Consider the following 288,358-nt stretch of genomic DNA (forward strand, 5'->3'; position numbering starts at 1 on the left):
ACATTGCCGTTATTAGTTTTGAGGTTCCTTTGGAACCTGTTTGAGGGTTGGGTGATTACCCTCGTGCAGGCATCCTCTTTTCTTTAGATCTTCGGTCTATTTGAATCTTGAGCGCCTTGTGGTTCCTAGCTTTTCACCCCATTAGTAAGTCTATTTGAGTATAGGGGGCTGCTCGGTTCTGGACCTTAATACATAGTTACTTGACACAAAGGTGAGCTCACATATTACTCGGAGGAGTATAGCGGGTGATGTTTATCACGGTGGTATATCAATGCATGACGTTAGCACAAATCCCCCTTTCGAGGTGTATTATGGTTGTTTTAGGGTTGGGAATGCCCCGTTGGTGTTTGATTTGTTACCTTGTGCCATCTTTTACATATCTCATCTATCTTTTTTAGTTTAAGGTGGCTCTTTCTGATTTCACTAGATCCTGTTAATACCTTTTTCTTTGGGACCTTTGAAGACTTTTCTACAATTTGAAGTTGGAGAATTTTGGTTTCATTAATCAATTTATATTCAATCTGCCTATATAAATCTTTTCAGCCCTGAAGAAGTCGTTTTGATATAAGAAAACATTGTCCCGAGACGAAACACGTGTTGGCTGACTTGAATCATGGCTTGATTATAATAACATGACGGACGAACTACAATGAATTGATTGTCATAAATTGGCTTGACCTGTGAAAAGTTATAATAATTTATGATGTTTGCACAATAATAAATGATGGGATTTGACAGATGAATCACAATGAATTGATTGTTTGACCTATGAAAAGTTATATTAGTATATGTTATTTACACAGCAATAAATGCTTTGATTTATTTGATTTCTGGTAAACCAAAATTATAGTTGAATGGATTGTGCAGTCAAAAACTGAGACTGGATTCTTACAAATTTCATAAGAGGTACCGCACATTGCCGTTATTAGTTTTGAGGTTCCTTTGGAACCTGTTTGAGGGTTGGGTGATTACCCTCGTGCAGGCATCCTCTTTTCTTGAGATCTTAGGTCTATTTGAATCTTGAGCGCCTTGTGGTTCCTAGCTTTTCACCCCATTAGTAAGTCTATTTGAGTATAGGGGGCTGCTCGGTTCTGGACTTTAATACATAGTTACTTGACACAAAGGTGAGCTCACATATTACTCGGAGGAGTATATTGGGTGATGTTTATCACGGTGGTATATCAATGCATGACGTTAGCACAAATCCCCCTTTCGAGGTGTATTATGGTTGTTTTAGGGTTGGGAATGCCCCGTTGGTGTTTGATTTGTTACCTTCTGCCATCTTTCACATATCTCATCTATCTTTTTTAGTTTAAGGTGGCTCTTTCTGATTTCACTAGATCCTGTTAATACCTTTTTCTTTGGGACCTTTGAAGACTTTTCTACAATTTGAAGTTGGAGCATTTTGGTTTCATTAATCAATTTATATACAATCTGCCTATATAAATCTATTCAGCCCTGAAGAAGTCGTTTGGGATATAAGAAAACATTGTCCCGAGACGAAACACGTGTTGGCTGACTTGAATCATGGCTTGATTATAATAACATGACGGACGAACTACAATGAATTGATTGTCATAAATTGGCTTGACCTGTGAAAAGTTATAATAATTTATGATGTTTGCACAATAATAAATGATGGGATTTGACAGATGAATCACAATGAATTGATTGTTTGACCTATGAAAAGTTATATTAGTATATTTTATTTACACAGCAATAAATGCTTTGATTTATTTGATTTCTGGTAAACCAAAATTATAGTTGAATGGATTGTGCTGTCAAAAACTGAGACTGGATTCTTACAAATTTCATAAGAGGTACCGCACATTGCCGTTATTAGTTTTGAGGTTCCTTTGGAACCTGTTTGAGGGTTGGGTGATTACCCTCGTGCAGGCATCCTCTTTTCTTGAGATCTTCGGTCTATTTGAATCTTGAGCGCCTTGTGGTTCCTAGCTTTTCACCCCATTAGTAAGTCTATTTGAGTATAGGGGGCTGCTCGGTTCTGGACCTTAATACATAGTTACTTGACACAAAGGTGAGCTCACATATTACTCGGAGGAGTATATTGGGTGATGTTTATCACGGTGGTATATCAATGCATGACATTAGCACAAATCCCCCTTTCGAGGTGTATTATGGTTGTTTTAGGGTTGGGAATGCCCCGTTGGTGTTTGATTTGTTACCTTCGGCCATCTTTCACATATCTCATCTATCTTTTTTAGTTTAAGGTGGCTCTTTCTGATTTCACTAGATCCTGTTAATACCTTTTTCTTTGGGACCTTTGAAGACTTTTCTACAATTTGAAGTTGGAGCATTTTGGTTTCATTAATCAATTTATATTCAATCTGCCTATATAAATCTTTTCAGCCCTGAAGAAGTCGTTTGGGATATAAGAAAACATTGTCCCGAGACGAAACACATGTTGGCTGACTTGAATCATGGCTTGATTATAATAACATGACGGACGAACTACAATGAACTGATTGTCATAAATTGGCTGGACCTGTGAAAAGTTATAATAATTTATGATGTTTGCACAATATAAATGTTGGGATTTGACAGATGAATCACAATGAATTGATTGTTTGACCTATGAAAAGTTATATTAGTATATGTTATTTACACAGCAATAAATGCTTTGATTTATTTGATTTCTGGTAAACCAAAATTATAGTTGAATGGATTGTGCAGTCAAAAACTGAGACTGGATTCTTACAAATTTCATAAGAGGTACCGCACATTGCCGTTATTAGTTTTGAGGTTCCTTTGGAACCTGTTTGAGGGTTGGGTGATTACCCTCATGCAGGCATCCTCTTTTCTTGAGATCTTCGGTCTATTTGAATCTTGAGCGCCTTGTGGTTCCTAGCTTTTCACCCCATTAGTAAGTCTATTTGAGTATGGGGGGCTGCTCGGTTCTGGACCTTAATACATAGTTACTTGACACAAAGGTGAGCTCACATATTACTCGGAGGAGTATACCGGGTGATGTTTATCACGGTGGTATATCAATGCATGACGTTAGCACAAATCCCCCTTTCGAGGTGTATTATGGTTGTTTTAGGGTTGGGAATGCCCCGTTGGTGTTTGATTTGTTACCTTGTGCCATCTTTTACATATCTCATCTATCTTTTTTAGTTTAAGGTGGCTCTTTCTGATTTTACTAGATCCTGTTAATACCTTTTTCTTTGGGACCTTTGAAGACTTTTCTACAATTTGAAGTTGGAGAATTTTGGTTTCATTAATCAATTTATATTCAATCTGACTATATAAATTTTTTCAGCCCTGAAGAAGTCGTTTGGGATATAAGAAAACATTGTCCCGAGACGAAACACGTGTTGGCTGACTTGAATCATGGCTTGATTATAATAACATGACGGACGAACTACAATGAATTGATTGTCATAAATTGGCTTGACCTGTGAAAAGTTAAAATAATTTATGATGTTAGCACAATAATAAATGATGGGATTTGACAAATGAATCACAATGAATTGATTGTTTGACCTATGAAAAGTTATATTAGTATATGTTATTTACACAGCAATAAATGCTTTGATTTATTTGATTTCTGGTAAACCAAAATTATAGTTGAAAGGATTGTGCAGTCAAAAACGGAGACTGGATTCTTACAAATTTCATAAGAGGTACCGCACATTGCCGTTATTAGTTTTGAGGTTCCTTTGGAACCTGTTTGAGGGTTGGGTGATTACCCTCGTGCAGGCATCCTCTTTTCTTGAGATCTTCGGTCTATTTGAATCTTGAGCGCCTTGTGGTTCCTAGCTTTTCACCCCATTAGTAAGTCTATTTGAGTATAGGGGGCTGCTCGGTTCTGGACCTTAATACATAGTTACTTGACACAAAGGTGAGCTCACATATTACTCGGAGGAGTATATTGGGTGATGTTTATCACGGTGGTATATCAATGCATGACGTTAGCACAAATCCCCCTTTCGAGGTGTATTATGGTTGTTTTAGGGTTGGGAATGCCCCGTTGGTGTTTGATTTGTTACCTTCTGCCATCTTTCATATATCTCATCTATCTTTTTTAGTTTAAGGTGGCTCTTTCTGATTTCACTAGATCCTGTTAATACCTTTTTCTTTGGGACCTTTGAAGACTTTTCTACAATTTGAAGTTGGAGCATTTTGGTTTCATTAATCAATTTATATTCAATCTGCCTACATAAATCTTTTCAGCCCTGAAGAAGTCGTTTGGGATATAAGAAAACATTGTCCGGAGACGAAACACGTGTTGGCTGACTTGAATCATGGCTTGATTATAATAACATGACGGACGAACTACAATGAATTGATTGTCATAAATTGGCTTGACCTGTGAAAAGTTATAATAATTTATGATGTTTGCACAATAATAAATGATGGGATTTGACAGATGAATCACAATGAATTGATTGTTTGACCTATGAAAAGTTATATTAGTATATGTTATTTACACAGCAATAAATGCTTTGATTTATTTGATTTCTGGTAAACCAAAATTATAGTTGAATGGATTGTGCAGTCAAAAACTGAGACTGGATTCTTACAAATTTCATAAGAGGTACCGCACATTGCCGTTATTAGTTTTGAGGTTCCTTTGGAACCTGTTTGAGGGTTGGGTGATTACCCTCGTGGAGGCATCCTCTTTTCTTGAGATCTTAGGTCTATTTGAATCTTGAGCGCCTTGTGGTTCCTAGCTTTTCACCCCATTAGTAAGTCTATTTGAGTATAGGGGGCTGCTCGGTTCTGGACCTTAATACATAGTTACTTGACACAAAGGTGAGCTCACATATTACTCGGAGGAGTATATTGGGTGATGTTTATCACGGTGGTATATCAATGCATGACGTTAACACAAATCCCCCTTCGAGGTGTATTATGGTTGTTTTAGGGTTGGGAATGCCCCGTTGGTGTTTGATTTGTTACCTTCTGCCATCTTTCACATATCTCATCTATCTTTTTTAGTTTAAGGTGGCTCTTTCTGATTTCACTAGATCCTGTTAATACCTTTTTCTTTGGGACCTTTGAAGACTTTTCTACAATTTGAAGTTGGAGCATTTTGGTTTCATTAATCAATTTATATTCAATCTGCCTATATAAATCTTTTCAGCCCTGAAGAAGTCGTTGGGGATATAAGAAAACATTGTCCCGAGACGAAACACGTGTTGGCTGACTTGAATCATGGCTTGATTATAATAACATGACGGACGAACTACAATGAATTGATTGTCATAAATTGGCTTGACCTGTGAAAAGTTATAATAATTTATGATGTTTGCACAATAATAAATGATGGGATTTGACAGATGAATCACAATGAATTGATTGTTTGACCTATGAAAAGTTATATTAGTATATGTTATTTACACAGCAATAAATTCTTTGATTTATTTGATTTCTGGTAAACCAAAATTATAGTTGAATGGATTGTGCAGTCAAAAACTGAGACTGGATTCTTACAAATTTCATAAGAGGTACCGCACATTGCCGTTATTAGTTTTGAGGTTCCTTTGGAACCTGTTTGAGGGTTGGGTGATTACCCTCGTGCAGGCATCCTCTTTTCTTGAGATCTTAGGTCTATTTGAATCTTGAGCGCCTTGTGGTTCCTAGCTTTTCACCCCATTAGTAAGTCTATTTGAGTATAGGGGGCTGCTCGGTTCTGGACTTTAATACATAGTTACTTGACACAAAGGTGAGCTCACATATTACTCGGAGGAGTATATTGGGTGATGTTTATCACGGTGGTATATCAATGCATGACGTTAGCACAAATCCCCCTTTCGAGGTGTATTATGGTTGTTTTAGGGTTGGGAATGCCCCGTTGGTGTTTGATTTGTTACCTTCTGCCATCTTTCACATATCTCATCTATCTTTTTTAGTTTAAGGTGGCTCTTTCTGATTTCACTAGATCCTGTTAATACCTTTTTCTTTGGGACCTTTGAAGACTTTTCTACAATTTGAAGTTGGAGCATTTTGGTTTCATTAATCAATTTATATACAATCTGCCTATATAAATCTATTCAGCCCTGAAGAAGTCGTTTGGGATATAAGAAAACATTGTCCCGAGACGAAACACGTGTTGGCTGACTTGAATCATGGCTTGATTATAATAACATGACGGACGAACTACAATGAATTGATTGTCATAAATTGGCTTGACCTGTGAAAAGTTATAATAATTTATGATGTTTGCACAATAATAAATGATGGGATTTGACAGATGAATCACAATGAATTGATTGTTTGACCTATGAAAAGTTATATTAGTATATTTTATTTACACAGCAATAAATGCTTTGATTTATTTGATTTCTGGTAAACCAAAATTATAGTTGAATGGATTGTGCTGTCAAAAACTGAGACTGGATTCTTACAAATTTCATAAGAGGTACCGCACATTGCCGTTATTAGTTTTGAGGTTCCTTTGGAACCTGTTTGAGGGTTGGGTGATTACCCTCGTGCAGGCATCCTCTTTTCTTGAGATCTTCGGTCTATTTGAATCTTGAGCGCCTTGTGGTTCCTAGCTTTTCACCCCATTAGTAAGTCTATTTGAGTATAGGGGGCTGCTCGGTTCTGGACCTTAATACATAGTTACTTGACACAAAGGTGAGCTCACATATTACTCGGAGGAGTATATTGGGTGATGTTTATCACGGTGGTATATCAATGCATGACATTAGCACAAATCCCCCTTTCGAGGTGTATTATGGTTGTTTTAGGGTTGGGAATGCCCCGTTGGTGTTTGATTTGTTACCTTCTGCCATCTTTCACATATCTCATCTATCTTTTTTAGTTTAAGGTGGCTCTTTCTGATTTCACTAGATCCTGTTAATACCTTTTTCTTTGGGACCTTTGAAGACTTTTCTACAATTTGAAGTTGGAGCATTTTGGTTTCATTAATCAATTTATATTCAATCTGCCTATATAAATCTTTTCAGCCCTGAAGAAGTCGTTTGGGATATAAGAAAACATTGTCCCGAGACGAAACACGTGTTGGCTGACTTGAATCATGGCTTGATTATAATAACATGACGGACGAACTACAATGAACTGATTGTCATAAATTGGCTGGACCTGTGAAAAGTTATAATAATTTATGATGTTTGCACAATATAAATGTTGGGATTTGACAGATGAATCACAATGAATTGATTGTTTGACCTATGAAAAGTTATATTAGTATATGTTATTTACACAGCAATAAATGCTTTGATTTATTTGATTTCTGGTAAACCAAAATTATAGTTGAATGGATTGTGCAGTCAAAAACTGAGACTGGATTCTTACAAATTTCATAAGAGGTACCGCACATTGCCGTTATTAGTTTTGAGGTTCCTTTGGAACCTGTTTGAGGGTTGGGTGATTACCCTCATGCAGGCATCCTCTTTTCTTGAGATCTTCGGTCTATTTGAATCTTGAGCGCCTTGTGGTTCCTAGCTTTTCACCCCATTAGTAAGTCTATTTGAGTATGGGGGGCTGCTCGGTTCTGGACCTTAATACATAGTTACTTGACACAAAGGTGAGCTCACATATTACTCGGAGGAGTATACCGGGTGATGTTTATCACGGTGGTATATCAATGCATGACGTTAGCACAAATCCCCCTTTCGAGGTGTATTATGGTTGTTTTAGGGTTGGGAATGCCCCGTTGGTGTTTGATTTGTTACCTTGTGCCATCTTTTACATATCTCATCTATCTTTTTTAGTTTAAGGTGGCTCTTTCTGATTTTACTAGATCCTGTTAATACCTTTTTCTTTGGGACCTTTGAAGACTTTTCTACAATTTGAAGTTGGAGAATTTTGGTTTCATTAATCAATTTATATTCAATCTGACTATATACATTTTTTCAGCCCTGAAGAAGTCGTTTGGGATATAAGAAAACATTGTCCCGAGACGAAACACGTGTTGGCTGACTTGAATCATGGCTTGATTATAATAACATGACGGACGAACTACAATGAATTGATTGTCATAAATTGGCTTGACCTGTGAAAAGTTAAAATAATTTATGATGTTTGCACAATAATAAATGATGGGATTTGACAGATGAATCACAATGAATTGATTGTTTGACCTATGAAAAGTTATATTAGTATATGTTATTTACACAGCAATAAATGCTTTGATTTATTTGATTTCTGGTAAACCAAAATTATAGTTGAAAGGATTGTGCAGTCAAAAACGGAGACTGGATTCTTACAAATTTCATAAGAGGTACCGCACATTGCCGTTATTAGTTTTGAGGTTCCTTTGGAACCTGTTTGAGGGTTGGGTGATTACCCTCGTGCAGGCATCCTCTTTTCTTGAGATCTTCGGTCTATTTGAATCTTGAGCGCCTTGTGGTTCCTAGCTTTTCACCCCATTAGTAAGTCTATTTGAGTATAGGGGGCTGCTCGGTTCTGGACCTTAATACATAGGGCCTGATTCCAACTTTGGAGGACGGTGTTAAACCGTCCCAAAAGCGACGGATATACCACCTACCGTATTACGAGTTCCATAGGATATAATGGACTTGTAATACGGTAGGTGGTATATCCGCCACTTTTGGGCCGGTTTAACACCGTCCTCCAAAGTTGGAATCAGGCCCATAGTTACTTGACACAAAGGTGAGCTCACATATTACTCGGAGGAGTATATTGGGTGATGTTTATCACGGTGGTATATCAATGCATGACGTTAACACAAATCCCCCTTCGAGGTGTATTATGGTTGTTTTAGGGTTGGGAATGCCCCGTTGGTGTTTGATTTGTTACCTTCTGCCATCTTTCACATATCTCATCTATCTTTTTTAGTTTAAGGTGACTCTTTCTGATTTCACTAGATCCTGTTAATACCTTTTTCTTTGGGACCTTTGAAGACTTTTCTACAATTTGAAGTTGGAGCATTTTGGTTTCATTAATCAATTTATATTCAATCTGCCTATATAAATCTTTTCAGCCCTGAAGAAGTCGTTGGGGATATAAGAAAACATTGTCCCGAGACGAAACACGTTTTGGCTGACTTGAAACATGGCTTGATTATAATAACATGACGGACAAACTACAATGAATTGATTGTCATAAATTGGCTTGACATGTGAAAAGTTATAATAATTTATGATGTTTGCACAATAATAAATGATGGGATTTGACAGATGAATCACAATGAATTGATTGTTTGCCCTATGAAAAGTTATATTAGTATATGTTATTTACACAGCAATAAATGCTTTGATTTATTTGATTTCTGGTAAACCTAAATTATAGTTGAATGGATTGTGCAGTCAAAAACTGAGACTGGATTCTTACAGATTTCATAAGAGGTACCGCACATTGCCATTATTAGTTTTGAGGTTCCTTTGGAACCGTTTGAGGGTTGGGTGATTACCCTTGTGCAGGCATTCTCTTTTCTTGAGATCTTCGGTCTATTTGAATCTTGAGCGCCTTGTGGTTCCTAGCTTTTCACCCCATTAGTAAGTCTATTTGAGTATAGGGGGCTGCTCGGTTCTGGACCTTAATACATAGTTACTTGACACAAAGGTGAGCTCACATATTACTCGTAGGAGTATATTGGGTGATGTTTATCATGGTGGTATATCAATGCATGACGTTAGCACAAATCCCCCTTTCGAGGTGTATTATGGTTGTTTTAGGGTTGGGAATGCCCCGTTGGTGTTTGATTTGTTACCTTCTGCCATCTTTCACATATCTCATCTATCTTTTTTAGTTTAAGGTGGCTCTTTCTGATTTCACTAGATCCTGTTAATACCTTTTTCTTTGGGACCTTTGAAGACTTTTCTACAATTTGAAGTTGTAGCATTTTGGTTTCATTAATCAATTTATATTCAATCTGCCTATATAAATCTTTTCAGCCCTGAAGAAGTCGTTTGGGATATAAGAAAACATTGTCCCGAGACGAAACACGTGTTGGCTGACTTGAATCATGGCTTGATTATAATAACATGACGGACGAACTACAATGAATTGATTGTCATAAATTGGCTTGACCTGTGAAAAGTTATAATAATTTATGATGTTTGCACAATAATAAATGATGGGATTTGACAGATGAATCACAATGAATTGATTGTTTGACCTATGAAAAGTTATATTAGTATATGTTGTTTACACAGCAATAAATGCTTTGATTTATTTGATTTCTGGTAAACCAAAATTATAGTTGAATGGATTGTGCAGTCAAAAACTGAGACTGGATTCTTACAAATTTCATAAGAGGTACCGCACATTGCCGTTATTAGTTTTGAGGTTCCTTTGGAACCTGTTTGAGGGTTGGGTGATTACTCTTGTGCAGGCATCCTCTTTTCTTGAGATCTTCAGTCTAATTGAATCTTGAGCGCCTTGTGGTTCCTAGCTTTTCACCCCATTAGTAAGTCTATTTGAGTATAGGGGGCTGCTCGGTTCTGGACCTTAATACATAGTTACTTGACACAAAGGTGAGCTCACATATTACTCGGAGGAGTATATTGGGTGATGTTTATCACGGTGGTATATCAATGCATGACGTTAGCACAAATCCCCCTTTCGAGGTGTATTATGGTTGTTTTAGGGTTGGGAATGCCCCGTTGGTGTTTGATTTGTTACCTTCTGCCATCTTTCACATATCTCATCTATCTTTTTTAGTTTAAGGTGGCTCTTTCTGATTTCGCTAGATCCTGTTAATACCTTTTTCTTTGGGACCTTTGAAGACTTTTCTACAATTTGAAGTTGTAGCATTTTGGTTTCATTAATCAATTTATATTCAATCTGCCTATATAAATCTTTTCAGCCCTGAAGAAGTCGTTTGGGATATAAGAAAACATTGTCCCGAGACGAAACACGTGTTGGCTGACTTTAATCATGGCTTGATTATAATAACATGACGGACGAACTACAATTAATTGATTGTCATAAATTGGCTTGACCTGTGAAAAGTTATAATAATTTATGATGTTTGCACAATAATAAATGATGGGATTTGACAGATGAATCACAATGAATTGATTGTTTGACCTATGAAAAGTTATATTAGTATATGTTATTTACACAGCAATAAATGACTTGATTTATTTGATTTCTGGTAAACCAAAATTATAGTTGAATGGATTGTGCAGTCAAAAACTGAGACTGGATTCTCACAAATTTCATAAGAGGTACCGCACATTGCCGTTACATATCACAATCTCCTTAGCCTATTATGGTGAACAGGATTTCTGTCATGTTTGTGAAGGGGTAACTATATCTGCCAAACTCTAAATCAGGCCCTAAGTTGCAAAAATCGTCTTTAGGAAAGGACAGAGACTTTGTATGAAGTATTCAAAACAAAGAATAACTTGAAGATTGCCTAGACCCGTTATTAAGAAGAATAAATTAGGGATTGCATTCTAAAAGAACATGACATAGTATTAAGGATTGTCCATACAGAGATGTATTGCTACTAACAACGGAGAAAAAAAGAAAAAACTAATCAGTTTGAGGAAGAAGTATATTGAAATTGTTCAAGTGAATAAGCTTCATTTGCTGTCAAATGCACCAGAGATAAGATATTCTTGGGAACATTACTCACATTAATAGGGTTGGCAGGAATAGCAATAGTTTTAGTAAAACACTTTACACCTCATACAGGAAAAACTATATTCAATTTGTTAACACCATAGAGAAGCCATTACAGATAAGGATGGATTAAAAATGTCACTTGCAGATTTCATTGATGAAGATTATCAAATGAATGTTTATTCTAGATTAGTACAAAAATGCACTACAGCCTTAGATATAAAGACTGCTACGTTTGTGCTCACTGGCCATCTTCAGCTGATGAACAGGTTTCCTAGGATCACATTCCCCTTTCATATGCTAGCACTTGTAGTATTCTTCGTAGTTTAGTTTACAGACAACAAAACTTTGAATATTGTTATTCACATTTTGAAATGGTCCTCGCAAAAGCGCCATTAAAGAAAACCATAAATATACATCCACAAGCAAAATAGATGGAGGCAGCTCGGCATTACTTTACAACACTTCTTTCTATACATATTGGTAATGCTCATGCGAAAAACTTTACTTGCTTTAGGAGCCTGCAAGAAAACATTTTTATACAAATGTTACAGTAGAAAAATGAGAGACTTTCCAGCAGTGCATATAAGAAAGGGTGTGTGAAGAAGAATGTATGAAAAAGAAAAGAAGAGAGTTTGGAAAAAAAATTACCTGCGCCTAAATAAAAGATAGAGGAGGCATTTAAAGGACATGTGTAAGGCGTTTAAGAGAAGAGTAAATGAGAAGAAAGTGCTAGTGGGAAATAGCAACTATGAGTATGTGTTTGAATTATTGGGTAGAGAAAAGCTCAAACTATAAGAGGATGATGCAATGATCCCAGGGGTGTATTTATATGTGGAGAAAATTCATACTTGCGAGGGAATATATTATTTGTGAGTGTTAATTCCAAAGCTGCATCATGTACAGACCTTAGAGCCATTAACAATGACAGCAGCACACCGGAGACACATATGAAGTTTGAGTAGATAGTGGGAGACGTATTTGGTGGAATAATACCTGCAGTGGGTGTGGTTTTGAATGATGAGAAAATTAAAAGATTGTCAACCATAGTTGATAGATTGGCAACAAGCACATCTGGAGCCATATTATTAGAAAACACAGTGCTGGTAGCTATTAGATCTATGCATCAGAGTTGGCTCCTCCTCTTGGTGCCAGCAGCAGCAGGAGCTGCAAACCTTTAAAAATAAAAGGATAATAAACAATGTTTATTATCCTGTTGTTTCTAAAGGGGCGGGCCATGGGGTGACGAGCAGTGAGGGTAGTGCTGTTGTATAGCTATTTTAGCCATATTTTGGACACATTATTTTAGCTATCTAGGTCTGCCACTGTGCACTTTAACCCAGTTACATTTTATCCAGCATTGCTTTATTTTTCTAGCAAAAGTTGTCCTTTCACCTAAAAAAGCATTACGTTCTTAGTAGGTCATTTATTTCACTCTGTGCTTTCTTCAAGGTTACAATCAGATATGGTTGCTGACAAACGTGGTATGCTGTGTCTCCAACATTCACAGAAAAACACACACTCACACGTGGGACTATTTCTTAGAATGTCAGCTGCTTTATTACAAAAACACCCCTTTGTCACAAACATGTTAGAGGGAGATTCCAGCCAGATGACTAGGACTGTGAGGGTCATTGACCATGTCCATGACCACCAGGGCCGGGGACCGCGGAAGCACCGCCAACAGGCTGGCAGTGCTTCCTGGGCCATTCTGACCACGGCGATAAAGCCGCGGTCAGAAAAGGGCAACCGGCGGTTTACCCCTGGCCCAAGGAATCCGCCATGGGGATTCCGACCCCATTCCCGCCATCCTGGTCCTGGCGGTAAACACCGCCAGGAACAGGATGGCGGGAACGGGTGTCGTGGGCCCCCTGGGGGCCCCTGCACTGCCCATGCCACTGGCATCCACATGGGGACGGTGTCTCTCTAGACAACAGGCTTCTTCCTCCAGGTATGTTGGATTATGTACTCCCAGGGGGAGGGTTATTTTGCTGTGCTCAAACATAGCTTAGGCAGGAAAAATATAGATCACTCCTAGTGACAGGAAGGTAGGACTGCTTTTGTGTTTCACTCTTTCAGTCACCTGCTTGCTTTTATTGTGTTTTATCATGTTAGTTATTGCAATACATGCTTTTTTATCTATGATGCAGTGACTTCAATAAATCCTTATTGAACTAAAGTCTGCCTCTGTTGTCTTTGCCTGTATGAGATTCTGGTAACTGAGAGAAAGGGGTGAGATCTGATTGACCACGATTCCCCTGAGGAGCCTTTTTTTGTCATGTGTTCAATTGCCACAATCATCTCGGCCAGAGATGAGGCAGTGCTATTTGGCCGGTGAACCCAGATTAGGCCGACAGGAGTCATATGGTGTTGAATCATACTCAGTACCCACAAGCCATGTGATTCTGCCGCCCAAACCCAATAACCTTATTAGCATAATGAGAACCTACACAATAGTGCACTGTTCACTCCCCTCAGTGTGCATGTGTGATTGGCTGGCCACCTCGAGCTGGCCAAACAAACATGCGCACAAGGGCTCTCTCCAGCCAGCACTTTGTTGACGAGCTGGAGAGAGCCTGCACAGGCTTCCAGTCTGCTTTGGAGTGCCCAGCCAGGGTGCTCCATCCAATCATAACACTGCTCTGAGCAGCGTCATGATTAGCGCAGGGCAGGCTGGGAACCTGTGCCTGCAGTAGGGGGGAGAGCAGCGGAGAGCGGCAGCGACGTTCAGGTAAATTTCTTTATTTTTTGTATTGTTCATTTCTGTTTTATTCCGCCACTTTTTCAAGTCCCCAGCCACGACTGCTATGCTTTAGACATTCTATTAGCTGAGATGTGTGGAGTCTGTAAGATGCTGAAAATGTAAAATTGCTGCAGTTATATATCAGTTGAGAGCAAGAAAATACTTGACTATGTAACAAACATAACTGACTTCAAGCTTGAGTTTAAACGTTTGGCAACTCCTAATGCAGCTCAAAGTTTTTCCAATGGAACAACAGCAGCAACCTTGTTAAAATTATTGGAAGGAGGAATCCTTGAAACTATATTGATACCTCTATTTGTAGTAATAACCTGTCTTCTTACTACATTAGATATATAAAGCTATTAAAGCAATTTTAACATAGAAAAGAGCAAGAGAAATGAACAAAAGAATGAAGAAAGATTTGGAATTGAGTGACAGAGTTAATGAAAGATATAAGAAAATAAAAGAAAGAGAAACACTGAAAGGAAAAAAAAAAGAAAAATTGACAATGATGAAAATGAGGGTGCACTGTAACAAATAAATGTGATGGAGTAAGGTTGTGATGGTTCCAAAACATCAAAGTGGTCAAACTGTGAAAGCTTTCAATGAAATAAAAATTAATATGGCATTACTAAATGGGAGAATGAAGTTAAGCCTAACTGCAGTTGCTTTTCGTGGTCACAAACGTGCTTTAAACTCTGCCCAACCTATACTGCCTGGCTTGCTGTAAACCATTAACATTGACGCATTCTTGCAAAACAAATGTTTTGCTTCTAACCAGCAAATGTTTTGCTTCTAACCTTGGCTTATGCATGTTACAAAACTTCTTCAGTCTTAAAGAATGGAAGCATTATTATGTATACTTTCTGCTTAACTAGCACAACTTATATGCTAAATTGCATTTTTTATAAATGAACTTAGTGTGAAAGCTGTAAGAAAGGAAATGAAGGTCAATCATGCCTGTATTTTATTTTTTCAGAAGTGAGTTATGCATGGGAATACAGGGCAGTGTAGCCGATTCCTTTCAGAATTAGAGTTGATTCTGCTTGAGAAGTTTGGAACACAAGAAGAATTAATAACATTTATGATAAATTGACAAAGATTGTATAAATTAATTGTTTTCAAATGTGTCAGGGGAAAAGACTAGGGGGCATATTTAAGACAAATAATGCACAACTGCGCTAGTGTAGCTCTCTGTTGAAATTTTTCATGTAAGCTAACGGCATTCCCTAGCACCCTACATTTGCCACATTTGTAAAATGACACATAGTGGCTCTAAGGAATGGTTAGCGGAAAAAAATATGATGCAAACCCTTGTGACATACTGTAAGTAAGAATGACTCTAATGCTGCAAAAGTTGCACTAGAGAGTTGATGCAAAATGGGTTTGCGCCATATTCAACAGCATTGTTATAAAAAAAAACACGTATGAGCAAGGAAAAAAAATCATCAGGGGAGTCAAGATGGAGAATGCAGGCCAGGAGAGACCCCAGGGAGATCCAAATCAGCCAAGTACTAGACATGCAGGTCCAGAAAAGTCCCAAGAGAAGGAGAAGAGGAAGCTGAAGTGTTGCTTTAATTAGGAGGAGAATGACATCTTGGTCAGAGAAGTGACTGAGCACCAACACCAGCTCTTCATCACCTCCAAAATGCCAATTGGCAGGAGAGTTGCCTTATAGCAGGCTATAGTAGACAAATTCAAGAACGTGGCAGAGGTGAAGAAGCCTGTCACTGATTGCAAGAAGCGCTGGCACGATTGGAAGTGGAGAACAAAGGAAAAACTGTCCAGGAACTGAAAAGCATCACTGCAGACTGGAGGTGAAAGTCCTGCACCCCAGGAGGAACTTGATGACCTAGAGGAGATGGTGGCAGTGCTTATTCCGGAGGAGATGGTCACTGGAATCACAGGACAGTGCAGATTACCAAGAACTAGCACAAATGCTGGGTAAGTTGTAGGGGGGCACTATCTGGAATCCCACAAATGGTAGAAAGGGGAGGCACATAGAACACACTGGATGCCTGGAAAAGGGTTGTATCGGGTCACATATGGCCAGAATCAGAAGGCCCAATCACCATCCAAGCTTAAATTTTAGTGATGCTCTGGTGGCGCAATGCACTCAGACAAATACACAACATGATCTTAAGCCACTTACTGTGGCTTAACAACACCTTGTAAATATGGCCCCTTCACATGCAACACATTGCCTGGAATGGGCATACAATCAGTGTGGCTGTGCCACAACAACTCCCATTGCATTATAGTGTTGTCCCAGATCCATTACAACATGGTTACCAGAGACTGTGACTAAAGCCAACACATCCCCAGGGGTGGTGTCAGGCTGGTGCAACAAGGCAAAGGGCTTCCCATCCTCCTCGTGTATATGCCCTGCTCATTTGTGCTGCATCCTACAGCACACACAGAAATTCCACCTTTCCATATTAGCTTATGTGCAGGAAGGGACACCTTCCTGGTTATTAACAATCCTTCCCCTCAATGCAGGCACCGTTGTACAATGGTGCAACGATGTCTGTGTTGGTGCAGGGAGAACAGGTCTGCACAGGCGTTGGGGGGAACACCAGCGGTGTGCTGTCTTTGAGAAGACACGGCGTATCCCTGCATTTCAGTAATGGTGCAGTGTGGTGCAACTATCAATGCTGCTGCACCGAGCTGCACCACGTATGAACAAATCAGGGCCACACTGTGCAACATGTGGAATGCAAGCCACGCAGCATAGCCCAACTACAGCTTACACAAACTTCCATGTGCAATTTCAGAATGGGCACAAAAAAGAACTCATACAACATATGGGGCATGTCTGTGGTCATCATTTGTGATGCAGTACAAGTTGCTCCAACTTCACCATGTAACAAGGTTGTCTGTGTTGTGTGAATGGTTAGTGTTTTTCATAAAGGGACACCTCAATGCATAAGAACTGGCACAAGTGGCATCATTGTAGTACTACGGACCCAATTCCCCGCATTATGACATTGGCTGTAAATGCCGCTTACCTCTGTGATGATGGCCTGCAACATACCATTGTGGTGGCGAACATCTGTTTGCCATATTATGAGACACACACACCAAACTAACAGAATAGTACCAGAAACACATATCCACCAGCCTGAAGGTCAGTGTTAAAGTGTTGGTACGAACACCCATACCGTGACCCCAACAAAACAATGCCCACCACATTATGACCCACGAATCATCACGGCGGACATTCAATGGCGGTAAACAATTGGCGGTACACACTGGCACACTCAGAAAGGTCACTCAAATACAAAACAACACAACATTGGCCCAAACGAAAATCACACACCTGACATTCATACACACACCACACACACCCACCAACAGCACTTTAAAACACGCACTCTCATTACCCACAACCCTTAACGAACACCAAAAATCACCACGAGATAGACACAAAAATCACAGAGACAACTACACACATGCACAGACCACAAACACCCATTCATTTGTCATGCCCCCACATCCCACACCCCACCACATTACTCAGCACTCTCAGCTAAACACACACCACACAACACCCATGTCCCTACTAAGGCACCCCCGTTTCACTGATGAGGAGTTGCAGGTCATGGTGGAGGAAATATTCAGGGTAGAGCCACAGCTGTTTGGCGCACAGGTACAGCAAATATCCATTGCCAGGAAGATGGAGCTATGGAGGAGGATCGTGGACAGGGTGAAAGCTGTGGGACAAGGGACAACATCAGGAAGAGGTGGAACGACCTACAGGGGAAGGTACGCTCTGTGGCAGCTAGACACCAGCTCATCATTCAGAGGACTGGCAGTTGACCCCCACCCCCTCTCCGACAGCTCACAGCATGGGAGGAGCAAGTCTTGACAATCCTGCATCCTGAGGGACTCACTGGAGTAGCCAGAGGACTGAACACTGGTGAGTTAATATTTACTACTTATCACCCCCATACCTGCATGTCATCTCACCCCTCACCCTGACTCCCATCACTCCACTACATTCCACACAGCGCACCTACACATATGACTAACCTCAATGCCAAGCTCTGCATGCTATACCAGTGCATGTACAGCCCTACCAGCCCTGCATATACACCCATTACAAAAGCATGCACAGCATGGAGAACTAACAATCACACAATACATCATCATACACAAATAAAGGTAGCAGGGCAACAACAACAATATAGGGGAAGCTAGGGATGTAGAATATGTCACAGACATGAAGCATAATACATCACTTATATCCCCACAGGTGCCCCAGCCAATCCCAGATTTGAGGAGGTGCCACAACTATCCTGTCCCCAACAGAAGATGCCCTCATTGATGAGAGTAACTCTGGACTTCTGGGTCTGGATGAACTACCTGGCCCATCAGGGACCACTTGACCGTCGGCCACCCCAGCCCACTCACAGTCTACCACAGAGCCTCCCCAATCAGTATCCAACACCACAGCACCCACCCAACATCCTCACATCTATGTCCCCAAGACACATCAATCAGCAGTGTGCCCACCTGTCCAGGGACCCCAGTCTACTCCTCACCCCCAAGACAATCAGGGACCTAGTGGCAGTGGCAGTGGGCACATCATTCAGGGAACACAGACACAGGACAGGCCCAGGGATCTGACTCTCCAGGAGGCACTCACTAATGTCCTAACTAAAGTTGAGATGCAAAGGAAGTGAATGCCATCCAGCTACAGCCACACAGAAAACATTAATAGTGAGAGGAATGGTCATTACACTGTCTCACTAGTGTGTCATTGGAAGTATTGATCTATAACTGATGTTCTGTTGTCCACATCCTCATCCTCTGCCTCCTTCTCCTCCTCATCCTCACTGTCCTCAGGGTGCACTGCTGCCACCGGGGCATTTACCTCCTCCTGCATAGAAAGGCACATTTCGTCTGAAGGCCAGGTTGTGCAACATGCTGCATGCATCTACTGTCTGGAAAACCTTCTCGATGAGTAGCACAGGGGTCCACCTGTCAGATGGAGGTATCTGAACCTGGCCTTCAGGAGACATCATTGTACCGATTCTCAGCCCCTGTCCTGGCATTCCTCACAGAGGTAAGGAGCCACAATAGGATTGTGTAGCCAGAGTAACCTGCAAGTACTGAGGGACAAGCATAAGCGTTGCACAATAGTATGGGGTTAACTCCTGAAGGCATACACTGACATACATTGGGTGGGGACTCAGGCTCACCTGTGCCTCTGTAGCGGAGCCATCACATTTAGGATGCTGCTATTCCTCAGGACGAAGGTGCCATGCACCAACCCAGGATATTTGCCAGTGACGTGGGAGATGTACTGGGCGGCCAGGCACACCATTTGCACATTGAGTGAGTGAAAATTCTTCTGATTCCGGAACACCTGTTCATTGTGGTGGGAGGGGGACAAATGCTATATGTGTTCCGTCAATCACCCCAATAATATTAGGAATATGTCCCATTGCATAGAATCTTGCATTCGCAGTTGCCAAATCTTCCACCTGGTGGAAAGCAATGTGTCTGAACAAGGCAGACAAAACGCTTACCAACATGATTGAGAACATTGGCTGTGTCATTCCGGCTGCCAAGCCCACTGTCACTTGGAAAGAACCAGTTGCCAGGAAATGGAGCACAGATAGAACTTGCACAAGAGGGGGATCCCAGTGGAATGACAGATAGCTGATATCAGATCAGGCTCAAGTTGAACACAGAGCTCTGTGATTGTGGCCCTGTCAAGTATACTGTATAGGTCAGTATAATGTGCCTGTCCTCCAGTGTAGCCAAGTCCACAAGGGGTCTGTACACAGGGCCTTGTCTCCTCCTGCTTTGCAGTGGTAGGTATCTAAAGGACACAAGAGTGAGTAGGTTGTCACAATTTGAACAATGGAACCGCCACCTCAGTGTACATTGAGCATTGATGTGTTGACACTATGGGAGTAGCAATGTATGTGCAAATCATAGCCATGACGCAGTTCTCGATTATCTGAATTTTGTCCACCACCATAAAATGGCGAATGCCTGTCCTGTATAGAGGGACAGAAGGCGGTCTTGCACTGCTGTGCTATTCCTCATTGGCTAATATGGGGCTCTATCAAGCACAGTGGCCCGATGGGGATCACTGGCGGCTGTGATGGTGTACACTGCCGCGGATGTGAACACCATTTTTTATCTATGACCTCACTTGATTCTTGACTTTCCACAGGACAACAGCTACACTGTGTGTGCTGCTGTGACCTGTGTCTGGATTCTGCCATGACCCGTGTGACCGGGGAAAGGGCCCCCGCCTTCACTGCGGGGGAGTTGGAGCGCTTGGTGGATGGGGTCCTACCCCAGTATGAACAGCTGTCTGCCCATCCAGAGCAACAGGTGAGTACACCATGGGCATGATGCATGTGACAAGGTTGCATGGAGATGTGTGTGCAAGTATTGTGTCATTTGGGGTGGTATATCTGGTGGTAGTGTACATGGTGGGCGATGGGTGATGTGTGTGCAAATGGAGATGGAAATGGGATTTGTGGGCCATATGTGTGACAGGCTGGATTGGATGTGTAATGGTCCTCCTGTCTGTATTACCTCTGCAGGTCAGTGCCCATCAGAAGAAGGTATTGTGGCATGCCATCGCCAAGGATGTGCAGACCCTGGGTACAGCAGGTGGAGCACCCACTTTAGGAAAAGGTGGGAGGACCTGAGACGTTGGGCCCAGAAGACTATGGAGGCCCAGCTAGGGGTGGCCTACCAATGAGGGCGGGGTGCCCGTCAGAACCTGGTGGCCCGCATACTGGCGGTGGCCTACCCAGAGCTGGATGGGGGCTTGAGGGCATCAAACAGCCACAAGGGGGTGAGTACAGTGGATGTCACATTTATAATTGGTAGGTGGCATGGAATCCTGGTGGTGGGTGGCAGTTAGTGAGTGCCCCTTAATGCCAGGCCAGACATTGCAGCGTGATCCAGCTCAAGGGTAGTGGTTGTATTTAAAAATATTGGTAACCTAGCTAGGTAGCATTCCATGTCAGATAGGGCTTAAGGGGTCTCAGGAGAGGTGCAGTTAGTGGTGTTTGTCTCTCATCTTGCTGTGGTACCTAGCCAATGGAATGCCAGTGTGATGCATGGTGCTGAATCCTGATTCCTGTGTGTGACGGTAATGTGTATGCCATCTGTGCTGTTGGTGCTGTAATTCACCCAGTGCTCCCTTTCTCTCTCTCCCCCCTTTTTTCTTCTGTCATCCTCTCCATGTGTGCATTATCATCATCTGGTGGAGGAGCAGGGACACCAGCGAAAGAGGGAGCTGCCTCTCACAGGACCCAGGAAGCAGAGTCCACTGATGTCGAGGGAACCAGTGGGACGGAGGTCGAGGGGAGCACCACGACCGAGACAGGAGGTGACAACACTGGCTCTGATTCCTCCTCCGATGGAAGCTCCCTGGTGGTGGCGGACACCTCTGGGACCACCCCAGCTACAGCCACCACCCCCCGTACCAGCACCACCCTCCCAGTAGCCCCTCACCGAGTTAGCCGTGCCCGCTCACCCAGGAGGGTGGGAATCTCCTTCGCCCCAGGCACCTCAGGCCCTGCCCCAGTCAGCTCTGCTGTCCTCAGTGAGTAGGCTATTTACCTCCTGAGGTCCATCTCTGTAGGGCAGTCAACCATTGTGAATGCCATCCAGGGGCTGGCATCTCAGATACAGCAATGCAATGCATTCCTGCAGGGCATCCATGGTGCATTAGTGGCCCAACAGAGATCATTTCAGGCTCTGGCCTCCTCTCTGATGGCAGCCATCGTCCCTGTTCCTACCATCCCCCCTCCAACTACCACTTCCCAGTCCCAGTCTCCTCAACCCCAACCCATCCCATTCACCTATACAGACAAGCATGCACACAAAACATCACACAAGAGTGGCACAGACAAACACAGGCAGCACACTTCAGGCCACAAGCACTCACACAGACAACAGACAGTTGCAAACACAACAACATCCACTGCCTTCACAGTCTCCCCTCCTCCTCCTTCTCCTTCTCCTTTTCCCTCACAGTCACATCCGCACTAAATGCATGCACTGCATCAACAGCCACCACCACCAACACAACACCAAGCAGCACACACACCTTACTTGCAGACACCTTCACAACATCCATCCATGCGTCCTCTGTGTCCTCTCCCACCCTGTCTGCCCCCCTCCTAAGAGACACAAACGCATGCACTCAGACTCCCAACAGCCATCCACCTCACATGAGCACACTGCCCATGCATCTGCCCCCAAATCCAGCAGACGTACACCTCCAACAATCACTCCCTCAACCGCCACTCCATCCCTCATCCCTCATCCCACCCCACCGTCCCTAAGAAGCCTTTCCTTGCCCAACTTTAGCTCTTCCATCCATCCCCCATCCTGCCCGTAAGAGCAGGGTCCCAACGACCCAGTCCAGCACCTCAGCCAAACAGCCAACGGGGACAGTGGAAGCACCTCCTAGTCGTGAAGGCAAAAAAGGGAAGGATCCCACTCCACCACCCAAGAAAGGGACGGATCCAGCTCCACTACCCAAGAAAGGGAAGGATCCCACTCCACCACCCAAGAAAGGGAAGGATCTCACTCCACCACACAAGAAAAGGAAGGATCTCACTCCAACACCCAGGAAAGGGAACGATCCCACCCTACCACCCAGGAAAGGGAAGGTTCCCACTCCACCAACTAAGATAGGCAAGAGACCACCTCCAACAACAAAGGCCAAGGGGCCACCACCTCCAGCAGAGCCTGGCAGGTTAACACCTCCAACAGCTGTGGGCACGGAGCCCTCACCTCCAGCTGGGACACAGCAGCCCTCACCTCCAGCTTGGACACAGCAGCCCTCACCTCCAGCTGGGACACAGTAGTGCTCACCTCTAGCAGAGGGCATGTAGACCACCGTCCAGGGACTGTTGTACAAGGAGCCCCCTCCAGAACCAGTGGGCAAGTTCCCCCCCTGAGGGACAGTGACCTTGCACTCCCCAGCAAAGGAAAATGGGCATGGAGCCCCCTCCGGAACCAGTGGGCAAGTTCCCCACTTCAGCTCAGATAACCCACCCCGCCTTCCCCCTGAGAATCCTGCCCTTTTCCAACATGATGCCTCTGCACATTTTAGTGCAGCTATTGTCAGGGAACAAGTTGGGGCTTGGACTGTGCCCTGTGGCCATGTGGGCCTTTTGTACTTTGGACTAGGCATTGGCCCTTTCTGAACATTTACATCAATTTCTTTTACCACATGAACAAAATGGTGGCTGTTGGCATCAAATTACAATGTCAGTTATACCTATATGTTGTCCTTGCATTATTATGACGTGGGTCATGCGGCAATGGTTTTCCTCTGCAGCTGGGTGTCTGTATGGTGTGTGTGAATGGTGTGTGTTTGGCATGTGTGTGTCACTCTCCTTATACTCCCTCCCTCCCTTGTGTGCTAGGCGGCTGTACTCACCGTTGTCATTTCGTCGGCATTGGTGTTCCTGGTGGAGCATGTCATAGAAGAGCATGGGGAAAACTTGAAGTTCCGGTTCCATGGCAGGGTTGATCTTCTCTGTGTCTCTGATGGTGAGTCTTTTGTCTTCTGTGCAGTGTTTCCGCCTGGCTTTTGATGGTGTTGGTACCTCCCCGGAAATTGTGGAGGTTTTCTATGTCATAATATGGTGGGCGGTACCTTGTCTTCCGCCTGGCTGTTGATACCTTCCGCCGTTGTCAGTGGTGTTAACACCCTGGCGGTTGGTGTGGTACATTGGCTGTCTATGGGAGTTATTCCTGCCATGGTCATAATTTGACAGTAATTACCGCCGGCCTGTTGGCGGTATTACCGCCAATTTAACAGTCACCTCCATTGTCGTAATGACCACCAATGTCACTAGCCCATAAAGCAACTCGATCCTACGAAATGTTGCCCATGTGGATCTAAGTTCCCCATTTCTCTGTGCTACATTAACAATGTCTCCAAATGTATGCATTGATCCACATTATACATACTTACACCAACATGTGCCTGTGGCAGATATGATGCATGCAAGGATATGCTCCTAATGTTAGGAGGGACGCACTAATGGGTCTGACAATCTATAATATTTGGACTGTGCCATTGAAATAGCACATGTGTGGGGCCAGCTAAAGGTAGATGACAAAGTAACACAAGCAGTGTTAGCACTGGACCCTACTGTGCTTTGCTGCACTAGTGTAATTTTTCATGGTGGCAATGCAGTGAAGCACCAAACAGTGACAACACTCATTAAAGCACTATGGGGATGTCCACCAAGGTGAATCTGAAAGGAAATGACCTGCTACCATGGTGTCAGTGGCTGGGGCAAGGGGCCGGCCTGCAAGGTCTATAGTGGTGTGGGATCAATGCACACAATACCTTGAGAGGTTGCCCAGGTGTGATGCACAAACCAGCACAAAAGTAACAACTAAAACCTGGGGCCTGCAACATGTCACTGATCCTCCTGGAGCAAGTAAATGATGAGCCATGTCAACAACCACTAAAGTCAAAGAAAGACATTTCACTATCTCATGTCAACAACCACTAAAGTCAAAGAAAGACATTTCACTATCTCAATGCAGAGGATGATAGCTTACTTGCTGCCTGTCCTGGATTTTACTGATGACATGGATGACCAGCTCCCGACAATCAATGAAGAGACTCTCCAGGAAGTCCTCGGGTCCCTCCCGACACCACCTCCAGTTGCAGGGAGGACACACCACTTTGTGGGGTCTCCACATGAACCACCCAAAAACCAGCACACAGCACCAACGAGTCCTGCCACAGCCCTGGACTCTGAGGACCCAGATATCACTTTCAGAGGACAGTGGTAGGAGTCCAGCGGGAGGTGGTACAGCAGATATGGGTGGGGATGGAGACCATGGAGGCAGCTGAGAGAGAGTGCAGAGGGGCCTGAGTCCAAATAAGGACAACTCAGCTGCATCAGAGGCACCCACTCCCCTCTACATAGACTCCAGCAGTCCCTAGCTTACTTTGCTGCTGTCATGAGGCAGAGGCTTCAACAATTGCCTTCCCAAAGTGGCAGCAGCAGGCTGGGGGCAATAGAAAATGCCCTGGAGTCCAAACAGCGGGAAGTGGCCTCCCTCATGGAAAACATGGCTGCCTACCACCGTGATGTAGCTGTGGTGTTGAAAAATCAGCAGGTCCTCCTTGCTGCACTGTTACCTTATGTGTTCCCACAAATGGAAGATGCTGGGAACTTTGATTCCACATTTCCAACCCCTGATGTGTGTGTGGCCCCATCAACTTCAACAACAGCACGACCTATGGCACAGCAGGCACCACATACATCAGAGGATGAAGATGTGGAAGGAACAATGTTCACATGAAAAACCACCCGGTAGCTCCAGTCTGTGACACATGGACAGTACCTCCTTTGTTCTGGGCTTTACATCATGCCAGAGTTGTAACAGCTTCATCACACCAACCACTGTTGACATCTGCTATAGATTCTCATAATCTTAATTCCTATCAATTGTCAATTTGGACACCTACTCACTAATGCACACTTCTCCTACCCATGTCTCATGACATGTACCTCACCCCTGAACTCTGACTTTAATAGAAAAGGCTCTGGATCTCTCATGGGGTTTGTGAACTGGACATTGCATTGTATTGGTAAATACACATGTAAATAAATCACCTTGTTCACGTAATATTTCAACATTTACTGTGATCCATCAACTCAGCTAAATGTATGCATTTTGTGAAGCTATGTCAATGAGAATATAACCTAATTACATGTGTGCCTTACTGTCAGATACAACGCCACACACTAGGATTCTAACATAAAAAAAGGTCACTCATGGTGTTGTGGGCTACAGCCAACTTACAGAGTCTTAAATACATGTATTGAACAGATATCCACGTAAGTTAACATACTGCATGTATGGGTCAGAACCAAGGCCCTCATTATGAACATGGCAGTAAACACTGCACCGCCGGCAGTGGCGGTAACTACCGCCAAAAGGTTGGCAGTCTGGATGCCAAATAATGAAGCACATGAGAAACAGCCAGTGTGAAAATCAGACACCGCCAGCGTAGGAGTGCCGACATCGATGGAAGAGGCCGACCCACAGGCCGATGGAAAGGCCCCACCCGCCCAACAAATAATGAAGCACAAGACCGCCGTCAGTTCTGGTATAAACAAACCAAATATTAAGGAAACACTCACCATAAGCACCCACAACACGCCGAAGCAGACATGGAGAGAGAATTGGAAATAATGCCAGTGCTGCTCCTTGCCATATACATCCACGACCATGACTGCCGACGAAGAGGACGACGGTAAGTACTGCAACCTACTAAACAAGGGAAGAAAGGGCACAGTTACACACCCACCCACCCAGCAACGCACCCCTAGCCCCTCACACCATCAAAAGCCATACACACCAGAACAAGAGTTACTTACCCAACACAAGGCCAATACAACCTGTCCAAAGCACACACATGACCACACACAACCCCCAAAAATGAAACAATGAACCACTTTTCCGGAGTGTGCCAACAGCAAACTGGTCACACAAAGTTTAATAAACAAATGAAAAATGCGATGTCGAAATAAGGCCATTGGCCAGTCCAAATGTAACAGGCTGAAGGGCCCAAATGGCCTGAACTTGACGCCCACTTGTGCACCTGATACTCCACCATAAAGGGACATCAATGGGGCAGCCAGGCACCTCCGGGAACAGGGGCAGGTGGTGGCAGGGGTGGCAAGGCTGAAGACTTACATCTGGGATTGGGGGCTTGGGCTTACGTTTGGGAGGTGCAGGGGGCTTGGGTTTACTCTTGGAAGGTGGGGGAGTGGGCTTGGACTGGGAGGGCAGATGGACCTGGGGCAGCACGGGGCTTCTTCCTCTCTAGGGAAGGGGCACGAGAATGGGAAGGGCAGACAGGGGCGAACTTAGACATCGAAGGAGTGGACAGGGCAAGGAGGTGGCCACGTTTAGGGATGAGATGGGGTGGGCCAGTGGGTTCAGAAAGGTCATCAGGAGACAGGAAAAGTTTTTAGGGGCAGTTGGGGTGGACATGGAGGAAGGTGTGGGAGTGGAGGTAGAGGGAGTGCTAGTAACTGGTGTAGGTGTGCTGGACGTTGATGCAGGTGCCTGTGCAGTATGCTGAGGTGTGATGGATGTGTGTTGGGTGGGTGTCAGGGAACGTTTGAGTGTTTTGGGCGGAGTGGGGGCGGACACAGTGGGACAAGACAGGCTGCCAGTGTAAATGGATGTTGTCTGAGTGTCTGCAGGTCTGGTGAGTGTGCTGCATGTGTCAGTCAAGGTTGTTGTGGTGAGTGCAGGTGTGGTGTCTGGGGTAGATGACTGGATGTCTGATGATGCAGTGGTGACTGCAAGAATGGGGCCAGCAACAGAGCCTGAGGGTGCAGTGCTTGTGGGTATGCATGTTGAGGTGACAGACAGGGAGGCGGGAGAGGTGAACACATTGGGAAAGTGGATACAGTGTGGTGCTTGTGTTTCTCTGTGTGCCTCTTGTGTGTTGATCTGTGTGCATGGCTGTCTGAACATGTGCTTGGGATGGGTGAAGGGAGTAGGGTGCTGGAAGGGGCAGAGGTGGTTGGAGTGGTGACGGAAGGAGGACGAAAAGACCAGGGACAATGGCTGCCTTCAAAGAGGAGTCCATAGCCTGAAAAGATCTCTTTAGGCCAGACATGGCACCGTGAATGCCTTCCATGTATGCATTGCACTTCTGCATCTGGGATGCTAGCTCCTGGATGGCATTCACGATTGTTGTCTGCCCTACAGAGATGGTCCTCAGGAGGTCAATAGTCTCCTCCGTGAGGGCTGACTGGGGCAGGGGATGAGGTGTCTGGGGAGAAAGAGATGCCCACCCTTATGGGTGAGTGGGCACGGGAAACTGGGTGGGGAGCAACTGGGAGGGCAGTGATGGTATGTGGGTGGGGGAAGCTGACACAGAATGGGTGGGTCCACTAGGATCCACCGCCATCAGGGAGCTCCCATCGGAGGAGGTATCAGAGTCACTACCTCCAGTGATAGTAGCCTCCCCCGTGGAATTCCCTTCGCCCTCCAACCCACTGGTCCCCTTGGCATCGGTAGACTCTGCCTCCTTGGAACCGTGGGCTGCTGCATCCCCACTCGCCGGTGCCACTGCTCCCTCGCCAGATGATGCTGATGTGCACAGACAACACAAGAGTACAGGGGTGGGGAGACAAAACATGAGAGATATCTGTAGATACCTGAATGGATGTACAAACTTGGTGCACTCACACTCCCACCTAGGTTATGCACCTACACGCAGCACTTACAACTATAGTCATGCATAGGCATGCAGGCCCCTGACTAGTGGCCACAACCCTAGCTTACAACTCTTCTCCCACATGACACAAGGACCGGATGAACTGTCAGACCTGCCCCTCATCATCTCAGTGCCCATGGGGGCCGGGCTGCTGGTAGACACCTATCAGAGTCCCTGGAACTAGGCAGCATACTACAGCACCCTCAGACATCCATCAAAGAGGCATGAAATGGTGTTGGTACTCACCCCCTTGTGGTTGCTGTGCAGCCTTCAAGCACCCATCCAATTCTGGATATGCCACTGCCAAAATGCGGCACATTAGGAGGGGTCAGGGTCTGAAGGGCACCCCGTCCTCGTTGGAAGGACTTCCCTAGCTGGGCCTCACAGGTCTTCCTGATTCAGCGCCACAGGTCCTCCCACCCCTTCCTGCAGAGTGTGCTCTGCTGGTTGTAGACCCCCAGGGTCCGTACCTCCCTGGCGATGGCCTGCCAGAGTGCCCTCTTCTGATGGGCGCTGACCTTTATGGGACACACAGAAAAGAAAAACAGAGTTCAGAATATGGCCATGTGATACCGCTGACTATACATCCTCTATGTGACGGACACTTCACAAGATCATTTCACCAACTCACACACAGTATGTGCCATGCAACCTACACCAGTGCAGGTACATACCAACCACACATGCATACAGAATTCCGCCACCATCACACACATCCATGCACGTCATCCGCCTACTCACCTGCACCTCTGGTCACCCATATGACTTGGCATACAGGGGTAGTACCCCCGTTCACCAGCTACTCCAGCTTCTCCGTGGTGAAGGCGGGGGGCCCTTCCCCCTGTGACTCAAGCCATTTGAGTAACCAGAGTCAGGACACAGCAGCACACTCAGTGGAGTACTTCCATGCACAGGATCCGGGAGTCAAATGAAATTGGGGTGTCGACATGGCATATGCTCCACGGCGGTGTGCACCATCACCACTGGCGGCGATCATGATAGGCCCAGGTTCCACATTGACAACCATGTTAACCAATGAATGGGTGCATGGCGCTGGACACCGCCTTATGCCATGACAACAACTGCCAGCAGAATTAGGTCACTTCCACTCCAACATATCTGGATGGCAGGAGACTGCCATTTTCCTAGCACGATGTAGATATTTCCTGGTCATGGGCCCCATTCAGGCCCTATGAACCCCAGCCGTTAGATGCATGCCCACATGAGTGTTTGTTCCCCACATCAGTCCAGACGTATCAGTGCATACATGTCCCTACAGTTTTACATTATACATCACTTGTGTGTGTAACCTACATATTGTACTGCAGTTATACATATACAACATGTTTTACATGTGTATGTGTGTCCCTCATATGTGTTCTCTCCTCCCCTTAGGTCCAGACCCATGTGGCGCGGGAGGTCCTCATCTGTGTACCAACCTCTTGTTGATTTGGATACCATGGTGGAGCATCACATCATTGTAACCTACAGACTCAATCGTACAACAATCCATGAGCTATGTGCATTACTGGATCCAGTACTGAGACCGGCTATTCGGAATCAGCATGCCATCCCTACTGAAGTGCAAGTGCTCTCTGTACTCCATTTCTTGGCTACAGGCTAATTTCAGGTGACAGTGGACATGGGTGCAGGGTTCTCTCAGCCAATGTTTAGCCTCATCCTGTCCAAATTCCTGGATGCATTTGTACCACACCTGCAGACATATGTAAAGTTTCCCCAAAGGGCTGAACTCCCTGCCATCAATTCAGACATTTAAGCCTTTGCTAACATTGCCCATGTGATAAGTGCCATCGATGGCACCCAAATAGTTCTCATCCCCCAAGCATAAATGAACAGGTGTACAGAAACAGGAAGAGCTTCCACTCAATGAACATACAATTGGTGTGTACTGCAGACCAGTATATTTCACATGTGAATGCCATGTGAAACAGCAGTGTACCACACATGATGGATCAACTACAAGGGGACAGAGGATGGCCCATCAGTGAGTGTGTAGGACACTGGATCAGTGCATAGCTGACAGCCAGGCTGTCTGCAAGTATTAGCAGTTGGATACAGTCCTGTTTCAAACATTTTTACGGGTTATTATGGCTACCCCAATATGTAATGGCTCCTGAAACCTGTGAGGAATCTAAGGACAGATGCAGAGAGGAATTACAGGGAGGCCCATGGACATACTAGGAGGGTGATTGAGTGAACTATAGGTCTCCTGAAGGCTAGATTCTGTTGCCTCCACCTCTGTGGGGGATCCCTGTTTTATGTCCCTGACAAGGTGTATAGAATAGTGGTTGTGAAGAGAGCTATCCCCCTACTGGAGGAGGAGGGTGCTGTATATCCAGACCAGCTTCATCTGAGAGAGGATAAGAGTGATGGTGAGGATGATGAGGGGAAAGATGTCCACTCCAGGAACCCGCTGATCCAACTATACTTCCAGTGACTATGAGGTACTGTTCACTGATAATGTTGTCTGCCCTGCATAATGTCTGTCTGACATTCATTATTAGGATGTGGGGTCTGTAGTCATTGACACTGTTAACTGAAGAATAAGGTGGCATGTGCCATGGAAACAAACATGGTGTACATTTATGTTTACTCCAGACAATGTTGTGTGTGTGGTACCATTCCTGCAATAAAGGTCTGATTATCGAATTGACTGGCAAATACATTCACATTTACATTTGATTCAACATTATGACAGGGGACATACAAATTGGTGAACAAGTGTTTTATTTGGTGTCAAAAATGCATTGATGTGCTTGACAGAGAAAGGGAGTGGGCTAATGGTGGATGTCCATATTAGGTACATGGCCTCGGCGATTGTTGGCAGTGGGCATAGGTCTATCTGTCCCTTTCAAGTTGTTAATTTGCCATTGGCGGGTGAGGATGGTAGTGCAGTTGCACATTTGGGAGACAGTCCATGTCAGAGTCACTTGTTAGTGGGGGCCTTGGTCTTGGCAGGTGTTCCTGTGCCATATCTGGGTCTGAGGTTCTGTTTCAGTGTATGGTGCTGGGCTGCACGGTAGGGGTGCTGGTCTCCTGCGTGTTCTCTGCCAGTACCACCAGTCCATTTGCTGCTGCTAATGTTGAGGGCTGGTATGTGTCCTGGACAGTGGTTGTGGCTTCCAGGCTTGCGGGGGTCTCAGGCTGGGTTAGATAGTGGTGCTGCAGCACCCCTGCAATAGTGGCCATGGTGGCATTCAGCTGTTTCCACTGCTCCATGGTCTCTTGATGTTGGGCTAACTGCAGCCTTTGATTCTGTTCCAACGTGGCCAGGATTTGGCCCATCCTGTCTTGTGTATGGTGGTATGTTCCCAGGACCTCAGAGATCACCTCCTGGGCTGCAGCATCCATACTGTTGCCTCCCCCTGGGCCGCTGATGACCTCCCACTGGGCCTAGCCCCCTATGCTTGTATCCCCTGCACAGGTCTGACAGTACCTCTTGCACTGGGACCATTGTCATCTTGCCTGTTAGTAGGTGGGTACTCTGGCCTCTGTACTTGTGTTCCACCAGTCTGTGGCTTGGAGACATTGGTGTGAGATCATTTGGCCTGAGCTGTTGTTGGTGGCTGGGTGGTAGGGGCGTCAGTGGTGTCCAGGTTGGGGCTGCTGTAGGGTGACAGTCCAGGACTGTGTGACGGGCCAGGTTATTCTTCACTGTTCACACTTCCCTCTCCAGTGTCCTGAGTGGGGCCTCTGTCTCAATGTAGGGTGATGGCACCCCTTGGCCTTTCCATAAGGGTAGCTTGGATGGTGGTACCTATGGGGTGGAATGGACATGTATGTTACATGTACTAATTCAAATAAGGATGCACAGCTCTGCCCTATGTTGTGATCTGTCTTCCCCTGTTAGGCTACTCAGGGACCTATTGTGGGGTTGCCATTGCATTTTGCATGGGATGTGGAGGTGCATTGTGGGTGCAGTGGTGCCATTGTGATTCCTTGCAGGGGTAGGTGGCTGTGCACAAGGAGAGGGGTGTTGGCCTGTTGGTGGGTTTGTGGGCATGCAGGGTGACTGGGTGTGGTGATTGTGGCCTTGGTGGTAGTTGGAGGGGTGGGGTGGTGCATGCATTACAGGTGTGGTGGATATGGAGTAATTGTAGATGACTTACCTGAGTCCATTCCTCCAGTGAGTCCAGTGAGGCCCTCAGGGTGCAGGATGGCCAGTACCTTTTCCTCCCAGTCGGTGTAGTCGTGGGTGTAGGTGGGGGTCCTCCACCAGTCTTATGTACGGCAATGTTGTGCATGGATGCCATCGACCTCACCTTCCCGTGCAGGTCGTTCCATCTCTTGGGGATGTCGTCCCTTGTGCATGGATGGTTTCCCACTGCGTTGACCTTGTTCACAATCGTCTGTCATAACTCCATTTTCCTGGTAATATGTGTGTGCTGGACCTGTGCCCCGAAGATATTTGACTCGCACTTCAGTCTTTTGTCCACCATTGTTCTTAGCTCCCTATCTGTGAAGTGTGGGTACTTACGGGGCGCCATGGTGTGTGCTGTGGGTGGTGTGTTGTATGGATATTTTTGAGGGTGCTGTTGTGTGGTTGGGTGTGTGACTTGTGTGATGTTGCGTTCAGTGTATGCATGTTGTGTTGTCTGTCTCAGTTGTCCTTTTGGCAATGCAAAGGAGTGTAGGGTGTGTATGTGTGTGTTTTAGTGTTGTGAATGTGTGTCAGGTGTGTGGGTTTCAAACTTGCCAATGTGTGCTTTTCTTGCTGTTGGGTCCCATTGCTGGCTGTGGCGGTCCGTACCGTACCGTTCACTATCTGCTGCAGTGATTTGTGGATTATTATTTGGAGGGCGGGGGATTTGTCTGCTTGGTGGTGGTGGGGTGGGGTGTGAATCCTTTCCGCTATCAAGGGCCCTGGCGGTAGCTGGAGGTAGCAGAATTTTTGGAGGTTTCTGTTTTTGGCATCATTATATGGCGGGTTTCTGTTCACCACCAATGGTGGTCATCTGTTCACTGTCGCCACGGCGGACAACGGTATTTCCCACCATGTTCCTAATGACCACCCAAGTGTCTGGAATTTTCCCAGATGAGGGCACCAGTACAACTGATATGTGTGGTTTAGAAGAGGCAAATGTTTTCAGTGATGGGCAGCTGCCAGTGCCCCAGGATACATCCCCTAAAATGGCTGATGTTATATGTGCCACACTTTTCAGCAATAATTCTGACAGACCTCAGCGATGACAGCTGAAGTTCCATAATAACCTGTAAAAGATTCCATATACTTACACAATGTGAATGACTGGAACTGTGGATAACAAATGGTTTGAGTACTGATGTCATTTTGCAGGAAATCTGACAGCTCCTTGGTCATAGGGGATGTGCATGGTCATCCATGGAAATAAAAACACAAAGCATACCCTGAGGCATTCCTCCTACTTGGCCAGTGCATACATGGGAACACCCAGACACTCAATCAACATGGAGAGATAATTATCTAATACTAACAGGATTTATTAAAACACATTAAGAGCATCATATTAAAACCTAACCTAAACACTACCCTACACTAAACTAACCTAAACTAATTAATCTTAACTTACCCCTACAGCTATCTATCATAATATACACTTATCTTAAACATGTAATGTCACACTCTAAACATTTCCCCCTCTTAAAAGACAATATTTGAGTAGGGCAACATAAACTAAGGTTACACTTGGACTAACTTAGGGCCAGATGTAGGTAGCTAAAAAATTGCGAGTCGTTGCGACTCGCAATTTCCGACTCGCAAAACGGTATCCAACAAGAAAAAGCGACGTCATTTTGCGACTCGCAAATGAAGTCGAAACGCAGATCGCGAGCCCGCTGTTTGCGAGGTCGCTTTTTGCGACCTCGCTAAAAACAGACTCGCAAATTGCGAGTGAGTGTCACAAATTGCGACTGTGCCGCAAATTGCATGCAGGTGCAGCATAACAGTTTGAAAAACACTTCCTGGCTCTTGCTGATGACATCACAGCCAGGAAGTTAACAAATACACCTCGGAGGAGGGAGGACCACACCCTTTTCTAACTGCTGAGCAACCACCTGGAGGAACAGCAGCAAGAATGGAAGACTCTGGCAGTGCAGGCAGGAAGAGAAAACTGAAGTTTTCTGAAAAGGAACTTGAGGTGCTGACAGAGGAATGCTGCCAGCACCATGACCAGCTTTTTGGAAGGGCTGCCCTGAGTGTTCCAGACACGGAAAAAAGGAGGATCTGGAATGACATCCAGGAGAGGGTCAACGCCATAGGGGTGAGCCACAAGAGTACAGAGGAGATAAAAAAAGAGATGGTATGACCTGCGCTCCAGGACCAAGGAGAGGGTGGCAGAGCGCCTCCGGGAGATGAGGGGCACAGGAGGAGGCCCATCCACCGTCCCACCACCCACACCCATGGAGCAACTTGTGGAACAGACCCTTGAGCCTGAGGCAGTGGCTGGAATGGGAGTGCTGGACACGTCAGCGCCAGGGACATCAACAAGTGAGTACCATGAAACATGCATGTACACCCATAACTGCCATTCCCCCACCCACCCAGTACACAGCAGCATGCACAACCAAACTAGCTCCATTCCATACTTGCAACCACCAGAATGGTGCATTATGGGCAATGTAGTTCAGTAGTCAGCTGATAGGCTACAGTTTATTAGGAGGCATACAACAGATGTTAGATACTGACAGTGTGTGCCCTATGTCCCACAGGTCTCCCACAAGACACCCCCACCAGCCAGTCCGTCCAGGGTGCAGAGAGCAGCCAACTGGCAGCACAGGAGTCCGAAGCAGCCACTACAGGGCCCAGCACCACACCACCACAGTCCCCTCCAGCTGCACCAATGGACATTGTGGAAATCGACACAGCACCTGGTCCCAGCCAGTGTAATACAGCAGGACCCTGAAGCTCCACCGCGTCGCAGACACAGACTCCAGGTCCCAGCAGTGTCCCAGGAGGATGTAGGTGACTCATCTATGTCCGCCACAGAGGCAGCCCTCATATCTGGTCAGCGCCTGCAAACAAGGCAGATGAGAATAATATCAGGGGCAATGCAACGGATGGAGCGTAATTTCACCACATGGCTGGCACAGGTGAACACACAGTTCACATGTCTGAACGAGAATGTCGGTGACCTTGCACTCTCCATACGTCAACTCATAACAGAACTAGTGTCAGAGAGACAGAGTGCAAGGCGCCGTGAGCGGCAACTCTTCCACAGTTTGGACCACATGGCTGCCTCCATCGTCCGCCTGGCAGTCAACACCACAGGGTTGTCACGCCGTACAGTTAGTTTGCAGGTGGACTTTGGCCACTTTGCAGGGGATGTGGCTCGGGGACTGGGTCGCATCAGCCATGCTGTGGACATGCTGAAGGCTAGACAGGTGGCTAGGGGCACGGTAGAGACACCTCAGGATAGTGAGGAGGGGTCCACCGTCAGCAGTGCATCTGCCACGGACACACGAGTCTTGAGGAGTGGCAGTGCACGTCAGGGGCCTGCTGACACACCGAGCACTAGCCATGCTGGGTGTCCCAGGCGGAGGTGTTGAGCCCATGCACTGCAGGACACATGAGGCACATGAAGTGAATGTGTCCTCATTGCAGGTGGACATTTACAGCCCCTTCACAAAAGTTCAGTTCATCACTAATTAGGTTTACTTGATAAAAGTTCTTGCTTGTTCCACTTCACAACTGGGCTCTTTGTTTGTGACATTAGTGTGTGTGGTGACGGTTACCACGTACCTTTCAAAGTATTGGTTTGCAATGTGGTCCCGTCTCTGTCTGCCTTGATTTGCAATGCTTCTATCCCCATGATGCGATGTGGTAGCTCTTGCTCATCATCCTCCGAATCTGGGTCTTCAGGGGTGAGATGTAGCCCACGTCTGGTGGCAATGTTGTGTAGTATAGCGCATGCGCCAACTATCTTGAATGCTGTTATTGGGGCATACTGGAGCGCACCTCCACTTCTGGGGAGGCATCGGAATCTTGCCTTTAACAGTCAAAGGTCCTCTCTATGACATTTATGGCCTTCCTATGTGCACTGTTATATCGCCTCTCATTCTCATTGCTGGGTGTCAGCTACGGGGTAAGTATCCATGGTCGTAGCACATATGCACTGTCACCTGTTTGGCAAAAATGGACAATGTTAGCAGGGCATGGATGGTTTCTACTGTGACCTGTGTGTATGTCTTCAGGGTGTCTGCATCAATACCTAATAGACATCCGTCTCCAAACTCCCCACGTTCTAGGCGTTGGTGTATCCCACTGTGCCTGAATATGTAAGAGTCATGTGTACTCCCTGGAAATTTGGCTACCATGTCAGTGATGACATAATCGGCGTTACAAACCACCTGGATGTTCAGTGAGTAGGTACACTTCCGGTTGCGGAACAGATATTCCAGATTTGCAGGAGGGCATATTTGTATATGTGTCCCGTCTACACACCCTATTACATGAGGGAAGTTGGAAATCCTGTAGAATTCCAACTTGGTGCTGTTGATTTCTGCCTCATTCCTGGGTAGGTATATGTATCTGGACATGTGTGTGAGTATGGCATCTAAGAAACATCTGAAGAACCGTGAGAGTGCACTTTGGGATTCCCCACCTGCCACAGCAATGACCCCCTGATACCTACCCGAGGCCAAGAGGTGCAGTGAGCATAGTACTTGCACATGTGTGGGGATGGCGCTGCCGCGCACAGTCTGGCGTTGCAGCTGCGGATTGAGTAGATCTATTAATTCTAATATTGCTGCACTGCTGAGTCTGTATTTATCATATATCTCCTCCTCTGTTTGTTGAAAAAGTGACTACCTGGTTCTGTATATCCTCTCCTGTCTCTGGCTCCTCCTCCTCCTCTGCTGTGTGGCGTGGACTCTCCTCCTCCTTGCTATCACATATATCTCCGCCATCTTGAGTAACCAAGATGCCTTCTGGGTCTCCTTTTATACTTTGGTTCTGGTTACCACCTGCTCTGAGTTAGTGGTAAATTGGGTGTGCAAAATGGGCTTTTTGCGACTAGTCGCAATTTGCGAGTGGCTTTTTCATATGGTTTGCGACTCGCAAATTGCGTCTCCATATTTGCGAGTCGCATTGCGAGGCGGTAATGGCTCGCTTCGCAATTTGCGATTCGGAAATGTTTTTTTTGCATCCCATTTCCGATTTTGCGGGGTCGCAAATTGCGATTCAGGCCATTTGCGACTCGCAAATTTTTGCTACATCTGGCCCTTAATCTATATCTGAAACGTATATTTTTGTGAGTTTTTGGGGAATTTTATATGTTTTTTTTAATAAACAATAGAAACTCCTACATAACCCCCACCTAACCCTCTTCTCAAATGTATGTTTCTGTGCTCGGGTCATATTGACAGCTAAAACATGAGGAGGACATGGCATCAAATACAGCATTGGGTGACGGTAGAACAGACATGCAATGTATATAGCATCCTCAGATGACACATGCTGCCCACCACATATTCCACAATACTGTCAAACTCTAAATCAATACTAATGCCCTCCTTACTACCCTGGCAGTTGGTGATAAAGTGGCGGCCGCCAGCAGGCCAGCGGTAATAAATATGAAATTATGACCACGGCAGAAACCGCTCAGGCAGACAGCCATTTTAACACACCGACTGCCAGGGGGCGAAATATACAGGCACCACAGCGGTAACCTCCTACAGCCACGCGAAAGACAATGTTCCGCCCACTGAATTATGAGACACCAATCTGCCACCTTTACTGGGGTGGTGCCAACGACATCAAAAGCCTGGCGTAAGTAGATCTCAGAAGTCAAAGGACTCACCTGTGGAGACTCAGGGAAGAACCACGCCGCCATGGAACCCGAGTTGCATGTGTTCCCCATGATCTTCTACCTTCTTCTCCATTACGAACACCAACGCCGGCGAAGATGACCACAGTGAGTACTGCCACCTAGCACACGGGTGGGGGAGGAAAGAAACAGTGACACACACACGCCACATGCAACACCCCCACCCAAAAGGAATTGATTAAAGTAGGTGTAATGAGATAAAATAGTATAAATACGTGCATCAAAATCAACTGCAGGGGCATCAGGTAAAAAATAGATATTCACCTCAGGGGGAAGGGTAATGGGGGGCACCTCAGCCAGAAGATGGTACAATTCCACTGGTCCTGGAGGGGGCAACATGCCCATCATTCTGTCCTGGGGAGTGCAAGGCCGCAGTCTTTCAAGTGGGTGATTTGCCCACTGCCTGGTCCTGGGGATTGCAAGGCCACAGTCTCTCAAATGGGTGATTTGCCCACTGCCTAGTCCTGGAGAGTGCAAGGCCACAGTTTCTCAAGTGGGTGATTTGCCCACTGCCTGGTGCTGGGGAGTGCAAGGACATAGGTGGTCATTCCAACCCTGGCGTTCGGCGTGAAAGCAGCGGCTAAACCGCCAACAGGCTGGCGGCAAAAATAATGGCATTCCGACCGTGGCGCTAACCGCCAACAGAGGCCGCCACTTAAACACACCGACCGCCACAGCGGAACCAACAAACAGCGCGCCGGTCACCGCCAACAGACAGGAGGGAGTCAATGTACCGCCCACAGTATCACAACTCACCAATCCGCCACCTTTTCCGGGGCGGTAGCACGCAGATAAAAACACGGCGGAAACCGCTATACCGAAGGTAAAACGCTCACCTCAATACACCCCACGAGGAGCCAGGACAGCATGAAACCGGAACTTCACATACTCCCAGCGATAGTATTCCTGCTCCTGTACCAGGAGTACGAACGCCGGCGCAGAAGACAACGGTGAGTACTGCACCTACGACACAGGGGAGGGGGAGGCAAAAAATTACGGGGACACACATACGCGACACACCCATCCCCACCCCCACCCTCACCCACTACAACACACACATCAATGCATAGCAAAACATCACAGTTACACCCCCCAAACCCCCCGGAAGAATGCAAAGACAAAAGGAATTAGTTTGAAACATTTGCATATATCAAAAAACTACCTATTTAAATATTTACACCAAAACACAATAATAAATACAGTAATGTACAAGTCCCAGCATTGTAGCAGGCATTGTCCGTGGACCACTCGGGCCAAATCACATGGGCAAAGCCCACACAGGATACCTGAATCCAACGGAGAGAACACTGCAGGGGCATCAGATGGCAAAACTACAGGCACCTCAGGGGGAAGGGAACGGGGAGCACATCAGCCGGATGAGTGCACGACGCCAGATCCACGAGGGGCCTCCATGGCCACTGTTCAATCCTGGGGAGTGCAAAGCCACAGTCTCACAAGTCTATACAGTGGGTGGGCTGCCCACTGCCCAATCCTGGGGAGTGCAAAGCCACAGTCTCACAAGTCTATACAGTGGGTGGGCTGCCCACTGCTCAATCCTGGGGAGTGCAAAGCCACAGTCTCACAAGTCTATACAGTGGGTGGTCTGCCCACTGTTCAATCCTGGGGAGTGCAAAGCCACAGTCTCTCAAGTCGATGACAGTCTCCACTGGTTCTGGAGGGGGCCTGGTGCCCAGAGTGCTTCATCCTGTGCAGGACAGAGGTAGTGGATGCCTTCTTCCACTGGTTCTGGAGGGGGCCTGCTGCCCAGAGTGCTTCATCCTGTGCAAGACATAGGTAGTGGATGCATGTCTCCACTGCTTCTGGAGGGGGCCTGGTGCCCAGAGTGCTTCGTGCAGGCCTGCCCGACACAGATGCGGCCCAGCCCCTGCCGCTCATGGGCCAGCGGTGCTTGAGACGGCGGTGCCCGGGTCAGCGGTGCATGAGACGGCGTTGCCCGGTTCAGCGGTGCTTGAGATGAAGGGCCCAGTTCAGCGGTGCATGAGACGGCGGTGCCCGGTTCAGCGGTGCTTGAGATGAAGGGCCCAGTTCAGCGGTGCATGAGACGGCAGTGCCCGGTTCAGGGGTGCTTGAGATGAAGGGCTTGGTTCAGCGGTGCTTGAGATGAAGGGCCCAGTTCAGCGGTGCTTGAGATGGAAGTGGGCAGGTCAGCGGCCCCGGCCATGGCAGGGTGCTCATTTCCCACCTGACTTGTGGCTGGCGGTGTCCTCCTGGGCAGCTGGGCTGGGCATGTTGGTGGGGTCCTGCCCACATGGGATGGGGCTGGTGGGCCACTCCTGGGCAGCTGGGCTGATGGCGGTGGTGTCGGCCGTGCTGCCCTTCCCAGCCTTCCCAGTTTGCCTGTGGCCCTTTCCCACCTTGCCCGGTGTGGCAACTGTCTCCACACTCCCTGGCGGAGGCCTGGTCGGGGTTTTGGTGCCTGATGTCATCTGCCTCTCCCGCCGGCCACTGCCTATCTTCGGGTGTTTCTCCGGGGGTGGGCTGGCCGTGCCTTGGCTCCGGACCAAACTGGCTGCCCTGGTGGGTGGGTCACTCCACTGTCCCTGGCAGACCTTGATGGCAGGGCCCGGTTTTGTGGGGGCTGAGGTGCTCAATCGAGTCATATGACATGGACGGGGTGGGGGAGTTGGTGGGAAGAGGTTGAGTTTCGACAGGAAGAACTTTTTGGGGGCAGTGGGATGGGTAGGTGTAGTGGTTATGGGAGTGGAGGAAGAGGTAGTGGTTGTAGGAGGTGTAAGTTTTGTGGTTTTGGGTGCTGGTGCTTGGGCTGGAGGCTGTCGTGAGGTGGATGGCTGTTGGGTGGGTGTCTGCCTGCGTTTGTGTATGTTGGGAGGGGGCGTCACAGACACACTGGGAGAGAACACAGGGGACGTGTAAACGGCAGTGGGGGTGGTGACTGCACGTGTGCGGGGTGTTCTGGTGTCTGTGCTGCTGAGGGACGTAGTGGCTGAAGATGGTGTGCATGCAGCTGTGAATGTAGAGGTGACAGGGAGAGAGGAGGGAAACGTGGAGGAGGGGGACACAGTGGAGGCAGTGGCTGTTGATATGTCTGCATGGGTATGATGCTTGTGTGACTGCCTGTGGGATGTGTGGTGCTTATGTCTGGCTGAGCCCCCCCTTGGGTGTTGGGTGTGTGCAGGCTGGTCTGATGGTGTCCCGGGGATAGGCAGAGGTACAGGTGATAGGGAATGGGTGGAGGAAGTTGGAGGGGGGAGGCTAGACACAGGGACAATGGCTGCCATCAGTGCTGAGGCCATAGTCTGGAACTATCGCTGAAGGTCTGCCTGACCAGAATGAATGCCCTCCAGGTATGCATTGCTCTTCCCTTTCTACACCCTGGATGGCATTCAAAATGGTAGACTGCCCAATAGTGAGCGTCTCAGGAGGTCAATGACCTCCTCACTGAGGGCAGCAGGGGTGACTGGGGCAGGGCCTGAGGTGCCTGGGGCGAAGGAGATTCCCACCTTCCTGGGTGTGCGGGCACGGAACAAACGCTGAGGGGCTGCTGGTAGGGCGGTGCTGGTGCGGGGGTGGCGGCTGTACTTGTTGTTGGGGTGGCCACAGATGTTGCCACCACCACAAGGGAGCTCCCTTCAGAGGACGAGTCGGTGTCAGTGTTGTCGGCCCGAGTCCCCGCTGTGGAGCTCCCCTCGCCCTCCGTCCTACTGGTGAACTCAGACTCTGTGGTGTGGCCCTCCATGGCCATGTGGGATGCAGCTCCCTCGTGCTCCGGTGCCACTTCTCCTCCGCCTGATGATGCTAATGCACACATGAACAGGAAGACCACAAAAAAGGGGGGGGGGGAAACAAAATAAAGACATGTTGAGTGCATGCATTGGCGACACCGTTGGCGGACAGGACAGACACAGAAGCCCCCTGCACTACGCCGCGCACTTGGGGTCGACTACTCAATCCCTGGGACATGGCCTACAAACCTATGGACGACATCCGCACACATAGATGACACAGGGCCATGATCTCTGTACTTGGCACCCTACAGAGGTGGGGGGTGGAGGCACAGGGCCATGCCTTACGGAGGGGCCTAGCCTACAGAATTCGCCCTGGCCTAGGGAGACCCACAGCCTTCCTCCCCCACCCAGCCACCTCCACTGCGCGCAAAGTCAGCAGAATGAGAGTGTACTCACCCCCTTGTGTCTGCTGTGATGCCCTCACGTGCCCATCCAATTCGGGGTAGGCCACCGCCAGGATCCGGGACATCAGGGGGGTCAAAGTCCGACTGGCACCCCTCCCACGTTGGGAGGCCATCCCCAGCTGAGCCTCCGCCGTCTTCCTGCTCCAGCGGCGGATGTCCTCCCATCTCTTCCAGTAGTGGGTGCCCCGTCTGCGGTGGACCCCCAGGTTCCAGACGTCCTTGGCGATGGCACGCCAAATATCTACCTTCTGGTGGGCGCTGACCTATATGAAAAGTACGGAGGGAGAAGAGAAGTCATTACCTTCTGCACCGTCAATGTGAGTGGCCCCCATCCCTACCCTTGCCATGTGGCACATGCAATCACTGTCGTTTCATGCACGCCTCAATCTCCCCCCTCCCCCACCAACTTTCATCCACCCCACTCCACACAGGCATAGCCCATACAGCATGCTCCCAGTGTATTTACCTGTTTGTCTGGAGGTCCGTAGAGATGCGCGTACTGGGGGAGGACCCCATCCACTCGTTTCTCCAATTCCTCAGTGGTGAAGGCGGGGGCCCATTCCCCAGTCGCTTGAGCCATTGTCTCTTCCAGACCGAGGTCACAGCAGCACTTGCAGTGTAGGTCCTCTCCTGTTGAAGATCAGGTATCAAGTGATTAAGCAGATAGAAAATGGCGGTCACGTCCGCGGCGGTGCGTACCGCGACCGCCGGCGCATATCGTCATTGGCTCCTGGGACCCATAGGGTTCAATGTTAACCAATGGAGCATTGCGCCACGGTCTTCGACCGCCTACCACCACGGTGTACAATGCCAGCGCAGTTACCTCACATCCCATTGTCACACTTCACAGGTCAGGCAGCCGCCATTTCAGGGGCCCACATGCCCGAATATTTTAACTGCGTCACACATACCTAGGCCTTGCCTCAACACTCATACAAGCCATTCTATGGATTAAGAATCGTGTTCTGTGCAAGCTGTGGTTACGTACCTCTGGGATGTTTGACTCTGTGCTCGCTGTTGTCCTTCATAGGCCCCGTCCGCTGGCACATGTGAGGAGATGGCGGCATCCTCTGGTGTACAGACCTCTGGTGGACCTGTCGACAATGGAAGAGAGACATGTCATACTGACCTACAGGCTTGACCGTGCCACAATCCTGGAACTGTGTGCCCAGCTGGAGCCAGACCTGATGTCACCTATCCGCCAACCCACAGGAATCCCCTCTCAAGTGCAGGTGCTGTCAGTGCTCCATTTCCTAGCAAGTGGGTCCTTTCAAACAACAGTGGCCATATCATCAGGGATGTCCCAGGCTATGTTTTCCAAGGTGTTGTCCAGAGTGTTGTCTGCCCTGCTGAAACACATGCTGAGCTACATCGTTTTCCCTGAGGTGGGGGATTTGCCTACAGTGAAAGGTGATTTCTATGCCCTTGGACATATCCCCAACATCATAGGTGCCATTGATGGGACGCATGTGGCTTTGGTCCCCCCCCACAGGAGTGAACAGGTGTATAGAAACCGGAGGAGTTATCATTCGATGAATGTCCAGATGGTGTGTTTGGCAGACCAGTACATCGCCCATGTTAATGCCAAGTTCCCTGGCTCAGTGCATGACGCGTACATCATGCGGAATAGCAGCCTCCCCTATGTGATGGAGCAACTCCAGAGGCACCGTGTGTGGCTAATTGGTGACTCTGGATACCCCAACCTGTCCTGGCTACTGACTCCAGTGAAGAATCCCAGGACAAGGGCAGAGGAACGCTACAATGAGGCCCATGGGCGAACTAGGAGGGTGATCGAGCGGACCTTCGGCCTCCTGAAGGCCAGGTTCCGCTGCCTCCATATGACAGGTGGATCCCTATTCTACTCACTAAAGAAGGTGTGCCAGATCATCGTGGCCTGCTGCATGCTTCACAACCTGGCTTTGCGTCGCCAGGTGCCTTTTCTGCAGGAGGATGGTCCAGATGGTGGTGTTGTAGCAGCTGTGGAGCCTGTGGAGAGTGAAGAGGAGGAAGCAGAAGAGGACGACATAGACAACAGGAACACAGTTATACAGCAGTATTTCCAATGACAGACAGGTAAGAATACATAGCTGCCTATTACATGTACTTAACCACTACTACCTCTCTCCTGTCTGTCGTTTTCACCCAGTGTATGGTAACTGAGTTGTCACTTTCCTTTGCGATTTCAGAAATGTGGCCCCCAGTGTGTGACATCTGCTTTGTTTACCCATGGACTGCAGCTGTGTGACATTGGTATGTTGGCATCACAATGTAAATAAGCATTTTGGCACGGTAATGTCTGATACATCTGTTCAAAATCACAGCCAGACTCCTGAGTTTTTTGTGCAATAACTGTGTTTATTTGAGTGCTCTATATTGTGGGGTGGTTGCAAATTGGTGAGGGGGGATGGTGGAGGAATGTCCATGGCAGAGTCCAGACTATTGGGATCACAGGTGCATTGTCCAGATGCCTGTGGAAAGTCGAGCTGGGGCAGTTTAAGGATGGACAGGGTGACAATGTGGGACAGTGGGATGACAATCAGGGTGGTATCCTTTGCTGGCGGGGGTCTTGGCATCTTACTCTGTCTTCTTCCTGGATCTCAGGGACCGCTTGCGGGGTGGTTCTCCTTCTGCAGGGGTGGGGTGCTGGTGGCCTGTTGGTCCTGTGGCGGGCCTCCTGTCCACTAGCGCCGGCGGAGGTGGTAGGCAGTTCTTGGTCCATGCTAGTGTCAGGGGCCCTTTGTGGTGCCACAGTGGGCTGCAATGAGGTGGCTATCACATTCAGCACCCCTACGATGGTGCCCAGGGAGGAACTGATGGTTCTTAGTTCCTCCCTGAACCCCAAATACTGTTCCTCCTGCAGGCACTGGGTCTCCTGACACCTGGCCAGTACCGTCGCCATCGTCTCCTGGGAGCGGTAGTATGCTCCCATGATGGTGGTGAGGGCCTCGTGGAGAGTGGGTTCCCTGGGCCTGTCCCCCCCTGTCGCACAGCAGCCCTCCCAGTTGCCCTGTTTCCCTGGGCCTCTGTCCCCTGGACCGTGTGCCCACTGCCACTGCCCCCAGGTCCCTGTTGTTGTTGGGGTGGTGGGTTAACCTGGGTGCCCTGTAGTGGTGGACACACCGCTGCTTGACGTGTCCTGGGGACAGAGGTATGGGCCCGCTGGGTGGGTGTTGTGCTGGTGTTCCCAGAGGGGGGAAGGTCTGCTGTGGCCTGTGGCTGTCTGAAGGGAACCGACTGTCCCGAGGTCCCCGATGGGCCGGGCTGGTCATCTTGATCCAGGTCGACAGAGCTGCTGTCATCGCTGTGGGCCTCTTCTGGGGGTGGGGTGGACATTTGTGGACCCTCCTGCGCGGTGACGTTGCGTTGTGGTCCTGCAGGGGTATAAAGGCATGATTATTGCATCTGTGTGTGCCATGGTGTGCAATGGGTGGCTGCCCGTGTCCCCCAGTGCTTGCATTCCTGTGTGGGGGCTTTTGTGACGGGGCTTTGGGGGGGGATGGGTATGTGCAGTGGGCATGCTTTGATGATGGGTGTCCATGCTTTGTGGTCGCATGCAGGGCTTGGTGTTGGGATGGGTGGGTTGTGATGGTGAGACATTTGCAAGGAGTAGGAGTGATGGGGGTGAGGGTGGGGGTATGTATTGTCATGCAGGTGGGGTGGGGGGATGAAGTAGTGAAGATGTGACTTACCAGAGTCCATTCCTCCAGATACTCCGCTGAGGCCCTCAGGATGCAGGATCGCCAAAACCTGCTCCTCCCATGTTGTAAATTCTGGGGGAGGAGGTGGGGGTCCGCTGCCAGTCCTCTGCACTGCAATGCGGTGTCTGGATACCACGGAACTCACCTTCCCCCGTAGGTCGTTCCACCTCTTCCTGATGTCATCCCGATTTCTTGGGTGCTGTCCCACAGCGTTGACCCTGTCCACTATTCTGCTCCATAGCTCCATCTTCCTGGCAATGGATGTCTGCTGGACCTGTGATCCGAATAGCTGTGGCTCTACCCGGATGATTTCCTCCACCATGACCCTGAGTTCCTCCTCCGATAACCTGGGGTGTCTTTGCGGAGCCATGGGGTGGTGTGGGTGATGTGTGGTGTGGTGTGTGTTGTGATGTGTGGGGTGATATTTAGTGGTGTGTTGTGTGCGGTGCGTGGAAGTAATGTGGGTGATGGTAATGTGTGCCTGTGGTTGCTAGTTTGTAGATGGTGGTGTCTCTCTCTGTGCCTCGTTCCTAATTTTTGGTTGTAGGGGTTTGTGTGTGATGTGGGTGTGTGTTTTATATTTAATTGGGTGTGTGGGAGTGGTGTGTGAATGTGTATCAGGTGTGTGTATTTCGATTTGTCCAATGTGGCTGTGTTTTGTAGGTTTGTGTGTATTCTGAGCGCGGCGGTGTGTACCGCCAATGGAATACCGTGTTTGAAAGACCGCCGCGTGGTTTCGTGGGTCGTGATAGTGTGGGCGTATTTCTGTTGACGTGACGATGTTGGTTTTGTTTTCGCCAGTTTATCGCTGACCTTTGGTGTGGCGGACTTCTGTGGGTGTCGGTATTTTGGCGGTTTCCGTGTTGTGGGTCAGAATGACCGTGGCGGTTTACCGCGGCCGCGGCGGTATGGTGGCAGTCTTCTGACAGCAGTAAGAGGCTTTTACCGCCGATGTTGGAATGACCACCATAGTCTTTCAAGTGGGTGATTTGCCCACTGCCTGGTCCTAGGGAGTGCAAGGCCACAGTCTCTCAAGTGGGTGAATTGCCCTGGTTCTGGAGGGGACATTGTGCCCAGTGAGCTTCTTTCTGTGGAGGATGGGGTGAGTGGATGGCCTTTTCTACTGGTTCTGGGGGGGGCATTGTGCCCAGTGAGCTTCATCCTGTGGAGGATGGGGTGAGTGGATGGCCTCTTCCACTGGTTCTGGAGGGGGCATTGTACCCAGAGAGCTTCATTGTGTGGAGGATGGGGTGAGTGGATGGCCTCTTTCACTGGTTCTGGAGGGGGCATTGTGCCCAGTGAGCTTCTTCCTGTGGAGGATGGGGTGAGTAGATGGCTTCTTCCGCTGGTTCTGGAGGCGGCATAGTGCCCAGTGATGCAGATCTCAGGGAGTGCAAGGTCACAGTCTCTCAGCTGGGTGTCAGCCCCGCTGGACAACACACTGTCCGTTGGCAGTGACGGCTGCTCAGTGGTGGAGCTGGTAGTGGTGGGGGGAGGCTCCAGCCCTTCCCCTGTAACCTCGGACGGCTGCCCACTGGGGCCGCTGCTGCTGGTGGCAGTATGGTGGTGGTGTTGGTGGCGGTGCAGGTGGAGCTGCTGGTTGCGGTGCTGGCAGTGGTGGAGGGAGGCTCCAGCCCTTCCCCTGCAGCCTCAAATGGCTGTCCACTGGTGCTGGTGCTGTTGGCAGTGGTGCTGGTGATGGTTAGGCAGTGGTGGGGGGAGGCTCCAGCCCTTCCCCTGCAGCCTCGGACAGCTGCCCACTGGGGTTCCTGCTGCTGGCAGTGTTGCTGAAGGCAGTGCTGATGGCAGAGCTGGCAGTGGTGGGGGATGCTCCAGCCCTTCCCCTGCAGCCTGGGACAGCTGACCCACCATGGTTGGTGGTGGGGGCTCCAACGGAGTCCCAGCACCAGACCTTCTGTCCTTTCTGCCTGCTGGTGCAGGCCCCTTGCCCTTACCTTCAGCAGCCGGGATTGCTCCTTGCCCTTCCGTTTAGCAGCTGGGGGTGCCTCTTTGCCCTTCCATTTAACTGCTGGGGGTGCCTCCTTGCCATTCGGTTTACAGCTGGGGTGCCTCCTTGCCCTTCCTTTTAGCAGCTGGGGGTGCCTCCTTGCCCTTTCTTTCAGCAGCTGGGGGTGCCTCCTTGCCCTTCCTTGCAGCAGCTGGCGGTGCCTCCTTGCCCTTCCTTGCAGCACTTGGTGCAGGCACCCTTATAGTGTGGCTGGCTGGGGCTCGGGATCCTCTCCCACCTGGAGTAGCTGTGGACACAACTGTGCCCGTGGACTGGGTGGCTGAGGTGCTTGCCTGGGTTTTGACTGCCCTGGCCTGACGTGAGGGATGAGGGGGAGGGCTAGGAAAGAGGTCAATGGTGGAGGGGAAAAGCTTCTTAGGGACATTGGGGTGGGAAGATGGAGATGGTTTGGGAGTGGAGGAAGAGGGAGTGGTGGTAGGATGTGTCTGCTGTGTTTGGGTGCAGGTGCATGGGATGGATGCTGTTGTGAGGTGGAGAGATGTTGGGTGTCTGAGTGCTTGCGTGTGTGTACTTTGGGAGGAGGGAGCACAGACACGGTGGGAGAGTACACTGGGGATGTGTGAATTGAAGTGGGGGTGGTGACTGCCAGTGAGGGGCGTGTGCTGTTAGGTGTGCTGGTGATGGGGGTAGTGGATGAGGATGTGGTGCATGCAGGTGTGAGTGGAGACGCTACTAGGAGGGAGGTGGACGAGGTGGAGGAGGGGGCCGCATTGGAGGCAGTGGATGTTGGTATGTCTGATTCTCAATGGTGTCTGTGTGAGTGATAATGGGATGAAGTATGGGGCTTCTGTTTGCCATGTCCACTCTTGTGTGTTGTCCTGGGTGTATGCTCTTCTGACTGTGTGCATTGGATAGGTTGGGGTTGAGGGGAATGGGATTGGGTAGAGGAAGTTAGAGGGGGGAGGCTAGAAACAGGGACAATGGCTGCCATCAGAGAGGAGGCCAGAGCCTGGATTGATCTATGTTGGGCCACCATGCCAGTGTCAATGCATTTGTCTCTTGCATTTGGGCTGCCAGCCCATGGATGGCCTTTACAATGGTTGCCTGCCCAACAGAGATAGATTACAGGAGGTCAATAGCCTCCTCACTCTGGGCAGTAGGGCTAACTGGGGCAGAGCCTGAGGTGCCTGGGGCGAAGGAGATGCCCACCCTCGTGGGTGAGCGGGCACAGGCAACTCGCTGAGGGGCTGCTGGAAGGGCGGTGCTGGTACGGGGGTGGCGGCTGTACCTGTAGTTGTGTCCGCCACCATTAGGGAGCTTCCATCGGAGGAGGAATCCGTGTCCGAACTGTCCGCTCCTGTCTCCGCTGTGGTGCTCCCTTCACCCTCCGTCCTACTGGTGCCCTCACCCTGGATTCGGCATCCTGGTCCTGTGGGATGCAGCTCCCTCCGTCGCCAGTGCCTCTGCTCCTCCACCAGATGATGCTAATGCACATAAGGACAGGATGACAAAACAAAAAGTGAGGGAGACACAAAGGGTACACTTGGTCAGTGGTGCCAACAACACCACCGTTGGTGTACACGACACACTCACACACAGGGAACAGCCCTACACACTAGTCCATGTACTACCAGTCACAATACTAGTCACCAGACCATGGATACGGACACCTAATGCCAATTGCAGCATAGTTGCAATCGGGGATGGCCTCCCACATACCCCTGCCCAGTACTAGCTTGGTTGGAGTACTTTCACATCAGAACCCTGCCCAACATGGGACCAACCCTGCAATGTCAGGCCTGACCTAGGGATACCCACAGGGCCCACACACCCCAACCGGATCCCACAGCACCATGCAAAAGTTGTATATTGGTGCATTGTACTCACCTCCTTGTGGCTGCTGTGATGCCCCCAACCGCCCATCCAGCTCCGGATAGGCCACCACCAGTATGCAGGCCATCAGGGGTGTCAGGGTTCGACGGGCACCCCTTCCTCGTTGGGAGGCGATCCCCAGCTGGGCCTCCGAAGTCTTCCATGCCCAGCATCTCAGGTCCTCCCACCGTTTGCGACAGTGGGTGCTCTGCCTGCCGTAGACCCCCCAGGTTCCGCACGTCCTGGCTATGGCATGCCATATACCCTTCTTTTGATGGGTGCTTACCTGCAGGGAAATCTACACAGGGAAAGGTATAAGTCAGATCGTCCTGCCTGTTACACTCATGGCCCATCATGCCCCTTCCCATCCCAAGTAGCACAGACATGGCCCACCATACATGCTGCACGCTGCCCAGGGCCCATCCACCACCCACCCCCTACATAAGGCCTTCACACGCAGCGCTCCTTGCATTCATGCCACATGAATCGTGTCCACAGTGTACTCACCTGTTGGTCTGGAGACCCATACAGCATTCGGTACTGGGGTAGGACCCCATCCACCAGCTGCTCCAACTCCGTCGAGGTGAAGGCAGGGGCCCTTTCCCCAGTGACACGAGCCATGGTAGGTTCCAGACACAGGTCACAGCAGCACATGCAATGTAGGTCCTCTCCTGTTAAAGGTCAGGTAGCAAGTGAGTGAACAGAGAAAATGGCGGTGACGTCTCTGGCAGTGCATACCGTAACCACCAGCCTACATCACCATTTGCCACTGTACCCCATAGGGCCCAATGTTAACCAATGAGGAGTTGCACCGCGGTTTTTAACCGCCTCCCGCAACGGCGCACAAAGCCAGCGGAATTACCTCATATCCACCTGTCCCTCCATACAGGACAGGCGGATGCCATTTCAGGCGGGGGCAGGCCTTGGATCCTAACTGCGTCACAGTTCACAAATGCACCATTTGGACATCTCCAACAAAATAACGTTACAATCACAACATGCATTAAACTGTAGTGTTTGGAATTAGGAGATAATGACCAGCTGCTCACCCTTTTGCCCCCTAGGTTGCAATTGCTGCAGATGAATAGGAGATAGAGACATCCCCCCGTGTACAGCCCCCTGGTGGACTTGGCAACAATGGAGGACAGGCACATTATCCTCACCTATAGACTGGACAGGGCCACAATCACAGAGCTGTGTGCTTAATTGGAGTCTGACCGAATCTCTGCTATCTGTCACCCCACTGGGATCCCCCCTCTTGTGGAAGTGCTGTCAGTGCTCCATTTCTTGGCAACTGGCTCCTTCCAAGTGACAATGGGCTTGGCAGCAGGAATGTCTCAGCCAATGTTCTCAGTAGTGCTGACCAGAGTGTTGTCTGCCCTGATTAAACACATGAGCAGCTACATCGTTTTCCCACAGGTGGAGGATTTGGCCACAGTGAAAGCTGATTTCTATGCAATGGGACATATCCCCAACATTATTGGGCAATTGATGGAACACATATTGCATTTGTTGCCTCCCCCGGGCGAAATAAACAGGTGTTCAGAAATTGAAAGAGCTTTCACTCCATGAATGTGCAGATGGTGTGCCTGGCAGACCAGCACATCTCCCACGTCAATGCAAAATATCCTGGGTCTGTGCATGATGCCTCTATCCTGAGGAATAGCAGCATCCCAAATGTGATGGCTCAACTCCAGAGGCAAAGGGTCTGGCTAATAGGTGAGCCCTGGTTCCCACCCAGAATATGTTGGTGTATGGGTATGGTGTGGGCCCTAAGGGTGAGTGTGGGGCTAACAGTTGTCCCTCGATATTTGCAGGTGACTCTGGTTACCCCAACCTCTCATGGCTACTGACCCGTGTGAGGAATGCCAGGACAAGGGCAGAGGAACGTTACAATAAGGCACATGGGCGAACAAGAAGAATTATAGAGAGGACCTTTGGCCTCCTGAAGGCCGGGTTCCGTTGCCTCCATCTAACAGGTGGATCCTTGTGCTACTCACCCATGAAGGTCTGCTAGATCAATGGGGCAGGCTGCATGTTGCACAACCTTGCCTTGCGTCACCATGTGCCTTTTCTGCAGGAGGAAGAGGCTGGAGAAGGCTGTGTGGCAGCAGTGGACCATGTGGACAGTGAAGATGAGGAGGCAGAGGATGAGGATGAGGACAACAAAAGTGCAATCATTTGTCAATACTTCCAATGACACATAGGTAAGACAGTGTACATTCACATTTAAATGACAGTTTTGTTTTTGACATTGTCACTGGCAGGCTGTTTTTCCCACTTCTATGGCCACTCACTGTACCCTTTGGCATCTCCATTTGCAGATATTTGTGCCCCACTATTGCTCCTGGTGTGTTGACTGCAGCCAACTACAGGTCTTTCCTGTGTATACATTACTGTATATTTGAACGGCAATGTTTAAACCTTGTTAAACAAATACATACTGAAATCATTTGACATACATCATACTTGTATTTTGTTCAAAGGGTGTTTATTTAAGTGCTAAGAAGTAGAGTGGGTAGTTGAATGGGCTGTGTTGATGATGGAGGAAAGTCCAGGTTAGAGTCCAGTCTATTTGTATCACAGGCACATTGTCAAAGGGGGCATAGGAAGGGGAGCAATGGCAGTTCAAGGTAGACAGGGTAACAGAGTGGGACACAAGGGTGACAATCAGGAGAGACTTATTTCTTGGCGAGGTCTTGGCAATAGTCTACGGTTTCTGCTTGGATCACAGGGAATGTTTGCAGGGTGGTTCTCCTTCTGCAGGGGGAGGGGTGCTGGTGGCCTGTTGGTCCTGTGGCGAGACGTCCTGTCCACTAGCGGCAGCGGATGTGGAGGGCTGTTTGGTGGTTTGGCTAGTGTCAGGGGCCCAGTGGTGTGCCACTGCCTCCCTCATAGTGTTGGCCATGTCCGTCAGCACCCCTGCAATCGAGACCAGGGTGGTGTTGATATCCTTCAAGTCCTCCCTGATCCCCAGGTACTGCCCCTCCTGCAGCTGCATGTTCTCCTGCAGCTTGTCCAGTATCTGGCCCAGAGTATCCTGGGAATGTTGGTATGCTCCCAGGATCGTGGTGAGTGCCTCCTGCAGTCTCGGTTTTCTGGGTCTGTCCTCCCCCTGTCGCACAGCAGTCCTCCCAGCTTCCCTGTTGTCCTGTGCCTCTGTCCCCTGAACCGTGTGCCCACTGCCACTGACCCCAGGTCCCTGATGGTCCTGTGTTTGTCGGGTGGCCTGGGGTCCCTGTAGAGGTGGACACACTGCTGATTGATGTGTCCTGGGGACAGAGGTATGGGCCCATTGGGCGGGTGCTGTGGTAGTGTTTCCTGAGGGAGGAGGCTCTGTGGTGGTGTGTGACTGTGCCTGGGTAACTGACTGTCCGGAGATCCCCGTTGGTCATCCAGATCTAGGCGAGCAGACCTGCTGTCATCACTGTGGGCCTCTTCTGTGGGGGGACTGGATGCTGCTGGCACCTCTTCTCCAGTGAGATTGGCTGGGGTACCTGTGGGGATGTGAATGCAGTGTTATTGTTTCTGCGGGTGACATATTAAGCATGGGTGTGTCGCCCTCTATTGTTGTTGTTGCCCTGGCAGATTTGACTTGGTGTGAGTTGCTATTTGGTAGGCTAGGTGATTCTCACCAGTGTGCATGCAGTGGTGATAGGTGTCCATGCAGGTCTGTGAGGGGTGTCCATGCATTGGTGTTGCATGCAGGGCTTGGTATTGGGATGAGTGGGTTGTGATGGTGGGGTATGTGGGAGGTGGTGAAGTAATGGGACTGAGGGTGAGGGTGGGGGTTTGTGATGGCATGCAGGTAGTGGGTGTGGTAGTAATAGAGATGTGACTTACCAGAGACCAGTCCTCCTCTTACTCCTGCTAGGACCTCAGGATGCATGATTGCCAAGACTTGCTCCTCCCATGTTGTTAGTTGTGGAGGAGGAGGTTGGGGTCCACCGCCAGTCCTCTGTACAGCTAGTTGGTGTCTTGCTGCCATGGAACGCACCTTCCCCCTTAGGTTGTTCCACCTCTTTCTGATGTCATCCCTTGTTCTAGGGTGCTGTCCCACGTCGTTGACCCTGTCCACAATTCTCCACCATAGCTCCATCTTCCTAGCAATGGATGTCTGCTGCACCTGTGATCTGAATAGCTGTGGCTTGACCTGGATGATCTCCTCCACCATGCCCCTTTGCTCCTCCTCTGAGAACCTGGCTGTCATTGTGGTGCCATGGGTGTAGTGTGAGTGGTGTGGGTGAGGGTGTGTGGGGTGATGTGTTGGGGTGTGTGATGTAATGTGCGTGGATGGTGTATAGGTGATGATGTTATGTGGCTCTGGTTGTGTGGGTGCTCTTGCTGTATGTCTATCTGGTGGCTATTCTTTCTAGCCGTAAAGGGTTGTGGGTAATGTGGGTGGGTGTTTTATAGTGGTGTGGGTGTGTGGGTGTGTGGGTGTGTGGGTGTGGTGTGTGTATGGGTGTCAGGTGTGTGTTGTTTGAATTGTCCAATATGGTGTCGTTTTGTTTGAGGGTGTGTGTTTTGAGTGCGGCAGTATATACCGCCAATGGTTTACCGCCATTGAATGTCCACAGCGGTGATTCATGGGTCATAATGCTGTGGGCGTAGTTCGGTTGGCGTAACGGTGTGGGTTTGGATACCACCAGTTTATCACTGACCTTTGGGCTGTTGGCTGTATAGTGACGGATTGGTATGTATGTGTCATAATATGCTTTGCGGTTAACTGCCGCAGCGCCGTTATTTTGGCAGCAGTTGGCATAGCGGTAAGTGAGATTTACCGCCAATGTCATAATGAGGGCCTAAATTCCTTCCAGCCATCTACGGTATCGTGTACATGTCAATGGGGTAAAGGCAATCCAGTGTTGACCATCAGGGCCCAGAGGTAAATGGACTACTGCGTCCTTGCGCAACATTTGTGCCATCATACTAGTGAGGATCAAGTGGCCCAACAAGTCCCAAATCCCCGTGCTATAGTCAATAAGCAGCACAAAGTATGCAATCCACCACTTTGACACCCCTAGTTCTACATCAAAACTTGACCAGGCATGCAAAGTGGGGGGCATCTAATAGGGGGACAGGAAACTTTCCACCAGCAAGTCTAAGGTTTGCCAAATCATCATTTATGTGTCCTTGGAATAACACCTGCTCAGAGCACATGTTACAAGGGGACACACCATTGCTCACAATGGGCCCCAATGTACAGGTCAGGCTTAGTACCCATATAGGTTGCCCAAAGCCTGAACAGTACATCTATGTTATTTACAGATGTTGTACCCATTGCCCCCTACCCTGTGGTATGGTGTGCAAATTGTGTAATGTGGCACACACATGGTGGACGTATGAGTGCCCTAAGGGGCACAGGAAGATTGTCACTGCACTGGGTGCAGCTACAGTATTCCTATTTATTGAACTAAATGTGCACATGCATGTCAGACATCTCCTAAGTACCAGATGTACACTTAGCAGTCACATTCTATGCACATGTGATGAGACCAAGACCACTCACAAATATCATGATGGGTAGGCCATGTTGATAATTCTGCACACATCTAGCTTGCTACAATCTGTAGACATGTTCCATATCCATATGGAGCAGAGTTGTATTCTCATTGTGTACTCAAATGACTGTTGGAAAGTACAATAAGGCTCCTTGCACGACCGCTGCCTCACTTAAAATATGAAGAGTAGTGAGGCACCAGTGGTGCAAGTGTCTCCTACATAAGCCCCCTAGAAACCTCAACACATGTACATCATCTGTACGGTTTCCTGAGTAACTGGAAGCTATGTGTGGCACACAGTGCTGTAAAAAGTGCTGTGACAACTTGGCAACAGACACGCTACTCTGATAAACAGCACCTCAGAAAGACATCACTGTGTATGTGGGCATGCTTTCATTTTCCTAACACCCACAATTCCATAGAAGCACACGTTGGCAAGTGCAACAATCAAATCATTCTCCATCTTCACCATACCATCAGACATGATTGCCATATCCTAACTCAGATGACGTCATCTCGTTGGCCACATGAGACATTTCATCATAGCATTGCACACATCAAATCCTCTCACACTAAACCCTGGAATGACACATGTGACGTACAAGGTGACACTTACTGGCTGCATCAGGGTCTTCAAATCGGGATACTTCTTCACTGATGTAGGGTGGAGGCCTGCCTGCAATACATGACAGGAGAACATAGCTTAGTGCATTTTGGACTTTTCTGTGCATGGACAAAGGTTACACATTCAACTTGTTCAGCTGAGTAAGCAAGTCAACTTAGTGGTAGGTCAGACCAACTGTCAAACATAAAAAAAAATGGTCAGGGAGACAAAGGGCCAGATAATGGAGGCCCTTGCGCCACCAAAGCGTCACTTTACCTGACGCTCCTGTGGTGCATTTCACTGCACCATATGTATATGGATTTGTAATGCAGCAGTTCTGTTGTATTACACCTCCATGTACATATGGGGCAGCATGACTCAGTATTCTACGTCAAAGGGGCATGCAATGGTTGTTGCAATGGCTGTCCCATTGTAACACCCATTGTTTTTGACCCTGTCCCAGATGTCGAAGTCATCTTACTCATTATCAGCACCAAAAGACTAACAACTGCTACTAACAAGGGGTGGTGTGAGCATAGCAAAATGTTGAGGAATGCATTGGCACATCCTTGTTTCGTGTTTCTTATATGAGTGCGCCATTTGAAGGCACACACACTAGAGCTAAAATGCTATTGCAGTTTCCTTATGTCCACGTAGTTTTCCCTTCCTGCACATTAACTGGATAACATTACAGATTTCTTGCCACTACTATGTGTGCAGCATTTGTCACCTTTGCAGACCATTTATGTCCAGGAAGGGATACCAACCTGCGCATATATACTCCCTTCAACACAGACACACTTGCATTGTGGTCCAAGTATGTCTGCGTTGGTGCAGACTGCTGAGTAAAGTGCTAGTGCTGGCGCAGATGCAGGCCTGACCCAAACTGTTGGTAATACGAGGCAGGCCTGTGGTACAAATTCAGCACATGTGTGTCTGATATTTGAAACTTTACGGTGTGTATTTGATTCACAATGTACACACAAATGAATGTGCAAGTAGTCTGGTCCCAGTGCAAAGTGAAGCTCCATTAAAAGCCGTTGGCCAAATCAAGAAGGGGCAGATTAAAGGAAAGTTACGCTATACCTAGTGCAATGCAACTTTCCTTGCGCCTCTTAGTACCCCCTTCCCCCACCATATGTGCGCTGTATTTAATATACAGAATACCATGACGCAGGGTAGGGGGCAGTCACATCCTTTTATTCAGATGCAATTGATGTACTATTCAGGAGCAGCACCAAAATATTGGCGCAACTCTTGCAGAGTACATAGGGGACCATCATTTAGAATGGTATGCCCCCTTTTAATGCCTGCTCTGAGCAGGCATTAAAAGTGTGGGACAAAATGGCACAAGGAAATCCTGAAGAATTCCCTGAGCCATTTATTTAGACCCCAAACAGAGGTAGGCCCCCCTCGCATACATTATGACTGGCTCAGGCATAATGTTGAGCAAGGCTTAACAAAGTGGAGCTATGCATGCTTCACACCACTTTCTTACTATGGTGCAGAGAAAATGACACTTTAGAGCTGCCTTAGCGTCAATAATACATTTTGCAATGGCAGCGCTAAGGTGGCACTAGGGGTTCTCAAATCAGGCCCAAAAGAACCTTTTCTGACCCTTGGAAAAACATGCTGCAGTGAACCTTATGTCTGTCTGTCATGCACATTCTAATAAGGACGCTGCTATGCAAATGGGGTACTTACTAACTGTTCCACTAATCTGAATCTCCAGGTGATTAAGTAGATCGTCCTCCCATGCTATTAGCACTGCCCAACAGTGTTTTAACTGGTGGTCAGTGTGCGCAACTCCACAAATTCTGCATAGGTGGTGAAACACCTTGGCCCACGACCTCTGTGCCTCTGTGGGGTAGCCCTGTATTACCTAGCCACCCAAAACTAGCATCATGCAGAGGTAATGCTGCACCAACCAGATGAACCCTCACAGTTTATCTAAACTCATCTTCATGGCTCTCCCTTTCCCAGGCATTTTGCAGTATAAGGTAACTGTGAATGAAAGAGCCCCCAAAAATAAGAGTTAACTATCCCATCTAACCCCAAATACCCCTACAAACAATGCTACCCCAAGACAAACACCCCACAATACAATGACAAATACAGAACAAAAACACTACAAAAGTCTGAGAGAAAAGACTAAAAGCACACAACAGCAACAGAACACAGCACAAGACTCTCCAAAAATACCTCTCCTCCACCAACACCAGCTCCACACACCCTCCCACAGTCACAGACCAAAATACTGTTGCGGAAAAGGGAAAGTGAAATCACTGTAACATGTATGCAGCCAGGAAGTCCTGTTTCATCACTTCCTGGGCATATGCATCCCGTTTTCTGATATGCGTCATTTTTTTTTATGCATGACAGACAGTCATTCGATTATTTTTTCCCATTGAGGCTCACAAGACCTCAAGACTTGCAATTGACCCGCTGTGGTCAGGCGTCACTTTTTGAATCACAATGTACGGAGCATTGGCGTTTGTGTCTATAAATTTGATGCATGATGATCATGTGTGATATTCCTTCCCATGAAGGCTGACAAGGATTGTGACTTGTGATCGATCCACAGGGACCAGGCATCATTTTTTTGCCATAGTGGAGTATGGTATATTGCTGTTTGTGTCAAGAATTTTGATGCATAACAGGAATGCGTGGATTTTGTTGGAAAGGCTGACAGTGCGCCAGATTCACATACCATGTCACAGGGTTTATGCATGTAGGTAGTCAGTATGGTATGGTTACCTGTGTGTGCCTGTGTGTTCACATTTTTACAGTAACATAGGTATGTGTTGCCATTATGTCTGTATGTGACTATGATGCATGCAATGAATGATACCATTTGCTTATGTGCACGTGTTAGTAGACTTCATCTACATACATGTTAACACATGTGTACCAGAAGTGTATATATGTGATCTAACACATATTTGTGGGTCTACCATATTGTCATATCTGATTTCCAAATGTGCGTTTAACAACAAAACAATAGATATGGTGAGCTATGTCCAATACATGGTCATGCATGTGATACCCTTGGCAAATCGTACTAAGAGGTTGCAGTGGACTACGGCTGGGTTAATTTCGCGTAACCCCTGGCAACATGAGTTTATGTGTGTCCACATTGTGATGTGTTGTTAGGTTCAGGGTTCATGATGCTCTGCTACACATGTAGCCTATGGTTCCCCTTGCATCTATGATGCAGGAGATGGTGTACTCACATGTGTCAATGAAGGATGGTATGTGCCGTGTGTGTGGAAAGACATGTGTAGTGTCATATGTGTACAAAATTCCACAGTGGTGTGTTCATGGGATATTAAACCTCACATATCTATCTTCCTGCATGGACACATGTTGGAAATTGTTAAATGGCTGTGTAGTAATATCAGTGCCACCTATGTTTCCGTATGTGGGAACACAACTGATGGTCATTTAAGGCTATCAATGATCATGTGATTCAAATGCATTTTAATTAAAGAAAAGTTGACTTTAGTGCAGACTTGAATACACAATACCAGGCCTGTGCCATTTAAGTGGTACATGTGTGTAGAGATATCAGACATATGTGTGCAAGCCAAAACTAGGTACTTACTATCAACCACAACATTGTTGTTCTGAGTGCCAAATACAATGGCATACAACTGTGTAGCAGTGTTGCAGTCTGGCAAAGATGACAGTCTAGTCATCATTGCTACTGTGGGACTTTTTGTGCCCACACAGACCCATGGTTAAATGTTTTGATGCAGGTTGACGGTGCTCCACTCAGCTCAGTCCACTGTGCATATGCATCAGGCCCCGACTGTGTCAAAACTCAATGTAGCCTCAGCATGGGAGTTAAAGGGGAGTTGTGCGGTTATCTAGCCTAATCATGATACCTCTTCAGCAGAGCAATGCACAGTCCCCAGCAGACAGACACCTGCACAAATGTAGTCACATAGCCTGGTATGTTCATTTTCCTTTGGGGTACTTGATATCAGGCTAGCCCTATCATGTACAGAGGACTGGCTGTTTGTACATGTAGGACATGTCTCATCATTTAGCATGGTCTGACAGACATGGTAATACATTCTTAGTAATTCCCTTTTGCAGCTTTGTTAGGGTTTGTATCTCTAATGTTACTTGCTATTTTTGTACGACCTAGGGGACAAATGATGTCATCTATTACTGCCTTCTGTCAGAATAGTATGGGATGGGTAACTTCAAAGTTGTTGAAGCAAACATGAGTGGGTTATCTACTGACCTAGATATCCTCTGTGAACATATGTTGAGTGATCACACGGTGACATTGTTGTGTTGTACAGTAAGTGCTGGTCTATGTGTGTACCTTCTCCAACATTTCTGGCATAAATTGTTTGGAATATATTTGATCCTACATTGCTGGCAGTCTTTAGGCTGCTTACACTTTGTACACATCTTCTATTGCAACATTGTCCAGTCATACATGGACAGGATGCTACGTGTGACCCTGACGCTTGCATATGGAGGACAGTGAGGAGTTTGGTCATGGGTGGAATATTTGTTGGAGTTTCCACCATTGCAGTGATGCCTGCCGCTATGTGGTGTGGCAGGCACACAATTGACTCTCGCTTCAGACGGTACGTTCTGATCACATCTTGTTCCCTGAGCTCAAGGATGGTTGTGCGCTGTCGAAATATCCTCTCCCATCTTCTGCACTGCCTTTGTGTCTACTGTGGTATTGTTTAGGGTTTTTGTGGTGGTGCTGGGGGGACCTGTGTTCATCGCTGTCATCCGCGGCGTGTGTGAAGTTGGAGCATTAACAGCTCCATGTTGTCTAGGAGGTTGCCAATGCTCCTTTTACGTGTCTTCCTTAAGTAGTAGTGTTTGAACCTCATTTTAATGCCTGCTCTTACCAGACCTTAAAATTTGATGCAAATTGAGCTTTGCGTCATTTTTGGACCGGTTCCATAATGTGCGTCGTTTTAGTGTTGGGATGTAAATATGGCGCTGGAGGGCTAGTGTCATTTTTTGGTATGAAAACCTACTTTGCATATCATTGTCGCAAAATGACGCAAGGTAGGTTGGTGTTCCCTAAAAAATTATGCTAACTCAGATGTTTTGTTACTGGGCGGGCCTAACGATAAACTACAAATATGGCTGCTGGTAAGCGCGTCTTTTGCATTAAAAAAATCACACAAAGATGACACAAACTTTTCTTAAATAGGGGCTTAGGGTTTTTTTCCAAGGCAGAGCAAATCTGAGATGAGATAGAGCTGCTTGGGTTCCTCGCTTTTGGGCATATTTGAGCATTTTTGATTTAAAACCTGTGCACTTTCCAACTATTCCTAGAGAAGGCTGGATAGACTGTTGCAGAATAGTGTGATAACTGAGGGTTGCTGAGCTGATTGTTGTGAGAGCTGATTTAGAGATAGAATAAATAATTTATTTCTGAAAATCTTGGCAGACTTTCTCAATACTTCTTCAGTCAGACTAGACTGAACTGATACTGTATTCTTTATAAGATCAAAGAATTATTGCCAAATAGACTGAGAGGAATAGAGCAGGGACATATTCCGGACATGTTTATTCAATGTTCTGTAATGTCTTTGACTTATAAATCATTTTACCTTTGGCTAGAATAAACATTTCAAATTTCCTTAAAGCCTTATTATTGCCTCGCATAGTATTGAACTGTGACTAAGAAGTTTATATTGCAGCTGTTTTACCTAAGTTACCACCCCAAAGATCCATGTGACTAAAGTGGAATCAATACAAAGGACAACCTACATTTATGTTTGGTAAGGCTGTGCTGCCCCAAAGGTAAAATCAGGAAAATCCACAGCAAACTCCGGACCACCAAAACAGGTCTTTATAAAGGTCAAAAAACGATCTATACTCTGAGAGTTAAGAACAGTCCTTTTGGCACTGGCAGACTGTGATACAGGGAGCTACGATTCTGAGTACAGTTCTCAGTCAGACTCATCCTGCGCATAGTTCAAATAGTTCCACGATCCTTAGAGTATCAAAACATAGTAAGAACAGTTTTTGTCTTCAAAATGTTTAATTTTTGCTAGGACTTCAAATTCTCGAATCTGGACTAACCACAGAGAAGCTTGGAAACCACCTGAACGAAGATAAATAAATAATTTGTTTGCCTCAATAGAAAGTTCCAGACTGTCCGTGCATATATGACGAGAAAGATTTTCTACTTGCTATTAAAAAACAATATTGAAGCATTCTTGTCCATTAACTACCATTTACAACAAACTTCCATCACCGATTCTGGTGCATAATGTATTGATTGATTTGGATGCCATTTGCTCGCATTTGCCCAAATATGTCGAACTAATGTAAAGACTGCATTTCCATCGCGTTTTCTGCCCACTTAAATTGTATGATGTTGTACTTAATTGGAGATCTAAGGCTGGCAGTATCAGGAAATGAATTTCCTTAATAAATCCTGAAGTAACGCGTGAAATGGCCCTTGTTTTAAAGTTGATGTAACTGAAATAAACAGTATATCCACACACATTGCAAGCAGAACGTTTCTTGTCACTAATCAAGATCATCAAATCAATACAAATAGGTTTGTCTTAAAACAGGAAAACGGTGGTTTAAATTTCCGAGTGTATATGCATTGCTCGATAAAGTGGTAAAACTGCTAACAAACATTAATCAAATGAAATCTAAAACTCCCAAGCATTCCTTTAACTTAATGAACACCTATAGTCATTGCCGGTGTGCTCAAAATGTCTTTTTAAACTAGTGTTCCCCTTTATAGGTTGTGTTCACTGGAGCACAAATGGAGCTGCCCAAAACGTACTGATTTCGCAGAAACCAAGCTCTGAATATCTAAGCTTCAGTTATGATGGTATTAGTGTAAATGATGCAGGTGTGGCTGAAGAAAATTATATAAACCACAGATCTCCAGAGAGCACAATGAGGAAAAGTTGCACACTAAAAAAATAGATCAGTGAGGATGCCAGCATGAAATAATTGCTACAATGATTATAACATAAATTATGACTGTGAAAATTAATTAATTGATGTTACGAGTAAGACATGCTAATTAGCAACGCATACAAGTAAATGCTTTAGATTATCAAAAGTTGAAGCAGAACAATTTTTTTTGTTGCTAACTCTACAGTCCAGATTAGTTAACCATAGCTTTCAGCTGCATACTTCAGACTGAAGTATTTTATGAAATGGGTAATCGAACTTACTTGTAAAATCTGAAATTTCATGTTATCCGAAAAGGTTGTATAGTGTTGCTGATAATGTTTGCCAATAATTCAGAGAATGTACAATATGTGCATCTAGGATTAAATGACAGAGCCAGTAGATCATACTGCGGCAGCCCATGTTATAGTAACTGAAGGGAAGTAATTTCATCTAGTGAAAACTAGTGAAATGCAGCAACTGAAGGACTTTGATGCTGAAAGTATACTTCTTTAATTCACAATAAATAGTATTTAGGATGTGTGTAAATAATATTTCTTCCACCTGAGGGGTTCATCATTTGGGTAGACCTAAGACTCCACCTTAAAAGAAAGATGTTTAAAGAATCACCTAGGAAATTCAGGGCAGCAAGTTGCGCATCCCAATTTATTTTCCTATTGACTCAGAGTCGCATTAGTTAAGTTCTGAATGCAAATAGAACATTCCTACTACTTAACCCTTTCATTGCTAGGCCTTTTCCCCCAGTACTAATCCTTTTTTGGCTAATTGGTACTGTTTGCGCTTAGGCCCCTATTAACTTTTTGTTGACATAATGTTTCTATGCCAAGTAAAGATCCTTCTTTTCCAACATCCTGGGGATTCGAGAGTTACCAATGGTTTATTGATTCCCCTGAAGGGGCCTGAGTAATGAGTCTAAATGCTGCTAAATTTTAGGGCCATATTTATACTTTTTGACGCACAACTGCCCCAACGCAGTTGTGCGTCAAAAATGTTAACGCCGGCTAACGCCATTCTAAAACGCCATGCGGGCGCCTTATTTATGGAATGACGTTAGCCGGCGCAGCTGACTGGTGTGCGTAAAAAAAAATGACCCACACCAGGCAGCGCCGGCGTAGGGGAAAATGGAGCTTGGGCGTCAAAAAATGGGGCAAGTCAGGTCTGAGGCAAAATATTGGCCTCAACCCGATTTGCGCCATTTTTTTTTACTCCCAACCCCCATTGAAATGACTCCTGTCTTAGCACAGACAGGAGTCATGCCCCCTTGCCCAATGGCCATGCCCAGGGGACTTATGTCCCCTGGGCATGGTCATTGGGCATAGTGGCATGTAGGGGGGCACAAATCAGGCCCCCCTATGCCACAATTTTTTTTAAAAAAAAATACTTACCTGAACTTACCTTAAGTTCCCTGGGATGGGTCCCTCCATCCTTGGGCGTCCTCCTGGGGTGGGCAAGGGTGGCAGGGGGTGTCCCTGGGGGCATGGGAGGGCACCTCTGGGCTCCTTCTGAGCCCACAGGTCCCTTAACGCCTGCCCTGACCAGGCGTTAAAAAATGATGCAAAAGCGGCTGGACGTCATTTTTTTATACCCGCCCACTCCCGTGCGTCATTTTTGCATGGGAGTTTAAATAAGGCGCACATTCCTTGGAGTCATTTTTTAGACTGGAACGCCTACCTTGCATATCATTAACGCAAGGTAGGTGTCCACGCTAAAAAATGACGCAAACTCCAAGATCTGTGGCGCTAGACGGGTCTAAAGCCAAAGTATAAATATGGAGTTAGCTTTGCGTCGGATTTGCGTAAAAAAAAACGACGCAATTCCGGCACAAACAGAGTATAAATATGCCCCTTAGTATTTTGGGAACAATGGAAAAAAGGGGTGCAGAAGAAATCGTCTATTTTTTTCTTTGAAAAGGACAGGTTTGCAGTGCTAAACTCACCATCTTCCCATCTTTCAGGGACAAGCAGACTTGAATTGGAAATATTTTTCAACACAGTTTTGGCATTTTCCTGGGACTTAGCCCATGCTTCCTATTTTCTGTGCTTTCATCTGACTTCTAGTTAGTGCTAGAGATGGTGTAAAACCAATGGTGGATCCCAGAAAACTGTATGTTTCTGAAAAATTAGACAAAATTCCACATTCAGTAAGTAGTCATTTGTGTAGCTCCTTCAAGGTTTTTCCTACAGAAAGTAAAAGGTTAATTAAAAAAAAATATTGAAATTGAGTTAAAAAAAACTGTCATTTATGTCTATGTTTTCAGCTGTAACTCCTAACTATGGCAAATTTTCAAAAAAAAATATACGGTTACATCCGGTGGACCCTTCTGGTTGTGGGGATGTATAGGGCTTGTAGGTTCACCAGAAACCCTACATACCCAATGCCACTAACTGAGCTGACCCTTGCAATGGTTTTTCATAGTGTACGGGGTATTCAGTAATTAATTTATAAATATAAACAGTGACAAATAGGTAGCAAGGAAACCTATGTCTTTACAAAATGGGCCCTAGACATGGAGGTTAGAAGCAATAGTTATTTATACATTTCTGAATTTGTGGATACCCATATTAACTTGTGAATTAGAAGGCAATTTTCAAAATGACTTCTTTCTTACACACTGTCTTACATTTGGATTGTACAAATGCAGAGAAGGACAATTGGTAATAACACTTCTTCTACTGTTCTGTGTTCCCCTTAGTCTCACGATAAAAATGGTGCCTCACTTATGTGCATAGGCCTATTGCCCTGAGCAGGAAACAGTCCAAAATGCAACATGGACACAACACATTTTTCCAATAACAACTGACCCTTTTTTTGCAATGTGCCTAGTTGTGGATATTGGGCTCCAGCTCAGCCAGCACCTGAGGTAACCTAACAAACCTATAGGTCTTTACAAACTTTACACCTAGGGGAATCCAGGATGGGGTGACTTATGTGGCTTTCACCAGGTTATGCTACCCAGAATCCCATGCAAACCTCAAAATGTGTCTAAAAACACATTTTGTTCAAATTTCTGTGACAAAAAGTTATGGAATCTAAGGGGAGCTACAAACTTCCTTCCACCCAGCATTCCCCCAAGTCTTCCGATAAAAATTGTACCTCACTTATATGAGTAGGGCTAGAGCCTGCAGCAGGAAATGGACAAAAACACACCATGGACACATCACATTTTCAACCCAAAACTGACCCTTTTTTTGCAATGCACCTAGCTGTTGATTTGGGTACTAGCACAGCCGGAAGCTAAGGAAACCTACCAAACCAGTACATTTTTTTAAACTCGACACCGAGGGGAATTCAGGATGGAGTGATTTGTGTGGTTCTCACTGGGTTCTGTTACTCAAAAACCTTTGCAAACCTCAAAATCTGTCTAAAAAAGTACATTTAGCTCACATTTCTGTGATGGAAAGTTCTGAAATCTGAGGGAAGCCAGGACTTTCTTTCCACCAAGCATTCCCCTTGATCTCCTAATAAAAATTAGACCTCACTCGTGAGGGTGGGCCAAGTGCCTGCGACAGGGAAGGGCCAAAAACTTGTAGAAAATAAAGGGAACCAAAGCAGGTCCAAAAGGGCAGTTGTTTCATACGATTTTGGGCTGATTCTGATTTGGTCACCCACACAAGTAGGCCAGAATTTTTGTTAGTGCAGATGGGGCAATGTGGTGTGGTAGGAATTTTGTGGATCCTGCAGATTCTGGAATTTTCCATCACAGAAATATGGGGAAAATGTGTCATTTCAGGCGATGTTTGAGGTTTGTAGAGCAATGCAGCTAAGAAAATGGTGTTGGGTGCATGTGAATCACACCACGCTGGACTCCTGCTGATGTTTAGTTTTCAAAAGTGTCTGAGTCTGGTAGGTTTTTCCGGGTGGTAGCGTCCCCAAGTCCAAAAAGTGCAGCCCCTTACCATTGTAATATTGAGAGCTAACCAAGCTCTTCTGGCCCATATGTTAAATCAACACCCGAAAGAGTCAGATGTCCTCTTTTTTACCATTGGGATGAGATGCTTTAGTCCACAGGGGGAGGGCAGAAAGACTGTTGCCCCCTTCCGTTGGGGGGCCATAACCATGCCCATGGTGGTGGGCAGCCATCATCCCTACATTTTTTTATTCCAGGCAAGTAGTGGGCTGATTGGGGGTTAATGTCCTCCATCTGCCCCCCGGGGGACAGGAAGACTGTCTCCTCATTTATTTGGGGTGGGGAAAAGGGCACGCCTGTGGTGGGCAACCCCCACCCCTCTTTAAAAAAAAAATCCCTGGCATCTAGTGGGATTTTTTCCCCTTCTGGGGTGGCAGATTGGGAGTGAAAACCACAGACCACCGAGGGGCAGAAAACCATGTGCCTACTTTTTGGGTGGGGCACTGCTGTGCCCGCACTGGGCAGTCCCCATTTCAAGAATTTTCTGAAAAAAATAAACCCTGGTGTCTAGTGGGTTGTCTGTTGCCCCTGGGGGGGCAGATTGCAGGCTTGGGTGGAGGGCATTGCTCTGCCCATTCTTGGCAACTCCCACAATTCTTTTACAAAAAAGAATCCCTGGAGTCCAGTGGACTTTCTGCCTCCCCAGAGGAGCAGAGGGGAGTAATAGCCCCATGCAGAAAGACAGGGCCTGTTTCTGGGTGTGAGTGGGGCAATGCCTTTCCCATTCTGGGCTGCTCCAACCCTTTCCTAAATAAAAAAAAAATCCCTTGTTGCTAGTAAGCTTTCTGCCCCCTGATGGACATATTGGGGCCTATTGCCCCTATGTGCCATCCAAGGGGTATAGAAAAACTGCATCACTAAAAAAAATTGAGAGGAAGTAAAGGCCCCCCCTCCCAAGTTCCTGCTGCCCCCTCCCTATTGGCCTAGTGGAGTGGCTCACTGCTCGGATATCATACTTCTGAGGTGATCCCCAAGCAGGGATCTACTAGGGAAAGATACCTTTAGAAAGGGTAGATTCTCCCCTTTACAACGATACCTCCCTTGTTGAAATCGGTGTTCAAGAGGCTGAGATGTCCCCCCCGGGCATCGAAGAAAACTAAAGCAAATGAGCAGATTGGCTCATTTTACTTTTATTTTCCCTGTGATGATGTCAGAGCACACGGCGCACTGTGCACCATTTCAGGGTGTGAATATTTGTAGTATTGGTTGGTCGGGAAGCTCTTCCCCAGCAACCAAGGCTAAAAGTATGCAAAGGATTTCCAGTGTCTTGTGGATGGATGATGGGAGCCGTGCGGCACACATGAGCACTGCAGCATCGGATGGCTCTCAGACATTGGACACATAGAAGTGGTATGGTCATCACAGTGAGATGTGTGGTGGCTTGTGCTACTCAGTGGCTGAATTTCACACTAGTGAAAATTTATTTAAACACCCATCATCTATGACTCTGCTAACATTCTTGTGGCTCTGTGCTGAGATATTTTACCTATGTGTTGTTTTCATAGACCAGCCATGAACAGATCCTGAATACCATTGCTGATGTGACACTAGTGCATCCCACCTCACTTCACCCTCAGAAGAGAAGGCACGAAGAAGCAGTAAATGGCCTGACATTCACTACCTAGTAACAGAACAACTGCCCTGATAACTGCCCTGATAACAGAACAGCTGCACTGGAAAAATTGAATATAGTAATTTTACACACAAAGAATTAGAGGTACTGAGTCAATAGTCACACAAAGAAGCAACAAATTGAGTGCCAACATTTTACTACCACTATTTTATTTTGCAAAATTACCTTTGTACTAATAAGTCAGTTCACAAAATCAAGAATCACAAGTCATATTTATTAGAATGTTCATATTTCTGAGTATTAACCCCCATTGTTGTGGACTGATGCTGCTATGTTTAAAACTTTTCACATTGTGGCATAACCATACCTTGGAAACTTTTTAGTTTCAGAAACAAATGGTGGGGACAGTCTGCTTCCCACGGGCAAATGCCATCTTAGAAGACTCAAATGGAGTATCCCCTTTTTGGAAATTAGAAGAGCTGGACATTACTTTTGAAAACTGTAGCTTAGAAGAAAAGAAACAAAGCAAAAAAAAGATTCCAAGACAGAGGATATCTTGAGTGGTAATAATATGGGTTTTGGGGAAGATCAATAAATTAATGAGACTGAAAGCCCTTTCTGGATGCAATGAAAGAGCAAGGGAGCAAAGAGAAGGAAACTAAGTTGCAAATTCTGCTGCGCTGCTTAAAAGTGAAAGGTGCAGGAATGCCCCATACCTATAACATATGGTGCTGTTCTTTCCTTATGCCCTGGCGCACAATGGGCCTCCTAGTGCCAACGCAGGCACCCTTGCACCATGGTGAAAGGGGGCCTGCATTGCATGCAGGATTGTTTTTGTGCAAGAAGGGACACCTTCCTGCACAAAAACAATCCTGGGTGGCATTTTCCTCTTTGTATGTGTGTTGCAGAATGCAGCATGCATGGAAAGAGGAAAAAAGAAGGAGAAATATAGATACCTCTCTCCTCGTTGTAACTACCCAGGGGAGGCGTTAGGTTTACAAGTGCTTATAAATCTGGGTGTTCATCAAAATCCATGCGTGTTGCGGTGTTGCATGGTAACACCCACTGCATCACCCATGGAACCCCTCCCTAATGCCAAGTAAGGCAACACAGTGACTTGCACTGCCTTGCTGTACTCCAGCAATTCAGTTACGCAAAGAGGCTTTGTGTGACCTCATACATATGATTTGGACATTTGCCCCACCTTTACATCACAGAATTTGATGCAGCGGTGGCACAAGGGGCTCATAAATATGCCCCAAATGTATTTTTTTTGTTAGAAATTCAGTGCATACAGCAAAACAAAAGTTGAGGTAAAAAAAACATAATGGCCCAGACTTAACTTTTTGCCATAAAACTGCACAAACGCATCATACCAAAGCGCCACCAAGGCGCCAAATTTATGGAATGCAACAAGCTTGTGCTAAGCTTGGGCTACCGTCAGTAAAAACTACATTAGCCGGGTGGGGGTGCCAGTAGGGGTGAAGGAGGGTTTGCCTCAAAAAATTATGCTAGGCTAGTTAAGGCAAAAAAAATTACGTTAACCTGCCTAGCCTAATTTCATGATGCACAACAATCTTAAAACATGACTCCTGTATTATAAAAGACAAGGGACATGCCCACCACCCCAGGGGGGCAGCATAGGGGACCAGGATCCCCTGGGCATGCCATTGCCCCCCGAGCCATGCAGGGGACCCCAAGTTAGGACCCCAGGTGGCACTTAAAAAAATGCTTACCAATACTTACCCTACTTACCTGGGATGGAGCCCCCTCATCGTATGGTGTACCCCTGGTGGGGGTGTTCCTGGGGCTTGGGGAGGGCACCTGTGGACCCATTCCATGCTGTTTAACCATGGAAATAGGTCCACAATTGTGCGAAGCAAGCCTTGTACCATTATTTAGCCCCTCCTCCCACCCGCGCATCATTTTGGCACCACTTTTTAGATAGGAACACCTACCTTGCATCTCATTGACGCAAGATAAGTGCAAGCATCCAAAAAATGGTGTTAAGTCCAATCTTTTGAAGCTAGACGTGTCTAGCATCAAAATATAAATATGGAGTTACATTTGCACCGAATTTGTGTAATAAAAATACAAAAATTTGGTGCAAGCATAGTATAAATATGCCCCATAACACCATACTCAAAAAAAGGAAAAATAGATCTAAAAATTCTTGACATACAATTTGAATTTTACAATATATACATTAGAGTTCACGTGGAAAGAGATATGTGGGTACTACCAAACACCCTGTAAAAAATGAAAACTACAACACTTGAGACCAATAAGAAACCATGACAGACATCAGATATTACCGGATAGGTATGAGTTTTTTCAAGTCGCACAAGAGCAATGAGAAGTTGCTTAGTTATTTTGCTACTGATAGGATTTTGGGAAATTACAAGCTGTAACAGAGAGCTGTCCATGCAACTCTCAGAGTCCAGATAAATCCTGGACTTATATCAAACAGTTCATATGGAATGATGGCAAATAAGAAATAGGAGTACTCTTATAAATCTCCAACATAGCAGTGACCAGTGTGTGTTTTGTTAAGAGAATTGATTTTATCATTGTTTCAAAAACTAATGCTTGTGTGTTTGTTTGCTTTCTTCCTTTTTCAACATTGATAAAAACCAAGTTTGATCACATGCTAAGGAAATTAATTCATTGAAGACTAAGGGCCAGATGTATAAAGCATTTTTGCATTCGTAAACGGAGCAAATGGCATTTGCGAATGCAAAAATGCCTTTCATTATGTATGAAAGGCAGTCGCTATGCAATTTTAAGGAATTGCTAAAATTGCTATTCCTTAAAATTGCAACCCCGTTTAGAGAATCGCAAATTGTGATTCTCTAAATAAGAAATCACAAATAAGGAATCCTTATTTGGAATTTCTTATGCACATGTATCAAACTGTTCCTTAGTGCGAATTGGTCATTAAGGAATCGCAATTACCACCAAGCTAAACTTGGTGGTAGCCATGTGCAAATTTTAAAAATGCATTAAAAATGCACTTTTAAAATTGACATGTAACACACACATGCCCCTTTGTCATGTGTGCGCCTTACATGTCCTGAAATATTTTTTTGGGGTGCAGCAGTGGGGGCCTTAGGCCCCCAGCACCCTGGGGTTTTGCATTTCTTAAATTGCGAATTCCAGTTAGGAATTTGCAATTTGGGAAATGCAAAACATTTGCAAATATGGGCCTACAGGCCGATAGGTGTGAATGGGCTCAGAATCGCTATTTGCGATTTGGTAATAGCATTTGCGATTTTTAAGAAATCGATATTACTGAATCGCAAATGTGATACATACCATTTTGCGAATCAGAAATAGCGATTTCGTAAAAATTGCTATTAGAGAATCACAAAGTGGATTTATCATACATCTGGCCCTAAGGGCAGATTTATGATTTTTTGGTGAAGGGCAGGGCAGCATGTTACCTTGCTACGCTGTCCTGCATCAAAGCGAAAAGGCAGGAATGCGCTTATGTATGCACTATGACATATTCCTGTCCTTTCCTACTGCACTGATGCTGTTTTAGCTGCCCAGCACCAATGCAGGCACCCTTGCACATGGTGCAAGGGTGGCTGCTTTGTAGGCAGGATTGTTTTTGTGCAGGAAGGGGCACCTTCTTGCCCATCACAATCATGGGAGTCGTTTTCGTCTTTCCATGTGTGCTGCAGAATGAAGCACACATAGAAAGAGGAAACAACAAGGAGAAATAAAGATATTTCTTCTCATTGCACATAAGGTTTTGGTGCATCCCAGGGTTTACATGGCCTTGTACATCTAGGGATTTGTCAAAATCCAAGGGTATTGCTTGGGAACACCCACTACAATCCACATGAAACACCTCCTTAATGCAGAGAAAGGCAACTCAGCAATGTGGCTGCTTTTCCTTTCTCCATATACAAGAGACCATTCAAAACCATGCAAAGTGGCTTTGCACGGCCATGTTGATATGGTTGAAAGGTTTGTGCTGCTGTTGTATCGTTAACGGGCATAAGCCTCTCTAAAATATTCCCCTAAATGTAGCAAACAATAAGATCAAAACAATATGAACTGATTGGCCGCCAAACTGGGCAAATAAACATAAACTTTGAATAGGGCCCATTGAGTTCTCACATGTCAGAAACAACCATGCCTCATGATATGATTGTCAAAGTACAAATTAAAAGCATTTCTGATACAAACTATAAGCAGTGGAAAGGAGTAAGTAAATATATTATGTCCGATGTGAATGAATCACAAGGTACCACCCACAGCAAATTTCAGTTTGATGTGCTATCATAAATGCTATAATGAAAGAGTATTGTGACCCATGTGAACATGGCTATTGCAATGTTACATTATTCATAATGATGGGTTTCATCACTAAAGGCCTGATTTAGCACCCGGCAGATGGGTTACTCTGTGACGGATATCCCATCTACCAAACTCTAAATCCTATCTCAAGTTCTAAATCTGGCCCTGAGACCTTTTATATATTGACAATAATGCTATTACGATAGAGGCAAAAACAAGGAGGTTATCATTATCAAGGACACCCATGTCGCAATTTTTGGATATGCGCAGACAACTGTTGTTATGACATTAAATGAATGATGATACCAGTAACTCGGCAAGTGTTGATATTCTGTACTTATATTATTGGTCTTATTACCATGATGGTTTGGTTAGAGATCCTCATGCCCATAAACTCACACTCATCCATGCTTGTGTTTTTATATATGTATATATATATATATATATATATATATATATATATATATATATATATATATATATATATGTGTGTGTGTGTGCGTCTGTATGTGTGTGCACGATTAAGCCTGGAGAATTGTCAAAATGTGTTGTGTTTCCCGAACCACTGTCAGTAAAGACTGATGAAGTCACTCAGCTGGTGTGGCTCATTTTAAAATATGAATTCACTGTAAAAAAAGACAAAGGTTAAATTAACGTTATATTTAGGTGAATTTGTCAAAGACACTATTAACATTTCCTACTAAAAAAATAGAAAGCAGCACTAACTATAACTTGCTCCACCGCTCTGCATTGTTTATGCCCTCACAGATTACATCATTCGGGCAGAAGCAATATTTTCATCTGCTTCCCTGCCACTTCAGTACAGGGCAGGGCAGGGAAACAGATGAAACGTCTTCTGCCAGCAGAGGAGAGCATTTTTGGAGCTCTCATCTGCTAGGAGTGGTCTGGTAGTCTAGGTGTTTGCTCCTACTTGGTGGGAGATTTAAAAATGCTCCCGCCAGGCAAGGGAAGACACAGGTTTTCCAGCTTGCACCACTGCTATGTTTTGTATACTGCAACATACATAGAGGAACTGTCACTTAGAAATTGCCTGATTTTATTGTGTGTTTTTTTGGTGTTACCCACAACTTCTGATTGTCAATAAATATGTTTTTGAATTTTACATTGACATTGATTAACAATTCATTGGTATAATTTGAGATTAACTAAGCTTCTGTAGGGACCTTTGTTCCTTAAAATATTATGTACCTGTGGTTCCTATGTACCCTTGGGTTTCCCTTGTTTTTTTTGTTAAATAGTAGGCAAAATGAGCGGATTGCAGGTGTTCATGTACTAACGTACTACCATAAGTTGGTAATTATTGTTCTATTCCCCATCCTGTTACTCTATATTTTCCTTTCTTTATTATCTTTCTGACTAATATGAGACCCTGAGTATGTCAAATTATACTCCAAGGTATTCTGATAACTATATATCAAAAAGACTTTGGGGAGACTCATTTTTCTCAGAATATAGAAATCCCTCCCCCTCAGTGACGATTAACTTTTCTGACCAATTGAAAAAATGCAAAAGGAAAGCAATAAGGTTGCAACTAATAGAGAAAATGTTATCAGAGTATCTTAAGTCTCATAATATCCTACTTAGTCTACAAGTTAGAAACATTCAAGGTGTGTTCATTGAAGATAAAAATACAATGTTTGTTTGTTACAACTTGCTCTCGCCATTAGTTGGTGCTAGGCATTGATACCACGAATGAACAATATAAACAATTCTTAGAAGAGATTTTAGACCTAGAGAAGCAAATTGAACAATCTGAACTTATTACTAACCCCAAAAGCGTACTTGATAAAATTGAAAAAACAATATGTGAATGAGAGTATATGGATCTATAGACTAGAGAGGCTGTATCCTTATTTGATTGACAATTTCAGTATGAACAGGGGCTACTCTGACACTAACTTTGGATGTCCTTTGGGGCATTTTGATAAACAAAACAAAGTGGTCACTTTTTCAGATACTTGTAAGGAATATGCAGAAAGCACTAATTGAGGTACAAGTGGTGCTACTGCCAGTACCAACCAATATTTTTTAGGTAGAGGTCAGTCACATTCAGCCAAAAGATGGAGGGGGAGAGGTCACCAATGGTACACTGCTCCAGGAAGCAGATAAACCAGACAGAAGTATTATCAATGGGGCCAACAATTATATTGGATATTCACAATAACCCTATATTATCAGAATGCCAGGATGTAATTATAAACTTTCATACTACACAAACTATTCATATCTTGTCATCACATACCTTCTCCTCTACCAAAATTTCAATATTGAGTAAAGGATTATCATGTGTCCCAAACGTGTGGACCAACTTTCTTGAACTACAGATGGAACTACTTAGAATAGTTAGAAAAATCAAGCTATAGGAATTTGTCTATAACCACACTGTATTCCACCAAGCATCCACACCCTCCCCCATTGTACTATCCCCCTGGAAATTAGCACATTTGTGAAAATAGTACTGAAAGAAATATCTGCTATGGAACAATGAAAGACTTACTACTAGAGAAGACAACACTACAGACATTCAATAACAGCAGTACTTTGATTATTAAGCCTGCTGACAAAGGAGGCAGAATAATACTGTAGTGGAGATTATTGAAAATATAAGATGGAAATTATGAGACAACTGGCCGTTCCAAAAGTTTATGTTAAACTGACTTCAGACCCTACAAAAGAGCTTCAACAAATAATCTTAGATATTACCACAAAAGGGAAGGTTGATGGCTATTTGAGCCGGAACAAATTTAATTTTCTAAATACAAAAATCCCTTGGTTACCAGTAATGTACACACTACCTAAGGTATACAAGAACCCTGAATCACATCTGGGCAGACCAATAATTTCTGGATGAGGGTCTATTTTTGAGTCAATTGGGAGGCATTTTGACATTTTGTATTAAGGATTTTGTTCTTAACACTGTTTGCTACATAATGGATTGTATGGCTCTCGTAAACCAGATAAAACAGTTCCCTTTTAATCAGGTAGGCTCTTTCTTAGGGACAATGAACAATGAATCATTGTATACTAATATTCTACAACTATATGGTATTTATGTATTTAGAAAGACACTTAACGAAAGAACCAGACAATACCAAGTCCCCATATCATTTATAATTGAACTACCTAAACTGACTTTGACTAAAACCTTTATGTTGCTTGACAAAGACTTTTACCAGCAGATCAAAGGCACATCAATAGGAGCAGCTTTTGCTTCAAATTTTGCCTTTTTGTTCATGAGAGATTTGGAATCCAAGGTCATTGCTTCTAACCTTTTTCCCTTCCTGCTAGAAATGGGGTTTCTGGTTGGCAGTCAGTTTGCACTCTGTCTATGCAGGACCCTCACTCTAGTCAGGGTAATGGAGATGAACACCTAGTATAAACCCTGCTTGGCACAAGCAGGCAGGCTTATCTCCGAGCAAGGTGTAAAGTATTTGTACCAACACACATAGTAATACAGTGAAAACACTACATAATGGACACCACACCAGTATAGAAGAAGAGCTAATAGTTAGTTAAATCAAACAAGACCAAAGTGAAAAAAAATCCAACATACACAAGTTGAGTTATGAATTTTCAAAGTAAATAGAGTCTTACTCCATAGAAAACAATGGAAACATTGATTTTACAAAAAATACCTTGTTTGTGCCAAAAATAAACCTGCACGAGGGAGAGTGCTTTGGAAAAATCAGCGGTGTGTCCATTTCTTACTTGCAAGTGAGCCCGTGCGCCGTTTCTCATCCAGTTGGGTAAGTGATGTGTCATTTTTCTCCCTTGCGAAAGAGCGATGTGTCGATTTCTGGACAGAGCACCTCGGATCCACACAGGTTCACAATGACTTTGACGCCCAGCGACGATGAGTCAGAAATCTGGTCGCTCGGTGTTAGAAAACTGCTCTGCATGGGGTTTGTGTCGCTACCAGTAGCCGCAAGCGGGTGTTGCATAGTTTCTCCAGCCGCAATGCATCGATCTCTCATCCACGATGCAGGTGGAGTGTTGATTCTAGCCACAAAGCAGGTGACGTGTTGTTTTTCAGCCACGTTGCAGGTGGTGCATCAAACATTTCCCCACACAGTTTCTTTGTATGTATTTTAGCCCTTGTTCTCTGAACTTCACCTTTCAAGGGCGCAGGGACTGGATGGGGCACCACTTGGCAGGGCAGGAGTCTCAGCAGAGAGTCCAGGTGCTAGCAGAGGAAGTCTTCGATGGCCCTGAGACTCCAATACAGGAGGCAAGCTCAGTCCAAGCCCTTGGAGATTCTTGTCAAGCAGGAATGAACAACAAAGTCCAGTCTTTGTCTCCTTTCACAGGCAGAATCAGCAACTGCAGGAAAGCCCAACAAAGCACAGTAACAGGCAGGAACAACACTCCTCAGCTCTTCAGCTCTTCTCCTTTTGAGAGGTTCCTCTTGAATCCAGAAGGGATTTTGAAGAAATCTGAAGTCTGAGGTTTTGGGACCACTTTCTTATACCCCTTTCTGCCTTTGAAGTAGTCAAACTTCAAATGAAAGTCTCTGTTGTTTACAGAATCCTGCCTTGCCCAGGCCAGGCACCAGACACATACCAGGGGTTTGGAGACTGCATTGTGTGAGGGCAGGCACAGCCCATTCAGGTGTAGGCGACCACTCCTCCCTCCATTCCAGCCCAGATGGCTCATCAGGATATTGAGGCCACACCCCAGCTCCCTTTGTGTCACTGTCTAGAGGAGATTCACAAACAGCCCAACTGTCAGTTTGACCCAGACAGGGAATCTACAAACATGCAGAGTCACAGAATGGCGTAATCAAGAAAGTGCCCACTTTGTAAAAGTGGCATTTTCAAACAAACAATTTAAAAAACAACTTTACCAAAAGATGTATTTTTAAATTGTGAGTTCAGAGATTCCGAACTCCATATTTCTATCTGCTCTCACAGAGAAACTGCACTTTATGAATATTTAAAGGCAGCTCCCATGGTAACGTATGAGAGAGCTAGGCCTTGTAACAGTGAAACCCAAATTTGGCAGTTTTTCACTGTTAGGACATGTACACACAATCACTACATGTCCCTCCTCCAACATACACTGCACCCTGCCCATAGGGCTACCTAGGGCTACCTAGGGCCTACCTTAGGGGTGCCTTACATGTATAAAAAGGGAAGGTTTGGGCCTATCAAGTGGGTACACTTGCCAGGTCAAGTTGGCAGGTTAAAACGGCACACACAGACACTGCAGTGGCAGGTCTGAGCCATGTTTACAGGGCTACTCATGTGAGTGGCACAATCATTGCTACAGGCCCACTAGTAGCATTTGATTTACAGGTCCTGGGTACCTCTAATGCACTTTACTAGGGACTTGCTGGTAAATCAAATATGCCAATCCTGGAAAAGCCAATTACACATGTAATTTGCACTGGAGCACTTTCACGTTAGCAATGGTCAGCAGTAGTAAAGGGCCCAGAGTATAAAAAACAGCAAAAACAGAGTCCAGTACACAATCAAAACATGGGAAGCAGAGGCAAAAAAGACAGGGGAGACCACACCCAGGATGCCAAATCTAACACTTCCTCAGTCACATTGTTATGTGGAAGCATTATATTGATGTTATTTTCTTCATCTGGTGAGGGAAAGACAGCAGACTTGATGATTTCTTAAGTGGTTGAATACTGAATGAGAGGCCTTAAGTTCACATTCCATTACAATAAATTTGAAGTAGCAATCTTTGATCCAGTGATTTAAAAAGTTAACAGGAAGTTATACACTGCCCTTCATCACAAGTCTACTGAGGGGCACACCCTCTTAGTTTACTCTAGTCATTATCCCAGAGCCTTATGGGACTCCCTTCCTTATTCCTAATTTTTGAGAATCAGAAGAAATTATAAGTTCAAACAAGAGTTCTTTACAGAGGCAGACAAATAATCACAGAAACTTCTCTTTAGGTGGTATCTTAGAAGCCTAGTCAGAGGATCAATGAGGGCCTGGTATTGCTCCAGAGAATCATTGCTTACTCCAAAAGAGAAAAAGGATTATGATAGACTGGTATGTGTGGCCACACTCTCAGCTTTATCAAACTAATTGAAGAAATGTATTTTAAAACACTGGAATGTTTTAAATGCAGGTGACCTTATACTTGAGAAAACTATGTTTGCATTTTGTAAAACTTTTAAAGACCATTTGGTGAGAGCATCCATCACTCCTTTAAGACCAACATTGCACTTAATGATCTTTGCGGACTACCCCCATTGGTAAGCCACTTTAAAGTTGAACATTGCAGTGTTTGAGGCATATTTGAGGGCCCCTGGTGCCATTGGAGTATCACATTTAGTGATGCTCTGGTGGCATATGCACTGCACCGTATTTACAAAATGGCATTTAGCTACTTTTTGTGGCTTAACGACACATTGCAAATATGAACCCTTAACACGCTGCACTTTGTGTGCAAGGGGCGTGTAGTGGGTGTTTCCGTGGGTGTGCCATAGCAACACCTATTGTATTTTGAGTTTTCGTTAACCTGAGGCTGCGCCAAAATCTACCACCACCCCAGGGGTGGTGTTAGCATGGCGCAACGAGGAGAAATGTTTTCATTTCTCAAATGGTTTAATTCCTCCCTGTTTTTTGCTCTTCTTTTTTCGCATTCTGCAGCAGACATAGAAAGAGCAAATCACCATTTAAGATTGTTTTTGTGCAGGAAGACGTTCCTTCCTGTACAAAAACAATCTTCCCGTCAATGCAGCCATCCTTACACTATGGTACAAGGGTTGGTGCATTGGCCCATGGCAGCATATTTAGCGCCAGTACAGGAGGAAACACAGGGGTGCGCTGTATTCTTGTAATTACGGCACATCCCTCCGTTTTTAAAGTGACGGTGTGCAATGCTGCCAAATTTGGCACAGAGATGTGGGCCGTGATTTTCTCTTAAATCTGGCTCATTGTGCCTTTACGATTGAATCTAAAGAATTCATCTAGAAGAATGATAAGATCACTCTAAAAAAAGTCCAATTGTAATATCAACAATACAATGTATGCTATCACATGCCCATGCAATGTATTATACATTGGACAGACTTCACAAAATATACTTTTCAGAATATGCCAGCACAGGGGCCATCTAATGTATAAGATATGACCGCCCCATTAGTGGAACATTTTGTGCAGCACAATCATAGTGAAGTTGAACTATGCTGGCAGGTATTCACTGTTGTGAACCAGCCAAATATCTCCTCAATTCTAAACGAAGAGGCACTGAAATAGATTCTTCGTACAGATAGTCTGCACACAGGACTGAATTAAATGGAAGGCTGGACATGCCTACTGTGACATATACTACCCTGTGCATCAACATTTTTTTTTTTTAAAGGCAGACTCCTACCCTTTTCTTTTATTTGGCCCTGGGGTGGGATAGAATCCAGGGAAATGGGGAAATTGAAAAAGGAAAGTGGCACATTGGGCCCCTCTCATAGGGCTTTTATTAGCATCAACATTCCAAAGCATGCAGAACTGCTTACAGTCTATACACAGGAATGAACTGTCACATAGGTTTTAATTATCCTAATGAGACTACTGGATTCGGTAGCACAATTACCTGTACTGCAGGGGGCTAAGTCTGATCCCTCACCTTGTGACACCTGCCAGCCTAATCTGGGTTTGTTCCAGCCAACTAGTACTGCCTCATCTCCACCCAATAGTAGGGGTGATGGGGCATCCGGGTGCATGACATACATGACTCCTCAGGGGAACTGTGGTCACTCAGATCTCATCCATTTCTCTCAGTTACATTAATCTCACACATGCAAGGACAATCAGAGGCATATTAGAGTTCAATAAGGTTTTATTGAAGTAACTGCATCTTAAATATTAAAGCATGTATTGAAATAACTAGGATGATGAAACACAATAAGATTAAAATTGTGACAAGGAGTGTAAAACACAAGAATAACGCTACCATACTGTCCCTACAAAGTAAGGTTTGTAGGGATAGTTCCTACCTAAGTATGTAGAACACAGCATGTTAAGTTCTAATTCTGCCCTTCAGGTTCCCCCTGGGAAGACATGATCCCTCATACCTGAGCACGGTAGGCTTGAAGTCTACATAAGCAGCTACAGCAAAGCAATCAGCGTTCAGTCGTGGTCATCTGGCTTGAATCTCCCTCTAACGTACATGGGTCAAAGTAGTTTTTTTATAATAAAACATCTGATGTTCCAGGAAAGGATCCCTATGTAAGAGTGTGTATGTGTCTGTGAACATTTGAGACAAAGCATACCACTTTTCCCGGCTATCTATCTTACTGCAGCCTTGAGAAAAGCACAGTGAAAGAAATGTCTTGTTTAAGAATGCAGTGCTGACCTAGGCGAAGAATAGCTAGATAGATCTCTAGGTTACAGTGCACAGCAGCAGGCCTAGTTTGCTAAAATAACTTGTATAAAACTATAGCTAAAAATGGTTACACAACAGAACTAATTAAAAGAAGTAACTTTCCTATTGGGACATCTTCTTCAAATGAATTGGTTATAGTCATACCAAAAATCCTATTATGTATATTGATTACAGAAATTGATTCCTGTATAGCCTTGAATGTGCAATGTAAATATTTACAGGCCATTAGTTAAATGTGTAACTGATTGATTTGTGGTCACCTTCTCATTTTCTTATAGGGCTCGCTACATTTTCCCATTTTCTATTTTTACCCATCAATTTTATTAATTTTTTTGTCAAATTATTTGTGTAACTCAGACTCCATAAAGGTGTATTTGATGGTACCAGTTAAATTCTCCATACATATTGCTGATTAAATGCACAGATTTTTATTCTGCCTCTTGAATGTGATTGTAAATATTAGTAGGCTGTTGGCTGCATGTGTAATTTTGATTGATTTTGATTAATCCTTCTAACTTTTGTTGGGCAGACATAGTTAACCTTTTCTTTTTCTTTATTTTCCTTTTGTACTGGTCAATTTTTTTTTTGATTGATTGATTGATTTCTAATTTCCATTTTTTATTAGTGCTCACATATATTTTTTTGATCAGCACACCAGGGTGTTATAATTGTAAATATATATGCCACTTCAATTGCATCAATATGAGATAATGTCTGGTTCAGGATCCTCACTGCATTGTCAAGAGTTTATTCATCAGGTCAACATTAGACTCCAATAAATTTGATGATATTCCTTTGGCGCCAGAAGGTTCCAAAAACCTGTGTTACCCCTTATTTTTTGTGGATTTTGGTTAATTTAAGATTTCTCACAAATGTATGTAAATTATTCCTGGTCTGTGGGTGATCAAAGGTGCATCGTTGGCAATATTTCTTCTGGTGTAAATGTCACTTCTTGTTGCTCCTGATCACTCTCCTAGATTTGTCCTCTCAATTATTGCTTCTCCTTCCCCTGCCCTCTTTTTCCACTTTCTTTTTGTTTGCCTTGGCTACGCTTGGGCCTGTTTTCTGTTCTTTGGCCTAGCCGTAAAAAACAGAGTTTGTCCACAACTGAAGTATGCTTGAGTGGTTCTGTTGTTCTGCTCCCTTCCTGTTCAACTTCAGACCCGGGATCTGAACTGAAATCACTGTGGGATTGATCTTGCTGTGTTTTGTTGAGATCCTGCATCTTTTGTCTCCTTAGTATGTCAAAACCCCTGGCAAATATATATATATGCCCCCTCTCATAGTAGGGTCTATCACACAAACATTTATTGCCCTTCCTTTGTTTGATACTTAGTTCATATTTGGTCAGTCTCTCTGCAAATTCACTCCTGAATATGGAAACTATATCCTTTTCTATCAGCTCATCCAGTTCTTTGATTTTAGACAGTAACCCCTGTCTTTCAATATCGGTGTATTTAATCAATATCTTCAGCTTGCCAAGTGTACTTTGAGCATTGTGTTCTGCTCATTCTCTTAATAAGTCTGGGTGGGGGCTTTCAGAAGTGTGCGTGACCTTTATACGCAAACCACTCAGTACTCTCCCCACTCCTATAAATTTCTTTAGGGAAACACTTTCCTACCACCTTGAAATGTCATGTTTTTAAAGTGTTTTGTCGAATGGTAATTCTGCCAAAGGCTTGATCCAGTATTAGAGGCCCCACTAGCTCTGGTGCCCTGAATGACAGCACTGTCACTTTCTGTATTCAGTTCAGCCACTGCCTGCTCCTTGGACAGAAAGTCTTCCTCACTCATTGCCAGCTCTTGGCACAATAGGCCCCCGATATGCTGCTCTTCACGTGGGTGGCACTCAAATAGGCCTCTCTGTGCTCAGTCTGACTCCCTCTAATCCCAATGAACTGCACTTACCTAAGGGGAGCTGGTCATGCTGACAGGAGTCCTCTGACTTCCACTCCAAATTTTTCAACCTTCAGGATGGTTGTTCATGTGATGCGGAGCCTACGGAGGGCACAGAAGCCTATGTCCAATGAAAAAAAAGCAGGTTCTGGCTTGCTTCCAGATCATCAGCGGTACTGTGGAGCTGCATCACAAATCTTTGAAACAACTTCTAGCCAACATGTGTTGGACATATGCATAAACGAATGGCATATAAATACAGATTAAATATTTTTATGATTCAAGCCATACTAACATGATTGCTAACATTTGTGTAGAAATATGCTAAATAAATTTAGTGAAAAGAATTAAGTCTAAAGAAATGTATACAATCACAAAGACATATGTTCCACTTTGATGGTATTAAGTTGGAGCATTAGACAAATGATTGGGAACACAATTACTAGGGTAATTAGTTCTAAGGGGAAAAGAAGGATAAATGAATCATGTTCATTTGAAACCCAGAACCAATAGGCCTTTATGTTTCGTTTATGATTTTTACACTACTTAAGCAAATACTTTACTCTGTAGAAAGATGGCGGCCATGAAGCAAAAAATGATGTACTCATGTCACAGTATTTTAATGTACTTTTGAACTTTATTGAGTTTTGCTGTGAATAAGGTTGCAGGGCAACTGAAATGCGTCGACTTGTCTTCATGTCAAAAAATAAATGGATTGTATTTTCTGATATCAGGAGCACTATGCCCATTGTTATTGCACAAAAGGAGTCGTTTTGAATATACTACCTACTGGTGGTCATCAGTAGTTAGTTATAGTTAGGACCTAACTTCCATAAAAATAAAAAAAATTGTTTTGCCAGTAACTTTGGCGCTGCTTGACAAGTCTTCATAACATTTTCAAAACTTAAACTTCAATGGGCTGATCTTCCTTCTTGAAAGTTTCGGGGTGATCTATCAAGTTTGTGCTGAGAAAAAGGGGGTTCCCAAAATACTTTTTCCCCATGCATTTTACCACAATGATTTTGAACATGACTACAGCATGAACCGCTGGATGAAATTGCACCAAATTTGGCAGAAAGCTAGCTCTTGGTCCAGAAAGCATGCTTTTGTGATTTGGTGTACATCTGTTCAGTAGTTTTTGAAGTATTTGAGATAAAAAAATATAGACATCTAGGGATGCAGATCTTCTGCGGATCCAACTTTTCCCATGATCATATCCAACTGGCTGTCAACACTTCAACAAGAAAGTGTTGGCAGCTATGTCGGGACTAGGCTTCAGTCCAGTCCCACAAAAAAAGTTTAAAAAAAATATAAGGGACCAGGGTTGAGTCACCTTGAGCCTGTAGCCTTGGTCTAGGGTTCCCTCGCAGACTTCACCAGGTCTAAAAATAATTTTTATTTAAATCTTAAAAATTCACAGATCTGCAGATTTTTCCAAGATTTTTTTTTTTTTTTTTTTAAAGGCAGACTCCTACCCTTTTCTTTTATTTGGCCCTGGGGTGGGATAGAATTCAGGGAAATGGGGAAATTGAAAAAGGAAAGTGGCACATTGGGCCCCTCTCATAGGGCTTTTATTAGCCCCAGAAACCTCTGCCTCCTTGGGGTGGTTATGCTGAAATGTGTGAGGGACTGCACTGTCCTCTCACGCCCTGAGGACTATCAACTTCTGGGGCAAAATCTTTATTCATAATGGTGGAGGCTAGTATGGCCTCCCCCACAGCTCTGAGGACCGCCACCTCCCTGGGGCTAACTATAGAATTTCTATGGGGGGCCCTTGCTAATGCTCTAATGTAGGGGGTTTGCCCTGCCCCCCTCCCAGTCCCACAGACCACCAACTCCCACGGTCTAAATTAAAGATTTGAGGGGGGTATATGGCCCCCTTCATAGAGCCATTGATGGACCTGGGGACCACCCCCCCCCAGGGATGGCTCCTGGTATGTGCCAGGGTGCCCACACCTGGGACTTGGCTGTTTTCTCTGACTTAGCAGAAGCTTTTCCCTGCCCACAGGCATCCTGGTAGATAAAGAGATAAAACAATTTCTTTTGCACACTCAGAGCTGTATGTTTAGCAGCTCTCTTTGTGAAAAAGCAATGCCGGCTCCCACAGGAGGGGGGGAGACGACTGGGACCACAGGTTCCTTGAGGCTCCCCCCACAACAACATGAAACGTGTCCAATTTTTCCGCATATGCGTTAAAAAATGACGCTCACAGCCATTATACATCCATTGGGCCCTAGTAATTCCTACACTGTACCCCATGAAATTGGTTATCATTGAAAAATACATGGAACTATGAATGTGGGGGAATTTTGATGCATTTGAGTGAAAAAAAACTTGACGCACAGCCTGTAAGCGTCATAAATTCTTCACGCATCATAATAAAAAGCACCACATTTGAGACAGGAAGTGATGTAATAAGATATCCTGTTTACAGAAATGGTACAGTGGGTGTACTTTCACTTTCACTTTGCAATCTGTGATTCTTCTAGACTGTGTGGCTGTGCTGAGAGTTTTGCCTGTCCAAATTGTGCTTTTGTCTCCTGTGTGCCATCCTATTTGTCATCTGTTGTTTTTGTAATTGTCTCAGTTATTCAGTGTAAGTGTGTTATTGTCATTTTTTGTCTCAAATTTTGTCTTTTTACTGTTGGGAGTGTGCAGTGGGTATTGTTATTTTGGGGATTGTTGAGCTGTTTGTGGGTTACTTAACTTTCATTTTCCTCCCTCCTTTCCCTGTATTTTCCTCTGTACCCTTTCCTATGCCTATTATTTCTGTCATGTTGTGTAGGCCACGTCTGGGGAGAGTGGGTGAGGAGAAGCTGGGGGCATTAATTTGGCTGGTGTGCCATTTCCTCCCCCTGATGTTAGAGGCTGGTGGCAGGGTGATACAGGGGTATCACACGGAGGCGAGGAGGATCAGGTGGTCCATGCTGCTGTACCATCTGAGGAGAATTTTCAACACACTGTGCAACTACCACCAACTCAAGCATCACTGGGCTAACCTTGTTGCCAGAGAGCAAGAACTGCCGGACCACCTAGGTGTGGTGATTGGTGGCCCTTTTGGTGAGTACAATTCAGACTAATGTGCACATTTAAATGCTCTGTGGTGACAGTAGCAGATTTGTTGACATGTTGCATGCAATGTTTGTGGACATGTGGAATACAAGTTAAATATACAGTGGCACTGATTTATACAATATTTGCTACACATTACCGTCATTTGTTGACGTAACAGCTGCACAAACTTACAAAACACAACTTGATCTTGTCAATTATGGCTGCTTCGACCTCAATAGGTGATGGTAATGCTGCTCTAACTTATGTTTCATTCATGGTCTGTGAGTGTACCAGGAAAGAGATGTATTTCACACGCTAAAGCAAGGAATTAATGTAGTCCCCATTTATTTGGAATATATGTTTGAACTGTATTCCTGGCCATACGTACAAAGTTCTTCCTAACCTCTGGTAATATCTTAGGCTGATACTTTGACTTGGTTTGTGCAGCATTTAAATTAGAAATGGATGCCAAAGTAATGCACACCGGTTCATATCTAAATGTTTGGTGCTACTTTCCATAGCTGTAGCATTAAACATGAAACAAATGCTACAAATTAAGGATAAAAAAAATATATCTGGCCCTCTGTTCATTGTTCCTGTGTGTTTTAATTTGCCTTGGGCGCAATTGCTGGAACAGAGCTGATGCATTTGCCATCTGTGTCACTTTATAGCCATGCAATTCGCATAAGTTATTGGGTCGTCATCGGATACCTGAAGTTGGTGAATGCATGGTCACAATTGATTACTTGCATGCTGTTGTGCAAGGGACCCCTGACCGATTCCATCATACATATAAGGTGCCAAAATAGCTTGCTAGTTTACGTTTGGTACACCCCTGCGGATGTAGTGCAGCATATGTACAATAGCTAACTTCCCAGTATGAAGGCTATCAAAGACACGGGTGTATGCTAAGATCAGCAGACCAGCATTCCTGTGACTTCTGCCATTCCCAAGGTGCATACAAATTGAGACCTACCTCATCAAGATTGGCACAGTAAGACATTTGCTTAACTATGTTTCCATTATGGGACAGAGTCAGTTTGTTGTATACCCGCAGATCACCCAACTTGGCTAATGTAAGATGATGAATGTGGCTAACTGTGAATTCCAATACCCGATATAGGTACACGGGGCAATGAGTGACACATTTCAGGTGCAATGACTACACCTGTGCCCATGCATTCTGTCACGGATGTCCAAAATAGACACTGTCAGCATATATTTTTGCTGTATTAATTTAGATGAATGGCCAATCCATATTTAGCGTAAGATTGTCATCAAGTAACACACAGGATCCCTGCCATTATGGTGTCATAGGGGGCATATCTGGCTCTGGGTACACTGGCAATGTGGCCTATGTAACCTACAGACAACACAGGCCCACTTTTAATGGACCATAGAAAGCATAATAATTCATGAGTTAAACTCAACCCACATGAGCATCACACAGTAAATAATTGTCCCTTGATGCACAAGCCACAATACCTGAGTGACTGGTATTGCAGTGCACCAGGAACGTGGCTTTGCATGTCTCTCATAACAACAAATGATTAAATGGAGTACACTCTAAGAATGAATCTGCAACCAATTGAGTAATCATGTTTGTTACCACATGAATGTTAGGGCCACTGCATGTGTGCATATGTGTGTTTATCACTCACTGGAGTGACAGGGTCAATACATGTTTGCAGTGGTATGTCTGTTGGAGTATCATCATGCCTGAGGGGCTGGACTATCAGATATAGGGGGTCATTTTGACCTCAGCGGTCTTTTGTCAAGACTGCAGAGGGACCGCCGTGCTGAAGACCACCAGTGGTGGCGGTTTTCCGCTGGGCGTATTTTGACTGTTGGCAGCTCTCCGTCCTTTTGCGGACGGAGAGCCGCCAACAGCCATACTAGCGGTTGGCGGGGAAGTAGAAGTTGCTCCACCTCCACCGCCACGTCAACAGAACACCGCCCAGCGAATCACGTCCTGTGATTCGGCGTGGCGGTGTTCTGTTGACGGTGTGGTGTCGGCGGAGCAGCCCCCATGGATCCCGTCCCCTCCCGGAGGATCGACGGACCAGGTAAGTTGATCGTCTGTTAGGGGAGGGGGTGGGGGGATGTTGTGTGTTGTGTGCGTACATGGGGGTGTGCGTGTGTGTATGTAGAGGGGGTGTGTGAGTGCGTGTATGCTTGCAGGGGTGTTGTGTGTTTGGGAATGAGTGCGTGTATGTCTGTAGGTATGTCTGTATGGATGTGGGCATGTATGTTTGAATGTGGGTGTGCGTGTCTGACTGTGTGTGTGGATGTTGGCATGTATGTCGGTGTGTGTGTGCGTGTATGTGTGTTGGTGGTGCCTGCCTGCGTGTAGTGTGTGAATGAGTGATGTGATGTTGGGGGTCGGGATGGGGAGGGGGGTCCTGCCACCTTTGGGGGGTGGTGGGGGGTGTAGGGGAGGGAGTCAGGGTGGGGGTGGGGGAGACCCCTATCAATGCCAGGGAAGGAATTCCCTGCCACTGATAGTGCTTACCGCCATGGATTTCATGGCGGTTCCAGACCGCATGAAATCCATGGCGGTCAGCCGGGTCCAAATACCGCCGGCGGTATAGTGACGACCGCCGGGTTGGAGACCCAGGTCTCCAGCCCAGTGGTCGTCTCCGCCCTGGCGGGCGGAACGGAGAAGCGGCGGATGACCATAGCGGTAACTGCCATGGTCATAATTAAAAAAATTATACCGCCAGCCTGTTGGCGGTCTTACCGCCGCTTCTTCGCCGTCCGCCAGGGTCGTAATGACCCCCATAATGTCACACACAGTAATTTTTTCTTCCAAGTGTTTTACAGTGCGCAGACATTGAACACATTTCACCCTTCCATGTCTTACAGGTGGACCTGCCCCCTACATAATTGGAGAAGTGACTTGATTTGCGGACCCAGACATATCCAGTAAGTGTTAATATGTTAGTTCTATGTTGTGTTTGCAGCTGTTGTGTGGTTGACTTCTGTGTGTTGGACAAATAGCAAGGTATGATGTGCTGGCACATGATCTGATATGTGACTTGACTGGAGTTTGACTTGTTTTTCCATATTTGAGTTGGACAATCAGTGGCGTAGTGTCATAATTTGGGATTGTAATGCAGCGCTGTAGGCATGGGCAGGTGAACAGGGTGACATTTGTTGTTACATTTATTGTAATAAAAATTTTGGAGGTAGCTATTTTCATGATTTAGTTAGTAAGTCATACCCTGAATCACACAGAGCAGGGATGCCGAAGTATTACCCAGAGACTTGAGCCTTTCTGATAACTAATGAACATGTAGGACTGTATGTTTGACTTCCTAGCAGCATCTAGCTCCACATGTTCTGCTACGTTTATGTGGCACTTGAGTACAATGTCATAGGTGTGCATGCAGCTCAAGCCCAGATGAGTGCTTGCAGCTATGTGCTTGTTTTAGGAATGGTATTAGTGATGTCAAATGATGTGGACAATTGTCCGCAATTAGGAGCATAAATGTGGATGTGATTGTACACTGTTTGTGCCTATACTAGTTGGCAGCCCTCCTTACCTGTGGTGGACTGAGTAAGCCCATGGGCAGCTGTCCAAAGCTTCCTAGCTGTCCTTGATGTTTGAAAGTATGTGTTGCATGTCCATCCCCCCTGAGGCACAGGCTTAGGGTTATTAAATATGTGTACCTAGGTGTGAGGATCCCAGTGTAGAACACAGACTTGTAATTAAAAAATAAATGTGTTCCAACCTAGGATACTCCCTCATGATTAGCAACTATATACCATCCTGCCAATTCCATTTACAAATCACAAATCCTGTGGCCCTTGATTGTCATCCAGAAGATAGTTATTAGTTGGCCTGTCACATGTGTAGTACTTGCAGCATTTGTTATGTGACTAATGGTAGAACAAAGATGCATAGATCATTTAAGTAAGTACACATCTTTTTGAGCATTGTTGTGCTGTTAGATAGGACATGTGTAGGCTGCGTTGGCATGTACTTCCTCAGGGACAATCTGTGATATGTACCATGATTTGACCTGTTTAAGCTAATTTTGAGGAATTTTGGGAATATCATCAGTAGCTGTATCACACAATGATATAACTAATGTTTGGCGTCATCTTTTTTTACAGCAGCCAATATGGATGCCAATCAGATCTGAGAATTTGAGAGGAGGGCCATGCGTTACCGCCACATTCTGTGATGATGAGTCTGGGTTCCGCCACATGGCACAGCGTTATCGACATTAGAGAGCCAAAGGGGTCCGGAGGGCATTTGCCCAATGGGGCCCATCCCTGTCCACAACTGCTGCCATCTCCAGCACCACCACTACGACCCAAGTGGCACCACTGATGACAGCCACCACTGCAGGTCCCTCAAAATCATCCGCTCCTGGACCACTGGCAGCAGCCCCTGCACCTCCCCCTCCAAGCATGGCACAGGCACCAGCACAACCCTCCACAAATGGCACACAGCCCACCCCTGCTGCAGTCATTGACAATGGTGAATTTAGGAACATGTGACGTGACATGCAACGGATGTTGCCCAGAATGGACAGGCTGCAGCAGGAGGTGTCCCACCTTAGCAGAAGAGTGTGTGGGATAAAAAAGATCCTGCGGGGGGCAATCTTGTAAATGTTGGACCCTCAGCCATTATTCCCTTCCCTCCCTCCTCTTTCCTGGTTCTTATATTTAGTGGGTTTAGGGGGCTTAGTGTTAGGTTAGAATAGGCTGTTAGTTTAGTTAGTATAAGTGGGTTGGGGGTGGAGGGTATGATATTGTTACATGTGTTTATTTGTGGGTGGGTTATTTGTGAATGATGTTGAGTTTTTTGTGTATAAAAAAATACAAAAAATACAAAATAAATGTTAAAAAAATACAAAAAAATATATAATTGTTTCGGATAAGATAGTATGTGTTTAGGTAAGTATATGTTGTCCTCTATGTGTCCCGTCATATAAGGGGGGGGTTGATGTTTAGAGCGTTTAGTTAAATGTGATATGTAAGTTTAGCTTAGGGTAGTTAGGGCCAGTTTTGGGTAATGTGTAGTTAGGATAGGTTAGGTTAATTAAGGTGTTTCCCCTAGTTTTAGTATCCTTTTTTACAGTTAAATAAATATTTAGGTACTCCTTTACAGTATGTGTCATATGCTTGGGGATCAGGGCCTTAGCATGGTTGAAAAGTGTCAATTTAGTATTTGCATTTGTGTTCCACCCTGCATCCAAACCCAAATTGAGCTGTCACATTTGCAGCTACACCAAAGCTACTTCCCTATGTATCTGCCATCCACTGCACTTACCAGTCAAGGTTACTATGGTTCCCAATATATTGTTAAGTTTGGATGTATGTTTTCAATCTGTGATATTGTGAGACCAGATTTGGAATCTTCGGCACTGTGGTACGTCTGCCTGCAGCCTGATGTTCATGTGAACCCTGATAAGGTGAGTGATGGTATAATCCTATGTAGTAGAATATACATAACTCACACCTATCATTTCTTACATTGTACTGCCAGGTTACATATTTGTCCATACACTCGTACACATCCATTCCTGCTGCGTGGTGTGTGTGAGTGATGAAATTTTAGAGTCAGATGTCACAAACCTAAAGATTGTCTAGAAGAAAAATATGAACACATTAATTTTCTGCTTAGACATCCCTTGAAGCAGACTTAGGCCCTCGTTACAACCCTGGCGGTAAATCTCGCTTACCGCCGTGCTGACGGCCACCAGGATACTGTGGCTGCGGTGGAAATTCCCTACAGGTATTACGACCCACATCTCGTAATCCACCACAATACAGACATGCACACAAGTCCGCCACACCAAAGGTCAGTGATAAACTGGCAATAGCAAAACCCACACCGTCACACCAACAAGAATACGCCCACACTATCACGACCCACGAATCAATGCAGCGGTCTTTTAACCACAGTAATCCATTGGCGGTACACACCGCTGCGCTCAAAATACACACACATTTACAAAACACAACCACATTGGACAATTCAAAGTACACACACCTGATACACATAGACACACCACACCCACACACCCACAACTCTATAAAACACACACCCACATTCCCTACAACCCCTCACAATTACTATTTGGGAAGAAGCACAGAGAGAGAGAATAGCAAACACAACACCAGCATCCACAGGCACACAAAACCATCACTCATACAAAATCCACGCACCGCACAACACACACGCCAACACAACACATCACACAGCACAACAAACATTACCAAACACATCACTCACACCACATTATGGCACCTCAAAGACACCCCAGGTTTTCTGAGGAGGTGCTCAGGGTCCTGGTGGAGGAAATCATCCGGGTAGAGCCACAGCGATTCGGATCACAGGTGCAGCAGACCTCCATTGCAAGGAAGATTGAGCTATGGTGGAGAATTGTTGACAGGGTCAACGGAGTGGGACAGCACCCCAGAACACGGGATGACATCAAGAAGAGGTGGGATGACCTACGGGGGATGGTGCATTCCGTGGTATCCAGACACCAGGTAGCTGTACAGAGGACTGGCGGTGGACCCCCACCTCATCCCCCACAACTAACAACATGGGAAGAGCAAGTCTTGGCGATCAAGCATCCTGAGGGCCTCGCAGGAGTAGCAGAAGGACTGGACTCTGGTAAGGCAAATCTTTGCTATTATATCCCCACACCCTACCTGCATGCCATTACAAATTCCTACCCCTACCCTCACACCCATCACCCCAACACCCCACAGATACCCCACTATCACAACCCACTCATCCCAATAACAAGCCCTGCATGTAACACCAATGCATGGACACCCATCACCAAAGCATGTCCAGTTGAGAGACTCACCCATGATACAAAATCACCAATCACACAAGGGCCAAGCCAATAATACAAGCACAGGAGTAAAGGGTAACTCATCCATTGCACAAGATGGCACACACAGATACAATAACTATGCATTTTGCACCCCAACAGGACCCCTACCCAATGTCACTGGACAGGAGGTGCCAGCTATATCCAGTCCCCCATAGAAGAGGCCCAAAGTGACGACAGTAGCTCTGCACGTCTGGTCACAAACCACCACTGAACCTCCCCCCTCAGGAAACACCACCACAGCACCCACCCAGAGGGCCCAATCCTCTGTCCCCAGGACACATCAATCAGCAGTGTGTCCACCACTACAAGGACCCCAGGCAAACCCACTAACCCAAGACATTCAGGGACCTGGGGTCAGTGGCAGTGGGCACACGGTTAAGGGGACAGAGGCACAGGATAACAGCGCAGCTGGGAGGAGTGCTGTGCGACAGGAGGAGGGCAGGCTCAGGGAACCCACTCTCCACAAGGCACTCTCCAACATCATGGGAGCATACCATCATTCCCAAGAGGCCATGGGCACGGTACAGGCCAAGTTGCAGGAGACCCAGCGACTGCATGAAGGACAGTACCTGGGGATCATGGAGGAATTGAAGACCATTAACACCACCCTGGTCACCATTGCAGGGGTGCTGGCAGACATGGCCAACACCATGAGGGATGCAGTGGCACACCCCCGGGCCCCTGACACTAGCGTAAACGATGAACAGCCCTCCACGTCCGCTGGCGCTAGTGAACAGGAGGTCCAGCCACAGGACCAACAGGCCACCAGCACCCCACCCCCTGCAGAAGGAGAACCACCCCGCAAACGGTCCCCGAGATCCAGGCACAAGATAGAGAACATTGCCAAGACCCCCGCAAGGAAATAGGACTCTCCTGATTGTCACCCTTCTGTCCCACTATGTCACCCTGTCCACCCTGAACTGACATTACTCCACCTCCTATGCCCCCTTGGACTATGCAACTCTGATACCAATAGACTGGACTTCACCATGGACATTCCTCCACCATCACCCCAGCCCATTGCACATACCCCTCCACTGAATAGCATTTAAATAAACACCCTTGAATCACAAAACGATCTGGAGTCAGTCTATACTTTCACAAGTGTGTTATTGCAACCTTTCTGACAAATTGCAATGTCAATGTTCATTTTCACATACCAATGTACGACAGTTGTTGGGCAGCAGTAAACATAGGAGAAGACAGAAAGTGGTACCCAGATCTGTGAAATGGAAAGCCAAAGTGAACTGTCAGGGTTCATACACAGAGATAAAAAGGCAGAATCATGCAATGTCCTACAGTAGTATGATATGAGAGGAGCAGTGCCAGTCTCTTACCTGTGTCTCACTGGAAGTATTGCATGTTGATGTTGGTTCAGTTGTCTATATCTTCTTCTTCTGCCTCTCCTTCCTCACTGTCCACAGGCTCCACAGCCGCCACAAGACCAACATCAGGCCCATCCTCCTGCAGAAAAGGCACCTGGCATCGCAAAGCCAGGTTGTGCAACATAGAGCATGCCACGATGATCTGGCACACCTTCTTCGGTGAGTAGTATAGGGAGCCACCTGTCAGATGGAGGCACCGGAACCTGGCCTTCAGGAGGCCGAAAGTCCGCTCTATTATCCTCCTATTTCGCCCATGTGCCTCATTGAAGCGTTCCTCTGCCCTTGTTCTGGGATTCCTCACTGGGGTCAGTAGCCATGACAGGTTGGGGTAACCAGAGTCACCTGCAAATATAGAGGGACAACTGTTAGACACACACCAACCCTTAGGGACTCGCCCATACCCAGACACCCATTCAAACTGTGTTGGGACCTTGGGCTCACCTATTAGCCACACACAGTGCCTCTGGAGTTGAGACATCACGTAAGGGATGCTGCTATTCCTCAAAATGTAAGCGTCATGCACTGAGCCAGGATACTTGGCATTCACATGGGAGATGTACTCATCTGCTAAACACACAATCTGCACATTCATGGAATGGTAGCTTTTGCGGTTTCTGTACACCTGTTCATTCCTGCAGGGTAGGACACATGCCACATGTGTACCATCAATGGCACAAATGATGTTGGGGATATGTCCCAGGGCATAGAAGTCACCTTCCACTGTGGGCAAATCCTCCACCTAAGTGAAAACGATGTAGCTGCGCATGTGTTTCAGCAGAGCAGACAAAACTCTGGACAACAAGTTAGATAACATTGGCGGTGACATCCCTGATGCCATGGCCACTGTTGTTTGAAAGGACCCACTGGCCAGGGAATGGAGTACTGACAGGACCTGCACAAGAGGGGAGATTCCTGCGGGATGGGGGATAGCTGACATCAGGTCTGGCTCCAACTGGGCACACAGTTCCTGGATTGTGGCACGATCACGTCTGTAGGTGATAATGATGTGTCTGTTTTCCATTGTCGACAGGTCCACCAGGGTCTGTATACCGGAGGATGACGCCATCTCATCAGCTGCCCCAGTGGATGTGCCCTATGGAGGAGAAGGGTGAGCAGAGGGTCAGACACCACATAGATTGCACAAGGGTGTTTAGAACAGTTGTAATGTAATCGGTGTGTGGCGCTGTCTGTCCGTATTCCTGCCAAACAGTGCTGTGACGCAGTTAGTTGCCCAGCCATATGGCCCCCTGAAATAGCGGCTGCCTGACCTATAAGGGGGGACAAGGGGAAATGAAGTAACTGCACTGGCATTGTGCAGCATTGCAGTAGGCGGACGAAGACCGCAGCGCAATTCCGCATTGGTTATCATTGGGCCCTATGGGTTCCAGGAGCCAATGACGATGTACGCCGGCGGTGAAGGTACGCACCGCCGCCGACGTAACCGCCATTTTCTATCTCTTCACTCACTTGATGCCTGACCTTCAACAGGAGAGGACCTACACTGCAAGTGCTGCTGTGACCTGAGTCTGGAAGCGACAATGGCTACAGTGTCTGGGGAAAGGGCCTCTGCCTTCACCGTGGAGGAGTTGGACAAACTGGTGGCTGGGGTCCTCCCCCAGTACAGGCTACTCTCGGTCCTCCAGACAAACAGGTAAGTACACTGTGAGCATGATGGATGGGACATGAATGTATGGAGTGGGGTGGATGGAAGATACGGGGGTGGGCTGAAGCCAGCAAGTGAGGATGGTCAGTGTATGTGTTTCTGGGCCAGGGTGGGAAGTTGTAGGCAATGAGTACGAAGAACCAGACAGGGAAATAAGATCCATTCTTACTTCACTTTTCCTCTAGGTCAGCGCCCACCAGAAGAAGGGTATTTGGAGTGCCATCACCAAGGAAGTGCGGACCCTGGGGGTCTACCATAGATGGAGCACCCACTGCTGCAAAAGATGGGAGGACCTGCGCCGCTGGACCAAGAAGACAGCAGAGGCCCAGCTGGGGATGGCCTCCCAATGTGGAAGGGGTGCCCATCGCACCATTACCCCCCTGATGTACCAGATCCTGGGGGTGTAAAATCATGAGTTGGATGGGCACTTGAGGGCATCACAGCAGCCACAAGGGGGTGAGTACAGTCACATTCAGCTGACGCTGTGCGCTGTTTGAGGAGTCTGGGTGGGGGAAGTGGGCAGTGGGCTCCCCTAGGCCAGGGCAAACTTGTTAGAGTAGGTCCATTGTTAGGCAGGCTCTGTGGCACTCCAACCCCAAAAGCGGTAGTGGCCATCTACACCTAGTCAGGCTCTTGTGGGTTCCAGGTGTTCATCAAATGGGCTTGGGCACAGTCCCCATTGGCATGTGATTTTCCCAAGTACAGTCAGTGCATGGCCTAGTGCATAGGGCTGCTCCCTGTGTTTTGTGTCCGCCAACTGTGGTGTTGTTGCTGGCATGTGTCTCCTCTGTCTTCCCCCCTTTTTTGTTGTGTGCATTACCATCATCTGGCAGAGAAGCATTGGCACCAGAGCAGGAAGGAGCTGCAACCCACGTGGCACAGGACGGTGAATGTACGGAGTCTGAAGGCACAAGTGGGACGGCAGACGAGGGGAGCTCCACGACGGGGACAGGAGGAGACCCCAGAGGCAGTGACTCCTCCTCTGATGGGAGCTCCCTTGTGGTGGTGGGCAACTCTGTGCCCACCGCAACAACAGGTACAGCCCCCACCCCCCCAACCAGCACGCCCTCCCAGCAGCCACTCAGCATGTTTCCCGTGTCCGCTCACCCAGGAGGGTGGGCATCTCCTTTGCCCCAGGCAACTCAGCCCCTGCCCCAGTCAGCCCTGCTGCCCTCAGTGAGGAGGCTATTGACCTCCTGAGATCCCTCACTGTTGGGCAGTCAACAATTTTGAATGCCATCCAGGGTGTCGAGAGGCATTTGCAGCAAACAAATGCATACCTGGAGGGCATTCATTCTGGCGTGGCAGCCCAACAGTTTTCAGGCTCTGGACTCAGCACTGATGGCAGCCATTGTCCCTGTGTCCAGCCTCCCCCCTCCAACTTCCACTACCCAGAGCCAATCCCCTCTACCTCAGCCTATCCCAAGCACACCATCAGACCAGCATGCACACTCATCAACACACAAAAGTGGCTCAGGCAAACATAAGCACCACACATCCCACAGGTACTCACACAAGTGCCATACCCATGCAGACACACCAACATCCACTTCCTCCACTATGTCCCCCTCCTTCTCTTCATCCACCTCCCTCCCAGTAGCGTCTCCACTCTCACCTACATGCACTACATCCTCAGCCACTACCTCAATCACCAGCATGCCCATCATCACACACCACTCACGTGCAATCACCACCCCACTACCATGCACACATCCCCTGTGTCCTCTCCCAGTGTGTCAGTGAGCCCTCCTCCCAAAGTAAACAAACGCAGGCACACACCCAATCAACAGCCATCCACCTCACAACAGCCTCCAGTGCATGCACCCTCACCCAAACTCCACAGACGTACACCTCCTACAACCACTACCTCTTCCTCCACTCCCAAACCCCCTCCATCTTCCCATCCCAGTGTGTCAAAGAAACTTTTCCTGACTAACATTGACCTTGTCCTTACACCTCCCCCCCTGTCCTTTCCCTAGGGTCAGGATGTCCAGATCCCATCCCAGGACCTCAGCTACAAAATCCTCGAGCACTGTGGTCCCTGCAAGTCCAGCAAAATCACGGGCGGCACCCATCAGGGCTGCCAGTCTGCCACCTGGTGAGGCCAAGGATCACCCTGTTCTGCCACCTGCCAAGGTGAAGAAGGGGCCCACAAGCCGCTGGGAAAAGCTGCACCAACCACCCAGCAAGGCCTTCTCCAAGACAAAAGAGAACAGTGGCAAGGTCCCAGCAGCGACTTCCAAGATGGGGAAGGGACACAAGGCCAAAGGGAAGTCAGCTCAGGGCACGGAGCCTCTGTGTGAGGGACTGGTGTCACCCGTTGTGCAAGACAGAACAGCAACCTGTACGGCAGTGACCACCGCCACCTGCACCGCCACCTGCACCACCACCTTCACGTCTGCTGCCTCTGCTACAGTCCACAGCATCATCCCCAGTGGGCAGCCGTACAAGGCTGCAGGAGATGTCCTGATGTTTCCCTCCACAGGTACTGACACCAGCACCGCCGGCAGCATCTCCGCCACAGACACCACCGCAGACACCGCTGCAGACAACACCACCTGCCCGCGGCGTGCCCAGCCAGTGCCACCACAGCCGACATCAGCATCATCCCCAGTGGGCAGTCATCTGAGGCTGCAAAAGACGTCCCAGACCCTGCACACACTACATGAGGCACCACAACCAGCACTGGCAGTACCAGCAGTTGGCAGGCTAAGTCGCCGCAGGGTGGAGTGTGTCTCTGCGCCATAGAGTATTATGCTACCTGTTCACAGAGAATCACGTGGCTAAGACACCCAGGTGAGGGAATGGGAACTGCCACACCCCACTGGCACTACTCTAGGCTCAAAGCCCCCTCCAGAACCAGTGGAGAACAGCATCCACTCCCCCAGTCCTTGGCAGGATGAAGCAATCTGGGCACAAAGCCCCCTCCAGAACCAGTGGAGAACAGCATCCACTTGAGAGACTGTGGCTTTGCACTCCCCAGGATAAAGCAGTGGGCAAACCATCCACTTGAGAGACTTGAGAGACTGTGGCTTTGCACTCACCAGGATAAAGCAGTGGGCAAACCACCCACTTGATAGACTTTAGAGATTGTGGCTTTGCACTCCCCAGGATAAAGCAGTAGGCATGGAGCCCCCTCGTGGAGCAATGGCGTCGTCCCATCATCTGGCTGAGGTGCCCCTCCTCTTCCCCCTGAGGTGCCTGTGTTTTTTTCGACCTGATGCCCCAGCAGTGTTAGCTCCATTTTGAGGCAGGTGTCATGTGTGGGCTTCACCCATGCTTTTTGGGACCACTGGTCCACGGACATGTAATGGAACTGTATCCGGACTTGTGTACTTACTGTGAATACTTGTATATACTGATCTGTTACATTTATGTTGGCCTATCTGGATTTTCGATGATTACACTTGTTGCAATCATTTAATTTGGTCCTTGCGTTCTTCCAAGGGGTTGCAGGGTGTCAATGTAATGTTGATGCATGTGTTTATGTGTGTGTTGTTGGGGGTGGGCGTGTTGCATGTTGTGTGTGTGTGTCACTCTCTTTTTCCCCCCTCTCCCCTGTGTGCAAGGTGCAGTACTCACTGTGGTTGTCGCCGCCGTCTTTGATGTTCCTGGTAGAAGTGGAGGTAAACCAACATTGGTAACACCTGTAACTCGGGCTCCATGGTGTCCTGGTTCCTTGTTGGGTATCGTGAGGTGAGTGGTTTCTCTTCTGTGTACTGTTTCTGCCATGCTTTTGATGGCGTTGGTACCGCCCCAGAAAAGCTTCCAGATTGGTGTGTCATAACAGAGTGGGCGGTACATTGTCATCCGCCTGTCTGTTGGCAGTTACCATTGCGGTGTTTGTTGCTACCGCCGTGGCAGTCAGAGTGTTATAGTGGCTGTCTGTGTTGGTGGTTTCCGCCATGGTCGTAATTCCTTTTTTTGTTTACCGTCAGCCTGTTGGCAGTGTTGCTGCTGCTTTATCACCGACCGCCAGGGTTGTAATGAGGGCCTTATTCTGTCCAACACAGTATTATACTGTAATGTTTCTATTTATGTCAGAAATAACCCTCAGGAAGGGCAGATGATGGTACAATCCAAACCCCAGGGCATAGTTATCAGCCCACAATCTTTCAAGGCAGTTGTATTGACATTCTATGGACATTGACATGAGATATACATCACTAATCTCCTGCACGGTTGATGTGTCACATTACACAGAGACAAAGTGGTTGTGTAAGTGCTATTTATTTAAATTGCTGAAGTGCTATACTTACATAGTCGGGGATTGTGATTCCATTAGTGTGATGCATTCTATTGTGATACTACACAAATGCAAAGGGACATGTCATTGGACATGCTGGGGTGAAGTGTCATACAGTGCAGAGGAACATGAATTTGCAATGAGGTAGTGAGAGACAATCACAGAGCATAGTGTCAAGGTAAACAGTGGGCTGGAGAACAGTGCATGTGAGCAGCTGTTGCAAGACTGGCATGTTAAGAAGCACAGGACCTTGGCTATAAGTGCCCATGTGGCATGCACTTGTGCTACCAGGTACTCTTACGGGTGAAGGTGATCTGTTCCACGTCTTCATCTTCTGATGTGTGTGTTGTCTCCTCTGCCCTTGGTGGTGGTGGGTTTGAAGGGGCAACACACACTTCAGTGTTTGAAGACGTGGAGTCAGAAATCCCAGTAGCTGCCAACTGTGGGGCTATTAAGGGCAGTACTGCAGCAAGGAGTAGCTGCTGGTTCTTAAGTATAGCAGCTACATCACTGTGGTAGGCAGCCAGGTCGGCCCTGAAGGGGTCAATATTGCATTCGTGCATGCAGTGAACGGTTTGGTGTGCAAGGTGTTGTGGCAACTCCCTTACTGCTGTGCTGATTTCCTTCACACTTTGTTGAAGTTCTTGTAAGATAGATGTTCGCCCTTGCATGGCTGCTGCTTGTTCTGCAGATTACATCATGCATGAACGCACCCCCTCTAGGCTGGCTGCCATATTTTGCATCCCCACCCGCACCTCCTTGGCCAGCTCCCACTGTACTCCAACTACAGTCGTCTCAAAGCTGTTGCCAGTGTCATCAGAGTCCTCAGCTGGGTTGGAGCTGGCAGGTTGTACAATTGGGGTGGTTCCTCTGTGATGTCTGCTACTTCTGTGCTCCTCCTTGTGACTGAAGGTGGGGTCTGGAGTTTTCCAAGGACATCTTGGAGGGTCTGCTGGCTGATGTTTGTCAGCTCGTCATCCATGTCATCAGGAAAGTCCAGGACAGGCATATCCACAGGACAGCCATCATCCTCTGCAATGAGATATTGTACAATTAGTGTGTCCTTGTTGTGGCATTTGTAATGTGACGTGCCTGAGTTCCTATTAGATGCACATTGTGTTCTTATTTCCTGTTCATTGTTACTGTCATTAATATTGGCATTCTCCCAGGCCTATGCCCCACCTGCATGTCACATGTAGTATGGGCAGTTTGGGGAAATGTCAGCGTCACATCCTCTAAGTGTAGTGTAGTGAATCCTAGTTTGTTTTAATGGGATAACAGGAGTTAGCTTTGCCTTTGGCTTGCAGGCTCGTGCCCCCGTCACCTAGTGACTTTTAACCTACTTAGTTTGCTCTGTCTTAGCCCATTTAATTATTTAATTCTTCTAAGATGGCTGCCTTGTTTATAGTTAGGCCACTTGTTATGATTTGCATTATCAGTGCCACCACGTTAAGGTGTCAAGATCAAGTGACAAAGACAAACAAACAGTAGGTGTTCACACTTAGGGACTTTCCCTCTCCATGCTTTCGAGGGAATTGTTTATATTAATTGCCGCCCCAATCATGCCTGTTATCTATTGTTTGGGAAGACACCTACTTCAGGGGTCCAAGTAGATCTGTATAAATACATCACACTTTAGACAGATAATCAGAGGGATTCCGACCAGAGGGCATCGCCACCATCGCTGATATCGATGCTGCACGTCGTTTTGACACTGTCTCAGTCTTCGTGTCCCTCTGGAATCTGAGAAAGAGACCTCATTCCAAGGTAACAAGGGTTGGGGGCTCCTCTCATGGACATGGCATTGGCAGATTATGTTTAACATACCCAGCTCTCCTTTAGGTAGGAGGTTAGGCCTATCATGATAGGGTATTAGGACATATTATACACTTTCATGTCTTTTCATGTTATTGCAAGATGGTGGGGGCTTTGTAATAATGACTCTTGTCTTTACAGTGTTTCTTGCACTGTTCATTATCCTAATCATTGCAGCCCATGCAACTTATTGCAGATTGCAGTTGTGTAAAATAAAAACTATTGAAACTTTACTGCATCTACGTTATTGCCTGTGTTTGGATGAGACATGATATACCTGTGAGAAAGGGGTAGTCTCCGTTAAACCACGATACTCCCTGAGATGTCATACTCTCGAGTCCATGCGTAAAGGCTGCCACAAATCACCTTTTACTGTTTGGGTTTTTGGTGAGGTGGAACTAGTGTGCCAGAAGAGTTTGGACGACAGCTGCGACTTGTTATAGGATAGGCATAGTCATCTAAAAACATAAGTACTGTCAATTCAATTCAAAACAATCTTTATTCGGATTTTACTCCATAACAGAGAAAAAGAAACGAAGGAAAAAAAAAAAAAAAAAAAAAAACAATCTCTTTAAGGTAAACAGATATACAATAAAATTACTCATTCTCATATCGAAGTTTTTCTAAAAAAGACAACTTTTTCCTCTGCTCAATTGCATGTAAAATAAATTTTAACACCGCTTCGCATTTCTCATTCGAATCCAGTTTAAATAAATAGTTAAAAGCTTCTCTGCAGTAAAATAGCTTATTAACAATAAATAGTGGTTTTAAAAATTGTTTCCTAATATCATGATAAAATTTACAAGATAAAATAAAGTGCGTTGTAGATTGTGCAAATCGTCCCACACAGGGGCACTTTGGTAGGCTTTTACTCCAAATTCTCATTTTTGGGAAGGCTACTAAAAAATTTAACATTCTAAAACGTAATCGGGTGAAATAAAATCTGTGCTGAATGTTCACAACTGTCAATAAATAATTTGGTATAACCTCATTGTTTCCGATCATATAAAGAGCTACAGTTGATTTCATGCATTCTCTGTTTCCTCTTTCGCTAGCCCTCCAACCCATTAAATGATTTTTCAGTTCTTTCTTGCTAAATTGCAAAACTATGCCTGGGTTGTCTAAATTAGGTATTAGATTTATACCTCTCAGTAGATCTTTTATGTGCATGAACCATGGGATTCTATCCCTGTGTTCTAGTATAAGGCAATCTTTAATAATCTTTTGAGTGAGATGCGTCCCTTCCTTTGACCCAATACCATGCCAAGCCGACAATGCATTTATATATATTGAATCCTCCACATAAAGACTACCCAGTTCCTTATGTACCATGTATGTGGAGGTGGTATTTGGGACTGCAAGTAATCTGTTAAAGAATTTATTCTCTAACACTTGTAGTGAATGGATCTCGGGTATCGAGCCCCAAAGGGCAGAACCATATGTAATGCTGCTGATTGTTTTGCTTTTGTAAATTTGCAGCATTTCCCTTAGGGGTTTATTACCAATTTTATTGGAGAATCTAAAGATTGCCTCCGTTGACCTAATGTACTTCATTTTAGTAGTTTCTAAGTGTTGTTTCCAATGTCTTGTGTTAGAAAATTGTATACCCAAATATGTAAATCCATTCACCTCTTTGCATTGCGGCCCTTAATAAAATACGTTTTCTTCCTGGCCTTTCCCTGTCCACATGTCATAACCACTGTTTTACTCATATTCAACATCATATCTCTTTCCTCCATAAATTCCGTGAAGCCCTCCATTAGTTGCTGTATCCCGTTTGCGGTTCGTGACAGCAAAACTGCGTCGTCTGCATATAAAAGAATTGGGATAGAGCAATTTCCTATTTTAGGGCAATCAATATTTAAGTTTTTTAGGTGGGCATCTACACCATTTATGTAAAGAGAAAATAGGAGCGGTGCTAGGACACAACCTTGACGAATTCCTCTCCCTATCCTAAAGCCTGGCGTGCATTCTCCATTTTTCCCATATCTCACCCGTGCTGTTAGATTATTATATAGTTGTGCCAAGTACTGTCATCCTTAAACCAGCAGTCTTACTTAGAGCAAGAGTCCAAACTACGACAGTAGGTTCTGCCCAAAATTGTATGTTGCCACCTTATTGTCCTACTCAACCCTCCATCTACTTCCATTATCATGGAGTGGCCTTGCACTGGATGTGGGTGTTCTGATGGCACTTGCACCACACTTAACAATCTGTAACTGACCCAGTCTCAGATATTTCACATCCACCTATATTTTGCTGAGACCTAGCATATACTATGTATTGCATTGGCATGGCACAGTACAGGTGTCAGCATTGGTAGTGTGTACTGCTGATGTTGGGGAATGTGTGCTACATTGGATTGCACTGATGGTCCTAGTAGTGTTCCATTTCCTCTTATGACTGTGCGGGTGTGTTCGCCTTCCTACACACATATGTCCTCCCCTTCAATGCTGTTGTCTTAGCACTATGACACTTGAGATGTTGCATGATGGCATTGCAGATATTGTGACCCAGGAACAGGGCAGACCCTGACATGTGCAGCATGGGTATTACATTACTGCTGTGTACCTCATTATGTTAATCACAATACCTGATGTTTCTTGCGCCTATAGACATAAGTATTTGACAGGATTTGCACATTTTTATTAATTACAGGTGATTGATTTCGTTGTCATCCTGAACCCTCTATTTTGGGTGTGTTTGATCCATGGGCACCTAACTGCCATTTGCTACTTGACCTGTATACACAGCACAGGTGGTAGTGGCAACTGTTGTCAATGGTACATGCCACTTGCGGATATGGCCTGAGACAGGAAATTGAGCCCTAGTTCATGTTGAGACAATACCAGCTGTCGTTTGACAGCAGGCCAGCTTTACGTTGTACCCTACCCTCCTGTACTGGCTTTACTTTTCAAACAGCCTTGGCATGGCAGGGTAACCCCATGCAAAGGTTGTTTGGTGTATTGTTGTGCTGTGCCCTAGGTTTCCCCTGCACAGCACATGCCCCGTGCCTTGCCCCTTTGCCCTTTCCACTACCTGATTATCATGGCTGACATGCATTGTGTAGTAGGTATGTTCCCCACCCTGCTTGCAGTTAACAATTAGGCACTTTTGTCCCCCATGCCACTTACCCTGCATCTGTGTGGTTTCCTGGTAGTCTGCGCTGTCATGTCCTTGAATCCCTGTGACGATCTCCTCAGGGATGATGGCTGCCACCATCTCCTCCATGTGGTCCAGGGCCTCCTGCGGTGCTGGACTCCCACCTCTTGTCTGCAGTGCTGCCTTCCTGTTCCTGCCCATCTTTTCCTTGGTCGTGGGCATGCAGTCATGCCAGCATTTCTTGCACTCAGTGACTGTTCTCCAAACTTCTGCCACACTGTTGATCTTATCAACAATGTGTTGCTAAATTGCCACTCTCCTCCCAATTGGCAATTTAGAGGTGACAAAAAGTTGGTGCTGGTGTTCCGTCACCTCTTTCACCAGTATTTCATACTACTCTGCACTGAACCAACACTTGCTTTTCTTCTTTTCCCTCTTCTTGTGTGGGTCCTCCTGGCTGGTTCCTGGTCGGATGTCATCTTCCTGGGGTCTCTCATAGCTTCTGGAATCCATTTTGGGGCTCCTTTGCACATTTTGCAGTGTTTGCGCTGCTTTTTGACACTATTGCATCAAAAAATGGCACGGATCCAGTTTGCAACATCGTAAACCGGATTAAAGCCATTTTCGCTGCGTTAACGTTGTTTTTCGTTATGACGTGGTGCATTGGTTTGAGTAAAATAAAAAAGACTCTCACCAGTGGTTTGCGCCGCCATGCGTCAAAGTATAAATTTGACGCCCGGGTGGCGCAATGAAATGGCGTTAGCCGGCGTTAAAAAATTTCACGCAAAACTGCGTTGGCAGAGTTTTGTGTTAAAAAGTATGAATGTGGGCCTAATTGTTATTGAGAACACTCTTGGAGGCTGCAGTAGAACACAAAGGAATCAACTGACAGGCTGTTGCTTTTGGAAGTACTTGTTTTACTGGGAATGCCAAGCTTCATTGCTATGGCTGAGAAAGATAGTGTGATTTTACAGAAAATATACTCCCATTTTAGTTTCCGAAGCACTTTCCATAACTTCTAAGAGAAAATCATGACAAAACTGTTTTATCTCAAACATGATTCATAAAATCCCAGCAGAAGGCTTTTTCACAGGGTAAAATCACCTCAGCAACAAATGATTCATAGCGTAACAAAAATCTGTTATCGCCTTTTGTATGTTCTCCTTTTTGTGACCCTCAAAACCTGCCATTCACTAGAAAGTATTTCAGTGAATGCTATCATGTATATTGGGCTCAGGATTGCTGCCCTCACTTTCTGGTTAAAGTGCTGAAAGCCAATCAGCTCTCACCATGACATCTGTGCTTTGGCTCTGCCCAGAAATTGAAACTTGGATTTTCTTTGATATCTGAAAGAATACTAACCAGATTTACATCAAATAGCAAAATGCATGCTTTCTGGACCAAGAGCTACCTTCCTGCCAAATTTGGTGTAATTCTGTCCAGCAGTTCGGGCTGTAGTCGGCTGGGTTCAAATTCCGTATGGGCATTAACATGGGACACACACTCCCCCCCCCCGCTTGACGGATCACCCCGAAACCTTCCATGTATAAAAAAACCTTCGGCCACAATTTCATATATATATATATATATATATATATATATATATATATATATATATACCTAGTAGCGGTCGCCATTAGGAAGTTAGAGATAGTACCATGTTTCCATAGAAAAAGTGTTTTTTGACTTGCCTGTATCTTTAGCGCCATTTGATGAATCTTAACAAACTTTTCCCCCAAAAAGTGTTGCAGTGATTCATGTTGCACACTTAAAGTTTTGTGGTGATCAGCCAAGCGGGGCCGGGAAAAAGGGAGTGTCAACAAAGTTTTGTTTCCAATTTTAATTCCCATAGGACCTTTAGCCACATCTACAGCCTGAACCAGTGGACGGAATTACACCAAATTTGGCAGAAAGCTAGCTTTCGCTATGCAGATAGTGCTTTCACTTATTTGATGTAAATAAGTTCAGTAGTTTTTGAGAAATTTAGGAAAATCCAAATTTGTGTATCTCTGGCTGCGGCGATGTCATGATTATTTTGTGAATATTTCACGGAAATTCAAAAATGTTCGCAGCCACCATTTTATTTCATGGACACAGTCCCCAGGAGGGAAAGTCCTAATTGAAAGTAGCCTAAGGGGTCAGGGTGAAGGTACCCTAACCCCAGGGGTGTGATATAGATGTGTTTTAGGTGGAAATTATGGGTTTAAAATAAGTTTGTGTCACCATATGCAATATTCATGAAAATTCACAGATTTTCTCAAATTATTCACTAAATATTAGCAAATGTGAAAAGATTTGAAAGAAAAATCACAGACTCGTTTATACACTAATTTATTCACTCATACGTGCACTAAAAAACTCATGTGCCCACTCATACACCCACTCAGACACACTCATAGACTCACACATCCACTTTCAGACCCACTCAAAGATCCATTGAGAGAGACAGGTCCTGTGGCCACCCTGCACCAAAGGCCGTACGTGGCGCAGAGTTTAGTGGTTATAAGGGCTTGTCTGCAAGGACGGGCTGTGGGACAGGCCTTGCAACCACCCTCTACTGTGTACAGCCAAAGGCCATGTGCAGCTGGGGTTGGAATAACGTATATTAATTGAAATTACTTTACTTAAGTAAAATAATAGAAATTCACTGAAAAAGCTAAAGGTTACAGGGATGTGAATTTGCTTGTACAAAACCATAGAAATTCAGGAGTTATAGTTAAAGTTCTTTCAAGTAACTAGAACTTGCGCCCTAAGGTAACTAGCGCCTTCACCATCCACAGTTAATTACCCCACATATTATATCAATAATAATACATTGAATGGCATCTTTGATATTATCACTGCAACATTTGCAATAAAATTATTGACAAGAAAACTGTGGATGGGAAGGGTGCAAGTTACAGTTACCTTGGGGCGTGAGTTATAGTTACTTGAAAGAACTCTAACTATAACTGTTGAATTTCTAAGTTTTTGTATGCCTAAATTCATAACATAACCATAACATCCCTGTAACCTTTGTTTTTTTTTCAGTGAATATCTACCAGTGGTCCCCAGTAGGTAGTTATAGTTAAGACCTAGTTTCCATAGTTAGGCTCACATTTTAAACATACAAATCCATAAAAAATTATTCACCTATTAGGATTAGAGTTATCTCACATAACTATAACCCATGATTTAAGATAACAATAAGACATGCCTACACCACACACTGTTTTTTCAGCAAAAATGTTACTGCAAATATTACATTGATATCATCTACAATGTTACCAAAGATGCCATGAGTGCTTTATTTGTGGGGTAATTAGCAGTGCATGGCGAAGGCGGGAGTCCTAGTTACCTTGGGGTGCAAGTTATAGTAACTTGAGATATCTCTTACTATAACAGGTGAATTTCTGTGGTTTTTAAGGTTTAAAATGTGAGCCTAACTATAATATATAGTCACTGAAAAAAAACAAAGTTTACAGGGATATTATAGTTAGGAAATAGATTTTTTTTAAACATAGAAATTCACTAGAAAAGCCAAAGGTTAGAGGGGCGTTATAGTTAGGCTCACAGTTCAAGCAAACAAAACCATAGAAATTCAGCAGTTATAGTTAGACTTACCTCAAGTAACTATAATTCGTGCCCTATGGTAACTATAACTTGCACCCCGCCATGAACAGTTCTTCCCTAAAACATTTTACTGGAAATATTACATTGAAATTATCAAGGAAGTTATCAAAGATGTCATGGGTGCTTTAATTTGTGGGTTAAATAGCAGTGTCTGAGTCACAGAAAGCTGAAGAAGGCCTTGCCTTTGCCATGCTTTTAGCATGCCTCTGACACTCTCACTGCATGGACACACAACTACTCCTATAATATGCTGTCACTGAAGAAACCCACTGGTTCTTTGCATATCTGGTGCTCTACCAAGTTTATTATTGCCCCCTTCTGAACATGTTTAATGCTGACCCAAGTAATGTAAGTGTTGCTATTATTTTGGGTGGCTTTAATTTCTCTTATATGAGGACCAGGCCCAGTAAGATATACTTGTAGCGTTCAATATTCCTCCAGTGGTACTCATCACATGTGCTGTATCTTATTTAAATGGAAATTAAGCATGCCAATCAGGTATATGCCAATCAAACCATGTTTTAGGGAGGGAGCCCAAGCACTTTAGCACTGGTTAGCAGTAATAAAGTGCACAGGGTCCTAAGACCAACAAGCAAAATTGCAGCAAAACTTAGGAGGAGGAAGACAAAAGGTTTGGAAGTGAACCTATTGATAGGGCCATTTCCAACAGCCATAGTTGTATGCAAATCACATGCAATTACCTGGATTAATTCTGAAAGGAGTAGGTGAAGCAAGCATATGTCTTGCACTGTGAGGATGGTGCAAAGTATTACAATGTATCATCAATGCAAGGTTGTGTGTTACTGAAGTCTAAGAATTGTACTGTTCTTTGAACTAATGCCAGGACAAATAATACCCCACTGGACATTACTTTCATAATTTTTTTGTAGTAAATAAAGAGGTGTAGAACTCAGGCTTACTTCTGAATTCCAGGACCGGATTCGCCAACATTTTGCTCTGACTTATTCTTATAGTACTCCTGGCTTACACATGAATTCTAGGAGTAAGCCTGGCTTACAAATAAATTCTAGGTTAAGCAAGCAATGAATTCTAGGAGTAGGTTAGAAGCATTGCTTGCTTCCTCCTGTGTTATCCAGAACTAGTACAAGAGTAAGTCACATCAACCCATACCAAAATTGTTGTGAATGGCTTAGTGCTAACTTAGCCCTGGAACTAAGCCTCACTAAAATCAGTGTGAATCATATCCAGTGATATCATTGTAAAGTACATGGAAGGCAAGTCTGTCTATGCATGTTTGCGCCCCGCAGTATGAATCCTGGTTCTACTCCTACCCACTGCTAACACGCAGATACCCTCTGTGCTCTAAACCCTGACTGCTCCTTGTCATGCTGCAACCACTGTACACCTCACAACATCCAGGGAGCATTCTCATGAGCATTCTCCAAGTTCTTATGTAAAAATCCACACTCACTGGTCTCACATTAACAGCCCCTAAAACTCCACTCTCCCGCACACACCTCTGCCAACCCCACACACAAATTCACACTCTCATGCATGCTCCTTAACACCCATGTACCCACCAAATGCACCACAGAGTTATGGGTCCTGCTGCTTGACTGTACCCTGGACCTGCTGTTCCTCACAGAATCCTGGCTAGATCCTGCAGTGGCACCTGACATCGGCACAGCCATCTCCCATGGCTACAAGATCACCAGGCAAAGTAAAAGCAGCCTATGCAGCCAGACACCATCTGTACCTCAATTTCATCTTGTTCGACAATGCCTAAGTCGAGAGACTCAAACCATTCACCTGGAATGACCAAACCCTTGTCATGTTCAGCATTACCATCCTGTCCTTACAGACAAGATCCACTGCCAGAATAGCCTGGCCCAACTGAAACAACATTCTGAGCAAGTATTGGAAAACCACCTTCAATACCCATTGATTAATATCCAGTAACTGTGTCCCCAAAGCCATCAAGAATTTCAACAATTGTCACCTCCTGCTCTATCACTTGGCCCCATCAAACACAACACATGACAAGATCTATACCCCTAGTAAGTTGATACACAGAGGAACTCAGACTGACAAAGCACTAATGTAAACAACTAGATCACAGACCGAGAAGGAGCAAAGACAATGAAGACAGAAGCACATTCAAGTATGCCCGAAGACACTGTAACCAACTGATCTGGACAACTAAAGGCCGCACCTTGGCAGACCACATTGACACCAGTACCAACAAAAGCAATGAATTGTTCAGCATTGTGAAAGAATTCAGCTTACCAGTGGTCACCTCCAATTCAACCAGCCCCTTACAAGACCACTGCAACAACCCCTCCCTGTTCTTCACAAACATCATCATCATCATATACAGCATTTGCAACATGCAACCAGGCCAAACAGACCTCAACAATCAATCCCTAACCTCATCCTAAAAGGCTACATTTACCCCATGGACTGACATCACCCATGAAGAAACCACCACCACCATAAAGCAAATCTACTCCAGGGCCTTGTTGGACCCTTGTCCCTATTACTCATAGTCTCAGGACGTCATCAATCAGCACCAAGATCACACTCACTGTGAATACCTCCATCTCCTTAGCAACCTTCCTAGATGCTTGGGAACATGCAAAAGTCCTCCACTTACTGAAGAAACCCTCCATGGATTCCTCTATGATCATCAACTATAAATCTACCCCCCGCTTCCATACTACGAAAAGGTACTATAGAAAATCATCAACCAAGCATATACTGCAACAATCACAAACACCTTGACACCACTGATTCTGAATTCAGATCCAACCATAGAAACAAAACTGCACTCATTACTACCACAGATGACATCCACATGATCCTAGACAAGAGTGATTCAGTGGCCTCATCATCCTTGTAGGAGGCTGGACTGGCTTGTAGTGAGTACCAAGGGGTACTTACACCTTGCACCAGGCCAAGGTATCCCTTATTAGTGTAGAGGGGTGTCTAGCAACTTAGGCTGATAGAAAAGGTAGCTTAGCAAAGCAGCTTAGGCTGAACTAGGAGACGATTGAAGCTCCTACAGTACCACTAGTGTCATATGCACAATATCACAAGAAAACACAATACACAGATGTACTAAAAATAAAGGTACTTTATTTTTATGACAATATGCCAAAAGTATCTCAGTGAGTACCCTCAGTATGAGGATAGCAAATATACACAAGATATATGTACACAATACCAAAATATGCAGTAATAGCAATAGAAAACAGTGCAAACAATGTATAGTCACAATAGAATGCAAAGGGGGCACATAGGGATAGGGGCAACACAAACCATATACTCTAGAAGTGGAATGCAAACCACAAATGGACCCCAAACCTATGTGACTTTGTAGAGGGTCGCTGAGACAGTAAGAAAACAGTGAGGGTTAGAAAAATAGCCCACCCCAAGACCCTGAAAAGTGGGTACAAAGTGCAACTAAGTTCCCCAAAGAGCACAGAAGTCGTGATAGGGGAATGCTGCAAGAAACAACAACACCAGCAATGCAACAACAATGGATTTCCTGACGAGAGTACCTGTGGAACAAGGGGACCAAGTCCAAGAGTCACGATCAAGTTGGGAGTGGGCAGATGCCCAGGAAATGCCAGCTGTGGGTGCAAAGAAGCTGCCAACGGATGGTAGAAGCTGAGGATTCTGCAGGAACGACAAGGGCTAGAAACTTCCCCTTAGGAGGATGGATGTCCCACATTGTGAAGAGTCGTGCAGAAGTGTTTTCGTGCAGAAAGACAGCAAACAAGCCTTGCTAGCTGCAAGGGTTGCGGTTAGGGTCTTTGGATGCTGCTGTGGCCCAGGAGGGACCAGGATGTCGCCAATTGTGTGAGGAGACAGAGGGGGCGCCCAGCAAGAGAAGGAGCCCACTCAAAAGCAAGCAGCCCCTGCAGAAGTGCCAGAATAGGCACTACGAAGTGGAGTGAACCGGAGCTCACCCGAAGTTGCACAAGAGGGTCCCACGAAGCCAGAGGACAACTCAGGAGGTCGTGCAATGCAGGTTAGAGTGCCAGGGACCTAGGCTTGGCTGTGCACAAAGGAAATCCTCGAAGAGTGCACAGGAGCTGGAGTAGCTGCAAAACACGCGGTTCCCAGCAATGCAGTCTAGCATGGGGAGGCAAGGACTTACCTCCACCAAACTTGGACTGAAGAGTCACTGGACTGTGGGAGTTACTTGGACAGAGTTGCTGAGTTCAAGGGACCTCGCTCGTCGTGCTGAGAGGAGACCCAGAGGACCGGTGATACAGTTCGTTGGTGCCTGCGGTTGCAGGGGGAAGATTCCATCGACCCACAGGAGATTTCTTCGGAGCTTCTAGTGCAGAGAGGAGGCAGACTACCCCCACAGCATGCACCACCAGGAAAACAGTTGAGAAGGCGGCAGGATCAGCGTTACAAGGTCGCAGTAGTCGTCTTTGCTACTTTGTTGCAGTTTTGCAGGCTTCCAGCGCGGTCAGCAGTCGATTCCTTGGCAGAAGGTGAAGAGAGAGATGCAGAGGAACTCTGATGAGCTCTTGCATTCGTTATCTAAGGAATTCCCCAAAGCAGAGACCCTAAATAGCCAGAAAAGGAGGTTTGGCTACCTAGGAGAGAGGATAGGCTAGCAACACCGGAAGGAGCCTATCAGAAGGAGTCTCTGACGTCACCTGCTGGCCCTGGCCACTCAGAGCAGTCCAGTGTGCCAGCAGCACCTCTGTTTCCAAGATGGCAGAGGTCTGGAGCACACTGGAGGAGCTCTGGGCACCTCCCAGGGGAGGTGCAGGTCAGAGGAGTGGTCACTCCCCTTTCCTTTGTCCAGTTTCACGCCAGAGCAGGGCTGAGGGATCCCTGAACCGGTGTAGACTGGCTTATGCAGAGATGGGCACCATCTGTGCCCATCAAAGCATTTCCAGAGGCTGAGGGAGGCTACTCCTCCCCAGCCCTGACACCTTATTCTAAAGGGAGAGGGTGTAACACCCTCTCTCTGAGGAAGTCTTTTGTTCTGCCTTCCTGGGCCAAGCCTGGCTGGACCCCAGGAGGGCAGAAACCTGTCTGAGGGGTTGGCAGCAGCAGCAGCTGCAGTGAAACCCCGGGAAAGGCAGTTTGGCAGTACCCGGGTCTGTGCTAGAGACCTGGGGAATCATGGGATTGTCTCCCCAATACCAGGATGGCATTGGGGGGGGGCAATTCCATGATCTTAGACATGTTACATGGCCATATTTGGAGTTACCATTATGAAGCTATACATAGGTAGTGACCTATGTATAGTGCACGCGTGTAATGGTGTCCCCGCACTCACAAAGTCCGGGGAATTGGCCCTGAACAATGTGGGGGCACCTTGGCTAGTGCCAGGGTGCCCACACACTAAGTAACTTAGCACCCAACCTTTACCAGGTAAAGGTTAGACATATAGGTGACTTATAAGTTACTTAAGTGCAGTGTAAAATGGCTGTGAAATAATGTGGAATTATTTCACTCAGGCTGCAGTGGCAGGCCTGTGTAAGAATTGTCCGAGCTCCCTATGGGTGGCAAAAGAAATGCTGCAGCCCATAGGGATCTCCTGGAACCCCAATACCCTGGGTACCTCAGTACCATATACTAGGGAATTATAAGGGTGTTCCAGTATGCCAATATGAATTGGTGAAATTGGTCACTAGCCTGTTAGTGACAATTTGTACAGAGAGAGCATAACCACTGAGGTTCTGGTTAGCAGAGCCTCAGTGAGACAGTTAGGCACCACACAGGGAACACATATATATAGGTCACAAACTTATGAGCACTGGGGTCCTGGCTAGCAGGGTCCCAGTGACACATAACAAACATACTGAAAACATAGGGTTTTCACTATGAGCACTGGGCCCTGGCTAGCAGGATCCCAGTGAGACAGTGAAAACACCCTGACATACACTCACAATCAGGCCAAAAGTGGGGGTAACAAGGCTAGAAAGAGGCTACTTTCTCACACAACCCCCCCCCCAAACGAAGGACAATAAGTCTAACCTTGGCCAGTTGAGACTTTATTGTCTAAGTGGTGATAAGTAGAGAGTAGCTCTGCAATAGACTGGTCACTCCCTTTATCATCCACTATATGGTTACTTCCCTGTGGGGATGTAAACCACCCTGTTTGAAGTTTTTTAGCTAAGCAACAATGTGAAGATATATTTTCAGAGTTTCTATCAGTAAGTTTTAGTTTAGAGCAGTGGGAATTGTCCACTGAACCCATTTGTAGTGATGAAAATGCCAGACGGGGATGCTGTCTCAGTAAAGCCATAGCTGGGCAAAAACTTTGTCCATATGGCTGGAAGAGAGAACAGGGATGCTATTTCTCTTGATTTGGAGCAGGGCAGGGATGCTGTCCTATGAGCTCCACACTAGGGCAGGGATGCTGTCCTAAGTGTTGTGAGGCAGTGCAGGGTTTCTGGCCTAAAGTTTCTCTGGGAGGGTTGGAGGGATGCTCCATATTAACTAAAATGGTGCTCTTTTTCTCACCAATGTTAGTTATCCCACAGAGAGGTACTTCTACCTCAGGGAGTACAGCTTTGCCAGCTGATGATTCCCTTGGAACAGGTGCCACCCCAGGAGATGTATCTCCCACCACATGAATGATATCCTGATTGGCAGGGTGGTTAGGGGATACTGTGATACCCTTTTTACCTGTTGTTGGAGAGGGATCCTGAGTTTTCAGGCCTTCTCTCCTTTGCTTTTTCATTTCAGTAGAAATGAGAGGGAACATTTCCTCGGGAATGCCCAGCATGGCTGCATGGGTATAAAACTCTATATCAGCCCAACCTGAGGCCTCTAGGTCATTACCTAAGAGACAGTCTACAGGTAAGCTAGGTGGCACTACCACCTGCTTAGGGCCAGTAACTCCACCCCAACTAAACTGTATTATAGCTAAGGGAAGAAACTTAGTGGAGTTAAGGACATCAATAATCTTATACTGTTGTCCAATGATGTTTTGTTCAGGATGCACTAGGTTTTCAGTCACCAAAGTGATACTGGCACCTGTGTCCCTGTAGGCCAAGGCCTCAACACCATTTATTGAAATTGTCTGCCTGTACTTATCCATTGTAAGGGGACAAGCAGCCAGTGTGGCAAGGCCAATGCCACTAGGTGTGACAGAAACTGTCTTGGGACTGACTACCCCAGTTTCTATTATGGACCCATAAGTGAACCCAACTACAACCTTAACTTGACTGTTGCCAGCAGTCCCACCACTAGTACCACTACTGCTAGGGGCACTAGAGCTTGATGTATTAGTTGTGGTAGGCTCAGGGGGTTTACCTGGACAGGACATATCCCCTGGCTCAAGGCCTCTGTTTTTACACACAAAGCACCAAGGCTTTTTAATGTGTGTGGGTTGAGAAGAAGAGGAAGAATTTGTTTTATCCCCACCCCCTGAAGAGTGTTTAAGATTTGAAGTGGGATCTTTGGTTTTACCCTTATCCCCATGCTTATTTTGAGATTTCTTACCATCTTTCTTCTTGCCATCCTTGTCACCCCCTGTATGAACTTTTCTGTTCACCCTTGTTCTGACCCATTTGTCTGCCTTCTTTCCAAATTCTTGGGGAGAGGTCAGATCAGAGTCTACCACGTACTGGTGTAACAAATCAGACACACAATTATTAAGTATATGCTCTCTCAGGATTAAGGTATACAGGCTTTCATAGTCAGAAACTTTACTGCCATGTAACCACCCCTCCAAGGCCTTCACTGAATGGTCAACAAAGTCTACCCAGTCTTGTGAAGACTCCTTTTTGGTTTCTCTGAACTTCATTCTGTACTGTTCAGTGGTTAAGCCATAACCATCTAGGAGTGCATTCTTAAGAACTGTAAAATTATTGGCATTACTTTCCTTTACAGTAAGGAGCCTATCCCTACCCTTTCCACTGAAAGATAGCCATAGGATAGCAGCCCACTGCCTTTGAGGGACCTCCTGTACAACACAGGCCCTCTCAAGTGCAGCAAACCACTTGTTAATGTCATCCCCCTCCTTGTAAGGGGGAACTATCTTGTGCAGATTCCTAGAATCATGCTCTTTTGCAGGATGACTATTTGGAATACTGCTGCTGCCACCATGGGTTCCTAACCCCAACCTCTGCCTTTCTTTTTCTAAATCAAAGGACTGCCTATCTAAATCCAGCTGTTGCTTCTTGAGCTTCAGCCTGGATTGTTCCACTCTCAATCTATTGAGCTCCCTTTCTAACACTCTGTCATCAGGGTGGGTGGGTTGGGCATGCCTTGAAACAGAAGAATGGTGTGAATGAACAGAGGGAGACCTGGCCCTAACAGATGGCACACTAACATTCTGGCCTACAGAAGTGACATTTCTACTGTGATGAGAAGCAACACTATTACTGTGATGTGAAGCAACACTCTTACTGTGATGTGAATTCACATCAGTACCAGCTATGCTAAGTGGCCTGCTAAGGGGCAGGTTGGAAAGATTCCCTCCCAAATCTTTTGCTAGGGGTGCCCCAGGATCAGATTGGGAACCATCAGCCAATTTCTCACCAGAAGTGCTAACTAAGGTCTTATCTTGTTCAATGAGCATATTAACCAACAGCTGTCTTGAGGGATTCTTCCCTACCCCTAAACCTCTATCTATGCAGAGACTCCTTGCTTCCTTCCAGCTAAGGTTGTCATAAGCTATGCTGGATAGATCAAGAGTTTAGCCTGTACCAGACATGATAGACAAGAGTTTAAGGGACAGAAAAAGAAAGAAAAAGTTTCAGAACTTTTTAAAGAACAGAAAAAAAACTTTTTTAACTTTTTAAGAACTTTTTGAAAGTTTAGATGTACTTTTCAGCACTTAGTAAAAGAAGTGAGAGAAGAAAAGCAAACATTTTTGGTTAGGTGTACATACCCTGAACTTGTTTTGTATATTTTTCTCTAATGAAAAGTACAATGACAAAAGTGGTAAGTAGTTGCAAAGTACTTATCCCACCGCTGCACAACCAATGTAGGAGGCTGGACTGGCTTGTAGTGAGTACCAAGGGGTACTTACACCTTGCACCAGGCCCAGGTATCCCTTATTAGTGTAGAGGGGTGTCTAGCAGCTTAGGCTGAGAGAAAAGGTAGCTTAGCAGAGCAGCTTAGGATGAACTAGGAGACGAGTGAAGCTCCTACAGTACCACTAGTGTCATATGCACAATATCACAAGAAAACACAATAAACAGATATACTAAAAATAAAGGTACTTTATTTTTATGACAATATGCCAAAAGTATCTCAGTGAGTACCCTCAGTATGAGGATAGCAAATATACACAAGATATATGTACACAATACCAAAATATGCAGTAATAGCAATAGAAAACAGTGCAAACAATGTATAGTCACAATAGAATGCAATGGGGGCACATAGGGATAGGGGCAACACAAACCATATACTCTAGAAGTGGAATGCGAACCACGAATGGACCCCAAACCTATGTGACCTTGTAGAGGGTCGCTGGGACTGTAAGAAAACAGTGAGGGTTAGAAAAATAGCCCACCCCAAGACCCTGAAAAGTGGGTGCAAAGTGCAACTAAGTTCCCCAAAGAGCACAGAAGTCGTGATAGGGGAATCCTGCAAGAAACAATAACATCAGCAATGCAACAACGATGGATTTCCTGTCAAGAGTACCTGTGGACAAGGGGACCAAGTCCAAGAGTCACGATCAAGTCGGGAGTGGGCAGATGCCCAGGAAATGCCAGCTGTGTGTGCAAAGAAGCTGCCACTGGATGGTAGAAGCTGAGGATTCTGCAGGAACGACAAGGGCTAGAAACTTTCCCTTTGGAGGATGGATGTTCCACGTCGTGAAGAGTCGTGCAGAAGTGTTTTCGTGCAGAAAGACCGCAAACAAGCCTTGCTAGTTGCAAGGGTCGCAGTTAGGGTTTTTGGATGCTGCTGTGGCCCAGGAGGGACCAGGATATCGCCAATTGCGTAAGGAGACAGAGGGGGCGCCCAGCAAGAGAAGGAGCCCACTCAGAAGCAAGCAGCATCCGCAGAAGTGCTGGAACAGGCACTACGAAGTGGAGTGAACCAGAGCTCACCCGAAGTTGCACAAGAGGGTCCCACGAAGCCGGAGGACAACTCAGGAGGTCGTGCAATGCAGGTTAGAGTGCCAGGCTTGGCTGTGCACAAAGGAAATCCTCGAAGAGTGCACAGGAGCCGGAGTAGCTGCAAAACACGCGGTTCCCAGCAATGCAGTCTAGCGTGGGGAGGCAAGGACTTACCTCCACCAAACTTGGACTGAAGAGTCACTGGACTGTGGGAGTCACTTGGACAGAGTTGCTGAGTTCAAGGGACCTCGCTCGTTGTGCTGAGAGGAGACCCAGAGGACCGGTGATGCAGTTCTTTGGTGCATGCGGTTGCAGGGGGAAGATTCCGTCGACCCACGGGAGATTTCTTTGGAGCTTCTAGTGCAGAGGGGAGGCAGACTACCCCCACAGCATGCACCACCAGGAAAACAGTCGAGAAGGCAGCAGGATCAGCGTTACAAGGTCGCAGTAGTCGTCTTTGCTACTTTGTTGCAGTTTTGCAGGCTTCCAGCGCGGTCAGCAGTCGATTCCTTGGCAGAAGGTGAAGAGAGAGATGCAGAGGAACTCTGATGAGCTCTTGCATTCGTTATCCCAGGGGAGGTGCAGGTCAGGGGGGGGTCACTCCCCTTTCCTTTGTCCAGTTTCGCGCCAGAGCAAGGCTGAGGGATCCCTGAACTGGTGTAGACTGGCTTATGCAGAGATGGGCACCATCTGTGCCCATCAAAGCATTTCCAGAGGCTGGGGGAGGCTACTCCTCCCCAGCCCTGACACCTTATTCCAAAGGGAGAGGGTGTAACACCCTCTCTCTGAGGAAGTATTTTGTTCTGCCTTCCTGGGCCAAGTCTGGCTGGACCCCAGGAGGGCAGAAACCTGTCTGAGGGGTTGGCAGCAGCAGCAGCTGCAGTGAAACCGCGGGAAAGGCAGTTTGGCATTACCCGGGTCTGTGATAGAGACCCGGGGAATCATGGAATTGTCTCCCCAATACCAGGATGACATTGGGGGGGGCAGTTCCATGATCTTAGACATGTTACATGGCCATATTCGAAGTTACCATTGTGAAGCTATACATAGGTAGTGACCTATGTATAGTGCACACGTGTAATGGTGTCCCCGCACTCACAAAGTCCGGGGAATTGGCCCTGAACAATGTGGGGGCACCTTGGCTAGTGCCAGGGTGCCCACACACTAAGTAACTTAGCACCCAACCTTTACCAGGTAAAGGTTAGACATATAGGTGACTTATAAGTTACTTAAGTGCAGTGTAAAATGGCTGTGAAATAACGTGGACGTTATTTCACTCAGGCTGCAGTGGCAGGCCTGTGTAAGAATTGTCAGAGCTCCCTATGGGTGGCAAAAGAAATGCTGCAGCCCATAGGGATCTCCTGGAACCCCAATACCCTGGGTACCTCAGTACCATATACTAGGGAATAAGGGTGTTCCAGTATGCCAATATGAATTGGTGAAATTGGTCACTAGCCTGTTAGTGACAATTTGTACAGAGAGAGCATAACCACTGAGGTTCTGGTTAGCAGAGCCTCAGTGAGACAGTTAGGCACCACACAGGGAACACATATATATAGGTCACAAACTTATGAGCACTGGGGTCCTGGCTAGCAGGGTCTCAGTGACACATAACAAACATACTGAAAACATAGGGTTTTCACTATGAGCACTGGGCCCTGGCTAGCAGGATCCCAGTGAGACAGTGAAAACACCCTGACATACACTCACAAACAGGCCAAAAGTGGGGGTAACAAGGCTAGAAAGAGGCTACTTTCTCACAATCCTACACCTCTCTGCAGAATTTGATAAGTTCTACTATCAGATCCTCTTTCAATGCCTACACAGCATCAGACTACATGGTCATGCACTCCTTGGGATCTGCTCTACCTGGCTGCCAAGACTCAGTCCATCAGCCTGACACCCTTCACCTCAGATGTCTTTGACCTTATCTGCAGGAGCTTGAACCTCTTTAACATTTACATGATCCTTCTGGCCAGCAGAGTCTCATTTGTCTTATGTAACATTTTTCTATCCACTTATTTACACAAATACGATTCATTGTCTCTGTATGTGTGTGTGATGTAAAGTGCTCCAACGCCGTATGCTGGTAAGAGACGTGCTATAAAACAAAGAAAATACATACGATAGAGGAGCTATGAATAGAGGAGAGGCACTCTTAGAGGGTGATGGTGAGGGAATCATTGAATAGCCTTAATAAAATTTGGTGTATCCTGGTGCACTCTAAGATCATCATTTACCATGCTTTAAAAAAAAGAAAACATTTGAATATATAATGAAAAATGTGTTGTAGAATGCACCATTTTTGCAATTTCTTTCCAAAATTTCTTGGGGTGGAGAACCCCCAGACATCATTGTAGTCATCAGGCTTGCTAATTACGCACCCTATGAGGGCTGGTCTGACAAAATTTGCCAGGCTGTTTGGGTTCCCAGTCCAGCCCTGCTCAAGATTTTAACATTCTCTCCTATGCTGATGAAACACAACTCATCCTTTCTCTTATAAACAAGATGCTAGGCACCTATAACAGATTTATGGCATGTATTACCAACATCACAGAATGAGTGCAGTACAACTGTCTGAAGCTGAACATCGATAAGAATGAAATTCAGATCTTTAGAAACATCTCCTCACCATAGGACTCCACTTGGTTGCTAGCAGGTTTGGGGACAACCTCAACCCTCACTACCCACACCAAGAGTTTCGGGATTATCATCAGATGCAAACTTTACATGACAGCTCTATTCAATGTTGTCACTGTCTCATGCTTCCACATCCTGAAAATGCTAAGGAAGATATTCAAATGGCTCCCAACTAACAAACTGTCACACAAACTCTCATCACTAGTATGTTGAACTATGGGATTACCCAGTATGCCGAGATCAACGAACAACAGGAGGCTGCTGATCATTCAGAACTCATGGCCAGAATAATTCTCAACCTCCCATGCACACTCACATTTCACCTCACCTCAAGGAGCTAAATTAACTACTCATACATAAGTGAACACAATTCAAACTCCTCATCCATTCTTTCAAAGCACTACATAACTCCTATGTACTCTGCAGGAGAAGCGCAAAATGTTGGTGCTACTCCTGCTGAGTACATCAATAGCGTAAAAAAATGACGGTATTGGCTCCTACCATGCGCCATTGTGCTCCATATTTTAAATACGGCACACACATGCTGGTGGTAGGGGGGTGCTAAGGGGCACAAGGAAAGTGGTGCTGCAACACTTTTCTTAAATCTGCCCCTACCTCTTTCCTAATGGAGCATAACAAGGGAAATATGTTTATTTCTCCTCATTACGTTCACTTTTTATGTGTAATGCATTGTGCATCACATATAGAAAAAGGAAATTGCTTTACAATATTGTTTTAGTGCAAAAAGGGATACCTGTACACCCTTGCACCAAAACAAATTAAAAAGCTTCAACTTTCCGTTACAAATGACATTCAAATTATTTCAAATTATTTAGCTTTTTTGTTTGTTTTGTGAATTGAAGAAAACAATTCATAATTTGTGTATTTGTTTGTAGCATTCTTGTTTATGATTTTTGTGCATGTTTTGAGAAATTGCTGAGGCAGGGATCTCCAGCCAAAAAGTTCTGAAAAGGGATTTGCGAAATTAAATTAATCTGCTTTTGCGCTTTAATTCGAAATTCCTCAAAAGTGTGGCGAACAACAGCTGAGTGTGTTATTGTCGTTCCTGTGTTCCGATTCCCCCATGCTAAAAGGTTGTCCCCAACTCCCTGACCTACTGGCATCATTTTGTGCACTTGGAGTAATATATATATGTATATATATATAAAATGCTAAATTAGAGAGTAACATCGGAGTTGCGAACATTTTTGCCTGAGCCTTAATAAGAACAGCTGTGCTCTAGAATGTTTGGATAAATTATGCAATGCATTGTGTATGCTTACTCAGCACCGCTTTCGAATGAGGGACATGGTTTTCACTACAGTATAGTAACCTATTCCCATCTTTGCCAGCATTTCTTGTGTGAGAAAATAATATTCTCAGGCAAACCTCATGCACTAATTCAAGATCTTAATAAAATAATCCCAACTGAAATGACAGAAATGGGAGAAAGAAATATTTAGGTCTCTTCCCTCTGGTCCTTTACTCGATAGAACATTCGAGTAGAAATGTACAATTGTTTTGAACTTCTATTATAAAGCAAGATGCAAGGCACTTAACCCAATGCTCTTTGCTGAAGAAGAAATATCACAAAAGTACTAAAAGTGCTTCAGGGAGCGTTTTCATGTTCACAGATGTGTACGATAATCTTACATAAGAGCTTTTGTCTTTCGTGACTCATTCCATATCCATCTACACTGGAACCGTTGCTAAACCGTAGACTTTGTTCTTTTGAATTGCAGAAAGAAGTCCATACTTTGAACAAATGTTGCAGCGTTGCTCATAGGGTCGGCTCCCAGCCCATGCTTATACACTCACTGCAAGTGCACAGGAACGTATAGACAAGAGTCTTTACCACTAATGTTGCACTTGATTACACCGTTTATTTCAGTGATCAACGCGTCAACGTTCTTAAGCAGGAAAGAGGGAGATGGTGAAAAATTAATCAAGGGGATTTATTTACCCCACTGACTTACATTGATCGGGAGACAATTTTAGAGTGGAGAAAGCTAAAATAAAGTCATTTGTAACTGTAAAAAGTTCGAGTCTGCGTGTGAAACGGGTCTTTGTCAGGTATGCAATCATATTAGTTGCTGAAATGATATTCATATCGATAAAATAGTGATGCTTCACAGCCAGATGAAACGTGGAACATTTGTTTCCTCAGCAGGAGCCTCATGGCTAGCTTTAGTGTGGTGTGTCCAGTGCAGTCGCACCTGGCGTTGACTGTGCAAGTGGGGGGTTGGGGGATGTGAATGTGTGTATTAATAAGTGCATTCAAAAGCACACGCTGCAGAGTTCCTTGTGTGTCCAGCAGCTTTCAGGGTACAGTAAAAGTTTCACGATAAATCATGTGATTAATGTTCTTTCCAGCAAGAGATCAGAGTTTTGTCCAGTGGCCGGTTTGACTCATCATAAGGTAGCTCGCAGAACTGTATTGTGTGTGGATTGCACAGTGGGTTACTGCTTTATTCACAGACATCCTTTTGTTAACTTGCAGTTTATAAGCTACAAACCTAATAGAGCACTGTAACCTATAAATTGCCAGCAAAGAGCTGCATGCAAACTGCATGGTATAGGTTAGAACATTATGGGACATATTTAAGAAAAGTGATGCTTCACACAGTGCAGCACCACTTTTCTTGCGCCCCTTAGCGCCCCCCTAATGCCACCATGTCTGTCAAATACAGGCACCATTGCGGTAGTCAGGGGACTAGCTTCTGAATTTTTGATGCTAGTCCGGCACTTTGCAGGATTAGCATAAAAAATTATGACTCTAATCCTGCAAAGCACTGAGAGGCCAATTGTAAGCAATGAAAGCCTTCTTTTAATGCCTGCTCTGAGCAGGTGTTAAAAGTGCCACAAAAAATGGTGCAAGGAAATCTTTTAGATTTTTTGCACTATTTTATGGGCCTCCCTAACATACTGTAGGTACATCCATTTTGCATACATTATGCCTGGCGCAGGAATAATGTAGCGCAAAATGTTACAAAGTGGCACAATGCATACATTGCACCACTTTGTAAACATGGCACAGCATTTTTGGCCTTCTAAAGCCACATTAGAGTAACAACAATTACGCTAATGTGGCATTAGAATGGCACTAGGGGGTCTTAAATATGTCCCAATGTTTTTTCCATAGTCTGTCATTAGCCTAATGTTGCTAAAAAGGGTACATTTGGATAGAAATACATTATTGTTCGTAAAGCGAACTCAATCACTATGATATGTTTTAAATCCTAAGTTTATGCTTCTGCAGACCAAGCACATTTAAAATATACTGCCTACTGTAGGAAAGTAGCCTCTTTCTAGCATGGTTACCCCCACTTTTGGCCTGTTTGTGAGTGTGTGTCAGTGTGTTTTTACTGTGTTACTAGGATCCTGCTAGCCAGGACCCCAGTGCTCTGAATTTATGGCCTAATGTGTATGCCTGTGTAGTGCCTAACTGTGTCACTGAGGCTCTGCTAACCAGAACCTCAGTGCTTATGCTCTCTCTGCTTTTCAATTTGTCACTGTAGGCCAGTGACTTCTTTTACCAATTTCAATTGGCATACTGGACCCCCTTATAAGTCCCTAGTACATGGTACCTAGGTACCCAGGCCATTGGGGTTCCAGGAGATCCATATGGGCTGCAGCATTTCTTTTGCCGCCCATAGGGAGCTCAGACAAACCCTTACCCAGACTGCCATTGCAGCCTGCATGAAATAGTGCACACACTATTTCACAGCCATTTTCACTGCACTTAAGTAACTTACAAGTCACCTATATGTCCAACCTTCACTTGGTGAAGGTTAGGTGCAAAGTTACTAAGTGTGAGGGCACCTTGCACTAGCAAAGGTGCCCCCACATAGTTCAGGGCCATTTCCCCCGACTTTGTGAGTGCGGGGACACCATTACACGTGTGCACTACATATAGGTTAGTAGCTATATGTAGCTTCACAATGGTAACTCCGAATATAGCCATGTAACATGTCTAAGTTCATGGAATTGTTCCCCTCATTCCAAATCTGGTATTGGGGAGCCAATTCCATGCATCCTTGGGGCTCCACCATGGACGCCCAGTACTGCCAAAGCAGCTCTCTGTGGCTTGCACTGCAGCTACAGCTGCTGCCACCTCACAGACAGGGTTCTGCCCTCCTGGGGTCTGGGCAGCCCAGTCCCAGGAAGGCATAACAAAGCATTTCCTCTGAGAGCAGGGTGTTACACCCTCTCCCTTTGGAAATAGCTGTTACAGGCTGGGGAGGGGTAGCCTCCCCCAGCCTCTGGAAATGCTTTGAAGGGCTCAGATGGTGCCCTCCTTGCAGAAACCAGTCTACACAGGTTCTGGGACCCCTTCTCCCCTGCTCTGGTGGAAAACTGGATAAAGGAAAAGGGACTGACCATTCCCCTGTCCATCACCAACCCAGGGGTGGTGCCCAGAGCTCCTCCAGTGTGTCCCAGACTTCAGCCATCTTGCTTTGCATGGTGTGGGGGCGCTATGGAGGGCTCTGAGTGGCCAGTGCCAGCAGGTGACATCTGAGACCCCTCCTGATAGGTCCATACCAGATAAGGTAGCCAATCCCCTTCTCAGGGCTATTTAGGGTCTCTCCTGTGGGTTCTCTTCAGATTCTGCTTGCAGGTTTCCTCAGGAATCCTCTGCAACAACTTCAGACTCTTCTGACCTCGGATCAACCACAGCCTTCTCCAAGAAACGCTGTAACTGCAACAAAGTGTCTACAAGAGATACTTTTCTTCAGCAACTACAGCTTCAAGTCAGCAACTGCAACAGTTTCCATGGTGTGCACGCTCTGGGGACTCCCTGTCTTCACCCTGCACCAGAAGAACCGAAGTAATCTCCGGTGGAGGGATGGAGTCACTCCCCTGTTCCAAGCAGGCACCTTCCAAGATGACGACCAGTATCCTGGGACTCCTCTCACATCAACAAGCCTGCTCCTAAGGACACAGAGGGTAGAAATCAACAACCTTGCCTTCCCCGAGAACAATGGTACCCCTGTGTACTGTGTCTTCTTCACCTCCTGAGGCCTCTGTGCACTCTTTGCAAAATTCCTTCATGTACTACCTGACCCAGGTCCCCAGCACTCCACCCTGCGACGCTCAACTTGCTGAGTTGTCCTCCGGCGATGTGGGACCTTCTATTGTTGTGCTGCATCAACCACGTTTTGAACCTCCTTTGAACCCAGATCCTGTGGCGTCTGGGTGTGCTGGCTGGCATCCTGAGGGCTCTTTAAAATGCTGAGAACCCTCTCTTTCTCCTCACACAGAGTTCAGGCCCCCAGGTCCCTCCTACGTCCACCCAGCACCATTTTGATTAAAGAATGCACTTTTGTCGTAGCCAAATCTTGTTGGCAACTTCGGACACAAAATCTCATCTGCAACAACCTTCATGCCCTGGGACATCTTTTGCATTATGCAGGAACTCACTGGCATCTTCCTAGGGTGCATTGCTGCTATCTTCGACTAACCGGGGACTCTTCCTTTGCACCCTCTTCTGGGTTGGCAGGGACTCCTGTCCTTCCTGGAACTTCTTTCGACTTCTGGACTTGGTCCCCTTCCTTTGTAGGTCTTCAGGTCCAATAATCCAGCAGTTGTTCTTTGCAGACTTGGTTGGCTGCTGCTAAATCCCCAAAACGAGGTGTAGTGTGTTCTAAGGAAACTTGCAGTACTTTACTCCTGCTTTTCTGGGCTCTGGGGTGGGGTAATGTACTTGCCTTTACTGTATTCTTACGCTCCCAGTGATTCTGCACACGCTACACTTGTCTAGGGGGGGAATTTGTGATTCACATTCCACTTTTTTAGTAGATGGTTTGTGTTGCCCCTAGACCTATTTTCTCCCATTGCATTCTATAGGATTCCCTTACTATAATATACTAATGGGAAGAAACGTTCAGGGAAAAATAGCGCTCCCAACAATCCCCTCTTGAGTAATGAAACAAAATTACTATTAATTTGAGGTACGGTGCTCTCGGCCCAGGAGGATCTTCCCCTACCTCCTAAATGTGTCAACACAGAAACACCACATTATTAGCACAGAGACCAAGGCACACGTAAATAAATTGTTGTCTATATAATCAGTAGTTATTAATATTCAGATTCAAAATTTCAATAGTCCAATTCGCATGAAACATATATATAAATAGGGATTCGATGAAGTCCTTGAAGTGAAGAATTCATCTTTAATGAAAGACAGAGACAGCCAACACGTGTTTCGTCATGGGAGTGAGTACTCCCCGTGACTTTTTCAAGGCTAAATTGGGTATAGCACAAGCCAAACTTTGTTGACACAGTAAAGTATTCCAATCGCTGACCATGTGTAAGTTGGTCCGTGCAACGTAATAATGTATGAATGACCCCTCTCGTCCGGACTTATTTAGTATAAGAAAACGGTGCACGAGTACATTCCCCTACTGTTTGCATTGTTCTATGACTATTTACTTGCCTAATTTTGGTGTCTAATGTATATATTGTGTATAATACTTACCTCCAGAAGGAGTATTGTCTCTAGATATTTTTGGTACTGTGTCACCTAAATAAATACCTTTATTTTTGGTAACACTGAGTATTGACTTTATTTGTGTATAAGTACTATGGCCCATATTTATACTTTTTGCCGCAAACCAGCGCTGGCGCTGGTTTGCGTAAAAAATGTTACCACCAGCTAACGCCATTCCTACGCGCATGAGGGCGCCATATTTAAGGATTGACGTTAGCCGGCGATGCGGGCTGGTCAGAGTAAAAAAAAAAGACTAAAACCAGGCAGCGCCGTCGTAGGGGAAAATGGGGGTTGTGTGTCAAAAAATGGTGCAAGTCAGGTTTGAGTAAAAAATCATGGCTCAAACCGGACTTGTGCCATTTTTTGGCGCACAACCCCTATTGAAATGACTCCTGTTTTAGCAAAGACAGGAGTCATGTCCCCTTGCCCAATGGCCATGGCCAGGGGACTTCTGTCCCCTGGGCATGGCCATTGAGCACAGTGGCATGTAGGGGGGCCAAATTAGGCCCCCCATGCCACTTAAAAAAAATAATAATACATACCTGAACTTACCTGTACTTACTTGGGATGGGTCCCCCCATCCATGGGTGTCCTCCAGGGGTGGGCGAGGGTGGGTGTCCCTGGGGGCAGGGAAGGGCACATCTGGACTGCTTCCATGGTCAGAGACCATGGAAGTGAGCCCACAGGTCCCTTAACGCCTTCCCTCATCCAGGTGTTAAAAAATGGCGCTCATCAGGCTGGGTGCAGTTTTTTAAGGCCCGCCTCCTCCTGCACGTCAAAATGACGAGGAATATAAATAAGGCGCACAGGCCTTAAAGTCATTTTTTGTGCGGTAACGCCTACCTTGCATGTCATTAACACAAGGCAGTTTCCCGCATCCAAAAAATGCCGCACACGGAGGAATTTTGACGTCCGCGGGGTCGGGCGTCATAGTATAAATATGGTGCACGTTTTGCGCTGAATGTGCATCAAAAGTGTTGATGCTCATTCGACGCAAACAGAGTATAAGTGGTATTGCATGAGCTTTGCATGTCTCCTAGTTCAGCCTAAGCTGCTCTGCTATAGCTACCTTTATCAGCCTAAGCAGCTAGAACACTACTGCATTTCACTAATAAGGGATAACTGGACCTGGTATAAGGTGTAAGTACCCAAGGTACCCACTACAAACCAGGCCAGCCTCCTACACCTACCAGTATGGATGGCATGTCATTTCTACACCTTGTAATCCTCATTGTTTTATGTAACACTTTCTAAAGACTGATTTACACATTTATGATACTTTGGCCCATATTTATACTTTTTGACGCAAACCAGTGCTGGCGCTTGCGTCAAAAATTTTACCACCGGCTAATGCCTTTCCTACGCGCCATGCGGGCGCCTTATTTAAGGATTGACGTTAGCCGGCGCTGCGGGCTGGTCAGAGTAAAAAAAAAAGACTCAAACCAGGCAGCGCCGGCGTAGGGGAAAATGGGGGTTGTGTGTCAAAAAATGGTGACCATGGAAGTGAGCCCACGGGTCCCTTAACGGCTGCCCTCACCCAGGTGTTAAAAAATGGCTCTCATCAGGCTGGGCGCCGTTTTTTAAGGCCCACCTCCTCCTGTGCATCAAAATGACACTGGAGTATAAATTAGGCGCACAGGCCTTAAAGTCATTTAAGTAGGCGGGAACACCTACCTTGCATGTCATTAACGCAAGGCAGTTTCCCGCATCCAAAAAATGACGCACATGGAGGAATTTTGACGTCCGTGGGGTCAGGCGTCGTAGTATATATATGGTGCACGTTTTGCGCCGAATGTGCGTCAAAATGTTTGATGCACATTCTGCACAAGCAGAGTATAAATATGCCCCTTTATCTCTAATGATGTTTGCATGTGATGCACAGTGCTCTGACACCTTATGCTGGTATGAATAGCTCTCTTAAACAAATCAAATGCATGTGAAAGAAGGCTTTGAAGAGTTGAGGGCACTGTTGGAGGGTGATATTGAGGGAATCCAGGGAGAAGGAGGTAATTGAGGGGTAGACAAAAAAGATTCTGCACCAGGTGCAACCAGCACCAATGCCAGCCTTGAAGATCCCTTCATTCTAGTAACTACCTACCATTATAGTTCCTCTGACTCCCCCTTGTCCCACCTTTCTACCACTCCACTCCAGCCAATACTCTTTTCATTGTAATGGTTGCCTTTGTATTCCAATTATAATAGTGGTTGAAAGGTTTTAGAAATGGGGTCACTAGTTGGCAGTGGTTTGCACCCTGTCCAAAGAGGGACTCTTTTTCTAGTTAGGGAAGGGGAGCCACACACCTTAGATAACCCCTGCTCACCCCCTTGGTATCTTAGCTCAAGCAGTCAGGATTATCTCAGAGACAATGTGTAAAGTATTTGTATGCACACAAGGTAACACAGTGAAAACACCACAAAAGTACTCCACACCAGTTTACAAACATAACCAATATTTATCTGGGTAAAACAGGACCAAATCAACAAAAATCCAACATCACAAGCAAAGATATCACTTGTAAAGAATTAAATGCAATTGCAGCTCCTTGACATCAATGAAGCGCTTGACTGAGGCAAAGTACCAGAGAAGCATGGAAAACAAAGACGATGTGAGCTGCAGGGAAGGTGATGCGTCAAAAGAGCCAGAGCTGCATCTGTTCCTTACTGTTGCAGGGGAGGTGATGCATCGGTTCCTCACTGCAACAGGATAAATGATGAGCCATATGTTGATGAAGATAATGTCGCCCAGGGAAGATGTGTCAGTGATGCGTCAGAAGACAAGCTGTGATTTGTTGATCTCACAGAGAAGAACCAGGTGCTGCGTTAGGGCAGTGCATCATGGACTTCAGTGATGCTTTGATCAAAACTCACACAGCTGTGGATCTTCCGACGCACTGTAATGGAAAGCTGGGGCATGCGTTGAAAACCATGGTTGTTGCATCAAGCAGGGACTAAGCTCCGGTGAAGGCAGTGGCAATGCGTTGAATCCTTCTAGCGATGCGTCGTTTCAAATTGATGCAGTGATTCGATGCGTGGAGATTCTCTTTGTAGCATCAAAAACCTCCTTCAAGGGCCTAGACTAGATTTGGTACCACTTGGCAGGACAGGGCTCACAGCTGAGGAGCTCAGGTGCTGACAGAATAAGCCTTTGGTGTCCCAGAGACGTGTTAACAGGTTTCAATCTCAACTCAAGACTTTGGAGAACCTTGGAAAGCAGAAAGTTGAAAGCAAATTCCAGTTCTTTCACTCCCAGGACAGAAGCAGCAAGCAGTAGGTCAGCACAACAAAGCAACAGGCAAAGTGGCAGTCCCTCCTGCAGCATCTAGTTCGTCTTCCTGGCAAAAAGACCTCAGTCCAGAACTGTTCTAATTTTGTGGGGTCAGAGGTCCTGTAATTATAACCATTGCTCTCTTTCAAGTAGGCTACCTTCAACGAGAAGTCTTTGTCATGCACAGGAACCTGCCTTTCCCTGCCCTGGCCCAAGACACACTCCAGGGGGATGGAGACTGCTTTGTGTAAGGACAGGCACAGCCCTATTCAGGTGCAAGTGTCAGCTCCTCCCACCACTGTAGCACAGGAAGACCACCAGCATATGTAGAGCACATCTCAGCTCCCTTTGTGTGACTGTCTACATTGAATTCACAAACAGCCCAACTGTCATACTGACCCAGATGTGTATTCCAGAGCCAGGCAGAGGCACAAAAACAGTTGAAGAAGGAAATGCCACTTTCTAAAAATGGCATTTTCAAACTCACTTTCAAAAACCAACTTCACAAAAAGATGTATTTTACTTACATGTAGTAAAAGGGAAGGTTTGCACCTGGCAAGCAGGTGCACTGGCAAAGTCAAAGTTGCAATTTAAAACTGCCTATATAGACACTGAAATGGCAGGTCTGTGACGTGTACAGGGCTACTTGTGTGTGGCACAATCAGTGCTGCAGGCCCACTAGTAGCATTTGATTTACAGGCCCTGGGCACACATGGTGCACTATACTAGGGAGCCACATGCAAATTAAATATGTCAATCATGGATAACCCAATCACCCACAACATTTTAGACAGAGACCACTTGCACTTTAGCACTGGTCAGCAGTGGTAAAGTGCCCAAAGTACTAAAGCCAGCAAAAATGAAATTCAGCACATAATCAAAAACAGTAAGAAGCTAAAAGACTGCGGAAACCATGCCAAGAGCTGACAGATCTAACATGTGTCCTCCCAGCTGAAAGTGGGGAGGACTACCCAATCTCTTGGGAGTTCTCATCACTAAGGCAGAAGAACCTGAACAGACCATCAGCACTGTTGTGTTCTTTTTCAAGGTGGTGTTCAGCTGTACAGTACACTCCCTGTAGGAAGGTGGACCACTTCAACAGTTAGAGATTCTTATCCCTCATCTGCATTAGCCATCTGAGGGGCCTTTGGTCTGTGTGAATCTGGAAGTGAGTCCCAAACAAGTAGGGTCTTAGCTTCTTCAGCACCCAGACCACACTAAAAGCTTCATGTTCTATTGTTCTCCACCTATTTCCCCTGGTGTTAGAATTGGGGTCTTTGGTTGGCAGTCAGGTTAATCTCTGTCCAAGCAAGGACCCTCACTCTAGTCAGGGTAAAAGAGAACCACCTTCAGCTAACCCCTGCTTATCCCCTTGGTAGCTTGGCACGAGCAGTAGACTTAACTTCAGAGTGCTAGGTGTAAAGCATTTGCACCAACACACACCGTAACTTAATGGAAACACTACAAAATGACACAACACAGGTTTAGAAAAATAGAGACTATTTATCTAAACAAAACAAGACCAAAACTACAAAAATCCACAATCCACAAGTCAAGTTATCAATTAAAAAGCAAAAAGAGTCTTTATGTAATTTTAAACACACACTAACACTGTTAGTGTGAAAATGTACTTTGGGTGCATCAAAAATAACCCTGCACGGGTGAGTGTGCATCAAAAAGGGCTCGGGATGCGTCGATTTCACTCACGAGTAAGACCTTGTGTTGTTTCTCCTTTTGTCGGGTCGGGTGCATCGTTTCTTTTCTCCGCAGGAGAGCGATGTGTTGATCCAGTCAGCACTCTCGGGTCGGGGCAGTCCTTGCGTTATTTTTACACGCCCAGCGGTGTTTGTGTCAGAAATCCAGACGCACGATGATCCGAAAACCACGCATCGCGAGTTGCAATCTCCCCAGCCTCCATCAGCGATGCTGCACATCGTTTCTCCAGCTCAGTGCGTCGATTCTTCAGTGGCGTTACAGGTGAACGTTGATTTTCAGCCGCGAAGCCGGCAGCACATTGATTTCCCAGCTGCAGATCGGAGTCACGTCGATCTTTTCCCCGCACATCGTTCTGTGCGTGGATTTCTTCCTCTTTGGCTGCCAGATTCTCCTTTCAGGGTCCCAGAAACTGGATGGGCACCACAGGGCAGAGTAGGAGTCTCTCCAGAGACTCCAGGTGCTGGCAGAGAGAAGTCTGTGCTGTCCATGAGACTTAAAACAAAAGGAGGCAAGCTCTAAATCAAGCCCTTGGAGATCTTCACAAGATGGAAGGCACACAAAGTCCAGTCTTTGCCCTCTTACTCTGGCAGAAGCAGCAACTGCAGAATAGCTCCACAAAGCAAAGTCACAGGTAGGGCAGCTCTTCTTCCTCAGCTCTTCAGCTCTTCTCCAGGCAGAGGTTCCTCTTAGTTTCAAGAAGTGTTCTAAAGTCTGTGGTTTTGGGTGCCCTTCTTATATCCAATTTCTCCTTTGAAGTAGGCCTACTTCAAAACAAAGTCTCTCTTGAATGTGAAATCCTGCCTTGCCCAGGCCAGGCCCCAGACACTCACCAGGGGGTTGGAGACTGTATTGTGTGAGGGCAGGCACAGCCCTTTCAGGTGTGAGTGACCACTCCTCCCCCCTCCTAGCACAGATGACTCATCAGGATATTCAGGCTACACCCCAGCTCCATTTGTGTCACTGTCTAGTGTAAGGTGCAACCAGCCCAACTGTCAAACTGACCCAGACAGGGAATCCACAAACAGGCAGTCACAGAAATGGTATTAGCAAGAAAATGCTCACTTTCTAAAAGTGGCATTTTCAAACACACAATCTTAAACTTCACTAAAAGATGTATTTTTAAATTGTGAGCCGCAACACCAGCGGAATTACCTCATTTCCACTTGTTCCTCCTCACAGGTCAGGCAGCCTCCATTTCAGGGGGGCACAGACCATGGCACCTAACTGTGTCACAGCAGACATTGGCACATCAACTGACTTACGACTTTCCATACTGTTTCTGTAAAAAAAAATTGCATATTAATGTTGGAATATGTGTGTATATGACCTTCTGCTCACCGTTTTTCATCCTGGAGTTTAACCACTGAGGATGAATAGGAGATTGAGACATCCCCCAGTGTATAGACTCCTGGTGGACCTGGCAACAATGGAGGACAGGCACATTATCCTGACCTACAGGCTTGATAGGGCCACAATCCAAGAACTGTGTGCCCAATTGGAGCAAGTCCTGATCTCAGCTATTTGCCACCCCACAGGTAACCCACCTCTAGTGCAGATCCTGTCAGTGCTCCATTTCCTGGGAAGTGGTTCCTTCCAAGAGACAGTGGCCATGACATCAGGGATGTCACAGCCTATGTTCTTACACTTGTTGACCAGAGTGTTAACTGTCCTGATGAAACACATGTGCAGCTAGATCATATTCCCCCAGGTGGAGGATTTGGCCACAGTGAAGGCTGACTTCTATGAACTGGGACATATCCCCAACATCACTGTTGCCATTGATGGTACACATATTGCATTTGTCCCCCCCCCACCCCCCCCCCGGAGAAATGAACAAGTGTTCAGAAATAGAAAAAGCTTTTACTCTCTGAATGTGCAGATGGCGTGTTTGGCAGATCAGTACATCTCCCATGTCAATGCAAAGTATCCTGGCTTTTTGCATGATGCCTTTATCCTGAGGAATACCAGCATCCCATATGTGATGTCTCAACTCCAGAGGCACTGGGTGTGGCTAATAGGTGAGCACATGGTTCCCACCCAGTTGATGTAGGTATAGGGGTGTGGGTTTGGCCCTAAGGGTGAGTGTGTGGCTAACAGGTATCCCTTGATTTTTGCATGTGACTCTCGTTACCCCAACCTCTCACGGCTACTGACCCCAGTGTGGAATGCAAGGACAAGGGCAGAGGAATGTTACAATGAGGCACATGGGCGAACAAGGAGGATAATTGTTCGAACCTTTGGCCTCCTGAAGGCCATATTCCGGTGCCTCCATCTGACAGGTGGATCCCTGTACTACTCACCCAAGGAGGTGTGCCAGATCATCGTTGCATGTTGCACAACCTGGCCTTGAGATGGCAGGTGCCTTTTCTGCAGGAGGATGAGCCTGGGGATCATCGTGTGGCAGCGGTGGAGCCTGTGGACAGTGACGAAGAGGAGGCAGAGGAGGAAGATGTGGACAACAGAACTACACTAATTCAACAGTACTTCCAGTGACACACAGGTTAGACACTGTAACTTCACCTTCCATTGCAGTTTTGTGTTTGACATTGAACATGGCAGCTTGAATTCCCTATTTCTATGGCCACTGTGCCTGGGTCACCAACTGTCCAGAGGTCCCTGATGGGCCAGGTTGGTCATTGTGATCAAGGCGTGCAGAGCTGCTGTCATCACTGTGGGCCTCTTCTTGGGGGGGGACTGGATGTGGCTGGCACCTTCTCCCTGGTGACATTGAGTGGGGGTCCTGTGGGAATGTAAATGCAGTGTTATTGTATCTGCGTGTGCCATCTTGTGCATGGATATGTTTCTCTTTATGGTTGTTATTAGTAAGCCAGCTTTGGCTTGTGTGAGTTGTGATTGGTTTGGCTAAGTGATTGTTACTAGTGTGCATGCTGTGGTGATGGGTGTCTATGCAGGTCTGTGATGGGGGTCCATACATTGTTATTGCATGCAGGACTTGGTATTGGGATGGGTGGGTTGTGATGGTGGGGTATTTGTGAGGTGGAGGAGTGATGGAGGTGAGGGTAGGGTAGGAGTTTGTGATGGCATGCAAGTAGGGGGGGATAAAGTAGTAAAGATTTGACTTACAGAGCCCAGTCCTCCTGCTACTACTGCCAGGCCCTAAGGATGCATGATCGCCAAGACTTGCTCCTCCCATGTTGTTACTTATGGGGGAGGAGGTGGGGGTCCACCCCCAGTCCTCTGTACATCTATCTGGTGTCTTGCTGCCACAGAATGCACCTTCCCCCGTAGGTCATTCTACCTCTTCCTGATGTCATCCCTTGTTCTGGGGTGCTGTTCCACGGCATTGACCTTGTCCACGACTCTCCGCCATAGCTCCATCTTCTTAGCAATGGACATCTGCTGCACCTGTGATCCGAATAGCTGTGGCTCTACCCGGATGATTTCCTCCACCATGACCCTTAGCTTCTCCTCTGAGAACATGGGGTATCTTTGTGGTGCCATGGGTGTAGTGTGTGAGGGTGTGTGGGGTGATGTGTTGGGGTGTGTGCTGTGTGGTGCATGGATGGTGTATGGGTAATGGTGTTTTGTGGCTCAGATTCAGTGGGTACTCCTGGCTTGTCTTTCTCTCACTTGACAAAATCTTTGGGTCGTAAAGGGTTGTGGGCATTGTGGGTGTGTGTTTTATAGTGTTGTGGGTGTGTGGGTGTGGTGTGTGTATGTGTGTCAGGTGTGTTTATTTTGAATTGTCCAATGTGGTGTTGTTTTGTTAGTGTGTGTGTATTTTGAGTGCAGCAGTGTGTACCGCCAATGGATTACCGTGGTTGAATGACCGCCGCGGTGATTCGTGGGTCATGATGCTGTGGGCGTATTTCTGTTGGCGTAACTGTGTGGGTTTTGGTACCGCCAGTTTATCACTGACCTTTGGGCTGGCGGACTTGTGTGTGTGTCTGTATAGTGGAAGATTTCTATGTGTGGGTCATAGTAAGGCTAGCGGTATACAACCCCAGTCGCGGTATGTTGGCGGCAGTCAGCATGGTGGTAAGCGGCACTCACCGCCAATGTTGTAATGAGGGCCTGTATGTCCTAACCTAACCATACACTGCACCCTGCCCTTGGGGCAACCTAGGGCCTACCTTAAGGGTGTCTGACATGTAAGAAAAGGGAAGGTTTTGGCCTGGCAAGTGGGTACACTTGCCAAGTCGAATTTAAAGTTAAAACTGCACACACAGACACTGCGATGGCAGGTCTGAGACATGATTACAGAGCTACTTATGTGGATGACACAGCCAGTGCGGCAGGCCCACTTGTAGCATTTGCTTTACAGGCCCTGGGCACCTCTAATGCACTGTACTAGGGACTTACTAATAAATCCAACATGCCAATCATGGATAAACCAATTGCATTCACATTTTGTACAGGAGCACATGCACTTTAGCACTGGTTAGCAGTGGTAAAGTGCCAAGAGTAACAAAACAGAAATATCATAGTCCAGCACACATCAACAACCTGGGAAACAGAGGCAAAAAGTTGAGGGAGACCACGCCAAGGATAAACAGTCTAACACCTGGGAAGTAACCTCATACTATTGAAGGCTACAGGTTGATCTAGGCCCTCTTCGTTTAGCTATGAAAGCACATCTCCCACATTGTGCTCTGAGGTGTCTGCACCAAAAATTACTTTTAGAAGTCAGGAGCCTTGAGCAATGGTGCTGGGCACATGGCGTCCTTCAGGGTGCCAAAAGTGGTGCAGCACCTCCAGATCATCTGAGGGGGCTGCTTGGTAACAGGAAGTCCCACTTACACCTGATGAGTTCTGAGAGACCAATAATAGTTCCCTTCAGTGTACAGTTGAACCGTTCAACCAACCCATTGCTTTGGGATTGGTAGGGAGGGGTGAACTTGTAGGTAACACCACACGCCTTCCACATGGCTTTCATGTACAACAACATGAAATTGGTACCCAGGTAAGATAGCGCCTCTTTGGGGAAACCCACATTGGAAAATATCCCCATATGTGCCTTGGCCACAGTGGGTGCAGTCATTGTCCTCACAGAGATAACTTCGGGATACCGTGTGGCATGGTCCACCAAGACAAGGATAACCCTGTTCCCCAAGGCTGTCTTGTGATCCAGGAGCCCCACAATGTCAATGCCCACCCACTCAAAAGAGGAGCTCATTACAGGAAACGGTTGAGGAGGAGTCTTTCCCCAGACTTGCCACTCTCATGGCAGGTTTGACAGGTCCTGCAGAATCAATCTGAGTGTTTCCCCATTTGGGGGGAACAAAGTGGGTGACAAGCCAGTCAAATTTCTTGTCTTGCCCCAAACAACCTGCCAGTAGCACATCATGAGTGAGTCAGACCCAGTAGGAAGGCTCTGAAACACTGGGGTACCACCAGCATGTGGGCTGCCCTAGGCTCAGCAACCTTAGGCACACTATACAGGAGATCATTCTTCCAGTAAATCAGGTGAGATCCAGAGATCTCACCAGCTGTCTGGGCTTCCATGTGCTCCCAAAATCCCTTAAGTGTGGAGCCTGCTTTCTGTGCTGAAGTCCTCCCTAGTGGGGCCTCCTTCCTGGTAACGGGTCAGCTCCAGTAGGTCCCACAGTTCTGCGATGTGTTCCCCTATAGGTTCCAGGGCACCCCCCTCAGGTTCAGCCTCCTCCCAGACCATGGGAATCTCAGGAGTGGGTTTTCCCATGCCCTTTGCCCCTCCTCCTCCTCCTATCAGGTACCTGGGCCACTGTTTCAGGCTCCAGGTCCTTCTGCTCACCCTCTGGCAGCCATGGACCATGTGGTCATGGACACCCACTCTGGCAATCCTAACATCTCTAAGTGTGGCCTGAGCTCTACCTCCTTCCAGGTGGAATGCTCCATGTCATTCCCTAACAGACAGTCAACAGGCATGGACGGAATCACAGCTTCCCTTAAGGAACCTGAGACCCCTCCCCATTTAAAGAGAACTTGAATTACCAAATATTGGCACCCACTTTTGTCTAATGCTACAACCTGATGGACCACATTAGGGTTTACCTGCTCCTTAGACACCAGTTGACAGTGAACAGTTGTCATACTAGCTCCTGTGTCTCTCAGAGCCTCCACACACCTCCCATTGATGGTCACCCACTGCTTGTACTTCTTAGTGTTTTTAGGCATTTAGTTTCTCTGGACTACCTTACCCTCACCCAGGGAGACTAAGGTCAACTCAGCTGGGTCCCCACAACTAACTGGGGCCAACTCCTCCCCAAGTGGTACACTCACTAACCCTAGTATTTGCTCACTGGTGGAGGGCTCTGCCTACTTGGGACACTCGGACCCCACCTGAAATAACTTTCCTGATTATAGGTGAAAAATACTTCAGGGTTCTCTTCCCTGCAGGCTTCCAGAAGGGAACAAAATCCGCTTCTCAATAGTGTGTTGAGAATCCTTACCCTTAGAATATGTTTGGGGCCCTTTTGAGAACTACTTACTTGTATCTTTGCCCCCCCCCCCTTCTTCTGCTGGCAAAACTGCCCACCCTGGGCTGAGCCTCCTATATACAACTACTTGTAGACCCTGGTACTAATCCAGTGGTCAGCCTCCTGAGCAAACTTCCTGGTGTCAGAAAGCCTGCTGGCAATCAACTGCTGGGGCAGCTCTGTAAAACACAGACTAGACATATACTTCCACACAAACAAAATGTACAGCCCCTGATAATCTACTACCTCACTGTCCTTCACTCAACTATCAAGTGCTCTGTAAGAGGAATTCACACACTCAAGCCAGGTCTGGAAATCAATTTTCCTACTCTCTTTAAACGTCCTTCATTACATCTGGGATGTCAGGCCATATCTAGTCATAAGGGCATCCTTTATGGTAGTGTAGGTGAGCTCGCTTGCAGTCCCTAGTGCCAACAATGTGCCCATGCCTTTGACTGTGAAGTAGTTCCACAGATCTGCCCCCCAATCTTTCTCAGGGACCTCATGCATATGGAGAGCTGTCTCATAACCCTGAAACTACCTGTGTATGTCATCCTCCTTTGTGTACTCTTTCCCTATATCAGAATGCACTGCTGGAATGCTGCCACCATCCGTTCTGCCCTTGCCTTTCAATCCAGCTCCTTTAAGCTCCACTTGTGGGCCAAAATTATTTTCCTTTTATCTATGCCCAGTTCTTTTTGTCTCCGTTTCCAGCCTGAGCTTATCAAGCTCAATAGTGTGATTCCTTGCTTCCTGCTTGCACTCCAGATCCTCTGGTGTCGGACCCTTAAGGAGACATACTGCTGCCTGCCCTGGAAGGTGCCTTCCCCCTAGGCAGATTCTGGAACTGGTACCACTTGGCAGGTCAGGGCTCTCAGCAGAGGAGTTCAGGTGCAGACAGATGAAGTCTTTGATATCCCTGAGACTTCTTAACAGGAGGCAAGCTCAACTCAAACCCTTTGAGACCCTTGGAAAGCAAGATATAGAAAGCAGAGTTGAGTTCTTTCATTCCAGGACAGAAGCAGCAAGCAGCAGCTCAGCAAAACATACCAAAAGGCAGAGTGGCAGTCCCTCCAACACCATCCAGCTCCTCCCTGGCAGAATGCCCTTAGTCCAGAGGTGTTTTGACTTGTGTGGGGTCAGAGGTCTAGTACTTATACCCATTTCTTTCTTTGAAGTCACCAAACTTCTAAGAGAAATCTTTGTAGTGCACAAAACCCTGCCTTTCCCTGCTCTGGCCCTAGACACACTCCAGGGGGTTTTAATCTGTTTTGTGTATGGATCAGCACAGCCCTATTCAGGTGCAAGCGTCAGCTCCTCCAACCACTCTAGTCCAGGAAGACCCACAAGGATATGCACGGCAAATCTCAGCTTTCTTTGTGTGACTGTCTAGATTGAATTCATAAACAGTCCAACTGTCATCATGACCGAGGCCTGTATTCCGCAGCCAGATAGAGGCACAAAAATGGTTAAGAAAGAAAATGCCCACTTTCTAAAAGTTGCATTTTTTCAAACTCAGAGTTCAAAAACCAACTTCACCAAACATGTATTTTTAAACTGTGGGTTCAGAGACCCCATACTTCAAATCTCTATTGGCTCTCAATGGGAAACTACACTTAAAAGATATTTCAAGGCAATCCCCATGTTAACATATGAGAGAGATAGGCCCTCATTCTGACCCTGGCGGTCGGCGGAGAGGCGGCGGTCGGACCGCGAACAGACCGGCGGTATTAAAAATGGCATTCTGACCCTGGCGGGAACCGCCAACACAGCCCGCCAACTTAACACTCCGACCGCCACAGCGGTACAAACAAACAGCGCGGCGGTTCCCGCCAACAGCCCGGCGGCAGACAAAGTACCGCCCACCCTATTACGACCCACCAATCTGCCACCTTTTCCGGGGCGGGAGCACCGCCGATAAGAACACGGCGGAAACAGACTACGAACGGGAAAACGCTCACCTCTACGCACTCCACGGGAGATTCCGGCAGTATGGAGCCAGAGTTGCAGGTCATCCCCGCACTCCTATTCCTCCTCATATACCAGGAGCACGCCCGGCGGCGCGGAAGACATCGGTGAGTACTGCACCTACGACACAGGGGAGGGAAAAGATTACCGGCACACACCCACCCACCCACACCCACTACAACACACACATCAATGCATTCCCACAGATCACTGTCACAACCCACAAACCACCCCCCTCCGAAATAATGCAAAGACCAAAAGAAGAGATCATAAACGGCCAGATATATTGAAATAAACTATGTACAAAATATATACAGCTACTAAATGTAGTCCAACCACTGTCCGTGGATCACAGGGGTCCTGTGCAAAGGGGCAAGGCCCAGTCCCACGACAAGAACTCCACGGAGAGAACACTGCAGGGGCATCAGAAAGAAAATAGGACAGGCACCTCAGGGGGAAGGGAAGGGGGGGCACCTCAGCCACTTGAGTACACGACGCCAGATCCACGAGGGGACTCCATGACCACTGGCCCATCCTGGGGAGAGCAAAGCCACAGTCCATACAGTCCATACAGTGGGTGGCCTGCGCACTGGGCCATCCTGGGGAGAGCAAAGCCACAGTCCAAACAGTCCATACAGTGGGTGGCCTGCCCACTGGGCCATCCTGGGGAGAGCAAAGCCACAGTCCATACAGTCCATACAGTGGGTGGCCTGCCCACTGGGCCATCCTGGGGAGAGCAAAGCCACAGTCCAAACAGTCCATACAGTGGGTGGCCTGCCCACTGGGCCATCCTGGGGAGAGCAAAGCCACAGTCCATACAGTCCATACAGTGGGTGGCCTGCCCACTGGGCCATCCTGGGGAGAGCAAAGCCACAGTCCAAACAGTCCATACAGTGGGTGGCCTGCCCACTGGGCCATCCTGGGGAGAGCAAAGCCACAGTCCATACAGTCCATACAGTGGGTGGCCTGCCCACTGGGCCATCCTGGGGAGAGCAAAGCCACAGTCCAAACAGTCCATGCAGTGGGTGGCCTGCCCACTGGGCCATCCTGGGGAGAGCAAAGCCACAGTCCATACAGTCCATACAGTGGGTGGCCTGCCCACTGGGCCATCCTGGGGAGAGCAAAGCCACAGTCCAAACAGTCCATACAGTGGGTGGCCTGCCCACTGGGCCATCCTGGGGAGAGCAAAGCCACAGTCCATACAGTCCATACAGTGGGTGGCCTGCCCACTGGGCCATCCTGGGGAGAGCAAAGCCACAGTCCATACAGTCCATACAGTGGGTGGCCTGCCCACTGGGCCATCCTGGGGAGAGCAAAGCCACAGTCCATACAGTCCATACAGTGGGTGGCCTGCCCACTGGGCCATCCTGGGGAGAGCAAAGCCACAGTCCATACAGTCCATACAGTGGGTGGCCTGCCCACTGGGCCATCCTGGGGAGAGCAAAGCCACAGTCCAAACAGTCCATAACAGACCCCACTGCCACTGGAGGAGGCAAGTTGGCCAGAGGACATCCTGCAGCCCTGCCCGAGATAGATCCTGCCCTGCCACGTCTGCCAAAGGGCCAGCGGTTCTTGCCTTGAAGGGCCCAGTTCAGCGGTGCGTGAGACGGCGGGGCCCAGCGGAGCGGTTCTTGAGACGGCGGGGCCCAGCGGAGCGGTGCTTGAGACGGCGGGGCCCAGTTCAGCGGTCCTTGCCCTGAAGGGCCCAGTTAAGCGGTGCTTGAGACGGCGGGGCCCAGTTCAGCGGTCCTTGCCCTGAAGGGCCCAGTTCAGCGGTTCTTGAGACGGCGGGGCCCAGTTCAGCGGTTCTTGCCTTGAAGGGCCCAGTCCAGCGGTTCTTGAGACGGCGGGGCCCAGTTCAGCGGTTCTTGCCTTGAAGGGCCCAGTTCAGCGGTTCTTGCCTTGAAGGGCCCAGTTCAGCGGTTCTTGAGACGGCGGGGCCCAGTTCAGCGGTTCTTGCCTTGAAGGGCCCAGTCCAGCGGTTCTTGAGACGGCGGGGCCCAGTTCAGCGGTTCTTGCCTTGAAGGGCCCAGTTCAGCGGTTCTTGCCTTGAAGGGCCCAGTCCAGCGGTTCTTGAGACGGCGGGGCCCAGTTCAGCGGTTCTTGCCTTGAAGGGCCCAGTTCAGCGGTTCTTGCCTTGAAGGGCCCAGTTCAGCGGTTCTTGAGACGGCGGGGCCCAGTTCAGCGGTTCTTGCCTTGAAGGGCCCAGTTCAGCGGTTCTTGAGACGGCGGGCCCAGTTCAGCGGTTCTTGAGACGGCGGGGCCCAGTTCAGCGGTTCTTGCCTTGAAGGGCCCAGTCCAGCGGTTCTTGAGACGGCGGGGCCCAGTTCAGCGGTTCTTGCCTTGAAGGGCCCAGTCCAGCGGTTCTTGAGACGGCGGGGCCCAGTTCAGCGGTTCTTGCCTTGAAGGGCCCAGTTCAGCGGTTCTTGAGACGGCGGGGCCCAGTTCAGCGGTTCTTGCCTTGAAGGGCCCAGTCCAGCGGTTCTTGAGACGGCGGGGCCCAGTTCAGCGGTTCTTGCCTTGAAGGGCCCAGTTCAGCGGTTCTTGAGACGGCGGGGCCCAGTTCAGCGGTTCTTGCCTTGAAGGGCCCAGTCCAGCGGTTCTTGAGACGGCGGGGCCCAGTTCAGCGGTTCTTGCCTTGAAGGGCCCAGTCCAGCGGTTCTTGAGACGGCGGGGCCCAGTTCAGCGGTTCTTGAGACGGCGGACGGTCTATGGCCAACTGCTAATTGCCTGGTGGTGCCCTCCTGGGCAGCGGGGATGGTGCTCCTTCACTGCCCACCTGGGCTGTGGGTGGTGGGGCCCTCCTGGCCAGCTGGGCTGGGTCCTCCCTGGGCAGCGGCTATGGGGGTGGTGGGCTCTCCCGGGGCAGCGGCTATGGGGGTTGTGGGCTCCTCCTGGGCAGCAGGCCTGCTGCCTGACCTCTCCAACTTGCTGCCCTTGCCCTCCTTAGTCGTCGGCCTGTGGCCCTTGCCTCCCTTTGGAGCTGTGGCTGGTGACTGTCTCTGGGTGGTGTCCGGGGGGGATGTAGAAGGCGGGCTCCTGCGGCGCCCCTTCCGCCTTCTGCTCCTCTTCCCAGGGGGTGGGCTGGCTGTCCCCTTGCTGCTGGGTGAAGATCCAGACATGCGGGCTGGCGGGCTCCAATACCCCTGCACCCTTGTCAAGGGGGCTGCAGGGCTGGTGGTGGCTGAGGTGCTCTTCTTACCCCGACGAGAAGGAGGGGGGGGCTCAGGGTCAGGAAAGAAGTTAGTAGTGGCGAGGAAGAGCTTCTTGGGACAATGGAGAGTGGTAGGTACAGTGGGAATGGGAGTGGAGGGAGAGGATGTGGTTGTAGGTGAGTCACGTTTGCTGTCTTTGGGTGCAGGTGCAGGAGGGATAGGCTGTCGTGAGGTGGATGGCTGTTGGGTGGGTGGGTGGCTGCGTTTGTGTGGTGTGGAAGAGGGGGTGACAGACACAGTGGGAGAGGACACAGGGGACGTGTAAATGGCAGTGGGGATGGTGACTGCACGTGTGCGGACTGGAGTGGAGGGTGTGCTGGTGATGGAAACACTGGCTGATGGTGAGGTGAATGGAGGTGTGAGTGTAGACGTCACAGGGAGGGAGGAGGGAGACGAGGAGGTGGGGGTCACAGAGGTGGTAGTGACTGTTGGCATGTCTGCATCGGAATGTTGCGTGTGTGAATGTCTGGGTGATCTGTGGTGCTTATGTTTGGATGAGCTTCTCTTGGGTGTTGAGGTGTGTGCAGGCTGGTCTGATGGTGTGGGTGGGACAGGCAGAGGAACAGGAGACTGGGAGGAGGGAGTTAGTAGAGGCAGGCAGGAGACAGGGACAATGGCTGCCGTCAGTGCTGAGGCCAGAGCCTGGAACGATCGCTGATGGGCAGCCTGACCCGAATGAATGCCCTCCAGGTACGCATTGCTGCGATGAACCTCCCTCTCCACCCCCTGGATGGCATTCAAAAGGGTAGTCTGCCCAACAATGAGCGTTCGGAGGAGGTCAATGACCTCCTCACTGAGGGCAGCGGGGGTAACAGGGGCAGGGCCTGAGGTGCCTGGGGCGAAGGAGATGCCCGGCTTCCTGGCAGAGCGGGCACGGGGCGAACGCGGAGGGGCTGCTGGGAGGGCGGAGATGGTGCGCTGGGTGGCGGCTGTACCTGTAATGGCGGGGGGCACGGATGGTGCCACCCCCGCAAGGGAGCCCCCTTCCGAGGACGTGTCCGTGTCGCTGCAGGCTCCAGTCGTCCCCGTCGTGGAGCTCCCCTCGCCCTCCGTCTCACTGGTCCAGTCTGACTCTGTGGCATGGCCCTCCTGGGCCATGTGAGATGCAGCTCCCTCCTGCCCCGATGCCACTTCTCCTCCGCCTGATGATGCTGATGCACACAAGCACAGAAAGACAAACAAAAAGGGGGGGGGAGAGAGAAATAAAGGGATATTGAGTACATGGATCTCCGGTACAGTTAGCGGACATGACAGACACAGATGCCCCCTGCACTAAGTTGCGCACTTGGGGTCCGCTACGCATTCCGTGGAACATGCCCTACACGCCTAGAGTTGTCAACTGCACCCATGGATGACACGGCCCAGGGATGGCTGTACTGACACACTACTGAGGGTGGTGGCTGGGGACACAGGGGCTTACGGGGGTGCCCAGCCTACAGATATCGCCCTGGCCTAGGGGGACCCACAGCCCTCCTCCCCCACCCAGACACCTCCACTGCACGACAACAGAGTAGATGATGCTTCTACTCACCCCCTTGTGTCTGCTGTGCTGCCCTCACGCGCCCATCCAAATCAGGGTAGGCCACCGCCAGGATCCGGAACATCAGGGGGCTCAGTTGACAGCAGGCACCCCGCCTACGTTGGGAGGCCATCCCCAGCAGAGACTCGGCGGTCTTCTTGGTCCCGCGGCGGATGTCCTCCCACCTCTTGCGGCAGTGGGTGCCCCGTCGATGGTGGACCCCCAGGCCCCGGACTTCCTTGGCGATGGCACGCCAAATCCCAATCTTCTCATGGGCGCGGACCTATGTGACACGTACAGGGAGGGAGAAATACCACGTTCAAGTTACTCAGCATTTTCCTTTCCAGTGGCCCAACGCCCCCCATCCCCGCCAGGCCCCCCGCCAGGCCCCCCGCCATGCCCAACATGCCCCCCATCCCCGCCAGGCCCCCCGCCAGGCCCCCCGCCAGCCCCAACATGCCCCCCATCCCCGCCAGGCCCCCCGCCATGCCCAACATGCCCCCCATCCCCGCCAGGCCCCCGCCAGGCCCCCCGCCAGCCCCAACATGCCCCCCATCCCCGCCAGGCCCCCGCCAGGCCCCCCGCCATGCCCAACATGCCCCCCATCCCCGCCAGGCCCCCCGCCAGGCCCCCCGCCAGCCCCAACATGCCCCCCATCCCCGCCAGGCCCCCCGCAATGCCCAACATGCCCCCCATCCCCGCCAGGCCCCCGCCAGGCCCCCCGCCATGCCCAACATGCACCCCATCCCCGCCAGGCCCCCCGCCAGGCCCCCCGCCATGCCCAACATGCCCCCCATCCCCGCCAGGCCCCCCGCCAGGCCCCCCGCCAGCCCCAACATGCACCCCATCCCCGCCAGGCCCCCCGCCATGCCCAACATGCCCCCCATCCCCGCCAGGCCCCCCTCCAGCCCCAACATGCACCCCATCCCCGCCAGGCCCCCCGCCAGCCCCAACATGCACCCCATCCCCGCCAGGCCCCCCGCCAGCCCCAACATGCACCCCATCCCCGCCAGGCCCCCAAGCCAGCCAGTGGCCCCAAATCCAGATAGAATTAAACTCACTTGTTGGTCTGGAGGACCGTAGAGTTGCGCATACTGGGGGAGGACCCCATCCACAAGTTTCTCCAACTCCTCTCCAGTGAAGGCAGGGGCCCTTTCCCCAGTCGCAGCAGCCATTGTCCCTTCCAGACCGAGGTCACAGCAACACTTGCAGTATAGGTCCTCTCCTGTGAAAGTTCAAGTCGCAAGTGGATAAGTAGATAGAAAATGGCGGTCACGTCCGCGGCGGTGCGTACCGCGGCGGTGCGTCCCGCCACCACCGGCGCCCTTCGCCATTGGCTCCTGAAACCCATAGGCTTCAATGTTAACCAATGCGGCTTCGCGCCGCGGTCTTGGCCCGCCGCCCGCCGCGGTGTGCCACGCCAGCGCATTGACCTCACATCCCATTGTCACACTTCACAGGTCAGGCAGCCGCCATTTCCAGGGCCACATGGCTCAATTTCAACTGCGTCACACAGGCCTAGGCCTTGCATAGCCACTCATACACGCCATTCACTGCATAGAGAATCGTATACTGTGCTAGCTGTGAGTACGTACCTGTGGGTTGCCTGACTGTGTGCTCCATGTTGTCCTTCCTAGGCACCGTCCGCTGGGTTGGGCGAGGAGACGGATGAATCCTCCCGTGTACCGACCGCTGGTGGACCTGTCGACAATGGAAGAACGCCACATTATCCTGACCTACCGTCTTAACCGTGCCACTATCCATGAACTGTGTGCCCGGCTGGAGCCCGACCTGATGTCCCCCATCCGCCAACCCACAGGGATTCCCCCTCTGGTGCAGGTCATGTCAGTACTCCATTTCTTGGCAAGTGGGTCATTTCAGACAACCGTGGGAATTGCTTCTGGGATGTCTCAGCCCATGTTTTCAAAGGTGTTATCCAGAGTGTTGTCTGCCCTGATGAAATCCGTGAGGAACTACATCATTTTCCCTGAGGTGGGCGAACTGGCTACAGTGAAGGGTGATTTCTACGCCCTTGGACATATTCCCAACGTAATTGGTGCCATTGATGGGACCCATGTGGCTTTGGTTCCCCCAAGAGACAGGGAGCAGGTGTACAGGAACAGAAAAAGTTACCATTCAATGAACATCCAGGTGGTGTGTTTGGCTGACCAGTACATCTCGCATGTAAATGCCAAATTCCCAGGGTCAGTGCATGACGCCTACATCATGCGGAATAGCAGCATCCCTTACGTGATGGAACAGCTACAGAGACACCGTGTATGGCTAGTGGGGGACTCTGGGTACCCCAACCTGTCGTGGCTACTGACCCCAGTAAGGAATCCCAGGACCAGGGCAGAGGAACGGTACAATGAGGCCCATGGGCGTACTAGGAGGGTGATCGAACGCACCTTTGGCCTCCTAAAGGCCAGGTTTAGGTGCCTGCATATGACAGGTGGATCCCTAATGTACTCACCTAAGAAGGTGTGTCACATCATCGTGGCCTGCTGCATGCTTCACAACCTGGCTTTGCGCCGCCAGGTGCCTTTCCTGCAGGAGGATGGTCGAGACGGTGGTGTTGTGGCAGCGGTGGAACCTGAGGAGAGTGACGAGGAGGAAGACGACGGGGCTGAAACAGACAACAGGGACAGAATCATTGAACAGTACTTCCAATAGGACACAGGTAACATTTCAAAGATAATTTAGTAAAAGTTAACTACTCTGCAGCATCTCTGCTGCCTGTCTATTTGCCCCAGTGTATGATGACTGAGTTTTGGCTTTTCCCTCCCTATTTCAGATCTGGTGTCCCCACTACGAGTCCTGTGCTTCGTTTCCCCATGGACTACAGCTTTGTGGCAGCTGTTTGTTGACTTCACCATGTACAAGGACATATTTGCACTGTCATGTCAATTACAATCTATTGAAATCACAGCCAGACTCCTGATATTTTGGTGCAAAATAGGTGTTTATTAAAGTGCTCAAAATGGGATGGGTGGTTTCAAGTGGGTGGGGGCTATGGTGAAGGAATGTCCATGGCAGAGTCCAGAGTAACAGTCACACAGGTGCATTGTCCAGAGGCCTGTGGAGAGATGGAGCATGGGCAGTTCGAGGATGGACAGGGTGACAATGTGGGACAGTGGGATGACATCAGGTGGTATCCATTGCTGGCGGGGGTCTTGACATCCTACTCTGTCTTGCGAGATCTCAGGGCCCTCTTGCGGGGTGGTTCTTCTCCTGCAGGAGGTGGGGGTCTGGTGGGCTGCTGCTGTGCGGGGGCCTCCTGTCCACTAGCGCCGGCGGAGGTGGATGGCTGTTCTTGGTCCCGGCTAGTGGCAGGGGCCCTTGGGTGTTGTTCAGTGTCCGCCCTGCTGTTTACGAGGTCCTGCAGCAGCCCTACCATGGTAACCAGGGTGGTGTTGATGGCTCGGATGTCCTCCCTGTACCCCCGATAGTGTTCCTCCTGCAGCACCTGGATCTCCTGGAACCGGGCCAGTACCGTCGCCATCGTCTCCTGGGAGCGGTTGTATGCTCCCATGATGGTGGTGAGGACCTCGTGGAGAGTGGGTTCCCTGGGCCTCTCCTCCCCCCCCTGTCGCACAGCTGCCCGCCGAGTTGCCCTGTTTCCCTGGGCCTCTGCCCCCTGGCCGGTGTGCCCACTACCACTGCCCCCAGGTCCCTGTTGTTGTTGGGGTGGTGGGTTATCCTGGGTGCCCTGTAGTGGTAGACACACCGCAGATTGACGCGCCCTGGAGACAGAGGCATGGGCCCGCTGGGTGGGAGCTGTGCTGGTGTTCCCAGAGGGGTTAGGGTCTATAGTGGCCTGTGCCTGTGTGAGGGGAACCGACTGTCCAGAGGTCCCCGATGGTCCGGGCTGGTCATCGGTGTCCAGATCGACAGAGCTGCTGTCATCGCTGACGGCCTCTTGGGTGGGGGGTGTGGATAATTCTGGCCCCTCCGCCGCGGTGTGTTGACGGTCGGGTCCTGCAGGGGTATAGAGGTATGGTTATAGTTTCAATGTGTGGCATATGGGTGTATCTGTGGGTTCCCGTGTCCCCAAGTGCTGGCATTCGTGTGTGGGGGCTTTGGTGAGGGTGGCTTGTGGGGGGGATGTGTATATGCATTGGGCATGCTTTGGTGATGGGTGTCCATGCTTAGTGGACGCATGCAGGCCTAGGTTTTGGGATGTGTGGGTTGTGATGGTGAGACATTGGCGGGGAATAGGTGTGCTGGGGGTGGGGGTGAGGATGGTGGTGGGGGTGAGGATGGTGGTGGGGGTGAGGGTGGGGGTGAGGATGGTGGTGGGGGTGAGGGTGGGGGTGAGGATGGGGGTGGGGGTGAGGGTGGGGTTCGAGGATGGGGGTGAGGGTTGGGGTCTGATTTGGCATGCAGGTGGGGGGGAAGCAGTATTGAAGCTTCAACTTACCAGTATCCATTCCTCCGCCGACTCCTGCGAGGCCGTCAGGATGCAGGATGTTCAAGACTTCCTCCTCCCATGATGTGAATTGTGGGGGTTGAGGTGGGGGTCCTCCGCCAGTCTTCTGCACGGCGATGTTGTGCCTGGATACCATGGAACGCACCTTCCCCCGTAGGTCGTTCCATCGCTTCCTGATGTCTTCCCGATTTCTGGGGTGCTGTCCCACTGCGTTCACCCTGTCGACAATCCTCTGCCATAGCTCCGTCCTCCGGGCAATGCTGGTGTATTGTACCTGTGTGCCGAACAGCTGGGGCTCTACACGAACGATTTCCTCCACCATAACCCTGAGTTCTTCGTCTGTGAAGCGGGGTTGTCTTTGGGGTGCCATGGGGTGGTGTGTATGATGTGTGGGGTGGAGTATGTGTATTTAAGTGAGTTGAGTGTGGTGGTGTGTGTTGTTTTGTGTGTGGATAGTGTGTGGGTGATGGTGTTGAGTGGCTGTGGCTGTTATGTTTTGGATGCTGGTGTCTCTCTCTTGGCTTCTTTACGATTTTGTAAGCGTAGGGGTTTGTGGGTGATGTGGGTGGGTGTTTTATATTGTATTGTGTGTGTGGGAGTGGTGTGTGTATGTGTATCAGGTGTGTGGGATTCAAATCGTCCAATGTGGGTGAGTTTTGTTCGTTGGTGGGTATTCTGACCGCGCCGGTGTGTCCCGCCAATGGAATACCGCGTTTGAATGACCGCCGCGTGGATTCGTGGGTCGTAATGGGATGGGCGTATTTCTGTTGGCGTGGCGGTGGAGGTTTGGTCACCTCCACCTTTCCGCCGACCGCTGGTCTGGCGGTCTGTTGTGGCGGTCGAATTTTCGGAGGTTTGCCTTCTGCGGGTCAGAATGACCGTGGCGGGTTTCCGCGACCGCGGCGGGATTATGGAGGATTTCTGACCGGCGGTAGGCGCCTTTTACCGCCGAGGTCAGAATGACCCCCATAGTCCTGACAATAGTGAAAAATATATTTAACAGTATTTCACTATCAGGACATGTAAACCAACCAGTACATGTCAACCCTTTTACATACACTGCACCTTACCTATGGAGCTGCCTGGGGCCTGCGCTAGGGGTGAAATACATGTAGTAAAAGGAGAGGTTTGGGCCTGGCAAGTGAGTACACTTGCCAGGTCGAACTGCCAGTTCCAAATTGCCCCCGCAGACACTGCAGTGGGAAGTCTGAGACATGTTTATACGGCTACTTGTGTGGCACAGTCAGTGCTGCAAGTCCACTAGCAGCATTTGGTTCACAGGCCCTGGGCACTTCTAATGCATTTTACTAGGGACGTACTAGTAAATCAAAAATGTCATGGATAAACTAATTTACCGATCCAATTCAGACAGCGCGCACTTGCACTTTAGCACTGGTCAGCAGTGGTAATGTGCCCAGAGTACTAAAGCCAGCAAAATCGAAATTCAGCAGAGGATCAAAAACAGGAGGTCAAAAGCAAAAAGACAGGAGAAACCACACCAAGAGCTGAGAGGTCTAACAAAGGGCAAGACATCTCCCCTTCTCCATGAAATGAAGTTCACCTTTCAAATTTAAAATGGAATGTTGTCTTTTTTCAAGTTCTTTCATAACTGAGATTAATAGTGAGGTGTCAACAATAATAATCAAAGAGGGTTTCCTTCTTTCTCCGTATTATAACCATAAAAACACATTCTCAGATAAAAATCATACAGTTCATACATGAATTGATAGAGAAATATGATACAGTCATTCCTATAGACAGCCTTAGAGGTCTATTTGAAATAAGAACTATAGGGGTAATTCTGACCCTGGCGGTCTCGAATGACGGAAGCACTGCCAACAGGCTGGTGGTGCTTCCAAGCCCATTCTGACCACGGTGGTAAAGCCGCGGTCAGAAAACCGGGACCGGCGGTTTCCCGCCGGTTTTCCCCCGGCTGGGCGAATCCGCCAGGGGGATTCTGACCCCCTTCCCGCCAGCCTGTTTCTGGCGGTTGTCACCGCCAGGAAGAGGCTGGCGGGAACGGGTGTCTTGGGGCCCCTGGGGGCCCCTGCACTGCCCATGCCTCTGGCATGGGCAGTGCAGGGGCCCCCTAACAGGGCCCCATGAAGCTTTTCACTGTCTGCCTAGCAGACAGTGAAAAGCGGGACGGGTGCAACTGCAACCGTCGCACGCCCGCAACACCGCCGGCTCCATTCGGAGCCGGCTTCTGTGTTGCAGGCCTCCTTCCCGCTGGGCCGGCCGGCGCTACCATGGGTAGCGCCGGCCGGCCCAGCTGGAAGGTTGGAATGCCAGCAGCGGTCTTTTGACTGCGTAGCGGCCAAATGGCGGTTCCCGCCTGGCGGGCGGCAACCGCCACCCGCCAAAGTCAGAATGACAGCCTATATGTGCTCACACCTTATTTGTGTGTATCCATTTTATTGTTCAGTTACTAAAGACATTACAATACTAAATACACATTGCATATCTTAATTAACAAGAATAAAAATGAGCAACTGCAATGCAATGGGTCTCATGTTTACACGAGTTAACACTATTAGCACTGTAAACTCCTAACCAGACTTTTCTTGCCACATAAACTGAAAAGTAAAACATTTTCACATAAGCAAGCTGACGGCCTCCATGAGCGCAAAGCAAACACACTAAAGGAAACAGAAGTTCGCTCGCAGTGAAAAACATCGACAAAAGTGCAATTATCCATGTAACCTGCAAAAGTGCAAATATCCATGTAACAGGGTCTATGTCATGCAAAGCGCTCTACTACTGCCCAGTGAGATAAAGAATGAAATATGAAATAAAGAGATCAGAAACCATACAGACAACATGGAGTCTTGTATATTTTCAGTAGTTGTCCGGTGTGCTTCAGGCGGGCTAAACACTGGAAAAGGCATGATGTATGCATGCCTTTCACTAATTAACTCAAGCTAATATTAAAAGGCAAGCCCACAAACCAACCAAACTGATGGGCTTGACATGGGTGTGGTTAAAAGTCCACAGAGAGATCACACCAGGCACGGAGAGCTTTGCGCCCGACCCTAAAAATGAATAGCCTATGAAAAAGCAAAAAGGAATTTCAATACACACTATAACTAAGACCTTACTCATAATTCAAAGACTTTTTTATCTATCTCACTTCCCTTTTCCTGATTCAATTTCTTTACTCCATGTTTTTGCCTTTTTCCTACCCAAGGAGAACTTCATTGGGTGAATATGTTCTTCCACTGTTGATGTCTGAACTTGCATTGTCAAGGTAGTGTTTTTCCTCCCTCTATTTGTGTATTTCTGCTCCCATGTTCCCTTCCTCTTCTGCTATGTTTATTAGAAAAATTTGTCATTGTGTGGCCACCTGCCCCGGCAGCATTTTTGAGTTCATTACCATTCTGTCACTGTATTTGTTCAAGGCCATCTTAAAATTGTTTTTAAACTATTCCAAGATGGCTGGTCTTCTGTGCAAATGAACAAGCATTCTCTTTGGCCATCTTTGAATGATTTCTCTTAAACTAAAATAAATAACATTACAAGATAGCTGCTATGCATTTGCCTATGGATGGCAGCCATCTCAAAATGGTTTATCTTTTAGTCTAATATAATGTTTACAATATGGGTACCACACATGCATGAAGTACACAATCACATGCAAGATGACTGGAGATAAAAGGCTTTGGTAAATCTAAGATGAGTCATTCATGTAACACACTGCCTTTGTCAATGTTTGTGTACATTTTAAACAATACGTTTGATTTCAGCCATAATTCTTTGCCTTTTAAGTTGTGCTTTGCACTGTTTATATTCCTGCCCATTTCTGATTTTGAAATATTGTTTATAAACTTTGCACAAAACATTCCGAAGATTCATTTTGCAATGTAATATTTGTGCACAAACTAAAGGCGTAGAATATAATTACACATAAATCACACTGGCAATTTCAACAGCATTGTTTGCACATGTTAATACCTTAAATCATTACTGTTACTTATTAACTCCATGGTTATTAGAATTAGAGAACATTTTTATTTGAAAGGATGGTGCTAAACGTAAATTGCAACCAAGATTTTGGAACACATTAGGAAGAATATCTTGTGCATGAGCAAAGCAATCTGAAAGTAGCATCATGACTTAATACACTATCACATTTGGGAAGGCTAGCCTGTTTTTTTTTAAAAACAATCACGTAAGAGAAATTTGTTATTTATTTAAATAAAAGTGCCTATTTTATAAAGAATAAGTCTACTCGCATAGGAACTGTGTCAGAGAACTGTATATTTGTTTAACATTTTTTCAGTTTTTTTTATAAGTGGATAAAGATATAGGCCCTCATTATGACATTGGCGGTAAATCCCACTTACCGCCACACTGAATGCGGCCAACATACAGCCGCCACGGCGGATATCCATTCACCATATTATGACACACACACACCAATCTGACAGAATTCAGCCACATTCACAAATCCACCAGACCAAAGGTCAGTGATAAATTGGCGGTATCAAAACCCACACCGTTACGCCAACAGAACTACGTCCATCAAATTATGACCCACGAATCACCACGAGGGACATTCAACGGCGGTAAACCATTGGCGGTACATACCGCCACCCTCAATATACACACACTCAAACAAAACAACACCACATTGGTCAATTTAAATGACATACACCTGACATTCATACACACACCACACTCACACACCCACACCACTATAAAATGCACACCCACATTACCCACAAGCCTTTACCATTACAAACAATTGACACCACAGAGAGACAGCAAGACCACAGACAAGCCCAGAGCTATACACCACCATCACCGATACATCACCCACCAACACACCTCACAACACACACCCCAACACATCACTCTACACACCCTCACCCACACTACTCCCACAACACCCATGGCACCACAACAACTCCCCAGATTCTCTGAGGAGGAGCTAAGGGTCATGGCAGACGGTAGAGCCACAGCTTTTTGGAGCACAGGTGCAGCAGATATCCATTGCTCGGAACATGGAACTGTGGCGGAGGATCGTGGACAGGGTCAATGCCGTGGGACAGCACCCCAGAACAAGGGATGATATCAGGAAGAGGTGGAACGACCTACAGGGGAAGTGCGTTCCATTGCAGGAAGACACCAGCTCGCTGTACAGAGGACTGGCGGTGGACCCCACCTTCTACCCCACAACTAACAACATGGGAGGAGCAAGTCTTGGCAATCATGCATCCAGACGGCCTGGCAGGAGTAGGAGGAGGACTGGACTCTGGTAAGTCAACTCTCTACTACTATCACCCCCCATCTGCATGCCATCACATGCCCTCACCCTCACTCCCATCACTCCACCACCTCCCACACACCCCACCATCACATCTCTCTCATCCCAATGCCAAGCCCTGCATGCCATACCAATGCATGGACACCACTCACAGATCTGCATGGACACTTATCACCAAAGCATGCACACTAGAGAGAATCAGCTAGCCCACCACATACCAACTCACACAAGTGAAATCTGCCAGGGCAAAGACAACCAAAGAGGGCAAGGCACCCATGCACAATATGTCACACACAGAAACAATGGCATTGCATTTACATCCCCACAGGTATCCCAGCCAATGTCAGTGGAGAAGAGGTGCCAGCAATTTCCAGTCCCCCCACTGAAGAGGCCCACAGAGATGACAGCAACTCTGGTCGCCTGGATCTGGATGACCAACCTGGCCCATCAGGGACCTCTGGACAGTCGGTTACCCAACCACAGTCACACACCACCACAGAGCCTCCCCCCTCAGGAAATACCACCACAGCACTCACCCAGCATACCCATGCGTCTGTCACCAGGATACGCCGATCAGCAGTGTGTCCACCACTACAGAGACCTCAGGGCACACCTCCCACCCAAGACGATCAGGGACCTGGGGTCAGTGTCAGTGGGCACACGGTTTAGGCGACAGAGGCACAGGACAACAGGGAAACTGGGAGGAGTGCTGTGTGCCAGGGGGACGACAGGCCCAGGGGACCGACTCTCCAGGAGGCACACACTGAGATCCTGGGAGCATACCAACATTCTTAGGATACCCTGGACCAGATCCTGGACAACCTACAGGAGAACAAACGGCTGCAGGAGGGACAGTACCAGAGGATCCGGGAGGACTTGCAGGCCATCAACACCACCCTCGTCTCCATTGCAGGGGTGCTGGCAGACATGGCCAACATTATGAGAGAGGCAGTCTTACAACAGCAGGCCTCTGCCACTAACCAGACTACTGAACTGCCCTCCAGGAGGGCCCACCACAGGACCAACAGGCCACCAGCAGCCCTCCCCCTGCAGAAGGAGAACCACACTGCAAATGCTCCCTGTGATCCAGGCAGAAGCCAGAGACTATTGCCAAGACCCCCGCAAGGAAATGGGACTCTCCTGATTGTCACCCTTGTGTCCCACTCTGTCACTCTGTCCACCTTGAACTGCCATTGCTCCCCTTCCTATGTCCCCTTGGATAATGACCTGTGCTACAAATAGACTGGAACAATTCCCTGGACTTTCCTTCATCATCAACCCAGACCATTGCACTTCCCCCTTTTCTTCATAGCACTTCAATAAAAACACTTTGAAAAGTACAGAGTATGTCAAATGATTTAAGTATGTATTTGTTTAACAAGGTTCAAACATTGCAAATCAACTGTTCAGTAATGTGCACATAGGCTAGACCTGTGGTTGGCGGCAGTGAACACACCAGGAGCGATAGTGGGGCACCAACATCTGCAAAAAGAGTTGCCAAAGGGAACAGTGAGTGGGCACAGAAGTGGGAAATCACAGCCAGCCAGTTACAATGTTAAACACAAAACTTTGTGCTGCATTCCCAGAGCTACAAGGATTTGTAAACCTGGGATTGCGTTAAAAGCCTATGCCTCCCCAGGGGAGGTGTAACAAGGAGAAATAGTTATTTCTCTTTGGTTTTTCCTCTTTCTGAGTGCAGCACACATACAAAGCAGAATATGCCTCTAAGGATAGCTTTTGTGTAGCCTTCCTGCACAAGAAACTATCCTTACCACAAAGCATTCACCCTTGTGTCACGAAGCAAGGGTATCTGCATTGGTCCTAGGCTGCTGCAAAAAAACAGTGCAAGGAGAGTGCAAAAATGCACCATACCTTAGAAAAATATGGCATGCCTGCTCATTCCCTTTTTCTCAACACAAATAAGCAAGTTTCCCTGCTGCGTTGCATGAAAGCTTGGAGAATCTGGGTCATACTGTCAGGAAATGGAAGCTCAAAAATAGTGATAAAATAATGTGCTGTGAGAACATTAACTACCCTGCAATCAGCATTGAAATAATAAAATGTGTTTTGATTCTATGCATCTTATAAATCTAATGGGAGGTGATACAAATATTGAAAGATGTTTGAGCTTTTAGTCGGGCAAGCAGTCGCGGCCTAATACCAGCAGATGTTTGGCAAATTAACGTTATTATAATATGAATTCTGTCTTTAACCAGGAGCAGGGATATTGTAGACGGCTGGTGAAAATAAAAAATAATTTCACCCACAAGAATTCTCTGTCAGGTCTTGTAATCTAAAAGTGCTACAAATGATGGGTGTTTTCAAGAAGGAGCTTAGCTGCTAGTAAAAATTAAGATACAGCTTTGTTGCAGCCGAGAGATGGCAATTGTTCAAATTCTACATTGCCATGCAGGTACAGAAAATCCTGTTTCTCTTGAAACTCTCTGGTGACAAATTCTGACAATTGGAATCTGCAGTAAAGATATTTTCAGCTAAATTTGGACCAATTTCAGTGTGGTAAACACATAAGGCCTCATTTACAAAGTTGTGGTGCAGAGCAGTGTCGCAAGACTTTTTGTTGCTCTGCCCTGCATCAAAACAAAAGAGCTGTCCTTGCCCCCTGTGCTGGCACACAAATTGCTCCCATGCCCCAACACAGACACCCTTGCACCATGGTGCAAGAATGCCTGCATTGCAGCGATGATTGTTTTGTGCATGAAGGGGCACCTTCCTCCACAAAAAACAATCACAAGAGGCGTTTTACTCCATGTGTGCTGAAGAATGTAACACATAGAAAGTGAAAAAAACAGTGAGAAATAATGTTATTTCTCCCTATTGCACCACCATTACGCCACCCCTGGGGTGGCGTAGGAAATTGATGCATGCTGAGGTTTACAAAACCTTGCAAATCTGGGAATGCGTCAGATTCCATTGCTGTTGTATGGCTGTATGCAAAGGTCTCCATCTCGCCTACCTTTTCTAGGCTGAGATCCCAACCCCAATTGTCAAGATCTCCATATATGATCACCTATGTTTTTATAGTAAATGTGAGAGGAACAGGATGACTGCTGAAAATGGCAAACACATACTAATAAAAGAATTATTAAGGGAGGAGGGTGAGGGAGTGATTTAGGGAGGGGCTTTTTCTTACTCACATAAGAGTAAAGCATTTGCTCTTCACAAACTGCACTTCTAAAGCAGCTATAGCCAAAAGGACCCAAAACAGTAGGAAATGTACTTCAGCTGCGATCATAGAAGAGAAGCACCACACATGGCCAAGTACTGGTACTTTTTTTTCGTTCCAGTGTCTAATTTCTGTGAGGATGAATGACAACTGAGTCATTATGAAAATTGTTCTTCTTGTCTATGTTTTTCATCCTTCTTATTGTGAATGGAATAGTCACAATGTGAGAGATGAAAGACAGGTTCATAAATGGTTCTCCTATGATCCCATTGAGGCTAGCATCAAAATTCAGTACAATTCAATTATGTGAAGCACATTAGTTTCCACAAGGAAGAAAGATAATGGTTAAACTGCAGACCCTAGGGTTTATTAAAAGATATGCAAAGCTGCAAACTCTGATCATCAAATTAGTTGCAAATCAATAAGCAAATGCATTGGTCAATGTATATTGCAAGATAGATTCTCCCATAAAGAGAACACCTACTCTGCTAAGTAAGAGGAAAGGTTCTGCTAAGTTGGTGAAAAGAAAGACATATAAATCTCATCCACATTGCAATAGTTTAAATCACCAGTACTAACATTTGATACTCAAACACATAGCTCCCTTCTAACAGACCAAACAGTTAAGGCACAAGTAGATAACTAAGCTCATTATGTTCTCAGTTATGGCACAATGAGGCCATTCTAATCCTCCTTCAAATTTAAAGTTACTTGCAACATATTGAGATACATTGGACCAAGCTGTACTCTCCAAGTGCATTGCAACAGCAAGATCATGCATTGTAAATGTATCATGTAATGAACACATTTCACATGAGAAGGGGAACATCAAGGGTTCATCAACATTATACACTTGGAAACAGCTTCTCCTGGAAAAGAAAGATACATGAAACAAAATACATAGCAACTACACATTAGCCACTTTAGAATGCAGGCCTACATTATCTATAGCCAGTCAAAATATGAAAAATACATACTCAGTATATTTGGGTATTACATGTCACTGTTGATAGGAATGTTTAACATTTCAATCAAAAAACACCTTCAAATCCCTCCCTTTGGTGACTATGTAGTCACCAAACACTACTCTCACGTTTCTTTCCAAAACCTCCCCTTTACACCACAGTTGTTGACTTTTGTAGCTTGAGTTTTGACTCCTCTAGAGCTTTTAGTGCTTCATAAATGTGGCTTTGTAACACTTCAAGCTCAATACCAGTTCTTTTTCTCCCACTCGATTCAGGTGGTTGCATTCTTCTATTGCATTTGGACACACTCCTTGCAGTAATCGTTTATACTCCTCTTATAAAAAAGAAATAGGCCTACAAGAGATATTTATTTAGGCTATTACTATGGTGTAGGTAATTTGCTTTTTTGATCCACTACTAATAATACTAAGCCACTCACCAACACAAGAAAGCCCCTTTGCAATTAATTCTCATGCACCTGTCGCTTCCAAATCCTTCACTTCTCTAGCAACATTAGTTATGTCAGTGACAAACATGTTTATTTCATGACTTGTGTCTGGGATATACATGTAGCACTGCTGAATACATAATATAAAGCAGACTCTGGCTTCTTTCATGAGTAAGATATCAAAAGCAAGCCTGTACTGCAAAACCATTTCTCCTATTACAATAAGCTTAGAGTTAATAACAGTTAAAACACAAGTGGTGTAAGTAGCAAGGTGATACACCAAGGTAGATAGATTTCTAATCTTCAAACCATTCAAAACTGTACCACAGTTCACTAATTGTGAACCACTAAGGTCAGTTCTTCTATTGGTCACCATCCCATTCTTACCTATCTCATCTACATGATGCATCTTAGGAAACACTAAAGATAAATAACAGATGCCAATCCAGTTAACTGATAGTTGGAAATAAGCATTTCATCCACATACATAATAAACTCCTCTAATAATGGGTCCCTTTCCTGTAAAATCTCAACTGCGTTAGACTTTTAAGCTCAAGTACAATCACTCTATGCCACAAATTCTGGATTTTGAACATGTTCTTTCTCCCTTACAATACAAAATCCCCTTTTTTCTTCCAGATCTGTTGGACCTGGCCCTTTTTGCGGGTTCATCCCCAGACTTTTTGCCTCCTTCCTCCTAATTTTTCTGACCTCTTGCTGTTGGCTTTAGGACTCTGAGCACTTTATAACTGTTGATCAGTGCTAAAGTGCAGGTGCCCTCCCTACTAAAGTCGGTATGATTGGCTTATACCTAATTGGCATATCCTGTAAGTCCCTTGTACAGTGGTATCTCTATACACAGGGCCTATAAATTAAATGCTACTAGTGGGCCTGCAGCGCTGCTTGCGCCACCCACAGAAACAGCCTTTCAAACCTGACTCAGGCCTGCTGGCGCAGGGCCTGCATGCACTGTTTTCTGCCACAGGGACCTGGCATCTAAATTTACTAGCCAGGCCAAAAACTCCCCTTTATTACATGTATGTCCCCCCTAAGGTAGGCCCTAGCTAGCCCTATGGGCAGGGTGCTATGTATGTAGAAGGCAGGACATGTGCCTGGTTCTGTGGCCTGTCTTGGTAGTGACAAACAGCCTATTTGGTTTCTCACTTTGTGAGTGCTGCCTTCTCATAAGATTGCATTGGAAATGTCCTGCCTTATGTCTATGGGGTATTGTCTGATTCATGAGGGGTAGCATAGGCATGTTTGGTATGGTTGTAATGGTAGTGAGAAATGCTGCTTACTGGTGTAGGTGGATTTGTTTAATATTACAGAAATGCCACTTCTTGAAAATGTAAATTTCTCTGTGGTCATGACTCTAGTGTTTTTCAGCTGGACTCCAATCCACGTCTGGGCAGAGTGGCAGTTGGGCTTTGTGCATACTTTTCATACAGCCTGTACACAGGGAGGGTGGTGGTGTCACAGAGGTGAATATGCATTTTGAATGGTCTTCCTGGGCTGAGAGAACGGGGAGGCAGGGAACATATGCATCTTTAAAGACTGTGCCCTGGCCTCACACAAAAGGGTGGAGAGGAGAGTGGGGGCACTTCCAGAAAGAGTTGTAACTGTTTGGAATCTTCTCTCCCCTTCTTTGTTGAACCATTGCAAAACCGAGAATGAGTACAGGGGATTTTTCTCCACAATTTGGGATCCCTTTGGAACTGAAACATACTTGTAACTGGACACAGAATGCTGCTGGAGGGACTCACCGGAACCACCTTGAACTGCTGCTGCTGTGCTGACCTATGACCTGCTGGGTCACTAGGAGGAACTGCCACCTGCCTGCATCCATGTTGTACTGGCCTTCTGCTAGGCCCTACTGCTCTGTGCTCCATCTTATTCTATCCCCCAGGGGCTGGGTGCTGTGGTCACTGACCCTTGCCATCCTCTGCTAAAATGCAGGAGGAGAACTTCACCTTGATGACAGGGCGCCTGGGGAGTGTTCTGTTTAATTATCTTAAAGCGCCCTGGAAGCATTTTCTGCGTTATTTGGTTGGCGCTTGAAACCACTCTACTGCTGTGGGAATCATGTAATAGACCTCAAGAAAATGATAGAAGGCCTACTCTGGTCAACACACAACATAGAAAACAAAAGGTTAAGAAGTGTATGTTATACGTGAAAAGTACAGGCCTCGGTTTGAATACAATGGCCAAGTAGGGATGCAGGGACAGAAAGGAGAATGAGGAGAGAGGTCAGGTGCAGGGTTAAAGCAGTCACAGTCTGACTTTGCATACCACAGATAATTTAGAAGGACGCATACACAGTGGAGAGTCTGAGCCACTTTCTGATGCCAGGGTTAGGAGAAGGGGTAAATCATGACAGGCTGAAAGGGAGACACTGCACTAGATGTTTGTGTTTCAAGGCTGGCAGGGAGTGGGAGACAGACCGTAAAACTTCAAAGTCTGGTAGACCTGTAGGGAGGACATATTGATAGAGTTCAAAGGGTAGGATCAAAGGGCACTGGGTATGTAGGAAGATATACATGTATTATATCTGTTATAGCTGTATTTTTGTAACAAGCAGTCAGATAGCGTTTAAAGAATTACAGTCTTTGCTAATTGTTAATGTTAGGAAGGAGATGGAACTTTGGTGTCCACCAGGAGTATCAAAACCGCTGTTTGTAAGAGCTGAGTTGAGTGTGGCTTCAGTTACAGAACTGTGCTGTACTCCTGGCTGTATTGTATTTACTTATAAAAATACTCAATTATTATTTGAATTGTGTTACTTCTTTATGTCTGATAAAAACTCAACTACATTTTGGTGAGCGGCAGCCAGGAACTCACTACTTCCTCAAGTCCCTGGACCGCAGGTGAAGGAAATACCGCCTGTGATGCTTGAATAGAATATTTGCGCCGCTTTTGCGTAAAAAAATGACGCAAATGCAGCGCTATAAAAGTATAAATATGGGCCTAGGTGTATTTGTGGATAACCTAGGAAAATAGCTCCTGGATGACGTAGGTGTGTGATAGTGGATAACAGATGAAATATTTCCTGGAAGGGACAGTTAGTGTCCATTAAGTATCCCGATAGGTCTGGAGGGGAGAGTAGAGAGTGGGGTGAATCAGGTAACTTGTAAAGTCTGACAGGAGGCAAATTTATGACCAAGTGGTCAGTGTCCATTGACTTCACCCGGAGTACAGTCAGACCTTTTATTGAAAACTTAAAGAAGTGTAATAATAATGACTAAAATATGTGATACTAGCAATGTATAATAAGGATGATAAAAATAATGTGATAGTTCATAATCATAGTGGGCAAATTGTAGAGAGAAGGCAGGATTCTCACCAGAGGTTATAAAATCTGAAATAAGTGAGGAAGAGAGAGTGCAAGGTCTTTGTCATATGTTTGATATCCCAATAGAAAAACTTAAAGTGTCCTGGGAGTGGGGAAAAGTCAGTGCAAATAAAACCCGAGAATTAAAATTAGATTAAATAGATAAATAGATAAATAAAAAAACCCTCATGAGTGAGATTGATAATTCCCTGTGGCAGGAAATAGATACTCTCAATCTAGTTTTAACATTTCAGTGGGCCCACGGCCAACCCTCATGTCCATGTGACACTCCTCGGTTTCACATAATAACCCAAGAAATGATCGTGTTAGAAGACCTCCTAGATTCATTTTTCATAGATTTATATGAGTCTGGGGTCCTAAATGAATTAATGGACATCATGTCCCCAAGTGCCACTGCTGATAATTCTCATTCACAATAGGTTGTAACCTATATTGTGTTAGGTAACAATCTGTTTCATCCCCTATAAATGCACCCACACTTGACGTTAAGATAGAAGAAGTGCTATAGGTTAGCAAGATTGACAAAGAACACATACAGAGTAGAGAGTGGACATAAGGAGTGAGCGGTGATAAAGAGTATATAGACATATAGGAAGCATATGTCCTGGGGAAAAACATGGATGCTCCCCTGAACGTATGATAAAAACATTTTCGTCTGACAAGAAAATACAGAAATACTGTAAGCAATGGCATAGAGATACAAGGAAGGGACATTTGATGAGGAGATAGTTGAACATACATTGACTTACATTAAATCTAAATATCAGAAGAAAAAAAGAAAGAAGAGGGAAGCTATTTTGTCGTTATGGCGGGATTTCTGCGATACAAAGACAAATATAAAATTGACAGTGTTAGAAAGGACAGTGACACAAGCATAAGAGATATCCACAGAAGGGGCTCCAGAGGGACCCCCACCGTAAGGTCTCTACCCTACAAGGCCAGCGGCCGGATATCAAGATCCAGTACGGGTGGAATTTGCAGAAGGTGAGACAGAGGTGAAGGAGGCAGTGAGAACACCTAGCCTAGTCCCGACAGCTCCTCAGGCAGAGTATGAACACAGAAGAAAGGAAGGAGCAATACCTATGGTGCAACTCACTAGAGAATGGGGAGAAAGATTTGAAAATGTTGACCCTCTTTTGAGGGCAATGGACTACTGGGCAGATTATTCTCAAATTAGGAGCTACATCTGCAAGTACATTGCAAGAGGCAGTAGGAGAGTGGCTATTGGAAGAAAGAGAGAAGGAAGAAGATGTAGAAAGGTCACAATATGATAGATATTTAGAAGAAACAAGAAGGAAAACAGGAGCTGAGCATGCAGTCAAGGAGTGGGATGACGAATCTGATACGAATGAGGGCACAGCGGGAAGAGACAGAACCCTGTAGAACTTTCGACCCTGTCCTATACGAAGGTTACAATTAATAGCGCGAGACTCAGGAGAAATAAAGAGAAAGTAAATTCTAAAAACAACCAAATTGAGGTTGTCACCTATTGAGACGATAGAACAGGAGGAGGGCAGGTATTTTCCCCAACCCTTTTCAGATGAATTAGCAGAATGGACTGAAAAAGAGGGGAGAAAACCCATGGCCCCGAGAGGGGTCTTTCCAGCCCTAAGATTTAGCTATAGCAGAAGACTGTATACGACAGGGACAGGGTGCCCCGGGTTGGGATTATCCATACATGCAAGAGTGTCTTGCGGTTTGGGAGATGTATGTCAAAGACAAGCCGACTGAAGTGATGCGCAGTAACAGGCCAGACCCGAGGTTAAGTTGTAGGTTAACAGGCTCCCCGCCTATCACTCAACTGCCTCTCATTTTTAAGGGCGGACAGGCACCAACATATGTGCCTTGGCCACAGATGGACAAAGAAAATGTAAAGAGAACACTGCCCCGACTGTCTGAAGGTGCAGGAAAATGGATAGGGAGTTTTAAAAAACACACTGCTGGAGTGAACCTTGCTTTCGGCGATGTAAAGAGTTTGTTGAGTTCTCTGGCGGGAGATGAGGTAAATACTATATTTACGAGAGCAGGACTTCCTCAAGTTATATTGATAAATACACATTTTTATGGATCTTTTTTTTAAAAATGTCTGCCTGCATGTTTGGGATGCGCTGCGGCGGACATATCCAGATAGGCCAGATATCAGAGTTCTCATGCAGAAAGTATTAAGACAGCTGAAGACATTGCAGAGTTTATGATGAGAATGAATGAACGATGGATACAGGAGTTAGGATATAATTGGGAGAATGCGGGAGGAAATTCACTTTTATTTTATAATGAGCGGAAGAGAGGCCTTCCCACGGAGATACAAGTAAATCTAGATAGAGTTGTGGGAATTGAGGCTAAATCATGGCCAGAAATACAGTCTCACATAATACATTATTTTAAATGTAAGCAAGAAAAAGATAAAGAGAGAACGGAGAAAGCAGAGAGAGCTACTGCTAAGTTAGTGCAACAAAAACTTAAGAATCCCAGTAGAGAAGGAACAATTGTGACGGCACCATCAGTGACTGTTGCAATGCCAGTGCAAGTACCAGGATGACAGATAGTGAGTGAAACAGTGAGAAGACAAGGAGGTCCGGACGGAGAACAAGGAGCAATGCAGTGGAGAAGGCAAGGAGGGTACTAAGAGGGTCAGCCATGTTATTATTGTGGCAGGTTGGGTCATTTTGTAAGGGAATGCAGAATTAAAAAGATAGATAAATGAATGCAGGGGTGGCCCACCTCGCAAAGACAAGTAGCGTGGCTGCTGCATATGCAATGGTGGAGACCACAACAATATACGAGACAAGAGTGCCCCCTCAAGCTCAGTGGATGGCACCTCAGGGGCCACTGCAGCAACATGGGCCACAGGGAGGCAATAACACCATGAGTGGACAAGCGCAAGGGCAGGTAGGAGGAGTAGTGGTGCAAGAAGGTAACCCCTTTTGCGCACTGCCCCAAGTATCCAGTGGAACACTAACATCTAGTTATGTCCAATGACAAAGCTCACAGGTACAAACTATGGCCCTCATTATGACATTGGCGGTAGATCCCAGGGGACAGAGACACAGGACAGTAGGGAAGCTGGGAGGACTGCTGTGCGCCAGAGGGAGGACAGGCCCAGGGAACCAACTCTCTAGGAGGCACTCACCACAATCCTGGGAGCATACCAACATTCCCAGGATACGCTGGGCCAAATCATGGACAAGTTGCAGGAGGACATGCAGCTGCAGGAGGGACAGTACCAGGGGATCAGGGAGGACTTGAAGTCAGTTAATAACACCCTGGTCTCCATTGCAGGGGTGATGGCAGACGTGGCCAACATTATCAGGGAGGCAGTGTCACACCAGCGGGCCCCTGCCACTAGCCAGATATCTGAACATCCCTCCACCTCTGCTGCCGCTAGTGGACTGGAGGCCCCGCCACAGGACCAACAGACCACCAGCACCCCTCCCCCTGCAGAAGGAGAACCACCCCACAAACATTCCCTGCAATTCAGGCAGAAGCCAGAGACTATTGCCAAGACCCCGCCAGGAAATAAGACTCTCCTGAATGTCACCCTTGTGTCCCACTCTGTCACCCTGTCCAGCTTGAACTGCCATTGCTCCCATTCCTATGCCCCCTTAGACAATGCACCTGTGCTACCAATAGACTGGACTCTATCCTGGACTTTCCTCCATCATCATCCCAGCCCATTGCACTTCCCCCTTTTCTTCTTAGCACTGCAATAAACACACTTTGAAAAAATACAAATATGAAGTATGCCAAATGATTTAAGTATGCATTTGTTTAACAAGGTTTAAACAATGCAATTCAACTGTACAGTAATGTATACATAGGAAAGACCTGTAGTTGGCTGCATTGAACACACCAGGAGCAATAGTGGGGCACCAATATCTGTAAAAAGAGTTGCCAAAGGGTACAGTGAGTGGGCATAGAAGTGGGAATTCACAGCCAGCCAGTTACAATGTTAAACACAAAACTGTTAATGAAATGTGAAGTTACACTGTCTTACCTGTGTGACATTGGAAGTATTTATGTATCACTGCAATTCTTTTGTCCTCATCCTTATCCTCTGCCTCCTCATCTTCACTGTCCACAGGGTCCACTGCTGCCACACGACCATCTCCAGCCTCCTCCTCCTGCAGAAAAGGCACATGGCATCTCAAGGCAAGGTTGTGCAACATGCAGCATCCCACGATGATCTAGCAGACCTTCTTGGGTGAGTAGCAAAGGGATCAACCTGTTAGGTGAAGGCACCGAAACCTGCCCTTCAAGAGGCAGAAGGGACGTTCTATTATCCTTTTTGTTCACCCATGTGCCTCATTGTAACGTTCATCTGCCCTTGTCCTGGATTCCTCACAGGAGTCAGTAGCCATGAGAGGTTGGGGTAATGTATTAGTGGCATATGTCTTGAATGCACAATTTTGATCTGTGACGCAATTAGGATCCCTGGTCAACCCCCCCCGGAAGTGGCGTCCGCCTGTCCTGTGTAGAGGGACAGGTGGAAGTGAGGTAATTGCGCCATTGCCACAGGCAGTCGGGAGCCATTTTGCAACTCCTCATTGGTTATTATTGGGCCCTATGGGGTACAGTGGCCAATGGTGATGTACGCCAGTGGTGATGGTATGCCCCGCTGCGGACGTGACTGCCATTTTCTATCTGTTCACTCACTGATGCTCAACAGGAGAGGACCTTCACTGCATGTGCTGCTGTGACCTGTGACACGGCCCGTGTGACTGGGGAAAGTGCCCCTACCTTCACCTCAGCGGAGTTGGAGCAACTAGTGGATGGGGTCCTATCCCAGTACGGACTGCTGTATGGGCTTCGAGACCAACAGGTGAGTAGACTGTGAGCACGATGCATGGGACATGAATGCATGGAGTGCTGTGTGTGAAGGCCTCGTGTAGGGGGAGTTGGTGGATGGGCCCTGGGAGGTGTGCAGCATGTAGGCTAGGCCATATCTGTGCATAAGCGGATGGGAGGGCTATGGAGGGCCATGAGTGTAACAGGCAGGATTTTCTGACTAATACCTTTCCCTGTGTATATTTTCTGTGCAGGTCAGCGTCCATCAAAAGAAGGGTATATGGCGTGCCATCGAAAAGGACGTGCAGACCCTGGGGGTCTATGGCAGGCAGAGCATCCACTGTCAGAAACGGTGGGAGGACCTGAGATGCTGGGCATGGAAGATCAGGGAGGCCCAGCTGGGGATAGCCTCCCAACGAGAAAGGGGTGCATGTCGAACCCTGACCCCCCCAATGGCCCGCATACTGGTAGTGGCCTATCCAGAGCTGGATGGGCACTTGGGGGCATCACAGCAGCAACAAGGGGGTGAGTACAGTGCCCATCATTACCACTTACGCCTGGTGGGGTGGTATCTGGGTGGGGGAAGTATGCCTGTTGGTGCCCCCAGGCCAGGGCTGACATTGCAGTGTAAGTCCCATGTTGGCCAGGGTTCTGAAATGATATTCCTCAAACATAGATAGTAGACATCCAATACTGGGCAGGAGTGTGCAGGTCACAGGTATGCTGTAGTGGGCGGTATGTGTCCACCCCATGCCCTGGTGACTAGCTTTGTTACTGGTAGTGCCATGCATAGTGTGTAGGGCTGTTCCCTGAATGTGAGGGTGCTATGTACACCAACGGTAGTGTTGGTGTCGCCATCGATCCAGTGTATCCTTTGTCTCTCTCCCCCTTTCTTGTTTTGTCATCCTGTCCTTATGTGCATTAGCATCATCTGGCGGAGGAGCAGAGGCACCGGCGACAGAGGGAGCTGCATCCCACAAGACCCAGGAGGCAGAGTCCACCGACTGTGAGGGCACCAGTGGGACGGAGGGCGAGAGGAGCACCACTGCGGAGAATGGAGGGGACAGTTCGAACACAGATACCTCCTCTCATGGAAGCTCCCTGGTGGTGGTGGACACCTCTGTGCCCACCCCAGCTACAGGTACAGCCGCCACCCCTGTACCAGCACCACCCACCCAGCGAGCAGCCCGTGCCCGCTCACCCAGGAGGGTGGGCATCTCCTTCGCCCTAGCTCCTCATGCCCTTCCCCAGTTAGACCTGCTGCACTGAGTGAGAAGGCTATTGACCTCCTGCGATCCATCTCTGCTGGTCACTCAACCATTATGAATGCCATCCAGGGGCTGACAGCCCAAATGTAACAGACCAATGCATTTCTGGAGGGCATTTACTCTGGCTTGGCGCCCCAACAGCGATCAATCCAGGCTCTGCCCTCCTCTCTGATGGCAGCCATTGCCCCTGTTTCCACCCTCCCCCTCCAACTTCCTCTACCCAATCCCTTTCCCCTCATCCCCAACCTATCCCACTCACACAGGCAGACGAGCATGCACACAGAACAACACACAAGAGTGGCACTGGCAAACACAGGCCCCACACATCATCCCACAGGCACTCACACAAACACCATCCAAATGCAGACATACCAACATCCACTGCCTCCACTGTGTCCCCCTCCTCCTCCTCCACCTCCCTCCCAGTTTCGTCTACACTCACACCTGCATGCACTACATCCTCATCCACTACCTCCATCACCAGCACACCTATCAGAACTAACACCTCACTGGCAGTCACCACCCCAACATCCATGCACACGTCCCATGTGTCCTCTCCCACTTTGTCTGTCACCCCCTCCAAAAGTACACAAGCACTCAGACACCCAACAGCCATCCACCTCACAACAGCATCCAGCCCATGCACCTGCACCCAAACACAGTAATCACTATAATGGGTAGTCAGGGTGCAAAGCGGCCGCACTCATGGCGAGTGTACATATGAGTTATAAGTCTTGAAAGTAGGGTGAGGTGCAAGTGATCATATGCCCTACTACCCTTAGGCAACAATACTGTGTAGGGTTGGTACACAATTAATATAATACAAGAGAGATCACAGCACACAGTATACAGTAGTAAAACATCAACAAGATTAAGATATTTTGTCGTTGTATGAAATGGTCAAACAGATAAGAGTTAGAGTCTTGTCTTCAGAGAAAAGTTCATTTATTCGGAACGAAGTAACGTTCAGTGAGACAGAAACCGTTTTTCCAAAAACAACCACCTTGACTACGCAGGAGCTTCCCCCCACCACCACCACCAGCAGCAGCCCCACCACTAGCACGACCACCAACAGTGGACAGCCGTCCGAGGTGGCAGGGGATGGGCGGGGATGGGCAGGAGCTTCCTCCCACCACCCCCACCATCAGCAGCAGCACCACCACCAGCACCACCGCCAGCAGTGGGCAGCCGTCCGAGGCTGCAGGGGATAGGCAGGAGCTTCCCCCCACCACCAGCGGCAACATCACCATCACCACTACTGAGCAGCCATCACTGCCGGCGGACAGTGTGTAGTCCTGCCTCCATGGGCTGCTGTGCGGGCTGCCCCTGCAAATCCTGTGGGATTGACTCCCACCTGAAAGACTGTGACCTTGCACTCCCCAACCCCTGCATCATAGGGTATGATTCCCTCTCCAGAATCAGTGGAGAAGCCATCCACTCATCTCATCCTCCCCAGGATGAAGATCACAGGCACGGTGCCTCCTCCAGAAACAATGGAGAAGCCATCCACTCACCCCATCCTCCCCAGGATGAAGATCAAAGGGCACAATGTCTCCTCCAGAACCAGTGGAGAAGCCATCCACTCACCCCATCCTCCCCAGGATGAAGGACACAGGTCATGTTGCCCCCTCCAGAGCCAGTGGGTAAGTCACCCACTTGAGAGACTGTGGCCTTGTACTCCCCAGGACCAAGCACAGGGCATGTTGCCCCCTCCCGAGCCAGTGGGCAAGTCACCCACTTGAGAGACTGTGTCCTTTCATTCCCCAGGACCAAGTACAGGGCATGTTGCCCCCTCCAGGACCAGTGGTGTTGTTCCATCTGCCTGCTGAGGTCCCTCTCTGTTCTCCATCCCCCTGAGGTGCCTGCCTATTTTCCAACTGATGCCCCTGCAGTTCTCTCTCCATGTTGTTGCAGGAGTCAAGTGGGGCCTTGGACTTTGTGATGTAGCCCTGTGGCCAACGAACATTGAGGACTAGGCAGTGTCCCTTGATTTGTAAATATGTATATACTTTTAGATTGGATGCACGTATTACTACTTTATTTATCTTATCACACTCAATTTTATCTATTCATTTTGTCATTGCATTTTTCCTGAGGGGTAATGGGAGTATATGTTATGTTACTGCATCTGCTTGTGTGTATAGTATTGGGGGTGGGGGTGTTGCGTGTTGCATGTGAGTGTCACTCTCTTTTTCTTCCCCCCCCTCCCCTGTGTGCTAGGCGGCTGTACTCACTGTGGTCGTCTTCGCCGTTGTTGGTGTTCATGGTGGAGCAGGACAAAGAACAGCATTGGGAAGATATGCAGTTCAGGCTCCAGGGCGGCGTGGTTCTTCCCTGAGTCTCCACAGGTGAGTTGTTTCCCTTCTGTGCAGTGTTTCCGCCAAGCTTTTGATGTCGTTGGTACCGCCCCGGAAAAGGTGATGGTTTCCTGTCTCATACTACGGTGGGCAGAAGATTGGCTTCTGCCTGGCTGTAGGCGGCTACCACCGCGGTGCCTGTTGATTCCGCCCTGGCGGTCAGTGTGTTAAAGTGGCTGTCTGTCTGAGCTCTTTCTCTCATAGTCATAATTTGGCTGTATTTACCGCCAGCCTGTTGGCGGTATTACCGCCACTTTATCACCAACCGTCAGAGTTGTAATGAGGGCCTGTGAGTCCAATACTGTCGGTAACCCACAGATCAGAGGAGGAACCATCTGTGATGGTAGCCATAGAATGCCACCCCTATCAGTTTTTAATTGACACGGGGGCCACCAAATCTTGCATAAATGAAGGAACATTACCACTCTTGTGCAACTCAATGGACACACAAGGTTTTTCTGGGGCTGTCAGACAGGTTCCTTTTACTAATTCTGTTGATATGACTGTGGGTGATGTACAAATTGATGGTCCATTGCTATATTCCCCTGACTCACCCGTTAACCTTCTGGGGGGAGATCTAATGAGCAAATTGAATATGACCATCTCGTTTTTGGAAGATGGATCGATCATGTGTTATACACCTGGGCCCATATTTATACTTTTTGACGCAAAACTGCGCTAACGCAGTTTAGCGCCAAAAAAATTAGCGCCGGCTAACGCCATTCTGAAGCGCCATGCGAGCGCCGTATTTATTGAATGGCGTTAGCCGGCGTTAGCCGACCGGCGCTGCCTGGTGTGCGTGAAAAAAAAACACGTACACCAGGCAGCGCCGGCGTAGGGAAAAATGGCGTTTGGGCGTCCAAAAATGGGGCAAGTCAGGCTGAGGCAAAAAAAACGTCTTAACCCGATTTGCGCCATTATTTTACGACGCCCATCCCCCATTGCAATGACTCCTGTCTTAGCAAAGACAGGAGTCATGCCCCCTTGCCCAATGGCCATGCCCAGGGGACTTATGTCCCCTGGGCATGGTCATTGGGCATAGTGGCATGTAGGGGGGCACAAATCAGGCCCCCCTATGCCATTTTTTTTTTTTTTTTTAACTACTTACCACAACTTACCTTTTCTTCCCTGGGATGGGTCCCTCCATCCTTGGGTGTCCTCCTGGGGTGAGCAAGGGTGGCAGAGGGTGTCCCTGGGGGCTTGGGAAGGCACCTCAGGGCTCATTCTGAGCCCACAGGTCCCTTAACGCCTGCCCTGACCCAGGCGCTAAAATCCGGCGTAAATGCGGGTTTTTTAGTCCCGCCCACTCCCGGGCGCCATTTTTGCCCGGGAGTATAAATCCGACGCAATAGCATCGGAGTCATTTTTTAAGACGGGAACGCCTACCTTGCATATCATTAACGCAAGGAAGGTGTTCACGCAAAAAAATTACGCTAATTCCATGAACTTTGGCGCTAGACGCGTCTAACGCCAAAGTATAAATATGGAGTTAGTTTTGCGTCGAATTTGCGTCGGAAAAAACGACGCAAATTCGGCGCAAACAGAGTATAAATATGCCCCCTAGTGTTACTCCAGGTAGGATATTGTCTCTCATAGCATGTGAAGAATCTAGACAGCAGGTCAGAGCAGTACCAGTAAACATAGAGGCTTTTTTGAGGGGCATATACGCTCTCCTAGCACATACACCAGCGCTAAAGGGGAAAACAGTGCAGTTACCAAAAGAATTAGTATTTAGATTATGCGAACCCATAGACCCAATGACAGAACGAGAAATGGTATTGGACATATCAGTTCTTGAACTAAGGCCAACATATGCAGTGCTCGTTGTATTTGATAAAGGACTGGGAATGTGGGCCTCAATAGTGTTTACATATCCGGGGGTCAAATTAAGAGATATTTCAGATGAGAAATTGTTAATTGAACAACCTTTAATTGGAACAGTTGTGTTTGAAATGGACATTTTTCTCAGAATTCAGGTGCAGTACAGGACAGTGCCAAAATATGGGCCAGAGGCAACGATAAAAGAAAGAGATTTGGCTAAGGTACTGGTAGTGTTATGGACACATTGAAACCTGGAGCCATATTGCCCACGATACTGCAGTACCCTCTGCCCAAAGATGCAGAGGAAGGTATTCTACCTACAATTCAGGCATTACTCAAGCATGGAGTGATATATGAAAGATCAACACCATGTAATACGTTGATTTTCCCGATAAGAAAGGCCAGTTCCCTGTAGTACCGGATCCTTTGCTTCTAGTGACAAATATATATTTCTGAAGATGCCACTTTTTTCGATTTGAAAAATGCATTTTTCATTATTCCATTGCATAACGATAGCCAATATTGACCGGATTTAAATTTAGAAATACACAATATTGCCACAGTAGGCTTCCTCAAGGTTTTTGCGAGTCCCCAAGTATTTTTAATTGGACAGTTAAAAAAGATTTATCAAACGTTCAATGTAAAAGTAAGCTTCTACAATATGTGGATGATATTTTGGTTTATAGTGCCTCTGAAGACACATGTAGGAGCAAGGCCATTGGTCTCCTCTGCACGCTTGCAGACAAAGGATACAAGATGGATAAAAATAAGTTGCAGCACATGCAGAAAGAGGTTCATTATTTGGGACAGTTGATATCTAAAAATGGGAGAAAGGGGACACCTGACAGAATAGAAAACATAAAAAATATGCCCAAGCCCACCACTACCAAACAGATGCAGCAGTTTTTAGGACTCTTTAAATATGTGAGGCAGTGGGTATCTGATTATGCTACGTTGACAGCACCGCCCCATACTGCATTAAAGGAGTCCCATGCGACTGCATACAAAATACATTGGACAGATGGAGAGACAGCATTCCTGGAGCTAATGAAAGCGATTATGAATGCTCCAGTGTTAGGTACACCCGATTACAAGAAACAATTCTACCTCTTTTGGCATTGTATTGGAATGACTATGACCGCAGTATTGACTCAGAAAACATCTATGGGACATAAGCCAATTGCCTACTACAGTGGTCTGCTAGATCCTATCATGAAGGGACACTAACCATATGAGCAAGTTCTGGCTACAGCAGCATTTGCAGTCCAGAAGAGCACTACGATCACCTTTCACACTGTATGTAGAGCATGCGGTGTTCGCTGTTTTCTTAAGAGGCAAAAGCACTCTCATGACTCAGAGAGTATCTGGGTATGAAGTAATACTTTCATTACCATCCTTGCAGGTGGTTAGATGCCATACAGTTAATCCAGCGACATTCTTTGCACACTGAGTTACTGATGACGAACAAGTACATGACTGTGCCAATTATGTGCCAGAAGAAGAGAGTAAGGTGGTAGAAGATCCCATCCAGGGGAGCCTGGTGCTCTTAGTGGATGGATCCTCTTTCATAAACCAGGAAATAGGGATTAGACAGTCAGGAGCAGCAGTTGTAAGGGCCAAACAGCAGGGGTCGTCTGACACATTGCAGATAGTGAGTCAAGTACCATAACCCTCTCATGTTTCAGTGCAAGCTGCGGAATTAGTGGCTATTACTGAAGCATTGAAACATGCTAAGGGGTTAGAAGTTACAATTTATTCAGATTCAGCATATGTTACTACTACTGAGCATTCAAGCATTCATAGGTGGTAGGGGAGAGGATTTTTTAAATCTGCTAGGTCTCCAGTGATGCACCAAGATTTATTGACAAAACTGATACATGCTTTAACCTTACCATCTAATGTGGCGATAATAAAATGTGTGGCACACACAAATAAATAAGACCATGTCTCTTGGCTCTGGCAGACTGGGCAGCCAACAAGGCAGCTAAAACATCTCCAAATTATATTTAATCAGAAAAGAACACATTGGAAATGATAAGAAGACAAAAGGATGATATTGAATTGCCACCCCGTACTCTGAGACAGCACAATTACATTTACGTGAGTTGCAAGAACAGGCCCCACTACATGAAAGGGAATTGTGGGAACAGCAATGATGTATACAATCACCAACAGATTTCATCTATAGAAAGGAAAGTACTGGGAAACCTGTAATGTAACAAGTGTTGTTGTGTACAGCGCTGGAACAACTGCATCTCCCATATGGCGCATACAGCTAAAGAATATCTTCTAGCTATGTTGCGTCAGATTGGTTTATCCCACAATTATCGGAAATTATTACAATGTATATTGATGAATGTGCAGAATGCAAACAATACAGCCCAAGACCTACATTAAAAGTTATTACATCAACAATCCTCAGCCCAACAGGTCCATTTAAAAATCTATATTTAGATTTCATTGACATGATCGATAGATGTAACAATTACAGGTACTTGATAGTCGCGGTCTGACCTTTTTCAAGGTGGATCAAGGCAGGACCATGTGTACATAATGATGCTAAAGCAGCAGCTAATTTTTTAATGTGAGAAGTAATACCTAGATGGGGAATTGCAGAAACGATCCGCTCAGATAATGGCAGCCATTCTGTTAACACCCTTTTAAAACACATTTGCACCTCTCTGGGGATAAAGCATAAATTGTCATCTTTCTACCATCCCCAAAGTAATGGTATAGTGGAACGTCTTAATGGCATATTAAAAAGCAAAATAAGTAAACTGTGTGCTACATTGCATAAAAACTGGTTCTACTGCCTTCCATTAGCTTTGTATGCTCTTAAAAATCAGCCAGGAAGTGATCATCCCCTGACACCACGTCAGATAGTGACAGGACGCCCTATGCTGACTCTTTGAACGATAGCAAGGCAAAATACAGATGATCATACAACTGCTGAGGTGTTGGGGGAAGAAATGACTTGGTATTTGTTTCAGTTGTTGAAATCTGCTAAGTTCTTCTCTAAAAAGATGACGCAGCAGCAGAAGTGCATCACTGCAGCACAGCAGGTTAGTCTACTTCCTGTTGGTCAACACATTTATGTACAAAACTTTGTGAACCAGGCCAGTGCAGTGAAAGTGGAGGGCAGAAAACCGTGGATACATTGTAGGACATTCATCTGGCCCCTGCTTTGTGCCAAACATCGTCATTGGTACAGGAACTTTTGGAGGAGAGTGAACCAAAGGAGAAATAACATTGTTGTTTTTCAAAGAGCGAGCAGAGCACCATATTAGCTCAGCCAACAGAATTTTGGATTGTTTTATTATTATTATTATTATTATTTTTTTTATATTTACTGTGGGGTTGAAATGGTATTTTAGTTCATGTATAGTATCATGTTTAAATATTGTGTATTTGAAAAGAGAGACATATGAATATAGGAATATATCTCATGCTATGCACCATAGGTTGGTAGACAACATATGGTATCAGCATATGACAGACATAGGTATGCAAAGTACTAATGAGTCTTGTTTAGTATGTTCTTTAATTCCACATGCTAGTGATTCAGATAGATTACATTAATCTAAAGAAGTATCTTCTAATGTTACACAGTGTCTTCCCCATCTTTTTCTATGTAGAATGAGGGCACGGATGGAACCTTCACAAGTGCAGCAGGGAACATTTTTAGTAAACATCACACAAAATATGAGAAATGGTTAGCTAACGAATGTTCTGACTGACCGTGAGGAAATAGAAATAAAAATAGAAGCAATGGTGAGGACAGGAGCTTTAAGGTATGAGGGGGATAGGTGGAAGGTTAGAGTACTAGGACAAGGATTCAAAGGAGTATCACGATCTACTCTTCTATGCAAGGGTTACACAGCCACACCTAAGCCCTATGACTGTCAGGAGAGAACTTATCTTTGGGTAAATGGTTCAGTATATGTCCATGGTCAATGGCACCATGGAGCAGTATTTGGATGTAGAGCTATCTACATATGGAGAGGGAGTGGAAATAACATTAAAATACAACAAGATTATCAGGCTATATGGGATGAGAATATACAAAGTTTAACCTGGGTAGAAACACCTTCAACTCTTCAAGTGGGTCAAACACCTAGTGTTTTCTCCTTATGTTTTAAGGGAAACTGAACAGTTTCAGTAGGGACAAATGTCAATTGCATCACCAAAAGATGTAATGACGAGATGCAATGGGGCACCTCAAGTCTAACGGACTATTATTGGCAATGTGAAGAATGACTATTTACACAACTTCCTGCAGGATGGAATAGTCTCTGTTCCTTACTTACTGTGCACACCCCCTCCTTAGTGATTCCAGGAGTGGATGTTTCAAATTTACACAATCATCCCATGAGCCGACCAACAACTTTATTACACCATTATCGGAGGAGAAGAGCCACTGAATACTTTGGCAAAGCAACATGGACAAATGTTCTACAAGAATATCGATTGTTCAATGATGCCCAGTTGTTTTTTCGAACCATCCTCCCATTCATTCAGGCTAAAGCCACTGCTCGTTGGTTGCAAATAACCAGTTGGGAACTGATGAAGGCCATCAATGCAATGGAAGATGGTTTTGATGCAATGAAAAGAAGAGCCACAGGCAGTGCGAGTGATGCTTATGCAACATAGATATGTGTTAGACTTGATGACGGCAAAGGAGGGTGGGGTTTGTGCCAAGGTCAGTATGGCGTGCTGTGCATACATGCCGGCTTATGTTGCAGACAATGGGACAATAACAGAGGCTATACAGACTTTGCACAATCTCCAGAAGAAAATGACAGAAGAGGGGGGTGCCTCCAACGAGTGGTTTCCAGGGTTGTTTTCATGGATGCCATCCTGGTTTCCTGAATTGCTTAAAGGACTTCTTCCAATCCTTGTGGTGATCCTATCAATATATTGTCTTGTTCAGGTTAATGTAGGGTGTTGTAAAACCGGTAGTCAGAAGCTGGGAGGGATGTTTACTAATGGGGTAGTTAATAGAGTGTGGAAGGAGAAGCAGAACACATACACCTAGATAGGTACACTGGGTAGGAAAGGTAAGCAAGTAGATGAAAATTCAACTAGAGGGGGGAATGTAGTAGGCCTCAAGAAAACAACAGGAGGCCTACTCTGGTCAACATACGACATAAAAAACAAATGTGCAGAAGCGTATGTTATAAGTGAAAAGTAAAGGCCTAGGTTTGCATACAATGGTCAAATAGGGATGCAGGAACAGAAAGGAGAATGCAGAGAGAGGTCAGATGCAGGGTTGTTGTAATTTAGTAGCGATTAGATTAAGCATTAGCAGAAGACATCTTGTATTTAGCAGCTATTGTGAACATTTCGCAGAATCCATTTGTATTCATGGCAGCCATTTTCTCTGCCACATGCTGCCATATGCTCTGTCCTACCTTCCTGTTAACTACTCTTGAAAATCGGTTTAGTGACAAGTTATATTTAGCATCCCCCACTTTTGCACATGCCTGGTAAGGTCTGCAGCTGTTAGTAATTAGTAACAGACAGTAATGTGTCTACTAGTCCTTGAAAACTGTTAGCCCCTCCTACCTATCGAATGTGCATTTCCATATGACCTTCTGTGTATATAAGTCTTTCTTCTATAATTGTACCACCTTCTTTTAGCCCCTGCGTGGGTATAAAAGGACCATGCTCTCTTAGTTTAGTGTGCTACTTCAAACATTACCGAAGGGTGCTGTTTGAACTGTAGTACCACCTCATGAGGTTTAATAAACGTTGTCTTTTATTTCAGTTTCTGTGCCAACTTCTTCCTACATGGTCTGAGGACTTTGTGCAGAGAAGGGTGAACCCCTTGCACTATTAGGCCTTGCTGGGACTTACTTTGACAAATTGGCGCCCGAACAGGGACTCATCAGCGACTTGGACGCCCAACAGATTGGTCGCAACGAAGGATTGGGATCTCGCTGCAGACGATCAATGCCTGAGGAGACCTGAGTCTTGGCAACCACGGCGTTTTTCCCTTCTTTCTGATTTGACCATCCAGGTGGCGGCGGTCCTTGACTGAGATCCTTTTTGTTCATTCGTCGTGCAGTGACCATTTGGTCGATTTTAGAACTTGGCAGTTGGAATCTGGACACCCTGTGATTTGTAAGAGACGTTTTACGGCACTTGATGTGGGTTTTGATGCCTTTGTTTGGTAATGTAGTTTAGCACCACTTACTGTGGCTCTTGTGTTTTGAGTGACAAGTCAATTTGTGTCCTTTGAATTTATATATAAATTGCAATTTATATAGGCAGGTAATGAGGAGAATTTTCTCCAATTTAATTTTGATTTGAACAGCACATCGTACTAGAGGTACTTTAAGTGCTACTTTGATTATAACACTGCATATTCTGCACTATTTTGGCATGCCTGTTTTTAGCGCACTTCGTAGGACATGTTGCTTTTGTAAAGGTACCAATTTGAGACTGGAAGAATCGCAACCGGCACCCCCAGAGGTGACGCCCAATAGAGATATGCATGTTAAACATGGTCTTTCTTCTATAATGTACAGCACATTATGGAATAAATACACTCGTGCGGATCCTGAGTTACGTTGGCCTATGCATGGGTCATTTGATTTGCGAAAGATTGAGTATGTGGAACAATGTATGTGTAAGCAAAGGTCTAGGCAAGATATGTTTGACTGTGTACGAATGTGGGAGAAAGAAGTGCGTGGACGAGTGAAGTGTGAGCAAGCCTTGCTTGAGAAAGAGCTGCGGAAGAATGTATATGTGAAAGCATTGGAAATGAGAAAGAAAGAAATAAACGATTTAAAGGAGATAGAAGAGAAAGAACGTAAATTACAGGTAACTGGCCAATACACTGTTCGGCAACCTCTCTATCCTATCCTTAATAAACCGCACAATGATTTTTTGTTACTAGATCGCCCTCCACCTCCGTATGTCGTTCCTTCTTCCCCTGATGAGTTAGCTGAGGTCTCCGATTCGGAGCAACAGAAGATACGAGACAGTCGCTCTACGTTGCCTGGTGACCGTGCGTCTGAGCTTAGATCTTTTGCTCGTAAAGCAATTCGTAGCGTTGTCTCTGCTTCTGAACTTTTAGACAACATGAAAGGGTGGACGGAAAAGGAGCAGCTATATTTTACTGAGGAATTTGGCACAGAAGTTATTGAACTATTTTGGAAATATTCTGATGAGTTAGAGCCCGATGATGTAGCAGCTGATCGTAAGCAAATGCGTGATGGTCTTTTTGTTTTCTCCCAGTTGGCTGATGCAATCAGGCGTTTGGTGAAATTATGTGTTGCGGCAGTCCGTTTGCGAGAGGAGAAAATGGCCGTGGATGTAGTTGCATGGACATCTCAGACTGGGGGTTGCAAGCTTTCATCTTCGGAAAAGATAAGACTATGATAGTTCACACGAAACCAATAAGGGAGGCCGCGCCTTTGTATGTTCCTCCTAAAGGATCGGGTACAGGTGATGATAAAACTTCTGTTGCTAAGGGTTATTTTATTTATAATTGGGTGTATACACCTTGGAATAGGGCAGATGTAATGGCACTTAAAGCAGCATTACCTGACCCGCGGAAAAATCCAGCCGCCTTTTATGAGGAAGTTGAGGGAGCAATTAGTTCTTGTACTATGACTTTGGCTGACATTGATTTATTTTTCGGATTGATATTACTGCCAGATATGTGGAGAACTGTTCGTAAAGTTGATGATCGTGTAGTTTTTGGGGCATCATGGAAAGATTTAGAACAGATGGACGGGGATAGGGAACCTGCGAAAAAGCCGTGTCAGTTGAGTCTAGATCTTTCCGCAGCCATATTAGTTAGGTTAAAAATGATTATTCCCCCTAAAAAGATAGATTGGACTGTTTTAGCGTCTTGTAAGCAAAAGGCAGATGAATCGTCTCTGATTTCTTTACACGCTTTGAAGAAGCATTTCATGATTTAGTGGCCAGTTATTGTCAGATGATACGGGCAGACATTTGTTTGTCGATAAATATGTCGCAAATCTGTTACCAGGAATAGCTAGTCATCTAAAAGCTAGTGAAAGTTCATGGACTACCTCTACTCCGGTTTCTCTTTTGACTATGGCTCAATATTATGAACATCAGGAATTAGAAGCAAAAGGTAGCAAGGATAAAAAGACTAAAGAATTAAAGACGAATGTTATGTTGGCTCAAGCTTATGGTCTGCCTTTTAGAGGTAGAGATAGGGGTGCACGTGGATCTTATGGTTCTTCTTACACTCGTTCGAATTTGTCTGTTGATCAGTGTGCGTATAGTAAGAAATTTGGGCATTGGGCTGCCGATTGTCCAGCACTACGTGTTCAGCAGTATTCACGTGGTCGGGGACAAATGAGAAATCGCTCAGGATATTCAGGGCCTAGAAGAAGCATGAATGATCATGCTAGGGTTGATACTAATGTACGGGGGCAGGATGGGTTTAACACTTTTGAGAGACGGAACCAATACCAGATGTCTAACTATGTGCAGCCTGATTTCCAAGATTCTGCTTATGCATAGGATTGCCTAGGATGGGGTAAGGAATCAGTTGAAGTTCCAGTAGATCAGAGGGGTCCCTATGTTACAGCACATGTTTTGGGTTCTACTGATCAGTTTCTGGTTGATACAGGAGCTACTCGTAGCGCCTTGTCTAAATAATTTGTTCCAGGGGCTCCCCTGTCTGGCTTAACCATTACATCGATAGGTTTCGATGGAACACCTTCCCCTAACCGATTGTCACAACCACTTGCATTCCATGTTGATAAATTTACTGCTCCATGTCCGTTTTTGCTTTCTCCAAATACACCATACAATATTGTGGGTCTTTATATGCACAAGTATTTCTGGGCTACAATACGGCGCTCTCCTGAAGGGGTGCGTGTTATTTTGAATGATAATCATCCTGTGATGGAAAGAGTTTGTCTTGTTAAAGAGGATATTGCATTAGCTTCACTACCTAGAACTTTGTGGGCTACTTCAGATACTGATGTGGGACAAATGATTATTCCACAGGTACATATTAGTGTCAAGGAGGGAGCTGTATTGCCACGTTTGCCTCAATACAAAATTTCACAGGAGGCCGAAGAAGCACTCATACGAATTGTGCATGATCTTATTGCAGTTGGAGTTGTTGAAGAAGTTCCGTATAATGTTTGTAACAGTCCGATTCTTCCTATTCTGAAAAAGGATACCGATACTAGGATTTACCAATTCATTATTGATTTACGAGAAGTGAATAAGATTGTGGTATCACAATATCCTGTGGTATCTAACATCACAACACTTCTTACTTTGGTTCCCCCGACAGCAACTACGTTCTCTGTGATAGACTTGAAGAATGCTTTCTTTTCGATTCCTATTCATCCTGACAGCCGATATTTGTTTGGTTTTACTTTGAATAAATGATCATATAGATTTTTCAGAGTTCCTCAAGGCTATAGTGAGAGTCCTAATATTCATAGTCAAGGGTTAAAATGACAACTTGATTCTTTTGTTTTGCCTGAAGGTGTGGCTCTCATACAATATGTCGATGATATTTTGTTGGCAGCTGATACCCCTGAGCAATGTGAAAAGTGCACTTTGTCCTTACTTTCTTTTTTTGCTTCACACCATCATAAAGTGTCACAAAAGAAATTGCAATATTGTAGACCAAAGGTAACCTATTTAGGTCACATTTTGTCTAAGGAGGGCCGTGCACTTACATCAGATCATATTCAAGCAATTTTAGACACACCAGTACCCTCTACTCAGAAAGATGTTCATGAATTCCTTGGTCTTACTTCTTTTTGTAGGCAATGGATATTAGGGTTTTCACGCATTGTCAAACCTTTGCTAGCCCTTTTGACTAAAGATACTCCAATGCCCTTCCCTTGGACAGATGAATGTGAGACTGCTTTCCGGCAGCTACGACAAGCCCTTTGTTCAGCACCAGTGTTAGGTACTCCATATTACACAAAGCCTTTTGCACTTTACGTACATGAGAAAGATGGATGTGCATTGTTAGTTTTAGTACAGACACATGACGATAAGCAGCGTCCCTGTGAATATTTTTCACCAGTACTAGATCCTGTCGCTCGAGCGTTGCCTGGGTGTTTTCGTTCAGTTGCGGCAACAGCTGTGTCAATGCGTCATAGTGAAGGGATAGTTTTGTCACATAAGCTGTTGGTGTTAGTACCCCATGCGGTTGATGCTCTTTTAATTCAAACAAAGATGCAACATTTAACTAGCACTCGCCTGACAGGATATGAATTGACATTGCTGGCTCCTCGCATTACACTGAAGAGATGTGCAACACTAAATCCAGCCACTTTGTTGCCATGTCCGGTGACTCAGCCTCAGTCACAAGAAACACATGATTGTATATTCCTTACCGAAGAACAGACAAAGGGTCGTATTGATTTACAAGATACGCCCCTTCCAGATGTAGACGGGGAATTGTGGGTTGAAGGGTCTTGTTTAAAGTTGCCAGATGGTACGACCTCAGCTGCATATGCAATCACCACAATACACACGGTAGTGCAGACAGCTCGTATACCACAGAAGTCAGCTCAAGCAGCTGAACTAATAGCTTTGACATGAGCATGTGAGCTTAGTACTGACTTATGTGTGAACATTTATACAGACAGCCGCTATGCTTTTGGAGTGGCTCATGATTTTGGTTTTCTTTGGAAGGAGAGAGGCTTTTTCACATCCCACGGGATGTAGATAATGCACGGAGAATTAGTGCATAACCTCTTGACTGCATTGACATATCCAAAGAAAATAGCTATTGTGAAATGTAATGCACAAAAGAAAGTGACCGATAAAATAGGGCAAGGTAATGCCCTTGCGGACCGCGTAGCACGTGAGACTGCGATGCAGCTAAGTACTACTTCTATGTATGTAGTGAAGTCACAAGCTGAACATTTGCATAATGCTAGACAAGACGTATTAGATATACAGCAATCTGCTTCTGTGAAAAAACGTGAGCAATAGTCTGAAGAAGGAGAATTGGATGATGAGGGCTGTTGGTGGAATAAGCAGATGGATAAATGGAAATTGCCTATAGCTTTTGTACAACCTATGGTTCAGATGGCACATGGGATGGCACATGTTGGAGCTTCAACAATAACGAAGTTGCTTACGCAAGTTTGGGAGGATCCAGAAATTTCCAGTACAGCTAAGAGAGTTGTACAGTCTTGTTTTATCTGTTTACAATACAATCCTGGAAAAGGGACACAAACTCCTGCGGGAGGGTTTGCTACACCAATTGCACCTTTCGAAGTTCTACAAATGGATTATATTCAGCTTGAATGCTGCAATAATTTAAAGTATGTCTTGGCGGTGGTATGTGTCTTTAGTACCTGGATAGAGGCACACCCCACAAAGGATAATACTGCCATTACCACAGCAAAGGTGCTTTTGAAAGAATTTTTCCCTAGGTTTGGTGTTTGCAGACTTTTATGGAATGATAACGGACCTCATTTTGTTGGCGAAGTTATTAAGTATGTCCTGAAAGGATTAGGGATCAAACAGAAGTTCCATGCGGTTTTCCACCCACAATCAGCTGGGTTGGTGGAAAGGTATAATGCTACTTTGAAGCTGAAGTTAGCGAAGATATAGGCTTCCACATCTTTAACTTAGCCTGATGCATTTCTGTTGGCATTATTGTCTATTAGGTCAGTGCCACACTCTCGAACAGGCCTTACCCCCTATGAAATAGTATTTGGAAGGCCAATGAACATTTGGGGAGTTCCTAAGCCAAATTCTGTATATGATGTACCTTGTGTCCCGATGAATGATTATTTGACACAGTTAACTGACAATTTGGTTTCTATTCATCAACAGGTTCGAGAAGCACTTCCTGACAGATCTACAGGTGAGGGCCATGAACTCCGACCTGGTGACCAGGTGATGATTAAGCCCTTTGAAAGATCAACAGCTTGGAACCAAGGTGGCGAGGCCCACAGCAGGTGCTCCTTGCGACGAGGATAGCAGTTCGAGTGACGAACCGAAAGAATTGGGTCCATAGTACTCACTGCAAGAGAGTGCTACCTACCTTGGTGGAACCTGCTGTGCTGAACGATCATCGAGTGATATTGACTACGAAGAAAGGCTGTGCTATATCACCTAACGAATCTGCAGAGTTCTTCCCGGACCATATGATTTCTGGAGTGTTGCGATATAATTTGAGACCAAGGAAAGAATCTGTAGTGCTGGAGAAAACTGGTTGAGCTACCACCTGGGGTTAGTGAAACGGAGAGCCAATGTGGCAAGGGAGGGATCAGCCATGCATTAGAGTAGTGACACACGTCTTGGCCCATGGTGAAGAAATCAGCGGCTGCCCAGGGATAAGAGCTTCAACAATTGTTTTTAATTAATTTCTGGAAGGGTCGATTATCACTGTTGCTAAAATGAATCAAAAAGTGATCATTAGTACTACGGGGTTTGTTGTTGTTTTGGTGGTTATGGCAATAATCACCTGGTTTGATGAAAAGATGGCTCCTGCTCGTGAGTTTTTTGTTGCCACTTTCTCCAGTACCAGAGGATCACTATTACTTTACGCTTCCCTATCATGAGCAGAAGCACCGCCCATCGTACTTCAATAATACTTTCATTCAGATGTTGCATCATACTCATAATGCTACAAATACTACTAACTGTTGGGTATGTGGAATAATACCTGTGCATCAAAAGAAAGGAGGAACACCTTTCATTCCTCTTCCTTTTTCACACAATGGTTCTTGTCAAGCTTGCTATACACTTTTGTTTGCATTTGGAAAATGTACAGAGGGCGGACTTCTTTTTTGTTACCAAGACAAAGATGGGTATCCCCAAGCCAAAGGAACTAAATGGGAATGGGAAGAGTATCAACCGGACAATGTTTCAATACCATATGTCTTCACAAATATAAGAGACTCTGACAAGAAAGAACAATTTGTGATTTCTGTTACAAAAACTAAATCAGATTTATGTATACGTAGCATTGTGCAAATTCCAGTGGGGACAAGCGATTGTACCTTGATTTGAACTATTGAGGGTGTAAATAATAGTAGTTTTACAGCATCACATAATACATATTTTGTTTGTGGTAACTATGGATATTACCAACTACCTGTTGGGTGGTCAGGTGTGTGTTGTGTATCTTTTCTATTACCCACTCTGTTTTTGGCACCTGCATCATATCACAGAGATTTTAAACTGTTCAATGACATCATTAAAATAGATATAAAAGGACAATAAGTACAAACGTGGTAGACCAAACAGACACTAGCCTGCAACAATATGTTGATTTTAATTTAGGGTTGTTCTCCTTTGTGGGTGCTGCGTTAAACAGTAGGAAAGTGAGACGATTGACTAGGGTTGTGGAAGCTGTTACCAATCAGGCAGCTCTGGCACTTGGGAATATTACCAAGGAGCTCCAAATTGCGAGGACTTTAGCGCTCCAAAATCGTATGGTACTAGATGTGATATTAGCTGATCGAGGTGGTGCATGTCGCATCATCGGTAGTAGTTGCTGCATTTTCATTCCAGATCACTCACCTTCAGTATATGATGCAATATCTAAATTGCATAAAATTGCTGCAGAAATTCACAAAGAGACTGGTACTTCGACTTTTTCTGGATGGTTTTGGGCTCTTGTTTCCGCTTGTGGCTGGAAACTACTGACTATCCTGTGTGTAATGATTGCAATATTTTTCACATGCTGTATCTGTGTTCAGTGTGGTCCAATGTTCTGCTCCATGTGTATTACTGCTTGTATGCCTACCAAAAGAGATATTACAGAAATGAAAGCACAACATATGTTAGATAAGGAAATAGCTGAAATGATGAACATAAATATACAAGATGAATATTTAGATTATCCCAGAAAGACGAATGTCTTCAGCTAATGCTGAAAGGGTCATCAGTTGTAATTTAGTAGCGATTAGATTAAGCATTAGCAGAAGACATCTTGTATTTAGCAACTATTGTGAACATTTCACGGAATCCATTTGTATTCATGGCAGCCATTTTCTCTGCCACATGCTGCCATGTGCTTGCCATGTGCTCTGTCCTACCTTCCTGTTAACTACTCTTGAAAATCTGTCTAATGACAAGTTATATTTAGCATCCCCCACATTCGCACATGCCCAGTAAGGTCTGCAGCTGTTAGTAATTAGTAACAGACAGTAACGTGTCTACTAGTCCTTGAAAACTGTTAGCCCCTCCTACCTGTCAACTGTGCATTTCCATATGACCTTGTATGTATATAAGTCTTGCTTCTATAATTGTACCACCTTCTTTTAGCCCCTGCGTGGGTATAAAAGGACCATGCTCTCTTAGTTCAGTGTGCTACTTCAAACATTACTGAAGGGTGCTGTTTGAACTGTAGTACCACCTCATGAGGTTTAATAAACTTTGGGGGTCATTCTGACCTCGGCGGTAAATGGCGCTTACCGCCGGCCAGAAGGCCGCCATAACACCGCCGCGGCCGCGGTAAACCGCCACGGTCATTCTGACCCGCAAGTGCCAAACCGCCGAAAACCCGACATCCTCAATAATCCGCCACACCAAAGGTCAGCGAAAAAATGGCGCTGACCAAACCTCCACCGTCACGCCAACAGAAATACGCCCATACCATTCCGACCCACAAATCCACGCGGCGGTCTTTCCAACGCGGTATTCCGTTGGCGGTACACACCGCCGCGGTCAAAATACACACACCCATAGAAACCTCAGCCACATTGGTCAGTTCGAAATACACACACCTGATACACATACTAACACCACTCCCACACACCCAACACAATATAAAACACACACCCACATCACCCATAAGCCCCTACGACCCGAAATCATTGACGAAGGCTAGAGACAGAGCACAGAATCGATAATCCCACAACACAGAGGCACACAACACCATCACCCACACAGAATCCACGCACCAAACACCACACACCACCACACGCACCACACTCATCACCACAAACGCCACCCCACACCTCAACCACACCACCCCATGGCACCCCAAAGACACCCCAGGTTCAGTGACGCCGAACTCAGGGTCATGGTGGAGGAAATAGTCCGTGTAGAGCCCCAGCTCTTCGGGGCATAGGTGCAGCACACCACAATTGCCAGGAAGATGGAGCTATGGCAAAGGATAGTGGACAGGGTTAACGCGGTGGGACAGCATCCACGCAATCGGGACGACATCAGGAAGAGATGGAACGACCTACGGGGGAAGGTGCGTTCCATGGTATCAAGGCACAACATTGCGGTGCAGAAGACTGGCGGCGGACCCCCACCTACTCCCCCAGAATTTACCGCGTGGGAGGAGGAAGTCTTGCACATCCTGCATCCTGAGGGCCTCGCTGGAGTAGGCGGAGGAATGGACTCTGGTAAGGCAAATCTTCACTACTGCTTCCCACCCCCACACCAACTGCATGCCAAATCATACCCCCACCCTCTCCCCCTCCCCCATCACACCAACCCCTAGCAAAAGCCTCACCATCACAACCCACCCATCCCAACACCAAGCCCTGCATGCGACCCCAAAGCATGGACACCCATCACCAAAGCATGCCCACTGCACACACACATCACCCCCACAAGCCACCCTCACAAAAGCCCCCACAAGGAAATGCCGGCACATGGGTACACGGACACCCACCCATCACACGAAATCCCACACACAGAAGCAATAACCATACCTTTATACCCCTGCAGGACCCGAACGCCACCACACCGCCACGGAGGGTCCAGAGAAGTCCATCCCACCCCCAGAAGAGGCCCCCAGCGATGACAGCAGCTCTGTCTCCCTGGACCCACACGACCAGCCCGGCCCATCGGGGACCTCTGGACAGTCGGTTCCCCACAGACAGCCATAGGCTACACCAGACCCAACCCCCTCTGGGAACACCAGCACAGCTCCCACCCAGCGGGCCCATGCCTCTGTCTCCAGGGCACGTAAATCAGCGGTGTGTCCACCACTACAGGGCACCCAGGTTGACCCACCACCCCAACAACAACAGGGACCTGGGGGCAGTGGTAGTGGGCACACCGGCCAGGGGACAGAGGCCCAGGAACACAGGGGAACTGGGAGGGCTGCTGTGCGACAGGGGGGGGACAGGCCCGGGGAACCGACTCTCCAAGAGGCCCTCTCCTCCATCATGGGAGCATACCACCGCTCCCAGGAGACAATGGCGACGGTACTGGCCCGGTTCCAGGAGATCCAGGAACTGCAGGAGGAACGGTACATGGGGTTCAGGGAGGAACTGTGGCACCTCAAAGGGCCCCTGTCACTAGCCCAGGCCAGGAACAGCCTACCACCTCCGCCGGCGCTAGTGGACAGGAGGCCCCCACACAACGACAGGCCACCAGAACCCCACCTCCTGCAGAAGAAGAACCACCCCGCAAGCGGAACCTGAGATCTCACAAGAAGACAGAGTAGGATTGCAATACCCCGCCAGCCTAAGATACCCCCTGATGTCATCCCACTGTCCCATATTGTCACCCTGTCCAACCTTGAACTGCCCCTGCTCCATCCTTCCACAGGCATATGGACAATGCACCTGTGCGACTGAGAACTGGACTCTGCCATGGACATTACTCCACCCCCACCCATCCCCGCTTCCCAATCATTTACCTATATCTAGCACTTAAAATAAATCACTTATTCCACTTAAATAAACAGGAGTCTGCTTGTATTCTTAACAAATGTATTACACATAACGGTTCAATAATGTCCAGTTACTTTGTGATGACAACATACCAATTTCAATAAGCTTTAGTCCATGGGCAAACAAAGCTGAAGTCAGGCAGTGGGTCATACAGCTCTGAAAAGGGAAGTGAAAGTCACAAATCAGTTAACAGGAACTGGGGGGAAACACAGACAGTGGAGACGCATGAGGCCTTAAGTAAATGTAAATAGGGGTGGCTGTTTCTTACCTGTGTGCTACTGAAAGTATTGTTGTATGACTGTATCCCTGTTGTCCGTGTCGTCCCCGTCGTCTTCCTCCTCTTCACTCTCCACAGGCTCCACAGCTGCAACAACACCACCATCTGGACCATCCTCCTGCAGAAAAGGCACCTGGCGTCGCAATGCAAGATTGTGAAGCATACAGCAGGCCACGATGATCTGGCACACCTTCTTTGGTGAGTACATGAGGGATCCCCCTGTCATATGCAGACACCTAAACCTGGCCTTCAGGACCCCGAAGGTCCTTTCTATGATCATCCTAGATCGCCCATGGGCCTCATTGTACCGTTCCTCTGCCCTGGTCTGGGAATTCCTCACTGGGGTCAGTAGCCACGACAGGTTGGGGTAACCAGAGTCACCAATTAGCCACACACGGTGTCTCTGTAGCTGTTCCATCACATAAGGGATGCTGCTATTTCGCATGACATACGCGTCATGCACTGACCCAGGGAACTTGCCATTTACATGGGAGATGTACTGGTCAGCCAAACAGACCACCTGGACATTCATCGAATGATAACTTTTTCTGTTTCGGTACACCTGCTCACTGTCTTTGTGGGGAACCAAAGCCACATGGGTCCCATCAATGGCCCCAATGATGTTGGGGATATGTCCAAGGGCATAGAAATCACCCTTCACTGTAGCCAATTCGCCCACCTCAGGGAAAATAATGTAGCTCCGCATGTATTTCATCAGGGCAGACAACACTCTGGATAAAACCTTAGAAAACATAGGCTGACACATCCCAGATGATATGGCCACTGTTGTCTGAAACGACCCACTTCAAAAAATGGAGTACTGACAGAACCTGCACTAGAGGGGGAATCCCTGTGGGTTGGCGGATGGGGGACATCAGGTCTGGCTCCAGCTGGGCACATAGTTCATGTATAGTTGCTCTGTCAAGCCGGTATGTAAGTATGATATGCCGTTCTTCCATTGTCGACAGGTCCACCAGCGGTCGGTACACGGGAGGATTCATCCTTCTCCTCGCAAGTCCCAGCGGACGGTGCCTAGGAAGGACAACATGGAGCACAGAGTCAAGCAACCCACAGGTTCGTTCACACAGCTTGCACAGTACACGAATCGCTATGCATGGAACGGCTTGTGTGAGGGCAATGCAAGGCCTAGGCCTGTGTGACGCAGTAGAAATCATGCCATGTGGGCCCTTGAAATGGCGGCTGCCTGACCTGTGAAGTGTGACAGTGGGATGTGAGGTCACTGCGCTGGCGTGGCACACTGTGGCGGTAGGCGGTCGAAGACCGCGGCGCAAAGCAGCATTGGTTAACATTGAACCCTATGGGTCTAAGGAGCCAATGACGATGTGCGCCGGCGGTCGCGGTACGCACCGCCGCGGGCGTGACCGCCATTTTCTATCTGATTAATCACTCGAGACCTGATCATCCACAGGAGAGGACCTATACTGCAAGTGCTGCTGTGACCTCGGTCTGGGAGATACAATGGCTGCTGCGACTGGGGAAAGGGCCCCTGCCTTCACTTCCGAAGAATTGGAGAAACTTGTTGATGGGGTCCTCCCCCAGTATGCGCTACTCTACGGTCCTCCAGACCAACAGGTTAGTACACAGGGTACACGCTGAATGGGCTATGCCTGTGTTGAGTGGGGTGTATGTAAGATGGTGGGGAGGGGAGCGAATGAGGAGTGCAACGCACGACAGATGGGAACATGTGCCACATGGCAAGGTTGGGGAGGGGGGGCCACTCACATCTACCATGCAGAAAAGTGATGATATTTCCTTTCCCACCCTGTACATGTCAAATAGGTCAGCGCCCATCAGAAGATCGACATTTGGCGTGCCATCGCCAAGGACGTCCGGGCCCTGGGGGTCCACAACAGATGGGGCACCCACTGCGAAAGAGGTGGGAGGACATCCGCCTCGGGACCAGAAAGACCGCCGAGTCTCTGCTGGGGATGGCCTCCCAACGTAGGAGGGGTGACAGCCGCCAATTGACCCCCCTGATGTCCCGGATCCTGGCGGTGGCCTACCCCGATTTGGATGGGCGCGTGAGGACATCACAGCAGACACAAGGGGGTGAGAATCAGCACATTCTGCTATCTGTGCGCGCAGTGGAGGTGTCTGGGTTGGGGAGGAGGGCTGTGGGTAACTCAAGGCCAGGGCGCTTTCTGTAGGCTAGTCCCCTCCGTTAGGCATGGCCCTGTGCCCCGCCCCCCACCTCTGTAGGTTGCCAAGTACAGCTATCCATGGTCCTGCATCACCCATGTGTGCACTTGTCGTCCATAGACCTGTAGGCCTAGTCACAAGAACTGAGTAGTGTACCCTGATTGCGCAGCGTAGTGCAGGGGGCTTCTGTGTCTGTCCTCTCCACCAACGGTGTTGCCAATGCATGCACTCAACCTGTCTTCATTTCTCCCCCCCACCCATTTTCTTTTTCTTCCTGTGCATGTGTGCATTAGCATCATCAGGCGGAGGAGAAGTGGCATCGGCGCACGAGGGAGCTGCATCTCACATGGCCCCGGAGGGCCATGCAACCGATTCCGAGTTCACCAGTGAGACGGAGGGCGAGGGGAGCTCCACAACGGGGACCCGTGGCGACGTCAGCGACAACGACACGTCCTCGGAAGGGAGCTCCCTTGCGGTGGCGGCAACATCCGTGCCCACCGCCACAACAGGTACAGCCGCCACCCAGCGCACCGGCCCGCCCTCCCAGCAGCCCCTCAGCCTTCGCTCCGTGCCCGCTCACCCAGGAAGGTGGGCATCTCCTTCAACCCAGGCACCTCAGGCCCTGCCCCAGTTACCCCTGCTGCCCTCAGTGAGGGGGTCATTGACCTCCTCCAGACCATCATTGTTGGGCAGTCTACCCTTTTGAATGCTATCCAGGGTGTAGAAAGGGAGGTGCATCGGAGCAATGCATACCTGGAGGGCATTCATTCGGGTCAGGCTGCCCATCAGCGATCGTTCAACGCTCTGGCCTCAGCACTGACGGCAGCCATTGTCCCTGTCTCCAGCCTCCCTCTTCTAACTCCCTCCACCCAGTCCCAGTCTCCTGTTCCTCAGCCTATCCCATCCACACCATCAGACCAGCCTGCACACACCTCAACACCCAAGGGCAGCTCATCCAGACATAAGCACCACAGATCCTACAAGCATTCACACAAACAACATCCAGATGCAGACATGCCAACAGTCACTACCACCTCTGTGTCCCCCTCCTCCTCGTCTCCCTCCTCCCTCCCTGTGACGTCTCCACTCACACCTGCATGCACACCACCATCAGCCAGTACTTCCATCACCAGCACACCCTCCATTACAGTCAGCACACGTGCAGTCACCACCCCCACTGCCATTTACACGTCCCCTGTGTCCTCTCCCACTGTGTCTGTCACCCCCTCTTCCAAACCACACAAACGCAGGCAGCCACCCACCCAACAGCCATCCACCTCACGACAGCCTCCAGCCCAAGCACCTGCACCCAAAGACAGCACACTTGACTCTCCTACAACCACATTCTCTTCCTCCATTCCCATACCCACTGCACCTACCGTTCCCATTGCTCCTAAAAAACTTTTCCTCTCCAAAATTAACCTCTTTGCATCACCTGACCCACCCCCTCCATCTGGTAAGAGTCCAAAGAGCACCTCAGCCACCACCAGCCCTGCATCTAGTATCACCATAGTGCAGGGCTATTGGAGTCCACCAGCTCCTAGGGAAGGAACATCGGCCAGCAGCAAGGGGACAGCCAGCCCACCCCCTGGGAAGAGGACAAGAAAAATTAAGGGCCGGCGCGAAAAGCCTGAGACGGCTGCCACCAAGGAGAGTGGCCTTACCACGTCACCTGCCACATCATCTAAGGGAGGCAAGGGCCACAGAGCTGCAGCGAAGGAGGGCAAGTGCAGCAGGGTGGAGAACACAGGCAGCAGCCGAGGGCACCAGGAGGGCCCCACCAGCCCCATACCGGGTGTGACGGACGACACCCACGGGCCCAAGACTCCATCACAGGAGGGCCCCGCTACCGCAAGGTCGGAGGGCGACTAAGCGGGGAGTCTTGGCCAGGTCTGGCTCCCTTGAAAGACAGGACAAGCACCGCTGAACAGGGCCCCACCGTGAAGAGCACCGCTGAGGAGGGCCCCGCCAAGACAGGCACCGCTGAACAGGGCCCCGCCGTGAAGAGCACCGCTGAACAGGACCCTGCCAAGACAGGCACCGCTGAACAGGGCCCCGCCGTGAAGAGCACCGCTGAACAGGGCCCCACCAAGACAGGCACCGCTGAACAGGGCCCCGCCGTGAAGAGCACCGCTGAACAGGGCCCCGCCAAGACAGGCACCGCTGAACAGTGCCCCGCCGTGAAGAGCACCGCTGAACAGGGCCCCGCCAAGACAGCCACCGCTGAATAGGGCCCGCCGTGAAGAGCACCGCTGAACAGGGCCCCGCCGTGAAGAGCACCGCTGAACAGGGCCCCGCCAAGACAGGCACCGCTGAACAGGGCCCCGCCGTGAAGAGCACCGCTGAACAGGACCCCGCCAAGACAGGCACCGCTGAACAGGGCCCCGCCGTGAAGAGCACCGCTGAACAGGGCCCCGCCAAGACAGCCACCGCTGAATAGGGCCCGCCGTGAAGAGCACCGCTGAACAGGGCCCCGCCATGAAGAGCACCGCTGAACAGGGCCCCGCCAAGACAGGCACCGCTGAACAGGGCCCCGCCGTGAAGAGCACCGCTGAACTGGGCCCGCCAAGACAGGCACCGCTGAACAGGGCCCCGCCGTGAAGAGCACCGCTGAACAGGGCCCTTCATCTCAAGCACCGCTCCGCTGGGGCCTTCCTCTCAAGCCCCGCTCCGCTGGGCCCTTCATCTCAAGCATAGCTCCGCTGGGCCCTTCCTGTCAAGCACTGCTCCGCTGGGCCCTTCATCTCAAGCACCGCTCCGCTGGGCCCTTCCTGTCAAGCACCGCTCCGCTGGGCCCTTCATCTCAAGCACCGCTCCGCTGGGCCCTTCATCTCAAGCACCGCTCCGCTGGGCCCTTCATCTCAAGCACCGCTCCGCTGGGCCCTTCCTGTCAAGCACCGCTCCGCTGGGCCCTTCATCTCAAGCACCGCTCCGCTGGGCCCTTCCTGTCAAGCACCGCTCTGCTGGGGCCTTCATCTCAAGCACCGCTCCGCTGGGCCCTTCCTGTCAAGCACCGCTCCGCTGGGCCCTTCATCTCAAGCACCGCTCCGCTGGGCCCTTCCTGTCAAGCACCGCTCCGCTGGGCCCTTCATCTCAAGCACCGCTCCACTGGGCCCTTCATCTCAAGCACCGCTCCGCTGGGCCCTTCCTGTCAAGCACCGCTCCGCTGGGGCCTTCATCTCAAGCACCGCTCCGCTGGGCCCTTCCTGTCAAGCACCGCTCCGCTGGGCCCTTCCTGTCAAGCACTGCTCCGCTGGGCCCTTCCTGTCAAGCACCGCTCCGCTGGGCCCTTCATCTCAAGCACCGCTCCGCTGGGCCCTTCCTGTCAAGCACCGCTCCGCTGGGGCCTTCATCTTAAGCACCGCTCCGCTGGGCCCTTCCTGTCAAGCACCGCTCCGCTGGGCCCTTCATCTCAAGCACCGCTCCGCTGGGCCCTTCCTGTCAAGCGCCGCTCCGATGGGGCCTTCATCTCAAGCACCGCTCCGCTGGGCCCTTCCTGTCAAGCACCGCTCCGCTGGGCACTGCCGTCTCAAGCACTGCTCCGCTGGGCACCGCCGTCTCAAGCACCGCTGGTCCATTGACAGTGCCGGTTCTGTGTCGAGCAGGTGTTCACGAAGCACTCTGGGCACCATGCCTCCTCCAATACCAGTGGAGTCGGTTATCCATCTGATGGACTGTGGCTTTGCACTCCCCAGGATGGTACAGTGGGCATGGAGGCCACTCGTGGATCTGTCGTCGTGGACTCATGTGGCTGAGGTGCCCCCCTTTCCCTTCCCCCTGAGGTGCCTGTTGTTTTATCATCAGATGCCCCTGCAGTGTTCTCTCCAATGGTATCCGGTCTCCTGTGTGGGCTTTGCCCATGTGTTTGTACACATTGGCCCACGGACTATGGATATTTAACGGACTGTGCAGGACTTATTGACTATGTTTATACTTTGCACTATGTTCATTATTTCTTTTGTATATTTCATATGGCATATTTACCATGACTTCAATGAACCTATTTTATACATAAATTGTAAACTTCATTTTAATTATGTCTTTGCATTCTTCCGGGGGGTGTCACTCTGACTTGTTGCTCTGCATTGGTGTGTAGGTATTGGGGGGGTGGGTTGGGGGGGGTGGGTGTATCGCGTATGTGTGTGCACGTAACCTTTCCTCCTCCCCCTCCCCTGTGTTGTAGGTGCAGTACTCACCGTTGTCGTCTGCGCCGGCGTTCATACTCCTTGTAGATGAACAGGTAGACAATAGCCGGTAGGATGTGTAATTCGGGCTCCATGCTGTCCTCCTTCCTCGTGGAGTGTGTATAGGTGAGCGTTTTCCCGTTCGTAGTCTGTTTCCGCCGTGTTTTTATCGGCGGGGCTCCCGCCCCGGAAAAGGTGGCGGATTGGTGAGTTGTGATAGGGTGGGCGGTACATTGTCTGCCGCCTGCCTGTTGGCGGTGACCGCCGCGCTGTTTGTTGGTCCCGCCGTGGCGGTCGGAGTGTTAAAGTGGCGGGCTGTGTTGGCAGTTCCCGCCAGGGTCAGAATTGCATTTTTTGGACCGCCTGCCTGTTGGCGGGTTGGCCGCCGCTTTATCACCGACCGCCAGGGTTAGAATGACCCCCTTTGTCTTTTATTTCAGTTTCTGTGCCAACTTCTTCCTATATGGTCTGAGGACTTTGTGCAAAGAAGGGCGAATCCCTTGCACTAGTAGGCCTTGCTGAGGCTTACTTCGACAGGGTAAAAGCAGTCACAGCCCGACTTCGCATACCACAGATAATTTAGAAGGACCCATACACAGAGGAGAGTCTGTGCCACTTTCTGCTACCAGGGTTAGGAGAAGGGGTAAATCATGACAGGCTGAAAGGGAGACACCGTACTAGATGTTTGTGTTTTAAGGCTGGCAGGGAGTGGGAGATAGACCGTAAAACTTCAAAGTCTGGTAGACATGTAGGGAGGACATATTGATAGAGTTCAAAGGGTAGGATCGAAGGACACTGTGAATGTAGGCAGATATATATGTATTATATCTGCTATAGCTGTATTTTTGTAACAAGTAGTCAGATACCGTTTAAAGAATTACAGATCTTTGTTAATTGTAAATGTTATGAAGGAGGTAGAACTTAGGTGTCTACCAGGAGCATAAAAACAACTGTTTGTAAGTGCTGAGTTGAGTGTGGCTTCAGTTACAGAACTGTGCTGTACTCCCGGACTAATTTTATTTACTTATAAATATACTCAATTATTATTAAAATTGTGTCACTTCTTAATTTCTGATAAAAACTCAACTACAACCACTGATGCAGCCATGGAGTTGTTAAATCTGAGCACGTAGGAAAGTACGATCTTGCCTGGCATGTTACCCCCATTTTTACATATATGTAAGTTTTTTTTTTGCCTGTCTCACTGGGATCCTGCTAGCCAGGACCCCAGTGCTCATAGTTTGTAGCCTGAATGTGTATACCTGTGTAGTGACTAACTGTGTCACTGAGGCTCTGCTAATCAGAACCTCAGTGCTTATGCTCTCTCTGCCTTTAAATTTGTCACTATAGGCTAGTGACTACTTTTACCAATTTCAATTAGCACACTGGAACACCCTTATAATTCCCTAGTATATGGTACCTAGGTACCCAGGGTATTGGGTTTCCATGAGATTCCTATGGGCTACAGCACTTCTTCGGCCACCCATAGAGAGCTCAAACAAACCTTTACACAGGACTGCCACTGTAGCCTGAGTGAAATAACACACATGTCATTTCACAGCCATTTTCACTGCACTTAAGTAAATTATAAGTCACCTATATGTCCAACCTTCACTTGCTGAAGGTTAGGTGCAAAATTACTAAGTGTGAGGGCACCCTTGCACTAGCAAAGGTGCCCCCACATAGTTGAGGGCCCTTTCCACAGACTTTGTGAGTGCGGGGACACCATTACACGTGTGCACTACATATAGGTCAATACGACTTTAGTGTGTTTCTGGTGAAATAGCAGTACTTTACTCCTACTTTCCAGGCTCTTGGGGTAGGGTATCTTGGACACCCTTAGTGTTATCTTACACTCCCAGTGACCCTCTACACACTACACTAGCCTAGGAGTCCATTTGTGGTTCACATTGCACTTTCTTAGTATATGGTTTGTGTTGCTCCTAGGCCTATTGCATCCTATTGTATTCTACAGTGTTTGCACTACTTTCTGACTGTTTTACTTACCTGATTTTGGTTTGTATGTATATTTTGTGTATTTTACTTACTTCCTAAGGGAGTATAGCCTCTGAGATATTTTTGGCACATTGTCATTAAATAAAGCACCTTTATTTTTAGTAACCCTGAGTATTGTCTTTCTTATGAAATAGCACCTATCTGAGATAAGTGGTATAGGTAGGAGCTTTGCATGTCTCCTAGTTCAGCCTTGGCTGCTCTGCTGTAGCTACCTCTATCAGCCTAAGCTGCTAGAACACTACTACTCTACTAATAAGGGATAACTGGACCTGGCACAAGGTGTAAGTACCATTGGAACACACTATAAGCCACGGGCAGCCTCCTACATTGGTGGTACAGCGGAGGGACAAGTACTTGCAACTGCTTTACCACTTTGACATTGGTGCTTTTCATAAGAAAACCATATTCTAAATACTTAGAAATATACACAAGTAACCTTAACAGTCTTACTTTCTCTCCAAAAACTTTCTAAAAAGTTTGAAAAAGTTTTTATCTTTTCTTTAAAAGTTTTCTAAACTTTTTCTCTCTTCCCTAACCTCTTTATTTCCACTATGTCTGTGGTAGAGGCAACTTCCAAAGTTGGGAAGACAACTTATGAGAATCTAAACTTTAAAAGTTTGAGGGGTCTCTGTGTAGAAAGGAGTTTAGGGATTGGTAAGAACCCTAGTAAGGATCTCCTTCTTAGCCTTCTCCTTGAAAGTGACCAGAGTCAGACTGGTCAAGCCCAGGATCAGGAGGTAGAGGAGGGGGGCACCCAGGTAGAATCAAATCAAATCAAATCATTAACATTTATAAAGCGCGCTACTCACCTGTGCGGGTCTCAAGGCGCTAGGGGAAAAAGGGGGGTTATCGCTGCTCGAACAGCCAGGTCTTTAGGAGTCTCCGGAAAGCGGAGTGGTCCTGGGTGGTCCTGAGGCTGGTGGGGAGGGAGTTCCAGGTCTTGGCCGCCAGGAAGGAGAAAGATCTCCCACCCGCCGTGGAGCGGCGGATGCGAGGGACAGCAGCGAGTGCGAGGCCAGAGGAGCGGAGGAGGCGGGTGGGGACGTAGAAGCTGAGGCGTCTTTTGAGGTATTCCGGTCCCTTGTCATGGAGGGCTTTGTGTGCGTGGGTGAGAAGTCGGAAGGTGATCCTTTTGCTGACTGGGAGCCAATGCAGGTGTCTCAGGTGTGCGGAGATGTGGCTGCTGCGGGGTATGTCGAGGATGAGGTGGGCCGAGGCGTTTTGAATGCGTTGCAGGCGATTTTGGAGTTTGGCTGTGGTCCCGGCGTAGAGGGTGTTGCCGTAGTCCAGGCGGCTCGTGACGAGGGCGTGGGTCACGGTTTTTCTGGTGTCGGCGGGGATCCAGCGGAAGAATCCGCAGGAATCCAGCTGTCAGAATCAGGGGAGGGCCCTGAGTACTCTGGGGAGGGTACTTCCAAAGACCTTTCAGTTATCAGGCCACCTAGTGACGCTGGTAGTGGGAAGGGGTCACACATCAGTAGAGCACCTTTCACTCCAAAAGGCCAGGTCACTAGGGTTCAGGTAGTTAGAGAAAGGTCCACTTCTGCGAATTCTCACATTACCTCTGTGTCAGAGAATTCCCAAACCTCCCAACCTGAGAATAACACCCTAGACAGAGAACTCAGAAAGCTGAGGTTGGAAGTGGCCAGACTGAAGCTAAGACAGCAGCAGTTGGCCTTAGACAGGGAATCCCTAGATGTAGGGAGGGAAAGACAAAAGTTGGGGTTAGTTCCCAATGGTGGCAGCAGCAGCAATCTTGATAGCCATCCTGTTAGAGGAACACTTTCAAGAAACCTGCATACGATTGTCCCCCCTTACAAGGAGGGAGATGACATAAACAAGTGGTTTCATGCACTTGAGAGGGCCTTTATGTTACAGTTGGTCCCTCAAAGGCAGTGGGCTGCTATCTTGTGGCTACCTTTCACTGGCAAAGGTAGGTACAGACTCCTTACTGTCAGCGAGAGTGATACCAACAACTACAAAGTTTTGAAGATGCACTCTTAGATGGATTTGGCTTAACCACTGAACAATACAGGATAAAGTTCAGCGATACCAGAAAGGAGTCCTCTCAAGACTGGACAGACTTGGTAGACTGTTCAGTGAAGGCCTTGGAGGGATGGTTACATGGCAGTAAGGTGACTGACTATGAAAGCCTGTATAATCTTATTTTGAGAGAGCATATTTTGAACAATTGTGTGTCTGACTTGTTGCATCAGTACTTGCTAGACTCTGATCTGACCTCTCCCCAAGAATTGGGAAAGAAGGCAGACAAATGGGTTAGAACAAGAGTGAGCAGAAAAGCTCATACATGTGGTGACCAGCATGGCAAGAAGAAGGATGGTAAGTCTTCTGACAAGGGTGGGGACAAAGACAAAAATAATTCTAAATCTTCATCAGGCCCACAAAAATCCTCTGGGGGAGGTGGGTCCAAATCCTCTTCACACAATCAAAAGAAGCCACAGTGTTATTTATGTAAAAGTAAAGGCCATTGGGCAAGTGATTCCACTTGTCCAAAGAGGGGGGGGGGGTTTAATGGCCCAAAGAAAGTTGTTGTAGCCACAGATTTACCTGTAGACTGTTTACTAGGAACCTATTTGGAAACATCAGATTGGGCTGAAGTGGAGTTGGAGGCTCATGCAGCAATGCTAGGCATTCCACGGCATATCTTTGCTCTCACAAGGGCTCAGGCCCAGAAGAAAGGAGGACAGGGAAACTTGGATCCTGGAAAAATGGACCAAGTGCTTGCAAAAGCTAGGGGTAGAAAGGGTAATTCCTTGCCCACTATCCCTCCCCCTCCAGAAGATTCCCCTTTTGAGGAAGAGGAATCCTCTCCCTGAGCAGAACCTACACCAGATGACCTGGCAGCAGACACTGCTGAGCTTTTGGGTGCAGGGGAGCCTGCTAGAGAAGAGCTGAGTGTGGCACAGCAGACCTGTCCCACACTAGAGGGATTAAGACAGCAAGCTGTCAAACAGCAGAATGGGGATATCACTGATAGCCATAAAGTCTATCGGGAAGACAACCTGCTCTATACCGAGTCAAGGGACCCTAAACTTGGAGCTGCCAGGAGATTGGTCATCCCTTTGCAGTAAAGGGAGTTTCTTCTGACTTTGGCTCATGATATTCCTTTGGCTGGGCATTTGGGCCAAAGTAAAACTTGGGACAGGCTTGTTCCATTGTTTCATTGGCCTCAGATGCCAGAGGACACCAAGGAGATTTGTCACTCCTGTGTGACCTGCCAAGCCAGTGGCAAGACTGGTGGCGCACCTAAGGCCCCCTTAATCCCTCTCGCAGTGGTTGGGGTGCCCTTTGAAAGGGTAGGGGTTGACATTGTTGGCCCCCTTGACCATGTCACTAGTATCCCGAAGCCATACCCTTAAGGACCACTACAGCTCATGCAGTGGCAGAATCCCTCCTGGGAATCTTTTCCAGAGTGGGCTTCCCTAAGGTAGTGATATCAGACAGAGGTAGTAACTTCATGTCTTCATACCTCAAAGCTATGTGGAAATATTGTGGTGTTACTTACAAGTTCACTACTCCTTATCATCCACAAACAAATGGATTGGTTGAGAGGTTTAATAAAACTCTCAAAGGCATGATCATGGGACTCCCTGAAAAACTCAGAAGAGGATGGGATGTCGTTTTGCCATGCCTCCTTTTTGCTTACAGGGAACTCCTCTTTGGACACCCTGTAAGAGGTCCCCTTGCTCTTGTGCAGGAGGGTTGGGAACAACATTTAAAAGCTCCCAAACAAGACATTGTGGATTATGTACTTGGCCTCATATCAAGGATGGCTGAGTACATGAAAAAGGCCAGTAAAACCTTCAAGCCAGCCAAGAGCTCCAAAAGAAATGGCATGACCAGAAGGCTGTCCTGACTCAGTACTACCCAGGACAGAAGGTTTGGGTATTGGAGCCTGTGGCACCAAGAGCACTCCAGGACAAATGGAGTGGACCCCATCTCATTGTGGAAAAGAAAGCTAAGGTCACCTACTTGGTGGACCTGGGCACTGCCAGAAGCCCCCTGAAGGAGCTCCATGTCAATCGCCTGAAACCTTACTGTGACAGGGCTGACTTAACCCTGCTCATAGCCACAGATGAGGGTCAGGAGGAAGCGAGTGATCCTCTCCCTGACCTCTTCTCCATCACTGAAGCTGATGGCTTAGTGGAGGGAGTTCTATTGGCAGATTGCCTTACTGCTGAGCAGAAGGACAACTGCATAAATCTCCTTGACCAGTTCTCTGACCTCTTCTCACTGATTCCAGGTACAACCTCCTGGTGTGAGCACACACTTGATACTGGAGACAGTTTACCTGTCAAAAGTAAAATTTATAGACAGCATGACCATGTCAGAGACTGTATTAAACAAGAGGTACAGAAAATGTTGGATCTGGGAGTGATTGAACCTTCTGAAAGCACCAGGGCTAGCCCAGTGGTGCTTGTCCCCAAACCTAATAGTAAAGATGGAACAAATGAAATTAGGTTTTGTGTTGAATATAGAAGCCTCAATCAAGTAACAAAAACTGATGCTCACTCTATACCCAGGGCAGATGAGCTGATAGATACACTGGCTTTTGCCAAGTATCTAAGCACTTTTGATATAACTACAGGGTAGTGGCAGATTAAGTTATCAGAAGATGCTAAACCATGATAGTGTGTTCAACCATTGGAGGGCACTATTATGCCCTTTGGATTGAGAAATGCACCTGCCACTTTTCAGAAGTTGGTGACTACAATCCTCCGAGGATTGGAAGCCTTTAGTGAAGCATATCTAGATGATATATTTGTCTTTACCTCCACCTGGGATGATCACCTGGTCCACCTGTGGAAAGTTTTGGAGGTCCTGCAAAAAGCATTCCTCACTATAAAGGCTTCAAAGTGCCAGATAGGGCAGAGAAAAGTGGTTTATCTGGGCCACCAGGTAGGTGGGGAACATACTGCACCAGTGCAGGGGAAGATCCAAACCATTATGGAATGGGCTCCCCCTACAACTCAAGCCCAAGTGAGATCCTTCCTAGGCCTCACAGGGTACTACAGGAGGTTCAGAAAGAATTATCGCACTACATCTGCCCCTCTTAATGACCTCACATCAAAGAAGATGCCTAAAAAGATATTATGGACAGCTAACTATCAAAATACTTTTGATGAGCTCAAACAGGCCATGTGCTCTGCACCTGTCCTAAACAGCCCTTGTTACTCCAAAAAATTCATAGTTCAAACTGCTGCTTCTGAATTAGGGGTGGGGGCAGTTCTAACACAGCTTAACACTGAGGGCCAGGATCAACCTGTTGCTTTTATAAGAAGGAGGTTGACCCCTAGAGAAAAGTGTTGGTCTGCCATAGAGAGGGAGGCCTTTGCTGTGGTCTGGGCCTTGAGAAAGTTGAGACCATACCTCTTTGGTACTCACTTTATTGTTCAGACAGACCACAAACCTCTATTATGGCTTAAACAAATGAAAGGTGAAAACCCTAAATTGTTGAGGTCGTCCATCTCCCTACAGGGATTGGACTATACAGAGGAACATAGACCTGGGAGTACCCACTCCAATGCAGATGGACTCTCCAGATATTTCCACTTAGACAATGAAGACTCATCTGGGCAAGGTTAGCCCTATTGTCCCTCATTTGGGGGGGGGAGGTTGTCTAGGAAAGTACCATCTTGCCTGGCATGTTACCCCCATTTTTACACGTATGTAAGTTTGTTTCTGCCTGTCTCACTGGGATCCTGCTAGCCAGGACCCCAGTGCTCATAGTTTGTGGCCTGAATGTGTATACCTGTGTAGTGACTAACTGTGTCACTGAGGCTCTGCTAATCAGAACCTCAGTGTTATGCTCTCCCTGCCTTTAAATGTGTCACTATAGGCTAGTGACCACTTTTACCAATTTCATTTGGCACACTGGAACACCCTTATAATTCCCTAGTACATGTACCTAGGGCATTGGGGTTCCAGGAGATCCATATGGGCTGCAGCATTTCTTTTGCCACCCATAGGGAGCTCAGACGAATCCTCACACAGGACTGCCATTGCAGCCTGCAAGAAATTACGCACACGTTATTTCACAGTCAATTTCACTGCACTTAAGTAACTTCTAAGTCACCCATATGTCTAACCTTCACTTGCTGAAGGTTAGGTGAAAGTTATTAAGTGTGAGGGCACCATTGCAATAGCAAAGGTGCCCCCACATAGTTCAGGGCCATTTCCCCAGACTTTGTGAGTGCGGGGACGCCATTACATGTGTGCACTACATATAGGTCAATACCTATATGTAACGTCACAATGGTAACTCAGAAAATGGCCATGTAACATGTCTAAGATCATGGAATTGTCCCCCATTCTAAATCTGGTATTGGGGAGCTGATTCCATGTATCCTGGGGGCTCCACCATGGACGCCCAGTACTGCCAAAGCAGCTCTCTGAGGCTTGCACTGCAGCTACAGCTGCTGCCACCTCACAGACAGAGTTCTGCCCTCCTGGGGTCTGGCAGCCCAGCCCCAGGAAGACAGAACAAAACATTTCCTCTGATAGAAGGGTGTTACACCCTCTCCCTTTGGAAATAGGTGTTAAAGGCTGGGGAGGGGTAGCCTCCCCCAGCTTCTGGAAATGCTTTGAAGGGCACATATGGTGCCCTCCTTGCATAAACCAAAATACACCGGTTCAAGGACCCCTTTTCCCCTTCTCTGGTGGGAAACTGGACAAAGGACAGGGGAGTGACCACTCCCCTGCCATCACCACCCCAGAGCTCCTCCAGTGTGTCCCAGACTTCAGCCATCTTGCTTTGCAAGGTGTGGGGGCACTCTGGAGGGCTCTGAGTGGCCAGTGCCAGCAGGTTATGTCTGAGACTCCTCCTGATAGGTCCATACCAGATAAGGTAGCCAATCCCCTTCTCAGGGCTATATAGGGTCTCTCATGTGGGTTCTCTTCAGATGCTGCTTGCAAGTTTCCTTCAAGAATCCTCTGCAACAACTTCATACTCTTCTGACCTCAGATCAACCGCAGCCTGCTCCAAGAAATGCTGTACCTGCAACAAAGTGTCTACAAGAGACACTTTTCTTTAGCAACCTCAGCTCCAAGTCAGCAACTGCAACAGTTTCCATGGTGTGCACGCTCTGGGGACTCCTTGTCTTCATCCTGCACCAGAAGAACCGAAGAAATTTCCAGTGGAGTGATGGAATCACTCCCCTGCTCCAACCAGGCACCTTCCAAGTTGATGACTGGTACCATGGAGTCCTCTCATGGCAACAAGCATGCTCCTAAGGACAGAGAGGGTAGACATTATCGACATAGACTGTCCTGAGGTCCTGCTGATGCAATTTGGAGGAGGTAAGACCTTGCCTTCCCCGAGAACGATGGTACCCCTGTGTAGTATGTCTTCTTTGCCTCCTGAGGCCTCTGTGCACTCTTTGCAAAATTCCTTTGTGCACATTCTGGCCCAGGTCCCCAGCACTCTACCCTGCGATGCTCAACTCGCTGAGTTGTTCTCCGGCTGCGATGGACCTTCTTTTGTTCTGCTGCATCAACCATGTTTTGCACCTCCTCTGAACCCGGATCCTGTGGCTTCTGAGGTGCTGGCTGGCATCCTGGGGCTCTCTAAAGTGCTGGGAGTCCCCTCTTCCTCCTCACATAGAGTTGAGGTCCCTCCTGGGTACATCCAGTGCCATTTTGATGAAAAACGCACTTTTGTCATAGCCAAGGCTTGTTGGCATCTTCCAACACGAAATCTCATCTACAACGATCTTCACGCCCTGGGACTTTTTTTGCATTACACAGAAACCTGCTGGCTTCTTCGTAGGGTGCCTTTCTGCGTCTTCTACTATCCGAAGACTCTTCTTTTGCACCCTCTTCTGGGTTGGCAGGGGCTCCTGTCCTTTCTGGAACTTCTTTCGACTTCTGGACTTGGTCCCCTTCCTTTGCAGGTCTTCAGGCCCAATAATCCAGCAGTTGTTATTTGCAGACTCGATTGGCTGCTGCAAAATCCCCAAAACGAGGTGTAGTGTATTCTAAGGAAACTTGCAGTACTTTACTCCTGCTTTTCTGGGCTCTGGGGTGGGGTAATTTACTTACCTTTACTGCATTCTTACTCTCCCAGTGATTCTGCACACACTACACTTGCCTAAGGGGGAATTCGTGATTCACATTCCACTTTTTTAGCGTAGGATTTGTGTTGCCCCTAGACCTATTTTCTCCCATTGCATTCTATAGGATTTCCTACTGTTTGGATTGTTCTATGACTATTTACTTGTCTAATTCTGGTGTCTAATGTATATATTGTGTATAATACTTACCTCCAGAAGGAGTATTGCCTCTATGATATTTTTGGTACTGTGTCACCCCAATAAATACCTTTATTTTTGGTAACACTGAGTATTGTCTTTGCTTGTGTATAAGTACTGTGTAACTATAAGTGGTATTGCATGAGCTTTGCATGTCTCCTAGTTCAGCCTAAGCTGCTCTGCTATAGCTACCTCTATCAGCCTAAGCTGCTAGAACACTACTACGTCACTAATAAGGAATAACTGGACCTGGCAAAAGGTGTAAGTACCATTGGTACCCACTATAAGCCAGGCCAGCCTCCTCCAGAGCACGTCAGAGATGCACTGTCCCGGTGCCCCCAGGGCACCAGAGAAATGCACTCAGGATCGAGCGTGCTCCTAGCATGCCCCCAGTGCAAAGCCGCTCCGAGGGCACCCCTGGGGAACAGGCAGGAATCCACTTTGGTGCCTGTTCACCTCTGAGCCCCCTTAGGAGGTAAGTAAAATACACAAAATATACACACAAACCAAAATCAGGTAAGTAAAACAGTCAGGGCCAGATGTAGCAAAGGTTTTTACCCATGCTGTGTCTATGGGAAAAAATGTTTGTACATATGGCCCTCAGAAACTAGTGCAAACACTGTGTAATACAATAGGATGCAATAGGCCTGGGGGCAAACCAAACCATATACTAAGAAAGTGGAATTCAAACCATGAATGGACCCCTAGGCTAGTGCAGTGTGTAGAGGGTCGCTGGGAGTGTAATAAAACAGTAAGGGTGTCCAAGATACCCCACTCCAAGACCCTGGCAAGTAGGAGTAAAGTACTACTATTTCCCCAGAAACACACTAAAGTTGTGATAAGGGATTTTGCAGAGACCACAACAGACTGCAAAGCACTGAAGACGGATTCCTGGACCTGAATAACTGCAAAGGAAGGGGACCATGTCCAAGAGTTGCGAAAGTGTCCAGGGGGGCAGGAGCCCACTAAACCCCGGATGAAGGTGCAAAATGGCTGCCTCGGGATAGAAGAGGCTGAAGATTCTGTAACAACAAAAGGTACTAGGAACTTCTTCTTTGTATAGAAGATGTCCCATGGCATGCTGGAGGAAACAGAGTTTCTTCCTTGCCAAAATACTGCAAACAAGCCTTGCTAGCTGCAAGAGTCACGGTTAAAGAAAAAGGGTGCTGCCCGGGCCCAGAGAGGACCAGGATATCACCACTTGGGCAAGGAGACAGAGGGGACTCTCAGCAATGTTGAGGTCCACGTGCATTCTCGATCTGGAAATTGTATCTATGACTCCTTGTCAACTGTTTGCATTTTTCACCAGTGAATGAACGCTATGACTTTATTCCTTCCAAAGAAACATATAAAATGTGCGTCATTCCAATGTACTACAAGAGACAGTCCTCAGACTCCAGTCTTCCAACTTCTTTCTCAGCCATATTGTTTAACCAAACAAACCTTTTCTTCTTTTGCCAGGCACCTCTTGTCTCTTGATTTTCAGTGTAAATTCTCATTCTAGCAACACCAAAGAGCTGGAAGATTGCAGTGCAGGAGACCATCTTCATCAAAGCCAGTGTCAACAAGAGATGTGAGGTCCTGCACCAGCGGTGCATCATGCAGTTCCAAAAGTGCTGCAGGTCATAGTAGTGATGCAAGTCTTTGCGAAGGGTCATATCCACATAGTGGCAGAGATGCATCTGTTCTGCTGGAGTTTGTGCTTCACAGCAGAGGAGGTGCATCAATTCTGCTTGATCCAAATGCTGACAGAGCACCTTCAGCCCACATCTAAGGGTCCAGGACTGAGGTAGCACCTCTTGGCAGGACCAACGCATAAATGGCAGAGTCCAGGTGCAGATGCAAGGTTGTTGGAAGCCTGTTATCTCTCTAAGACTTCAGATCAGGGGGCCAGCCAACTAGGCTTTAGAGTCACCTGGGTTCTGACTTGAAGAAATGCAGGTCTAGTCCCTCACACTCAAGCAAGAGAGCAGCAGGTAAGCACCGAAAAGCAGGAGTCCAGCAGAGTGCAGTGCAGCAGAGTGGTAGACCTTCAACAGCATAGCAGTCCTTCCTGGTACAGTATCTACAGGCCCAGAAGTGCACTGATATGATAGTGTCTGAGGTACATCTTTCATATCCTGGTGCCCTGGTTCTGAAAGGTGGGTGAAGCTTTCACATTGGGACAGGGTCAAGTCATATTTGCAGATGGATTGGTTGAAACTGGGGTGGCGTGGTTAGCAAAAAAACTGATGGATTAAATCCAGGTCTGTGACTGGGGGTGAATGTTTGATTAGTTCTGCATTCCATCCATCATCTGTTCTTTTTGCAGGCCAACTAGTAGCATTTAACTTAGAAGCCCTGGGCACCATGTTTAGAAGAGAGAGCTAATTAGCAGTGTAAAGTGCACAGAGTCCTGATACCAGCACAAGCAAGGTACAAACAAAGTCAGAAAAAGTGGAGAATGAAGTGAAAAAGTTGAGGGAAAGACCATGCTAAGGCTGATGGGTCTAACAATGATCCTCATGAGAAACAATGGAAGAGGACCCTTGACACAGATCAATGGTCAAAAACCACTTAACATCACAGAGGATTTGAAAGAGTTTTGCAGCAGGATTCAGTACCAAAGGACAACATGGGAGAAAATGTTGGTTCTATTTAAAAAATCTTAACAGTTCTCCATTTTTATTTGGTTCTACAAACCTATCATAAGCGTATTGCAGGGACTACCATATGCTTCTCTTAGGATGCTTTGCTCTTGCACAGATGGAATCACAGCTGTATTCTTTTGCCACTACCTCAAGTGAGAGGTTGTATTTGAGCTTTAGGGGATACTCTGCGTTCTGTTCCATAGTTATTTTAACAGGTTCAACATCTTTAATCACACAATTATCTTTTCCTGTAAAATCCCAGACACCCTCTTTAACTAAATCTCTAGGTTGGGAGGTAAGTCTTCTCTTGTTAGGACTGCGAATAACCCAATCAATCAATTATATTAAATCAATCATATTTATAGAGGGCACCCACTCACCCATAAGGGTACTGAGGGTGTCGGTCCTCTGTGCTTCAATCGAAGAGCCAGGTCTTGAGGTTCTTCCTGAATTGAGGCAACAATGGCGGCTTTCTGAGGCGCAGAGGCAAGGTGTTCCAGCTCTTTGCCGCAAGGTATGCAAAGGATCTTCCTCCAGCCGAGGTCATCTGTATTTGTGGTACAGTGACTAGTGCCTGTTGAGCAGAGCAGATAATTCTGGTGGGGGAGTGGAAAGTAATATGGTGGTTGAGTTGGGTGGGTCCTAGGTCATGGAATGCCTTGTATGTGTGGGCGAGGAGTTTGAAGTTGATCCTCATCTTGACGGGGAGCCAGTGGAGGTCCCTTAGATGTCTAGTGATGTGTTGGGGCATGGGACATCCAGGATGAGCCTGGCAGAGGCGTTTTGGATGTGCTGTTGCTTCTTCAGGTTCTTCTGGGTGGTGCTAGCATTAAGGGCGTTGTCATAGTCAAGTCTGTTGGTAACCAAGGGGTGGGTTCCAGTTTTTCAGCAGTCAGTTGTCATCCATTTGAAGATCTTTTGGAGAAGTTGGAGTGTGTGAAAACAGGAGAATCCAACAGAGTTGACTTGGCATGTCATGGTGAGCGATGAATCCAGAATGAAGCCGAGGTTGTGTGCGTGGTTTGTTGTGGTACCAAGGGAAGCGTGCTATAAAAAGTCACCCCAGGGTGATTTGGGGGGTCCCAAGATGAGGATCTCAGTCTTGTCAGAGTTGATCTTGAGGCAGCTGTCCTTCACCCAGGTAGCGATGGCTTCCATCCTGTTGTGTAAATTCTTCTTGCCAGTTGTGGGGTTTTCTTTCAGTGAGATGATCACCTGGGTTTCGTCAGCATAGGAGACGTGGTTCAGTCAGTTGTTCCTGATATGGATGCAAGCTGGGGCATGTAAATGTTGAACAGAGTGTGGGGCTCAGGCAGAAGCCCTGTGGAACTCCACAGCTGATCTCTGTAGGTGCTGAGAGGTATGGTGGAAGTCTGAATCCCTGTGTTCTGCTAGTCAGGAAGGAGTGTTACCATTGTAAGGCCTTTGCACAGATGCCAGCTGTGTGGAGTGTGAAGCAGAGGCTGTGATGCAAAACCACGTTGAAGGCAGTCGATAGGTGCAGTAGGATGAAGGGTGATATTTGGCTGTGGTTGAGGTGTGAGGATGTTGTTGTCCTCAATGTGTTTGCAGAGCTCTGTTTTGATGGCTTTTTGAGACCTTGGCTGGGAGAGGCAGCAGAGAGATGGGGCGTATTTCTTGAGGGCCTGGGGGTCAGCTGTTGGTTTCTTCAGGAGCGGGCAGCTCTCCGAGTGCTTCCAGTCCTCAGGAAAGGTAGCCTTCTCCATGGAAAAGTTGAGAGTGTGGCAGAGCTCGGGTGCAATGGAGGTGTTTGCTTTGTTAAAAATGTGGTGAGGACAGGAGGACAGGGGTCAGTAGGGGCTGTGGAGTGGATGCTGCTCATGATGGAGCAGGACTCGTCCATGGTGAGGATGGTCCAGCAGTGCAGGATCTATGAAGGTTTGGAGGGTCCGAGATACAGGGTTGTTGGTGGGCTCAGAGGGTCTTGAGGACCAAAGCTATCATAAATGTCTTTGATTTTTTGGTGGAAGAAGGCGGCTAGTCTGTCGCAGAGGACCTGAGATGGAGGGATGTTTGCCACTTTTGAGTGGGGTTTGTCAAGCTCCTTGATCACAGTGAAGAGCTCTTTGACACTGTGTGCAGTGGCCCTGATACGGTCCTGTAGAGTGGCTTTCCTGGAGGGTATAATGAGGTGGTGGTGGGATTTGGTAGCATTTTCGAAGGCTGCAAGGTCTTCAAGGACTTGCTCTTTCTCCATCTTTTTTCTAGTTGTATGGAGGTGAGCCTGGAGCCCTGGAGTGCGGGGGAGAACTAGCTGGCCTTCTTGAGGTTGTGTTTTGCTGATGTCTTTCGGAGTGGTACTAGGGTGTTGGCACATTTGGAGATCCATTGGTGGAAGTTCCATGCTGAGATGTCTGTGGTGAGGGGAAGAAGAGACTAGCTGAGGGTATTAGTGAGCTGTTCCTTGGTGATCTGGTTTTATTTCCTGCTCAAGGAGTGGATTGTGAAGGGGTGGTTGGTCGGTGGTGGAGAAATGAAGCAGTGGTGGCCAAGTGTAGCGTGGAGGTGCTGTTAACAGTGATGTTGTTGCTGGTGGAAAAAATGGGATTGAGTGTGTGTCCAGAGATGTTTGTTGGCAAGGTGACCAGTTGCTTGAGGCCTATTGTGGCAAGGTCTTCGACAAGGGGATGTCGTTGCAGTTGTCGATGTGGTAGTGGAGGTCACCGATGAGAAGGTAGTTCATGGAGGCGAGTGCGTGGGGAGATATGATGTCAACAATGGAGTTTCTGAAGACTGGGTGGAGGCCGAGCGGCCTGAAGATGAGGGTGCCATGAAAGGTGGACTTGGGGTGTGACGTGGATCTTGAAATGTAGGTGCTCCAAGAAAGGGGAGTGTTCTTCTGCATTGGTTGTCAAGAGGTTGCATTTGTGTATGATGGCCTAGCTGCTACCTTTGCAGACAAGTTTGGGGGATTGCAATGGTGATGTCTGGTGCTGATGCTGGGTTTGTCCATGCTTTGGTAAAAAAGGTGATGATTGTGCAGGTGGAGTCTAACAGGTCGCAGAATTCTACGTGTGCATGTTGAGGAGGATGCAGCTGGGGTACTCCAGGTGGGTGTTCTATGACCCAATGGCCAGAACATCCGGTGTTTTGTGTAGGGTGAGGGTGCAACAGTAGTAGAGGTAAGAGAATGGTCCATGGGTGTTTATGGGTGATGTGAGATGACAGGCAGTGGAGCATCTTGTGTTTCATGGATGGAGGGTCTCCATGTTGTAGCAACAGATCTAGGCATGGGCAGCCACAAACAGACTTGCCAGCCACCATTAGGAAGGTGAGGGAGGTGGGAGGGTCAGTCAGCTGGGAGGCAGGAGGAAGAGATAGTGCTTCGCAGGGAGGGGGGCAGGGCAGCAGCGGCAGGGAAACAGAGCACGAGGAGAGGGAAAGGCACTAGAAGGAAAGAGACAGTAAAAAAGTAAATGAAGAAATAGAATAAAAGAAAATAAGGATGACAAAGCACATAAAAATAAGCAAAAGTAAAGATGACTAGCACAGATACTCACACACAGATGGCCACTAGGCCACTAGGGATGAGGAGCCTACTGGTGGAGGTGGGCCTCAAATTGAGAGTCAGGCAGGTTCTAAGTTTGATCACAGCAGATGCAGCAGCAACAGGTGGAGTTGCGCAGAGGAGAGTGAGTAGATGCTGACTAGGAGGTCAGAGAAGTCATCCTCTCAGTGCGCAGCGGGCACCATTAAGAATGGGAGAAAGGCAGGAGGGTCCAGTCAGCTGAGAGGAGTGGGGGCAGAAAAGCATTTCGCAGGTAGGGGGACAGAGCAACAGAGGCAGCAGTGACAGGAAAATGCAGCACAGGGAGAGGAAAACACACTAAAAGGCAAGAGGAAAGAAAATTGAAGATATAGAATAAAGAAAATATAAAGGAAAATAAAGATGACGAAGAACAGAATACTAAGCAAAAGTAAAGGTGGCAAGCACAGATACTCACACACAGATGTCCACTAGGACACCATGGATGAGGCGCAGGTAGTTGTGAATCCTCTGACCTCCTGGTCAGTGTCTGCTCACACTCCTCTGTGCAGCTCATTAGTTCCCAACAGTTGTGTCTTGGGTTTTCAATTTGAAGTATCCATCCTTAACATGTGTCTGAAGCTCAACACTATCCAGTATGCAATGCTCAGCAGATTGACTGGAATTGAATCACATGTTACAAACTAATGGTTCTTTGAGAATCCCTATTTTTATAGGGGATTTAGCTGAAATGGGGCTCAACCTGTTACAAATATGACATGCAGTAGTCTTTTTTTATTATGTTTATGTCCAACCATGCATTCTGATCAGCAGCCAACCCTTGGGGTTGGCCTTGTGGAACAAAAGCCCCATTCTGCACCATGTGGCCATTACACTGGTAACCAGATCCCAGGATTCTTGCACTAACACTGGGGTTAAACTGTAACCTTGGATTTGCCGACATGAACCAATGTGACACCTTCTCTGTCCCATTTTAGCCTATGGGAACAACTATTTGTCCTTGATATGTTTCTATATTGCCTTCAAAACATCAATGCAGTACTTTTTGTTTCCCAATATTTAATTGAAGGGCTTTGACTGCCAACAAATCATATTCTGCTATATATTGTAGCTAACTTCTGGGTGTAACCAAGAATACACCATATCAAGAAATCACTAAGGGGCATATTTATACTCCGTTTGCGCCGGAATTGCGTCGTTTTTTTTGACGCAATTTCGACACAAAACTAACTCCATATTTATACTTTGGCGTTAGACGCGTCTAGCGCCAAAGTCCATGGAGTTAGCGTCATTTTTTAGCGTGGACACCTACTTTGTGTTAATTATATGCAAGGTAGGCGTTCCCGTCTAAAAAATCGACTCCGAGGCATGTGCGTCGGATTTATACTCCCGGGCAAAATTCACGCCCGGGAGTGGGCGGGTCAAAAAAAATGACGTACGGCCGCTTTTGCGCCGTTTTTTAGCGCCTGCAAAAGGCAGGCGTTAAGGGACCTGTGGGCTCTGAAGGAGCCCAGAGGTGCCCTCCCATGCCCCCAGGGACACCCCCTGTCACCCTTGCCCACCCCAGGAGGACACCCAAGGCTGGAGGGACCCATCCCAGGGACATTAAGGTTTTTTGGTGGCATAGGGGGGCCTGATTTGTGCCCCCCTACATGCCACTATGCCCAATGACCATGCCCAGGGGACAGAAGTCCCCTGGGCATGGCCATTGGGCAAGGGGGCATGACTCCTGTCTTTGCTAGGAGTCATTGACAGGAGTCATTTCTATGGGGGTTGGGAGTGAAAAAAAATGGCGTAAATCGGGTTGAGGCGAAAAAATTGCCTCAACCTGACTTGCCCCATTTCTTGACGCCCAAGCCCCATATCCCCATATGCCGGCGCTGCCTGGTGTACGTCGTTTTTTTTAACGCACACCAGACGGCGCCGGCGGCTAACGCCGGCTAACGTCATTCAATAAATACGGTGCCCGCATGGCGCTTCAGAATGGCGTTAGCCGGCGCTAATTTTTTTGACGCAAAACTGCATTAGCGCAGTTTTGCGTCAAAAAGTATAAATATGGGCCTAAGATTTTTGACTTTCTAGATCATCAAATCCACTAACCTGTCTGAAAACTTGCATCAGTCTTTCATAATAAGCATCCACTGATACTTTGGACTTTTGGGTAGTTCTAGTTATCATGATGCAATTAACCTATTTCTGAGGGACCTTCATTTTTCGTAAAAGGTATAATCACCTGACTATATCTGTCTATGGCATTAGGAGAAGGCATGTGAGTCTGAGAATTTCTTAGTGGTTTAGTATCTGGCCAAGTTATAGCCACCTTGTATTGTTCCCACAATTAAAAACCTCAGTGTCAAAGAAGGTATTTAAACCTTCCCAAACCACTTTGGGATCTTCACAAACGTCGCCACTTGAGTGTGTCATAGGTCGAGATCCTACTGTAATTTTGGCAATTGATTTTTAAATGTAGAGAGATAAGCAAGACTCCAGGGCAGCTGTACATTCCCAGTCGCCCCCCCTCAATGGAAATTCCTTGATCTCCATATCCTTCTTACTAATTTCCCCTTCTAGCCCACCTGTATCGTCTTTCTTTTTCTGCATCTTTTCCTTTCTAGACCAACAGTCTTTATGCTTTGGAATTTTACCCCATTTTCTGATACATCCTACTAGCTGCCTAACATGCAGTTTCAAACCTGCTGTTCTCTAGCTCTTTATAGTGTCCTTCATTCATGAACATTCTAAATGTTTTAATTAATTCCTGATTTTTATTCAAATCAACACCATATTCCATAGCTAATTCTTCCAAATTTACATAAGCTTCACAAGCATGTCTTGCAGCTTTCCTACTCAAAACTAAAAGCTCTTCCCCATTGTACCTCTCTATGAACTCCCAGTCAAGGTCTCCATTTGCAAGCTCTTCAAATCAGTGTTTAATCTTAAAACATCTAGGGGGTCATTCCGACCCCGGCGGGCGGCGGGTGCCGCCGGGCGGAAACCGCCCAAACACCGCCCCGCGGTCAAATGACCGCGGGGAGCATTCTAACTTTCCCGCTGGGCCGGCTGGCGATCTTCAAAAGATCGCCCGCCGGCCCAGCGGGAAAGCCCCAGCAAAGATGAAGCCGGCTCCGAATGGAGCCGGCGGATTTGCTGGGGTGCGACGGGTGCAGTTGCACCCGTCGCGATTTTCAGTGTCTGCTTTGCAGACACTGAAAATCTTGATGGGGCCCTGTTAGGGGGCCCCTGCAGTGCCCATGCCAGTGGCCCCACGACACCCGTTCCCGCCAGCCTCTTGAACAGGCTGGCGGGAAGGGGGTCGGAATCCCCATGGCTGCGATGCATGCAGCGCCGCCATGGAGGATTCCCTGGGGCAGGGGAAAACCGGCGGGAAACCGCTGGTTCCCCTTTTCTGACCGCGGCTTTACCGCCGCGGTCAGAATTGCTCCGGAAGCACCGCCAGCCTGTTGGCGGTGCTTCCTCTGCCCTCTGCCCTGGCGGTTACAAACCGCCAGGGTCAGAATGAGGGCCCTAATTCCATAAGAGCTGTCTACCTTTCATGAATGTGTGATGCTGAATTTGCCTCAGCACCAATGATAGGCATGTTTATAAAAGGTGTTCCTTCGGTATGAAGTTTTGTTCCTAAATATAGGGTAGTTGCATTATTAGATGTACTAGGGGCTATGGTGACACAGGATGTACCTGGTATTGTAATGACAATAGTACTAATGAAGGCTCTCAAGAATACATCTGGAGTGACAAGGGGTGAACCGCCCTGCAGGAAGCTCTGATTAACAGGAGCTCCCACACTTGTACCTACATTTGTTCCTCATCCTACAGCTCCCAATAGGGGCTGTTGGTTTCCTGAAGCCTGATGAACAATGTTGCATGGAGTTGGTTGAGAAGTCAGCAAATCATGCAAAAAGTAGTCATCTGAATCACTGATGTTCCCATCCCTCTTCTATTTGTTCCTATCTCCCACTTATGATTTCTTTCTCTCTGTTTTTCCCTTTGCTAATATAGTATACATCCCTTTGCCCTCAATCACATTTTCTCTCAATCCTTGATAGTCCCACTTTGCCTGCATCTATCCACAGACCCTATTACTAGCTTGGGTCTCATATTTTTCCTTATCTTTTGCATGTGCAGCATGTTCCCATGCATCCAAACCTTTTATTGAACAGGTCTTGGTGTGTGCTTCATTTCATAGAACACTCACCTTAAATTCTCAATCATAAATTAAATGTACTATGGGGTAATTTGCAAGCACCCTTTGTTTTCTGTGATCTTATTCCACAGTTTGATCCAAATACAAATGTGTATCACTGGTTGTGCCTACTGGAGGGGCCTCCTCACTCATGCAAACAGGTATTCTCATATTATCTTGCAACATAGCTCTTATTTTCTTAAGGAATGTTATCTTTGTGCCTTACACCACACAACAAAAATGATTAAACTCCAAATAGAAATAACCAGGCCTTCCAACAAATCACAATATAACACTTATTACAAACCAGGTCTCCAGTGGGCAGAAATATGCACCAAACTCAAAATGTCTAACTTGTCCCAACTGGAGATTACACTCATAAAAGGTAATAAGGCAATCCCAATGTTAACCTGTGGGATAGATAGGTCTTGGAGTGCTGAAAAACAAATTTAAAAGTGTTTCACTACCTGGGCATGTAAAACTTAAAAGAACATGTCCAACCTTTTAAATACACTGCCCTTGGGGCTCTCTAGGGCCTCCCTTAGGGGTGACACATAGGTATTAAAAAGGAAGCCTTGGGCCTGGCAACTGAGCCATGTTTGAAGGGCTACTGAAGTGGGGGGCACAATCAGTGCTGCTGGCCCACCAGAAAAATTTAATTTACTGGCCCTTTGCACATGTAGGGCACTTTTTCCAGGGACTTATAAATAACATAAATATGCCAGTTGCTGATGATCCAAGGTTACCATGTTTGAGGGAAAGAGCACATGCACTTTAGCACTGATCAGCAGTGGTAAAGTGCACAGAGTCCTAAAACCAGCAAAAACAAAGTCAGTAAAACAGTAGGCCAGAGGGCAGAAAGTTAGGGGAAAACACAAAAAAGATGCCAGGTCGAACAATATTCAACCACACACCCATCCTTTCCTACTGCGACACCATTGAACAGATGATGAGCAATGCGACACCCAATTGCATAACAACCAATCCTAGCAAGGTATGCACACTAACCAACCCATCCAAGCGTGATGCCCAATGATGTAACTCACAGCACTTCACAAAAGCTCTCACTTCACTCTTATCAGCTTTGCATAGGAAAAACATCAAAAATGAAAAAGAAAACAATAACTCTTGTCTGTTCCACTAAAAGAAACACAAAGTCAGCAATCCATCTAAGAATTTACAGAATAGTAACCTACTGGCACTGTCAATCACACAAAGTGTATTTTCAATCAGTGGGCATCACTGTGACTAATGCTGTCTACTCCTGTGCACAAGGAATCAATCGAACACTAACCTCAGTTAGTTCAATCTTACAATAGTAGTTTAGTAATCCCTATCTTGATGTGGCTGACAGAACTTCACAGTCTGACACCTAAACTGTAACAGACATGGCAAAAACCTCTTAATATAACTATGTATAGATTTGTAGCAAGCATGTTCCTCTTCATAAGCACAAGCAATATGGGCTTAAAAGCACTTCAGTTCTCAATCTCAACACAGAGCCCTCATGGACCCAAATTTTACACCTCAACTCAAATCACAACAAACATATCATAACTTGCAAACACTAAGGCGGTGATTCTAACCGCGGCGGGCGGCGGTCGCCGCCCGCCATGCGGTTACCGCCAAATGACCGCACCGCGGTCACAAGACCGCGGCGGCCATTCTGGCTTTCCCACTGTGCTGGCAGGCGACCGCCAAAAGGCCGTCCGCCAGCACAGCGGGAAAGACCCAGCAACCATGAAGCCGGCTCCGAATGGAGCCGGCGGAGTTGCTGGAGTGCGACGGGTGCAGTAGCACCCGTCGCGAATTTCAGTGTCTGCTAGGCAGACACTGAAATTCCTTTTGGGGCCCTCTTACGGGGGCCCCTGCAGTGCCCATGCCATTGGCATGGGCACTGCAGGGGCCCCCAGGGGCCCCCAGGGGCCCCGCGGCACCCCCTACCGCCATCCTGTTCCTGGCGGGAGACCCGCCAGGAACAGGATGGCGGTAGGGGGTGTCAGAATCCCCATGGCGGCGGAGCGCGCTCCGCCGCCATGGAGGATTCTCAAGGGCAGCGGAAAGTCGGCGGGACACTGCCGACTTTCCGTTTCTGGCCGCGGCTGAACCGCCGCGGTCAGAATGCCCAGCGGTGCACCGCCAGCCTGTTGGCGGTGCTACCGCGGTCATTCGCCCTGGCGGTTTTTACCGCCAGGGTTAGAATGACCCCCTAAACTCTCAACAGCTCACAGTCAAAAACATATAACCCTCATTATACTCCTAGGATACTGCATCCACTTTCAAGAATGCTGGAATGCTGTCAATATTCAAAATGAGATCATAGAAACTCCAACATGTTGACTGGGTCGGGGTAGAATTTAACTCTCTCTGGGGCAAATATTCAAAAACTTCTAAGCCTCGGTGAAAATAATCATCTGCTGCCAAATTGATAGAGTGCTTGGCTTCATGAAATTTGTAGTGCAAATTCGGGTTAATGAAGCACTCTCCTTTGACACTTTAGTTCTGACTGAGGCTAACATCAAAATTCAAAGCATTTCAATAATGTAAAGCGCATTAGGCTCCACAAGGAAGACAGACAGGGCTGGATTGGGCCCCCAAAGCTGCCTGGCAAATTTTGTCAGACCAGCCCCCAGAAGTTGCATAGCAAGCGAGCCTGACCTCAGCAATTGGGCTTGGGAAGTTCTCCCCCCTTCCTCAAGAAAATATCAGGAAAAATGGCAAAAACAGTGTATCCTGCAACACATTTTTCGTTATATATTCAATCATATTCATTTCTAAAGCACAGTAAAATGATGAACTTACAGTGCACCAGAATACAGCAATCTTCATTGAGGTTCTGCAATGATTTCTTACCATCACTCTCTAACAGTGCCTCTCATCTCTCCATAGTCCCTCTCTCACATGTATCTCCTTTGTTTTACAGTGCCTCTCTTACCAGCTTAGGGTGTTGGCGCACTTTATATCACAGACACATACAGAGAAAATGAATCATAAATGTGAAAATCAGTAGATAGAAAATGTTGACAGAGGGGACTATAAGATGTAGGATTCACATGTCATCCATACTAGTAGGCATTGTTTAAGAGTGCTTGGTCTGGCAAATCATAAACTCAGGATTCAGGACATAACACAGTGGTTAGCGGTGACTTTACTAATAACAATTTATTTCTACCCAAACAAACACTTCTTAGCAAAATTAGAACAATCAAAGACCTGAATAAAAATACACCTTTCTAAACTGTACCATGCAGTTTACATCCAGTTCTTTGATGGCAGTTCATAGTTCATTGTGCTAGATTATAATTGTATTTTATGAACTGTACAGTAACAAAATGAGCTCTTTGACAAAAGCAGTGTATCCCACCCAGCATTGCACATAAAATACCGTTCTGTGATCTGCATAGTACGCGTTCTTTACAGCAGGCATATTAACCCTTTGTGGTGCCTTAGAAGAGTCAAAACTGCCACCAGACAAAACCCCATCACTCTCCAGCAGGTATATTAATCACCAGAGTTACCTTGGCACTTTGATTGTTGCCTGAAAACTGCTGGATATATAAGGAATTCTGCAATGTTTTTAAAACTGCTGCTCTGCTACAAAACTAGAACCCCAATAACAAAAGCGCAGGACTCTTCCAGCCTCCCGGAAAATACTGGATGTCCAGTACAGCCAGTCTGGCCTTGAGGACAGAGAGTGGTTGAGTTGCAAACCACAAATATTTATTACAGGATTAGAATAGAGACAAACTCAGATCATCAAATTAGTTGCAAAACAGTAGTCAATTCATGAAGGTTTACCAATTACATTTCCAAAGTGGTACATTTTTACACATTTGATCTACAATTGGGATGTGTGATAGTTACGACTTCCAAGCAACAGTCCTGTGAATATTTCTGAATACAGTGAAAATTAAAAATGTGCTCAAAATCTAGGATTCACCATGCAACTTTCTGTCAGTCTCTTTGATCATCGCAGATTTTATAATTTGAATCTGCAGTAACAGGAAATAATTTAAAAAATATTATTTTAAAGTTTCCTCATGCCCTTAGACCATGTTATTGTTTATATTGGATTAATTCTTGTTATTCAGGGCAAAGTGTTATGTTGAGACCATTTTTGCATCACAATAATATAGCTGAGACATTACGGGGCAGATTTATGGAAAGTGGCGCTGCACTGACTGCAGCGCCACTTTCCCTGGGCCCTTAGCACCGCCTTACCGCCACCATGCGTGCAACGTATGTAAAATACGACGCACCATGGTGCAGGGTAAGGGGCAATAGCGTCATTTCTTGTGATGCTATTGATTTACTCTGCAGGAGCAGCACCAACATATTGGTGCTACTCCTGCAGGGTGCATAGGGCCTCATTTTAAAGAATGGAAGCCCCCTTTTAACGGCTGCTAAATTCCATAAAAATGGTGCAAGGAAATGTCATAGATCTCCTCACGTCATTTTTCCAGCTCCCCTAAAAGAGGAATGGCCGTGGGTCCTTATTACTACGACGTCTTTAGTTGATGGCTGTATTCAAAGATATTTTTTCTTGTTTCGCTATATCACTTATGCTGTCATACAAACTTTGTTGCATGAGGAAAACTGTTTAGATTATACGGTGCCCTGTCAGATGCCCTCAAACTCGCTCAAAATTCTTTCATCAATCGGTTAATATGTGCTAGAGCTTTGAATAAGTAGAAACTTCATTTGGTCTGAGCTTTACCATGATGGAGAATGGTTTTGCAGCTATGAACACCATAATGGTTTCACTGCTGTCTTTCGCTCTTAAGCCAGTAATTTGTTATCAGTCACCTGTGTCTTCAAGCACTAAACGCCGAATCGCGAAACCTTTTTACTTGCGCTAATACATGACCTTAGTTTTAAGTAAGGCAGTGCTGGGTGCAATCACCTTTACCTCCTGAACACAGATTTGTTGGGGGTAGTAATGTGTTACCAGAACGCTTGTGGGTATTTTTTGCGGTGTTGTATTTCTTTGTGGTGGTGATGTGCCGTGCTGCTCAGTTGTGTTTTTGTCTTGCATTATATTATTGTTTTGGTGTTATTTACTGAGGTTGTTGTGCTGCTTTCCGTTTTACGAGTTTGTAGGGTAGTGTCCTATGATTATGGTGTGATTATGTTGTATTGTTATTTTGTTTTGTGTTATGTTACCGTTTTGTGTGCTGTTGTTTACTTGAAAGATGTTAGGCCAATATTTATACTTTTTTAGCACCTCATTTACATCATTTTTTTACACAAAAGCAGCGCAAACTTACAAAACACCATTCTGGGCCATATTTATACTTTTTGACGCAAAACTGCAAAATGTTTAAAGCCGGCTAACGCCATTTCTTTGATCCACCCGGGTGTCAAATGTAAACTTTGGTGCTCCGTGGCACAAACCACGGGTTAGAGTCTTTTTTCTTTTTACTCTATCCATTGCGCCACATCGTAAAGCAAAATTACGTTAACGCGGAGAAAATGACTCTAATCCGGTTTACGATGTCGCAAACCGGATACGCAGCATTTTTCTCCGCAATAGCGTCAAAAAGCAGCGCAAACACAGCAAAATGTGCTCAGGAGCCCCCAAAATGGATCCCAGAAGCCAGGAGAGACCTCAGGGAGACCCCAATCGACCAGGAACCAGGCAGGAGGACCCAGACAAGACCCAGAAGAGGGAAAAGAAGAAAAGGAAGTGTTGTCTCAGTGCAGAGGAGCAGGAAATACTGGTGAAAGAGGTGACGGAACACCAGCATCAACTTTTTGTCACCTCAAAATTGCCAATTGGGAGGAGAGAGGCAATTTGGCAACAAATTGTGGACAAGATAAACAGTGTGGCAGAGGTACGGAGAACAGTCACTGAATACAAGAAACGCTGGCATGGCTGCAAACGCAGGACTAAGGAATAAATGGCAAGGAACAGGAAGGGAGCACTGCAGACAGGAAGTGGGAGTCCAGCACCGCAGGAGGCCCTGGACCAGATGGAGGGGATGGTGGCAGCCATCATCCCAGAGGAGATCGTCACAGGAATTCAAGGACAGGACAGCACGACTACAAGAAAACAACACAGATGCAGGGTAAGTTGCATAGGGGACAAAAATGCCTAAATGTTAACTGCAAGCAGGGGGAGGTCCATACCTACTACACAATGCATGTCAGCCATGGAAATCAGGCAGGGGAAAGGGCAAAGGGGCACAGCATGGCTGCATGGGCTGTGCAGGGGAAACCAGGGGCACAGCACAACACTACACCAACAACCTTTGCATGGGGGTACTCCACCATGACAAGCCTGCTGGAAAGGCCAAGCCAGTCCAGGAGGGTAGGGTAGAACGTAAAACTGGCCTGCTGTCACAGGACAGCCGGTATTGTCACAACATGAACTAGTTCTCAATTTCCAGTCTCAGGCCATATCCGCAAGTGTACCATTGACAACAGTTTCCTCTACCACCTGTGCTGTGTGTGCTGGTCAAGTAGCAAATGGCAATTAGGTGCCCATGGATCAAACACACCCAAATAGAGGGTTCAGGATGACGACGGTATCAATCCCCTGTAATTCCTAACAAAGTGTAAATCCTGTCAAATGCTCATGTCTATAGGCGCAATAAACATCAGGTATTGTTACTTACATTATGAAGTACACAGCAGTAATGTCATACCCATGCTGCCCATTCCAGGGTCCACCCCGTGCCTGTGTTACAATAGCTGCAATGCCACCTTGCAACATCCCAACTGTCATACTGCTAAAACAACTGCAGTGAGGAGGAGGACATATGTGTCTAGCTAGTGAAACACACCCGCACAGTCATAAGAGAAAATGGAACACTGCCAGGCCCATCAGTGCAATCCAATGTAGCACACATTTGCAAACATCAACATGACACACTACCAATGCTGACACCTGTATCGTGCCATGCCAATGGTATACATAGTATGTGCTTGGCCTCAGGAACGTATAGGTGAAATATCAGAGACTGGGTCAGTCCCATATTATTAAGTGTGGTGCAAGTGGCATCAGAACACCCACAGCCATTGCAAGGCCATACCATGCTAATGGAAGTAGAGGGAGGGTTGTGTAGGACAAGAAGGTGACAACACACAATTTGGACAGAACCTACACCTAGAGGATGTGACGCAGACAATTCCCCAAACTGCCCACACTACATGTGACATGCAGGTGGGACATAGGCCTGTGAGAATGCTAATATTAATGACAATGAACAGGAACCAAGATTACAATGTCTCACTGAAGTCAGTGACATCACATTACAACTGCCACAACACAGACACACTAATTGTATAATTTCTCATTGCAGAGGACGATGGATCCTGTGGATATGTCTGTCCTTCCCTGACGACATGGATGACGAGCTGACAAACATTAGCCAGCAGACCCTCCAAGATGTCCTTGGAACCCTCCAGAGCACACCTTCAGTCGCAAGGAGGAGCACAGATGCAGCAGCCATCACAGAGGTAGTCACCCACCACCCCAATAGTACGACCTGCCAGCTCCAACCCAGCTGAGTACTCTGATGACACTGGTACCACCTTTGAGAGGACAGTAGTGGAAGTACAGTGGGAGCTTGCCAAGGAGGTGCAGGTGGGGATGCAAAATGTGACAGCCAGCCTTGAGGGGATGCGCATGTGCATGATGTCATCTGCAGAACAGTCAGCAGCCATGCAAGTGCAATAATCCCTACTGCAAGGACTACAACAATGTGTGAGGGATTTCACCACAGCAGTTAGGGATTTGCCACAACACTTGGCATCCAAAACCTTTCACTGCATGCACAAATGTAATCATGACCCCCCCTCAGGGCCGACCTGGCTGCCTAACACAGTGATGTAGCTGCTATACTCAAGAACCAGCAGCTCCTCCTTGCTGCAGGAATGCCCTTAATAGCCCCACAGTTGGCAGCTACCAGGAATTCTGACTCCACGTCTTCAAACACTGAAGTGTGTTGCTCCTTCAAGCCTACCACCACCAAGGGCAGAGGAGACGACACACACATCAGAAGATGAAGACGTTGAACAGATCACCTTCACCCAATAGCACAAGTCCATGCCACATGGGCACTGATTTCCTATGTCCTGTGCTTGTTAACATGCTACAATTGGTAACATGCACTGTTCTCCAGCACACTGTTTACCTTACCACTATGCACTGCAATTGTCTCTCACTACCTCATTGGCAATTCATGTTCCTCTGCACTGAATGACACTTCACCACAGCATGTCCAATGACATGTCCCTCACCATTGCACTTGTGTTGCGTCACAGTAGAAGGTGTCACACTAATGGACTTACAATCCTGGACTATGTAAATATTGCACTACAGCACTTTAAAATAAATAGCACTTGCACAACCACTTTGTCTCTGTGTAATTTGACACATCAACTGTGTAGGAGATTTATGTAACATGTCAATGGCAACAGAATGTCAAACAACAGTATAGAAAGAATGTGGGCTGATAACTATGCACTGGGGTCTGGATTTTATCATCATCTGTTCTTCCTTAGGCTTATTTCTGAAGTTAAAAGATCACAAACAGTATAATGCTGTGTAGAACTGAAAATGCCAGCTCCAAAGTATGTACAAGATGAAACTCAATGTGGACGACATTTCCTTCAAGACAATCATTATGTATGTGACATCTGACTATAAACTTTAATCACATACACACACACCATACAGCAGGAATGGATGTGTACGATGTATGGACAATTATGTAACCTGGGAGTACAATGTAATAAATGATAGGTGTGAGTTATGTGTACAGAACTGCATAAGATTATAACATCACTCAGCTTATCAGGGTTCACATGAACATCAGGCTGCAGCAAGACGTCCCACAGTGCCAAAGATTACAACACAGGACTCAAACGATGACAGATTGAAAAACACACCAACCTTTACAATACATTGGGAACCATAGTTACCTTGAGTGGAGATTCATAGAGAAGTAGTTTTGTTGTAGCTGCCAATGTGACAGTTCATATGCAAGTAGGAATACCCATGTCAAGAATTGGATTTGGATGCAGGATGGAACACAAATGCAAATACTGAATTGACACTGTACACCCATGCAAAGCCCCTGATCCCCAAGCATATGACACATACTGTAAAGGAGTACCTAAAACATTATTATATCAGTATTAAAGGAAACTTAAACTCTGGGAAACACCTTAACTAACCTAACCTATCCTAACTATACATTACCCACAACTGGCCCTAGCTACCCTAAGCTAAACTTACTTACCACATTTAACTAAACACTCTAAACATCAACCCCCCACCCCTCCTTATATGACGGGACACGTGTAGGACAACATATACCAATTTAAACACATATTAAATTATCCTAAACAAATATATATATATATATTTTTTTTTTTTTACACATAAACCCCAACATCATTCCCCACCCACCCACCCACAAAAAACATGTAAAAAAATACCACTCTCCACCCTAACCCACTTATACTAACTAAACTAACAGCCTACTCTAACCTAACACTAAGCCCCCTAAACCCACTAAAGAAAAGAACCAGGAAAGAGGAGGGAGGGGAGGTATTCATGGGTGAGGATCCAAAAGTCACAAATTGGCCCTCCACAGGATTTTCTTAATACCCCGCAGTCTCCTGCTACTGCGGGCCACCTCCTGCTGCAGCCTGTCCATCCGGCACAACATACGTTGCATGCCACATCTTAGTGTCTGGAATTCTTGAATGTCCATTACAGCAGCTGGGGTTGTCTGGGTACCACTTGTAGAAGCTGGTGCTGGTGCCGTGGTTGGAGGGGGAGGTGCAGGAGGTGCGGCTTGTGGGCCCTGGGCTGATAAAGTTGAGGGACCTGCTGGAGTGGCTGTCATCCCTGGGGCCACTGTGGTCTGAGCTGTGGTGGTGGTGGCAGTTGTGTGCAATGCTGGCCCCCCTTGGGCAAATGCCCTCCGTACCCCTGTGGCTCTCTCATGACGATATCTGTGTGCCATTTTACGGGACCCAGCCTCCACATCGAGTATGTGGTGATACCACACTGCCCGCCTCTGAAATTCCCGTATCTCCTGGGAATTCATGTTCGCAGCTGTAAAAATAGAGACAGCCAAACATTGGTGACATCATTGTGTGATATATCTACAGATGATATTCTAACACTTCATCAAAAATAGCACATACAGTCCAAATCAAAGTACAGATGATAGAATGTCCCTGAGGAATGCCATGCAAACGCAGCCTACCCATCAACTATCTAACAGCACAGCAATGCACAACAAGGTGTGTAGTTAATTAAATGATCTGTACATCTTTGTACTGCTATTAGTCACATAACAAATGCTGCAAGTACTCCACATGTGCCAGGCCGACTAATAACTATCTTCAGGATCAAAATGAAGGCACACAAGACCTGTGATTTGTATATGAACTGCCAGGACGGTATGTAGTTGGCAATCATGAGGGGGCATTGTAGTTTGGAACACATGAATGCTTGAATTACATGTTTGTCATCTACACTGTGATCATCACACCTAGCTACACATATTTTCTAGCCCTAACCCGGTGCCCCGGGGGGATGGACATGCAACACATACTTTCAAACATCAAGGACAACCACAAAGCTTTGGACAGCTGTCCATGGGTTTAGTCAGTCCACCACAGATAAGGAGGCCTTCCAACTAGGACTGAGACAGCCATTGGACAATCACATCTACATTTATTTTTCGAATTGCCGACAATTGTCAACATCATTAGATCTCACTGACACATTTCCAAAATCAAGCACATTGATGCAAGCACCCATTTGGCCTTGACCTGCATGCACACCTATGACATTTCACTCAAGTGCCACATAAATGGAGTACAACATGTTGTGCTAGATGCTGCAGGAAAGTCACCCATACAGTCCTACATGTTCATTACTTAACAGGGATGCGCAAGTCTGTGTGTAAAATTTGTGCATCACTGGTCTGTGTGAATCAGGTTATGACTTGCTGACTAAATTATGACACTGGCCACCTCCAAATTAATTTTTGGCACACATGTAGTAACAAATCACCTTGTTCACCTGCCCATACCTATAGCGCAGCACTCAACCCCCAATATATGACTCTTCACCGCACAATGTCTAACTCTAACATGGAACAAAATGTCAACCTGGAGTCAAGCCACGTATCAGATCACGTTCCAGCACATCATACCTTGCATTGAGTCCAACACGCAGGAGTCAATCACACAACAGCTGCAAACACAACACAGGACAAACATATTAACACTTACTGGATACGTCTGCGTCTGCAAATCGAGCCACTTCACCAATTTTATAGGGGGCTGGTCTACGTGTAAAACATGGAAGGGTGATATGTGCTCAATGTCTGCTCACTGTACAAAACATGGAACAACAAATCACTGTATGTGACATTTTATATGATAGAGCTGCACATCAGGCATGTAGACACACCAATAGACATACTACTGCAAAAATGCATTGACACTGTCACTCCAGTACGTGATAGACACACATAATCACACATGCACCAGCCCTAACAATCATGTGGTGCCAAACATGATTACTCAATTTTGTGCTCAATTCATTCCAGAGGGTATTCCATTTCATCATTTGTAATTATGAGACACATGCAGTGCCACATTCCTGGTACACTGCAATACCAGTAACCCAGGTATTGTGGCTTGTGCATCAAGGGGCAATGAGTTACTGTTTGATGCTCATGTGGGTTGATTTACGTTCAGGAATTATTGTGCTTTCAATGGTCCATTATATGTGTGCCAGTGTTATATGTAGGTTACATATGCCACATTGGCAGTGTACCCAGAGCCGGATATGCCCCCTATGGCAACATGATGGCAGGGATCCTGTGTGTTACTTGATGACAATGTTACGCTAAAAATGGATTGGCCACTTATCTGATTCTAAACAACAAAAAGATGTATGCTGACAGTGTCTAATTTGATCATCTGCGACAGAATGCATGGGCACAGGTGTAGTCATTGCACATGCAATGTGTTACTCTGGGCCCTGATACCTATATCAGGTATTGTAAATCACACTTTGACACATTCATTAACTTAGAATTGCCAAGTTTGCTGATTTGTGGTAATACAACCGAACTGACACTGTCCGCTAATTAAAACATGGGTTAGCAAATGTCATACAATCTTGATGAGGTTGGTCTCTATTTCAAAGCACCTTGGGAATGGCGGCACTCACAGGAATGCTGATCTTAGCATACCACCAAGTCTGTGATAGCCTGCATACTGACAAGTTGATAATTGTACATATGCTGCACTATATCAGCAGGGGTGTACCAAAAGTAAAATAACAACCTATTTTGTCACTTAAATTGTATAATGGAAGCAGTCAGTGGTCCCTTGCCCAGCATCATGCTAATAAATAGTTTGTGACCATGCATTCACAAAAAGCAGGGATCCCATGATGAGCCATTCACTTTACAAAATTGTTTGGCTATAAAGTGACGCAGATGGTAACTGCACCATCTCTGTATCAGCAATTGTGCCCAAGGCAAAAATGTTGTTGGCACATGATACTCAATGAAAGGATTTCAAAGCCTACTCTGAAAAGCCACAAGATGAACCTGTTTTGTGCTACTGCAATCTGTTAGCATCCTGTCACAATTGGGTTTGGCCATTTGAAAGATTATCTGTCCAGACGTAAACACACAGAAACAAAGAACTTAGGGCCAAATGTGTCTTTTTTTTGTGTTGCATTTGCTTCATTTGTTTACGCTACAGCTATAGAAATTAGCACAATTTTCTTTTTTTTTTATCCGGAAATAATGCAAATGCTGCTCAAACAAATTAGAAATATTAGCCTAAGATATTAGCAGAGGTTAGGAAGAGCTTTGTACATATGGCCATGAATACTGTTCAGACATGGTTTAAAAAAAACTGGAGGCTACATTGGTTGCTTGTATTAGCATGTGAAATACATCCCATTCCTGGTGCACTCACAGGCTCTGAATCCTAATTTTGTTTGTGCCGCATTACCATCATCTATTGACACCAAAGCGGCACTAATTTACAAGATAAAGTTCACGCAGCTTTTGCACCAACAAATGACGGTAATGTGTTGCAAAATTGATATAAAACAGGGTCACAGTTTGTTCAACTTGCATTCCACATGTCCACAAAGATTGCATGTAGCATGTCACAAAATCTGCTACTGTCACTCCAGAGCATTGTACTGTACACATTAGTTAAATTTGTACTCACCAACAGGGCTACGAATCACCACACCCAGGTGCTCCAGCAGCTCCTGCTCTCGGGCTACCAGGTTAGCCCAGCTGTGTTTCAATTGGTGGTCGTTGCGCTGGATGTTGAAGATTCTTCTTAGGTGGAACAGCACCTTTGCCCACCTGAGCCTCCTTGCCTCTGTGTGATACACCTGTACCACACAGCCTTACAAACATCTCAAACAAAATAGGATGGAAAAGGGTAAAGAGGGAATAACAGGGAAAGGAGGTATGGAAACGAAAGTTAACTAACCCACAGACAGCCCAACAATACCCCAACTAACAAAACCCACAAGCACACTCCCAACAGTAAAAGACAAATCTAATCACAATAAATGACAAAAAACACTTACACAGATTACCACAGACACTTACAAAACACCAAAATACAATAGCAATAGCACACAGGAGACAAAATCACAATATTCACAAAGACAACTCAAGACACAGCCACATAGTCTAGAATAATCACAGACTGCAAAGTGAAAGTGAAAGTACACCCACTGTACCATTTCTGTAATCAGGATGTCCTATTACATCACTTCCTGTCTCATTTGTGGGCTGTTTTTTTCTATTGCTATTTTGCTTACAGGGTTTGCGTCAATATTTTTTTACGCATATGCACGAAAATTCCCCCGCATTCAAGGATCAATACATTTTAAATGGATAACCGATTTCCTGGGGTGCGGTGTTGGAATGAACGCTAGGGACCAATTGATGTATAATGTGTGTGAACATCATTTGTTATCGCATATGCATTATATTGTGATGCATTTGTGTATTTTTGACACGTTTGCATCCAAAAATCTGTCTTAAACTGTGTTTGTGTGATTTTTCAATTTTTTACATGCATGCAGCCTGTAACTATACAAAGATAGGATGGATTGACCTGCAGTGTGTGTTCTAGTGTTTGGGCACATGTGGCAGACCATACTACTGCGGCCCATAATACTCATGTTGTTGTGCAGGATTAGCTTTCTTAACTGACGCAACACAAACTTTGGGAATATAATTGGTATTTCCTAGTTTGAGCAGGTGTTGCATCAATAGAGGACAGCAATTCTACGCAACTAAACAAATAGACTCATGGCCTGTGTGTTTATGTCTGTGAATTGGCTCTTCAAATTGTTGCTGTGCCTCTGTGGGAACGTCACAAGAAAATGTTGGTGTAATGTGCATGTATAAATGTGTTATAAATGTGTATAACTATCAGATGACATTCACTGAGGTACATCAGTCATGATCTGTTTTTGTTATATCTGTTGCTTCTTATGCTATGTATACTTCCTTGACTTTGGGGACAAAACATTTCCCATGACCAACTATACACAGGATAGATCGAGGACAGTTGATAATGGCTATGTCAGATATGTTACCCATCACATGTAATGAAATGGTGGATACCACTTCATGGTCACTTGTGTGTATACTACCCATGAGTCCATCATTTGAACATGCTAGGTAGGTACAGTGTTTGTGACACAGAGTCTCAAATCCAAACCTAAAATTGTGATGGACACCACAGTTTGAGTCATGTAAATGACCTATGTTTCTCCTGTGGCAGTGGAGGACCAGCAGATCATGCTGCATGTGTTCACACATTTCCTGAGGTTCATTGCACAAAGGTGTCCAGTTCAAGTGTGTGGTCATGTGTACCCTGTGTCAGTATTGGCCTCCATGTTGTCACAGTTATGTGGAGCCAACACTTGAGTTAACTGAGTATCCTTCAAAGCAGAATTGACCAAAAGCCAAAGATCAACTAACGACACACATGGTGATAGTTCATCTATGGCACTTCGGATCTTTTATAAGGCTGACGACAGAGCAACCTTGGTGTGCTCAAATACGTTATGGATCAGTAATAGGAAACAGGCAGGTTTCATCACAACATTTGTACACAGGGTGGGCTCTAAAATTCCCACTGCAACAGAGAACATCAGTCCCTCTGTGCTGATTAATCTCACAGCTTGTCACCACGCACGCCCCATCAGGAGGTGGCAGCAGAAGTGAATCTGTGTTTTTGACTGTCAGGGCACAAACATGTTTTGTCCTTACATACACACTAGCAAACCTTGTTTGTTGTGCTGTAGGCACCGTACCAAATCCATGCATACAGCGTAGCACACTGTCACTGTTTGGCATTAATGAATACATGCAAAACCAGACAAGGGATGGGGGGTGGATTAGGCCATTTGAATACATGTCCCAGAACAGAGTACGATAAGTAAACTGATTAACCTATACTATAAATTTTAGCATTCATCGTAGACCTACCAGACACAATATCCCAGGAGGAAACAGAGGGCATGGAAAGCAACTAAGAGATAAATGTAGCCACAGGCAACCTCTATGGTTAACACAAAGATTGGAACCAGTCTGGCTAACAGGATGCAGGCTCTGTCAGAAACAAACATGAACAAGGCAAATACACAGTGAGCAGACTGGGACAAGCAGGAACAACATTGTGGGAACAAAAAACAGTTTGTGCTGTGGTCTGCAACGTAACACAATCCCCCAAGGGCTCTGGTACACAAGTGATTCAGAAAATGGCAGCTTCTAAGCAGTTCCAGGCCGCAGCAAGGGCAGGGCAGGTTCAAATGGCTGGTCTGCATGGAAGTGCTCACAGGTGTGTGCACCTTCAGTCTCTCACAAGTCCTGGAGTTGAGAATCAAGTTCAAAGGGCCAACTGGACCTTTCACATGGGAAGCAATGGACAGCTGCTTACAGTTCTTACCGACTACCAGGCAGTGCATTATCGGACCTGAAGTCCATGCAGACTGATGAACTATGACTATGGCAGGCCATACTAAAGAGGGAAGCACACCAGAGTCAAAATGGGAGTCTGGGTGTGTGTAGATTCTCAGGGTACAGATAGTCCATTTACAGGGCCCCCTAGAGAAGGTTGGGGAGAGACTTAAAACATGGCAGTGGCAGGACTTATTACCTGGGATGGACTGCGCCAGGCATGTCTTGTGAGCAATGATTGTCATACCTGGGGTACTTGTGCTATCCATTTTCAGGTTTGATGCACTTCTTGTCACACATGCTGCTTGCAAAGATAGCTGATATCACTCTTACTGCTGTCTAGGGTCTGATCATACATTCCTGTTACCAATATAATTGCACATCCACTGCCTCATGTATGAAGCACTTTTTTACCTTATTATTGATGGTGTTTTAGTTGTATGTCATATGCTGCAATGGACCATGTTGGCAACATGGATGTGTCTCATAGCTGTGGTCCTCTGATATTGCCCTTCAAATGTGAATTAGACAGGATGTATGTTATTAACACTGTGTGATGTTTGCTGTACATTGATAACCCATCAAATGTGATGTGGCTTTTTCAGTATGCAAATGTGTATTTCTGCAATGCTCCATGAGGCTAAACTCTGATTATGATTCTTAGGTATCATGTGATACATAAATAATTACCCAGAGCATGATTGAGTGATGAAGTGAGGTGTTTAATTACATATGATAACAAAGTGGTGATGGTGACTATAGTTAGAAGAAGTTTTGGACAATGTGTTGTCTCCGATGCAATCCTGCAGCTGTTTTTGGCTGTTCCCCCTAATTTTCACGGACAGCATCCTCTTCTTCCTCCTCGTCAGGCATTTGTTGATCCGGTTCATAGAGGGGAATGTGCCTCCTCACACAAATGTTGTGCAGGATGGCACAGGTCAAAATGATCTTGCAGACCATTTCAGGGGAATATAGGAGGCTGCCTCCGGTGATGTCCAGGCACCTGAATCTGGACTTTAGGATGCCAAAACTCCTCTCAACTATGGTGCATGTCCTACGATGTGCCTCATTATAGGCACGCTCTGCTGCTGTGCTTGGGTTGGCAATTGGGGTCATGATCCATGGCTGGATCCCATAACCCTGATCAGCTGAAAGAGAAAATGAGGGTAAGTATTTTGTTGTTGTTTGCACCAGGAATGTCACTTTGCATGGCAGTTGTTATCTTGTGTCGTCTGTGACTCATCTGCGTTAGTGGTATTGTGTGGGATCCTAGGCTTCTGTGATGTTCTTTCTGCATTGGGTTGTTTGACTATCAAAACTGATGTTTGGCTAATTGACATGATATCAGTGGTACATTTACTGTTCAGTGTGTATCTCACATGTGTTAGGTAATGTAAAAGAAGTGTCCATGTGCCTTCACTGGAGGTGACATGATACTTCCATACACACAATCGATTCCACTGTGGTGGTAAAATGGTTGCACTATATGGGCTGAACATCCCATCCAATTCAACATACAGAAATGAAGGTGAAATGCAACAGTGAGGGCCGTTGATTTGGCTAGGTGACAATGCACAACACATCTCCATACGATGGCAGCACTGAAGTGATCACAATTGACAATGCACAATTATCCCATGTGTGACAAGTTCTATGCCAATCTATTTTTGTGCCCTCACCGAGTTGGCTCATGTGCAAACGTGTACCTACCCTACTGAACTTGTTCCAGGTAAGCTGGCTAACTTGGTTGTGGGGGTGAAGGTTTTAGTGTTGGAAGGTCCATCTGTCTTTACATCTGTTATGTATATGGGGAATTGTCTCAATCAGTATGTGTAGCAGGTGCACTTTGCATTAGTGTCACATCAACATGTTTTCATAGCACAGTCCACTTTCTTATTGCTAGCTGGTAATATCACCCCAGGAGTGATGTGAGATGTTCGTACTGCCTCAATGATTCCATGTCACCTTCATTAGAGTCAGCATCATCATGCTATGTGTCTCATGGTGTTTGTCCTGCTACAACACACATTACACACCCCTTACACAGGACGTATTACTTGAAAGGGTGTGGGATTGAGTGTTATTGATGTGATTTTGAAAGGTTCATCTTCCAAGTTGTACTGCCAGTTAAGGCCATGTCATTGTCACTGTGTGGTTTTAAATTGGTCCCGTTGGGCTCTAGAGTGGCATCTCTTGTTATTTGCATCTGACATTTGTCCATAGGTGTGTATCCCATTGGGTCAGGATATCAAACATGATTACAAGTGTCACACCTCAGTGTCTTCCTGGCCATCTGTCAATGTAGTGGTATATATGTTGGGTGTCCTACAGGGCTGCTTTGCTGTGTGTAAATTACTAGGTTTCTGTACTTACCAACAAGTAGGCCATTGCCATAACATCCATCCTGGAAGTGCCGATTGATGGTGCTGTGGCGGGAGATTAATGAATCATGTACACTCCCAAGATACTTTGCTATGATGTTAGTGAACAATCCAAGGTGATCCCCAATGGCCTGCACATTGACGGAGTGTGTGTGCTTCCTGTCGCGGTATAGGTGCTCAGTTGCAGCAGGTGGCGAAATTCGGACATGTGTGCAGTCAATGGCACCAAGCACTTGCGGAAAGCCATGAATTTGATAAAACCCCTGTTTGGTCTCCTGCTGCTTCTGCTGTGTGTTGGGGAAGCTGATGTGGCGGGGTGTGAGGGAGATGATGGCATAGAGTACCTTGGGAAGAAAGGCAGAGAAAGAGGGCTGTGAGATCCCGGCAACCAGGACACCAGTGGTTTGAAAGTGCCACTTGCCAACATGTGCAGGACAGCTAGCAGCTTGGTCTCCGGTGGAATGATGTGGGGTGTCTGCAAGCTGGGTTACAACTGTGGCTCAATGTGGTGCAGCAGCTACCGTATGGCTTGCCAGTTTAGTCTGTACCTCTGGATGATGTCATGTTCCCTGAGGCCCTGAAGGGTTGTCTTGGTCCTGAATATCCTCTCCTGCCTTCTGCATTGCCTTTGGGGTCCATGTTGGTGTGATGGTAGCTGCTGCTGTTGCTCCTGTGCTGTGCGTCTTCGTGCATGCTGCATGAGTATCACCACCATGTCTTCCTTTTTGAGCTATCATGTTGCTTGTGTGAGTTTACCTTAAGTAGTGATGTGTTTGCCCTATTTTAATGCCTGCCCTCACCCAGGCATTATATTTTGGCGCAAATCGGGATTTGTGACATTTTCCGGCTCCGCCTACCAGACATGCACCATTTTTGCACGGTTGGATAAATATGGCGCACAGGTGTTTAAGTCATTTTTTGGATGGGAATGCCTACCTTGCATCTCATTGACGCAAGGCGGTTTCACCCATCTAGAAAATGGCGCACACTAGGATATTTTGACGTTAGAAGGGTCTAACGTCAAAGTATAACTATGGTGTTAAGTTTGGGGCAGATTAGCATTAAAAAAATGACTCAAATGCAGCGCTAAAAAAGTATAAATATGGGCCTTAATAAGTGATGCTACAGTTCCCATCACGGGTATCTCATTGCTCTAAAGGTATAGTGACAAACACACAATTACCACTGTGGTGTGCAATTCGTATTCTAAGCTTTTACACAATTTAAAATACTTGTCCATCCTAGTCTGCCCAAAACTGTTGCATGCCACTTTCAGTGCTCACTTTATGTGATACAGCTTTAGTGCCCGGCAGTGCTTAACACTCTGTAGTCTAAGGAATACTGTACTTGTCATATATAGTGAACAAGTCTGTACAATAATCGTAGGATTGTTGAAAAAATGACAAAATGATTGTTTTCCAATGATATTGCTTCTGTTTATTTAACAAAGTGTGCAGAATGGTCTACTTGCTTTTGGATTGTGCAGTAGGTTCTTCCCATTTGAGTCTAGGAGTGCATCATAGGGAATTAGACTGCTGCTCAAATGAGGAGAAACTCAGTCTAGGCCTGAGCTGTAGCTAAGCACCTACAAGGTCCAAAAATCTGATACACGAAAGAAAACCGGTTTCTTGAGGATCTCCTCCAACACCATTAGTGACATAACACAAGCAAAATTGAAGTTTTCCTTTGGATTCAAACTTCCTGCAATACAGTGCAGAGCTGAGAAAGAAATGATATAGTGAAACAGTCAAGCCTGTGCATTTTAAGTAGTTATATACTGATGTCTTGTGCTCTTCCAAGTCGAAAGAATTTGTACAAATGCTGTAGTACTTCTACCTTAAATAAACATTTCAAATCTTAAGGAATGTCTCACTGGACTGCAGTCTGCTTTTCAAAATTGCCTTCATGTCACCCAAATGTAGCCATTTGCAATTGTTTCACTTTAATTGACCAGGGTACAACAGCTTCTTCACTCTTATAAAGTGTCAGACTAATTTCCATGGAAGGACCTTGGGCCAGATGTACTGAAATGAAATTTAATTTTGCATTTCTTAAATAGCAACTTCAAAGAAATCGCTACTTAGGAAATGTAAAATTCTATGTACAAAGATACAGATTTCCTAATAGTGATTCCTACAAAGCAGGAATCCCTATTAAGAAATCTGAAATAATAAATCCTTTGCCATTTTAGACAATGGGCTGGTTTAGCACTTCCCAAAGAGAGATTTCCTATTATGAAATCGCTCTTTGGGAAATGCAATACTAGGGATGGCTATGGGCAAAAGGCCCCACTTTGTGCACCCCAAAAATAGGGGTGCGGAGGTAGGGCACACATATGCCCAAGGGGTATGTGTGAGCTCTCATGCACTTTAAAAAAAAGCATCTTGGGGTGCTCTTTTTTTAAAATTGCACATGGTTACCATCGACTTGAAGTCGATGGTAATTAAATTTCGTAAATGCCCAATTCACATATAGGAAATGCTTTGTACATCTGAATAGGAATTGCAAATAGGTAATCTCTGTTTGTGATTTCCTATTCAGGGATCGCAAATAGCGATTACCACATGGTAGAAATCGCAATTTGTGATTCCTTAAAGGGCTTTGTACATCAGAAAAGCTCATTTTGCATTTCCTAACGGCCTGAAAAAGCAATTCGGACCATTAAGAAATGCAAAACGATCTTGTACAACTAGGGCCAGACATACTAAAATGCTGTTTTGATTTCCTTAATAGGGACTTCATAGAAATCATCAATTAAGAAATGCAAAATGCTATGTACAGAGATACTGATTTCCTAATAGTGATTCCTACAAAGTAGGAATCGTTCTTAGGAAATTAGCAATAAGGATCCCCTTGCATTTGTGTCAATGGACCAGATTTGCATTTCCCAAACAGCAATTTCTTATTAGCAAATGCGAAATCAAGGATGGCAATAGTTAAAAGGTTTCCTTTTGTGCACCCCAAAAATAGTGTTGCACATGTAGAGCACACATATACCCGCGGGGCATGTGTGCGTTCTATTGCAATAAAAAAAATACAAAATAAAAATTTTGGGGTGCTTTATTTAATTGCACATGGTTACCATCAACTTCAAATTCAATTGTTCAAAAGAATTGTCTTCCCGTGAGTCACCACTTGGAGACCTCCTATTGTGCCCAAGTCCGTTCATTTGAAGTTTTGACTTTTATGGACGTGAAAGATGATACACCTCCTTTTCAAACAAACAGCCAGATGTACAAAGCCTTTTTTCATTTCTTAATGCTCCGAGTCATTATTTTGGGCCATTAGGAAATGCAAACTGGGTTTTTCTTATGTACAAACCACTTTAATGAATCACAAATAGGGATTTCCTATTTGCAATTTCTAATCTGATGTACCATGCATTTCTTAAATGTGGCTTGGGAATTTAGGAGATGCAATTATCATTGTCTTGAAGTCGATGTTAACCAGGGGCGATTTAAAAAAAGCACCCCAAATTGTTTTTTTCATTGTAATAGTGCACACATGCCCCTAAAGCCTATGTGTGCTCAACAGGTGCACCCCTATTTTGGGGGTGCGCCAATGGGAACCTTTTGACCATTGCCATTCTTGGTTTTGCATTTCCTAAATAGCGATTTCCTAATAAGAAAATGCTATTTAGAAAATGCTAAACTGACCTATTGACTCAAATGCAATGGGATTTCTCAACAGCAATTTCTTAATAGCGATTTATGTACGTATCTCTCTTAGGAAATCAATATCTTAGTACATTGAATTTTGCATTTCTTTAATAGCGATTTCTATGAAGTCGCTATTTAAGAAATGCAAACTTGCATTTTCGTACATCTGGCCCATAGTGACTATTGGTAGCTCAACAGCATTACCATTTCTTCTCCTGCTCATTGTGTTCTGCATCCATTAAAATAACAGATAGAAAGCAGACTCCAAAATATGCAACCTCAGACAGAAATATGTAGGCCTGCTGGAATGTTCTTCAGGCAGAATTTAACTGATATTCCAAAACTGTGATGAGGATACTATTTAAGAGGAATGAAACCTTGCTACTGGTCCTTAGAGCATATTACTCTTATGGAATGTCAATTCTCAAAGAATGCATACTCAGATCAAATGTTTCATTACAACTAATGGTCTAGGGTTTAGTCCAGCTATAGCTGCCAGGAAAGAGGTGATCTAGGTACCCTTGCTTTGTTTTTACAGCATTTGGGAAAATATATCTATCACTCACTCTCACCATATATGTATTATATTAAATTGTGTGGGGCAAACACACACACAGCTGTCACCAGATTAACTGAATCGTCAATTTGGAAATACGATGATTGTTCTTAAAATGGAGCACACTTACTAGAGACATCAGCAATACCAAATAAAACGAGAGGTGACACAGAAAAATATTGATTTGTTATGCAATATGGTATAATATGGACTTTGGGGATAATTTACTAACTAAAAATGCTGCACTGCTCTGCATGAAATGGAGATAGCAGAACAGCTGCATATCTACAAAGATTTGGAGCTGTTGTACTCTGTGCCTGGCCTGGTGCATTTCAGGGTGCTATACGCCACGGCACACACACACTTTCACAATGCAAGTATTGGAGTGGTCTGTCAACCTTAGGGTTTGCACTGGAAGCGGACCCTTCAAGTAAAAGACTTTACATTAGTTTGGCCAACTTACAACATAAATCTTGATTCGTGTTGGAAATTAAGGCGCATATTTGAGCAAAATGTGGTGCTGCACACAGTGCAGAGCCATTTTTCTTGCTCCCCTTAGTGCCCCCTAACTAGCAATGTGTGCGCCATATTTGAAAATACGGTGCAGCACGACTGTATTTAGGGGACTAGTGTCAGAATGTTTGATGTTAGACCTGCACTTTACAGGATTAGAGTCAAACATTTTGACTCCAATCCTGCAAAGCAACCAGAAGTCTATTGTAACCTAATGGAAGCCTCCTTTTAACGCCTCTTTTTAGCGCCTGCTCTTTTCAGGCATTAAAAGTGCCAAAAAAATGACGCAAAGAAATCTCTTTAATTTCTTTGCACCATTTTTTTAACTCTCTAATGGGTAAACGTCCCCTTTGCATACATTATGCCTGGTGCTAATTAGGCCAATCTGCCCTCAACGGGCAGAAACCACTAGACAACAGGGATTTTTTTTCTTGCACCAATTTCCCGAAAGGGGAGCAACCCCTTAGGCAAGGGTCGCTTCCCTGGGGGGCAAATTTATTTTAGCCCATTTCTGCCCCGTTGGGGGCAGGTTGGCCCATTTTAATTAGGCCAATTTGCCACCAAAGGGGTCAGAACCCACTAGGCACCAAGGATTTTCTTTCTTTTTACAGATGGGGAGCTCCACTGCGGGGCAAATTTATTTTAGGCTATTTCTGCCCCCCTTGGGGGCAGATTGGTTTATTTCTATTAGGCTGATCTGCCCCCAAGGGGGGCAGGAACCACTTAGGCACCAGGGGTGGATTGGTGTGTGTGTGTGTTTTGTTTATGGGGGCAGCCCCTTGGGCAAGGGTCTCTCACCATGGGGTCACATTACTGTTACCCACTTCTGCCCCTCTTGTGAGCCCATCGGCCTACTTTTGTAAGGCCCATCTGCCCCCAAGGGGGATGGAAACCACTAGGCACCCGGGATTTGTTTTAAAATACATTTTATACGGATGGGGAGCAACGCCTTAGGCAAGGGTCGCTCCCCTGGGGGGCAAATTTATTTTAGCCATTTTCTGCCCCCAAGGGCCTATTTCTATTAGGCCGGTATTCCCCCAGGGGGCAGAAACCACTTAAGCACCAGGGTTTGATTGGTGTGTGTGTATTTTGTTTGGGGGCAGCCCCTTGGGCAAGGATCGCTCCCCATGGGGACATATTACTGTTGGCCATTTCTGCCCCCCCTTGTGGGCAGATCAGCCTATTTTTGTAAGGTCCATCTGCCCCCAAGGGGGGGCGGAAAGCCCAACAGAGACCAGGGAAAAATGTATTTTAAAAAACGAGGGTGGGCTATGTCCATACCCCCACCCCAAATAAATGGGGACAAAGTTGTTCTGCTCACCGGTGGGCAGATGGAGCAATTACCCCTGATCCACTCCCCAGAAGGGCAGAAAGCCTACTAGATGCCAGGGAATTAAAGAAAAAAGAGTGGGGTGGTGGCTATCAAAAAATATGGGCATGGTTATGCCCCCACCACAACGGAAGGGGGTAACAGTCTTTCAGCTCTCCCCCACACACTAAAAGATATTGGGGGTCATTACAACCTCAGTGGTCTTTTTACAAGACCGCCGAGGGACCGCCGTGCGGAAGACCGCCAGTAGTGGCGGTTTGCCGCTCGGCGTATTATGACTGTTGGCAGCTCTCCGTCCTTTTTACGACGGAGAGCCGCCAACAGCCATACTGGCGGGCGGCGGGGAAGTGGAGGTTGCTCCACCGCCACGCTAACAGAACACCGCCTAGCGAATCACGTCCTGTGATTCGGCGCGGCAGTGTTCTGTTGGCGGTGTGGTGTCGGCGGAGCAGCCCCCATGGCTCCCGTCCCCTCCCGGAGGATCGACAGACAAGGTAAGTCGATCGTCCGTTAGGGGAGGGGGTGGGGGTTGTTGTGTGCGTGCATGGGGGTGTGCGTCTGTGTATGTAGAGGGGGGTGTGAGTGCGTGTATGCTTGCGGGTGTGTTGCGTGTGTTGGGAATGTGTGCGTGTATGTCTGTATATGGATGTGGGTGTCTGAATGAGTGTGTGGATGTAGACATGTATGTTGGGGTGTGTGCGTGTATGTGTGTTGGTGGTGCCTGCGTGTGTGTCGTGTGTGTGTGAGTTATGTGATGTTGGGGGTCGGGGTGGGGAGGGGGGCCCTGCCACCTTTGGGGGGTGGCAGGGGTGGTGGGGGGTACGGGAGGGATTCGGGGTGGGGGTGGGGGAGACCCCTATCAGTGCCAGGGAAGGAATTCCCTAGCACTGATAGAGCTTACCGCCATGTATTTAATGGCGGTCCCAAACCGCATGAAATCCATGGCGGTAAGCCGGGTCCGGCGGGTTGTGATACCGCCGGCGGTATAGTGACGACCACCGGGCTGGAGACCCAGGTCTCCAACCCGGCGGTCATCTCCACCCTGGCGGGCGGAACGGTGAAGCAGCGGTTGACCATGGCGGTAACCGCCATGGTCAAAATCGCATTTTTAAGACCGCCAGTCTATTGCCGGTCTAACCGCCGCTTCACCGCCGTCCGCCAGGGTTGTAATGACCCCCATTATCCCAACAGCAAGCAAGAGGACATTTGATTATTTGGGGTTTTGGTTTTACATTTGGGCCATGAGAGAATGTCTAACTCTCAAAATTGTCCCACTTGGAATGGTGAGGGCTGCACTTTTTGGACTTTGGGACGCTACCTTGTAGGAAAATCTATGAGACCAAGACACACCTGAAAAATAAACATCTGGGTGAGTCTCGGGTGGTGTTCTTCACATGCACCTGCACCATTTTCTTACCCACAATGCCCTGCAAACCTCTCACTTTACTTGAAATCACATATTTTTTCTACATTTTTGTGATTAACCCTTCCGGAATCTGCAGGAATCCACAAAATTCCTACCACCCAGCATTGTCACATCTATACTGCTAAAAATTCTGCCCCACTTGTCAGCCTAAAAATGTTTTTTTTTCAAACTGCCCCTTTGGACTCGCTTTGGTTCCCCCTCAATTTTGACATGTTTTTGGCTCTTCCCTTTCAAAGGCACTTGGCCCACCTACACAAGTGAGGTATCATTTTTATCGGGAGACTGAGGGGAATTTGGGTGGTAGGAAATTTGTGCTGGTGCGGTGATCTACATAGAAATGTGGAAAAATTAGATTTTTTAGCTAAATTTGAGGTTTGCTGAGGATTCTGGGTAAGAAAACACTCTGGGATCCACGCAAGTCACACCTCCCTGGAGTCCCTCAGGTGTCCAGTGTACATAAATGTCTGGGTGTGGTAGGTTTCTCCAGATGGTTGCTGAGCCCAGGACCAAAAACGGAGGTGCCCCCACCCAAAAACAGGTAGTTTTTGATCATTTTAATGTGTTCACGTAGTGTTTTGGGGGCATTTCCTATCATGGGCACTAGGCCTACCCACACAAGTATGGTACCATTTTTATCAGGAGACCTGGGGAAATGCTGGATGGAGGGAAGTTTGTGGCTCCTCTCAGATTCCGGAACCCTACAGCACCTAAATGTAATTGTAATTGTAATTGTAATTGTAATCGTATTTATATAGCGCTTACTACCCCTGACGAGGCGTCGAAGCGCTTTTCGATGAGTAGCACGCTACTCCGGTACCCAACAAGAATTAGTGATGGATTAGTATAATTTAATAAGGAGTACAGTTTTAGTATTATTATGAGTTAATTTGAGTTGCGGATATGAGAGTTTGTTAGTTAGATTGACTGGAGTAATGGAGGGGTGGAGGAGGAAAGAAATCCAGAAGTGTTAATTGGGAGTTTATCCTTCATTTGCTCAATCCAAAGGCTTGAGATGAATAAAAGGGGGGCGGAGGGGAAAGAGGATGTGGAAGGGTTAGGGAGAGCATAGTAGCAGGGTGAGATGAATGCAGGAGAATTTAGTAGGGTTGCGTGGGAGGTCACAGAGGTAGAGTGAGGTTTGGTGAGTTAGATGTGGGGGTGGAGGGATGAGCTTAGGCAGAGATATTTAGGAGATGGAAGTGGTCGAAGGGATTTGGGATGAGTCCGAGTGAGAATGGAGGATAGTTTCATAGAGACATGACATAAGAGCGATGAGTAGATAAGTGTGATAAAAAGAGAGCAGAAATTCATAGAAACATGCCAGGCACAGAAACAACATATACACATATATATATATATATTTATACATAAACACACACATGACTATACACACACATCTGCACATACAATACATAATTAGAAACATGGGTAAAAAATACTTAGTCGTCCATCCATCATCCTGGTAAAAAGGCGGGAACTCCCCCACCTACCTCGAGGGTGGACGGGGCGTGGCCCAGCGGGCGGAGCCCACAGGTGCTCCACAAAGGGAGAAACCCTCCACTCTGTGTCTCCAGCAGAGGAAGACAGAAACCGCGCGTCCCAGTCAGACACAGACCACGCTCCAGCACATCATCAGCTCACCTCCAGGAAGGATTCCAGATCCCCTCCGCCATGGGATCTCTGAGCGCACAGCCCCGCCCCGCCCCATCCCTGCTAAGCCCAAGAGCCAGGGTGGGCCGTCCTTTCCAGAAGGTGAGCTTCAACCGCAGCATCTGCCGCGTCCACATTGTACGCTAGGGTATGTGATGGGCCACGGTGGCAAAACGTCTACAGCAACCTTGTGTGCCCCCGGCAATGTCATTGCCATTAGTGCGTCCCCGCAGAGATGTCCTCGCGCCCCTGCGCATCAACGACGCACCACGCGAGTCGGCGGCAAACGCAGTGGGGTCGCCTTGGAAAGCTGTCCATCATTCTGGCAAGAGGTGGGAATTCCCCTACCTATTTCGAGGGTTGACGGGGCGTGGCTCAGCGGGCGGAGCTTACAGGTGCTTCATAAAGGGGGAACCTTCTACTCTGTGTCTCCAGGAGAGGAAGATAGAAACCGCGCGTCACAGTCAGATACAGATTATGCTCCAGTACATCATCAGTTCACCTCCAGGAAGGATTCTGGATCTTCCTCTGCTATGGGATCTCTGAGCGCACAGCCTTGCTTTATCTTTGCCAAGCCCGCGAGTTAGGGTGGCTTGTCCTTTCCAGAAGCTGAGCTTCGACTGCGGCACCTGCTACGTTTATATTGGTAAGTGCTTCCTTTGAGGTTTAGTTTCTGTAAAATGAGCATCGTGGCCTACACAACCGGAGTATTTTCTACGAGTATGTCAGTAAGCGTTACCTGGCATGTTTTATATACCCTGTTTATATTGTACAATAGGGGTACGTGATGGGCCACGGGGTAAACGTCTCCAGCAACCTTGTGTGCCTTTGGCAATGTTATTGTTACTAGTGCGTCTTTGTGGAGATGTCCTCGTGCTTCTGCGCATCAACAACACACCACCGGAATCGGCGGTAAACGCAGTGGGGTCGTTTTGGAAAGCTGTCCGTCATCCTGGCAAGAGGCGGGAATTCCCTACCTACTTCGAGGGTGGACGGGCGTGGCTCAGCGGGCGGAGCTTACAGGTGCTTCATAAAGGGAGAACCTTCTACTCTGTGCCTCCAGGAGAGGAAGATAGAACCCGCGCGTCACAGTCAGATACAGATTACGCTCTAGTACATCATCAGTTCACTTCCAGGAAGGATTCTGGATCTTTTTTTGCTATGGGATCTCTGAGCGCACAGCCTTGCTTTATCTTTGCCAAGCCCGAGAGTTAGGGTGGCTTGTCCTTTCCAGAAGCTGAGCTTCAACTGGGGCACCTGCTACGTTTATATTGGTAAGTGTTTCCAATTGAGGTTTAGTTTCTGTAAAAATGAGCATCGTGACCGAACCATCCGGAGTATTTTCTACGAGTATGTCAGTAAGCGTTACCTAACATGTTTTATACGCCCCGTTTATATTGTACACTAGGGGTACCTGACGGGCCACGGGGTAAACGTCTCCAGCAACCTTGTGTGCCTTTGGCAATGTTATTGTTACTAGTGTGTCTCTGTGGAGATGTCCTCGTGCTTCTGTGCATCAACAACGCACCACCGGAATCGGCGGTAAACGCAGTGGGGTCGTTTTGGAAAGCTGTCCGTCATCCTGGTAAAAAGCGGGAATTCCTTTACCTACATTCGAGGGTGGACGGGGCGTGGCTCAGCGGGCGGAGCTTACAGGTGCGTCATAAAGGGAGACCTTCTACTCTGTGTCTCCAGGAGAGGAAGATAGAACCCGCGCGTCACAGTCAGATACAGATTACGCTCTAGTACATCATCAGTTCACCTCCAGGAAGGATTCTGGATCTTTTTTTGCTATGGGATCTCTGAGCGCACAGCCTTGCTTTATCTTTGCCAAGCCCGAGAGTTAGGGTGGCTTGTCCTTTCCAGAAGCTGAGCTTCAACTGGGGCACCTGCTACGTTTATATTGGTAAGTGTTTCCTGTTGAGGTTTAGTTTCTGTAAAAATGAGCATCGTGACCGAACCAACCGGAGTATTTTCTACGAGTATGTCAGTAAGCGTTACCTAGCATGTTTTATACGCCCCGTTTATATTGTACACTAGGGGTACCTGATGGGCCACGGGGTAAACGTCTCCAGCAACCTTGTGTGCCTTTGGCAATGTTATTGTTACTAGTGTGTCTCTGTGGAGATGTCCTCGTGCTTCTGTGCATCAACAATGCACCACCGGAATCGGCGTTAAACGCAGTGGGGTCGTTTTGGAAAGCTGTCCGTCATCCTGGTAAAAAGCGGGAATTCCTTTACCTACATTCGAGGGTGGACGGGGCGTGGCTCAGCGGGCGGAGCTTACAGGTGCTTCATAAAGGGAGAACCTTCTACTCTGTGCCTCCAGGAGAAGAAGATAGAACCCGCGCGTCACAGTCAGATACAGATTACGCTCTAGTACATCATCAGTTCACCTCCAGGAAGGATTCTGGATCTTTTTTTGCTATGGGATCTCTGAGCGCACAGCCTTGCTTTATCTTTGCCAAGCCCGAGAGTTAGGGTGGCTTGTCCTTTCCAGAAGCTGAGCTTCAACTGGGGCACCTGCTACGTTTATATTGGTAAGTGTTTCCTGTTGAGGTTTAGTTTCTGTAAAAATGAGCATCGTGACCGAACCAACCGGAGTATTTTCTACGAGTATGTCAGTAAGCGTTACCTAGCATGTTTTATACGCCCCGTTTATATTGTACACTAGGGGTACCTGATGGGCCACGGGGTAAACGTCTCCAGCAACCTTGTGTGCCTTTGGCAATGTTATTGTTACTAGTGTGTCTCTGTGGAGATGTCCTCGTGCTTCTGTGCATCAACAACGCACCACCGGAATCGGCGGTAAACGCAGTGGGGTCGTTTTGGAAAGCTGTCCGTCATCCTGGTAAAAAGCGGGAATTCCTTTACCTACATTCGAGGGTGGACGGGGCGTGGCTCAGCGGGCGGAGCTTACAGGTGCTTCATAAAGGGAGACCTTGTACTCTGTGTCTCCAGGAGAGGAAGATAGAACCCGCGCGTCACAGTCAGATACAGATTACGCTCTAGTACATCATCAGTTCACCTCCAGGAACGATTCTGGATCTTTTTTGCTATGGGATCTCTGAGCGCACAGCCTTGCTTTATCTTTGCCAAGCCCGAGAGTTAGGGTGGCTTGTCCTTTCCAGAAGCTGAGCTTCAACTGGGGCACCTGCTACGTTTATATTGGTAAGTGTTTCCTGTTGAGGTTTAGTTTCTGTAAAAATGAGCATCGTGACCGAACCAACCGGAGTATTTTCTACGAGTATGTCAGTAAGCGTTACCTAGCATGTTTTATACGCCCCGTTTATATTGTACACTAGGGGTACCTGATGGGCCACGGGGTAAACGTCTCCAGCAACCTTGTGTGCCTTTGGCAATGTTATTGTTACTAGTGTGTCTCTGTGGGGATGTCCTCGTGCTTCTGTGCATCAACAACGCACCACCGGAATCGGCGGTAAACGCAGTGGGGTCGTTTTGGAAAGCTGTCCGTCATCCTGGTAAAAAGCGGGAATTCCTTTACCTACATTCGAGGGTGGACGGGGCGTGGCTCAGCGGGCGGAGCTTACAGGTGCTTCATAAAGGGAGAACCTTCTACTCTGTGTCTCCAGGAGAGGAAGATAGAACCCGCGCGTCACAGTTAGATACAGATTACGCTCTAGTACATCATCAGTTCAGGACAAAGAGTTTTTTTGGGTCAAATTTTAAGGTTTGCTAAAGATTCTGGGTAACAGAACAGGGTGAGCGAACCACAAGTTACCCCATCCTGGGTTCCTCTAGGTGTCTAGTTTTCAGAAATGTACAGGTTTGGTAGGTTTTCCCTATAAGCCGGCTGAGCTAGAGGCAAAAATCCACAGCTAGGCACTTTGCAAAAAACAGGTCAGTTTTCTTCAGGAAAATGTGATGTGTCCATGTTGTGTTTGGGGGCATTTCCTGTCACGGGCACTAGGCCTCCCCACACAAGTGAGGTACTATTTTTATTGGGAGGCTTGGGGCAATGCTGGATGGAAGGAAATGTGTGGCTCCTCTCAGATTCCAGAACTTTCTGCCACCGAAATATGAGGAAAAAGTGTTTTTTTGCCAAAATTTGAGGTTTGCAAAGGATTCTGGATAACAGAACCTGGTGAGAGCCCCACAAGTCACCCTATTCTGGATTCCCTTAGGTGTCTAGTTTTGAAAAATGCACAGGTTTGGTAAGTTTCCCTAGATGCCGGTTGAGCTAGAGGCCAAAATCCCCAGCTAGGCACTTTCCCAAAAACACGTCTGATTTCGATGCAAAAATGTGATGTGTTCATGTTGCGATTCCTATCGCAAGCATTAGGCCTACCACACAAGTGAGGTACCATTTTTATCGGGGGACTTGGGGGAATACAGAATAGATGAACAATTGTTATTACCCCTTGTCTTTCTCTACATTTTTTCTTTCCAAATGTAAGACAGTGTTTAAAAAAGACGACTATTTGAGAAATGCCCTGTAATTCTCATGCTACTCTGAGGACCCTGGAATTCAGAGATATGCAAATAACCACTGCTTCTCAACACCTTATCTTGTGCCCATTTAGGAAATGCAAAGGATTTCTTGATACCTATTTTTCACTCTTTATGTTCCACTAAATGAATTGCTGTATACCCGGTTTACACTGAAAACCCATTGTAAGGTGCAGCTCCTTTATTGGCTCTGAGTATCTAGGGTTCTTGATGAACCTACAAGCCCTATATATACCCACAACCAGAGTGAATCAGAAATAACAGTATATTGCTATTAAAAATCTGTCACAGCTGGAAAAAGTTATAGAAGAAAACGTGGACAGAAATGGGTCTTTTTTCACCTCAATTTCAATATTTTTTTTATTTTATATGTTACTTTCTGTAAGAAAAACCTTGAAGGATCTACACAAATTACCCCTTGCTGAATTCAGAATTTTGTCTACTTTTCAAAAATCTTTAGCTGTCTGGGATCCAGCATTGGCTTTAAACCCATTCCTGTCACTAACTGGAAGGAGGCTGAAAGCACAAAACATTGTAAAAATGGGGTATATCCACTAAAATGCCAAAATTGAGTTGAAAAAATGTGGTTTTCTGATTCAAGTCTGTCTGTTACTGAACACTGGGAAGATGGTGATTTTAGCACTGCAAACCCTTTGTTGATGCAATTTTCAGGCAAAAAAAAAAACACAAGCCTACTTCTGCAGACCTTTTTTCCCATATTTTTTTTATTTTTTTTATGAGGGCCTAAGCCCAAACTGCCCCAAATAGCCCAAAAAGGCCTGGCACCTGATGGGGAAAAGGCCTGTCAGTGAAGGGGTTAAAGTCCTTTTTTGGATGTGTGAAACCACCTTGCGTCAATGGGATGCAAGGTAGGTGTTCCCATCCAAAAAATGACTCAGAGACCCTGATGCCTTATTTATCCTCCCATGAAAAAATGGTGCACAGAATGGAGTGGGCCTGCCTAGCGCCATTATTTAATGCCTGGGTCAGGGCAGGCGTCAGGGGACCTGTGGACCCATTTCCATGGTCTAACACTATGGAAAGAGCCCAAAGGTGCCCACCCCAAGCCTTAGGAACACCCCCACCCACACTAGAGGATTGGAAGACCCCATCCCAGGTAAGTAGGGTAAGTTTAGGTAAGTATTTAAAACAAAATGTAAAGTGCCATTGGGGACCCTGAAATGGGGACCCCTGCATGACACTGGGTGGAGTGGTCATGCCCAGAGGACCCTTGTCCCCTCTGCTGGCCATTGGAGTGGTGGGCATGTCTCCTGTCTTTTATGAGACAGGAGTCATGTGGTATGGATGGTTTTGGGTCAGGAAATGATGCTAGGCTGGTTTAAGGCATTTTTTTGCCTCTAACCAGCCAAGCATCATATTTTGTTGCCAAAACTCCTTCACCTATACTGCCATGCCCACCCGATTAACATAATTTTCCCAGAAGTTATCCCACACTCTGCACTAGCTTGCGGGATTACATAAATTTGGCTCCCTGCCGGCACTTTGCAAGGACACATGCCGGCGTTATACTTTTTGACACAGAACTGTGTTGGCGCAGTTTTGTGTCAACAAATATATATATAGGCCTTGATTGCTGCAGGTACATTAGCAAATTGGTGGGGGGGTGAGAGTTGGGGGGTGGGGGTGGTCCATTATAATTTTGTAGAGATCGTTGTATTCTTGTATCTGTTTGTCCCACTCATCAACTATTGGAGGCATTTCAGACTTTGATACCAACAAAAAGTTCATGAATTCCCATAAACATATTTTTTGGTGGGTTTTCACCACATTTGCAGATGCCCCAAACTAAAATGCCCACAAATTATCCCTGGGAAGGGATTTTATCACGGGTGAGTCACTTCTGAGTCAATTATTTTACAAATGCAAATTCACCTTCTGTGAATTATGCACTTCATTTTGCGGAAATGCACCTAAATGTCACCTGTGCAAAAAATGCAAAGGAGTTTTTGTAAGCAATACAATGTACACGATTTTCATTAATGAAGCATGAAAATACCTGGGTGAGAAGTGACTGTATTGGGCAGATTTAAGAACTTCTTGCACCACATTAGCGTCATTCGCCATGCCAGATTTGCAAAGTGGCGCAATGCTCGCATTGCACCACTTTGTAACCCTTTGCGCTCCATTATGCCTGCCTCTGGCATAATGTGTGCAAAGGGGGAGTTCAAAGAGATTGCTCTGTGCCATTTTTTTAAGCACTTTTAACGCCTGCTCAGAGCAGACAATAAAAGTTGGCACACCATTGTTTTAAATGGGTCTCAATTTGCTTTGCAGGACTAGCATTAAAAAATGTTGATGCTAATCCTGCAAAGCTCCGGATTAGCGGCCAAAATGTTAACGCTAGTTCCCCTATCTTAGATGTGGCACACACACAGTGGTGTAAGGGGGCGCTAAAGGACGCAAGAAAAGTGGCACAGCACTGGGTGCAGCACCGCTTTTCTTAAATCACGCCCTCTGTGTTTTTTGGCTACAAATGGTTGCAGCCAGAAGACATATTTCCTAAAGACTTGCACCACCAGAGCATCACTTTGTTTGACCCTGCAGCGGCGCAAGCCTCTCAACCATATCTATGAGGCCACGCAAAGCCACTTTGCATGGCTTTGAATAGACTCTTTGATATGGAGTAAGACAAAGCAGCACAAGTCGCTGTTGCCTTACTGTGCATCAGGGAGGCATTCCATGGGTGTTGCAGTGGGTTTTCCCAAGCAGTACCCTTGGATTTTGACACTCCCCAGATTTACTCAATCATGTAAACCTAGGGCAGCCTCAAAACCTTGCGCCTCCCCAGATCAGGCATATCGAGAAGAAATATTTTCATTTCTCCTTGTTGTTATCTCTTTCCATGTGTTCTGCAATCTGCAGGACACATAGAAAGAGGAAAACGCCTCTCAGGACTGTTTTTGTGCAGGCAACGCAGACACCTTTGTACCATGGTGCAAGGTTGTCGACATTGGCGCTGGTCAGGCAATTGTGCACCAACGCACGATGAAAGGACAGGAGTGCACTGCATTGCATAATTTGGTGAATGATTCTCAATTTATTTGGCTATGCTTCCTTCTATGTCATCCATCCACTCACCCTTTCTTTCTCTACGTCTATATATTTCCTTTGTACATCCATCCATTCTTCTCTCAATCCAAAATTCTGTTTTTCACTCAAGCTTCCACCCATCTATCATCATCGGTCATCCCCTTTTTCCATCATTACTTTTATCTATTCTTACCCTTTAGCTAAATTTATCCATCCATTTGTCCATCAAACCTTCCATCCATCAATCCATCCATCCATCTTTTGTTTTGTGCTTTTTGTTGCGTGTGTATCTCCACTCCTCAGTTCCATCATGCTAGTTTCTGTCAAACAGTTTTTACAAACTTTTATTTGGAGGCAGGTGTTGTTAAAGTCAAAGGAGCAGTTTTTAAATGTTTTATGCTGTGCACACTCCCTTATACCACCTACCTCCCTCTGTAGCCTCCATAGTGAGGGTTCCTAAATTCCCTGAATGTGTGTTATATTTTTGTTGTGCTGTTATTTGGATTTGGGTTATGCCACTTATTGTGTCGTGTTATGTAATTATTTCAGAGTGTTAACAGATGCTGGAACTTTCCATCCAAATGCCTTACATCACATTTTCCAGAGAAAACAACCTGTTACTGCTGGCTCTAGTGAAGGTTGATTTTGGATCATTGTGATACCACAAACTGTGTCAATACCAGAAGTTAGCACTCCCACTGCTCGCTCTGTATGATCCAGTCCCAGGTTTTAAGGCCCAGATTTACTAAGGTTTTACATAATGCAGTGCAGCAAGGAAAGTTGCTGCACTGCATAGCGTGAAATGGAGAGAGCAGAAAGATGCTATATTTTCAAAGATATGGTGCAGCTCTGCTCTCTACTATCGCTGACACACTTGTGGCTGCCAGGTCCTAACACATGCACCTGTGCACTATATCGCAAGGATGACTGTGTTGTGGTCAGGATTGTTTTTGTGTCGGAATCAATAACTCCTTGCACAACAACTATTCTTGGAGGCTTGTTCCTCTTTGTATGTGTGCTGCAGAATGCAACACAGTTGCAAACAGGAGATGATAAGGATAAATATATTCTTCATTGTTACACCAGCTCCAGGTAGGTACACCAGTTTGGTATAAATCTATGTTTACAAGCCCATGCTCAACCCATATATTATCTACCTGATGCCAAGTAATGCTATGCACTGGCTTGTGTTCAATTTTCTTTAAAGTACAGAAAGCCACACAAATCAGGTTTTGTGTGGCTTTGTAACTAAACCTAAATATATTTTGTGTTCTGGCTGCGTCAAAAAAGTGAGACCCCCCCTGACGCAAAACTTTAGCAAACAAGGGCCTTAGGGGCATATTTATACTCTGTTTGCGCCGGATTTGCGTCGTTTTTTTTTACGCAAATCCGACGCAAAACTAACTCCATATTTATACTTTGGCGTTAGACCCGTCTAGCGCCAAAGATCTTGGAGTTTGCGTCATTTTTTAGCGTGGGCACCTTCCTTGCGTTAATGATATGCAAGGTAGGCGTTCCCGTCTAAAAAATGACTCCGAGGCATGTGCGCCGTATTTACACTCCCGGGCAAAAATGATGCCAGGGAGTGGGCGGGTCAAAAAAAATGAAGTCCAGCCGCTTTAGCGTCATTTTTTAACGCCTGGTCAGGGCAGGCGTTAAGGGACCTGTGGGCTCGGAAGGAGCCCAGAGGTGCCCTCCCATGCCCCCAGGGACACCCCCTGCCACTCCTGCCCACCCCAGGAGGACGCCCATGGATGCAGGGACCCATTCCAGGGAACTGAAGGTAAGTTCAGGTAAGTATTATTATTTTTTTTTTTGGGTGGCATCGGGTGGGTGGCCAGGTGGCCACTATGCCCAATCACCATGCCCAGGGGAAATAAGTACCCTGGGCATGGCCATTGGGCAAGGGGGCATGACTCAATGCGGGGTTGGGAGTCAAAAAAAAGGGCGCTAATCGGGTTGAGGCTAAAATTTTGCCTCAGCCTGACTTGCCCAATTTTTTGGCGCCCAAGCTCCATTTTCCCCTACGTCATTTTTTTTTACGCACACCAGGCAGCTCCGCCGGCTAACGTCATTCCATAAATAAGGCACCCGCATGGTGCTTTGGAATGGCGTTAGCCGGCGTTAAATTTTTGGACGCACAACTGCGTTGGCGCAGTTGTGCGCCAAAAAGTATAAATACGGCCCTTAGTGTTTTTGTACAATGTGCTTAACCTTTTTCCTCTTTAGTGATTAGCCTATTTTTTTGTTATTTGTCTACTTCATGTTTGTTAACTCGTGTTTCATTAATGCAGAGTACTTATACCTTAATGTTTTAATGGCTCCCTAACTGTGAATGCTTTCGAGAAAAAAATATCATTTAAATCAGTTTGATGATCTGGCATGCCACTCCCCAAGATACAGGTTTGCTTCCCACTACACACCATCATACCCTCCTTTCTCTTGAAATGTCACAACCATGACATTAGGTAAGGTCATTCTAAGCCATTGCTCTGTGCCACACTTGTCAGTTAATTGTGCAGATCATGGCTTTTCTTGACAGGTGAGCAGAATATTGAAATGGCCTTGAAAACTGCAAACTAGTGTTTCTTTGCAAGCTAAAATCTAGAAAGTAGAACGGTGGTATATTTATGAGAAGAAAATCTTGAAACTGCATTTTTAAAACATTAATAGGCAACTTATCCAAACAATTACAGGGTCTGAAATTCAACATACAATGAATATTGTTAGGAAGGAATGTAATATGATGCATTTGATCTCATTTGAATATGTACAAGTTGAAATCTTTATACCTGCTTATCTGAAATTGCTTGTATGTATTAAGCTAACTCACAGACCATATCATGAACAGGAGCAGTGCTTTGTGAGTGTTTTCAACACTTTGCACTGTTTAAAACACATAGGGGCTGATTTAATAAAAGAGGTGCTGCACCTCGTGCAGTGCCACTTTCTTTGCACCCCTTAGTGTCCCCTACTGCCACCATGTGTTCGCTGTATTTAAAATATGGCACATGATGATGCAGGTTAGGGGGCAATAGCATCATTATTTTTGACGCTTGATGTACTCTGCAGGAATATCACCAAAATTTGGCGCTACTCGTTCAGAGTACATAGAGGCTCATTGTATTTACTCTGAGCAGGCATTAAAACTGGCAAAAAATGGCACAAGGAAGTCTCTTTGCATACATTATGCCTTATGCAGGAATAATGTAGTGCAAAGGGTTACAAAGAGTTACAAAGTGTTACAAAGTTTTGCAAGCATGCATTGCGCCACTTTGTAAATATGGTGTAGTGTTTTTGGCCATCTAATACCACATTAGCATAAGAAAATGACACTTATATGTCATTAGGATGGAGCTTGAGCCCCATATGCTTTTCAGAAATTCTCTAAGTAGTCCATAACAATATGTTTCCAGTACACATATATCACTTGGGGCTGAATAACCATTGATACCCAACTCAAAGTTACTCATGGTATCAATGTTTGAAAGATGAAATGCTGAGTGGTCCAACTAGGAATTGAACCAATAAACATGAGGTCAAGCCCAGCTGCTTAGAATGGATGCATTAGTGTACTGAACCACCACGCCAACTCAGAAGCAGGAAGTAATGGCTACCTCTCCCTATTTCCAGTCCTTAAATTGAGCTTGTGCTTTCTGCTGCTCAGCACAGTCACTTAATTGTCAGCACTGGCACTTATGACATTCTGATTCATGATGGTGCTGTTTGTCTAATTTAGAGATCAGTACAGCAACAGTTGTTTATTAATGCAATATACATTAAAATTATTAAAATGCCTGATACCTAAGCCACTCAATCAACTCCAATGGCTTTGGGGGCTTAGAACAGCCTGAATTTATGGTTAGTAGTTGTATTAGTACTGTCATTGCCAGCAATGCGAGGGGTAATGTGTGCAAGCTGCAGTGGCCTCCTGATGAGGGGCCCGGGCAATTTATTTTTATTTTTTTTCCAAATTAAGGCCCAGATTTATACTTTTTGCCACAAAACTGCGCGAATGCAGTTTTGTGGCAAAAAGTATGGTGCCAGCTTGCGGCATTCCACAGTGCCAGCCGGGTGCCATATTAAAGGAATGGCACAAGCTGGCGCTAAACTTGGACTATCGTCTTCAAAAAAGATGCTAGCTGGGTGGGAGTGGCGGTGGGGAAGAAGGGAGGAGGTTGTGCGTCCAAAAATGATGCTAGCCTGGTTAGAGGCAAAAAACAATGCCTCTAACCAGACCAGCACCATTTCCTGGCACACAACCACCAAAAACATCACTCCTGTCTTACGAAAGACAGGAGTCATGCTCACCACGCCAATGGCCATGCACAGGGGACAAGGTTCCCCTGGGTATGGCCATTGCACCCTGTGCCTTGCATGGGGCCCCAAGTTACGGCCCCCGATGGCAAAAAATAAAATACTTACCTGGACTTACCTTGGATGTAGTTCCCCATCCTCTGGTATCCCTCTGGTGGTGGTGGGGTTGTTCCTTTCTCCAACCTCTGTGTCATTTGAGCACAGAGGGATAAATATAGGGCTATGGGGATAGCACCATTTTTTAGATGGGAACACCTACCTTGCATCTCATTGACGAAAGATAGATGCACGCGTCCAAAAAATGGTGCAAGCTCCGATAATTTGACGTTAGACTTGTCTAACGTCAAAATATAAATATGGAGTTAGGTTTTCACTGAATTTATGTAAAAAAAAAAATACGTAAATTCAGCAAAACAGAAGTATAAATATGGGCCTCAGAACTGCCTATTTCATAGTTTGCCTTCTGCAGCTCTTGTATTCCGAGCTCTTCCTCAGTGCACTTGTTCATGATATGTGTTAGTGCGCTTGTTTTCAGACTGTGAAAGCTCGTTCTGTGCTTTTGCACGGTGACAGGGCGAGTTCCTGATATGGCTGAATTCTCAACTATTTATTTTTAAGTTTGGCAACCGGCAATGTTCTGTCTGTTCACTTTCCAACTAATATCTTAAATGAATCCTTCTACTAAGTACACACTGTACAAGGACTTTATATGAGCTTTAATAGAAACATGGAAATAGGGCAATCATTAAAGTGAGTGGAGCTATATTCTTGTTAAAATGTATGTGCTTTCTGCAGCATTCACCAAATGACAAAAGTTCAATTCCTTATGGAAATTGCAAAAAAATGCCTTTTCTCATGTTTGTTCTCTTCTTTTTCATTGTGAGCATTCACTTGAACCACTGAATCTCAGCTATTTGATTAGAAATGAGCAGTAAGTGATTCAGTCTTCTTTCTATTGCTTTAAGTTTACCTGAAAATATTTCAGAAAATTGGTCCCTAGTTGTTTGGAAACAAGTACCCAAGCGAAAGGAATTGAAATACAAATGAAAGTCAGTATCGTGCTGTAAATATGAGTATCTAGGTTTATAGATGTCACTAAGTTTGAGTCCAATTATCCAATGCATAGCAAACTTCTTAATAACGAGCACTGTGGTGGTTGTACATGCTTTTGCGCTATGTCATGGTATTCAATCCTCCGGTACACGGTGTCAGACCGAACCGGGCGGGTGACTGTTCAGTGTGACTATTGAAATGTGATTGCTGATCTTATCCTTACCAATACTGGGTGCTTTGCCCTCCTGGGCCACTAGTATCTCGCCTTTCTTAATAAATAGTCACTCTTTCTGCAGAGCCGTATGGTAATTGTTATTGACGAAAGTGAACAGGTAAAGCAATAATGAAGCAATTAAAAAGGTTTAACTTTTTGTGTCTCTTAAGAAGACAGTCCTTTCATTCTGCAGCCTTTAAGGCAAACTAGAAGGGCAAAAACCAAGGGGACTCATTGGGGCATATTTATACTCCGTTTGCGCCGGAATTGCGTCGTTTTTTTTGACGCAATTTCGACGCAAAACTAACTCCATATTTATACTTTGCCGTTAGACGCGTCTAGCGCCAAAGTCCATGGAGTTAGCGTCATTTTTTAGCCTGGACACCTACTTTGCGTTAATTATATGCAAGGTAGGCGTTCCCGTCTAAAAAATCGACTCCGAGGCATGTGTGTCGGATTTATACTCCCGGGCAAAATTCACGCCCGGGAGTGGGCGGGTCAAAAAAAATTACGTACGGCCGCTTTTGCGCCGTTTTTTTAGCGCCTGCAAAAGGCAGGCGTTAAGGGACCTGTGGGCTCTGAAGGAGCCCAGAGGTGCCCTCCCATGCCCCCAGGGACACCCCCGTCACCCTTGCCCACCCCAGGAGGTGACCCAAGGCTGGAGGGACCCATCCCAGGGACATTAAGGTAAGTTCAGGTAAGTGTTTTTTTTCATTTTTTTTGTGGCATAGGGGGGCCTGATTTGTGCCCCCCTACATGCCACTATGCCCAATGACCATGCCCAGGGGACATAAGTCCCCTGGGCATGGCCATTGGGCAAGGGGGCATGACTCCTGTCTTTGCTAAGACAGGAGTCATTTCTATGGGGGTTGGGAGTCGAAAAAAATGGCGCAAATCGGGTTGAGGCGAAAAAATTGCCTCAACCTGACTTGCCCCATTTCTTGACGCCCAAGCCCCATATCCCCCTACGCCGGCGCTGCCTGGTGTACGTCGTTTTTTTACATGCACACCAGGCAGCGCCGGCGGCTAACGCCGGCTAACGTCATTGATTATATACGGCGCCCGCATGGCGCTTCAGAATGGCGTTAGCCGGCGCTAATTTTTTTGACGCAAGACTGCGTTAGCGCAGTTTTGCGTCAAAAAGTATAAATATGGCGCATTGTGTTTTGCAACATGTAATGTGGAAAATATGTGATTAATGACTCTGGTTGTATGGAATGACTCTATCTTGATTATTGACAGTCTCTCAGCACTGTACCTCAACTACTCCAAAATATCATTTAAATGTAATATTGTGGAACACAATATTGAGAGTAAGGCCCTGATTTATAAGTTTTGATGCAAACCTGTGCTAACTAGCTGGGGCTAAGGCCCGGTTAGCATCAAAATAAATGACGCTAACCGAGTGGGTGAGGCGTAGGGGAGACTGGAGGTTGTGCGTCAAAGAATTGCACTAGTCAGGTTAGTGTAAAAAAATTGACTCTGACCTGATTAGCATCATCTTTTGACGCACACCCCCCATGGACATGACTCCTGTCTTAGCAAAGACAGGAGTCATGACCACCAGCCCAATGGCCATTCCCCGGGGACTTATGTCCCCTGAGCATGGCCATTGGGCACAGTGCCCTGTAGGGGGGTCCCAGTTAGGGCCCCCTATGGCACTTTGAAAAAAAAAAACTTACCTGGACTTAACTTGGATTGGTCGCCCATCCTTGGGTGTCCTCCAGGTGTGGGTAGGGGTGGCTGGGGGAGTCCCTGGGAGCAGGGAAGGGCACAAGTGGACTGCTTCCATGGTTTCTGACCATGGAAATGAGCCACACAGGTCCCCCAATGCCTGCCCTGACCGAGGCGTTAAATAATGGTGCTAAACAGGCTTAGCAACATTATTTATGGCCCTCCTCCTCCTGTGCGTGATTTTTGCATGGGAGGACAAATAAGGCACAAAGGCCTTAGAGTCATTTTTTGCCCGGTAACGCCTACCTTGCATCTCATTGATGCAAGGTAGGTTTCCACGGTAAAAATATGACTTTAACTCCAATTACGTGACGCTAAACAGGTCTAGTTGCAAAATATAAATATGGAGTTAAGTTTGCGCCGGATTTGGGTAAAAACAAAATGATGCAAATACGGCACAAAAAGAGTATAAATATGCCCCTAAGTGTTAGACCTGTTAGATGTTGGTGTGGTTTGCCCTGTCTTTTCAGCTTCTGACCTCCTGTTGAACTTCATTTTTGCAGGCTTTAGGACTCTGGGCACTTTACCACTGTTTGATTTACTAGTAAGAGCCTAGTAAAGTGTACTACAGGTAGGTGCCCAGGGCCTATAAATTAAATGCTACTAATGGGACTGTAGCATTGATTGTGCCACCAACATGAGTAGCCCTGTAAATATGTCTCAGACCTGCACTGCAGTGTCTGTGTGTGCAGTTTTAAACTGCCAGTTCGACCTAACATGTGGATTCACTTGCCAGGCCCAAACCTTCCCTTTTACTACATATAAGTCATCCCTAAGGTGGCACAAGGCAGCCCCATGGTCAGGGTGCTATGTATTTAAAAGGTAGGGTATGTAGTAGTGTTTTCTACATGTCCTGATAGTGAAATACTGCTACATTAGTTTTTTCTCTATTGCAAGACATATCTCTCCCATAGGGTAACATAGGGATTTCCTTGAAATATTTGTAAGTGTAGTTTCCCATTGGAACAGATAGAGATATGGATTTTTGAGCCTCTGAACTCACAATTTAAAAATACATATTTTTGTGAAGTTATTTTTTAGATTATAAGTTTGAAAATGCCACTATACGAAAGTTGGCGTTTTCTTGCTTAACCATTCTGTGCCTCTGTCTGGCGGTGGAATAGACGCCTGGGTCATCCTGACAGTTGGGCTGATTGTGAATTCACTCTAGACAGTCACACAAAGGGAGCTGAAGTGAGTCCTGCATATCCTGATGAGCCTTACTGGGCTAGAGTGGAGGGAGGAGCTTACACTTGCACCTGAATAGGGCTGTGCCTGTCATTACATAAACCAGTCTCCAACTCCCTGGAGTGTGTCTGGGACAGGACAGGGAGAGGCAAGGTTTTGTGCACTACAAAGACTTTCCTTTGAAGTTTGCCTACGTCAAAGGTAGAAATGAGTTTAAGTATTGGACTGCTGACCCCACAACTTCAGAACACTTTTGGGGTCATTCTGCCAGGGAGAGGAGCTGGAAGCTTGAGGAGGACCTGCCACTCTGCCTGCTGCTTTGTTGTGCTTGGCTGCTGCTGCTACTTCTGGCCTGGGAGGGAAAGGCCTGGACGTTGCTTTCCAAAATTCTCCAAGGCCTTGAACTGAGCTTTCCTCATGTTGTGAAGTCTCAGGTACATCTAAAATGTCTTCTGCCATTCCAAGCCTTCTCTTACAAGAGCAATAGGACCCCTAACAGGGTGCCCAAACAGAAGTTCAAAAGGGTTGTATCCTACACCCTTCTGAGAGACCTCCCTATAGGCAAAGAGGAGTCAAGACAGTAAGACATCCCATCTGTTCCTGAGTTTTTCTGAGAGTCCCATGATCATGCCTTTGAGGACTTTATTAAACCTCTCTACCAGACCATTGGTTTCGGGGTGGTAAGGGGTGGTGAACTTATAAGTGACATCACACTCTTTCCACACTGCTTTGAGGTATGCAGACATGAGGTTTGCACCTCTGTCTGACACCACCTCTTGAGGAAAACCCACTCTTGAAAAGATTCGAAAAAGGGATTTGGCCACTCTAGGAGCTGTAGTGGTTCTAAGAGGAATAGCTCCTGGTTACCTGTTGGCATGTTCCACCACCACCAGAATGAATCTGTTCTCAGCGGATGCTGTGGGAGGGTCTGGGGGGGCAACAATATCCACTCCAACCCTCTCATAGGGTACCCCAACCACTGTATACGGAGTCAAGGGGGCCTTTGAGGTGCCACCTGTCTTGCCACTGGCTTGACAGGTGACAGAGGAGTGACAAAAAGTTTTGCTTTGCCCCAGGTGACCAGCCAGGGGAATGTCATGTGCAAGGGTTAACAAAAAATCTCTGTACTGCAGAGAGATCACCAACCTCTTGGTGGCACCAGGTTTGTCTTTGAGAACCAGAGGTTGTCTTCCCAAGACACCTTGTGGGTGCTGCTGAAATCCCCTGCCTCTTGAGTGACAGCTTGCTGCCTCAAGTCCTTCAGTGTGGGACAAGTCCTGTGTGCCCTACTGAACTCTTTCCTGGCAGGCCCCCCTGCACCCAAGAGCTCAGCTGTGTCAGCTTGTAGCTGCTCTGGTGTAGGTTCTGCCAAAGGAGTGGATTATTCACCCTCTGGAGTTAAATCCTCACTGGAAGCTGGAGTAGTGGGGGGACACCTTTTATCCCTTCCTACTCTTAGGTTTGGGCCATTGTTCCAGTCTCCAGGTTTCCCTGATCATTTTGCCTCTTGGCCAGTGCTCTAGTCAATGCAAAATATGCTCTGGGATATCCAGCATTGCTTCATGAGCCTCTAACTCCACTTCAGCTCAAGCTGAAGTCTCCAAGTCGTTCCGAAGTAGACACTCTATAGGTAGGTCTGTCAACACCACAACTTTCTTAAGACCGATAAAGCCCCCCCCCAGCTGAAATCAACAACTGCCATAGGATGGCACACAGTGTTGTTAGGAGCATCAATCACTTGGTGCTGGTGACCAAGTAGGTGTTGCTCAGGAGACTCCAGTTTTTCAGTCACCATGGTGATACTGGCATCTGTGCCCCTGTAGGCCTCAGCCTCACCAACATCTATCAGATGCTGCTGCCTGTACTTAACCATGTCAAGGGGACGGGCAGCAAGGTTGGCAAAGTCAATGCCCCCATTAGAGTCTAACACTACTTCAGTGGTCTTACCAACACAGACCGCACTACAGTCCCTAAAGTGAGCTCAGCTACTCCCATAGACTGACTACTGTTAGTAGTCCCACCACTACTGCTATTGGTAGGGGAAATTGAAGTAGGAGTGGGGTTGGTAGTGGTGGTTGGCTTGATGCCTTTTTTAGGGCAGGAGCTGTCTCTTGGCCTATGGTCTTTGTACTTACAGACATAGCACCAAGGCTTTTTGAAGCTATAGGAAGAGGAGGAGGATTAGCCCTCACCCACATAGGAATAATGTGGGCCTGATGAAGACTCTTTGGTTTTGTCCCCACCCTTCTCCTGGTGTTTACAGGTATCTTTCTTTTTGTGCCTACCCTTGTCAGAGAAGGAGAGCCACAAAATAGCAGCCCACTGCCTTTGGGGGACCCTCTGTACCTTACAGGCCCTTTCCAAAGCAGTGAACTACTTGTAGATGTCACCCCCCACCTTGAATGGGGGACCCCCCTTGTTCAAGTTGGAGTCAAAAGAGTCCTCCCTGACTCTAGGCTCTCTGAAACTAAAACTGCTGCCAGCATGGGGTGCTAACCCCAAACCCTGCCTCTTTCTCTCTACTGCCAAGGCCTCTCTAGCTAGGGCTAGCTGCTGCAGCCTCAGCTTGACATCCTCCAGTCTCTTCGGAGGCATGGGATAGAATCCCACTGCTGCCACCAATGTAGGAAGCTGGCCAAATGTGTGGTGGGTTCCCATATTAGTGAAGTGTAGGCAGTGTCTGGAAGCCAGGCTCTCTAGAGGTAGTTGGAAATGAGCAGCCAAGGCTTATTTAGGAGACATGCAAAGCTCATGCAATACTATTGTAGTAACACAGCACTTACACACATGAAAGAAAACACTTGGTGTCACAAAAATAAAGGTACTTTATTTTAGTGACACAATTGCCAAAAAGTACTAAATAGGCAACCCAACAATAGCAGGTAAGTAACACACATTGGCCCATAATTATAAATATGATTAAAAACACAGTTTTGCGTCATTTTTCTTAACGCCTGCTAGCATCAGTCCTTAGCACCATCCTATCGCCATGTTTATCAAATGACATAGGATGGCATTAAGGAATGGATAGCGCCAAAAAAAGGTGCTAACAGCTGTGAAATGCCATAAGTAAAAATTACGTTAATGCTGCAAAAATGATGCAACACCATTTTTCAGCACATAAACACATCGCAAAAGGGCTAGCGCCATCTTAACACCGCAGTAGCGTGAAAATAAAACGCAAAAGAAGGAAAGAGTAGAATTGCAACAAATGATGGAAGAAACAGGCCAGGGGAGACCCCAGGGAGACCCCCAACACCTATGTAGCAGCTAGGACGGTACAGAAAAAAAAACAGGAGAAGGAGAAGAGAAAGCGTAAGTGTCGCTTTAGTGAGTAGGAGCACAACATCCTGGTCAGAGATGTGACGGAGCACCAATATCAGCTATTCATCACCTCCAAATTGCCAGTTGGAAAGAGAGACTCAACATGACTGCAAATAGTGGACAAAATAAACAGGGTCGCTGAGGTAAAGAAAAGTGTCACTGAGGTCAAAAAGCGCTGGCACAATTGCAAGTGCAGAAATAAGGAGAAACTTGCCAGGAACCCTAAGGCTTCACTGGTGACTGGAGGTTGAAGTCCTACACCACAGGAGGACCTGGATGAGCTGGAGAAGATGGTTGCAGAGGTCAACCCGGAAGAACTGATCACCTGAAACGCAGGACAGGACAGGGCAGACTACCAGGAACCACCACAAATGTAGGGTCAGTTACAGGGTGGGATATCTGGAACTCCACTAATGGCAGAAGGGGAGGCACATAGGACACACTTATTGCATGTTAAAGGATTGCATCCGGACACATAGGCTCTGAGTAAAGATTTACCATTCTCACCCAAGCCACATATGTACAGGCACTGTTGTTGTGCTATGCACACCAACATATACACAACGTCAACAAAGGCCAATCACTGTGGCTGTTGTCCAATATGTAAATATGCGCCACATTGCCTGGTAAGAATGTGCAAATAGCGTTGCTGTGGCTGTGCCATCACAACACAACATAGACTTCAGAGACTAGGATGGAAGTCAATACCACCCCAGGGGGTGTCAGGGTGGTGCATCAGGCCAAAATCCTTCCCTAACTCAATGTCGCATTACCTATACTCATGTGTGCTGCATCTTGCAACACACATTGAAATGCCATCCCCCCCAAAATAGCTTGTACATGTACAGGAAGGGACACCTCCCTGCACATTAACAAATCATCACTTCAAGTCAGCCACCCCATTATAATTCTGCAACAATGCGAGTGTAGGTGCAAGGAGCACTAATCTGTTCAGGCACAGGGTGAATCGCAGGGCTGTACTGGATACAGGAAAATATGGCAAATCACTGAGTATCGAAACTGCTGCAGTGCACTGCAATGCATCTTGCAGATGCCCTAAGCCATGCCAAATGAGTAAATATCTTCCCTAAAGTTTGCAACCTGTGTAACACATCTCATATAGAATGAAACCACAGCAACGAACACACAACCATATGCGTCGCATGGGAATGGCCGCAGAATAAATGCATACAACACATTGTGCATGTATGTGAACATCATGAGTGAAGCTGTACAAGTGGCTGCAATGTCACCATTTGACAAGTCAGAGGGCTAGATCTAACAGAAAATAAATGTGTGTGCTGCTGTGCAAAATTAGGCAGCACCACACACCGTCATATTTAAAAAGCCAGGGATGCACCACATACATTACTATACACCACTCTCCTGTGTACTCCCTGCACAAGTAGTAATCAAACAAACTTAAAATGTTGTTTGCTCTTACTCTGTGTGGTGAATAATGCAGCACACATATCAAAAGCAAGAAATACAGTACTAATGTTAGCATCACTCCTAGATCATGGCATGCGAAACCCACCGCTGGACAGTTGTCAGATATTGGGCCAACATCCGGAATAAAATTAGTAAAAAATTCTGCAGCAGTGCAGAAACACAATGGGTGTTGCTGTGATACACCCACTGCAACATCCATTTCATTTAGGCGCTGCCTCAGATTTACGGGTATCAGTGAACATGTGGTAGTGCAAAAATGTAAGCCCATCCCAGGGGTGGTGCCAGCAAGGCATTCTGCAGTACACCCAGAATATCCAAATTACCATACAGGTTTGTGTGTGTGCAGGAATGAACACCTTCCCACACAGAAATAATCAAACCTTACAATGCTGACATCCTTGCACGACGGTGCAAGGATGCCTGTGTTGGCGCTAGGCAGCTATATGTAGTGCCAGCGCAGGGGACAACACAGGAGTTCCCCATATGCAAATGAATACGGTGCATCCCTGCATTGTGCAATGTACGCAGCAGTGGCAGATCCATGATATCGCATGTCTACAGCCGATGCAATACAATATCTCGTTGCCGAGGATGATGGCTTACGTCTTGCCGACCTGCCTGTCCTAGATTTCCCTGATGACTTGGATGACCAGCTACCAACCCTCAGTAAACAGACCCTTCAGGATGTCCTAGGAGCACTCCATACACCACCTCAAGTTGCAGGGAGGACACACAGCATTGCGGGGTCTTCACAGGAACCACCCAGCCAACAACACATGCCACCAGCCAGTACACATACAGTCCAGGATTCCAAGGACCAAGAGATTAGCTTTTAGAGGACAGTGGTAGGACTCCAGGGAGAGATGGTAAAGCAGGTTTTAGGTGGGGGTTGAGACTATGGCAGGTGGCCTAAAGGGAGTGCGGACATGCCTCAGTCCAAATAAGGACAACTCTGCTGCATCAGAGGCACCCACTCCCCACTACTTGGAGTCCAGCAGTCTCTGGTTGACATAGCTGCTGTCATGAAGGAGCGGCTGTGACAAATGCCCTCCCAAAATGCCAGCAGCATCCAGAATACCTTGGACTGTATACAGCAGGAAGTGGCCTCCCTTAGGGAGAACTTGGCTGCCTACCACTGTGATACTGTAGCAGTCTTGAATAATCAGCAGCTTCTCCTTGCAACAGTGAATCCTTATGTGTTGCCATAAATGGCGGCTGCCGGGTCCTTTGACTCCACATCTCTATCCCCTGAAGTGAGAGTGGCCCCTTTTACCTCTACAACAGCATCAGCCATGGCACAGGAGGTATCACACACATCAGAGGATGAAGATGTGGAAGGAATAGCATTCACAAGGAAAAGCACCCAGTAGTAGCAGTCTGTGCCACATGGACTGTTTCTCCTTAGTTCTGGGCTTAAGATCATGCCAGTGCTGTAACAGTATGAAATGTGCCCTCTTCACCTAATCCTTGTAAAAATGTCTGCTATGTGCTGTCTACCATAACAAATGGCAATATTAGATACTTCTCACTAATACACACTACACCTAATCATGTCTCATGACATGTCGCTCGACCCTGGAATGTGCTACATCTGTTCACTCATGGGATCTATGAAATGGATACTGTATAGAAATCACTATACCTATTGCACCATAAATAAACCACCTTGTACCCATGTAGAATTTCTACATTTACTGTGATCCATCTACTCAGCTAAAAGTTTACATTGTGTCAATCCATTTCATGAGTGCATGACTGTCAGACACTAAGCCACACACTACGTGCTACATGTACCAAAGGTTGGTTTTGCGACTCGCAAATTGCGTAGTCAGAGCGACTCGCAATTTGCACGTTGCAAAACCTTATGTTGCCCACTGTCAGTGAAAGTATTTGCAATTCGCAAGGGGATCGCAAATGCTCATCTCATGAATATTCATGAGGTAGGTCGCAATTTGCGAACCACTTGGGAATGGCTGACCACACAGGGATGGTAGCCTGCTGGAGACAGCAAACCACCATGTCTGTGACTGCTTTTAAATAAAGCATTTTTTTTTTTTTTTTTTTAAATGCAGCCCGTTTTCCTTAATGGAAAACTAGATGAATTTCAAAATCAAAAAATGAAACGTTTTTTTTTCGTTTTTTCAGAGCAGGCAGAAGTCCGTAGGACCACTACCTGCTCTGAAAAAATGTTTTTACTGCCATTCACAAAGGGGAAGGGGTCCCTTGGAGACTGAGGGCTTAAAAGGCCAACACCATGAGGGAGGGAGTGGCACACTAATGGGCCACTGACACTAGCCCCACCAATGAACAGCCCTCCACCTCCGCCGGCGCTAGGGGACAGGCCCCGCCACAGGACCAACAGGCCACCAGCACCCCATACCATGCAGAAAGAAACACCCCACAAACTATCCCTGTGGTCCAGACAGAAGCCAGAGAACATTGCCAAGACCCTGCCAGGACATAAGACTGTCCTGATTGTCACCCTTCTGTCCCACTCTGTCACCCATTCCACCTTGAACTGCCATTACTCCCCTTCCCATGCCCCATTGGACAATGCACCTGTGATACCAAGAGACTGGGCTCTAACTGGACATTCCTCCACCATCACCCAAGACCATTGCACATCCCCCTCTACGTATTAGCACTTAAATAAACACCCTTGGCATAAATACAAATCTGGAGTCTGTCAATTGATTGAAATATGTATCAGTACAACATTCTGAAAACAGTGCAATTCATATGTACAATAATTAATACATTGGTATGACCTTTAGTGGGCAGCAGTAAACATACCAAGAGGCAGAGTGGGCCACAGAGATCTGAAAATAGAGATGCCGAAAGGTACAGTAAGTGCCCATAGACATAGGGAAATCAGGATGCCATGTACATTGTCCAACCGAAAACTGAAAAGTAAAGTGAAGTTACAGTGTCTCAGCTGTGTGTCACTGGACATACTGCTGTATGATATTACTTCTGTTGTCCAAATATTCTTCCTCTGCCTTCTTTTCCTCACTGACCACAGGCTCCACCGCTGCCACAAGACCATCTTCAGGCTCATCCTACTGCAGAAAAGGCGCCTGGTGTCTCAAGGCCAGGTTGTGCAACATGCAACGATGATCTGGCACACCTTCTTGGGTGAGTAGTATAGGGAGCCACCTGTCAGATGGAGGCACCAGAACCTGGCCTTCAGGAGGCCGAAGGTTTGCTCAATTATCCTCCTTGTTCACCCATGTGCCTTATTGTAACGTTCCTCTGTCCTTGTCCTGGCATTCCTCATTGAGGCCAGTAGCCATGAGAGGTTGGGGTAACCAAAGTCACCTGAAAACATTGAGGGACAACTGTTAGACACACACTAACCCTTAGGGACAACCCCATACCCAGACACCAACATATACGGAATGGGGACCTTGGGCTCACCGATTAGCCACACCTGGTGCCTCTGGAGTTGAGCCATCACATATGGGATGCTGCTGTTCCTCAAGATAAAGGTGTCATGCACAGAGCCAGGATACTTGGCATTCACATGGGAGATGTTCTGGTCAGCCAAACACACCAACTGCACATTAATAAAGTGATAGCTTTTTCTATTCCTGAAAATGTGTTCATTTCTCTGGGGGGGGGGGGCAAATACTACATGTGCACCATCAATGGCACCAATGATGTTGGGGATATGTCCCAGGGCATAAAAGTCAGCTTTCACTGTGGCCAAATCCTCCACCTGTGGGAATACGATGTAGGTGCGCATGTGTTTCAGCAGGGCAGACAACACTCCGGTCAACCCATTTGAGAACATTGGCTGAGACATCCCTGATGCCATGGCTACTGTTGTTTGGAAGGAACCATTTGCCAGGATATGGAGCACTGACAAGACCTACACTAGAGGGAGGATACCTGTGGGCTGACGGATAGCTGACATCAGGTCTGGCTCCAATTGGGCACACAGTTCTTGGATTGTGGCACGATCAAGTCTGTAGGTTAGGAAAATGTGTCTGTCCTCCATTGTCGCAAGGTCCACCAGGATTTCTTCATCTCATATTCATCCTCAGCGGTCGAAGCCTAGGTAGGAAAACGGTGAGCAGAGGGTCATATTCACACATCTACTGCAAAAATGATGTATCTCTTCATTTACAGAACCAGTATGTGAATCCGAGAGTCAGTTGATGTGCCAATGTCTGCTGTGACGCAGTTAGGTGCCATCGCCTGTGCCCCCCTGAAATGGTGGCTAGCTGACCTGTGTGGAGGGACAAGAGGAAATGAGGTAATTCCGCTGGTGTTGTGCACTATTGCGGTAGGTGGCCGAAGACCGCAGCACAACTCCTCATTGGTTATCATTGGCCCCCTATGGGTTTCAGGAGCCAATGGAGATGTACGCCAGCGGTGACGGTACGCACCCTCACAGATGTGACCGACATTTAATATCTGTTCACTCACTTGCTACCTGACCTTCAACAGGAGAGGATCTACACTGCAAGTGCTACTGTGACCTGTGTCTGCTAGCAACAAAGGCTCATGTGTCTGGGGAAAGGGCCCCTGCCTTCACTGTGGAGGAGTTGGAGAGACTTTTAGATGGGTCCTATCCCAGTACACTTTTCTCTATGGTCCTCCAGACAAACAGGTGAGTGCACTGTGAGCATGATGCGTGGGCCATGAATGTATGAATTTCTGTGTGTGTAAGACCCGTGTAGGGGTGGGTCTGAGTGGTCCTGGCCAGAGTGCTGCATGTATGGTGGTCAATGTATGCGTGTCAGGGGATGGGAGGGATATGGTGGGCCATGAGTGTGATGGTCAGGACGGTATTACTAATTCCTTCTCTGCTTTATTGTTCCTGCAGGTCATGGCCCATCAGAAAAAGGGTATTTGGCGTGCTATCGTCAAGGAGGTGCGGACCCTGGGGGTCTTAGACAGGCAGAGCACCCACTGCCACAAACAGTGGAAGGACCTGCACCTCTGGGCAAGGAAGACAGCGGAGGCCCAGCTGGGGCTGGCCTCCCAACGAGGAAGGGGTGCCCGTCGTACCCTGACCCCCCCTGATGTTCCGCATCCTGGCGATGGCCTATCCGGAAATGGATGGGCGCTTGAGGGCATCACAGCAGCCACAAGGGGGTAAGTACAAATTCAGATTCATGACTTGGCGAGCATTAAGGTTTTACCTTGGTGGGGGATGTGGACTGTGGAAACCCTAGGCCAGGGCGAACATGGCAGGGTAGGTCCCTTGTTGGGCAGGCTCTGAAGCACTCCAAACTCAATGGTGTTAGTGGGCATCTACTACTGGGCAGAGTCCTGTGGGTTTCAGGTGTGCAGCTGATGGCATTATGCCATGTCCCCCATGGGCTGGTGACTAGCATGGTAACTGGTAGTGCATGGCTGAGTACATAGGGCAGCTCCCTGTGTGTTGTGTATGACAACGGTAGAGGTGTTGCTGGCATTGACCAAGTGTATACTCTGTCTCCCACCCCTTTTAGTTTTGTCACCCTGTCCTTGTGTGCATTAGCATCATATGGCAGAGGAGAAGAGGCAAAGGCGACAGAGGGAGCTGCATCCCACATGGGCCTGGAGGCCGAATCCACCGAGGGTGAGGGCACCAGTGGGACGGAGGGTGAGGTGAGCACCACGACGGAGCCAGGAGTAGACATTACAGACAGCGAATCCTCCTCCGATGGAAGCTCCCTGGTGGTGGCGGACACCTCTGTGCCAAACCTAACAACAGGTACAGCCGCCACCCCCCTACTAGCACCTCCCTCCCAGCAGCCCCTCCATGTGTTTCCCGTGCCCGCTCACCCAGGAGGGTGAGCATCTCCTTCGCCCCAAGCACATCAGGTCCTGCCCCAGTCAGCCCTGCTTCCCTCAGTGAGGAGGCTATTGACCTCCTGAGATCCCTCACTGTTGGGCTGTCAACCATACTGAAAGCCATCCAGGGTGTCAAGAGGCATTTGCAACAAACAAATGCATACCAGGAGGGCATTCACTCTGGAGTGGGGACCCAAAAGAGAGCATTTCAGTCTCTGGCTCATGAACTGATGGCAGCCATTGTCCCTGTCTCTAGCCTCCCCCTCCAACTTCCTCTACCCAGTCCCCTCAACCCCAACCTATCCCAAGCACACCTACAGACCAGCATTCACCCAAATCAACACACAAAAGTGGCTCAGGCAAAAACCAGCACCACACTTCATCTCACAGGCACTCACACAAGTACCATCCCCATGCAGACACACCAACATCCACTGCCTCCACTGTGTCCCCCTCCTCCTCCTCGTCCACCTCCCTCCCAGTAGCATCTCCACTCAGACCTGAATGCACTACATCCTCATCCACTACCTCTATCACCAGCACGCCCATCACTACACACCCCTCACTGGCAGTTACCACCCCCAAATCCATGCATACGTCCCCTGTGTCTTCTTCCACTGTGTCTGTGACCCCTCCTCCCAAAGTACACAAACACAAGCACACACACACCCAACAGCCATCCACCTCCCAACAGCATCCAGCTCATGCACTTGCACCTAGAATCAGTGGAGAAAGGCATCCACTCACCCAAACACAGCAGACGGATACCTCCTACAACCACTCCCTCTCCCTCCACTTCCAAACCTCCACTCTCTTCCTATCCCAATGTCCCTAAGAAGCTTTTCCTAGCCAACATTGACCTGTCCCCTACCCCTCCCCCCCGTCCTTCCCCTCGGGCCAGGGTGGCCAGAACCCAGCCCAGCACAAAAAACACCAAGTCCATGTCCGCTGTGGTTCCCACAGCAGTCATAGGCTCAAAGGGGCACCCGTCAGGCCAGCCAGTGTGCCACCAACCCCTGCCAAGTCAAAGAACTTCTGCCACCTGGCAAAGTGAAGAAGGGGACAGTATCCAGTAAGGGGAAGGACCCACAGCTACCCAGCAGGGCCACGTCAAAGACTCCAGCTGCCAGACCCAAGGTGACACCACCATCTGTCAAGGTCAGGAAGGGGCAGAAAACCCCAGCCAAGGCATTTCAGCTGTCCGAGTCTGCAGTTGAAGACCTGGTGGCTACTAGCACTGCGGCCAGCACCGCCGCCTTCACTGCCGCAAGAACCACCGCAAGCACTGCCACCTGCACCGCCACTTGCACCGCCGCAAGCACCACTACTGTCAGCAGCAGCAGCCCCAGTGGGCACCCGTCCGAGGCTGCAGGGGAAGGGCTGGAGCCTCCCCCCCACTTGCAGCCCCGGCACCTCCACCGCGGCCAGCACCGCCACCTGCACCGCTGACAGTAACACCACTTTCAGCAACAGCAGCCCCAGTGGGCAGCCGCCCAAGGCTGCAGGAGAAGGACTTGAGCCTCCCCCCGCCACTTGCAGCACCCCCACCACCACCGGCACTACCACCACTGTGCAGCCATAGCCACCGGCGGATAGACTGTAGCCCTGCCTCCATGGACTATCATGCATCCTGACCACTGCAAATCTCGTGGCTCTGACACCCAGGTGAGGGACTGTGACCTGGCACCCCCAATTGCTGCATCACTGCACACACAGCCCCCTCTAGAACCAGTGGAGAAAGGAATCCATTCACCCTATCCTTGGCAGGATGAAGCACACTGGGCACAAGGCCCCCTCCAGCAGCAGTGGGCAACCCATCCACTGGAGAGACTGTGGCCTTGCACTCCCCAGGACCAAGCAGTGGGCAAACCACCCACTTGAGAGACTGTAGCTTTGCACTCCCCAGGACCAAGCAGTGGGCAACCCACCCACTGGTGAGACATGAGAGACTGTGGCTTTGCACTCCCCCCTCCAGCAGCAGTGGCGTTGTACCATCTCCCGGCTGAGGTGCCCCCCCTTCCTTGTCCATTTGAGGTGCCTGTGTGTTTTTGACCTGATGCCCCCCTGCAGTGTTCTCTCCGTTATGAGGCAGGCATCAAGTGTGGGCTTGGCCTATGTGTTTTGGCCCAGTGGGCCACGGACAATTTGTGCGTGGACATTGTCCCTGATTTTGCATATATTGTATATATTGTACATACTGTTTATTTATTTATGAACGTATTTCTCTAGAATTCTAATATTACACTAATTTGACTCAATTCCTTTTGTCCTTGCGTTATTCCAGAGGGTTACGGGGTGTATATGTAATATTGTTGCATGTGTTTGTGTGTGTGGTGTTGAGGGTGGGGGTGGGGATGGTGATGTTGCGTGTTGCGTGTGTGTGTCACTCTCTTGTCCCCACCCCTTGCCTCCTAAGTGCTGTACTCACCGCGGTCATTGTCGCCGCCGTTGGTACTCCTGATGTATGAGAAGGTATACCAGCATGGGCAGGACCTGCACCTCGGGCTCCATGGTGTCCTGATTCTTTGTTGAGTGTCGAGAGGTGAGTAGTTTCCCTTCCAACTACTGTTTCTACTGTGCTTTTGAGTGCGTTGGTACCGCCCCGGAAAAGCTGGCGGATGGGCGTGTTGGAATGGGGTGGGTGGTACATTGTCTTGCATCTGTTTGTTGGTGGTTACCGCTGTGGTGTTTGTTGCTTCCACTGTGGCGGTCGGAGTGTTAAAGTGGCTGTATGTGTTGGTGGTTTCCACCGTGGTCGTGATTCCATTTTCATTACCGCTGGCCTGTCGGCGGTATTGCCCCCGCTCTAACACCGACTGCCAGGGTTGTAATAAGGGCCATAGTCAGCAACATACTGACCACCTGCAGTCATATCTGCACGGTTTTCAGCCATTTGTTTAAAGCAATGAAAAAATTGCAGATTATTCAGCATGCTAACAGAGTACCAGTTAAAGCCCTGATACAAGAAGTACCAGCACAATGGAACTCAACCTATTATATGTTGCAACATCTGTTTGAGCTGCCTATGTCATTCAAAGATGAGGGAATGCAATTGGGAAAGCTGTGACCATGGATGCAGACAAATGGGGCCTAGCCAAAGGCCTGACACAGATGCTGATCCCTTTTGATGTTTTCACATGAGAAGTCAGCAAGAAGGACAGTACAATGGGCCATGATATAACATTGTTGCATCTACTATAGGGGCAGCTTAAGAAGGTGTCTGAAAGGATCGCCCTCGGAAGTGTGAATGAACACTCAGAAATGTATGCCTTGGTTGAGAGCCTAAGCTATCAATTGAATTGTAAAGCAAGTCTACAAAATGACAGTATCTTGTCCAAAGAGTACATCAGTGCCATCCTACTTGATCCATGCTACAAGAAATTCTTCCCATTTGTTTCCTTTATCTGAAGGAGATGTCTCAAAATACAAGAGGGAGAGTGTTGAGCAAGCTGGAGAACTGAAAAAAGAATGGTTGGAACTTAAAGTTCCAATCCACGGTTCTGGTGTGCGGCCTTCAAACTCCAGAGAGGACAATCGTGTTTCACAGCAACCAACGCTAGCAACAAGAAGGCCTGTAACAACAGCATCAGACAAATCAACCCAAACTCTGCATTGGCTTGGTTTCAAGTGGTAGGTCTTTACAACTAGTGCAGAGGCAAAGGCAAAATAGATTAAGCAGCAGTGTTGAAGTAAGCCTCAGCAAGGCCTACTAGTGCAAGGGGTTCACCTTTCTCTGCACAAAGTCCTTTAACCATGTAGGAAGAAGTTGGCACAGGAACTGAAATAAAAGACCAAGTTTATTAACCTCATGAGGTGGTACTACAGTTCAAACAGCACCCTTCGGTAATGTTTGAAGTAGCACACTGAAGTGAGAGAGCATGGTCCTTTTATACCCACGCAGGGGCTAAAAGGAGGTGGTACAATTATAGAAGCAAGACTTGCATACATGTAAGGTCATGTGGAAATGCACAGTCGACAGGTAGGAGGAGCTGACAGTTTTCAAGGACTAACAGCTGCAGACCTTACTGAGCATGTGCGAAGTGGGAGATGCTAAATATAACTTGTCACTAGGCAGATTTTCAAGAGTAGTTAACAGAAAGGTAGGACAGAGCACATGGTGAGCACATGGCAGCATGTGGCAGAGAAAATGGCTGCCATGAATAGAAAATGGATTCCGCAAAATGTTCACATTAGTTACAAATACAGATGTCTTCTGCTAATGCTTAATCTAATCGCTGCTAAACTACAACAGCAGCAGCACCAATAACACTTCAGAATATTTTCCAGGAGTATCTGGATGACCCAAAAGAGGTGTAGGTGGATCAAAAAGCATTGGTGTATTGGTATGGGAAGATGCACCAATGGCCACAGCTCAGTGGGCTGACAATGTATCTGGCTTGTTCTGTAGCTAGCATGTCTGCTGAACTTCTGTTCAGTGCAGCTGGTGCATCTGTAACAGTGAGAAGGACCAGTCTATCACCTCAAAGCATGGAGAGATTAATTATGATTAAAATGAACCAGCATTGTATATCACCTGATTAAACTGTTCATAAAACACCACAGGAGGGGGAATAGGATGACTGGTCTGAATCAAGTTTGTTTGCTGAACAAATTCTGGGTGAATCACCTGAGTTTCAGGACAGATTCTATTTCCTGGACTGAGTATGCCAGTGCCACCATCGAACTTTTACATTATTTCTTGTTGAACTTTTCTTTCTTTCTTCCTTTCCATATCTAGTGGAACCTTATGTTTGAGTCAGATTTATGCTGCCCCACCATTTTCTAGTCACAGATATGACTAGATTGGAGTTGGATCAATATGCAGTGATAAAGCCCCTATGTTCCTTTCAGGACATGCCTGCTTTTCTTGCATATCCTTTTTTTTATATCACTGATTAAGACTGCCAGTGCAAATACCAAATTCCAATGTGTTGCTACCATCAAAGAATAGATTATCTATTGTATCAACCACTGTGCTTGGATTGGAAGAGGTAACAACTAACTATTGCACCAATGAGTGGTGATATGCTGAGTGATTGTGAGTGATGATTGGTGATGTATTTGTAGGCTGGCAGCGAGGGAGGGAGTTCAACAAGTCTGTAAACTTGATTTAGAAGATTTGTAATGTTTGAGGGCTGTTGGGCGATCATTTTTTCCTGAAAGTGATTGACCTTTTAAACTTAGTGAACTTTACTTGTAGGGTCCACTCCTTTTTTCTCATTCCCTTTACCTGTAGGGTCCACTCCTTTTTTCTCATTCCCCAGAGATAAGACCAGTCACTTTAGTTAAAAACACAAATCTATGCAAAATACTCCAATTCTGTTCCTCTATTTGATCTTCAACAGCAGTGCATTCACAGGACTACCTTGCTCAGTTGGGAACTGAGGTGGAGTTACTCAGAACCAGGAGAAGGAGGATGGAATGACTCAGGGTGGGACTACCTCAACAGTTAAAAGGAGAAGAGAAAACCATGATGATGGCGAAGACTCTGAGGCTTAGTACTGAGGCCCTTATTTATAATTTTTAGCACCACATTTGCACCCATTTTTGACGCAAAATTGATGCAAACTTGCAAAATCCAATTGTATTTTGTGAGTTTGCGCCAATTTTGCGTAAAAAAAACGACGCAAATGCGGCGCTAAAAAAGTATAAATATGGGCCTTAGTCTGCTCTGTGGCGTGGAGAGAGGTACATTGATTTGGAAAATGCTGCTGAGCATGTGTTTGCTGCATTGCCGTCTGAAATGTGAAACTCCCCTTTATGTTTGTGTTTGGCATCTGAGCCTTCATGATACACTCCTCATGAAGATTACCTTTCCTACCTTATCCTTCTCCCTCTCTCCATATTACACTTACTGTTTTTCAGTATGCAGTTCTCCCCCTAGTCCCCTTCTGCACAAAAGTACTTGTTGAAAGCTCAGCACTCCAGCTTACCTATTTTTACACCATAAATGGATCATACACTTGCTAGGGCAGATATGGTGAAAGCGACATCAACTCGCTGCGTGATCTTCTATTACCTGAGCAATATTCCACACCAGCCCCATCAACAGCATCATTAAGGCCTTGTGATGTGTAAATGCTTAACCTTGCCCAACCACTCCTGACTCTGAACCCACTTCTCTTGATTCTAGAATTTAATTTCCTGTTTCATGAGGTACAAGCCTCCCATTTCTCAGAAGAAGTTGATATTGATAGATTTTACTGTCATATAAGATCTTCTTTGTTGTGTGTCAAATACTGTCATTGTGGTAGTTTGCTCTCAGTATTCCTAATGTTATGATATAATATATGACCCACTAACTATCTGTTTTCTCTCAATCTAGTTGACAGTGATTGTATAACCCTTTGATTAATCCTGCAGTTGGATTTTGCATAGCGGGAGTGGCACCTTGCGTCTTCCCTGTTAGTGCACTAGACTCTTACTAGTAATACCACCGACATAAGATAAGATTCCACCTTGGGAAAACCCTGCAGCAAGAAAACTGAGGTGTCAGCCCTCATTTTATCTATTCAACTATGGATTAGAGTGAACTTGTCTAGTGAGTAATTTACTACCACTGAAAAAGATGTTGTTTGAGTATATTTAGGTTTTTGTAGGCCAAATAGGCAAATGCAATCATCTCCTAATGGTAAATATAGTTACAGAGGCTAGTAGATCAAGGGTAGATGACATACACTTTTGTTTAGCAGCAATGCAAACTAAAATACCAAAATAAACACTTGAGGCATAAATTAAGCAAAATAAATTATCCCCTTATCTTTTACAAATACAAACCTCACCCTCTCCCCTCACAATAGGCCCACCCCTCTCCCCAAACAAATTGCCCCATCCCTGAAAGTCCAAAGTGAAAAATACCCAGTCCCAACTCCCTTTAATTATGCACTGCACTACAGGTAAAAGAACAGGCTATATAGTTTGTATTTGACACGTACATCACAGAGTATCCCTTACAACAATCTTGAAATCAAATCAGTGACTTAGTCACAATTTACTCACTAGCCTCACCTACCACCACTAATTATTTCCTACAAATTAATTTGCTGGGCAGTAAGGAAAGGAAACTTGACTTACTCTACTGCAGGGCAAAGTGGAGGGATTAGGTGGCTAGGTACAGCCGTGGCTATAGAATACAGGGGTGTCACTGATCATCGATTTGTCATGTCTCTAAGCTTTGGCTTATTCAGCCACCGTAATAGACCAAAGTCTAAAGGGAAAAAACTGGTGTAAAATAAATCTTTTATGAGAAACCATTAAATAGATTTTGGAATCACTTAATCTGGCGATAAAAAATGTGGTGCATGTCAAGAATATATTTTTCAATGTATTTGGTAGGCTGGGATGGCAGAACTTAGGAAAGCATAAAGGAGTGAAGTACTAAGAGGTGACTGAGTGGGCAAAGGTAAACACCTTGTGTGTTTAGTTTGCAATGCATTGAAAACTTTGTAATTGCAACAGTCACTAAAGCAGACGCATATTGCACAGTCAACACTGTATTCACAAATTGAACCATACTGCACATCTTTGACCATGTGTGGCAAAATGCCATGGGTAGAGAGGGGTTTGATGAATGATGATGGGTGGGATACATATCTGCCTTGCTTAACAAACACAGTGAGTCAAGAGATTAGAGCAAAAATTAAAATACCCCCCACTTTAAACCATAGCTTTGATGACCATAATACAAAGTAAGTGAACTAGCTTGAGTAGCATGCTCTTCTCCATAAGTTCCCTTATTTAATCACCCAAGCAATTATTCAATCATTCTTTCATTCTTCCTACTATATTCACCCATAGCCACCATGATTTAAGATTACTTTCTCTCATCCTGTCTTTAACCAATATTTCCAATCCATTATCCATTCATTCAGTATCCACTCTTTCTTTCAATCATCCTTTTATCCTTCCATCCATTTACCCAATACTCACCCACGCATCATTTTACCCACCTACTCATCCTTCCCTTTCACTCAATTCACCCATCTTTGTTTTAACCTTCCATTCTTTCGCAATTCCATCAAGCCATCATTTTTAGCGTACATTATGTGAGCTTTTGCTGAGTTACGTATAGAAGAGGCCATAACTCAACCACTGCTGTAGCTGGTAAAGCAGGGGGTTCATGATCACAAGTCACATCATCCTTGTAGCTAGTGAGTATAATAGAAATTCTCAATGAACAAGCAATGGACTTACCACTGCCCACCCCTGCTGCTACTTCTCCCCCACCAACTGAATCTCCTCCTGCAGCGACACTTGATTCAGTGGCACTCTGTGTGGCTAGAACAAAACATTATTCATTTTTTAGATGCCAGATATGCAGCCCCTTACATTTTTTAAATAAAAAATACAACTGCAGTACATCACTACAGTTCAGTTAGCACTGCAGTATCGTCTATCAAAAATAATACAGTGGGGATATTGTTGGTTTTCAATATTAGAAAAGCCCGGTAATCAAGTCAATCAAAAACTTTTTTTGTATTAGAGGGACAGAGTTATAGCCTATGATGCTGATGACAATGAATCATTGAAGTGCATCTAAGTGGTGGATAATTAATGGCCAATGAAAGGCACTGTGTTGGATGGCAAATACAATGGGACCTCATACTTTTCAGTTGTGCTGCACTGTCATGGGAAATGCTGGTATACATTATAAGTGAATTACACAGCACAACATTGGGGTTTGGGGGTGGTCCATGACCATGGCCACTCTCTCATTTACTGTTAGAGCGTGAACAAGAAAAATAAACCCTTCTCAGCCAGCATACATGGTGACTAATATTTTATAATACTAGCTTACTTTTAGATGCAAACTTCGCAGTAGACAGCAGAGTATCAAAAATCTGTTCCTAGTCGTACAGTACCACAAGACATAGAGGGGAGGAGAGGGAAAGATTACCAACAAAACAGACAACATCTACAGACTCATGCAGCCCAGAAAAAGTCAGCTACCAAAACAAAAATAAAGAAATGTTGAAATAAGGAAAAAAAGATAAGGCAGATATAATAGGAGTCAAACAAAAACTGGATAAGGAAGGTAGAAAAAAAAGGAGACAGTACAAAAAAGTAAACAAGGAAAAATTTAAAATAGTATATTAGTGGGCAGAGGTAAAAGGTAGGGAAATACTAATAATAAATAATAGGACTTACTGGGATGATCAGAACCCTCAGCCATGGCTCTGGTGGTTGGCGCCTTCTCCCCATCTGACCCACCTTGGCGCTGCCCCTCTTCTTGCCTTTGGGTGCTGATGGAGGCAGTGGCTGAGGATGAAGTGCATGCAGGTGTGAGTGGAGACGAGTCAGGGAGGAAGGTGGAGGACGTGGAGGAGGGGGATACAGTGGAGGAAGTGGATGTTGGTGTGTCTGCATGGGTATGGTGCTTGTGTGAGTGCCTGTGGGATGTGTGGTGCTTATGTTTGCCTGAGCCACTTTTGTGTGTTGATTTGTGTGCATGCTGGTCTTAAGGTGTGCTTGGGATAGGCTGAGGTAGAGGGGATTGGGTCTGGGTAGAGGAAGTTGGAGGCGGAGGCTTGACACAGGGACAATGGCTGCCATCAGTGCTGAGGCCAGACCCTGAAATGCTCTCTGTTGGGCTGCCACGCCCGAGTGAATGCCCTCCAGGTATGCATTTGTTTGCTGCAAATGCCTCTCGACACCCTGGATGGCATTCAGAATTGTTGACTGCCCAACCGTGAGGGATCTCAGGAGGTCAATAGCCTCCTCACTGTGGGCAGCAGGGCTGTCTGGGGCAGGGCCTGAGGTGCCTGGGGCGAAGGAGATGCCCACCCTCCTGATTGAGCAGCATGGGAAACACGCTGAGGGGCTGCTGGTGTAGTGTGGCCATTTTTAATATAGCTTCATGCACGTTAGTTTAACATACTAGGCCACTGTGCACTTTGCCTTAGATATATTTTATTCAGCTTCGCACTGTTATTTTACAATAACCAGTTTTTACGGTCTTGTTTTAATTTCTTCTATCACACTGTTTAGCTTAGTTCAGCACTGTGTTCTCAAATAATGCATTCTTGATCGCCCTGTGCTTCAGTCAAGGCTACAGTCTGGTACATTGCTGGTAAACGTGGTAGAAGTTTAGTCTCCAGTATTCGTAGAAAATACACACCCTTACGTGGGGACATTTTCTTAGAACATCTGTGTGTTAGTTATAAAAACACTTCCTAGTCCTAGTACACGTCAAGAGGGAGATTCCAGCCTGGGGCCTACAACTAGATGCTGCATGCCCTGTTGCAGATGCTGATGCAGATTACAGGCCTTTCCTCAGGTATGAGGGTTGATGTCCTCCCAGGGGAACCTGAAAGGCAGGCTTAGAGCTTAACATGCTGTGCTCGAAATATAACTTAGAGAGAACATAACCTAGTGGCACTATGATAGCTTTATTCTTGTGCTTCACTCTCCTCGTTACTATTTTAATCTTACTGTGTTGTATAGTTCTGGTTATTGCAGCTCACGCTTTGCAATCTAAAATGCAGTAATTTTATTAAACCAATCTTTAAAACTTAAACTGCCTTTGTCATTTATACATGAGACCGTACTGTGTATGAGAGAACCGGTTTTGACCTGAGTGACCACGACTTCCCTGAGAAGTACTAAGATGTCATGCGCTCGGCTGCCCAATTGTCTCTTCCATTTGGGAGAGATGAGGCACTGCTAGTTAGCCGGAGCAAAGCCCAGATTTAGAGTGACAAGTGTCATCCACCGTGGGTCAGACTCAGTCCCCCACACTGTGAACAATCTTGCCGCTCAAAATCCAGTATTCTCATTAGGATAATGAGAGCCTACGCGACACTGGGAGGGATGTGCTGGTGGGGGGGGACGGCTGTACCTGTTGTTGCGGTGGGCACAGAGGTGCCCGCCACCACAAGGAGCTCCCATCAGAGGAGGAGTTGTTGTTGCTGGTGTCTCCTCCTGTCCCCGTCGTGGAGCTTCCCTCGCCCTCCGTCCCACTGGTGGCTTCAGACTTTTAGATTCACCCTCCTGGGCCATGTGGGATGCAGCTCCCTCCGTCTCCGGTGCCTCTACTCCTCCGCCAGATTATGCTAATGCACACAAGACAGGGTGACAAAAGAAGATGGAAGGGAAAGACAGAGGAGACGCATGGTCAATGCTAGCAACACCACTACCGTTAGCGGACACAAAATACAGGGAGCAGCCCTATGCACTAGGCCATGCACTAGCAGTTAGTAGGAAAAACACCTGCTCATGGGGGACTATGCCTAACCCCATTTGCTGCACACCTGGAACCCATAGGAGGCTGACTAGTTGTAGATGGCCACTACCACTATTGGGGTTGGAGTGCCACAGACCCTGCCAAACAAGGGACCTACCCTACCAAGTTCGCCCTGTCCTAGGGGAACGCACAGCCCACATCCCTCACCCAGACACCTCGTAAAGTGCGCAGAGTCAGATGAATGAGACTGTACTCACCCCCTTGTGGCTGCTGTGATGCCCTCAATCGCCCATCCAACTCCGGATATGCCACTGCCAGGATCCGGAACATCAGGGGGGTCATGGTGCGACGGGCACCCCTTCCACGTTAGGAGGCCATCCCCAGCTGGGCTTCCGCCGTCTTCTTGCTCCAGCTGTGCAGGTCCTCCCATCTCTTGCGGCAGTGGGTGTTCCGTCTTTGATAGACCCCCAGGGTCCGCACTTTCTTGATGATGGCACGCCAAATACCCTTCTTCTTGTGGGCGCTGACCTAGAGGGAAGGTATAGGATGAAAGGAAATTACTCCCCTGTCCGGTTTGTCATACTCATTGGCCACCACTTCCCACCATGCCCTGACACACATACACTCACCATCCTCTCATGCAGGCCTCAGCCCCTAACCTCACATGTATTGTCCATCCACACCACTCCATACATTCATGTCCCACGCATCATGCTCACATTGTAATCACCTGTTTGTCTGGAGGGCCGTAGAGTAGCGTGCACTGGGGGAGGACCCCATCCACTAGTCTCTCCAACTCCCCTGAAGTGAAGGCTTCCAGACACAGATCACAGCAGCACTTGCAGTGTAGGTCCTCTCCTGTTGAAGGTCAGGTATCAAGTGAGTGAACAGAATGAAAATGGCCGTCATGTCCGCGGCGGTGCGTACCATCACTGCCGGCGTACATCGTCATTGGCTCCTGGAACCCATAGGTCCCAATGATAACCAATGCTGAATTGCGCGGCGGTCTTCGACTGCCTACCTCGACGCTGCATAACGCCAGCGCAGTTACCTCATTTCCCCTTGTCTCTCCTTACAGGTCAGGCAGCCGCCATTTCAGGGTGGCACATGGCATGACACCTAACTGCGTCACAGCACATTTGTGCAAAAATACGGACAGACAGCACCACACATGGATATACTCACATTACTCCAAAAACCACTTGTGCGACCCTTGTGGTACATGACCCTCTGCTCACCATTCTCTTCCATAGGGGACATCGCGGGGGCAGATGATGAGATGGCGTCATCCTCCGGTGTACATACCCCTGGTGGACCTGTCGACAAAGGAAGACAGACACATCATTATCACCTATATACTTGATTGTGCCACAATCCAAGGACTGTGTGCTCAATTGGAGCCTGACCTGATGTCAGCTATCCACCATCCCACAGGTATCCCCCCTCTAGTGCAGGTCCTGCCAGTGCTCCATTTCCTGGCAATTGGTTCCTTCCAAACAACAGTGGCCATGGCATCAGGGATGTCTCTGCCAATGTATTCTAACGTGTTATCTGCCCTGCTGGAACACATGTGCAGCTACATCGTTTTCCCCCAGGTGGAGGATTTGGCCACAGTGAAATCTGACTTCTATGCCCTGGGACATATCCCCAACAGAATTGGTTCCATTGATGGTACATATGTGGCATTTGTCCCCCGCAGGAATGAACAGGTGTACAGAAATCAAAAAACCTACCATTCAATGAATGTGCAGATGGTGTGTTTGGCAGACCAGTACATCTCTTATGTAAATGCCACGTATCCTGGCTCTGTGCATGATGCTTACATTTTGAGGAATAGCAGCATCCCTTATGTGATGGGGCAACTCCAGAGGCACCGGGTGTGGCTAATAGGTGAGCCCTAGGTCCCCACACAGTATGAATAGGTGTCTGGGTATGGGGTAGTCCCTAAGGGTTACTGTGTGTCTAACAGATTTCCCTCGACATTTGCAGGTGACTCTGGTTACCCCAGCCTCTCATGGCTACTGACCCCAGTGAGGAATGCCAGGACAAGGGTAGAGGAATGCTATAATGAGGCACATGGGTGAACTAGGCGTATTATTGAGCGGACTTTCGGCCTCCTGAAGGCCAGATTCCGGTGCCTCCATCTAACAAGTGGTTCCCTATACTACTCACCGAAGAAGGTGTGCCAGATAATCGTGACATGCTGCATGTTGCACAACCTGGCTTTGCGAGGCTAGGTGCCTTTTCTGCATGAGGATGGGCCTGATGATGGTATTGTGGCAGCTGTGGAGCCTGTGGACAGTGAGGAAGAGGAGGCAGAGAAAGAAGATATTGACAACCGAAACAACATCATCATGCAGTACCTCCAGTGAGACACAGGTAAGAGACTGGCACTGCTCATTTCATATCTGACTACTGAAGGACATTGTATAAGTCAGCTTCTTAACCTCTGTGTATGGACACTGACAGTTCACTTTGGCTTTCCATTTCACAGATCTGGTTACCTCATTCTGCTTTCTGCTATGTTTACTGCTGCCCAACAACTGTCATACATTGGTATGTGCAAATGAACATTAACATTGATATTTGTCGAAGAAGTTGTAATAATACATTTGTGAAAGTACAGACTGACTCCAGATTGTTTTGTGATTCAAGGGTGTTTATTTATGGGCTAATGTGATGTGTATAGGGGTATGTGGAAGGAGCTGGGGTGATGGTGGAGGAATGTCTATGGTAGAGTCCAGTCTCTTGGTATCACAGGTACATTTTCCAAGGGGGCATAGGAAGTGGAGCAATGGCAGTTCAAGGTGGACTGGGTGACATGGTGGGACAGAAGGGTGACAAGCAGGGACCATTTGTGGGGTGGTTCTCCTTCTGCAGGGAGTGGGGTGCTGAAGGCCTGTTGATCCTGTGGCGGGACCTCCTGTCCACTATCGCCGGTGGACGTGGAAGGCTGTTCATCATTCGGGCTGGTGTCAGGGGCCCGGTGGTATGCCACTGTCTCCCTCATAGTGTTGGCCTGGTCTACCAGTACCCCTGCAATGGTGACCAGGGTGGTGTTAATGGACTTCAAGTACTCCCTGATCCCCAGGTACTGTTCCTTCTGCAGCCGCTGGGTCTCCTGAAACTTGGCCAGTACCGTGCCCATGGTCTCCTGGGAATGGTGGCATGTTACCATGATGTTTGAGAGTGCCTCATGGAGAGTGGGTTCCCTGGGCCTGTCCTCCCCCCGTCGCACAGCAGTCCTCCCAGCTTCCCTGTTATCCTGTGCCTTTGTCCCCTGAACCGTGTGCCCACTGCCACTGACCCCAGGTCCCTTATCGTCCTGTGTTAATGGGGTTGCCTGGGGTCCCTGTAGTGGTGGACACACTGATGATTGACGTGTCCTGGGAACAGTGACATGGGCCCGCTGGGTGGGGGCTGTGCTGGTGTTTCCTGAGGGGGGAGGTTCAGTGCTGGTTTGGGACTGTGGCTCGGGAACCGACTGTCCAGCGATCCCTGATGGGCCAGGCTAGTCATCTTGATCCAGGCATGCAGAGCTGCTGTCGTCACTGTGGGCCTCTTCTTTGGGGGGGCTGGATATGGCTGGCACCTTCTGTCTGGTGACATTGTGTAGGGGTCCTGTTGGGGTATAAATGCATTGTGATTGTATCTGTGTGTGTCATCTTGTGCAATGGGTGTGTTTCCCTCTACTACTGTGCTTGCAATATCGCCTTGGCCCTTGTGTGAGTGGTGATTGTGTGCCCTGGTTGAATCTATCCCTTGGACATGCTTTGGTGATGGGTGTCCATGCAGGTCTGTGATGGGTGTTCATGCATTGTTGTCACATGCAGGGCTTGGTATTGGGATGTGGGTTATGATAGTGGGGTATATGTGAGGTATTGGAGTAATGAGTGTGAAGGTAGGGGTTGGAGTTTGTGATGGCATGCAGGTACAGTGGGGGGATATAATAGTAAAGATATGACTTACCAGAGTCCAGTCCTCCTGCTACTCCTGCGAGGCCGTCAGGATGCATGATCTCCAAGACTTGCTCCTCCCATGTTGTTAGTTGTGGGGGAGGAGGTGGCGGTCCACCACCGGTCCTCTGTACAGTTACCTGGTGTCTGGATAGCACAGAACGTACCTTCCCCCATAGGTCATTCCACCTCTTCCTGATGTCATCCTGTGTTCTTGGATACTGTCCCACTACGTTGACCCTGCCGACAATTCTCCACCATAGCTCCATCTTGCTTGCAATGGATGTCTGCTGCACCTGTGATCCTAATAGCTGTGGCTCTACCCGGATGATTTCCTCCACCGTGACCCTGAGCTCCTCCTCTGAAAACCTGGGGTGTCTTTGAGGTGCCATGATGTGAAGTGAGTGATGTGTAAGGTGATGTGATGTGTTGGGTGATGTTTTGGGGTGTGTGGTGTTTTGTGCCTGGATGGTGTATGAGTGATGGTGTTGTATTCTTCTGGATGCTGGTGTTGTTTTTGCTTTTCTGTCTCTCTGCTTCTTCCAAAAATATCGTTGTAAGGGGTTTTGAGTAATGTGGGTGTGTGCTTTATAGTGGTGTGAGTGTGTGGGTTTGGTGTGTGTATGTGTATCAGGTGTGTGTATTTTGAATTGTCCAATGTGGTTGTGGTTTTTAAGTGTGTGTGTATTTTGAGCGCAGCGGTGTGTACCACCAATGGATTACTGTGGTTGAATGATGGCCACGTTGATTCGTGGGTCGTGATAGTGTGGGCGTATTCCTGTTGGCCTAACAGTGTGGGTTTTGCTATTGCCAGTTTATCACTGACCTCTGGTGTGGCGGACTTGTGAGGGTGTCTGTAGTGTGGAGGATTTATAAGTGTAGGTCATAATACCTGTAGTGGATTTCCGCCACAGGCATGGTATGTTGGCGGCCGTCAGCACGGCGGTCAGCAGCCTTTACCGCCAGGGTTGTAATGAGGGCCTAAGAATGTTACTCCCCAGAAAACAATGGAAACATTGATTTTATACAAAGTACCTGGTTTGCGACAAAAGTAAAGCCTCATGGGTGAGCGTTCATCAGAAAAGTCTGTGATGAGTCTATTTCTTACTCGCAAGTGTGGCTGTGCGTCATTTCTTCTTCAGTCGGGTCGGCAATGCATAGTTTTTTTCCCGCACAAGAGATCGCTGTGTCGATTTCCAGTCAGGGCACCTCGGATCCACGCA

Source organism: Pleurodeles waltl, chromosome 2_1, assembly GCF_031143425.1.
Source record: "Pleurodeles waltl isolate 20211129_DDA chromosome 2_1, aPleWal1.hap1.20221129, whole genome shotgun sequence".
Taxonomy (NCBI): domain Eukaryota; kingdom Metazoa; phylum Chordata; class Amphibia; order Caudata; family Salamandridae; genus Pleurodeles; species Pleurodeles waltl.